The sequence below is a fragment of the Panicum virgatum genome, chromosome 3N, assembly GCF_016808335.1.
Source record: "Panicum virgatum strain AP13 chromosome 3N, P.virgatum_v5, whole genome shotgun sequence".
Taxonomy (NCBI): Eukaryota; Viridiplantae; Streptophyta; class Magnoliopsida; order Poales; family Poaceae; genus Panicum; species Panicum virgatum.
In genome coordinates this window covers 3701034-3981451 of record NC_053147.1, presented here as the reverse complement: position 1 = coordinate 3981451, position 280418 = coordinate 3701034, and the positions used below count along the sequence as shown (strand labels likewise).

The window sequence follows — 280418 nt, the reverse complement described above, 5'->3', positions numbered from 1 at the left end:
TTCAATTACGTTATTCCCCTTGTAACTAATGGTGGGACTTCTCTTTCAGTTCCGTACACACAAAGTCATCTACAGGAGATATGCAGGTCTTTTTTTCTCAATCTGCGTGGATATCACTGACAATGAGTTGGCATATTTGGAATGTATCCATTTGTTTGTCGAGATATTGGACCATTTCTTCAGCAATGTTTGTGAACTTGATTTAGTATTTAACTTCCACAAGGTAACTGCTGTCTCACTAGGCTAATCTAGCAATCTGCAATATTTTTGAAGTATTGATCATATCACATCTTATATTTAAATAAAGATTAATTTCTATTTGAGTGTTCTCAACAAGTTCATTGTTAACCAAATTTCCGTGTGTTTTAACTAGTGCTACTGTATTCTGCTTAAGTTTTTCTTTTTTCAGCATTACTTGTGTTTACATTTGGTCTGTTATGCAGTTTAAATAACTGTTCGAAAGAGTTTCCTTTGTCAACTGACAGAAATTTAATATGTTAGGGTTAAATATTTTCTTAGCCAGTCAATTTTTTTATGACCAAATTCATGCCTATGTGCTAGCACTTATTTGGTGTTGCTTTTGTTTACTTGTCATCTGTTACTCGCTAAGATGTTATAGAACTGAACGTAGATGATAGAAGGGGCCATTGGAAAACTGCAAACGATATAATATGTTACTCCTGCATACTCCATGTATTTGAACCTAACAATCTTTAGTTACTTTATCCCAGTTTCGCAATACTCTAGTACTATGTTTATCACCATTTTTTATGTGTCAATAAATAGATAACGCCTTCAGGTTATCAAATGATAATCTTTAAACGTGCGTTTACACCATGCCTATTGTATTCAATAAACAATTACCTATGCATAGGGAGGTAGCATTTATGGAAATTTCCAGTATTTACACTGCCTAGTGTACTCCTATTCAGTAAACGATTACCTATGCATTGGGAGGTTGCATATATGGAAATCTCCAAAGTTGTGCTCAATATTGTCAAAACTCATAATTGTATTTGCATTAGACATTAAAAAAGAAATCTTCAAATCTTAGAAGTGAGAACAGTCTACTTGAAACTGATTTGAAAATAAACATTGTGAACTTTATGTTTGCTACAATTAAGGTCAAATTTGACTGCTTATCGTTCTAATTTTTTGTCTTTATGAAAAGAAACTAAAGTATCTAACTGTCGTTGATTTTGCTAGACCTTCTAACTTTTTGATAAATTGTTCTTGTAGCCGAAATTCGTTTGCATATTTGCTTTTTGACCTTTTTGGCTGTGTGCTATAGGTCTACTTGATATTGGATGAGTTTATTCTTGCTGGAGAGCTTCAAGAAACAAGCAAAAGGGTACTACCTTTTCCCATCATAATACATATTGCTGTCACCTATGCATTATTTGTACCAGCAATATTGATGGAAGCTTCCATTGTTTTCCCAGCATATGATGTAACAGAATATAATTAGAAAATCAATTAGCAATTTCTTAAGTTAGTGAGAAATCAAAGGTACAATATAACTTTTTCTTGAACATAGGAGTTCTGGAATGATAAAAGGATTTCCTTTATGCACCTACTATCCTATCTTTAAATGAGATCAGTTGAATGTATATCATGAGTATTGTCAGTTTGCATGGAGTCAAGCTAAATGGGCTTCTACAAAATGGTGCTCTTCGGACTACAAACATTTCTCAGTTTTTCTAAATCTTGTCACCCTTAATTTGTTTTGGTGTCAAAACATAAGATCATTCACTGTACTTGATAAATCACCCATCTCTCTCTCTGGTTATTTCTCTCTCTAGTTATACCCGCACTATTTGCGATTCTCCCAGACAGCTCTAGGTTAAATGAACTTTTATTTCCCATCTCACAATGAATTCATTGGGATGCAAGTTTTGTTTGTTCTGGGTCAGCCTGTCACCGCCGCTCGGCCACCCACCCACGCCTCCTCCTGCTCCTTCCCCGCTGCTGATCGCTCCCTTGCCGTCACCGCCGCCCGGCCACCCGCCCGTGCCTCCTCCTGCTCCTTCCCCATCGCTCATCGCTCCCTTGCCGTCACCGCCGCCCGGCCACCCGCCCGTGCCTCCTCCTGCTCCTTCCCCATCGCTCGTCGCTCCCTTGCCGTCACCTCCGCCCGCCCACCCGTCCGTGCCTCCTACTGCTCCAGCGGCTGCGCGGCCTGTCCAGACAGAGGCCCGCACATCTGTTAAAGCACTATTTAGGGTGGTGTTGCGCTGCTGGAGCTCGCCGCTGGCGGGCCGCCACGGCCGCCGGAGCGTGCCTCTGGACGGCCCGCGCGGCCGCTAGAGAGGGAGAGGATGAGCCGCGGCAGCCGAAGTTCGCCGCTACAGAGAGAGAGAGAGAATGCCGGAGGTTGGGGAAGAAGACGACCGACATCCATTCATGGAACCGACGAACAGGTAAGATAAGGTTGGTTCTTTTTTCCTTTGCCCCTTTCCTTTTCTAATAATTATAGAACATATGAATATATGAGTTTATGACGCATTATAGTCCCTGGAACTTCTATTTTCTCACATTCTAGTTCCTGAAACTTTTATTTATTTTTATTTTATATATATATATATATTGGCGTATCCCCGTATCCTTGTTTTTGGAAAAATGGCATATCGGAGTATCCCCGTATCGCGTACCGGTATCTGTATCCGCGTATCCGGGCAACATAGGTCATCAGGTCAACCCAGAACACACTTGAAATAATTATATGGATGGATGCATGCATGTAGGCAAGCAAATGAGCTGATGTAGTGAGTTCACCACCTGCATCTCTAGTTGTCAACATAAATGTATATAGAATTTTGTTGTGCCATGTTTCTTCCGAGAACTTCACTGCAACTTCCAGACTTTATGCTGGAAAACAAGACATGCTTTTTTTGCTTTACATGAAGTCGTATACTTGCATATTTTTCAGGCAATTATAGAGAGGATGGGCGAGCTTGAGAAGCTGGAATGAGGAGAAATTGGATGGGATATAATCAGGGACAAGCCTGTTCTGCCCTATCAACGAGTCACTTATATTTTGTTTGTACAGTTCTTTGTACCTGTTGTGCTATTATCCTTGCTCCATTTGAACCCTTCAGGACTGTGTCTGTAAGTACCCTTTCATTGTTTCGTGAGGTTAATGGTGCATATTTTGGGACACTTTTCATGTGAAGATATAATCAGGTAACCTTTGATATGTATGCTGATTGGTAGTGTTTGTGACAATTAGGTGGGTGATCATCATCTCATTATTCAGAAGATGGTGATTAGCCCGAAATTCTGCTCTGGAGGGTGATAAATGGCTGGACCCTAGAGGCCCTTTGAGCCTTTACTTATTAAGTAGGCCCAGCTCTTCGCGTCATCACATTTCTCTCTCGTTCTTTTAGGCTTGCTATGGGTTTCATTTTTGTTTGCAACAAAAGTAATAAAATTCGCAACTTGTAATTATCAAAATTGTTGTATTGTGACACATTAGTTTCTTTTCCAAAATCTGTAAAAACTTCAAACTAATCCCTACGAGTACATAACCGGGTGTTTTTACTAGGTCTGTCAGATGTGGATATTTATCTTCACTATTTTACTGCCGACCTCTTAGACTGTTACTTCCTCAAACTTCGAAATAACGTTTCCTAAAACTTGTAACGGCACTGATAGTAGAATTCTATTGAAATGTCACTTAAAGTACAGAGTTCAATCCTAACATGCCGTCGAAGAACAAGAAAAAAAAACTCATACTAAAAAGAAAAGTTCCATACACTTTTTTTTTTGAAAGAGAAAAGTTCCTTACACTTGCTGTCTTGCGGCTGATATCACCGTCTTCGAACAAACAAAACGGAACGGAACAGTTGTGACGGAACCGCCAAATTAAAACTCTAATTAAGCGTAATGGCCGTCATTTGAACACATCGGGCTCATTAGCTTAACGGCTTAATTTGGCGATCCTTTCTCAACCCACGGCCCGATCGAAACAACACCGGTAGTCCCACGCGAAGGTGGGCGCAGATGGTACAAGCACAACATAATACTTAAAAATACAAACACTATAGGGGGACGAAACGTTAGGTTTTACAACCCGAGTTCAAATATATACATAATTTACAAAAGTTGCATAATTTACAAACTTTACATCCGAGGTACTGAAATTCAAATAGACTAGATCCTACAACTACTCTAGCCTTCAAAAGCCCTGACTAACCATGACCGGTCAGACCGGCCCGCGCAACAACAGAAAGGCTGAACACTCTGCCCACGAGTGTACATCCTGACAAAGCCCTAGTCTAAGGGTCTCGCTCCTCGACCTGCCACCCCTCTGCATCCCGGCGGATGAACTTGACACAATAGGGGCAGAAGTCGACGTCCAGGTGTCCTGTAATAATAAATGTGGCAACAAACCCTGAGTATTCTAATACTCAGCAAGGCTTACCCGACCAGTGGGTATAACTTAGCCCACATATCTAGACATGCAAGGCTCTCTGGCTGGTGGATGTTTTGCAGAAAAGCATCTAAGGTTGAATTCTTACTTTCAATGTTTTAGCCACAAGTTCTATATAGAAAGACTCTCATCTAATGTTGGCATATCTACACAATCATGTTGGAGCATTACAATAATGATTCAAAATAATTTCATCATTTATCACTAACATCTCTAGTTCATTTCTACGAGGTGACAAAGATATCAAGACCCTCATAACCGCGAGACACGGCGAATCGATCTGATTTAACCTTGTAAGGTGGACCTAACCAACACGGCACGTATAAGCCCCGTCGGACCACACGCACCAACCCTTCCCCTCCCCGCCTCGAACTACAGGACCGCCCCACCATCATATGGTCAGCCGAGCTCCACATGAGACCACCAAAAGTAATACATGCATCCCCAATTCTCTACGACTACTCGACTACCCCAGGAGGTGAGATGGAGTCCTGTACTTTCGAAGCAAGGCAGTACTAGGCTTACCGGTTTCGACTACCTCCTACTCCCGGCATGCGGTTAGTACAATTCAATCCCCGATCAGCACTGCCACAATGACCGGTCCTTAACCGACACAGACGGGACTAAGACACCTAGGAACCCTGTCCTGCTGCCATACCTATGTCTCCTCATCATTTCCCGTCCGGTCTAAATTCTCCATTTATTCAATATCAAACTCACAACTCAAGTACTGGAATATGAATACATCTTATATCTTGCGAGTAACTGAAAATTACTCGACTTCTAAACATCCTATATCTCGCGAGCGCAGGAGACCACTTGTCTTCTACCGCAAACATTAAGCATAGCACTACTATCGTCCTATACATACTAGTATATCTCAGGGAATCCTAGGGATCATGCAACTAGGGTTCCAAACAATTCTTGAACTTAATGCACAAGTATTAAAGACATATATAGGTGTCATAACTTAAAATAATAGGATGTGCACCAGGGCTTGCCTTGCGTCTGCTGCTCAACACTGGGGTGAGTTGGGCCTTGGGCCGACTCCCCGCGAACCTCCTCCTGCGGGGCTTGCCCCTGCGGCTCCTGTGGCTCCGCAACCACCTCGTACACGGCTCCCTCGGCGGCAGCGGCTACACGAATGCAATGATATGAGAATGTATGCAAAATAATTTGAAACTTTGAAATTAACCCCAACCTATCATAATTACTATTAACCGAATAACCCAACGCCCATAACTTTGCATAACCCGGAATATCCGGACTAATATCCGGAGCATCCGGATTCCCAAACCCGGAGTATCCGGGTCTAAACCCGGAGTTTCAGGGACGACATTTCCGGAGAATCCCGGATAATACCCGGAGTATCCGGGTTTGGCACAACTTTCGCCCCCAAAACTGAAACTCTGATTTCTAGCGAAACCAACCTTCAAAAATCGAATCCCACCTAGACCCTAGTAGATTGATTCATAAGAAGATGATTGATCGGAGGAAATCGATTCAAACCCCCTAGAACACGGGACTTGCCTAACCCTAGCTTATTTACCTTGGGGGAAAGCTCTTCCTTGCACCAAGGGCTTGAACCCAAGCCGTCCAGGGATGGAGCACGCGGGATAGATGATCCACCACCCAAGTGAAGCTCCCGTGGGCCTTGGATCAAGGGTAGAGGGAGGGTTTTGGGTCTCTAGGGTTTGGGGTGAGAGAGAGCACGGGAGAGAGTGAGAGAGAGAACGGGAGAGAGTGAGAGAGAGTTTATAACGTTTGGAAACATTAAAAGGACCAAAACAAGAGATATAAAGTTCCAGGCTCGGAGTATCCGGAAGAATATCCGGAGTATCCGGGTAAATCCGGAATTTCCGGATTCATACCCGGAGTATCCGGGTTCCGCTGGCTCCAGGATTTGAAATCGAGTTTTTAGTCGATTTGCGACTCGACTTGTAACCGAGAGAATTTGGTCACTAGTTAGCTAGTTAAACCCAAGTTTAACACTTGGGTGTTACAGTCTTTCCCCCAAAAAGAAATCTCGTCCCGAGATTTAATGGATGTGCTAGATTGAGGAAAATGGAACTTGGTGAGTACCTTGATACATTTGTAACAATTCCGGACATTTAGACCGAATGAAGTCCTCCGTCTCCCAAGTAGCCTCTCGCTCGGAGTGATTACTCCACTGAACCTTATAAAAATTGCTGGTTTGATTCCGAGTAACCCGAGTCTTGAAATCAACAATTTTTATTGGTTGCTCCGGATAGACAAGATCGGGCTCTAGTTGCAATTTCTCGATGCCAACCATCTTTTCTGGAACACGGAGGCACTTCCGGAGCTGGGAGACATGGAAAATATTATGAACCGCGGATAAGTGAGCAGGAAGCTCTAGGCGGTATGCCACTGGTCCACACTGCTCACTAATAAGAAAAGGCCCAACATAGCGAGGTGCGAGCTTTCCCTTCACACCGAATCGTTGAACCCCTTTCATTGGAGATACCCGCAGATAGACATGATCCCCCACTTGAAACAGGATAGATTGACGCTTCTTGTCGGTGTAACTCTTTTGTCGGGATTGAGCAATCTTCAAATTTTCCTGAATAACCCGAACCAGCTCTTCTGCTTCGTTTACCATATCGGGCCCAAAGAAAGTTCTCTCCCCAGCTTCTGACCAATTCAATGGCGTTCTGCATTTCCGTCCATATAAGGCCTCAAATGGAGCCATCTTGATGCTTTCTTGATAACTATTGTTATAAGCAAACTCGGCCAATGGTAAGCACTCATCCCATTTTTGATTATAGGTGAGCACACATGCTCTAAGCATGTCCTCCAATATCTGATTTATCCTTTATGTCTGGCCGTCGGTCTGTGGATGATAAGCCGAACTGCGGAGGAGCTGAGTGCCGAGGGCCGCGTGAAAATGCTCCCAGAATCGGGCAATGAACTGAGCACCCCGGTCTGAAATGATTGTCTTTGGAATTCCATGCAGACACAATACGATCCAGATATAACTGGACATATTGCTTTGTCGTATGTGTGGTTTTTACCGACAGAAAATGTGCGGTTTTAGTGAGACGATCCACAATAACCCATATCGAATCATACCCCTTGGAGGTTTTGGGTAAGCCGACAATGAAATCCATACTGATGTCCTCCCACTTTCAGGAGGGAATACTCAGGGGCTGCAAAGGGCCGGCTGGTCTCAAGTGGCTCACCTTAACCCTCCGACAGGTGTCACACTCGGACACATATTTCGCGATTTCCCGTTTCATCCTGGTCCACCAGAACCGCTGCCTAAGGTCTTGATACATTTTGTTACTACCCGGGTGAATGGAATACCTAGAAAGGTGAGCCTCATCAAAAATCTGCTTCCGAAGTTCCAAATCCTTAGGTACTACCAGCCGATTCTTAAACCATAACACACCCTCGCCATCAAGCTGAAAATATGCCACACGAGGGTCACTTTCCCTGAGCCTTTGCCTAATCTTTTCCATGCCAATATTATTTCTCTGAGCAGCAATAATTTGATCCCGCAGTGTTGGAGTGAGGGTAATATTGGTAAGTGTACCCTCAGCTACTATAGTCAGATTCAACTTCTCTATCTCTTGGCATAGAGTTGCATGCATAGGTGTTGCTGAGGTGCAATTGCAACTTGACTTTCTGCTCAATGCATCTGCCACAACATTGGCCTTACCCAGGTGATAATGAATTTCCAGATCATAATCCTTAATCAATTCCAACCACCGTCTCTGGCGCAAGTTCAGCTCATTCTGAGTAAAGATATACTTGAGGCTCTTGTGGTCGGAGTATATATGCACAGGATTACCCAGAAGATAATGACGCCAGATCTTTAGTGCATGTACCACTGCTGCTAATTTCAAATCATGAGTGGCATAATTCTCTTCGTGTCGCCTAAGTGCTCTGGAAGCATAAGCAATCACCCGCTGATCTTGCATAAGGACGCAGCCGAGGCCCGTACCTGATGCATTACAATAAACATCGAAGGGTCGAGTGATATCTGACTGAGCCAGAACAGGGGCCGACGTTAAAAGCTTTCTTGAAGTCTGGAAAGTCTGATCACACTGGTTATCCCAAACAAACTCGAGTTGATGCTATAGGTTTTTCTTTTCAAAATCGAGTCTGATATCGAGTGATATCGAGTCTGATGAGGAACACCTCGAGTGAAAAAACTGATCAATATAGGTTTTTCTTTTCAAAATTTGTCTGTTCTTATGTAGCGAAGATCCTGTGTTTGTCATAATTGCATGGTTCCTTCTGTTGATGCTATTTTCCCTTTGGTGCCACCAGCTTTTTTAAAAAAAAAAACAATCTGACACTGTTCTTAAGATACGTTAAAAGCTTCCACACGGACCTGGGAAGAATTACTGGGAACCAGGCCAGATGTATTATATTGTCGGACAAGTCGATTTCACCTTCTGAAGCTACTTGTCTTGTGTCAAAGACTACTCGGCATTGCTCTTCTGACTGAAGAATGAAGTCTGATAGAGCAGTGCAGCCGCCGTGTTCATTCGATGGCGGCGGGGGTATACTCGACGACGACAGCCGGCGCAACCTGCAGGGACCTCCGAGTGTCATCGTGCCCTGTGCCGGGGATGCCGGCCGGCATGTCGCGGCGAGGCCACATCCTTGCCATGCGTGGCGCGGTCGTCGCCCTAGTTGGAGCCTTGGAGGCCAGTGCCTGCACCTCTAACTACTCCGGTGGCCGATGCAACCCATGCGCGTTGGCCTCCGGGAAGCAGGTATGCGGGCAGGGGTGGACGGTATTGCTCGAGTGAAGTCTGATCCATCAGTGGTCTGAATTTTCAGTTGCAACCAATTGTGGTCCGTCAGAGGAATTTAATAGTGAGCCGCGGCATGGTACTCAAGTTCTGATGATGGGCGTCGTCGTCTTCTCTTGTCCTGACTCCTGAGCCATCGAGCGTGACGAGCAGAGCTCGAGCCGCCGGAACAGCATGCGTGCGTGCGGAGGTCTGGTCTAGAGCTAAACATTCGGCACTGACATGGGCGGTATGCCTTCGTCCTGGCCGACCTGGCCTCTCGCAGTCGCTGCACCAATCGCACGAACGTGTTTGGCTTGTTAGCTGTCGACTTTGCCGCAGATGGCGCAGCACCATGGACGCAGGCGGCCGGGAGCGAGGATACGGAGGCAGGCAGCGGCGGGAACGCGGCGGCGGCGTGCCGAGCCGGGGCACCGAGCGGAGGCGGCGCTTGTGGACGGTGTTGCGGGGGTCGGGGGTGGACGGTATTTCAATTACCGTCCACCCCTTGGGTTCTGTGGGCCGTTCGATCCGACATGTGCGGCCAAGATTCGACAAGGTCGCGGTCTGACTTAGTCGTTTCCAGTCTCATCGGGCGCATGGCGCCAGGATGGCGAGCGGCGGAGCTCGGCGGCGCCCACGCTGCTCCAGGACGCCGGCAGTGCCGGCGCTGCTGCATCCTTCGGCAGACGCCGGGGCGGGGCATCGTCCTACGAAGAAGACAGGCTCTGCTCGATCTTCATCTTGACTGTGTCGTGCGCGGACACGCCGGCATGCAGCAGCATCCGAAGCCGCCATAGAGACGCGAGCTCCTCAGCACGGTCTCCATGGCTGAGGTGCGACGATTGCTGTCTTGGAAGGAGACAGCCTCGCTCGCTGTGCCACTGAATCAGACGCCTGGCTGGGTCCTACGATCTCTAGCCACCAGAGCAAAACACCGATGAGCACCGTCGCGTCGGGACCGGAGTTGTGCACGAATGAGTGGTACAGGACGGCGTCGGCGAGGCCGCGGCGCGATATTCGCTCGTGTTGGACGGCAATGGAGAGGTCGGTGCCCGTGGCTGTACCTACTCCATTGCCGATGCAGCCAGGTAGGCCATGGACGGCGTCGGCCTCCGGGATCAAGTATTCGGATGGAACACGATGATGCTCGGGCGAACCGAGGTACGAGCCACTTCCCTCGCGTTCACAGCTGCGCACGTTCTGGGGGAAGACGAATGCGAGGTGCGCGCGCGAGAACCATGTCCGCCATGCGCCCATGCCCAGCCAGCGTGCGAGCACAAGCTCGCGGCGCCCAGTAGTTGCGGGGAGCACAAGAGTTTAGCGGATGATTGCTTGGAGGAATATGGAGGGTAGCGGCGGCGGTGTGGCGGGCCGGAGAACGAAGCTGCGGCGGCGCTCGTGTAGGGCCTGCCGGGGTCAGGGGTGGACGGTAGTTCATTTGCCGTCCACCCCTTGGGTCATTGAGACCGTTCGGTCAGACATGTGCGGCACGGATTTGATAGGGTCGCAGTCTGACTTGGTCTTTACTGGTCTCGAGAGCCGGACGGAGGTCGGGCGCAGCGCAATGCGCCAGCATGGCGAGCGGCGGAGCTCTACAGCGGCTAAGCTGCTCGAGCACGCCGGCAGGGCAGTGCAGCCGCCGCGTAATTTCGATGGAATCCCGGCCGGGGGTATAGTCGACGACGACAGCCGGCGCAACCGGCAACGACCTCTGCGGGTCTTCGTGCCCTGCGCCGGGGATGCCGGCCGGCATGCCGCGGCGTCCGAGGCAGCCATAAAGTAAACCATGGAGCTCGCCTGTTTTGCAGAGGCTGTGACTGGACCACACGTCCAGGAACGCACTCCTCAGGGCGGTCTCCATGGCTTCGACGTCCGCGCCATTGGTTGGGGATGCTGGGCGGGCCCTCGTCGGCTGCCGGCGTGTTTCCGTGTACTGGAGGCGCCAGGCGGCGGCGACCTAGGGGGCAGGGCTCCATGTCCGGCGCGCCGCCTATTCATCGACCGGCGCTCCACGCCCCGCCGCAAGCCCTCAAGCTGCTGAATCATTTCCAACGGTGAGCGACAGAAAGCTTCTGAATTCTAATTGTTGTGCAAATCGATTTCGCACCTGCTTCAGTCGTTTCAGAATTCAGATTGTTCAGCATTATGCCAAAGGCTTCCATCAACGTTCTGCAGGCTGAAGAACCTGCATCCATCTCACTGGTGGTCAGTAGATGACATGGCATAGCTGCTATTAATCTGGAGGTCAGGACTGCAGCTAATCTGGCGCTGAATTTTCAATCGCGACCAATCTCCCCCCAAAAGGCATGCTTCCGATGATGAAGGCATTGCCGCCTTCTCTGATCTCGACTCAATCTGGAGTGAGCAGGGCCGAATCAGACGCCCCGGGCGGGTCCCCCGAGCTCCAGCCGCCGGAGAAAAACACCTTGCGTCGTCGTCTCATCGGCAACGCTACCATGGCGACGGGATCGGCGTTGGGCACGAATGCGTGGCGCAGGACGGCGTCAACGAGGCGCCTCTAACTACTCCGGTGGCCGATGCAACCGGGTCCGCCATGGACGCCGGCCTCCGGGAGCAGGTATGCGGTGGGAACGCGGCGGCGCTCTGGCGAGCCTAGTAGGCGTGAAGTTACCGAGGTCGGGGGTGGACGGTAAATGTTACCGTCCACCCCTTGGGTACCTGGAGGCCGTTCAATCCGGCATGTGCGGCCTGGATTGGCCAAGATCGCGGTCTGGCTTGGTCGTTATCGTTCTCGGGAGGTAGCCCCATCGCGCCCTGGAGCTTCGGACACGCCGGCTTCCACCACGACGCGGGCGTCGCCGAAGTGGTCGTAGCCATAGAGCTGTAGTGCCAGCGGCTGGAGGAACTGGACAGGCGGTAGGCAGGCGCCCTGCCCGCTGCGGCGAACAACGGATGAGCCGCAGTTCCATGCCTTGGAGCGCCGCGCTTCCGGACACGGCGCTCCGGTGCGATTCCAGCGAGCCCACGGCGACTACGGATCGCCGGTCCTGGGTCCGATGACCACCGTCGGTGAAGGGTGAGCGCCGTGCTTCAATTCGAACCTCACGCGGTCGGTCGGCGGCGAAGAAGGCCGCCACCAGCCAGTACTACAGGCGCGGGAACCGCAGCATCACTGCGACACGGCTCGTGCGGCAAGAGGCACGTACGGGAAGCTAAGGTAGTACGCCGCCCAGACGCAGCACCGAACAGAGTCACCAGTGGCGGCTTGCCCCGATGGTACAAGACCAACTGCAGAAACTGGAGCAGTTGCTTGGCGAGCAGAGCTTGTCGGCGGCGAGCGCGGGAGGAGGCACGAAGCTCGTGGACAGCCATCTGTAGGCCGTTCGATCCAACACGTGCGGCCCGGACTCTGCAGACTCGCACCCGTTCTCGTTCTCGGGGGGTCGCGCAAGAGTGGTTTTCGTCGGTTGACCGGTGTTGTCCACGCGCCGCCAGCAAGTTGATTGCTCTACAACTGCAAGTCCCTTTAGAGCAATTCCAACAGAATAGCCAAATAGATATGCATCTGTAAAAAAGGAGAAACATCCCAAAAAATACGCTACCAAGAGCCTCTTCTTCCCCCTCGCTACTTCATCTCTCCCCATTCGGTATGCATATTTGCCTTCCCTCCGCACTCGGCATCTCCCCCCAAATCCCGCTCAGATCCCATCCCACCCTCCCGCGCCACTCCCGCCTCGCGCGCCCTGTCTCTTCTGCTTGCGCGCGCCGGTCCGGCTCCTCCCGCTTAGGGCGGCTGTTGCTCGGGGCAGACCCCATCGCGCTGGGCAGACGGAGACTGCTGCTGGGCCTTCTCTTCTCTTGCCTGTATAGTTTTCCATCAGGCCCGTGGGCCGTGGGCCGGCCCGAAGCACGAGAATTGGGCCCGGTACACGGCCCGGCCCCGCATGGAGGTAAACGGGCCCGGGCCGGCCCGGCACGGGCATCGTGCCGTGCCTGGGCCGCGCCGCAGGCATGTGGGCCGGCCCAGCCCGGCCCGGCACGGTAAGAGGTCGGCCCGACTCGGCACGTGGGCCGGCCCGTGAGCACGAAGCCCACGAAACCCGCCAGCCCGAGCCGGCCGGCCACATAAGGGGGAGGGGGCGGCCGCGGGCGCCGTTAACCCTAGCCCCCCTCCATTCCCCGCCCTGGCTCCTCCGCAGCTCCGCCTCGTCTCCTCCGCGCTCCGCCTCCCCCGCTCCTCGCCAGATCCGCTCCACGCCTCCACCCCGAGTCCCCGACCTCCACCGTCCACCCCACCTCTCCGGCCCCTCCATTCCCGCCCGCCTGGCCGCCGCCTCGTCTCCTCCGCCTCCCCCGCTCCTCGCCAGATCCGCTCCACCCCGACCTCCACCACACCTCTCCGGCGTAGATCCGCCGCTCTCCGACCTCCTCCTGTCGCGCGGATCGCCGGTAACCCTGGCCCCCTCCATTCCCCGCCCGCCTGGCCGCCGCCTCGTCTCCTCCGCCTCTCCGCCTCCCCCGCTCCTCGCCAGATCCGCTCCACCCCGACCTGCACCCCACCTGTCCGCGCGTAGATCCGCCGCTCTCCGACCTCCTCCGCCTCTCCTCGGCCAGATCCGCCGCTCCAGTGGACCTCCTCCGACTCTGCTCGGTCAGATCCGCCGCTCCCCTCAGGCCCTCACCTCCCCCCTCTCCTTTCTTCTACTTCTTCCTCACGAATCCTCCTCTCCCCTCTTTGCGAGTCTGTGTGGCCTACAACTCCGGTGAGGGCGTCGACGGCAACTTCGGTCTTCGGTGCTCCGGCCAAAGGTAAGTCAGAACTCGCCTTTCTTCTCCTTCTTCCTTACGAATCCCCCTCACATCCTCCTTGTGCAGGCCGTGACGGACCGAAGACCGGCGATGACCGCCGACGACTCCTACAACAATGAGTTGCGGTCGATGGGCTTTCGCGGAGATGATGAGGATGACCTATCTGCGGATGCCGTTGAGCTGTTTGGTAGCAATGCTGCCATCGACCTGGATCCAGAAGGCCTTCCTCAGGGGACCGCCGCTGGATCTGGCACTGGCAGCGCGAGCACCGCCGCTGCCACTGAGTCTGGCTCGACCAGGAAGAGGAGGGCGTCCACCTCCAAGGTCTGGAAAGACTTTGATGAGATCTATGAGGTAATTGATGGTAAGGAACGTCGAACTGGTGCTAGATGCAAGCATTGCAAGAAAAACCTCACTGGTAAATCAACCCATGGTACTGGTCACTTGAAGCAGCACATTCCTATATGCCCTGTTTTGAAATCTCGTAATGCCATGACTCAATCTCAACTTAAGTTTAATCCTGATGGCTCTGTGCACCTTTGGGAGTACAAACCAGAAGTAGCTCGTACTGAGTTGTGTAGGTTAATTGCTCGTCTTGACCTGCTGTCGGTACCCCAGGACTGGGGTACCCCCTCTTGCTGTGTCTAGGCAAGGGCCTTGTAGTTATCCTTGACTACGTCCAAACAGTCGGACCCCTGTGGTCCGGAGTCCTGTTTCTCTCGGCAACGGTCCCGGACCTGTCTCACGACTGGGAAAGGTCCAGGAACGCCGCGTGTCCCGGAAGAGGCAGGCGCTCAGCCCGAACAGCCGGGGCTCCGGACCTCCCGAGGAGTCCGGACCCCCGCGGGAGACCCGGACCCCTCATGGCCCTATCACACAAACAGGCAAAAAGCGGTCCGGAGCGGTGGAGGTCCGACCTCGTAATCCCGACCTCTGATGTATACCGTGATAACCACAATAATAAAGGAGAGTTATTTTCTTAGTCTTGTCTCGACTCCACTCTAATTACATTCATTCGTTCTGGTTGGCTATTTCTTGGTTAACCGTCTCTTCCCCCCAAACAGAGTTTTTTCTTTTGTTAGCGATCCAAGTTAAGTAGCCGGCTTGAAGTCAGGTGAGGACGCCCCTTCTAGCTGGAAGGCAGTCCGGACCCCTAAGGACCTGCTCTGGAGAAGTGGTACTCGTATCCTGGGGTAGAGGAGCTCCGCGTAGCTTAGCCTGGTAATGTACCCTAAGCTCACGTACTTCACTACCTTGTTACAAGTACTCTAGTATCCGAGGCTGCTGTCTTTAGAGGTCCCGGGCTCCCTTCTAGTATAAGGCTTGGTTTCTTGCACCTTACTGTGAGGTCCGGTGACATTTTTCTTTGGTTCGTCAGCAATAACCCAAGTCCACCCCGGTGGCCCGCTCCGGCGGAGACCGCTCGCCACGGTCACTCCAAGTCCACTCCGGTGGCCCGCTCCGGCGGAGACCGCTCGCCACGGTCGCTCCAAGTCCACTCCGGTGGCCCGCTCCGGCGGAGACCGCTCGCCACGGTCGCTCCAAGTCCACTCCGGTTGCCCGCTCCGGCGGAGACCGCTCGCCACGGTCGCTCCAAGTCCACTCCGGTGGCCCGCTCCGGCGGAGACCGCTCGCCACGGTCGCTCCAAGTCCACTCCGGTGGCCCGCTCCGGCGGAGACCGCTCGCCATGGTCGCTCCAAGTCCACTCCGGTGGCCCGCTCCGGCGGAGACCGCTCGCCACGGTCGGCAAGAGCCAGGTCCGGGAAGTGGTGCTTACTCTCTGAGCGATCCGAAGTCTGAGTAGCCGCTTAGCTTGGTTCCGTACCCTAAGCCTACACCTTCATCGCCCTGTGGAGAGCACTCAGTACCTGAACCTGGCAACAGGTGTACCGGCCTCAGGGGTCCGGGACACCCGCTCTCTCCATGAGCACACCAACGCAATCAAATTGCGTAGAAACACATCACGATAGAGGCCCCACCCGCGGGTTCGTACCTCTCCCGAGGTGGGCCCGGGGGCCACTGCCGGTACCCCAGGACTGGGGTACCCCCTCTTGCTGTGTCTAGGCAAGGGCCTTGTAATTATCCTTGACTACGTCCAAACAGCCGGACCCCTGTGGTCCGGAGTCCTGTTTCTCTCGGCAACGGTCCCGGACCTGTCTCACGACTGGGAAAGGTCCAGGAACGCCGCGTGTCCCGGAAGAGGCAGGCGCTCAGCCCGAACAGCCGGGGCTCCGGACCTCCCGAGGAGTCCGGACCCCTGCGGGAGACCCGGACCCCTCATGGGGTCCCGGACCGCCTGCATAGTAACCGGACCCCACACTAAGGGAAGAAGTCGACACCCTGCCTCGAGGTGGTCCGGAGCCGACACGTGTCTACAAGCACAGACACGTATACAAGGCCGCTTGGTCTCCATACTAAGCCTCACCCACCACTGCATTCATTGTGGTAGGTGAACGTCCGCATTGATGCAGCAGAAGCCGAGGCGATGCTTTGACCAGGGGGCACTATTGATCGCGTATTACCAAGGTGCATAGTGGAGCTGCTGGCGCCGCCCACGCGGTGCCTGTCAGTCTGCCATAACAGATGGATACGACGGCTCGGCTTCACCCATTATGACGCCTACATAATAGCCTCAACAGGTCATGCCGCAAGCTACGTTCCCCCAACGGGCACCTTGCTGACGGGACAAGAGAAGACCTCCCTTCGTCGGAGAGTCAGCAGGGCATGGAAGCACATCGGAGGAAAGATTCACAGCACTGTAGCCATTTGAGTACTCTGCGCAGTATGCTGCACAGTACGTTGGGCCCACTTGTCGGGGCCCCAACGTCCTATGTATCCGCCCCCTTGGTCTATAAAAGGGGGCGCCCGCTAGAAGGAAGCTCAAGCTGGGTGAAAGCCAAAGCCCGGCAGAGGATAGACTCATACACAACAGAGATCAAAACTTCTCCCAGTGGACGTAGGGTATTACGCTCCGGCGGCCCGAACCACTCTAGATCGTGCGTTCTTGTGTACTTATCTCAGGGCTAGATCAGCCCAATCGCCTAGTACCTCCCCGAGCACTCCCTCTCTGGGAATAGGCGGGTGCGTTCCGCCACCCGGCTGTGGGTACCCTAGAAATCCCACGACATTTGGCGCCGTCCGTGGGGAGGATCAGGCGCTGGCTGGATCTTCAGGCTTCTGGGGCCGTGTTCATCCTCTGCAACGATGAACGAGAAGATGAAGAGAGGCATGGTGGCACCTACGCCACATGTTACTACGCTGTGGCACCAGCGCCCTCGGTGCGACGGTGTACGGCAGCGGCGCCTGCTGTGCGTCGCCACGGCGACACCTCAGAGCCGGCACGGTGGTGCGCAAGGTCGACGCCTGTCGCGTGCCGCCCTGCGCCATCCCAGTGTCGGCTCAAGGTTTTCTCTCAAGCAACGGCCATGCTTCCTCTCCGGCGGCATGACGTCGGCTCAAGGCTTTCTCTCAACATGGAGCCCGGAGCCGACGGCCATCCCGGAGGAAGTTGGCCGTGTCGTCCTGCCGTCGCCAGCACCGGAGATCCGCCTCAGCGTAGCTCGGTGCTGCTGCAGACAAGGCCCCGCCGCCAGGCGCGGGGGCCCCTGGCGCTAGCACCAAGGACAAGCCGGCGAACGACCGCACCTCTCCGCGCTTCGCACCGGTCCTTCTGCTGCGCAAGGGCGTCTGGTTTCCATCGGCAGACGACGACGGCGGTAGGGGGGCCTCTCCCACTCAAAGCCAAAGAATTTGTCTCATGCTACCTAAGCATATGACAGCTCTTAGGCAAGGAGTGGCCCCCCGAGCTCCCGAGGTGATGCTGGATGATGCAGTTCAGGCACATCTAGGGCGCCTCTGCCTCCGACGACTATGAAGAATTCAGGAGTGGCCGTACCACTTCCAACAAGAGAAGAACACGCTGTATAGCATGCAGCCGTAGGTTACTCCTACGAAAAGATTAAGAGAGTCCTCCTTTGTAATAACGTGGCGCCTATGTGTGTGTCCAGAGCGGTCAAGGTCTGACCTTGTAAACCAGACCTCTGGCCCTATCACACAAACAGGCAAAAAGCGGTCCGGAGCGGTGGAGGTCCGACCTCGTAATCCCGACCTCTGATGTATACCGTGATAACCACAATAATAAAGGAGAGTTATTTTCTTAGTCTTGTCTCGACTCCACTCTAATTACATTCATTCGTTCTGGTTGGCTATTTCTTGGTTAACCGTCTCTTCCCCCCAAATAGAGTTTTTTCTTTTGTTAGCGATCCAAGTTAAGTAGCCGGCTTGAAGTCAGGTGAGGACGCCCCTTCTAGCTGGAAGGCAGTCCGGACCCCTAAGGACCTGCTCTGGAGAAGTGGTACTCGTATCCTGGGGTAGAGGAGCTCCGCGTAGCTTAGCCTGGTAATGTACCCTAAGCTCACGTACTTCACTACCTTGTTACAAGTACTCTAGTATCCGAGGCTGCTGTCTTTAGAGGTCCCGGGCTCCCTTCTAGTATAAGGCTTGGTTTCTTGCACCTTACTGTGAGGTCCGGTGACATTTTTCTTTGGTTCGTCAGCAATAACCCAAGTCCACCCCGGTGGCCCGCTCCGGCGGAGACCGCTCGCCACGGTCGCTCCAAGTCCACTCCGGTGGCCCGCTCCGGCGGAGACCGCTCGCCACGGCCGCTCCAAGTCCACTCCGGTGGCCCGCTCCGGCGGAGACCGCTCGTCACGGTCGCTCCAAGTCCACTCCGGTGGCCCGCTCCGGCGGAGACCGCTCGCCACGGTCGCTCCAAGTCCACTCCGGTGGCCCGCTCCGGCGGAGACCGCTCGCCACGGTTGGCAAGAGCCAGGTCCGGGAAGTGGTGCTTACTCTCTGAGCGATCCGAAGTCTGAGTAGCCGCTTAGCTTGGTTCCGTACCCTAAGCCTACACCTTCATCGCCCTGTGGAGAGCACTCAGTACCTGAACCTGGCAACAGGTGTACCGGCCTCAGGGGTCCGGGACACCCGCTCTCTCCATGAGCACACCAACGCAATCAAATTGCGTAGAAACACATCACGATAGAGGCCCCACCCGCGGGTTCGTACCTCTCCCGAGGTGGGCCCGGGGGCCACTGCCGGTACCCCAGGACTGGGGTACCCCCTCTTGCTGTGTCTAGGCAAGGGCCTTGTAATTATCCTTGACTACGTCCAAACAGCCGGACCCCTGTGGTCCGGAGTCCTGTTTCTCTCGGCAACGGTCCCGGACCTGTCTCACGACTGGGAAAGGTCCAGGAATGCCGCGTGTCCCGGAAGAGGCAGGCGCTCAGCCCGAACAGCCGGGGCTCCGGACCTCCCGAGGAGTCCGGACCCCCGCGGGAGACCCGGACCCCTCATGGGGTCCCGGACCGCCTGCATAGTAACCGGACCCCACACTAAGGGAAGAAGTCGACACCCTGCCTCGAGGTGGTCCGGAGCCGACACGTGTCTACAAGCACAGACACGTATACAAGGCCGCTTGGTCTCCATACTAAGCCTCACCCACCACTGCATTCATTGTGGTAGGTGAACGTCCGCATTGATGCAGCAGAAGCCGAGGCGATGCTTTGACCAGGGGGCACTATTGATCGCGTATTATCAAGGTGCATAGTGGAGCTGCTGGCGCCGCCCACGCCGCGCCTGTCAGTCTGCCATAACAGATGGATACGACGGCTCGGCTTCACCCATTATGACGCCTACATAATAGCCTCAACAGGTCACGCCGCAAGCTACGTTCCCCCAACGGACACCTTGCTGACGGGACAAGAGAAGACCTCCCTTCGTCGGAGAGTCAGCAGGGCATGGAAGCACATCGGAGGAAAGATTCGCAGCCACTGTAGCCATTTGAGTACTCTGCGCTGTATGCTGCACAGTACGTTGGGCCCACTTGTCGGGGCCCCAACGTCCTATGTATCCGCCCCCTTGGTCTATAAAAGGGGGCGCCCGCTAGAAGGAAGCTCAAGCTGGGTGAAAGCCAAGGCCCGGTAGAGGATAGACTCATACACAACAGAGATCAAAACTTCTCCCAGTGGACGTAGGGTATTACGCTCCGGCGGCCCGAACCACTCTAGATCGTGCGTTCTTGTCTACTTATCTCAGGGCTAGATCAGCCCAATCGCCTAGTACCTCCCCGAGCACTCCCTCTCTGGGAATAGGCGGGTGCGTTCCGCCACCCGGCTGTGGGTACCCTAGAAATCCCACGACACCAGCCTATTTGCATTGGTGAGTCTGATGCTTTTGAAGAGTACGTTACTACTGCTCATAATCCTAAATTTGCTAAGGTGTCTAGGCAAACAACCACTAGAGATTTTGCCAAGTACTTTACTGAACGTCGTGTTCAGCTTGTTGTGTGCTTGAAGTATGTATCCTCTGTTGCTCTTACTTCTGATATCTGGTCTGGCAATGCTAAGGAGGATTACCTTAGTGTGGTTGCTCATTTTGTGAATGCTGATTGGCAACTAGAGAAAAAGATCTTAGGTCTTAGGTTGATTGATGTGTCTCACAATGCTGAGAATATTGCTGAGCGTATTACTTCTGTTATTGCTGATTATGGGTTAACTGATAAAATCTTTGCTGTTACACTGGACAATGTTGCTGCTAACACTAGGGCTATTAATCAACTTAATCTTGTTTTGTCTGGTTATGTTGGTAGCTTGTTCCTGCTTCAAAGATGTGCTTGTCATATCATAAATCTTATTGTTAAGGCTGGTCTTGAAGTGTTTAAGCCAATTCTTGGTGCATTTAGATCTGCTATATCATTTCTAAACTCATCTAACCAGCGCATTGCTGCATACAAGTCATATTGCATTGCTGTTGGTGAAAGACCTCGCAAGTTTGGCTTGGATATGGATGTGAGATGGAATTCTACTTATCTTATGTTAAAACATCTCCTGCCCCATAAGGCCACATTCTCTGTTTTCATCACTACTCAGCATCCTTTAGTTGATGGTCAGCCACTCCAGACAGACCAGCACTGGTATGTTGCTGAAATTTTTTTTGAATTCCTTGAACAGTTCTATGATTCCACTGTTGTTATGTATGGTGTTTATTACCCCACATCTCCATTAATATTGCATCATGTTCTTGAGATAGCTAGTCATCTAAATAATTATGAAAATGATAGAGACTTAAGATCAGTTGTGGTTCCTATGAAAGATAAGTTCTTGCAATACTGGTGCGACATACCCATGCTCTACTCCTTTGCATTTATACTAGACCCTAGGGCTAAGCTGAAAGGTTTCACCAATGTTCTTAGACTTCTATCTCAGCTTAATGGTAATGATTACTCATGCCACTTGACTGAGGTAAGGGCCGAGTTGTCTGTTATTTTTGCTAAGTATGATGAGAAGTTTGGTGGTGTAAGGTTGCAAAGGGCTGCCCAACCAGGCCCTACAGGTAAGAGAAAAACTGCTTGGGGAAGAATCTTTGGTGGTGAGTCTTCTTCTTCTGGTTCTAGTTTGTCTGGTACTACTCTTGGTTCTGTTACTAGTCTTGGTTCTGGTTCTACTTCCTCCTTGCATAGAAGAACCTCTGCTAGTGCTCTGTTGCAAGCTGCAACTTTCTGGTGCTTCTCTATCATCTGGTTCTGAATTGTCTGCCTACCTGGACAGTGATACTGTTAACCAGTATGATGATGATTTCAATATCTAGAACTGGTGGCATGAGCATAAGCTATCATATCCTGTTCTTTTAATTCTAGCTAGAGATGTAATGACTGTTCCTGTTTCAACAATATCATCAGAATCTGCATTTAGTATGACTGGCAGGATTATCGAGGAGCGACGACGGCGTCTGGGCCCTGAGGTCGTGGAGATGTTGGCTCTGATCAAGGACTGGGAGCAAGCCGATGCAAGACTTCAGCATCTCATAGAGGATGAAGAACTTGAAGAATCATTTGAAAACTTATATCTAGATGTTGAATCTGTATAACTATGTAGTGTGGACTGTGGACTTGAACTTGTGATGAACATTTGAACATTTAGAGCTGGCTGTACTCTTTTCCTTTGTAGGGTTTTGTCCTCACGAGGTGTGGGATTTTACCTACAAAGATTTTTAACGAGGCAGCACCCAAAACAGCTCAATAAATTTGTTATCATGAAATGTGCTTCTGTTTTGTGATCTTTTGTGAGTTTGAATCTTAGATTTGAAATTTTGAAATCCTTCTGAGTTGAGGGAGTGGCGGCCTGGTGCAGATGCCTAGCCGGGCTCGGGCTGGCACGGCCCACGAAGCCCGCCTGGCATATCGAACCGGCCCGGCACGCCAAATAGGCCCCCGTGTCGTGCTCGTGCACAGAGCTGGGCACGTGGGCCGGCCCGGCCCGGCACGATTAGTGATCCGGGCTAATCGTGCCGGGCCTAATCATGCCGGGCCGGATCGTGACGGGCCGGATCGGGCCCGTGCCGGGTCGGGCCGGGCTTGGCCCGTTGGACAACTATACTTGCCTGTGCAGCACAGATGACGAGATGTACCTGAGACACGGCGACCTTCTTTCAGTGCTGCGCCTACGAGGGCCCTGCTCAGGCTCCTTCCTGCTCGGCGACAAAACGTAGCTCCAGGCCTCGATCTTGCGCCAACGCGCCTGCTCGCGGCGGCGTCGACGCGTGCTAGCGGCAACGTCCACGCACCAGGGCCCACTTTTAAATATAGAGAGTAAAGATACAGAGTCTTTTGGTTTACCCCACCCTGTAGTAAGCTTTCTATTTTTTTAAGTACCCCCTAAATCTTCAATTCTAGCTAAAATTATACGTGAGCTGTTGGAGTGCTCTTAGGGTCGATCCCCGCCGTGTCTATTTATCGCACTCGCGACTCCGCGCGGAGTTATCGCAGAAGGTACTGTTTATCTTCTACCTCCAGCCAGGGGAGCGGGGAGTGCCCGCCGGCGAGCTAGGGGAGGGGGGAGGGGCAAGGTGTGGCCGGCGAGGGTGGTTGGTGAGGGGAGCGGCTGACGGCGAGGTCGCCGGCGGCTGAGGTGGTGGAGGGCAGCGGCGCCCTTAGGATCCGGGGTTGCTGGGGTGGCGGCGGCGGTGGCGGAGGGCTCCATGTCCACCCGACCTAGAAGAGAAGGTAGTGGGGGGAGGAATCGACCGGCGGTGGGCGGTGGTTTGTGGGCGGGCGGCGAGGCGGCGCGGCGGAGCGCCGCCGACCGGGGTGGTGGGCGCCGGTGGCCGGGCCAGGTCCCGGGCGGGGGCGTGGCGCCGGAGAGGTTAGGGGAGGGCGGGGATGCGCCAGCGGTGGTTGGTAGGCGGACGGCGCGGCGGCGAGAGCCGCCGGCCGGGGCAGAGGACGAAGGTGCGGGGGCGGAGGACGCGGGGCAGGGCGGGGTGCCTTCTGCAATGGGAGCCGAGGAAATCGCTTAAAGCAATAAATAGACACCCCCTCGATCCCCGCGTCAGGGTAAAGCACTCCGATCCTCCGCTTAATGCAGCGCCCCGCCAGAGCGCCGCCACATACCGGCAGACCGTACCAATCAATCAGATACATCGACACCGCAATTTGATTGCTCGAGGCTCTGTTAATTTGTTGTTTCGACTTTGAAGTAGATGGTCCACAGGACGCTAAAGCTAACAAAATCACCTGATAGGCTGATACTACATTTGTTGGATCAGTTGATGCCATGAAGTATTATCAGCTTATTAGCTTAGTGATCTCTGAACATACATGTCATCCCGTCAGGCTGGACGGACCTGGGAAGAATTACTGGGAACCAGACCAGATGTATTATATTGTCGGACAAGTCGATTTCACCTTCTGAAGCTACTTGTCTTGTGTCAAAGACTACTCGGCATTGCTCTTCTGACTGAAGAATGAAGTCTGATAGAGCAGTGCAGCCGCCGTGTTCATTCGATGGCGGCGGGGGTATACTCGTCGACGACAGCCGGCGCAACCTGCAGGGACCTCCGAGTGTCATCGTGCCCTGTGCCGGGGATGCCGGCCGGCATGTCGCGGCGAGGCCACATCCTTGCCATGCGTGGCGCGGTCGTCGCCCTAGTTGGAGCCTTGGAGGCCAGTGCCTGCACCTCTAACTACTCCGGTGGCCGATGCAACCCATGCGCGTTGGCCTCCGGGAAGCAGGTATGCGGGCAGGGGTGGACGGTATTGCTCGAGTGAAGTCTGATCCATCAGTGGTCTGAATTTTCAGTTGCAACCAATTGTGGTCCGTCAGAGGAATTTAATAGTGAGCCGCGGCATGGTACTCAAGTTCTGATGATGGGCGTCGTCGTCTTCTCTTGTCCTGACTCCTGAGCCATCGAGCGTGACGAGCAGAGCTCGAGCCGCCGGAACAGCATGCGTGCGTGCGGAGGTCTGGTCTAGAGCTAAACATTCGGCACTGACATGGGCGGTATGCCTTCGTCCTGGCCGACCTGGCCTCTCGCAGTCGCTGCACCAATCGCACGAACGTGTTTGGCTTGTTAGCTGTCGACTTTGCCGCAGATGGCGCAGCACCATGGACGCAGGCGGCCGGGAGCGAGGATACGGAGGCGGGCAGCGGCGGGAACGCGGCGGCGGCGTGCCGAGCCGGGGCACCGAGCGGAGGCGGCGCTTGTGGACGGTGTTGCGGGGGTCGGGGGTGGACGGTATTTCAATTACCGTCCACCCCTTGGGTTCTGTGGGCAGTTCGATCCGACATGTGCGGCCAAGATTCGACAAGGTCGCGGTCTGACTTGGTCGTTTCCAGTCTCGTCGGGCGCATGGCGCCAGGATGGCGAGCGGTGGAGCTCGGCGGCGCCCACGCTGCTCCAGGACGCCGGCAGTGCCGGCGCTGCTGCATCCTTCGGCAGACGCCGGGGCGGGGCATCGTCCTACGAAGAAGACAGGCTCTGCTCGATCTTCATCTTGACTGTGTCGTGCGCGGACACGCCGGCATGCAGCAGCATCCGAAGCCGCCATAGAGACGCGAGCTCCTCAGCACGGTCTCCATGGCTGAGGTGCGACGATTGCTGTCTTGGAAGGAGACAGCCTCGCTCGCTGTGCCGCTGAATCAGACGCCTGGCTGGGTCCTACGATCTCTAGCCACCAGAGCAAAACACCGATGAGCACCGTCGCGTCGGGACCGGAGTTGTGCACGAATGAGTGGTACAGGACGGCGTCGGCGAGGCCGCGGCGCGATATTCGCTCGTGTTGGACGGCAATGGAGAGGTCGGTGCCCGTGGCTGTACCTACTCCATTGCCGATGCAGCCAGGTAGGCCATGGACGGCGTCGGCCTCCGGGATCAAGTATTCGGATGGAACACGATGATGCTCGGGCGAACCGAGGTACGAGCCACTTCCCTCGCGTTCACAGCTGCGCACGTTCTGGGGGAAGACGAATGCGAGGTGCGCGCGCGAGAACCATGTCCGCCATGCGCCCATGCCCAGCCAGCGTGCGAGCACAAGCTCGCGGCGCCCAGTAGTTGCGGGGAGCACAAGAGTTTAGCGGATGATTGCTTGGAGGAATATGGAGGGTAGCGGCGGCGGTGTGGCGGGCCGGAGAACGAAGCTGCGGCGGCGCTCGTGTAGGGCCTGCCGGGGTCAGGGGTGGACGGTAGTTCATTTGCCGTCCACCCCTTGGGTCATTGAGACCGTTCGGTCAGACATGTGCGGCACGGATTTGATAGGGTCGCAGTCTGACTTGGTCTTTACTGGTCTCGAGAGCCGGACGGAGGTCGGGCGCAGCGCAATGCGCCAGCATGGCGAGCGGCGGAGCTCTACAGCGGCTAAGCTGCTCGAGCACGCCGGCAGGGCAGTGCAGCCGCCGCGTAATTTCGATGGAATCCCGGCCGGGGGTATAGTCGACGACGACAGCCGGCGCAACCGGCAACGACCTCTGCGCGTCTTCGTGCCCTGCGCCGGGGATGCCGGCCGGCATGCCGCGGCGTCCGAGGCAGCCATAAAGTAAACCATGGAGCTCGCCTGTTTTGCAGAGGCTGTGACTGGACCACACGTCCAGGAACGCACTCCTCAGGGCGGTCTCCATGGCTTCGACGTCCGCGCCATTGGTTGGGGATGCTGGGCGGGCCCTCGTCGGCTGCCGGCGTGTTTCCGTGTACTGGAGGCGCCAGGCGGCGGCGACCTAGGGGGCAGGGCTCCATGTCCGGCGCGCCGCCTATTCATCGACCGGCGCTCCACGCCCCGCCGCAAGCCCTCAAGCTGCTGAATCATTTCCAACGGTGAGCGACAGAAAGCTTCTGAATTCTAATTGTTGTGCAAATCGATTTCGCACCTGCTTCAGTCGTTTCAGAATTCAGATTGTTCAGCATTATGCCAAAGGCTTCCATCAACGTTCTGCAGGCTGAAGAACCTGCATCCATCTCACTGGTGGTCAGTAGATGACATGGCATAGCTGCTATTAATCTGGAGGTCAGGACTGCAGCTAATCTGGCGCTGAATTTTCAATCGCGACCAATCTCCCCCCAAAAGGCATGCTTCCGATGATGAAGGCATTGCCGCCTTCTCTGATCTCGACTCAATCTGGAGTGAGCAGGGCCGAATCAGACGCCCCGGCCGGGTCCCCCGAGCTCCAGCCGCCGGAGAAAAACACCTTGCGTCGTCGTCTCATCGGCAACGCCACCATGGCGACGGGATCGGCGTTGGGCACGAATGCGTGGCGCAGGACGGCGTCAACGAGGCCACTGGATGCGCCTCTAACTACTCCGGTGGCCGATGCAACCGGGTCCGCCATGGACGCCGGCCTCCGGGAGCAGGTATGCGGTGGGAACGCGGCGGCGCTCTGGCGAGCCTAGTAGGCGTGAAGTTACCGAGGTCGGGGGTGGACGGTAAATGTTACCGTCCACCCCTTGGGTACCTGGAGGCCGTTCAATCCGGCATGTGCGGCCTGGATTGGCCAAGATCGCGGTCTGGCTTGGTCGTTATCGTTCTCGGGAGGCAGGCCCATCGCGCCCTGGAGCTTCGGACACGCCGGCTTCCACCACGACGCGGGCGTCGCCGAAGTGGTCGTAGCCATAGAGCTGTAGTGCCAGCGGCCGGAGGAACTGGACAGGCGGCAGGCAGGCGCCCTGCCCGCTGTGGCGAACAACGGATGAGCCGCAGTTCCATGCCTTGGAGCGCCGCGCTTCCGGACACAGCGCTCCGGTGCGATTCCAGCGAGCCCACGGCGACTACGGATCGCCGGTCCTGGGTCCGATGACCACCGTCGGTGAAGGGTGAGCGCCGTGCTTCAATTCGAACCTCACGCGGTCGGCGGCGACCTTGCAGCTCTCCGAGGGGGTGTCCACCTGCCCGGCGGCGAAGAAGGCCGCCACCAGCCAGTACTACAGGCGCGGGAACCGCACTCGGCATCTCCCCCCCAAATCCCGCTCAGATCCCATCCCACCCTCCCGCGCCACTCCCGCGCTCGCGCGCCCTGTCTCTTCTGCTTGCGCGCCGCCGGTCCGGCTCCTCCCGCTTAGGGCGGCTGTTGCTCGGGGCAGACCCCACCGCACTGGGCAGACGGAGACTGCTGCTGGGCCTTCTCTTCTTTTGCATGTGCAGCACAGATGACGAGATGTACCTGAGACACGGCGACCTTCTTTCAGTGCTGCACCTACGAGGGCCCTGATCAGGCTCCTTCCTGCTCGGCGACAAAACGTAGCACCAGGCCTCGATCTTGCGCCAACGCGTCTGCTCTGCTCGCGGCGGCGTCGACGCGTGCTAGCGGCAACGTCCACGCACCAGGGCCCACTTTTAAATATAGAGAGTAAAGATACAGAGTCTTTTGGTTTACCCCACCCTGTAGTAAGCTTTCTATTTATTTTTTTAAGTACCCCTAAATCTTCAATTCTAGCTAAAATTATACGTGAGCTGTTGGAGTGCTCTTAGGGTCGATCCCCACCGTGTCTATTTATCGCACGCGCGACTCTGGCAGAAGGTACTGTTTATCTTCTACCTCCAGCCAGGGGAGCGGGGAGTGCCCGCCGGCGAGCTATGGGAGGGGCATGGTGTGGCCGGCGAGGGTGGTTGGTGAGGGGAGCGGTTGACAGCGAGGTCGCCGGCGGTCGGGGTGGTGGAGGGCAACGGCGGCCTTAGGATCCGGGGTTGCTGGGGGTGGCGGCGGCGGGCTCCATGTCCACCGGACCTAGAAGAGAAGGTGGTGGGGGGAGGAATCGACCGGCGGTGGGTGGTGGTGTGTGGGCGAGGCGGCGCGGCGGAGCGCCGGCGGCCGGGGTGGTGGGCGCCGGCGGCCGGGTCAGGTCCCGGGCGGGAGCGTGGCGCCAGAGAGGTTAGGGGAGGGCGGGGATGCACCGACGGTGGTTGGTGGGCGGACGGCGTGGCGGCGAGAGCCGCCGGCCGGGGTGGAGGACGAAGGTGCGGGGGCGGAGGACGCGGGGCGGGGCGCCTTCTGCAATGGGAGCCGGAGAAATCGCTTAAAGCGATAAATAGACACCCCTCGATCCCCCGTGTCAGGGTAAAGCACTCCGATCCTCCGCTTAATGCAGCGCCTCGCCGGAGCGCCGCCACACCGGCAGACCGTACCAATCAATCAGATACATTGACACCGCAATTTGATTGCTCGATGCTCTGTTAATTTGTTGTTTCGACTTTGAAGTAGATGGCCCACAGGACGCTAAAGCTAACAAAATCACCTGATAGGCTGATACTACATTTGTTGGATCAGTTGATGCCATGAAGTGTTATCAGCTTATTAGCTTAGTGATCTCTGAACATACATGTCATCCCGTCAGGCTGGACGAGCCAGGTTCGGAGATCTCGGCAGGGCAGCACAGGTCCGGATGGTCCATCCCAACGCCAACGTCGTCCGCCAAGAACTCACTCCACGGCCACTGCTGACCGCCAAGGCCCTCTGTCGCCGCCGCTGCGCTGACCGACGACGATGGCCGCGCCTTGTCGGGCAAGGTCGTCGGGTTGCCGGAGCTGTCGGGAGCGCTGCTGCTCCCGTTGCCGCTGCTGGTGGCTGGGCTCACGACGACGCCGCCGCCGACGCGGACGCCGGTGATGAGGAAGCGCCGGTGGGATGCGACGTGGGCGCCGGCGGCGTGGACGGCGACGTCGCAGGGCCGGCACAGCAGGGCGCGGTCCTCCAGGCAGAAGAAGTAGCCCGTCTTCTCCTGCCAGCGGATATATAGTACGACAAATTCATAACGTTTCACTGCAGATTTATTATTCGAGAGCACGTACGATTTCAACTGAAATTTAACTGAACTTGTGGTTGCAGGACCGTGATTGCATTGCATATTTATAAAACGGATACGAGTAACCAGCATAGCTGTCAAGGTCACGAGCAAAGATATGCAATCAGATACGGGCCGGTTGTCACGCTCTACTTGTCGTGCGCTGTAATATAATGCTGGACCATTTGATGATGAGAATGGCAGCAACAAGCCAACTGTTGGCCAAATCTTTGTGAGGTAACATAATGTATTGTTCTTGCTTCTCCTATATGAAGAAAGAGGTATATATCCTTTCCTTTTCTGTGTCAAAATGCACGCATGCTTCAGTAACAAAAAGCTAGGTTTAATTAACGCTCTGTATGCCCCAATCAAAACTGCTAGCGAACTTTTTGGCTGTGGGTACTCCATGCATGCTTTCTTAAAAATAACTTTGGATTTTTCTATTTCTTTTGGTATACAGCAGGTTGAGCCAACTATTCCAAAACGTCAATGATCTGTATAATACACAGTTGACATCACGATAACAGAACTATAGATATGAAAGCCCTGAAAATATAGAATGGAAGATTTCGAAAATACAGAACTATAGCTGCCCCTTGTGATGTATAAATGTGGGTCAATTTCTCAAGGAAAAGAAAAGAGTGTGGCGGTATCGATTGAAGTGCGAATGAATTGTCTTTTTTCTTTGTTATATGTTAATGCATGCCGTGCAACCAAGGATGCAATATTATATTTTAGATCATGTAATTAATTACGATAGCATACCATTCTAGCTCATTTATCCTCCCAAATTCGTTACGCAAAATGCCGTTCTAGTTAATATTATCGACTTTTCACAGTTTCATGTTTCCCAACACATGCTATTTTACACTCATATCAGAGATTGACCCTATATAAATTCCAACCAAATAAAGATTAACTATGCTAAGGTAAAGTTTGATCCATATCTTTCAAATAAATTTGGAATACCTATGTTAGTTTTGTACTTTTGCTACATAAATCAAAAGATGCAGACCAGCTTCTCAAACAGCAGGGAGGCGGCATGGTTTTTATTACAGATCCGTAAACCAAATAAAAATATTTTTTCTCGGAAATGACAAATGAACCGTATGAAAATGAATCATGGCAGCATTCTTCTGAGAACCAAGCTACCTAGATGGACCAGTCCATGTTGCCATCATCTGGTGTCTCCTATAAGTCTTTCTTACATAGTGAGTCCATGTTGCCTTCATCTGGTGAACAACTTGCTGCTCGAATAAGCGAGCCATCGCGAGTGGCCACTAGGTCCCAACTAGTCACACATAGTAGTACAATATATCTGATTTTTGTGTACTTATTTTCATGTTCTATTTACTACGTGCACGGAACAATGTGTTGTATTGTACCGTAATATACTGATGGTCGTCATCCGTGAATTCAGAGTGTTGGACATGAGAAATAGTGGCAAAATACTACTTTGTCAGGTTAACTAATTCTCCGTCTATTACATGGCCTAATAACTAGTGACAAAATATTAAATCGCCACAGTTTCCTCCCATTTAGTTGAGAGTGCCATCTCACAGAGGTCTTATCCATTGAGCTCCCATTTTATTGTCATATACTCATACCGTAGTGTATCATTCAATATGACGTCGATGATGATGATTTCTTACTTTTTTTCTCATGGAATTATCTTCAGGTTGGTTGCACAGGCAACGTGAATATTTTTTGAGCAAGTAAAGCATGATAAATTTTGAAAAGAACCCTTCGATTTTCGTGTCTCTCTTACGCTAAATTCTTGCGTATAGTGTGTTTGACCGTCAGCAATTTTAATTAAACTAACTTGTTTCTTTTTTAATTCCCTTCCATATGTTTGTGGACCCTTTGGGTATGCCAAAAGCCCAGAACGTTAGCACTTGGGCTGCTTAGGTAGCATACCGTATGGCCCAACAACATTTTAGCGTATTTGGAAAGGGAAACGAAAAGAATAGAGAAACCAAAAATCCTTCTCATTTCTTCCCCTGCGCCCGAATCGCGCCCCTGTTCTTCCCGATTCTGAAGCATCAACATCGTCCTCCGCCATGGTAACGAACACCCATCCCATCGTCACAGTTCTTTCATTGACCCATTCTTGTTCCTCACCTTGGTTCAATCTGCCTCGCCGGCGCAGATCCGGTTCATCCTGCTGCAAAACCGGCAGGGGAAGACGCGGCTGGCCAAGTACTACGTCCCGCTCGAGGACTCGGAGAAGCACAAGGTCGAGTACGAGGTGAGCGGTGAGCCTGCTGGGCAAGAAAGATTTGATCTTGGTGCTGGGCTCCAGCTTTGAATTGGGCATTGCTGATCCCGTGGTGATTTTTTCTTGGTTCTTGGTTGATGTGAATCCAGGTGCATCGGCTCGTGGTCAACCGGGACCCCAAGTTCACCAACTTCGTCGAGGTGGGTGGTTCGCGCTCTTGCTTTTGTTGTCAGAAAACATAAATGTTGTGTCCTTGATCTGATTAAAGGCAAGATCAAATCTTGCTTGCTGTTGAGTTAAAATACGTGAGTTAGGTCATATGCTTTAGCTTTTAGATTGTGAAAAGCAGAACAATCTGCAACCTCGGGGGGGGGGGGGGGCAGAATGTTGGATTGTAACAATTTGTCTCTTTGGACTGTTGCAATTTAGGATGAGAAATCTGCTTGTTTATTTCAGCTCGAGATTATAAAACCTACAATTCACAACTCCAAGCTGGAACAAACAGGACCTTAGGATGGAGATGTAGGTTAGTATGTGAATATCTGACAGATGAGGTTGTTTACTATCCATGAATTATTTTGGGGATGCATTACCTTCATGCCAATTTTTATTTGTTGTCATGTAATCATCCATTCATCTCTTGGCTGCTCCCTCTTTTATTCTTACAGTAAAGATCCCCCTACAACACTAAAAACCTATCCATAATTAACTTCCAGAAACTCATGATTAGATATCTAATATGACCATGAAAGAGAAGCAAGATCAACCACTCTGCTGACTGATTTGAAATAGAGAAGAAGATCTGTACTGTAGATATTACAAGTGCCTCTTTAGGATATGTTTTCAAGATTTATCACTAAGAGTACTGCTCAATATTGGTATTGTATGATAAACTTATATATCCTAAATCTCTAAAATTTCTCTTTTAGTAGTGTTCAATTTCTAAAACACTGCTAGATGAAGATGGGTTGTGCATACTATATTTTCTATTTGTATATCAGTGTGATAGCCAGTTGTGTAGCTTCCTTCAATTACGTTATTCCCCTTGTAACTAATGGTGGGACTTCTCTTTCAGTTCCGTACACACAAAGTCATCTACAGGAGATATGCAGGTCTTTTTTTCTCAATCTGCGTGGATATCACTGACAATGAGTTGGCATATTTGGAATGTATCCATTTGTTTGTCGAGATATTGGACCATTTCTTCAGCAATGTTTGTGAACTTGATTTAGTATTTAACTTCCACAAGGTAACTGCTGTCTCACTAGGCTAATCTAGCAATCTGCAATATTTTTGAAGTATTGATCATATCACATCTTATATTTAAATAAAGATTAATTTCTATTTGAGTGTTCTCAACAAGTTCATTGTTAACCAAATTTCCGTGTGTTTTAACTAGTGCTACTGTATTCTGCTTAAGTTTTTCTTTTTTCAGCATTACTTGTGTTTACATTTGGTCTGTTATGCAGTTTAAATAACCGTTCGAAAGAGTTTCCTTTGTCAACTGACAGAAATTTAATATGTTAGGGTTAAATATTTTCTTAGCCAGTCAATTTTTTTATGACCAAATTCATGCCTATGTGCTAGCACTTATTTGGTGTTGCTTTTGTTTACTTGTCATCTGTTACTCGCTAAGATGTTATAGAACTGAACGTAGATGATAGAAGGGGCCATTGGAAAACTGCAAACGATATAATATGTTACTCCTGCATACTCCATGTATTTGAACCTAACAATCTTTAGTTACTTTATCCCAGTTTCCCAATACTCTAGTACTATGTTTATCACCATTTTTTATGTGTCAATAAATAGATAACGCCTTCAGGTTATCAAATGATAATCTTTAAACGTACGTTTACACCATGCCTATTGTATTCAATAAACAATTACCTATGCATAGGGAGGTAGCATTTATGGAAATTTCCAGTATTTACACTGCCTAGTGTACTCCTATTCAGTAAACGATTACCTATGCATTGGGAGGTTGCATATATGGAAATCTCCAAAGTTGTGCTCAATATTGTCAAAACTCAAAATTGTAGTTGCATTAGACATTAAAAAAGAAATCTTCAAATCTTAGAAGTGAGAACAGTCTACTTGAAACTGACTTGAAAATAAACATTGTGAACTTTATGTTTGCTACAATTAAGGTCAAATTTGACTGCTTATCGTTCTAATTTTTTGTCTTTATGAAAAGAAACTAAAGTATCTAACTGTCGTTGATTTTGCTAGACCTTCTAACTTTTTGATAAATTGTTCTTGTAGCCGAAATTCGTTTGCATATTTGCTTTTTGACCTTTTTGGCTGTGTGCTATAGGTCTACTTGATATTGGATGAGTTTATTCTTGCTGGAGAGCTTCAAGAAACAAGCAAAAGGGTACTACCTTTTCCCATCATAATACATATTGCTGTCACCTATGCATTATTTGTACCAGCAATATTGATGGAAGCTTCCATTGTTTTCCCAGCATATGATGTAACAGAATATAATTAGAAAATCAATTAGCAATTTCTTAAGTTAGTGAGAAGTCAAAGGTACAATATAACTTTTTCTTGAACATAGGAGTTCTGGAATGATAAAAGGATTTCCTTTATGCACCTACTATCCTATCTTTAACTGAGATCAGTTGAATGTATATCATGAGTATTGTCAGTTTGCATGGAGTCAAGCTAAATGGGCTTCTACAAAATGGTGCTCTTCGGACTACAAACATTTCTCAGTTTTTCTAAATCTTATCGCCCTTAATTTGTTTTGGTGTCAAAACATAAGATCATTCACTGTACTTGATAAATCACCCATCTCTCTCTCTGGTTATTTCTCTCTCTAGTTATACCCGCACTATTTGCGATTCTCCCAGACAGCTCTAGGTTAAATGAACTTTTATTTCCCATCTCACAATGAATTCATTGGGATGCAAGTTTTGTTTGTTCTGGGTCAGCCTGTCACCGCCGCTCGGCCACCCACCCACGCCTCCTCCTGCTCCTTCCCCGCTGCTCATCGCTCCCTTGCCGTCACCGCCGCCCGGCCACCCGCCCGTGCCTCCTCCTGCTCCTTCCCCATCGCTCGTCGCTCCCTTGCCGTCACCTCCGCCCGCCCACCTGTCCGTGCCTCCTACTGCTCCAGCGGCTGCGCGGTCTATCCAGACAGAGGCCCGCACATCTATTAAAGCACTATTTAGGGTGGTGCTGCGCTGCTGGAGCTCGCCGCTGGCGGGCCGCCACGGCTGCCGGAGCGTGCCTCTGGACGGCCCGCGCGGCCGCTAGAGAGGGAGAGGATGAGCCGCGGCAGCCGAAGTTGGCCGCTATATATATATATATATATATATATATATATATATATATATATATATATATATATATATATATATATATATATATATATATATAGAGAGAGAGATAGAGAGAGAGAGTGTGCCGGAGGTTGGGGAAGAAGACGACCGACATCCATTCATGGAACAGACGAACAGGAAAGATAAGGTTAGTTCTTTTTTCCTTTGCCCCTTTCCTTTTCTAATAATTATAGAACATATGAATATATGAGTTTATGATACATTATAGTCCCTGGAACTTCTATTTTCTCACATTCTAGTTCCTGAAACTTTTATTTATTTTTATTTTTTATATATATTGGCGTATCCACATATCCTTGTTTTTGGAAAAATGGCGTATCGGAGTATCCCCGTATCGTGTACCGGTATCCATATCCGCGTATCCGGGCAACATAGGTCATCAAGTCAACCCAGAACACACTTGAAATAATTATATGGATGGATGCATGCATGTAGGCAAGCAAATGAGCTGATGTAGTGAGTTCACCACCTGCATCTCTAGTTGTCAACATAAATGTATATAGAATTTTGTTGTGCCATGTTTCTTCCGAGAACTTCACTGCAACTTCCAGACTTTTTGCTGGAAAACAAGACATGCTTTTTTTGCTTTACATGAAGTTGTATACTTGCATATTTTTCAGGCAATTATAGAGAGGATGGGCGAGCTTGAGAAGCTGGAATGAGGAGAAATTGGATGGGATATAATCAGGGACAAGCCTGTTCTGCCCTATCAACGAGTCACTTATATTTTGTTTGTACAGTTCTTTGTACCTGTTGTGCTATTATCCTTGCTCCATTTGAACCCTTCAGGACTGTGTGTCTGTAAGTACCCTTTCATTGTTTCGTGAGGTTAATGGTGCATATTTTGGGCCACTTTTCATGTGAAGGTATGAATTTTATGCAAAGGAACAAACCCACTGATTAAGTGATCATATAAGTGTGCACTTTTGACACCAGTACTGATAATTGTTCGCTACCGAGTAAGAGTTTGCTCTTATGACTTTGATGAAAGATTGGTGCTGCCAAGAAATTTTCAATCAGGTAACCTTTGATATGTATGCTGATTGGTAGTGTTTGTGACAATTAGGTGGGTGATCATCATCTCATTATTCAGAAGATGGTGATTAGCCCGAAATTCTGCTCTGGAGGGTGATAAATGGCTGGACCCTAGAGGCCCTTTGAGCCTTTACTTATTAAGTAGGCCCAGCTCTTCGCGTCATCACATTTCTCTCTCGTTCTTTTAGGCTTGCTATGGGTTTCATTTTTGTTTGCAACAAAAGTAATAAAATTCGCAACTTGTAATTATCAAAATTGTTGTATTGTGACACATTAGTTTCTTTTCCAAAATCTGTAAAAACTTCAAACTAATCCCTACGAGTACATAACCGGGTGTTTTTACTAGGTCTGTCAGATGTGGATATTTATCTTCACTATTTTACTGCCGACCTCTTAGACTGTTACTTCCTCAAACTTCGAAATAACGTTTCCTAAAACTTGTAACGGCACTGATAGTAGAATTCTATTGAAATGTCACTTAAAGTACAGAGTTCAATCCTTTTTTTTTTGAAAAGGCAGCTTCATACTAATTACTATAAAGGTCATTACAAAGGATAGCCCGGATTGCATCCGGAGCTTCATTACACCAAACAGATTCAGAGAATTGATCTGCTAGCCTAGCCATTACATGAGCTGCCTCATTGCAACTTCGACGAATATACATAAAAGAGAATGTAACCTCTCTTACTAAGTTTTTTATATCACATATGATAGCACCAACTTCAGATCTGTCTAGATTTTGTGATTGTAACATCTTGATGATATTATGACAGTCTGATGCAACAACAATATGTTGAAGATTTTTTTCCTTCGCAAAAATAACAGCACATCGGACTGCCATAGCTTCAGCCATCTCAGGATCTTTAATCCTATGCATCACCTTGCAAAAGGCCATTTTGAAAACCCCATCGTGATCGCGGATTACTACACCCACGCCAATACGAGATGGATTTTTAAAAAGAGCAGCATCCACATTGAGCATCAACCAACCAATCGGCGGTGGAGTCCATCTAGATACAGAGAAATTAGACTCACACCTTTGATTTTTTGGTTGTGTCACGTGTAACAGAAACATCTCTATGTAAGCTACTGCTCGTTGTGCAATGGATTGGGGATGCATCATATTCTCACCATTTCTAACTGCATTTCTTGACTCCCAAATGTGCCATTCTGTGATTGCAAAAACTGTTGCTTCATGATCCTCTGCGGCCTCTAAAAAATCAAAAAGCCAATGTCTAATATTAGCAGAAGCATGCATCTTATAATTTATATTGAAACACTTTCGTACTTGGCGCCATATCTCAGAAGCAAATTGACACATAAAAAACACATGTTCCACGGTTTTTTCTCGCCCACAAAAGCAGCACGCATCAAAATCAAGGATATGTCTTTTTTTAAGTTGCGACCCGGTTGGCAGACAGTCATGAGCCATTCTCCATAATACTATTTTCATTTTAGGTGGTGCTTGAATTGCCCATAGACGTTTCCAGGACTTAGAGATTTTACTTTGATCAGATGTTTCACCTCTACCATTTTCACCCAAAAAGACATGGAAGCTTTCTAGCCTTGCTAAAAAGTAAGCTGATTTAACCGTGTAGATACCTGACTTAGTGTGTAGCCAAGCTGGGAAATCCTCACAAGGCGTATGGCACAGAGGTATCTGCAAAATCTTTTCAGCATCATCTTCATTGAAACAAGCTCGAACCATCTCTTCATTCCAGCTGCCAGCTGCTCCATCTATAAGAGAATACACATTTGAATTATCAGATATGGAGACAATTGGTTTAAGCATGCTGGAATCATTAACCCAGTAGTCTCTAGTTATTCGAATTGTTCTCCCATCTCCAACTCTCCATATGATACCCTTCATTAAAAGTTCCTTACCATACATGATGCTGCGCCATGTGAAAGATGAACTTCGGGGCTGAGACGCATCCCAAAAAGAACAACAAGGAAAGTAGCGCCCTTTGAGCACTCTCGCACAAAGAGAATTAGGAACAGTTAGAATTCTCCAAGCTTGTTTGCCCAACATAGCTTGATTAAAAATTTGCATATCTCGAAACCCCATGCCACCCATGGCTTTAGGGGCGGTCAGCCATTCCCATGAACGCCAGTGCATCTTTTTCTTACCCTCTTCAATGCCCCACCAATGATTCGAGATTGTTGTCCTCATCTTATCACAAATTGCAGCTGGCAGGCGGAAACAGCTCATAACATATATTGGGATTGCTTGAATGACTGATTTAAACATAACCTCCTTACCAGCCCTTGAAAGGGGGCGACCATTCCAGCTTCTTATTTTCCTCCACATACGTTCAGGTAAGAAATTGAAAGTGCTTGTAGGAGATCTCCCCACCCAAGACGGCATGCCCAAATAATTTGCTTGCACAACTACATTACGGACATTGATATATGATTTAACTCTGTCCTTAACTTGTTCCGGACATTTGTCACCAAAGAAAAGTGATGATTTCTGAAAATTAATCCGTTGGCCTGTTCCTTCACTGTACAAGTGCAACACCTCATTAAGAGCTTGAAGGTTCTTCATATCACCTCTAATGAAAAAAAATACTATGGTCTGCAAAAAGGAGGTGAGATATTGCTGGTCCAGTTCTCCCATTTTTTACACCGTTTATTTTACCTTCAGCTTCTTTTTTCTTCATTAAGCAAGATAGGCCTTCCGCACATAAGAGAAAAAGGTATGGACTGATGGGATCTCCTTGCCTCAATCCCCTTGTTGGAATAAAATGCTCTGAGAGTTCACCATTAACTCGTATAGCATATCACACCTTTGTCACACATTTCATTACAGTTTGGATCCATCCATCAGCAAAACCCATCTTACTTAAAACTCCCTGAAGATATTTCCATTCGACCCGGTCATAAGCCTTCATCATATCTATTTTCAAAGCAAAGAAAGAGGTGTTGGCCTTTTGTTTACGAATGGTATGCATGCATTCATAAGCAACTAAAACATTATCTGTAATAAGCCTGCCTGGGACAAAAGCACTTTGCTCTTCAGAAATAATAAACGGAAGGAAATTTTTTAGTCTATTAGCAAGGACCTTTGATGCAATTTTATAAAGCACATTGCATAGACTAATTGGACGAAAATTATTCAACCTCTCAGGTTTTGATATTTTAGGAATTAAAACAATAGTTGTGTCACAGAGACCATCTGGGATAGCATCACCTTGTAGAAAATCCCTAACAGCTGTGCAGATATCAGCCTGTAAAAAATCCCAATGGCGTTGGTAAAACAACGCCGGGAAGCCATCAGGACCAGGCGCCTTGGTCGGTCCCATCTGGAACAGAGCTTCACGTATCTCCTCATCTGTATAGGGTTTACATAACATTTCATTGATGCTTTGGTCTATTTTGCACGGGATGGCCTCAAGAATATCATCTATATGGTCACAACGTTCTGCAGAAAATAAAGTTGTATAGAAATCACGGACCATACCTTTAAGCTCCTCTCTGTCTTCACACCTTGTACCATCTTCTCTCAATAGATATGAAATTCTATTAGTTTTTCTTTTGGCAGAGGCTCTGGCATGAAAAAATGAAGTGTTTCGGTCACCCGCTTGGAGCCAATCCACTCTAGAACGTTGGCGAGCCATAATTTCTTCACATTCAAATAAGTCACATAGCTTTCGTTCAATTCTCCTCTCTTCAACTGAAAAAGCTGGTGTGGCACTTGAGGAACGAAGCATCGCCAACTGTCGTTCAAGTTTTTTTATTTCCTTCCGGATAGACCCAAAAGTTCTTGAGCTCCAGTGTTTTAAAGAGGTCGCCATTCTGCTTAGGTTTGACCAAAATGATTGGAGATTTCTAGGCCCCTCAAAATCCTCTTTCCATTTCTTTTCAACAATATCATTATAATCTGGTGCTCTTGCCCACATTGCTTCATATTTGAAATTGTTATCAAAGGAACTCCTATCATTATACTGAGAATCTCGATTAATTGATACAAGAATGGCATAATGATCTGAAGTTGATGTGATGACATTTTCAACATGATAATCTTCAAAGAGTTGGATAAAATGACCATTTGCCACTGCTCTGTCTAAGCGTACTTTCACATTGTCACTTCCAACCTGCCTATTATTCCAGGTGTACTTTGGCCCAGAAAAGCCTAAATCAGATAATTCACAGTCTTCAAGGCAATCCCTAAATAACCTCATTTGCTGCTCCCCTCTTTCCCCTCTGCTCAGATGTTCATCGCTGCTTAGGACTTCATTAAAATCCCCGGCACAGAGCCAAGGTCCAGACCACTGGGAACGAACAAAGCGCAAAAGATCCCAAAAATTATGGCGCAATTCAGACCTCAGCTCACCATAGACAAAAGAAGCTCTCCATAATTGATTTGCTTCTGAACCTATAGTAACATCTATAATATTTGGAGAATAATGCTTCAGAGAAACTATACATTCCTGAACCCAAAATAAAGCCAAACCTCCACTTTTTCCTTCACTACTAACTGCAAAACAGCCATGGAACCCCAGAGACCACATAAATTTCCTCACTTTGGTATCCCTCATTTTAGTTTCCGATAAAAACAGGAGGGAGGGACGATATCGCTTCACCAAATGACGAAGCTCACCAACTGTCGAGTCCGTTGTAAGGATCACCGGGGTGTCCGACCCTAGAGGGGGAGGGGGTGAATAGGGTCGCTAATCGCTTTTCTATCCTAGGGCTCAATCTAATTGCATAAGATAAACCTAACACGTCCTACACATGCTAGTTATGATTAAGGTTTATCTATGCTACCCTCTACTTACCCCAAAAGACTTGCAACCTATAGACAATCCTAATCAAACTAACTAGGAAAGTAAAGGTAAGCAAGAAAGAGTAAATGCGGAAACGTAATGCGGTAAGTAAAGCGGTAAGGGAGAGGATATGCAAACTCCCGTGAAGACACCAAGACACACGATTTAACGTGGTTCGGTTAGGACACCAAAGTCCCTCCCTACGTCCACGGCCACTTGCTCACAAAGAACAAGTGGGATGCCGAGTCTCTTCGCTTGATCACCGTCTTGCCACGCCTCCAAGGCTCCCGACAAGCAAAGGCTAAGTGACGCCAAGTCACAAAGACGAGGTCACCGCCACCGTCTATCTCGAAGCGTCACCACGGCACCGTCTTCACTATCTTGGAGCTTTAACACCAAGTAGGGGCCTCCTTCCCCGCACAAAGTGTCGTTGCCACTCCACACCAAGTCGGAGGGTCACACGACGAGTACAAGTGTTTGCTTGCCGCAGCAAGACTTCTCTCAAGGGAGCTCTCGCAAGAACTAATCCCTAATCAAGCACTAAGCACTCTAACAAGTGTGCTTAAGCCTATATGATGTACAATGAAGCTCTATGGTGGTTGGAGATGATCTTTAGCTCTAGTATACTTCTTTTAACTCCAGCACACTCAAATGATGCGGCCTTGGGGGTATATATAGGCAGCACAAGCAAATATAGCCGTTGGAGAAAAGCTGCCAGAAATGTGCTTAACACCGGTTAATCCGATGCTCCCCAAATTGTCATCGTCGGTTTAACCGGTGATACTAAACTGCCCACTGAAAACTAGCCGTTACGTGTACGGGCAATCAACCGACGCAATCGACCGGTGTATGTAATATTAGCGTCGGTTTAACCGGTGAGTGCAACTGTCCTCTGATCCTTGAAAAACAAATTCTCTGGACAACTGCACCGATGCCATTAACCGGTGCATCATCGGTTCATCCGATGTATGCATTTTTCTTGGTCTGCTTCTGCCATTGCACCGACGTATTCAAACTTGCTATCGTCGGTTCATCCGGTGCCAAACCCTAGCCCGCAGGCCATCTCTGTCATTGCACCGATGAGTACATTTTGCCTTACGTCGGTTTAACCGGTGATACTAAAACTCCCAGACGTGCTCAAGTCAATGCACCGACGTGTGTAATTTGCTTGGCGTCGGTTCAACCGTAGGGGCGGCCCTTCGGGCCTAGCTTCGCCTCTCTTCTCTTTGTCATCACTTGAACCTGAAAGCCTGAGTATATCATCTAAGCAAACACATTAGTTCAAGTGTTGCGTGTGTCATCAATCGCCAAAACATTATATTGAAATATGGCATGAGAGGCCATTTTCGCTACATCCGTCCCTAAACCTCGACAGTTCCAACATAAGAGATTCATGGCTTTCGGCGGGGCTGGGTCCCAGCCACCGCTGATATACTCAGTGTGGGTTCATACTCCTTCCTCTACCTCTTAACTTGTCCATTCACTACTTCATATGGTTCATCATCTGCGTAAGCCGCTCTAGTATAAGGTGGTCCAGTTGGCTGGACCGCCACTAAGGCCATTTCCATAGAGCCAGCACCATTAGTATCTTCCATTATTAAATCTTTCTCCCCTTGTTCAGAACTTTGAAAAGGCTTTCTTTTTTCCCTTGGCCTGAAGAGTTACAGCTATTTTCCTGAGATATTTCTTTTCTTATGCAAATTGGGATATCGTGCTTTGGACTATCATTCAAGATTGCCCCCTCTATGTTATTCATTCTGCTGGGAAGTGTATCCTCGCCCCCTTTATCATCATTACTATGACTTTCATTCTGTTCTCTTGGAACACCAGTACCAAAAGTCTGGTTGTAAGATGATTTTGTAATTGAACGTGTTGGCTCTGATCCCTGCCCATTATCTGTGTTGTTTTTCCCTATTGAAGCAGAGCCTTGGCTGTTCATGTCAACAAAAAAGTTTTTCTTTCTATCAACCTGAGCTCGTAAGTCGGTACTGCTGTCTTGCGGCTGATATCGCCGTCTTCGAACAAACAAAACGGAACGGAACAGTTGTGACGGAACCGCCAAATTAAAACTCTAATTAAGTGTAATGACCGTCATTTGAATACATCGGGCTCATTAGCTTAACGGCTTAATTTGGCGATCCTTTCTCAACCCACGGCCCGATCGAAACAACACCGGTAGTCCCACGCGAAGGTGGGCGCAGATGGTACAAGCACAACATAATACTTGAAAATACAAACACTATAGGGGGACGAAACGTTAGGTTTTACAACCCGAGTTCAAATATACACATAATTTACAAAAGTTGCATAATTTACAAACTTTACATCCGAGGTACAAAAATTCAAATAGACTATCCTACAACTACTCTAGCCTTCAAAAGCCCTGACTAACCATGACCGGTCAGACCGGCCCGCGCAACAACAGAAAGGCTGAACACTCTGCCCACGAGTGTACATCCCGACAAAGCCCTAGTCTAAGGGTCTCGCTCCTCGACCTGCCACCCCTCTGCATCCCGGCAGATGAACTTGACACAATAGGGGCAGAAGTCGACGTCCAGGTGTCCTGTAATAATAAATGTGGCAACAAACCCTGAGTATTCTAATACTCAGCAAGGCTTACCCGACCAGTGGGTATAACTTAGCCCACATATCTAGACATGCAAGACTCTCCGGCTGGTGGATGTTTTGCAGAAAAGCATCTAAGGTTGAATTCTTACTTTCAATATTTTAGCCACAAGTTCTATATAGAAAGACTCTCATCTAATGTTGGCATATCTACACAATCATGTTGGAGCATTACAATAATGATTCAAAATAATTTCATCATTTATCACTAACATCTCTAGTTCATTTCTACGAGGTGACAAAGATATCAAGGCCCTCATAACCACGAGACACGGCGAATCGATCCGATTTAACCTTGCAAGGTGGACCTAACCAACACGGCACGTATAATCCCCGTCGGACCACACGCACAAACCCTTCCCCTCCCCGCCTCGAACTACAGGACCGCCCCACCATCATATGGTCAGCCGAGCTCAACATGAGACCACCAAAGGTAATACATGCATCCCCAATTCTCTGCGACTACTCGACTACCCCAGGAGGTGAGATGGAGTCCTGTACTTTCGAAGCAAGGCAGTACCAGGCTTACCGGTTTCGACTACCTCCTACTCCCGGCATGCAGTTAGTACAATTCAATCCCCGATCAGCACTGCCACAACGACCGGTCCTTAACCGACACAGACGGGACTAAGACACCCAGGAACCCTGTCCTGCTGCCATACCTATGTCTCCTCATCATTTCCCGTCCTGTCTAAATTCTCCATTTATTCAATATCAAACTCACAACTCAAGTACTGGAATATGAATACATCTTATATCTTGCGAGTAACTGAAAATTACTCGACTTCTAAACATCCTATATCTCACGAGCGCAGGAGACCACTTGTCTTCTACCGCAAACATTAAGTATAGCACTACTACCGTCCTATACATACTAGTATATCTCAGGGAATCCTACGGATCATGCAACTAGGGTTCCAAACAATTCCTGAACTTAATGCACAAGTATTAAAGACATATATAGGTGTCATAACTTAAAATAATAGGATGTGCACTAGGGCTTGCCTTGCGTCTGCTGCTCAACACTGGGGTGAGTTGGGCCTTGGGCCGACTCCCCGCAAACCTCCTCCTGCGGGGCTTGCCCCTGCGGCTCCTGTGGCTCCGCAACCACCTCGTACACGGCTCCCTCGGCGGCATCGGCTACACATATGCAATGATATGAGAATGTATGCAAAATAATTTGAAACTTTGAAATTAACCCCAACCTATCATAATTACTATTAACCGAATAACCCAACGCCCATAACTCTGCATAACCCGGAATATCCGGACTAATATCCGGACTAATATCCGGAGCATCCGGATTCCCAAACCCGGAGTATCCGGGTCTAAACCCGGAGTTTCCGGGACGACATTTCCGGAGAATCCGGGATAATACCCGGAGTATCCGAGTTTGGCACAACTTTCGCCCCCAAAACTGAAACTCTGATTTCTAGCGAAGCCAACCTTCAAAAATCGAATCCCACCTAGACCCTAGTAGATTGATTCATAAGAAGATGATTGACCGGAGGAAATCGATTCAAACCCCCTAGAACACGGGACTTGCCTAACCCTAGCTTATTTACCTTGGGGGAAAGCTCTTCCTTGCACCAAGGGCTTGAACCCAAGCCGTCCAGGGATGGAGCACGCGGGATAGATGATCCACCACCCAAGTGAAGCTCCCGTGGGCCTTGGATCAAGGGTAGAGGGAGGGTTTTGGGTCTCTAGGGTTTGGGGTGAGAGAGAGCACGGGAGAGAGTGAGAGAGAGAACGGGAGAGAGTGAGAGAGAGTTTATAACGTTTGGAAACATTAAAAGGACCAAAACAAGAGATATAAAGTTCCAGGCTCGGAGTATCCGGAAGAATATCCGGAGTATCCGGGTAAATCCGGAATTTCCGGATTCATACCCGGAGTATCCGGGTTCCGCTGGCTCCAGGATTTGAAATCGAGTTTTTAGTCGATTTGCGACTCGACTTGTAACCGAGAGAATTTGGTCACTAGTTAGCTAGTTAAACCCAAGTTTAACACTTGGGTGTTACAGTCTTTCCCCCAAAAAGAAATCTCGTCCCGAGATTTAATGGATGTGCTAGATTGAGGAAAATGGAACTTGGTGAGTACCTTGATACATTTGTAACAATTCCGGACATTTAGACCGAATGAAGTCCTCCGTCTCCCAAGTAGCCTCTCGCTCGGAGTGATTACTCCACTGAACCTTATAAAAATTGCTGGTTTGATTCCGAGTAACCCGAGTCTTGAAATCAACAATTTTTATTGGTTGCTCCGGATAGACAAGATCGGGCTCTAGTTGCAATTTCTCGATGCCAACCATCTTTTCTGGAACACGGAGACACTTTCAGAGTTGGGAGACATGGAAAATATTATGAACCGCGGATAAGTGAGCAGGAAGCTCTAGGCGGTATGCCACTGGTCCACACTGCTCACTAATAAGAAAAGGCCTAACATAGCGAGGTGCGAGCTTTCCCTTCACACCGAATCGTTGAACCCCTTTCATTGGAGATACCCGCAGATAGACATGATCCCCCACTTGAAACATGATAGATTGACGCTTCTTGTCGGCGTAACTCTTTTGTTGGGATTGAGCAATCTTCAAATTTTCCTGAATAACCCGAACCAGCTCTTCTGCTTCGTTTACCATATCGGGCCCAAAGAAAGTTCTCTCCCCAGCTTCTGACCAATTCAATGGCGTTCTGCATTTCCGTCCATGTAAGGCCTCAAATGGAGCCATCTTGATGCTTTCTTGATAACTATTGTTATAAGCAAACTCGGCCAATGGTAAGCACTCATCCCATTTTTGATTATAGGTGAGCACACATGCTCTAAGCATGTCCTCCAATATCTGATTTATCCTTTATGTCTGGCCGTCGGTCTGTGGATGATAAGCCGAACTACGGAGGAGCTGAGTGCCGAGGGCCGCGTGAAAATGCTCCCAGAATCGGGCAATGAACTGAGCACCCCGGTCTGAAATGATTGTCTTTGGAATTCCATGTAGACTCACAATACGATCCAGATATAACTGGGTATATTGCTTTGTCGTATGTGTGGTCTTTACCGGCAGAAAATGCGCGGTTTTAGTGAGACGATCCACAATAACCCATATCGAATCATACCCCTTGGAGGTTTTGGGTAAGCTGACAATGAAATCCATACTGATGTCCTCCCACTTCCAGGAGGGAATACTCAGGGGCTGCAAAGGGCCGGCTGGTCTCAAGTGGCTCACCTTAACCCTCCGACAGGTGTCACACTCGGACACATATTTCACGATTTCCCGTTTCATCCTGGTCCACCAGAACCGCTGCCTGAGGTCTTGATACATTTTGTTACTACCCGGGTGAATGGAATACCTAGAAAGGTGAGCCTCATCAAAAATCTGCTTCCGAAGTTCCAAATCCTTAGGTACTACCAGCCGATTCTTAAACCATAACACACCCTCGCCATCAAGCTGAAAACATGCCACACGAAGGTCACTTTCCCTGAGCCTTTGCCTAATCTTTTCCATGCCAATATTATTTCTCTGAGCAGCAATAATTTGATCCCGCAGTGTTGGAGTGAGGGTAATATTGGTAAGTGTACCCTCAGCTACTATAGCCAGATTCAACTTCTCCATCTCTTGGCATAGAGTTGCATGCATAGGTGTTGCTGAGGTGCAATTGCAACTTGCCTTTCTGCTCAATGCATCTGCCACAACATTGGCCTTACCCAGGTGATAATGAATTTCCAGATCATAATCCTTAATCAATTCCAACCACCGTCTCTGGCACAAGTTCAGCTCATTCTGAGTAAAGATATACTTGAGGCTCTTGTGGTCGGAGTATATATGCACAGGATTACCCAGAAGATAATGACGCCAGATCTTTAGTGCATGTACCACTGCTGCTAATTCCAAATCATGAGTGGCATAATTCTCTTCGTGTCGCCTAAGTGCTCTGGAAGCATAAGCAATCACCCGCTGATCTTGCATAAGGACGCAGCCGAGGCCCGTACCTGATGCATCACAATAAACATCGAAGGGTCGAGTGATATCTGGCTGAGCCAGAACAGGAGCCGACGTTAAAAGCTTTCTTAAAGTCTGGAAAGCCTGATCACACTGGTTATCCCAAACAAACTCGAGTTGATGCTATAGGTTTTTCTTTTCAAAATTGAGTCTGATATCGAGTGATATCGAGTCTGATGAGGAACACCTCGAGTGAAAAAACTGATCAATATAGGTTTTTTTTTCAAAATTTGTCTGTTCTTATGTAGCGAAGATCCTGTGTTTATCATAATTTCATGGATCCTTCTGTTGATGCTATTTTCCCTTTGGTGCCACCAGCTTTAAAAAAAAAACAATCTGACACTGTTCTTAAGATACGTTAAAAGCTTCCACACGGACCTGGGAAGAATTACTGGGAACCAGGCCAGATGTATTATATTGTCGGACAAGTCGATTTCACCTTCTGAAGCTACTTGTCTTGTGTCAAAGACTACTCGGCATTGCTCTTCTGACTGAAGAATGAAGTCTGATAGAGCAGTGCAGCCGCCGTGTTCATTCGATGGCGGCGGGGGTATACTCGACGACGACAGCCGGCGCAACCTGCAGGGACCTCCGAGTGTCATCGTGCCCTGTGCCGGGGATGCCGGCCGGCATGTCGCGGCGAGGCCACATCCTTGCCATACGTGGCGCGGTCGTCGCCCTAGTTGGAGCCTTGGAGGCCAGTGCCTGCACCTCTAACTACTCCGGTGGCCGATGCAACCCATGCGCGTTGGCCTCCGGGAAGCAGGTATGCGGGCAGGGGTGGACGGTATTGCTCGAGTGAAGTCTGATCCATCAGTGGTCTGAATTTTCAGTTGCAACCAATTGTGGTCCGTCAGAGGAATTTAATAGTGAGCCGCGGCATGGTACTCAAGTTCTGATGATGGGCGTCGTCGTCTTCTCTTGTCCTGACTCCTGAGCCATCGAGCGTGACGAGCAGAGCTCGAGCCGCCGGAACAGCATGCGTGCGTGCGGAGGTCTGGTCTAGAGCTAAACATTCGGCACTGACATGGGCGGTATGCCTTCGTCCTGGCCGACCTGGCCTCTCGCAGTCGCTGCACCAACCGCACGAACGTGTTTGGCTTGTTAGCTGTCGACTTTGCCGCAGATGGCGCAGCACCATGGACGCAGGCGGCCGGGAGCGAGGATACGGAGGCGGGCAGCGGCGGGAACGCGGCAGCGTACCGTCCACCCCTTGGGTTCTGTGGGCCGTTCGATCCGACATGTGCGGCCGAGATTCGACAAGGTCGCGGTCTGACTTGGTCGTTTCCAGTCTCGTCGGGCGCATGGCGCCAGGATGGCGAGCGGCGGAGCTCGGCGGCGCCCACGCTGCTCCAGGACGCCGGCAGTGCCGGCGCTGCTGCATCCTTCGGCAGACGCCGGGGCGGGGCATCGTCCTACGAAGAAGACAGGCTCTGCTCGATCTTCATCTTGACTGTGTTGTGCGCGGACACGCCGGCATGCAGCAGCATCCGAGGCCGCCATAGAGATGCGAGCTCCTCAGCACGGTCTCCATGGCTGAGGTGCGACGATTGCTGTCTTGGAAGGAGATAGCCTCGCTCGCTGTGGCGCTGAATCAGACGCCTGGCTGGGTCCTACGATCTCTAGCCACCAGAGCAAAACACCGATGAGCACCGTCGCGTCGGGACCGGAGTTGTGCACGAATGAGTGGTACAGGACGGCGTCGGCGAGGCCGCGGCGCGATATTCGCTCGTGTTGGACGGCAATGGAGAGGTCGGTGCCCGTGGCTGTACCTACTCCATTGCCGATGCAGCCAGGTAGGCCATGGACGTCGTCGGCCTCCGGGATCAAGTATTCGGATGGAACACGATGATGCTCGGGCGAACCGAGGTACGAGCCACTTCCCTCGCGTTCACAGCTGCGCACGTTCTGGGGGAAGACGAATGCGAGGTGCGCGCGCGAGAACCATGTCCGCCATGCGCCCATGCCCAGCCAGCGTGCGAGCACAAGCTCGCGGCGCCCAGTAGTTGCGGGGAGCACAAGAGTTTAGCGGATGATTGCTTGGAGGAATATGGAGGGTAGCGGCGGCGGTGTGGCGGGCCGGAGAACGAAGCTGCGGCGGCGCTCGTGTAGGGCCTGCCGGGGTCAGGGGTGGACGGTAGTTCATTTGCCGTCCACCCCTTGGGTCATTGAGACCGTTCGGTCAGACATGTGCGGCACGGATTTGATAGGGTCGCAGTCTGACTTGGTCTTTACTGGTCTCGAGAGCCGGACGGAGGTCGGGCGCAGCGCAATGCGCCAGCATGGCGAGCGGCGGAGCTCTACAGCGGCTAAGCTGCTCGAGCACGCCGGCAGGGCAGTGCAGCCGCCGCGTAATTTCGATGGAATCCCGGCCGGGGGTATAGTCGACGACGACAGCCGGCGCAACCGGCAACGACCTCTGCGGGTCTTCGTGCCCTGCGCCGGGGATGCCGGCCGGCATGCCGCGGCGTCCGAGGCAGCCATAAAGTAAACCATGGAGCTCGCCTGTTTTGCAGAGGCTGTGACTGGACCACACGTCCAGGAACGCACTCCTCAGGGCGGTCTCCATGGCTTCGACGTCCGCGCCATTGGTTGGGGATGCTGGGCGGGCCCTCGTCGGCTGCCGGCGTGTTTCCGTGTACTGGAGGCGCCAGGCGGCGGCGACCTAGGGGGCAGGGCTCCATGTCCGGCGCGCCGCCTATTCATCGACCGGCGCTCCACGCCCCGCCGCAAGCCCTCAAGCTGCTGAATCATTTCCGACGGTGAGCGACAGAAAGCTTCTGAATTCTAATTGTTGTGCAAATCGATTTCGCACCTGCTTCAGTCGTTTCAGAATTCAGATTGTTCAGCATTATGCCAAAGGCTTCCATCAACGTTCTGCAGGCTGAAGAACCTGCATCCATCTCACTGGTGGTCAGTAGATGACATGACATAGCTGCTATTAATCTGGAGTTAATCTGGAGGTCAGGACTGCAGCTAATCTGGCGCTGAATTTTCAATCGCGACCAATCTCCCCCCAAAAGGCATGCTTCCGATGATGAAGGCATTGCCGTCTTCTCTGATCTCGACTCAATCTGGAGTGAGCAGCGCCGAATCAGACGCCCCGGCCGGGTCCCCCGAGCTCCAGCCGCCGGAGAAAAACACCTTGCGTCGTCGTCTCATCGGCAACACCACCATAGCGACGGGATCGGCGTTGGGCACGAATGCATGGCGCAGGACGGCGTCAACGAGGCCACTGGATGCTCCACTAACTACTCCGGCGGCCGATGCAACCGGGTCCGCCATGGACGCCGGCCTCCGGGAGCAGGTATGCGGTGGGAACGCGGCGGTGCTCTGGCGAGCCTAGTAGGCGTGAAGTTACCGAGGCCGGGGGGTGGATTACCGTCTACCCCTTGGGTACCTGGAGGCCGTTCAATCCGGCATGTGTGGCCTGGATTGGCGAAGATCGCGGTCTGGCTTGGTCGTTATCGTTCTCGGGAGGCAGCCCCATCGCGCCCTGGAGCTTCGGACACGCCGGCTTCCACCACGACGCGGGCGTCGCCGAAGTGGTCGTAGCCATAGAGCTGTAGTGCCAGCGGCTGGAGGAACTGGACAGGCGGCAGGCAGGCGCCCTGCCCGCTGCGGCGAACAACGGATGAGCCGCAGTTCCATGCCTTGGAGCGCCGCGCTTCCGGACACGGCGCTCCGGTGCGATTCCAGCGAGCCCACGGCGACTACGGATCACCGGTCCTGGGTCCGATGACCACCGTCGGTGAAGGGTGAGCGCCGTGCTTCAATTCGAACCTCACGCGGTCGGCGGCGACCTTGCAGCTCTCCGAGGGGGTGTCCGCCTGCCCGGCGGCGAAGAAGGCCGCCACCAGCCAGTACTACAGGCGCGGGAACCGCACTCGGCATCTCCCCCCCAAATCCCGCTCAGATCCCATCCCACCCTCCCGCGCCACTCCCGCCTCGCGCGCCCTGTCTCTTCTGCTTGCGCGCCGCCGGTCCGGCTCCTCCCGCTTAGGGCGGCTGTTGCTCGGGGCAGACCCCACCGCGCTGGGCAGACGGAGACTGCTGCTGGGCCTTCTCTTCTCTTGCATGTGCAGCACAGATGACGAGATGTGAATCCAGTGGTGATTTTTTCTTGGTTCTTGGTTGATGTGAATCCAGGTGCATCAGCTCGTGGTCAACCGGGACCCCAAGTTCACCAACTTCGTCGAGGTGGGTAGTTCGCGCTCTTGCTTTCGTTGTCAGAAAACATAAGTGTTGTGTCCTTGATCTGATTAAAGGCAAGATCAAATCTTGCTTGCTGTTGAGTTAAAATACGTGAGTTAGGTCATATGCTTTAGCTTTTAGATTGTGAAAAGCACAGATGACGAGATGTACCTGAGACACGGCGACCTTCTTTCAGTGCTGCACCTACGAGGGCCCTGCTCAGGCTCCTTCCTGCTCGGCGACAAAACGTAGCTCCAGGCCTCGATCTTGCGCCAACGCGCCTGCTCGCGGCTGCGTCGACGCGTGGTAGCGGCAACGTCCATGCACCAGGGCCCACTTTTAAATATAGAGAGTAAAGATACAGAGTCTTTTGGTTTACCCCACCCTGTAGTAAGCTTTCTATTTTTTTAAGTACCCCTAAATCTTCAATTCTAGCTAAAATTATACGTGAGCTGTTGGGGTGCTCTTAGGGTCGATCCCCGCCGTGTCTATTTATCGCACTCGCGACTCCGCGTGGAGTTATCGCAGAAGGTACTATTTATCTTCTACCTCCAGCCAGGGAGTGGGGAGTGCCCGCCGGCGAGCTAGGGGAGGGGGGAGGGGCAGGGTGTGGCCGGCGAGGGTGGTTGGTGAGGGGAGCGGCTGACGGCGAGGTCGCCGGCGGCCGAGGTGGTGGAGGGCAGCGGCGGCCTTAGGATCCGGGGTTGCTGGGGTGGCGGCGGCAGTGGCGGAGGGCTCCATGTCCACCGGACATAGAAGAGAAGGTAGTGGGGGGAGGAATCGACTGGCGGTGTGTGGGCGGGCGGCGAGGCGGCGCGGCGGAGCGCCGCCGACCGGGGTGGTGGGCGCCAGTGGCCGGGCCAGGTCCCGGGCGGGGGCGTGGCGCCGGAGAGGTTAGGGGAGGGCGGGGATGCGCCAGCGGTGGTTGGTAGGCGGACGGCGCGGCGGGGAGAGCCGCCGGCCGGGGCAGAGGACGAAGGTGCGGGGGCGGAGGACGCGGGGCGGGGCGGGGCGGGGTGCCTTCTGCAATGGGAGCCGAGGAAATCGCTTAAAGCAATAAATAGACACCCCCTCGATCCCCGCATCAGGGTAAAGCACTCCGATCCTCCGCTTAATGCAGCGCCTCGCCAGAGCGCCGCTACATACCGGCAGACCGTACCAATCAATCAGATACATCGACACCGCAATTTGATTGCTCGAGGCTCTGTTAATTTGTTGTTTCGACTTTGAAGTAGATGGTCCGCAGGACGCTAAAGCTAACAAAATCACCTGATAGGCTGATACTACATTTGTTGGATCAGTTGATGCCATGAAGTATTATCAGCTTATTAGCTTAGTGATCTCTGAACATACATGTCATCCCGTCAGGCTGGACGAGCCAGGTTCGGAGATCTCGGCAGGGCAGCACAGGTCCGGATGGTCCATCCCAACGCCAACGTCGTCTGCCAAGAACTCACTCCACGGCCACTGCTGACCGCCAAGGCCCTCTGTCGCCGCCGCTGCGCTGACCGACGACGATGGCCGCGCCTTGTCGGGCAAGGTCGTCGGGTTGCCGGAGCTGTCGGGAGCGCTGCTGCTCCCGTTGCCGCTGCTGGTGGCTGGGCTCACGACGACGCCGCCGCCGACGCGGACGCCGGTGATGAGGAAGCGCCGGTGGGATGCGACGTGGGCGCCGGCGGCGTGGACGGCGACGTCGCAGGGCCGGCACAGCAGGGCGCGGTCCTCCAGGCAGAAGAAGTAGCCCGTCTTCTCCTGCCAGCGGATATATAGTACGACAAATTCATAACGTTTCACTGCAGATTTATTATTCGAGAGCACGTACGATTTCAACTGAAATTTAACTGAACTTGTGGTTGCAGGACCGTGATTGCATTGCATATTTATAAAACGGATACGAGTAACCAGCATAGCTGTCAAGGTCACGAGCAAAGATATGCAATCAGATACGGGCCGGTTGTCACATCGTCGCTCTACTTGTCGTGCGCTGTAATATAATGCTGGACCATTTGATGATGAGAATGGCAGCAACAAGCCAACTGTTGGCCAAATCTTTGTGAGGTAACATAATGTATTGTTCTTGCTTCTCCTATATGAAGAAAGAGGTATATATCCTTTCCTTTTCTGTGTCAAAATGCACGCATGCTTCAGTAACAAAAAGCTAGGTTTAATTAACGCTCTGTATGCCCCAATCAAAACTGCTAGCGAACTTTTTGGCTGTGGGTACTCCATGCATGCTTTCTTAAAAATAACTTTGGATTTTTCTATTTCTTTTGGTATACAGCAGGTTGAGCCAACTATTCCAAAACGTCAATGATCTGTATAATACACAGTTGACATCACGATAACAGAACTATAGATATGAAAGCCCTGAAAATATAGAATGGAAGATTTCGAAAATACGGAACTATAGCTGCCCCTTGTGATGTATAAATGTGGGTCAATTTCTCAAGGAAAAGAAAAGAGTGTGGCGGTATCGATTGAAGTGCGAATGAATTGTCTTTTTTCTTTGTTATATGTTAATGCATGCCGTGCAACTAAGGATGCAATATTATATTTTAGATCATGTAATTAATTACGATAGCATACCATTCTAGCTCATTTATCCTCCCAAATTCGTTACGCAAAATGCCGTTCTAGTTAATATTATCGACTTTTCACAGTTTCATGTTTCCCAACACATGCTATTTTACACTCATATCAGAGATTGACCCTATATAAATTCCAACCAAATAAAGATTAACTATGCTAAGGTAAAGTTTGATCCATATCTTTCAAATAAATTTGGAATACCTATGTTAGTTTTGTACTTTTGCCACATAAATCAAAAGATGCAGACCAGCTTCTCAAACAGCAGGGAGGCGGCATGGTTTTTATTACGGATCCGTAAACCAAATAAAAATATTTTTTCTCGGAAATGACAAATGAACCGTATGAAAATGAATCATGGCAGCATTCTTCTGAGAACCAAGCTACCTAGATGGACCAGTCCATGTTGCCATCATCTGGTGTCTCCTATAAGTCTTTCTTACATAGTGAGTCCATGCAGGGCCGTATCTAGGCCCGTGCGGGCCGTGCGACCGCACAGGGCCCCCAAATTTTAGGGGCCCCAAAATATAACGAGTATACTAGGTATAGTTATATAGTAGATTTTGTTTTAGTTATATTTTGATCCAATACGAAGCAAACTGTAGCCCAAATATGTCATAGAAGAGGAAATATGCCGCTTGACCATTGTCTTTCAATCAAATCTGCAGATCGCAGTGCAATCTTTTTCGCTTCCACTATAACCGCTCGCCAGGCACAGCACAAGTCACGTCTGCACTTCCACCTTCCGGATTTCACTGGGCACTCGCAGGCGCAACGATGGTACTAGGGTCCAGTTCATAGTTTCGCACAGGGCCTTCGAATTTGCCGGTACGGCCCTGGTCCATGTTGCCTTCATCTGGTGAACAACTTGCTGCTCGAATAAGCGAGCCATCGCGAGTGGCCACTAGGTCCCAACTAGTCACACATAGTAGTACAATATATCTGATTTTTGTGTACTTATTTTCATGTTCTATTTACTACGTGCACGGAACAATGTGTTGTATTGTACCGTAATATACTGCTGGTCGTCATCCGTGAATTCAGAGTGTTGGACATGAGAAATAGTGGCAAAATACTACTTTGTCAGGTTAACTAATTCTCCGTCTATTACATGGCCTAATAACTAGTGACAAAATATTAAATCGCCACAGTTTCCTCCCATTTAGTTGAGAGTGCCATCTCACAGAGGTCTTATCCATTGAGCTCCCATTTTATCGTCATATACTCATACCGTAGTGTATCATTCAATATGACGTCGATGATGATGATTTCTTACTTTTTTCTCATGGAATTATCTTCAGGTTGGTTGCACAGGCAACGTGAATATTTTTTGAGCAAGTAAAGCATGATAAATTTTGAAAAGAACCCTTCGATTTTCGTCTCTCTTACGCTAAATTCTTGCGTATAGTGTGTTTGACCGTCAGCAATTTTAATTAAACTAGCTTGTTTCTTTTTTAATTCCCTTCCATATGTTTGTGGACCCTTTGGGTATGCCAAAAGCCCAGAACGTTAGCACTTGGGCTGCTTAGGTGCGCCTTTTTTATTTTTATATTTTTCGAAAATATTTTTTACAGAAATATATTTCCAATATCACAATTTACAGTTTTGTACCCCTACCGCCCGGCAGGGGGGCGGCAGGGGGCCTGCCGCCCATCAGCGGGGCGGCAGGGACTTATATGTAAATTGAAAAAAAATTTATTTGCGCGGGAGCCTTTGGCGGGAGCCTGCCGCCCCCTGGCGGGCGGCAGGCCCCCTGCCGCCAATCCACTGGGTCCACGTCCACCAGCGAAGTTTATTCCTGTTGAGCCACGATGGGTGCCCAGGTGATATGTCGTCGGATTATGTTTTTAAAAATACGTTTGTTTCGTATACGTTTCGTACATAATGTACTTACATTTCATCGTTCTATTTTTCAGGTTGAGTGAGGCTGGTCTTCTTACTATAGGTCGTCTTGCTGAGAGTGGTTTAGTACAGCTGGACAGGTCTCTACTTACGGCTCTAGTTGATAGATGGAGGCCTGAGACAAACACCTTCCACCTCCCTTGTGGGGAGATGACACCGACCCTACAGGACGTTGCGATGCTGCTGGGTCTTCCTATCAGTGGGGATGCCGTAGGGCCTCGTGTCGTCCCGCCTACGTGGTTGGACGATCTAGAAGAGCGTTTTGCAAATATTGACATCGCGATTGATGTAGAAGAGCACCCAAAAGCAACAGGCCCTGCCAAGGCATGGATCCTCCAGTTCCAGGTACATACCTTGTTATGGAACGATTAATGTTAGAGTTATGCTTTTTACTAGTGCAGTTATATATTTCTTGCAAATCCATCAAATGAGTACTGTCAATGATAGCACTTTACCCATGTTGTTCCATGCCCTCTATTTAAATAATGAACTATATGTTAATCCATGCCAATTATTTGTCACCTATTTTAATTTGTAACTATACCAATAATTGATGGAAAATGTCATCTCACATTAATGAGTGCACCCAGGCCTTAATGAACTTATACTATTTGGAACGATGGAGTATAATAAAATGTTTTTTTTGCAAAGATATTCATAGCATTTGAATTATTTGACATTCATACCAAGTTTTCTAAAGAAGGCCTCATCATTCATTTTTATAATTGATCTCGTACTCATAAATATTCATCATTTCTATGCAGCCCGATAATTTGGCACATGATGCTGATGATGATAGCGTCACTCGATCCCTTGAGGCATACCTGTTGTGGTTGTTTGGATACATAATGTTCAACAACTCACACGGGGCCTATGTGGATAGGGTGCTTGTGCCTTACGCACTGGAGATCGCAGAGGCAGCTGTGGAGGAAATGCCTCAATACAGTTGGGGTGCAGCGGTACTTGCAGCCACGTACCGTGGCCTCTGCAAGGCATTGGTGCAAAATAAGCACAATGCAATTCTTACAGGATGTCCAATTCTGCTACAGCTTTGGTCGTACGAGAGGATAGCAATTGGTCGCCCGCTTGTCGACCACTCACCGAGGATTCGAGGGGGATCTATGATGGATAGGAATGAGCAAGAGTCGGCCTGGACCCGAGTTTCACAAAGATCTCATTCCATGCTTGAAGCCTTTGGTAGCCGGACATCGTACGATGACTCGTACGGTTCGTCTCAAGCCTTGACGTCGTTTCCTTGTGGTCCCACACAGCAGCAGTCTTCCCAAGCACCTTATTGGTCTCAGCAGCATTATCCAGGTACGTGAGGATACTTACTAACTTCCTACTTTGAAGCCAACAATTAATTCTCAGTCCATACAGGTGATGCACACCCACCTTACCAACCTCACGGAGGGACTCAGTTTAGTACCATGGCACCAGCTGCAGGGATGTCATTTCAACCAACACAGGCACCACCACGACCTTTCGGTAAACATATAGTCAATATCTTAATTTCAATTAATTGTGGTATGAAGTCTAATTCCTTTTGTATTTACATATAGGATCACAACAGGGGTATGATGCTGGACCTTCTTCGTATTACCCTACGGTGACAGCAGAATGAACGCAAGGTAAATACCTAATCTGTAGCCCGAATTTATCATGTGCTTCTTATCTCTATGAATATTTTAAATAATTTGAACGGTTTACAGGATCGCACCACCAGCTTCCTGATATGGGTCATTCCTCGTATCCACCACCACCAGGTACGTATGATGAATATATACCAAAATATATGACTTATAAGACGATATTAAGATATCTTAATTGCTACTGTATAGGGCCCACACAGGATACCTTTGAGGCGAACTTCGAAGATTGGAGTCGGTTATTTTCTACACCTAACCCGCAGGCCGATATTACCTTCCAGACACCTGTGCCCACCGGACGTCCAGGTAGAGACGTAGGGCCTCCAGAGCGACACACCTACTCTACAGACCACGTCCACGCTCAGCGTAAAAGAGGTCGACATGGCCGGGGTGGCCGGGGTGGTTAGGATGTGCTTCTAGTTGTTTCTGTATTTTTGTTATGGACATGTCATCATGTTATACTTATTTCCTTCTCATACATCACCTATTCGTTCTCATTTGCGTATGTGTGTGAATTGCTAGCTTATACTTTTCATATTCATGTTCTTTACTAATGGTTTTTATTTGTATCCATATCTAAAACACATCTAATGGCTACAGCAAATTGTCCATAGCTGGGAGCCTGCCGCCCCCCTGGCGGGCGGCAGGCCCCCTGCCGCCCAGTGGATTGGCGGCAGGGGGCCTGCCGCCCGCCAGGGGGGCGGCAGGCTCCCGCCAAGGGCTCCCGCGCAAATAATTTTTTTTTCAATTTATATATAAGTCCCTGCCGCCCCGCTGATGTGCGGCAGGCCCCCTGCCGCCCCCCTGCCGGGCGGTAGGGGTACAAAACTGTAAATTGTGATATTGAAAATATATTTCTGTAAAAAATATTTTCGAAAAATATAAAAATAAAAAAGGCGCCTGCTTAGGTAGCATACCATATGGCCCAACAACATTTTAGCGTATTTGGAAAGGGAAACGAAAAGAACAGAGAAACCAAAAATCCTTCTCATTTCTTCCCCTGCGCCCGAATCGCGCCCCTGTTCTTCCCGATTCTGAAGCATCAACATCGTCCTCCGCCATAGTAACGAACACCCATCCCATCGTCACAGTTCTTTCATTGACCCATTCTTGTTCCTCACCTTGGTTCAATCTGCCTCGCCGGCGCAGATCCGGTTCATCCTGCTGCAAAACCGGCAGGGGAAGACTCGGCTGGCCAAGTACTACGTCCCGCTCGAGGACTCGGAGAAGCACAAGGTCGAGTACGAGGTGAGCGGTGAGCCTGCTGGGCAAGAAAGATTTGATCTTGGTGCTGGGCTCCAGCTTTGAATTGGGCATTGCTGATCCCGTGGTGATTTTTTCTTGGTTCTTGGTTGATGTGAATCCAGGTGCATCGGCTCATGGTCAACCGGGACCCCAACTTCACCAACTTCGTCGAGGTGGGTAGTTCGCGCTCTTGCTTTCGTTGTCAGAAAACATAAGTGTTGTGTCCTTGATCTGATTAAAGGCAAGATCAAATCTTGCTTGCTGTTGAGTTAAAATACGTGAGTTAGGTCATATGCTTTAGCTTTTAGATTGTGAAAAGCAGAACAATCTGCAACCTGGGGGGGGGGGGGCAGAATGTTGGATTGTAACAATTTGTCTCTTTGGACTGTTGCAATTTAGGATGAGAAATCTGCTTGTTTATTTCAGCTCGAGATTATAAAACCTACAATTCACAACTTCAAGCTGGAACAAACAGGACCTTAGGATGGAGATGTAGGTTAGTATGTGAATATCTGACAGATGAGGTTGTTTACTATCCATGAATTATTTTGGGGATGCATTACCTTCATGCCAATTTTTATTTGTTGTCATGTAATCATCCATTCATCTCTTGGCTGCTCCCTCTTTTATTCTTACAGTAAAGATCCCCCTACAACACTAAAAACCTATCCATAATTAACTTCCAGAAACTCATGATTAGATATCTAATATGACCATGAAAGAGAAGCAAGATCAACCACTCCGCTGACTGATTTGAAATAGAGAAGAAGATCTGTACTGTAGATATTACAAGTGCCTCTTTAGGATATGTTTTCAAGATTTATCACTAAGAGTACTGCTCAATATTGGTATTGTATGATAAACTTATATATCCTAAATCTCTAAAATTTCTCTTTTAGTAGTGTTCAATTTCTAAAACACTGCTAGATGAAGATGGGTTGTGCATACTATATTTTCTATTTGTATATCAGTGTGATAGCCAGTTGTGTAGCTTCCTTCAATTACGTTATTCCCCTTGTAACTAATGGTGGGACTTCTCTTTCAGTTCCGTACACACAAAGTCATCTACAGGAGATATGCAGGTCTTTTTTTCTCAATCTGCATGGATATCACTGACAATGAGTTGGCATATTTGGAATGTATCCATTTGTTTGTCGAGATATTGGACCATTTCTTCAGCAATGTTTGTGAACTTGATTTAGTATTTAACTTCCACAAGGTAACTGCTATCTCACTAGGCTAATCTAGCAATCTGCAATATTTTTGAAGTACTGATCATATCACATCTTATATTTAAATAAAGATTAATTTCTATTTGAGTTTTCTCAACAAGTTCATTGTTAACCAAATTTCCGTGTGTTTTAACTAGTGCTACTGTATTCTGCTTAAGTTTTTCTTTTTTCAGCATTACTTGTGTTTACATTTGGTCTGTTATGCAGTTTAAATAACTGTTCGAAAGAGTTTCCTTTGTCAACTGATAGAAATTTAATATGTTAGGGTTAAATATTTTCTTAGCCAGTCAATTTTTTTATGACCAAATTCATGCCTATGTGCTAGCACTTATTTGGTGTTGCTTTTGTTTACTTGTCATCTGTTACTCGCTAAGATGTTATAGAACTGAACGTAGATGATAGAAGGGGCCATTGGAAAACTGCAAACGATATAATATGTTACTCCTGCATACTCCATGTATTTGAACCTAACAATCTTTAGTTACTTTATCCCAGTTTCCCAATACTCTGGTACTATGTTTATCACCATTTTTTATGTGTCAATAAATAGATAACGCCTTCAGGTTATCAAATGATAATCTTTAAATGTGCGTTTACACCATGCCTATTGTATTCAATAAACAATTACCTATGCATAGGGAGGTAGCATTTATGGAAATTTCCAGTATTTACACTGCCTAGTGTACTCCTATTCAGTAAACGATTACCTATGCATTGGGAGGTTGCATATATGGAAATCTCCAAAGTTGTGCTCAATATTGTCAAAACTCAAAATTGTATTTGCATTAGACATTAAAAAAGAAATCTTCAAATCTTAGAAGTGAGAACAGTCTACTTGAAACTGATTTGAAAATAAACATTGTGAACTTTATGTTTGCTACAATTAAGGTCAAATTTGACTGCTTATCGTTCTAATTTTTTGTCTTTATGAAAAGAAACTAAAGTATCTAACTGTCGTTGATTTTGCTAGACCTTCTAACTTTTTGATAAATTGTTCTTGTAGCCGAAATTTGTTTGCATATTTGCTTTTTGACCTTTTTGGCTGTGTGCTATAGGTCTACTTGATATTGGATGAGTTTATTCTTGCTGGAGAGCTTCAAGAAACAAGCAAAAGGGTACTACCTTTTCCCATCATAATACATATTGCTGTCACCTATGCATTATTTGTATCAGCAATATTGATGGAAGCTTCCATTGTTTTCCCAGCATATGATGTAACAGAATATAATTAGAAAATCAATTAGCAATTTCTTAAGTTAGTGAGAAGTCAAAGGTACAATATAACTTTTTCTTGAACATAGGAGTTCTGGAATGATAAAAGGATTTCCTTTATGCACCTACTATCCTATCTTTAACTGAGATCAGTTGAATGTATATCATGAGTATTGTCAGTTTGCATGGAGTCAAGCTAAATGGGCTTCTACAAAATGGTGCTCTTCGGACTACAAACATTTCTCAGTTTTTCTAAATCTTGTCGCCCTTAATTTGTTTTGGTGTCAAAACATAAGATCATTCACTGTACTTGATAAATCACCCATCTCTCTCTCTCTCTGGTTATTTCTCTCTCTAGTTATACCCGCACTATTTGCGATTCTCCCAGACAGCTCTAGGTTAAATGAACTTTTATTTCCCATCTCACAATGAATTCATTGGGATGCAAGTTTTGTTTATTCTGGGTCAGCCTGTCACCACCGCTCGGCCACCCACCCACCCCTCCTCCTGCTCCTTCCCCGCTGCTCATCGCTCCCTTGCCGTCACCGCCGCCCGGCCACCCGCCCGTGCCTCCTCCTGCTCCTTCCCCATCGCTCGTCGCTCCCTTGCCGTCACCTCCGCCCGCCCACTCGTCCGTGCCTCCTACTGCTCCAGCGGCTACGCGGCCTGTCCAGACAGAGGCCCGCACATCTGTTAAAGCACTATTTAGGGTGGTGCTGCGCTGCTGGAGCTCGCCGCTGGCGGGCCGCCACGGCCGCCGGAGTGTGCCTCTAGACGGCCCGCGCGGCCGCTAGAGAGGGAGAGGATGAGCCGCGGCCTCCGAAGAGGGAGAGGAGGAGCCGCTGCAGCCGGAGTTGGCCGCTACACAGAGAAAGAGAGAGAGAGAGAGAGCCGGAGGTTGGAAAAGAAGACGACCGACATCCATTCATGGAACAGACGAACATGTAAGATAAGATTGGTTCTTTTTTCCTTTTCCCCTTTCCTTTTCTAATAATTATAGAACATATGAATATATGAGTTTATGACGCATTATAGTCCCTGGAACTTCTATTTTCTCACATTCTAGTTCCTGAAACTTTTATTTATTTTTATTTTTTATATATATTGGTGTATCCCCGTATCCTTGTTTTTGGAAAAATGGCGTATCGGAGTTTTCCCGTATCGCGTACCGGTATCTGTATCCGCGTATCCGGGCAACATAGGTCATCAGGTCAACCCAGAACACACTTGAAATAATTATATGGATGGATGCATGCATGTAGGCAAGCAAATGAGCTGATGTAGTGAGTTCACCACCTGCATCTCTAGTTGTCAACATAAATGTATATAGAATTTTGTTGTGCCATGTTTCTTCCGAGTTCACTGCAACTTCCAGACTTTATGCTGGAAAACAAGACATGCTTTTTTTGCTTTACATGAAGTCGTATACTTGCATATTTTTCAGGCAATTATAGAGAGGATGGGCGAGCTTGAGAAGCTGGAATGAGGAGAAATTGGATGGGATATAATCAGGGACAAGCCTGTTCTGCCCTATCAACGAGTCACTTATATTTTGTTTGTACAGTTCTTTGTACCTGTTGTGCTATTATCCTTGCTCCATTTGAACCCTTCAGGACTGTGTGTCTGTAAGTACCCTTTCATTGTTTCGTGAGGTTAATGGTGCATATTTTGGCCATGTGAAGGTATGAATTTTATGCAAAGGAACAAACCCACTGATTAAGTGATCATATAAGTGTGCACTTTTGACACCAGTACTGATCATTGTTCACTACCGAGTAAGAGTTTGCTCTTACTCGGTGTGTATCTTTAAAGATAAGAAAATGATCACTCACAGCAGTCTCCTGTTACCTCCCTTGCAAGTAACACGCCACGTAACTCAACAAACCCTAGCCACATGTATATATACAAAAGGATGGATGAAAATGGCTATTCTTGTCACACCTTTTACAGAATTTTCTTTTTAAAACAAAAATAGCGCACATATTTGATATGCTTCCAAATATCTAAGGATGTGCCATAAATGCCATATATACCATCCTGGAGTGATAAGGTTCATTAATAGGTACACTTACCAACGCCTTCCATCTTTTGGTGACATATGCAAGCAAGAAAGCCAGAGTTGCCCACCAGAATATATGGTATATAAACCTCAAAAACACTTTTTTTATTCTGCTGCAAAAGATTTATTTTTGTTTATTTGAGTCCTTGTGTTGAGTTATGTTCAATCAAGCCTTTTGGTTTTGATTATTAAACCTCTATGCATATTTCACTTTATTGAAATCAACGCCGTTAAGTAGTGAAACTTATCAAATGAAACCATTCAAACTAGCTAATGAAGTAATGATGCATGATGTGAACATCAACGTGAGCCCATGAGGATGGAAGATGAAATTTTGCAAATAAGATATGAAACATAAGGTTTAGCTGAATTTTCAACTCAATAGCTAGCTATATTATGTTTGATTGATAGTTTGTCAAATTATTTTTTACATAGCGATCCACATAGACACAATTTCGTAATAATGTCGTGACTGTGAATTTAATATAAATAAACTATGTGCCCAAATAAAAAAAACTAGACCAAACACAAATAGCTTTAAGTGAACCTGGTTAATTAGCATATATGCAAAATATGTAAGTGGCACGGCCATTTGAAAAAGCTTGAGAAGTGAAAAAGGAAAAAAAAAAAGAGAAACCATGCTGCAGAGGAGAAAGATACATGGATTGTGACACAACAACAAATTGGGATGATGCACATAATCCCTTTGTGTTTTATGAGATCCTCTGTACAGCAATTTCCAATTGGTCCCTAGTTTGCCATACGGCCGGTCCCAAGAATCCAATGCATGCCGACCACATTAATCCGGTGATTACCGATGTTTTCGTTGCGATCAAAAGATATTGGAGGGTTAAGAAGAGATAAGCGTTGGGGATTATCAGGATCAACAGTGATGTACAGCCACCCATTCCATACCTTTTGGATGATGCAATTTAGAAATGATTCCCTAGAACCAAAAATTGCTTAACTTTCAGTGAATGTGGTTCAAAGTGTGCGTGTATCCTTGTGTTGGTTGTTAGTTGCTTCTTTTCCACTACTCAGCTATGCCACATTTTGTCTCTATATTATTTTTACGCGTTCGAGAATAATCTCTACGTACTTCACGTCTTCACCTAAAAAAAGTCTCTCTTTCTCTCTGAATTTTTTCTTGAGAATAAATACTGGCATCTGCTCTCTCTGGAATTTCCATGATTATTCAGCTCTCAGCTGTTCTAACTTCTATAGAAGCCAAGATTTCGACCTAGCAATTTTTGTTTTTGAAAATTGAAGATTTCGATCTGGCATGATCTACTGTTTAATGAACGTCCAGTGCCCTTGAATTGGTCCACACCTAGTAGGTTTAGTGCATTGCATGCATGCCAATCGAAATCCTTGCTAACAACATGTAGGGCACACACATGATTGGCAGCGATGAGGAGCAAGAAGCTTGATAGGCTCCTCTTTTGAGGCCCGGGACGACAGCAAGACTCGGATCTCCAAACTTAGCTCTGCTGTGAAAATTCAGTCCGACAGTGTAGAACGAAAAAAACAGGGAGTCAAATGGTCCATGCACTCTTGGAGTCTTGGTGCTGCATCTGATCTCTCTCTCTCTCTCTCTCTCTCTCAAGCGGGGCACACCTGATCAGGTGGTCCAGGAGGACCAGAGTCCATGCATCCAAAGGCGCTGGGTTTTTGTCCGTGATCATCTGGCGTGAATTTCAAGGTTCTTTTCCAGTTGTTCTTTTTTTAAAAAAATGTTTGAAACGTAATTCGACAAATTTATATCTTTATTGAAGCATTTCTAGATATAGCAATAAAATTTCATCAACTACGATAATTATTCAACATTCCAACCAAAAGGTTGGTATCATATAGTGACAATTGGGTGTATTTTCTAGTTTTAACCCTCGGTTTCATTCCAGCATGTGCACTATTATTGACAGTTGGTATCATATAGTGATATAACCAAACTTAACTATCATAACATACATGCTAAGATATCTGTGCTATCATTTTTTCAGATATGTGATAACCAGTTGCTTCCACTAAACAATTTGCATTCCATGCTCACCGTGCTACCATTTTTCAAGCATTTCCACCCTTCGAGTGAAAATAATTCATTACTATAACTATTTTTTTCTAGCATAGAATTTTTATAGAAAAACATCTTTACTACCATTCTTTAGCATACATAGTCTTGGTTTTCTTTCATGCACCTTTTGTTGGCATCATTTATCAGTGTCATATTATTCTTGGTCAAGAAATCAGCATCTAACATAATCCCAAGACTAAGAAACGAATCAGAAGACCAGAAAGGAAGGCGACAAAAGGTCACTGGAGTTACATTTTAGTCAAGAATAAAGCAGACCGCAGTGTATTCAAGAATAAAGTGATGCGGATATGCAAAGGATCAGATCAGGAGAAACAAAACCAAAAGCAAAGAATAATGCAAATGATTGAAAGCCAAATTCGTATTGAATTATAAAAAGGAGCGCAAAAGAAGCTAGGATCCATGCATCTTTTGTCTATCCTTGAGAGAGAAAGATCGCTGGATGAGTATTCATACAGCCTTCTAACATCAAGACCGAACATTCTCGCCGATCCGGAGGACATTCAACTGATGGAGAGATAAAGGAGGTGCTAATGTAGTACCTTAAAGATAATTCCGTGTGCACTTTGCATGCTGAGAAACTTTATATATTCATTGGAAAAAAAAAGCGATTAAGACTATCCTCCCTCAAAAAGAATCTAATTCTAACAATTATATTTTTTTTAGAAAAAGGATTCCAAATCCGACCTCTATGACCAGGGGCATACACAACCATTATTACAACGTTTGCAAAAACAGAAAAAGGCACACCAGTCTCTAGAAAGACAAAGAACTACTGCAAGCGATAGGCATGCTTCCACCCTCCTTTAACTAAATCAAGAGCTACTATCTCAATTAGTCTGCTCAAGCTGGAGAGTGCGTTCTTGGCGTGCTCCTCACGCTGCAACTGCGCCCAGAAACGTAACCAGTACGTTCCTCTAAAGATGACCTGCAAAATCGAGTCAACTTTGATTTTGTTAAAAATAATATCATTGCGACATCTCCAAATCGCCCAGCATACTGCAGCAACCCCCACCTAGATGAAATTCCTAATCTTTTTAGATTGATTAGACAGCCAAGAATTAAACATATGACTAATTGATCTAGGTGGTGTTAAACCTGTAGCATAAAAGATAATCCTCCAAACCATTCTCGTATAAGGACAGTCCAGGAAAAGATGTTTTATAGTCTCATTACTATTACAACCGCAACATTTTTGGCTTCCTGTCCAGTTCTTCTTAGCAAGATTGTCTTTAGTTAAAAGTATCCCCCTTTGAAGAAACCAGAGGAAAATCTTAATCTTTAGAGGAATTTTCAATTTCCAGATCATCTTATGACTGAAAGTCGGATGTCTATCTAATAAATGAAGATACAGAGATTGAACGGTAAAGGACCCTGAATTGGTCAAATTCCATCTAAACGTATCTGACCCATCCACCAGTTGAACATTAGCGATCTGAGCTACAAAGTTTTGTCATTCCACCAGCTTGATATCCACCAAAGCCCTCCTAAAATATAAATTGAGTGGTCTTGTGGCCATGACTTTGGCCACAGTCGCATGAGGATCATGCACAATCTTATAAAGTGATGGATATTTGTCTTTGAATGGCACTTGACCTTCCCATGCATCATCCCAGAACCTAGTCTTGCTCCCATCTTTAATAATGAAGGAGCCATTAGCAAAAACCTCATCTTTGATCTTCATAAGACCTCTCCAGAAATGAGAGTCATAAGGTTTAGCCTTCACCTGTGTGAGAGACTTGGATCCTAGATATTTGTTTATTAGTAGACTTTGCCACATACCATTGGTATTAAGCAGATTAACTAACCATTTTGCTAATAAGCATTTATTCTGCAGTTGCAGATCTAAGATACCAAGTCCTCCTTGATTCTTAGGACGACACAATATGTCCCATTTGGCAAGTCGATACTTATGTTTAACAGAAGAGCCTTGCCAAAAGAATCTCGATATGAAATGATCAAGATTTTTTAGCACCCCTTTTGGGATTTCAAAAAAGGACATCATAAACATGGGTAGGCTACTAAGTACCGAATTTAACAAAACCAAACAGCCCCCATAAGACAGGTATTTAGCTTTCCAACAAGAGAGTTTTTTCTCAAAGCATTCTTCAACTTTTCCTCATTCAGAATTGAGGAGCTGTCTATGGTGCATTGGGATCCCCAAATATCTAAAAGGATATTCACCAGCATTACAACCAAAGAGATCAGTATAAAAATCCTGCATCTCTTTAGGCGCTCCGTAGCAAAAAAAATTCACTCTTGTGGAAGTTGATCTTTAACCCAGATAACTGCTTGAAAGCACATAACAAAAGTTTAAGATTCTTTGCTTGCTCTAGATCATGATCAATAAAGATGATGGTGTCATCAGCATACTGCAGGATAGACAAACCATCATCCAAAAGATGAGGTACGACACCTCTTATTTGACCATCGTCTTTTGCCCTCTTAATGATGAGAGCCAGCATACCAGGAACGATGTTAAATAAAATAGGTGACATATGATCTCCCTGACGGAGCCCTCTCTTAGTTTGGAAGTAGGAACCAATTTTGTCATTGACTTTGATTCCCACACTTCCACCAGAGATCATCCTTTCAATCCATCTACACCACTTAGGAGAAAACCCTTTCATGCATAGCGTTTGTTGAAGGAAAGACCACTTTACTTTGTCATAGGCATTTTCAAAGTCAATTTTAAAAATGATCCCATTCTGTTTTTTAGTATGCAGTTCATGGATAGTTTCATGTAAGATGACTACTCCTTCCATGATATTCCTGCCTGGCATAAAGGCAGTCTGCATAGGACTCACCACTGTTTGGGCAACTTTGTTCAACCTATTCGTGGCAACTTTAGTAAAAATTTTAAAGCTGACATTGAGGATGCAAATAGGTCTATATTGTTGAATTCTAGTTGCCTCCTGAACTTTTGGAATTAGTGTAATAATTCCAAAGTTGAGACTAAAGAGGTTCAAATCCTCTTTGTGGAAATCCATGAAGAGAGCCATAAGGTCATCCTTAATTATTTCCCAGAAAACTTGATAGAATTCAGCCGGGAAGCCATCAGGACCTGGAGCCTTGTTGTGTTCCATCTGGAATACAATATTTTTCACCTCAGATTCAGTGAACTCACTAGTGAGCACCTCATTATCCTCTTGGGTCACTTGTAGAATATCCTGAATTCGATCTTCCTCAAGTGTAATCTCCGAAGCATTCGGAGACCCGAAAAGGTTCTTATAAAACTGAGTAATATGGCTCTTAAGCTGGTCATCTCCGATAACAATTCCTTGATCATTTTCAAGTTTATAAATATGTTGTTTTCGGTGTGTCCCATTAGCCACTAGATGAAAGAATCTTGTATTATCATCTCCCTCTAGAAGCGTTTTCACCTTTGCTCTTTCATACCATTTAATTTCTTTCTCCCTCAAAAGGAGAACTAATCTCTCTTTTAGATAGTGATTAAAATTAACCTCCTGATCTGAAAGAGAGGTAATCTCAGCCTTCTTATCTAATTTCTCTAAAAGAGCTAGAAGTTTCTTCTTTTCTTTTCTGTATGTTCCTGCTGTATGTTTAGCACAGCCTCTAAGATGTTGTCTGAGCCTACGAATTCTATTCTGCCACCGCTCCAAAGGAGTACGTCCATACGTTTCTGATTGCCAGATGCTTACAACCATATCGTAGAAACCATCCCTAATCAACCATCCTCTCTCAAATTTGAAAGGACGTTGATCAGAGTGGTGAGTGGACGTCCCGGTATTAAGAATTAGAGGGGTATGATCAGAAATATCTCGATCTCTTGGTTGTACTGACGATAGAGGGAACTTATCTTCCCAATCTGTACTAACCAGAACTCTATCCAGCTTCTCAAAAGTCGGATTGTCTCCAGGACCCGCCCATGTAAATTGGCACCCAGACATAACAATCTCTTTGAGATCAAGAGATTCGATAACAGCATTGAACAAATTTGGCCATTTAAAGTCAAACACCCCGGAGCTGTTATCTTCCGGTCTTCTCATAATATTGAAATCCCCTCCAATTAAATACGAAAGAGACTCCTTTGAGCATGTGTTTGCCAATTCGACCAAAAACGCCTGCTTGTTTTGATATTGTGCTGGGCCATAAACCGTATATAGCACAAATTTAAAGCCATCATTTTTGCATCTCAAGATAAATTTCACATAGAAATCTCCCTCAGCAATGGCTCCAATATCAAAAACCTGCAGGTCCACACCTAGTAGAATACCTCCAGATCGACCATGTGGGGCCATACTATGCCAAAGGAAGTCCCGGCCCGCACAAAGGTTCTTTAAAACGTGATCTGGAAAATCATCCCTACCAGTCTCGGAAAGAGCTATGAAATTAATTTGCTCTTCCTTAACTAAATCAGACAAAAACCTGTGTTTAGCCAAGTCCCAAGACCTCTGCTATTCCAAAAAAACCCCTTTCATTTGATAACAATTTTAGAAGGGGTTTTTGGTTTTTTGGGAACTCTGCCATTTTTAGGATTTTTGGCAGTACTAGACTTTTTCTTCAGCCGGACCGGAGAAAGATCTATAATGTGATCAGACTCCAGGTCTTGCAAGTTCTCATTTAGATTACCACAAGCGTGGCTGAGAACGGCATCCAGTCTAGCATCCCATTCATCATCACTCTCAACTTGTAAAATTTTAGATTTTAGATTATCTTTTTTCTTATTGGCACGAACCACCAACCTATCTATTTCTAGATTTTTGATAGCGACAGTAGAAGCTTTAATAATTTCATCAGTCCGGCCTAATTTGAAGCCTACCCTACCAAGGTTTTCCAAAACATGCGAATCTGAAAAACTGGTAAACGATATACCTATTTCAAGGTTCTTCTTAGCAGCCATATGCGCAGTTTTCTCAAGAGTATGTTCATCAGCCTTGGCCTTAGATCTGGCGCTTCTACGAAGTGTGGTGGGCTTGAGAGCAGCACCATCCAACACAGATATGTATGCTCATCTTACATATGTAACGTGGTATTGATTTGATAATTGGTAAATAACAAAATAAGGCCAAAAAAGTTTTCGGTTTTCTGTTTCTACATTCACCTTGTATTGAATGTGCACAATAGAAAACTTTGTGTAAGATACAATTTCTTCATTTAACCATCATAGCTTTTGGAGTGAAAGGATGCAATGGACACAGCAATAAGTTTCCTTTGTACTGTACCAGATGTGCAATGGACCATCATAGGATTTTGTTTCGGCAAAATTCTTGTGAAATTGAAACCTTTCAACTTGAGCTCTTACTGAACCAGCTGCAAAATTGAATGTGCCACTAGTAATAAGTAGTAAATACCATGCCCCACTGCACAGCACAGATTTGTACTGTAATCCCCACCTGAGCCTTAAAGGAAGACCTGTCAATTTGGTTCACAGGCAGAAGAATGTTGTGCAGTGAGTAGACACAGTGGCAGCCACCACCCATTTCACCATCAGGAAAGCAGAAGGTTTTACACATGACCCAAACTAAAGGCTGGGATTAGGTGGGCCTGAGGTTAATCTTCTGCACGGCTTGCCCATACAGCAATTGATGACTAAAAAATCGTGTGCAAAGTTCCAAATGATAAGAATCTGTTGGGTGACAGGGATACATGTGGTGCGAAACAATTGGACCTGTATGTGGCGGTTTAATCTAGGGAAAATTCGATTCATGCCACCACAACTCCGTGAATTTGGGTTTCATGTTCAAAATCATGCCACTCAATGGCATGGATTTCAACATGAAATCCAACTTCAAGAAATTGTAGTGGCATGGATCCAACTAACCCTTTAATCTAATCTGGTCATTTCTGATGACCAAATGGGGGAAGTGATTGGGCTGCCATTGGCTAGCTTCATTCTTGCGTGGTTTTTGGCAAGTTTGACTCCCCAAAAGAAGCTTCCCATTGAAACAAACAGCATAGTGTAAGCTTGGCTTCAGGACAGGTGGCTGGTGAAGAGTGTGCCTATGCTGCTCTGTCCTCTTGTTTGCATTCTACTCCCACCGATTCAAATTGTAAGTCATTTCAAGAATCTTGGAGAATCAAAGTTTTTCAAGTTTAACTAAATTTATATAACAAGATAATAACATTTATGATACCAATTAAATATTATTAGATTCTTTGTTAGCTATATTTTCATAGTATACCTATTTGATATCGTAAATCTTTATGTTTCTCTCTATAATTTGGTCAAACTTTGATATGGTTTGATCCTTCAAGATTCTTGGAATGACTTATAATTTGGAACGGAGGGAGTAGTATTTTTCGTGGGAAGAATGCCATAGTAGCAAAAAAACTGAAAGTTTTAATATAGACACACGCCGTCGCAAAAAGAATATATAGAAATACAATGTAAATATCAACTATCGCCTCATATGGTTTTTGCAGGGCAAACTAGACGTTTTAGAAAAAAAATTACGTGAGGTTGTTTTTGTACATTTCAGACTGAAGGAGGAGGGATTCGGTAACCTTGCTCCACACTCAATTTTCTGGATAATATGCATCATACTATTTCAGAAAGAAAAAAAATGATAGCATGCACCATAATATTTTTTTGCGAATGGACACAAAAGCAATTAATTGCTTAAACTCGTTTTCTGGCCGATCCCTTTCTCAGAAAATAGGAAAGAAAAAGAGGAGAAAGGAACTGAACAAAACACTCATTATTCTGAATATTTTCAGTAAAATAAGGGAGGGGACATCCATGGACCGATGGACGCGCTCAGCTCCTGTAGCTCCCACCCTCTCTCACCATTGCAGTACAGCTCCTGACACACCACACAAGGCCACAGGCTCTCTCCCTCTCTGAGCAAGCTTGGATTCCTGACAGTGCAAGCAAAGCAAGCACCAGAAGCTAGTAGCTAGTAGTATTTCTCTTGCTGCCTCCCTTCTCTCATTTCACCTTGTTATTACACACCACTACTACTACATCAGAGAAAACAAGCCTTCCTCCCATTGGCCATCCCTAGCTCACAGCCTGCTATCTCTTACCATTGACATTTTCCTGTGTTTTCCTTACCACTTTGCCGTAGTAGTTCGTGGTGGGCAGTAAGGTTGGTTTCTTGTAGCAATGGAGGCCAAGGCTTGAGAAGGCATGAGCTTGCTCCCTCTTTGCCCTCCTGATTAGCCCCTTGGCAGCCACTGCGAGGTATGTTTCCTTTTCTGTTTCTATTCATCTTTGTTTTTTACTCTCTTCTTCTTCACCTTTGTGTTTTTGTGCCTCCCCTTTGTTTCTACACTGTTCTTCCTACAACAAAAGCGCAGAATGTTTAGCATAGATACTAAAGTGGGAGAGTAGGAGTAGAGGTCAAAGGCTGGTCCATGTATGTCTTGTGTGTTGTTGAAGACTGAAGAGTACACAAGAGAAAGTATCCTCCACACACCAACCAGCAGGAAGCAGCAAGTAGTGGTGTGAATACAAAGCATTTGCAGACAGCAGCCACTGTATCCATCCTCCTCTACCATTCATTCTACTACTGATCTTCTTCTGCATGGCCATGGTGAGGAGCCCAAGAAACCTTGGAACATAGGAGTAGTTGTAGGAGTACTAGAGACGTAGAGTTACCCCCATCTTGGAGTTTGGGACTGGTATCTTCTTGCCAAGATCCCAAGGCCACCACAAGGTCCACAACCTCTTGGCCCTTTTTGTTCTCTCACTCTCTCCAAGAATCAATCCATCTTTTTTCCTTCCTTCACTTTTTTTGAGCCTCCCAAGGCATACCAGATTCTTGTTTCTCATACATCATTGCCTGGAAGCTCCAAGCTGTCGTCTTGGCATTCACTTCACCTTCCTGCTGCTTGTTCAATTGTTTGTTTGTGCGCGCGCGCACGCCATTGCAGATTTGCAGCGGAGCAGGAGCTGCGGCAGAGGAAGGGAGCAAAGGATGGATCTTTCCGGGGCGCAGGGCGAGCTGCCGGTGCCGATGGCAATGCACGGCGGCGGCGGGGGCTCGCCGTACCTGGGCCTGCACCACGGGCACCAGCACGAGCACCCGCAGCAGCATGGCCATGGCCCGAACGGGCGGCACATGTCGCCGCCGGAGGAGGCGAAGAACCGGCAGTTGGCGGTGGTGCCCGTGGGCGCGGTAGGCGGAGGCGTGGTAGGTGGGGTGAGGTACCGCGAGTGCCTGAAGAACCACGCGGCGGCCATCGGCGGGAGCGCGACGGACGGGTGCGGCGAGTTCATGCCGGCGGGGGAGGAGGGGTCGCTGGATGCGCTCCGGTGCTCGGCGTGCGGGTGCCACCGCAACTTCCACCGCAAGGAGCCGCCGGGCGGGCAGCTGCTCGGGGGGCACCACCACCCGCTGAGCCCGCTGGCGGCGGCGCACCACCACCACCACCACCACCACCGGGGCCTGCTGGTGGCGGCGCTTCCCCCGGCGCCGACGCGCATGGTGATGCCGCTGAGCGCCATGCAGGTGCAGCAGCAGGCGCATCACAGCGCGGCGTCGGCGGAGTCCGACGACGCGCGGGCGCAGCAGCCGCCGGCGCGGAAGCGGTTCCGCACCAAGTTCACGGCGGAGCAGAAGGCCCGCATGCTGGGGTTCGCGGAGGAGGCCGGGTGGCGGCTGCAGAAGCTGGACGACGCAGCGGTGCAGCGCTTCTGCCAGGAGGTGGGCGTCAAGCGGCGCGTCCTCAAGGTGTGGATGCACAACAACAAGCACACCCTGGCGCGGCGCGGCCAGGAGCAGGAGGGGGGCCGGGTCCACCTCGTCGGCGACCCGGAGCATCTCGGGCAGCTCGGCGGCGGCATGCCGCTCCCGGAGCCCGGCGGGCCCGGGCGGAGCCCCAGCCCCAGCCGGAGCCCGCCGCCGCAGCAGCTCCGGCTGGATTAACGAACCAACAAACCCAACATTGATCAAGACGGCGATCGCCTCACTCTAGCTCCGGTTAATCTAGCTTAGCTAGCTGCATTGGCTTCTTTTCTTTCCACTGTTCCATCCATCCGTCCGTCAATCGAACTGATGCTCAACTTCCACGGATTTGTTTTCTTTTCTCCATGCTTGATTTCTGTAGCTCCTCTTTCTTTCTTTCTTTCTCTTTCTTTCTTTCTTTCTTATTGATGTCCCTAGCTAACTTGCTGCCTACCATTGCTTGCTCGGGCGACTGATGTGGGAGGGTGAGACTGAACATCACTTGTTAACTCTGATGAAGCTCTTGTGTTGTGTTGTGTTTTGTTGTGATGCGCCTTCCATTCCATCATGCTACTGTTCTTGCTCTGTGCAGTGTGCATGGTTGTTAGTACGTACTAGTATTATTAGTAGCTCTGAAACCCATTTATGGTTGGATTAGGCTAATGATTGAGGCCAGGGGCCGTTGGGAGTTGATGATTGGTCAGAGGGATGGTGCTGGGCTGCTGGGCAATCTGGCTTGGTGGCTGGCTGAATTATTGCTGGAGCTGGGGGGCCAAGCAGAGGACTGGAGCGAGAGATGTGGGTGTGCAGGGGGGCAGGGGAGCATGTGGCGAGCCGATCCCAAAATGGATAGCCACTTAATGCCCTGCTGTGAAGTGTGCCAGTGTGTAGTGTGTGGGGGCCTGGGGGGTGGTTGATCGATCAAACTGAACTACCCTCCCTACCCTGATCTGATCACCTGATCTGATCTCCCCTTCCTACCACTATGTGCAATCAGCCTTCAGCAACATGCAAATGCAATGCAACAGGATCTGCCGTGCAGTGGACGACAGTGATTATTAGTTCGGTTTGGGGGAGCTGAAACTCTTTTGATCCTGCCTGCATTGCCATCTTCCATCAACATGAGGTTCATTTCTTGCAGCTCTTTTTCTGTTGTTAGTTTACTTTTTTCAAAAAAAAAATCAGCTGCTCCTACCCCCTTGTCTGAAGGAAGGGGAGCAAGAAAGAAGTCGCATTTCTCGGTCTCTGTGGCTGACGAAGTGAGGAGAAGTTGCAGCTTCACCGGGGAACGAGGACTGATCAGTCCTGCGCTTATCTACCACTGTGTCTGTGTTGTGTGGGTACATTTGGCCTCAAGTTTTGTTGCCATGCTTGCCACTTTGCCAGGCAATAACCTGATTACCTGAACCCAGAATTTCGTTTCCTCTAGAAAGAGTCCAAGACTGGCACGGTCTGGGGCCCTGCATCAGTAGTGATGTACTCCGTGGCATCAGCGCTACACTCCTACCAGGACTAGTGCTGCGTTCGGATCCATACCACAGTGCAGTGCTCCTCCACTCCACTCCGCTCCAGTCCAATCTGAACCCAATCTTCTTCTTCCCCGTGTAGGAGTAGAGAGAGCGAGCTAGGCCTTGTTTGTTTGGTTCTACAACGATTCTAGCGTGCACACTTTCCCAAAAGAGAATTTTGCATACATGATGTACTAAATGAAATCTATTTGTAAAATCTTTTTAGGGATGTGTGTAATTTTTCGCGACGAATCTAATGACGGTAATTAATCGATGATTGGCTACAGTGATGCTATAGTAACCATTCTCTAATCGCTCGGTCAAAAGCCTCATTAGATTATTTAGGGTCCCTAGCGCGGGAGTAGAGCTGGGACTTGGGCCGTGCCATTTTTGGGCGGGCCGCGGCACGATCATTTGGCACGACCCAAAAAACGGCACGGCACGAAATATTTTGGACCGTGCCGGCACGACACGAACACGAGGGCCGTGCCGTGCCTAGAATTTCAGCACGACGGGCTATATGGCACGACCCGCATTTTGGGCCGTGCTTAGGCCGGCACGGCACGAAAACAGTCCATCGGCCATTACGTAGCCCCTTATTCTATTATGACAGTTAATCTTCCTTTCTAATTAACAATAATCATGAAAGAAAATATTATTCATTCAAGAAAATTATGTAATTTTCATACCACGGATAGTTTATGTGCTTTCTAATTGCAATAATAATATTTCTATATCGATGCATATAAATCCAATTGCAAGTATCCGGAGGGCCGTGCTTGGGCCGGCACGGTACGAAGGCGTGCCGATGTGCCATGGGCCGTGCTTGGGCTTGATAATAGACTTGTCGTGCCAGCACGGCACGGCACGATGTGCTGATCGTGCCTAAAAATCTAAATCTGACACGGCACGAGGCACGAGAGGGCCGGGCCGGGCCGGCACGGCACGGCCCAAGTCCCAGCTCTACGCGGGAGTTCTAAAGTTAGTTTTGTAAACTAAATTTGTTTGACACTGTAATTAGTGGTCAAAGTAACACGGGACAAAACCAAACAAGACCCTAATACCAGTACCAGCAACCACTGATGGGATGTGTTGTCAAGTTCTCGTCTGCAGCAGCGATGCCACACTATTGCAAGTTGCAACACGAAAGGACGGACGACGGCAAGATAAAGGCCATCATCAGGAGGTAGCACGAAAACTCTATCCTAGCAGCTACAGTTCCGCGTGTGTCGTCGTCTTTGGCCTGGTCTGACCATGGGAGAAGAGAACCTCTCTCTCTTCGAACGTGCTGTCTGAAGCGAGCGAGGGGTGATCGGTCAGGCAGAGGCAGGCAGGCATGCTTGGTGCTTCATCATGGCGACGCTGAACGGAGGGTGGTGACGATCCCGACGAGACGGGACGGGACAGGACGGCGCACTACGAGCTAGCGCTGCAGCATTCGCTTGCTCTGCACAGAGATCACGAAACAAGTTGGGAAAACGTCTCTTTTACTGATCTTACTGTTACTAATTAAATGTTTTTTTTTAACCTTCACATGAAGCCACCTAAAATCCTACGTGGACACTCTAAAAAATAGAAAAATTATATAAATTCTTATAAAAATCAAAAACATCTGGCCATCAATCCAACAACTCTAATTATAATAACCATCGGATCTATTATCTTTTCTAATAAATTACCCACCTCTGCTTTTATAAAAATAGACTAATATAACCCCTTAAATATGTATCTAAATTATCCACCTCTGCCATTATAAAAATATAATAAAATAACCCTCTAAACATGTATTTAAATTACTCACCTCTGTCATTATAAAAAAAATTTAAAGTAACCCCCTAATCTTTGTGTAAATTACCCACATATGCTATTAGAAAAATAATACAAATACCCCTCTAAATTTGCATATAAATTATCCAATTATTTCATTTTTATTACAGGTTAAATTACTTCTAAATCTAAATATAAATTATATAATTATAATGAAATATTAAAGTGCACAAATATAAAATTTTAAATTACTATTTATATCATTATTAATATATTATTAATATTATTGTTTATATAAAAATACTACCCACGATATATGTCACCATATATTCGTATGATGGAAGAGATAAAACTATGAATTCACAAACAAATAGTTCAACTAAATATATATCAAATACATATGGAGATGTGATGCAAAATGAAATCTATTGGAACTAGATAATGAAAAATATATATTTTAGTATATATGTTAGAATATTTAATAGATGAAAAAGAATGTAACATAGATAATTATAATTATTAACATCTTTTTTATATTAATTCTAATTAGCCCGTGCGAGAGCACAGGTTGATAGACTAGTTTACGGAATGCGTACGGGAAAATAGTCGGCCAACAAATTGTCAAGTCTAGTTTTATTCTTTTTCAATAAAATTAGATATTTCATTAAAAGAAAATCAATACGATCATTACAAACTTTAATAGATAGAGACTATTAAAACGAAAATAGAGCATCACTGTAAGAGCATCTCCAAGAGCTTTTCCAAAATCTACACTCTAAATTATCATTTGGAGAGTCATTTGAGTGAAATCGTTTTTCATATCTTTGTCTTTTCCAACAGCTCTTCTATATCTTATTTGTAGTCTAGAGAGCCATCTGTACTCTCCATCTTTGGATAACATGAAATCCGGAATAGAGGATATCTATCTTTGGATATTCATTTGAAGAGCCTGTTGGAGGCTAATTTTTGATCAAAATCTCTATTTCTATAAATTAGAGAAGATATAAAGAGTCTCTTGGAGATGCTCTAACATCCCGAAAATACGCCCAAATAAATCACCCATTAAAAATATTATTTTGCAAAATCTTTTTCGTCGCTGAGCTCAAATCATTCCAAATTCTTTCCTGTCCGAGCTCCTGATTCCCCGAAATCTTTTTTCGATGATCCGCCGTTCCGACACCCGAATTCAATCCCCGTCCTTGTGTTCCCCTTTTTCTCGTTCCGCGTGCGAGTCGCTTCCGACTGAAGCTGCCGTGCGCGTGCGCCGACTGCCGCCGCGAATCCCGCCGACAGCTCTCTCTCTCTCTTTCTCTCTCTCCATTTTTCTTTTCCCCTTTTCCTTTTTCTTTTTTCCTTTTCTCTTTTCATTTTTCTCCCTCCTTTCCTTTCTTTCTTCTCCCTACTCCTCCTTTCTCCCCCACGCGCTGCACGCCGAGCGCTCAGCTCGACGCCGCCGTGCCCCCTTGTGCCGGCCGGGGCCCCCCTCTGCCTGCGCCGTCGCTTCACCGCCGCTACGCGCCACTGCCCCTCCTGCTCTTCTCGACGCTCGCGCACAACCGAGCCCCGGCGAAGCTCGCATCGCGTACGCACGCGCCGCGCGCCGGCGTTCTCTGCGCGCCGAGCTCCCCTGGACGCCGCCTCCCCCGCTCGCAGCCGCACCGTCCTCGGCTCGCCCCGTCTCATCCCCCTGTGCGCATCGTGCCCCATTGCCCGCCTTGTCGCTCGCGCTCGACCGAACAGCAACGGCAAGGACGAGCCACGAGCAGGGCCGGCCACGCGCGGCACCCCGCCATAGGCCGCCACCCCCTCCACTTGCCGTCTTTCTCTACGCCGCCTGTCACCTCGCCGTCGCCTCCGAGCACCACCGCGCCGCTCCACCACAGCGAATCGGCCCCCACCACCGTTAATCGCCGTCCTTCGAGCTCATCGGCCGGCCACCGCTTCCCCCTCCTCCTTGCTCTGCCCTGCCTATTAATAGGCCCTCCACCGAGCCCTCCACTCCACGAGCTCACCCGCCGCAGCGCGCCCTCCTCCCTCGCTCCGTAGAGCCGCTGCCACGACCATCGACGCCGGCCACCGCACACCACCGTAGTCAGGCGGCCACGCTTCACCCCGCTCGAGCTGAGGAGGGGAATCGATCCCCCTCATTCTCCTCTCCCTTTTCCCCCTCTCCCCGGCCGCCGCCGCGCCCCCGAGGGCCGCCGGCCAGGGCGCTGCCGCCCCCTGGCCCTGCTCTGTTCTGTCCCGAGGTAGAAGAAGGAGGGGGCGGTTTTGCCCAAAACCCCCTGCCCTTCTTTCTTTTCTTCTAAGAAACCCTCCACCTCTCTAAGTCATTTTTCCAGGGAAGCCCTTACTATTTTCCTCATCTAAGAAATGATCCCTCTACTATATAAAACATTTAGGATTAGGTCCCTGCCTAATTTCCAGAATAACCCAAACATTTTTCCAAAATTATATTGAAGACCTTCACCCCGAGAATATTTCCAAAGAAGCCCTCCCTATTTTCCCTATTTAGGAAATAACCCTTCCCCGTATAGATTTAATTCTAAATAAACCCCTGCCCATCTTCAGAGTAGCCCGGATATTTTCTAAAATTCCAATCAAGCCCTCGCCATCTCAAAAATAATTACAAAGAAGCCCTTGAACCCCGTTTAACCCCTAACCACTCCTTCGACTCATCATTTCATGAGCCAAAAATACTCCGTTTGCCCCGAAACTTTACCATGCCATTTCTAACATAATTCCGGCCATGCCATTAGAGAACCACCCAAAAATATTACTCCCATCTCCATATCTTAATTTCTTCCGATTCGAGCTCGACGATAAAACCTTTATTTTTTTTCTTTATTGTGTGTTTGTTTGTGTGCGCCGTAGATCACGGTGTGAACGAGGGAGAACCCGTCGACGAGCAGTACCGCGAGCAAGAGTCCGAGGACCAGTACCGTGACCCCGAACCTGAAGGACAGTACCTCGAGCAGTACCAACAGCAGAGCTTCCAAAACGACGTCACAGTCACCATCGTCGTATGACCGTAAGGTCAAGGCTCTCACCTGGAAAGCTTACCGGAGAAAAGGGAAGAAGGGCAAATAATGACGCCTTCAAGAAGATAAACGCTGCCCGAGGGCATCGCCGTCATCAGCCCACAAGCAGACATAGGTTTTAATATATTGTTGGTAGTATTTTTGTATAAACAATAATATAAATAATATATTAATAATGATAGAAATGATAATTTAGAATTTTATATTGGTGCATTTTAATATTTTATTATAATTACATAATTTAGATTCAGATTTCGCACTAATTAACTTGTAATAATAATAATATAATTGGATATTTTATATGCAAATTTAGGGGCATTTGTATTATTTTTGTAATGGCATAGGTGTGTAATTTACACAAAGATTAGGGGGCTACTTTAGATTTTTTTATAATAACAGACATGGGTAATTTAGATATATGTTTACAGAGTTATTTTAGTCAATTTTCATAATGATAGAGATGGGTAATTTATTAGAAAAGATAACAGATCCGACGGTTATTATAATTAGAATTATTGGATTGATGGCTGGATGTTTCTGATTTTTGTGAGAATTTGTTGGATTTATCTATTTTATTAGAGTGTCCAGCTAGGATCCCAGATGGTTTCATATGGAGGCTCCAATAATAGTAAAGCCTCCAATTAGTAATAGTAGAGCTCCAATTAGTAATAGTAAGGTTATCTTTTTTTTTTCCTTCACGGGTTACTTGCCACAACAACTTTCATTAATGGAACGAACTGAAGATTGTCAGCTCAACCGTGACTTGTAACACTTGATCATGCCCAAAGCTGTTATTATTTCTCAAAGGATAATTAGTCTTTTCGTTGAGATAACATGTTCAATTGGTTAGAATTAAAGAAATATGGATAGTAAAATTATTCTAGTTGCATTAGGACTTGAGCGTTGAAAGCTAGTTAAGTTTCTAGCCATTGTTATTGTTGCAGGTTTGGTTACTACAGAGTTATTATAAAGTCCCGTCAGATCGGATGTTTAGATGCTAATTAAGATTACTATACATAGATTAATGATAAAATAAATTATATAAACCCTAGATTTTTTCCCGAGGCGAATCTAATGAGCCTATTAGTCTATAATTAGCTCATATGATACTACGATAAACATGTGATAATCATATATTAATTAAGCTCATTAGATTTATCTCATGAATAAGCTTATGTAGTTAGTTTTATAATTAATTTATGTTTAATCTTTCAATTAGCACCGAGATATTTGATGTGACAAGGCTTCTAATAAGCCTCAACAAACCAAACAGCCCTGCACCCCTTCGCTGTTTCCTATATGCCGGCTCCGGCGCTGAGTCGTTGGAACGCCGTTGCCAACCCAGCAGCAGGAATTTGCATCAACAGCGCGGCAAAGATAAAAGATGACAAAACAACACCCTCTCTTTTCTTCATCATCCCCTGGCAATGGCACGGCGTGCATGGCCAGCGACTGCAGAAGCAGCAGCCAGGTCAGAGCGTCAGAGCCCCATGCGGCCATGCGGCCATGCCCTCCTCTCCTGCTGCTGCAATGGAAGCCAGCCCAGGCAGCCACAGCCCATGTGTGCGGACGGATGGCCGGATGTGAGCGGTTGCTGCCACGGCAAGGCATCAGAATCAGATGATGAGGCATGAAAATGGACGGAAAAAATCCCGTCCCGTCCCTGTTCGTATTTCTATATTTATTCTATTTATTTTTGTATTTACAAAAAATACAGAAATGTCACAGGAAGCGGGAGCGGGTGTATCCCGTCCGTATTTACGGGATCCCGTTTTTAGCCGGGATAATCCTGTATTTTTCCTGTATTTATAAAATCCGGAAAAAAATAAATAGGCACACAATATATCCTCTCATGTTTCTCAACATCAATACATGTTCCTCAACATCAATACATATATTTCACGATTTAATCATAGGAAACAAGAAACATCGATCATATTTTTGAAAAATAGCTTGTGTAAAGGAGTGTCTAGTGTTATATTCATGGAAAGTGAATGGTGATTAAATAATAATGCATTCCGGTAGATTTTCCGGTTTCCGCCGGTTTCCGTGACTGTTATATCCCGTTTCCGCTCCCGTACCCGGCTATTCAGCTCCCGCTTCTGTTTTTCGTAATAAAAAATAGAAACGAAAATGGTTGAGAGGTTTTCTGCCCGTTCCTGTCCGTTTTCATCCCTGGCAACCAGCCCTGCACGCACGTTGCCGCCGGTGTGAGCATCGGGGAGACGCTAGTGCTCGTGTCCATTGCAGCAGCAGAACTGCTGCTTTAATTCTACGACCGTGTCATTTTCTTTCTTGTTGTTGGGAGAATAAAAGTAGAAAAAAAGGGAACATATATTTTAGTGAAATTGATGGATCGATCAGAACGTGCGGCCAATGCTGGGCTATGCAGGTTTTGTAGCTTTGCGTTTGGAGCAATTGCTGCAGGGCAAGCAACAAACTCAATGGGAGGGAGGAGGCAGCTGGTGTTCAGGTCGTGCTGGTAGGGCGCAAGATCACACCCAGGCCAGCTGCTGGAGTTGCAGGAAGCAAGAGCTCATGACGATCTTCAACTTGTAGAAGCAAGCAAGCAACCTGCCTCAAACACAGACAGATGCATGTTCACCGTTGCTTTCTTCCCCCCAAACCAAATCATCCATCCTCCCCTGATTGGCTGATCCCCTGAAGCTGCTTTGCTTCACGGTGACCCCTGCTTTGCTTTGCGATGCAGATGCTGCCGGCTTCCGGCACTGATGTACTACTACTACAGAACAGTGGTGATCTGATCTGATGGAAGAGAGCAGCTAGCGAGCGACGGACGGACGGACGGAACCCGACGGGAGAGGCCGTCCGTCAGAGGCCTCTGCTGCAATTGCGAGCGCGTGCGCGTGCGGCTGCACGTGTGATCACATCAGAGAGAGGCAAGGCAAAAGCAAAGGCAAGCAACCCCGGCCTACGGCCTACCCTTTGCGTGGTCGCAGAGCTCTGCTGCCGCCGCGCACATGTCTGTCCTCGTCCTCCTGGGGATGGGATCATCTCATCTGCGTGGAGCCATGGAGGATTTTGGAGGACGACAAGATCAGAAGACGACGCTGCCCGGCAAGGCGGCAAGGCTTCTCTGCACGTACGGCGCGGCGGCACCTCGCCGGACGGTCGCCGGCCCAACAACATCCAGTCCAGGTTTCACCTTGGGCGTACGTCGTAGTTTTTTTTGAATCGAGGGCCCCCTTTTCCATTGCATAACGGAAATACCAAATGTTAATACAGAAGGAGAGAAGGAAAAGCGACCGCTACCAGAAAGAAGGGGGGAAGGGTAAACTATGACGAACACGACAGCAGAGTTCTGACATTCAGAACTGCAAGGAGAACCCTTAGATCTAGGATTCCTAGATCCAGCCCTCAAAAGTCACAGTACAAAGATCACACAGTTTTAAAGATTCACCGCTCAAAATACAGACAAAGAAGCTACCACGCAGACAAGCTTAATTTTCTTCTTTCTGATGCGTCTTCCTCAGGAGCTTGCACCTGAGCCGGAAATTGAACAAACAAGAAATTACCTCTTGATGAAAAACGTGATCAGGCACGGTCGCGAAAGAAAACAAACAAGAAATTGAACAAACCACCTCACAATTCTGAACAAACATAACAAAATAATCAAAATCGTCCCTGAACTACTGAGCTCATCTAATTTTACCCTTGGACAAATGGGTATCATGTAGTTTGAAGTGCCTGGTTCATGGCACATGTATCATTTGCATTAAACATTGGCATGGTCTGTCATTTTGAATGAACAACTACTTTATGGACACATGGTTATAATTCACTATGAGATGTCCAAGGGTAAAATGGACATTTCACTATGAGATGCAACCCTAAGATGGCTCATTGGCTCATTGCTGACAAGGCAGTCCACCATGACGTGCCAACTCAGCATAAGGGCGACAACGGATTTATTTGTATAGTTCAGGGACTAAATTGATTTTTTTGATAGTTGAGGGACGAAATTGAGCCGAGCTCAATAGTTTAGGGCTATTTTGCCAACAAACATCATAGTAAAATGAGTACTCTAAGTTCACAAACAATCGACAAACTTTTTACAAAAAAATAAAGAAAATACTGATCAAGGATATATAAAGGAGTAAATTCCCTATGTACCACTGAAAAATATAACTCATCCCCTGTGTGCCATTGAAAATTAGCACATCCCTTCAATGCCATTGTTTTAAAATTTACATCCTCTCTGTGCCATTGCCGTCACAAGACATGTTAATGGCGTCAAGTTTGCTCAAGTTCTGACTTTTTTTACCCTTGCTTCATCCTCTTGGCCTCTCCTCCTCTCCCGTGGCCCTCAAGATCGTCGGCCGACTGAATCCCGGCCGATTCTATGGCCCTACCGCGGCCCCCGTGGCCCGCGCTGCACCCTCCGCCACACCCCTGCCGGGGCCCGTCGCACCGACCCATGGCCCGCGCGCCCCCTTCGCCGGCTGCCGCACCGCGCCTCCATTAGCCACCGTCCGCCCAGTGCTGCACCTCCGTCGACCGCCCTCCGCGCGTGCCCCTGTCGTGGCCCCATCGCGCCGGCCACCACGTGCGAGCGCGGACTCGTGGCCCCCGCGCGCCTTCTGCCGGTTGCAGTCCGCCCCAGTGCCGCGCCTCCGTCGACCGCCCTCCGCCCCGGGCAGCAAGCACAGCTTGCAAGCAGGCGGAGGGGCAGGATGGGCGGCCGCGGCAGGCTGGACACCGCGCCGCGCGCTGGAGCCTGCCTGTGCGGCAGAGGGCACGACGGCCGCGGCAAGGGCGCGGCGCGCGGCGGCCGGCACGACGGCGGCTTGGGCATGGGTGCGGCGGAGGGCGCGGCCCGCGGCGGAGGACGCGGTGTGGCCCGCGGTGGAGGACGCAGCGCACGACAGCGCCGGAGCAGGGGTGCGGCGGAGGGTGCGGCCGGTGGCGGAGGACGCGGCGCGCGTGGTGGCCCGCTTGACGGCGGCCGCGGCAGGGGCCTGATGGAGGGCGCGGCGCGTGCGGCGGCTCGCGCGACGGCGGCCGCGGCGGAGGGGCAGCACGGGCCTCCGCCGCACGCGCCGGGCCCTCCGTCGCCGTCGTGGATCCGATGGGTTCAAGGTTGAAGATGAATCTGACATGTGGGTCCCACACATCAGTGGTAGTAGTGAGAGGGCAAGGAATAGGAGCCAGGGGTATTATTGTCCTTTTGCCTTTCAATTTAACTGCTCCGTTAGTATTTTTGACACTAATGGCATAGAGGGAATGAAAAATTAAAAACAATGATATTAAAGAGATGTACTAATTTTCAATGACATAAAAGGGATGGGTTACTTTTTCCAATAGCATATAGGCAATTTACTCCAGATAAAGACTCCTGCCTCTGATCAAGTATGACCACCATGTGTACGCGCATGTGTATCCACAGTTTACTAGGAGAGGAGTGGACTCCAAGGAAGGCACAGGCACAGCGCGCACACACAGGCAGGCCCTCTGCTGTTAGGTACAGTAGAGTGCTGAATCATGCACGCACGCATGTGAGGCTCTGCCATGCCAAGGACGGATGCTGTTGGTACTCTCTGCTCTACTCCACTCCATCTGTGCAGTGGCGACGCCACGTCAGTAAGCTTAACCATCCGATTCCGGCGGCACACACGCTTGGCCACTCGGGAAAGCCTCTTCATCTCAATGTCAAATGTGGCCATGGCAGTTACGAACTGATGTCAACCGCTGAGCTAACCCACCATGACCCAGCCACCCAGCCCCTTCTTCTTCTCTCTGCAAACAAGAACTGCAAATCTCAAGCACCAGTGGGTGTCTCAACTGTCAAATGTGTTACGAAGGAAAATAGGCTTAGTGATCAATTTTTATAATTAGTAATTAGATTAATAACATTATTGTGATGTCACAAGACAGTTACAAATATCACAAAGGGGCCATTCACGAAGGGGCCTGTCCTTTCATGAATAGACATCTTTCTCCCCTTTTGTACATATAAATAGTGTGGTCTAAACCATCAATCAATACAACACAATCATTCATAACATTCACTCCTTCACTTTCACTTCACAACACGTTATCAGACACGCTAGACTCCATTGAGCGACGACAAGGCCTCACGCTCCCTGAAGAAGGCAAGAACTCGCCGACTTCTTTCCTGCAACAAGAAGGCCACACCGCAGGGAGACTTCACCGGAGTTCCTTGCTGGAGACTTCGCCGGAATCCTTGCACATCGCCGGAGTTCCTGCAAGGTAAATGAACATGACGACTCCCAACGTACCTTCCATGAACGCCATGGTCGATTCCATCACGGACGCAGTGGAGAACGCCATCATCCGCGGCAACCAGTCCGGCGGCGTTCGTCGCTTCATGGTGCAAGGCGCTATTCGCCGTGCCTTGCCCGACATCCACCACCAGAGGATCCCTCTCCGTCGCTCCAATGGGCACCATGAGCGCTGTTCACCGGCACTGCAGACGACACCGGGCTCTATTCTCCCCATCAGGGGCGCTGGAATGGCACCACCGCCACCAGCGACGCCGATGTCCCTTCCACCAAGGAACGGTGGCGGCGGCGCCATGGCTAGATGCCGTGGGGCACCTCCGTTCCCCACTAGCGACGCCGACGCCGAGAAGTGGCCACCGGGCTTCGCCTACGACATCACCATCGCGCCCCCACTCCCACCACCACAGCATCTCCTGCGCTCCAACGCCGACATCGCCTCCAATCGCCGCAACGCACTCCCATCCGGGAGTAATCTTGGGGCTAGATTAGTCTCCTCCGAGGAGGGGGCGTTTCCCCGCCTTTGAGCACGGCGACAAGGGCTGGTCGGGGCCGATTTGCTCCGGCCGACCAGCCCCCATGGCCGGCGTGTCATGGGGGAGAGGAGAAAGGGGGGCGCTGGGCGGTGGACTTGCGCTGCGGCACCAGGCGGTCCTCGCCTGGGGCAGGGGCATGCGCGGCACTTGGCCGCAGCGCACCCGACGGCGGCGGCTGGCCCTCGGCCAACGAACCATGGGGACGGTGCGGCGCAGACAAGAGAAGGTGGAGAGAAGGTGGCGCCCGCGCACAGCGCTCGACGCCGGCAACGACACCAAGCAGCGGCGGCGCTAATCGGCACGGGGCGGCGGCGGCGCATCGGCAAGGGGCGGCGGCAGTTTGCAGGGGAGGCGGCAATTCGGGTAGAACCCTAACCGCCCCTCTGCCCTTTAGCCAAGCCGGGTTGGGCCCCTGGCAGGCCAGGCCGATCGGGCTAGGCCAAATCGCCCGCAAGCCGCACAAGCCGAGACGCTGCAGGCGGCCCAAGCCATTTTTCCCCTTCAAATTCCTCTGCAAAATCACTGAGACCCCTAGAACTTTATCTAATTTTGCTTTTTAGCATATTTAGTTCTGCAAATTTATATTTAAGGCCTTAGATTGTTCTGTTTTTAGTCCTTTGACTACTCTAAATTTGCATAATTGTTGTAAATATCTATCTAGACTATCTGGTTCGCATTCTAAGTATCATTTTTTGAAGGGAAAACTGTGGAGGATTTCTCCACAGCGCTTCAAATTTTTATAAATAAAAGAACCAGCAGTACAGAGTCCAGAAATACTTACAAAAGGGAGGGAGAGGAGAGAGAGGTGTGGGGAGGGGAAGATTGGAGTCCTATACAGAGACTACTTCAGAAAGAAGATAACCAAGCTCTAACTAAAATGTCTCTATCATGATTAAACCTAAGGAGTTGAAGCTGCACTTGATCTCTGAACCTCACGGTCCAAAGGTAGAAAGTCGGCCGAGTACCATCAAAGATAACAGCATTTCTGAGTTTCCAGATCTCCCAGGCAGCAATCAGAAAGATTTCCATGAAGAAAGTGATCTGAGAAGCCCCTCTCGCCTGCAATATTCTAGCATGAATATCCAACGTCATGTCCCAAGTAAATTGCAACTTCTGCCAGCATCGCACCGCAAAAGGGCAGGAAAAAAAGAGGTGATTAATATCCTCTTCTGAGCCAGTAGCACATAACACACAAGCCACCCCCGATTGAACATTGAAATTCCTTCTTCTGAGCATAACTCTTGTATTCAGTCTATCTACCATCATCAGCCAGGCAAAGACTTTGACTCGTGGCGTGCACTGACTTTTCCAAAGGATAGAGAAAGTTCTCGGCACCTGCAGAGTAGTGAAGGCCATGTTATAAACTTTCTTGGAGGAGTAATTTGCATTCCCCCAAATAAAAGTCCACCTATCCTCTGAGTCAGGCAAGTAGTCAATGGTTGAAATCAAGTCTTGCATGTTCATTAACTCCTCAAAAGCAATCTGTGATAGGGGAAGATTGATCACAGAAACCAGACCAGGTGCCAACATTATATTCTGAACTGAAGCTGAAGGATTAGCTGCAGACTGATAGAGGTTTGGAAATGCCAAATCCAAAACCACAGGCCCCCATAGGTCCTCCTAAAAAAGAATGGAAGAACCATTGCCCAGAGAACATCTTGCAATACCTCTGTAAAGAGTGTTCAGTCTGAAAACATCCTTCCACCAAAAGGAGCCGATCTCTCATGAAGCACGAGGCACTCTATTTTGGTAATAGGTGTTCCAAATTAAGGTCACCCAAGGGATGTTCTGTTTGGAGTAAAATTTGTGAAGTTGTTTGAGTAGGAGAGCATCATTTTGGATTCTCAAGTTCATTACACCAAGACCTCCTTTACTTTTTGGTTTCTGCACTATATCCCAAGCCGCTAAGTGACCACCCTTTTTATCCACATCTTTCCCTCTCCAAAGGCACTGTTTTCTTGCCCTGTCAATATTATCTATCACTCCCTTATGCAATTTAATTGTGCACATTGCATAAGTAGTGACAGGTGTGATTACTGAATTAATGAGCTGCAGTCTTCCAGACAGTGAGAGCAAGGAGGAACATCCATTTAGGCGTCTTTCTATCTTTACCATCAGAGAGGACATATCTTCAATCTTCGGTTTAGTGGTACCCATGGGGAGCCCTAAATAAGTAAAGGGCATAACACTAGTAGAACAACCAAAAGTTGTAGCCAGATGGCGTATTCTTTCTTCAGACACATTAATTGGAATCATAGAAGATTTACCATAATTAACATGTAGTCCAGTAGAGGTAGCATAAGTATGCAACAGAGCTTTCAAACAGACTAGCTGCCTTGCATCTGCTTGAAGGAGAAGTAGGGTGTCATCTGCATACTGTACAATAGGAAAATCCATATCATCTATTGGCAAGGGGGCTTTGAGTAAACCATCTCTATAAGCTTTATTAATGATACATTGCAGCAGGTCAGCAGCCAAGACAAAGAGCAAAGGTGATAGAGGGTCACCCTGACGAACACCCCTTTTGCATTGAAACTGCTTACCAGGGACCCCATTAAGCAGAACCGAAGAGCTACCAGAATTCAGGATTAATTGCATCCACTTGAGCCATCTTTGTGGAAAACCAAGACTATCCATCATTGCCAAAATTGTGGAATGTTCTATTGTATCAAATGCTTTAGCAAAATCCAGCTTAAGAATAATAATCTCCCTCCTTGACTGGTGACACTGATGGATACACTGAAAAGACCAAGCAAGACAATCTTGTATGGTTCTACTTCTGATGAAACCATATTGGTTGATATGAATTAACTCCAGGATTACCAACTGAAGTCGATCTGCCAGGATCTTAGTCAAGAGCTTAATAGTACTGTTGAGCAGAGAAATTGGCCTGTAATCATTGACAGATTCAGGATTGTTAATCTTTGGCACCAATGTAATGTAAGAATTGTTGATGGACTGAAGATCTAGTTCCCCATTGTAGAACTCCTCACATAGCTTATAGAATTCAGGCTTGATAATGTCCCAACACTTCTTCAAGAATAAACCATTAAAACCATCAGGACCTGGTGCCTTGTCTGATGGCAAGTGCTTGACTATTAGGTCAATTTCTTCCTTGAGAAAAGGTAATGCTAAAGCACTGAGGTCAGGGTGTCTGTGTACTAACTCAGGGATGTTGAAATGCATAGTTGGGTTGGACGTAACCCCCATTCGGTTCTTGAAAGATGTCCAAATTAAAGCAGCTTTACTTTCATGATCAGAGACAAAAGACCCACTAGCATCCAACAGTTGGAGAATGGAATTTCTTCTGAAGGAAAGTGTTGCCATTGCATGAAAATACTTAGTGCACTCATCCCCAAACTTGACTCTATTAACTATATGCCTTTGCTTCCAATAGATATTCCTGCATCTTAACAAATGCAACAATTTTGCTTTTATAATGGTCCTGAAATTCCATTCTGTCAAAAAGAGAGATCTGCACTCCTCCAGGGAGTCCAAAAAGAAAATAACTTTGTTTCAAAGGTCCACTAGGGAATTTAACTTAGACAGTGATCTACTCCAGTTTTTGAGTGAGTGCCTAAGGTTTTTCAGCTTCAGTGACAAGGTGGCAGCAGAATTATTTCTAACTTGCCCAGGAAAGAGACAACTTTGCTTAAATGTATCAGTGAAACCTGGAAGATCAGACCAAAAATTCTCAAATCTGAAAATCCTGGATTTCGGGATGTGAGATCCAATCATTATTTTGCAAGGGATGTGATCTGAAATGGGTTTAGACATAGGGTGTACAGAGGTATTTGGGTAAGTTGTAGTCCAATTCACTGATGTAAAGAACCAATCAAGCTGCTCAAGCAAAGGATCTTGCTGCATATTACTCCAGGTGTAAGCTCTTCCTTTTAGTGGTAATTCAATTAGGCCTAACTGACCAATAGCATCATTAAAGATGAAAGTGTCTTGGATATTTCCACCAGGTCTATTTCGGTCTTCTAGAGATCTGTAGAAATTAAAGTCCCCCACCAAGATCCAGTTTTCATCATCCCCAATATTAAGATTTTTCATCCAGTCTATGAAAAGACTTCGCCCTGGCTCAGAACATGGACCATAAACCGAAGAAAGAAACCAAGTTTCATGATTATGAACAGAGGTGATGGAGAGGGTTAGAGAAAACTGCTGCTTCTCTACCACAGCTCCATTGAAGATGGAGCTATTCCAGATAACCAAGATACCCCCCAAGTTGCCAATAGAAGGAACATAATCAAAACTGTCTAAACGTCTTGGGGCAAAATTTCTGATGTATGGGGCATCAAAAGAAGCTTTTTTGGTTTCTTGCAGACAGACTACTGCACAAGAACTTTCATCAATTTTATTTCTAAGAGCATCTCATTTACTCTGACCATTTATCCCTCTCACATTCCAACATAATATATTCCAGTTTCTATTCATGGAGATAAACAAGGTAAAGGGAGCAGAGCAGAAAACACATAGTGTTTCTGAGATAGGATCCAGCAAAACCATCATTCAGTACCAACACATAGAGAAAATAGTCTGGCAGGCTATCCAGCAGACCCATAAATATAACAGAAGCCATCAAGTAGTTCACAGATGAAGCGTCCCCTCATAAGAGAAGACTTAAATGTGATACAAACATCAGTCCCAGGAGGCTGATGCCACATTTATTACATCAGATGGTTCATTACCATACAAACCACCGAGGAGGACACTCGATACAGATGATAATAAAAAGTAACCAAGCTACGACATAACACCAAACCACAACCCACATGGGGTCTAGCTCAGGCTCAGAGTACTGCGTCAGCGAAAACATCTCGAACAGGGCCGGTTCCACAGGCAAGGTTGGGTGTAGAACGATAACCCTACTCGGCGTCGTCTGGTATGAAGTCTGGGTCTTCTTCTGTAAAAAGTAAGAATGGGGTGAGTACAAACATACTCAGCAAGTCCAACCACACCCACGGAGGGGGGTTATATCAGAATAACGTGCACAGGTAAAACAAGGATAAGGTTATGGCTTTAATTTGCGGAAAGCTAAATTTTATGCAGGGGTTCGTTTAACCAAAAACATTTCGGGAAAATAGTTTTTGTAATGAATAACACGTGATTTAAGTTTTAAACTGCTACCGGACTCCCCGTCCGTCGTAGCACACGGCACAACTGCCGGACACATTTTCAAAACAACTCATATTAGCCCATCCCAAGGTAAACACTAGTAGTGAGACCACACCGTAACTCGCCCAGTACCGTGGGCACGGACTATTCGAATAGATTCTTAACTCTGCAGAGGTGTGCAACTTTACCCACAAACGGGTACCACAACACGAGCACCGAAGTGTCGGTGTAGATCCCGACATAGCCATTACCCACCTTAGCTAGACCTGATTCGCCATCACGGGATTTACCAAGGGGTCATCGACCTATCTCTGAGGTACGACCGGGTATAAGTCACACTGAACATATCCCTTTTCCTTGGTCACCCGTTGCTCTCAGCCCTCCTGATGGCTATCACATCAACTAGTGGGGTTTATGCTAAGCCGTTGCCCATTCAACAGTCGAGTGGTTTGCACGATAGTGGAGTTAGGTGAGATGTAACACCAACTCGGTCCTTAGGGGTGACAAGATGGATATCTCCCTTCCTTGCCCTGCCACAACGGCACGAGCACACCAAAAGGCAAATCCGTAGAAATGCCATCCATCCAGTCTAAACTTTCTTTTAAAAAACACCACATTTATCCCATCCCACATACGCACACATTTTATTTATAAAATAAATCATCTTATGAATAAAGTCCTAAACGTTCTAATGTTGATTAACGTCCAAGCAAAATCAGAAATTAATCTAGGTGGTCAAGGAATGGTTATAACAAATCAAGGGGTGGCTATCCAACCGTGTTTTCATGCAGTCAAAACATATGCAATTTTATAAAACAGGCCAATAGGTTATGTTTATAAAAACTAGGACTGAAACATGCATCAAAGGATGTGATTGAACTTGCCGTCTTTGTAGCCTTCGGGGAGGTCCTGTCCTTCGGGCTCGGGGTCGCGGATCTAGTCTTCGTTCACAGGCTCACAGTACTGCTCGTCAATGGGCACTCCTTCGTTCACACCGTGGTCTACGATACGATCAAACAACACACATTCTGGACAAAGAAATAAAAGTTTTATCGTTGAGCTCGAATCGGAAGTAAATAAGATATGTGGTTCGGAGTAATATTTTTTTGGGTGGTTTCTTAAGGGCATGGTCGAAACTAGGTTAAGAAAGGCGTGGTAGAGTTTCGGGTTGATTAGAGTTCGTTTGGTGCATGAAATGATAGGTTGTATAAGGTTTTAGGGGTTAAGTAAGGGTACAGGGACTTGTTTGCAATTAGTTTTGGGAAGGAAAGGACTAGATTGTAATTTCTAGAAATGTCTGGGGTTTTCTAGAAAGGGTAGGGGCTTATTTTTAATTGTTTTCATAAGGTGGGAGGGTCTGTTTTGTAATAAAGTAAGAGAGGGGGTCTCTTTTGCAAAATAGCTAGAAAGGTGGAAGGATTCTTAAGGAATTAGAGAGAAGGACGGGGGTCTAAAGGCAAAATTGCCTTTCTTCCCCCATTTCCTCGCACCGGGAAACAGGGGAGGCGGCCATGGGGGCGTCGGCGGCGCTCGGCCGGCGGCCCTGGGCCTCGGGGACGGCCGGAGTGATGGGGAAAAGGGGGAGGGCGACGTGGGAGGTCGATCCCCTCCCTCGATTTGAGGAAAAGGTGGCCCGTAGGGGCGGTTCTACGGCGGCGGGTGGCAGCAGGAGGTGGCGAGCGTGGGGGGCGGCACCGAGCCGGGCGAGCGCGTCGCGGCGTGGCGCGGGTAGGCGGCGTGGCTCGGTGCGGCGTGTCGCAGGCGCCTCATCCTGGTGCGCTAAGCGTCGCGCGCGTGCGTGCGCGGGCGGGCAGGCCGGGGCGGCGCGGCGCGCGGACGTGCAGGCGTGACCGGCCAGGCAGGGTGCGGCGTGCGCGTGGGCAGGCGACGAGCCGAGGCGTGTGCGCGAGCGCGTACGTGCGGCTACCGCGCAAGCAGGGAAGGCGATGGCCGGGCTGGGCGGAGCAGGGGCAGGCCGGGAGCGTGGCACGGGTGCGCGTGGGCGAGCCGGTGCGGCGTGCGCATGCACACGCAGGGGCGCTCGCGGGGTGCAGACGCGTACCGCGCGCGGGGGTTCAGCGGTGGCGAGCTGTTGCGGCCACGCGCGGGAGTGCGAGGTCGGGGCCGAGGCACGCGCGTGTGGAGGAGGAAGGCGGCCGGTGGCGGGCGGAGCGGCGCTCGGGGAGGAGAGGCGGCACACCGAGCGGAGCGGCGGGGCGGCCACGTGCGGCAGGAGCGAGGGGGGCGCGGGGCCGAGCCGTGCTCGGGGAGGAGAGAGGGAAGGGAGGAAGGAGAGGGAGAGAAAAGAAAAAGAGGAAAAGAAAAAGAGAAAAAGAAAAAGGAAGAGGGAAAAATGGAGAAAAGAGGAGAGGAAGTGGGAAAAGGGGAGAGAAAAAGGAGGAGGCGAGTGCGCGCCGGCGGCGACCGTGGCCGCGGTCGGCCACGCGCGGCGTCGGTCGCGCGTGCACGGGTCAGGGGAGGCGTGCGCGACCGGGTGCGCGGGCCAGGGGGGGCAGTGGCGCGTGCGGCCGGCGCTAATCACGGTCGGCGGTCGCGCGATGAGACGGTGGCGAGGAAGAGAGAGAGAGAGAGAGAGAGAGAGAAAGAGAGAGAGAGAGAGAGAGAGCGAGGTACGGTCGGCGAAGGTGACATTGATGAATGGAATCGGGAGTTGGGAATCGGGTATTCGGGACAGAGAAAAGATTTTCGGGAGTTAGAGTTCAGGTTCAGGTTTTTGAGCTCAACGACGAAAAAGTGTTTTGAAAAATTTAGCGTGTGATTTATTTGGTGAATTTTTCGGGTCATTACAAACCTACCCCACTTAAAATGAATCTTGTCCTCGATATTCGGCTGGCCTCTAAACGGTGGGGGGGGGGAGTTCCTTGGGGGAAACATCTGGGTACTTGTTTACTGCGGGGATTTCTTCCAAGGACTTGGCTTCCATGCTAAACACTGCCGGGTTCGATCCACTCTCCTGGGTATGATAGGTTACTCGTACTCCTTCTGGGTTAGTTAGGTGTACCACTTTGTCAGTACAACCTATGAGACCATTGTGTCGGCTTAACCAGTCCATTCCAAGGATCATGTCTATTCCTTAGACTTAAGTACTACTAAATCTGCTAAAAATTCTACCCCACTTAAATTGATCCTTACCCGTAGACAACCTAATTGACACATGATGTCACCTCCAGGCGTCCGGGTTATTAGGGGTGTCTTTAGTAGTACTGTAGGTATATTGTGTTTTTCCACAAAACTCGAAGATATGAACGAGTGTGATGCTCCCGAATCAAATAACGCTGTTGCAAGAGCTGAGCTGACTAGGCACTCACCGAGCACTACGCCCTGAGCTCCTCGAGCCTCTTGTGCGTTGATGTGGTTGACGCAGGCTCGTCCAAATGACTGCTGGGGCTGCCTCATCTGCTGACTGTTGTTGCTGGTGGTGTTGTTGTTGCGGACGGGCACTCGGTTGGCACCTGACAGAACTGGTCTTGGTCCATTTACTGAGTTGGAGAAGGTTGAGGCTGCCGGCTTGTTGTTGGCATACGGGCAATTAGCAATGAAATGCCATGTCTCTCGGCAGTTGAAACAGGCCTTAACGTTGCTGTTGTTGGTGACCTAGCTTGCATTGCTCTGCGGGGCCTTCATGGAGTTCTGGCTCCTGAACTGCGGGTTAGAGGCTTGTGGGGCTGTCACCTGAGACTGAGTCCTATACTGCATTGGAGCCTGAGATCCTGGTGTAGTGTAGTTGAAGCTTCTTGGTTTCTGAAAGCGGTCCTGCTGGCGGGCCTTGCTTTCCATAAACTTGTGCTTATTGTCCTTTCTTTCTTCAACTTTGGCCCTTTCAGTGAGAATGGCCTTGTTCATCAACTTGTTGAAGTCCAGGTAGATCTGAGGGGTAAGCAGGGTCCGGAGTTCTGGGTTCAACCCCTTCTTGAACATGTCCTGCTTCTTTTCATCATCATCCACTTCCTCTGGTGCATATCGGGACAGTTCCATGAACTGATGGGTGTACTCTTCCACCGACATGCTTCCTTGCTGCAGAGCGCGGAACTCATCCGCCTTGCGCTTCATGGTGGCCGAGGGGATATGGTAGCGGCGGAACTCCTTCACGAATTCCTTCATAGTGATGGTGGAGGCATCTTTGGCAGCAGCGCAGTAATTCTCCCACCAGGCTAAGGCAGACCCGGTGAGTTGATGTGCTGCCAGCAGAACTTTATCTCGATCCTGGCACTCGAACGGCTCAAGCTTCCTCTGGATCACTCGCAGCCAGTCATCTGCATCCAAAGGGTTGCTGGATCCAGCAAAGGTGGGCGGCTTGGACCTCAGAAAGGCTGTCAGCTTGTCATTCATGGTCTGTTCTCGTGGCTGCTTGTTTACGAGGGCATTAGCTAGTGTTTCCAGTATGAGGGTCTGGTTGTGTATTATCTGTGCTAAGTCTCCGAGGGGTGGTGGTGGTGGCACTTCTCCTTGATTTTCTCCTCGGTTCTGGCTCACTTCCTGCTCTACCAGTGGAGGATTCTGCCCATTAGGTTGTGCTTCTGCATCAGCGGCTGCAAGGTTTCGGATGCGGGAGGCCCTCGTAACGCTTCGGGAAGTCATCTGTAGATTGGGTAGGGTTTTGGTGAGAGTGGGATTTAGATTATGTGATGTTTAAGTTGTTTAAATCGTATTCTTGAAAAGGCAGAATCTAACTTCTGCTGGTAAACACACAAGCAACAGGCATACAAACATAGCAAACAACAAGCACAAATCACTTCATTTCTGCAAGGGGGGTACAACATGGGGCAAGGCTAAACGCGTACTACACGTCTGGGTACACAACTTCAAAAGAAAAAGGGGGATACAAATCTTCTTCGGACCACACGGCTTCTTCCCTCGATGGTCGCTAGCTTTTTAGGCAAACTCATTGGCTTGAGTGGGTTCTTCCCTTGGAAGGGAACTCACGCCTTTCGGGGGAATGAGTGGTCCTTGCTCGCCGTCCTCTAGATCTCCATTTTCCCGGGGTTGCGTAGTGGCTTCTCTTGCGGTGGCGGCCGTAGACCTTCCAGGGTTCTCGGGTGGGGCTTGTGGGTTTCCAAGGAGTGGTCCCCATCCTATGACGGGCGTTCCGAGCAGAACATGGTCTTCTCCAATTGCTGGGACTGGGGTTCCACTTCTAGTCCATTCCTGCATACGCCGATCCCGGGCTTGCCTGAGGCTCTCCTAAGCAACTGCTTCACTACTGACCGCGGCTGCGGGTCTTGCCTCGGCTTGGACTGCTCGGATTTGTTGCAGTCTTACCGCGAGTTCTACTTGCTCGGCTCGATGGGTCTGTTCCCTCAGCAAGTTGGCTTGCTCGTCAAAGAGCTGATCTAAGGAGGCTAGGTAGGTAGCCACTTGGTATAGGAGGCCTTCTTCATGGCGGCGCCGTTCCAGGCTTCTCATTCGAGCTTCCCAAACTGGGGTTCTGATCGCCGGCGGAAAGTACCTCATCGGTGTGGGGGCGAGGTGTCCTTCGAAAATCCGGCACAGGTAACAGAGTGCTTTCCTGACGGCTAAGGGATAGGTGTCCTGGTGCCTAAACCCTGTAGCGGTCACTCACCATGACTGGATGTCGGGGTAGCGGTTACTTCTGGCGATGACTTGGATCACCCTGCAGCGGAGGGTACCATGGTGCTCGTACTCTCTGTTGTAGTACCTCGGGCGTTCCGTAACGCCAAGGCTTTCCAGGGTATTAATCAAGAGGCTGGGGAAGCCTCTTGCAGCTTGGCGATCGCCCTGGGTCCATCATTCCTCAGCCATCTGAAAAACAAAGATTAGGTGAATCCATTTTGCATAAAAACAGTCTGTGAGGTTAAACAGGGTTGGATCTAATGGGAAAGGCTTGGAAAAAGGGATCTCACTCCTAGGGTCATGTCCTACGGCCAACCTACGGCTCTGATACCACCTGAAGCGTCCCCTCATAAGAGAAGACTTTAATGTGATACAAACATCAGTCCCAGGAGGCTGATGCCACATTTATTATATCAGATGGTTCATTACCATACAAACCTCCGAGGAGGACACTCGATACAGATGATAATAAAAAGTAACCAAGCTACAACATAACACCAGACCGCAACCCACATGGGGTCTAGCTCGGGTTCAGAGTACTGCGTCAGCGAAAACATCTCGAACAGGGCCGGTTCCACAGGCAAGGTTGGGTGTAGAACGATAACCCTACTCGGCGTCGTTTGGTACGAAGTCTGGGTCTTCTTCTGTAAAAAGTAAGAATGGGGTGAGTACAAACGTACTCAGCAAGTCCAACCACACCCACGGAAGGGGGTTATATCAGAATAACATGCACAGGTAAAACAAGGATAAGGTTATGGCTTTAATTTGTGGAAAACTAGATTTTATGCAGGGGTTCGTTTAACCAAAAACATTTCGGGAAAACAGTTTTTGTATTGAATAACACGGGATTTAAGTTTTAAACTGCTACCGGACTCCCCGTCCGTCGTAGCACACGGCACAACTGCCGGACACATTTTCAAAACAACTCACGCTAGCCCATCCCAAGGTAAACACTAGTAGTGAGACCACACCGTAACTCGCCCAGTACCGTGGGCATAGACTATTCGAATAGATTCTTAACTCTGCAGAGGTGTGCAACTTTACCCACAAGCGGGTACCACAACACGAGCACCGAAGTGTCGGTGTAGATCCCAACATAGCCATTACCCACCTTAGCTAGACCTGATTCGCCATCACGGGATTTACCAAGGGGTCATCGACCTGTCTCTGAGGTACGACCGGGTATAAGTCACACTGAACATATCCCTTTTCCTTGGTCACCCGTTGCTCTCAACCCTCCTGATGGCTATCACATCAACTAGTGGGGTTTATGCTAAGCCGTTGCCCATTCAACGGTCGAGTGGTTTGCACGATAGTGGAGTTAGGTGAGATGTAACACCAACTCGGTCCTTAGGGGTGACAAGATGGATATCTCCCTTCCTTGCCTTGCCACAACGGCACGAGCACACCAAAAGGCAAATCCGTAGAAATGCCATCCATCCCGTCTAAACTTTCTTTTCAAAAACACCACATTTATCCCATCCCACATATGCACACATTTTATTTATAAAATAAATCATCTTATGAATAAAGTCCTAAACGTTCTAATGTTGATTAACGTCCAAGCAAAATCAGACATTAATCTAGGTGGTCAAGGAATGGTTATAACAAATCAAGAGGTGGCTATCCAACCGTGTTTTCATGCAGTCTAAACATATGCAATTTTATAAAACATGCCAATAGGTTATGTTTATAAAAACTAGGACTGAAACATGCATCAAAGGATGTGATTGAACTTGCCGTCTTCGTAGCCTTCGGGGAGGTCCTGTCCTTTGGGCTTGGGGTCGCGGATCTGTTCTTCGTTCACGGGCTCACAGTACTGCTCATCAACGGGCTCTCCTTTGTTCACACCGTGGTCTACGATACGATCAAACAACACACATTCGGGACAAATAAATAAAAGTTTTATCGTTGAGCTCGAATCAGAAGTAAATAAGATATGGGGTTTGGAGTAATTTTTTTGGGTGGTTTCTTAAGGGCATGGTCGAAACTAGGTTAAGAAAGGCGTGGTAGAGTTTCGGGTTGATCAGAGTTCGTTTGGTTCATGAATTGATAGGTTGTATAAGGTTTTAGGGGTTAAGTAAGGGTACAAGGACTTGTTTGCAATTAGCTTTGGGAAGGAAAGGACTAGATTGTAATTTCTAGAAATGTCTGGGGTTTTCTAGAAAGGGTAGGGGCTTATTTTTAATTGTTTTCATAAGGTGGGAGGGTCTGTTTTGTAATATAGTAAGAGAGGGGGTCTCTTTTGCAAAATAGCTAGAAAGGTGGAAGGATTCTTAAGGAATTAGAGAGAAGGACGGGGGTCTAAAGGCAAAACTGCCTTTCTTCCCCCTTTCCTCGCGCCGGGAAACAGGGGAGGCGGCCATGGGGGTGTCGGCGGCGCTCGGCCGGCGGCCCTGGGCCTCGGGGACGGCCGGAGTGATGGGGAAAAAGGGGAGGGCGATGTGGGAGGTCGATCCCCTCCCTCGATTTGAGGAAAAGGTGGCCCGTAGGGGCGGTTCTACGGCGGCGGGTGGCAGCAGGCGGTGGCGAGCGTGGGGGGCGGCGCCACCGACCTCGTCGGCGGGCCGGTCCCGGGGGAAAAGAAGGAGGGGATCTCGGGGATCCCAAAGCCTACCTTGGCTCGGGCCGTGGTGTTGCGGGGAGGGGAGCTCCGCGGTGGCTGTCGTTCGGGAGAGGCGGCAATGGCGAGTGGCGGCGCTAGGAGGTTAGGCGGGGCGGCGGTGGAGGTTGAGGGGGTGGCTGTGGAGCTCGGGGGTGCTCTGTGGCCCCTTTTATAGGCGGCCAAGGCGGTGGAGGTTCGGCGGGACGCGGGCGGAGGACGGCGGGCGGTGCGGCCGAGTAAATGGCGTCGTGACACGGCGGCGCTAGCGGCGAGGCGGGATGGGACGCGTCGAGCGGCTGCGAGCGGTGCAGTCGGGGCTGTGCGGGCGTCAACGGTGAGCGGTGGCGAGGCGAGCGCTGTTGACGCGACGCTTCGGGCGGGCGGCGCTGTGCGAGCATCAACGGCGAGCAGTGATCGGTGTGCGCGCGTGCGCGGGCAAGAAGCGTGGTACTGGAGACTTGACTTGTCTTTCTGTGACACTTCTCTCCATACTCTTTGCTTCTTTCTTGGATTAGCTTCCAGCTCATAGAACACACTGCTTGCATTGTTGCTCAGCCTAGAGCTGCGTCTGCAGGAAGAAGCTTCCAGAGGCATGTCAGGGTTGCTAGCTGAAATTATCTTTGGCAAGGAGACAACTCTGGATCCCTGTGTTTGTAGCTGAGAAACTTCTGCCTCATGTGCAGGTAAGTCTGAGTTAGAGACCATCTGTTCTTCATGAAAGTTTCCAGACATCTGAGTCCCAGAAATAATTGCCTCCTGGTTTTGAGCCCAGAGTGAGATTAGCACTGCATGCAGAGTAGGCCTGAAAGGAACCAAAGCAAGGACATTGCTGCCAACTGCAGGTTCCTTGCACTATCCTTTGATATTTCAGAGTACACAGAACTTAAGTTAACTCTGTCCAACACTAATGGAAAGTGCAGCTATGGGGAGACTGCAGGAGCATTAAGCTTGTCAAAAGCAATCCTTTCTAGGTTCTGCAACTGTAGGGGAAGCTGAACATTTGAGACAGTGCCAAAAGAAGAGATCTCCTCTGAAGAGGAAGAGGATCCAGCAACCTTGCCAGCAAGAACATCATCAATATTGAGTGTAATATCTGGACCATGTGCCCTCAGGTACTGTGCTATGGACCCAGACTGATCAAAAGATATTTCCTGTTGCTGAACATCTTGCATGAGGACATCTTCATTGTCTGCTTGCTGTTCTGCTAAGTTCACATCTTGATCAATCCAATCAGCCCAAGCATCAGCAACATTATTGTTATCAGCCAATTGATAAGGCTGTGCAAGCTCCCCTTGAATATCCTCCATTTGATTACCATTAACACCTGCATCAGCCTGAATTTCTGGAGCAGCACCGGCAAGATCATGCTGCCAACCTTGTACCACGTTTGGATTTATGTTATGGACAACACCATTTAAGGGATGAGGTATTCCATTGTCCGGGACTGGGTGTTCATCAGGAGGAAAATCATCAGGGAACTGGCCATCCAGTAGGTACGTTGGGACTGACCAAGAACGCCCATTGCCAACAGGCAAAGTACCCTGAGACACCACAAGACTTCTAGGGACTCTATCAGGAGATAAAACAAGACATTGAACCAGCACTCTTGACTTATTCGGCCCCTCAAACCAACGAAGCAGCCTTCCAAATGGAGCAACAACAGCTTTGATAAAGTCCTGCGACTGGTAATCTAGAGGAAACCCTAGGAACATGATCCAGAATTCATGAGAATAAGGACAAGCTCTAAGATTACCAACTTCATCATGTTTTCGAACCCTAAGAACCCCAAAGTCAGTTTCAATTGGAGAAGCATCTAGTAGATAAGCCCTCTGCACTGGGTTCTGAAACTGAAACAGGCCCACACCAAACGGAGAGGGGAAAGCTGATACAACTCTCACCGGAAATTGCTCTTGTAGAAAATCTGTAATCTCCTCAATGAGAACTCCAACTTGTACCGGAAGAGGCTCTGGCTGCATCTCGATGACGGCATACTCCTAATGCCTCCTCAAGGGTTCTCCACCAAGGGCAACCCGAGCTCGAGCAGGACATTGCCAGCCGTGCTCCACATGCATGCCCTGGGGCACGAAGAGCATGGGATTACACGGAAAGTTTGCCATTGCTGCTGCAGAGCTCTCCGATTGCGTGGGAGAGGTGGGCGGCGATCGGGGTTTACTGTTTGTCGGGGAAGACGAAGAGACGTCCACTGAGGAAGGAACCCCCTGGTGAGCGGCACGGGAATCAAGGGAGGAGGTTTCTGTTGATTTCGCCGAAGACTCATGTTGATCTGGATGAAAACTCGGGCCAACCTTGGGGGCCCAGTAAATCTTGGGCTTGCTAATTGTTCGGCACCAGCGAGCTTTGTGGCCCGACTTGAGACAGGTCTTACAGCGCCAAGCTGAACGGCAGTAGCGGGTCACATGCCCAGATCTTAAACATTTAGCACAAACCTGCGGCCCAGATGAAGCTGAGGTATTTGAATTTTGAACCTGATTAGTCTGCTGCGAAGAACACGCAGTGAAACTCGCATCAGCAGAGGCTCTAGGATGAACATCCAAATCTGAATTAATTCTGCCAAAAACCTTCTTGATTGGGATCGATAAAGGCACATTGAAATCCCCAAAGCGAATGCATGTAGGAGCCAGATTAGGGCTCTGCTTCAAAATTGGCGAATCATGAACAAGCTTCTCTGCAAAATGAACACGTCTGGGAGGTCGTGTGTCCAAAGAATTTGATCTCTTTTGCTTCTTGGACTGAACGAAAGTCCATTCCTTTAGCTGCTCTTGGTCCCAAAGGAATTTCTCTCTCTCCCAATTTGGAGCACCATTGCTCCAAAGATGAAAGTAGACATCAAAACAAGAGCCAATGAATCTTCTGATATTGTAAATATGAAAGCCAATGGCCTTGCAAGATACCGAGAAACGGAAGTGCCGATCACTTTGAAAAGCAACATGAAAACCAGAAGCAGATCCACCGAGACAAGATTGCAAAGACAGTGCAACAGAATCCTCAGTCAATCTGAAGGTGTATTGACGGAAAGTGGCCAAGAGAAAGAAAGAGCCCTCCAGGGAAGAAGACGGGTGGTGAACCGATCTACCAAAACGCCGACAGACCTCTTTCTGAAAGGACAAACCTGGAGCAAAGTCAAGATGATCCGCTAGATCATGCTGCTGTGCCATCTCCAGGGAGAGACACCAGCAGAGATTCAGCACAAAGGAGGGAGCACGAGGGGGGATCAGCAACAAGGAAGGTCGCCATGGGAGCGCCTAGAGAGTCGCCCAGTGAAGGTCGCCATCTCAAGGGTTAAATTTTCCGCTCGGTACTTTTTTTCTAAAAATCTTAATACTTTCTAAGTATCATTGTAATATAGATATTACGATTACCGCAGTAATTGTACATATGTGATTCGCAGATTACACATTCATTATGCAAATATTATTTGAACAATCTTTTTCATGTGCTATTTATTTTATTTGAATTACTATCAACTTAGAACACAATTTACATTCTACATTATGTAGAAATATGCAAAATTCAAATTAAGATATATAAATCAAGTTTTGGAAAAACACAAGGTAATGGAGTCCTAAGCATCGGTTGCGATAAATTTTTTAAGAATTTATTTGCCCTGAGACCATGCTTTTAGGCAGCAAATTATTTGCCAATTACTAAAGGTCTACATCTTATGATGATTACCTATAATGTGTATATCCAAAATATTCAATACAAATTCAATTTGTATATATTGAGACTATCAAGTAAATTATTCCCGCAGGAATATTATAAAAAAAATAGTTGCACTATTCAAATCAATATACCTTAAGTTTTGATTCAAGCATCGTCTTGATTTCATTCTTTTGAATAAATTTACACACACATAAATTTTAATTTACCACAGTAAATTAATCCTATACATGATATTTCATGTAGGAATATGGCACCTATTGTCAATAAAGATTTCGCTGAACTTGCCGCAGATGGTAGTAACTATCTAACTTGGGCTATGGACGTAAAAATCATGCTAACAGCAAAGGGTTTTCTCAATTCAATTGAGGAGCCAAATCCACAAGCCCCTGTTTCAAATGAAGCAAAATATGCTACATTACATTTCTTGAGACATCATCTTCATCCAGATCTCAAGAATGAATATATAATGGAGGAGAATCCTAGAGCACTTTGAGTTGCACTCAAAGAACGCTATGATCAACAAAAGGCAATTATTTTGCCCGAAGCTAGATGCGAATGGTCTCTCCTTCGCCTTATGGATTTCAAATCTGTTGCAGAATATAACTCTGCCGTCCACAAGATTTGTTCCAAGCTTCGGTTTTGTGATCAACCAATTGATGATGCCGAAAAGATTGAAAAGACTTTGTCCACATTTCTCCCGGCAAATAGAATATTGGAGCAGCAATACCGCCGCCACAAGTATACTAAATACTCTGACTTGATACATGATTTACTTCAGGCAGAAAAACATGATGAGCTCTTAACAAAGAATCATCAATTGCGCCCCGTCGGGGCATCACCTTTGCCTGAAGTTCACTACAATAGTCAAAACACTCAAAAGAAGTTTGGTGGCAAGAAATTCAAAAATAATTTCAAGGGAAAGTGGAAGAAAAATAAGCATCATTTCCAGAAAAATAAGGATTCTCACAAAGGCAAGGGCACTTTCAAGAAGAATTTCCGTCATGACAACTCTCAAGTTTGTCAAAGGTGTGGTTGTCACAACCATATCACTAAGAAGTGCCACACAGCCAAACATTTGGTTGAACTCTACCAGAAATATGTTGGTAAACAAGTTCATGGGGACAAGTATGAAGCGCACTTCACTACTCAACCGACTGACGCCAGTTGCTCCAAGGACACTCCTTTGGAAACCATTGATGAGAAGACTCCTCCGCAGACGGACGATTTATTCAGCACTGACGATATGCTCGTTGAATTCCAATCCAACGACATATTTGGAGACACCAACTAGTCTCAATCACCCCCATAGACTTGATCATTAAGCCATATTCTTGTAAATATTATGTTGTGTTGTAAATATTTGTTGTCATAAATATTGTAAGACATACAATATAGTATTATAAATATATAATACTTATTCAATAATATATATGTATTATATAATCATTTGAGTTTATCTTAATATATTTGACTCAATCATTATAGATTATCTATGGGAACAATCCAAATGGAGGAAGAACTTTGTTTAGTGGACAGTGCTACCACTAATACAATACTTAGGGAAATTAAATATTTTCAAACTCTAACTAAGAGTAAAGGAAAAGTCATGACAATCGCAGGCCGAGATGCCGTGATTGTTGGTTCAGGACGAGCCATAATAATTCTCCCTATGGGTACACAATTAGTAATCGAGGATGCACTCCTGTATCCCGATTCAACTCGTACCCTATTGAGTTACAAAGATATCCGTCGTAATGGTTTCCATATTGAAACACATAATGACAACAAAGATGAATATCTATTCATTACCAAAAACGACGGATATAACAAGCAATTGCTTGAGAAAATTCCTTCCCTATCAACTGGATTGTATTTCACATATATCAAACCCGTACAACATGTTGTATATAAGATAATTTTTCAAAATCTTGATATATTCAAGACTTGGCATGATCGCCTAGGACATCCCGGAATTGGGATGATGCGAAAAATTATTAGCAATTCATTTGGTCATCATATGAATACTTCAAAATTTCCTAAACCTTCAGATTTTGTATGCACCGCATGTGCTACCGGAAAATTAATCTTGAGACCCTCTTATCTTAAGATCAAGGCTGAACCACTAACATTTCTTGAATGCATCAAGGAGATATTTGTGGTCCTATTCATCCATTAACTGGGCCATTTAGGTACTTCATGGTACTTATCGATGCATCAACAAGATGGTCCAATATATGTTTGTTATCCACAAGAAATCATGCTTTTGCAAGGTTCATTGCTCAAATTATCAAATTAAGAGCACATTATCTGGATAATCCAATAAAATCCATCAGAATGGATAATGCCGCTGAGTTTTCCTCAAAAGCCTTCAATGACTATTGTATGGCTCTAGGCATAAATGTGGAATATTCAGTACCATGCGTACATACACAAAATGGATTAGCCGAATCTCTTATACATCAACATCAACATAGCCTTTTTTCCCAAGCAAGTTGGGGTAGGCTAGAGATGAAACCCGAAAGAAATAAGTTCAAGGTTCAGGCACATTGATAGCTAGTCTCCAAGCGCTCCTATCCAAAGCTATCTCTTTAGAGATATTCCAATCCTTAAGGTCTGTCTTAACTGACTCATCCCATGTCAGTTTAGGTCTACCTCTACCCCTCTTTACATTATCGACCCGCTCAGGAACCCCATTACGCACCGGCGCCTCAGGAGGCCTTCGTTGGACATGTCCAAACCATCTCAGCCGATGCTGGGTAAGTTTCTCCTCAATTGGTGCCACCCCAACCCTATCCCGAATAACTTCGTTCCGGACTCTATCCCTCCTTGTGTGCCCGCAAAACCACTGCAACATCCGCATCTCTGCTACACTCAGTTGCTGGACATGTCGCCTTTTTGTAGGCCAACATTCAGCACCGTATAACATCGCCGGACGAATTGCTGTCCTATAGACCATTATTACAGAATTGCAAATTACCAACATCTTGTTGGGGTCATGTGGTCTTACACGCCGCTGACTTGATTCAAATTAGACCTACTGCATACAATACGGTTTTCCCGTTGTAGTTAGTACGTGGGAGTCAACCAAGTATTTCCCATCTGCGAAAATTCGGTTGCGCTGTGTACGTACCGATCTCACCACCGCAGCGTACATCAATGGGCCCCCATAGAAAATTGGGGATTTATGTGGGATATAAGTCACCGTCAATCATAAAATACCTCGAGCCTCCTACAGGGGACTTATTCACTGCCCGTCACGCTGATTGCATCTTCGATGAGGATAATTTCCCGGCATTAGGGGGAGACAATATGTACCATAACGAATGCCAGAAAATAAATTGGAATGCCCCAGGTATTCAGTCCTTTGATCCACGTACTATAGAAACTGAACGTGAAGTTCAAAAGATTATCAATTTGCAAAATATTGCACATAATCTGCCAGAAGCATTTACTGATTACAAAAGTGTCACAAAGTCACACAATCCTACCGTAAACGTACCAGAAAGAGTAGAAGTACCTACTCAAAATCTCCCAAATCAAAATAAGAGGGGGAGAAATATGGTAACAAAGGATAAGCCTCCGCGGAAACCAAGGAAGCCTACTTCCAAAATGGTAAATGCAAATCAACATCACGTTGATAGACACCAATTGGATATTGTAAATCCAAACAAAATGAATATTCAAGAAATATACCATATACCTAGCACAAATGCGTGCACAAATACAAGTGCTAGGACATCGGAAGACCTAGACTCTAATTCTTTGGGAAATATAGAAGAGTCACAAAGGGTAAATGAAATTTCCAATAATTATATTGATTCTGGAGAATCATTCTATAGAAAAACTACAATTGTCGACATTAATTTCGCCTCCAAGATTGCAAGTAACCTCCAACTTGATCCAGAACCTAAGACCATGGCAGAGTGCATCAAGCGCTCAGACTGGATTAAATGGAAGGAAGCAATCGAGGCAGAATTGCACTCGCTCATGAAACAAGAGGTATTCTCATCGGTTATACCTACTCCTCGAAACATTTTTCCTGTGGGATCAAAATGGGTTTTCGTCCGTAAAAGGAATGAAAACAATGAGGTGGAGAGATATAAAGCGAGGCTTGTAGCACAAGGGTTCACGCAGAGACCCGGCATCGATTATGATGAAACATATTCTCCAGTTATGAGTGGCATAACATTCCGATATTTAATATCATTGGCAGCACAAAAAGGTCTATCCATGCATCTCATGGACGTAGTGACAACATATCTTTATGGGTCACTAGATTCGAATATTTATATGAAAGTTCCTGAAGGGCTTGATATTCCGAACAAGAATCATTCATGCAACATGTATTGTGTAAAGCTTCAGAAATCATTATATGGTTTGAAGCAGTCGGGAAGAATGTGGTACAACCGACTAAAGGAATTCCTTCTTCAGAAAGGTTTTTCCAATAATGATGATTGCCCATGTGTATTCATCAAGAAATCCTTAAATGGATTTTGCATTATATCTGTGTACGTGGATGATCTCAATATCATTGGGAGTACACGAGATATAGATGAAGCACGCAACCATCTAAAGACGGAATTTGAAATGAAAGATTTGGGTAAAACCAAATTTTGTTTAGGCTTTCAGCTCAAACATCTCCCATCAGGGATATTAGTACATCAGTCTACATGTATCCAGAAAATTCTTCAGAAATTCAATATGGATAAATCATATCCATCAAAGACACCTATGGTCGTCAGGTCTCTTGATATGAATAAGGATCCATTCAGACCAAAGGACGAAGATGAAGAATTATTGGGAACCGAAGTTCCATATCTAAGTGCCATTGGAGCGCTAATGTATGTCGCAAATTGCACCAGGCCTGACATTGCATTTGCGGTAAACTTACTAGCTAGACATAGCGCAACTCCAACAAAACGTCATTGGACGGGAGTTAAGAATATCTTCAGATATCTCCAAGGTACAATAGATCTTGGATTATTCTATCAGTTTGACCAAAATAAATCAATAATTGGATATACAGATGATGGCTATCTTTCTGATCCCCACAATGCCAGATCTCAGACAGGCTTTGTATTTTACATGGTGGAACGGCTATATCATGGAAATCATCCAAGCAAACCTTAGTGCCACATCCACTAATCATTCTGAAATAATTGCATTATATGAAGCTTCACGTGAATGTGTATGGCTTCGCAGAATGATTAATCACATACAACACTCATGTGATATTGGTTCAATTACGAAACCAACAATTATCTATGAAGATAATCAGTTTGCGTTGCACAAATGAATGCAGGTTACATAAAGAGCAATATCACAAAACACATTGCTCCTAAATTATTCTATCCTCACGGGATCCAGAAAAATGGAGAGATAGAAATCTTGCAAACAAAGTCATGTGATAATCTTATAGATTTATTCACAAAGTATTTACCTACATCATTATTCCAAAAATATGTTTTCGGAATTGGTATGAGACGACTTAAGGATTTGCAAGTATCAGGGGGAGTAAACCTTTGATTGTAATCTTCTGATTATATATATTGTAATCTTCTCATACTAGGTTTTTAATGAGGCAATATTCTGTGTCATATCTCAAATTTTCCCCACCGGGGTTTTTAAAGGGATATTCAAGACATATTACATATATCATATCTTCTATTTTCTCAGTTGAGTTTTTAAGAAGATATTCAAGATATAATTTCTATTTTCTCCTCATATTTTTCATAAGGTTTTGGGGGAGAATAAGTTCGAATATGATCAACAGATCATAATACATTCAAACTTAATTATGAATTTTCCTTTTGAGGTTTTTCTCATATAAGTTTGCAATTAATGATATTCCATATCATTTTTTCCTTATATTTTTTCCACTGGGTTTTAAAGAAGTTTTTAATGGAATACCAACACATATATGTCATATCAAAATTTTCTCCTATTTTCCCAAAAGAGTTTAAGGAGTTTTTCCATGACATATACACACATACATCTCCTGATTTTTCCCACAGGGTTTTTCAAGGAGCTATACTATTGATTACAAGACCACGAGAAGATCAAATTGATTACAAGACTACAAGAAAAACAAATTGATCAAGGGGGAGAGTTACGAAGGAAAATAGGCTTAGTGATCAATTTTCATAATTAGTAATTAGATTAATGATATCATTGTGATGTCACTAGGCAGTTACAAACATCACGAAGGGGCCATTCACGAAGGGGCCTGTCCCTTCATGAATAGACACCTTTCCCCCTCTTGTACATATAAATAGTGTGGTCTAAACCATCAATCAATACAACACAATCATTCATTCCATTCACTCCTTCACTTTCACTTCACAACAAATTGCAGCAGAATTAGGTGTTCATCAGAGTTCACATTTGCTGTTGCTGCTAGCACAGGCCTAACAAACGCATTGCGGAAAGAGGATGTCAGATTTCAGAACACAAGGCACAACCAACACGGTTCAGGTGGATAGCTTAGAAGTGCTGCAATGCCTGTCGCTTCTCTTTTACTTTCAACTGCAAGAAACTTCAGCAGGCTTCCCCAGATGGCCAGACCCCATCCCATCGCTGCTTGTGGATCCAGTCCTGAACTGGATCTGTTCATCCATCATCAACCCATGGGCCTAAAAGGTTGAGCCATGGACGCATTGGGATAACTAGACAGGTTGGCGCGCGATGCGCGCCTGTACAAAAAAAATTATTTAAAATAATTAAAAGAAGAAACATTATATAGTGAAAAAAGTTGTATGAAAATTAAAATTCAATTATTTGGATGTGAATATTTGTTGGGATTTGTACGTTACATTAGAATGGTTCAAGGCTTTTGATAATTTTTTAAATATGTATTAAAGTTTATGATTAATAGTATTTGTGTGAGTGTAGTTGTGAATAGTATGTGGGTCATTGTAAATAGTACCGTGCGATTCGTGTTATGAATTATGAAAACCAATTATTAGAAGGAAATAGGTTTATTTATGTTAGATTAAACTGGTTCATAATTTTAATAACTCTTATAAATATATTTTTAGTTTACGGTTGTGAGGTGTGGGAAAAAATTAAAATGGTGTTGCATATGACTTTTTGTATACCAATTATTAGTATAAGAAAAGAGAAAAACAAAAAAAATGAAGAAGGGCAATGTAGAAAGAGAAGGAAGCATTGAATTAAATTTAAAAATTACGTGGGTCACACGTGGGTCCCACCTGAATAGTACGTGGGTCCCACCTAAATAGTACATGGGACCCGCATGGACAGTATGCGGGTCCCACGTGGGACCCGCGTGAACAGTGCACAGGGCCCACGCGGGACCCGCGTGAACAGTGCACAGGGCCCACGTGGGGCCAGAACTCATGGGAGGCCAGCAATTCTAAAATAATTAAAAGAAGAAACATTATATAGTGAAAAAAGTTGTATGAAAATTAAAATTCAATTATTTGGATGTGAATATTTGTTGGGATTTGTACGTTACATTAGAATTGTTCAAGGCTTTTGGTAATTTTTTAAATATGTATTAAAGTTTATGATTAATAGTATTTGTGTGAGTGTAGTTGTGAACAGTAAGTGGGTCATTGTAAATAGTACCGTGCGATTCGTGTTATGAATTATGAAAACCAATTATTAGAAGGAAATAGGTTTATTTATGTTAGATTAAACTGGTTCATAATTTTAATAACTCTTATAAATATATTTTTAGTTTACGGTTGTGAGGTGTGGGAAAAAATTAAAATGGTGTTGCATATGACTTTTTTATATCAATTATTAGTATAAGAAAAGAGAAAAACAAAAAAAAATGAAGGGTAATGTAGAAAGAGAAGGAATCATTGAATTAAATTTAAAAATTACATGGGTCCCACCTGAATAGTACGTGGGTCCCATGTGGGTCCCACATAAATAGTACATGGGACCCGCATGGACAGTATGCGGGTCCCACGGGGGACCCGTGTGAACAGTGCACGGGCCCACGTGGGACCCGCGTGAACAGTGCACAGAGCCCACGTGGGGCCAGAACTCACGGGAGGCCAGCAATTCTTGGCCCGATAGTATAGTACTCAATTTTCCCGAGTTACAAAAAATCGTAAACCAAGAAGACATGCAGGCTGTGTGGGACGCTGGGGTTAAAAGAACTCTTTAATCCAAGACCAAAACACCTTAACCCCTAAACAAGGAACAGAATAGGAGAATGAAAATCTTGGGATGCTCAATAATGTAGACAAACTGTATAAATATAGAAAATGAATATGAGTATATTAGGAACAGCTAAAATGATAAGTACACATCATACAATTTAGATGTATACACAGATTTTTTTAGAAGAAAATACATATATTGAAATATACATTCAAATTGGTACAACAATTTAACAGAGTGCTAACAATACCTGATACAGACACAAAGTAGTACCTTCTACCTAATTAGTATGAAATTATCTGCAGTGTATTAATATGTAACAACAAGCTTGCCATAGGTAATCAGTCAAATGTTCACCATGTAGTTGACCAAAGATGCTTCTTCTTCTTCTTCTTTTAATTCACCATCTGTAATAAGATGCCATCAATGTCAAAAACAGAATCTCCTTGAAATAAAAGCAAAAACAAAAAACGGAACGCCATTGATGTAAGGAGGATATATAGCGGGAATATGGGGATTGCGTACTCACCTAAATGTGTAGTGTCAGTAACTTGACCAGAATACCAAGACCATTGAAATCCTTTGGGATTAGGATCAGCCCATACCACCTCAGAATAAGAGGCTCAGTATAGTTGATAGCACGTGATTTGATAGAAGAAATTATAAGGTGTGAATTTGGAGTTCAGAGTCCATCTCCATCATATGTTGCCCATCTTTCAATAACAACTTGAAATTCGTTATCCCTTTTCCTTACCTGTAATACGATTAGTCACCAATGGAAATTAAAGTTTTGCTAAAAGCATGCTTCACTAGACAAAATAATCACTTGAAAATTCTGTAACAAAACTGTCAAAAATATACTCTACATTTGTATAAAGAGTTCATCGGTTCGAATAAACATAGCAGTATAGCAACAAGTGCGTGTTAAGATGGCATGCTTTAAAATGAGATTTACCGCTGAAGCAAACAATGAAACAAGAATATAGGCATAGAAACAACTGAAATGATCCTAATTCCCATTTCTGTAGATCACAGCAATATCTGCTCAAACAACCACAAAGAACCCTTGAAATTCCTCATACGGTCGTACCAAAAAACTGGTAGAGACATGCTAGGTAGAATGTTACCTCAACCAGTGGCTTCTTTCCATGAAGTAGCATATCCACACTCCTTTCTGTCTGCAGAAACAAAATAGGCACAGTATATTAGGATTGGCTCAACTGGAGAACATAAATTACCATCACATCTTTTTACGAGTAGACTATATTGAGGATCCTAAACTCTGAAAATTTTCTTGGCTGTAGGGAAAAGAGCAGGAGTTCTCCTGCGCGTTCAAGAAAAAAAGGGAAAAGAGCAGGAGCTACAGTGGTGAACAGGACTACAAAATGCAATAACAATGATACAACAAAGGTCAAGCAACCTTAGTAAAGAATTAGTGATGGGAATATTGTAACATAGCATAACTTCATTTGTATAGTTTGAAAATGCACAGATCTTGGCACCGGCAAAGCAGGAAATCATGCTTTCGAATAATATATCACCATTATCTAAATCTGAGAAACCTAATTATCACCACACACTTCCTAACACCCCCATTATCTTATTGACATTTAAAGGAAAGGTGTATTTATTCCTGTATTTTGATTGTTCATGTAAAAATAACAGACATACCCGATGAGTTACCCAGTAATGCCTCTCCCTCATCTCAATAAGGAATGGGAATGTTGGAGGGGCCTTCCTCTCCAGAATACTTTTCTGACTGCGTCGAGCACGAGCCTCATCATCACCGAGAGTAACAGTTTCTACACCTCCAATCTGTTATCCAGTAATGAACATAAGCAGGCATAGTGGAGTTTTCTATGCGATGTGATAATGATAGCATACCAAGTCAGATAAGGTCGGATTTTTAATGATATTCGCAAGCCGTTCTCCATGGGCAGTACCAATAAGCATCACACCCCTTTCTGCAATTGAGCGGCAAGCTTGTGCTTCTGCTTCAGTTCCAATCTCATCTACAATAACCACCTCAGGCATATGGTTTTCAACTGCTTCAATCATTACTCTATGCTGCATTGATGGCTCAGGAACTTGCATTCTTCTTGCACCACCAATAGCAGCATGAGGAATATCTCCATCCCCACCAATCTCATTACTTGTGTCCACAATTACCTGCCCTAAACACCAGTGCACCAATATAAATTTTTTTGAAAGATCACCAATATAATATATAAGACACTATAAACCAATCAAATTGGACCTGAAACAGAGAATTACAATAATAAAAACTGTTTAACATACCACTCTTTTCTGAAATTCATCTGCTAGAACACGTGCAATCTCACGCATAACAGTTGTCTTGCCTACCCCAGGCCTGAATAAACAAAATAATGTGCACTACATAAATCTTGCTCGATGCCCAAATAAGGAAATGGCACACAACAAACACAAAAATGTATATACCAATGGCTCTAAAGCATTCGTGAAACTTCCTGAACTGGTTCATGAATGCAGGATTGCACTTGACAAAAATGTTGGTTTCCAGTATTTTTATTTTAAACATTTTTAACTTATAGGTTCAATATCTTGGTGCTGTCACATATCAAGAAAATACTTATGAATTTATTCTTGAGCATTCTGGAAATCTACTTCAGCTTCATTCGGTAAAAAACAGGACCCATTGAAAAAACATAAAAAATATCGACACAAAAAGCACAACCCTAGACTCCTGTTGCTCTCCATTCCTGAATAACATATATATCACCATATATTTTACGGTTGTAGTCCTAATGATATCCCCATGCAGTGTGTACTCATAGAACACAACTATCTACTAGCTTCATTTTTATCATCTTAATCTGTAAAAAGACAGATGGAAGAAGCAATCAAGATCCTCATGATGAAGAAACAAGGTGAGGTACCTTCCCAAAAACAGAATGTTTTCTTTGTAATTTAGGAGATCACGGACCATATCAACATGTCCAGTAACAGCTCGGCCAACTCGACAGGTCAAACCAACAACCATTCCTTTTCTGCTCCTTATAGCAGATATTCTATGTAAAGTACCTTCAATTCCTGCACGGTTGTCACCTCCAAACTCACCTACAGCTTGCTGAGCTGCCTCCAACTCTTGCTGTGAGATCTATCATATGCCAAATACAATTAAGAGGACATATTAACTGTGATTTTGCGTGCCAATTCACATTTTTCTTTGTGTGCACTAAAAAAGAAAATATTATTATGCATGTGATCAGTACATATCTGTGACCAGAATGGAACTCGCTGCCAGTCAGAAGCAGGCTTGAGACTGACTAATATGATTTCCAACTTATATCATACGAAAGATGCAAGGTTGACACTAATAATAGTGCATGGAAACAAAAATGACTTTCCATGTTCCTTTGACCATATGATTGGGTTTCACAATATTGACAAGGCAAGTACACACAAACAAAGTAAACATAATTTTACGAATTTGAGATTGCATGGCAGTACCATACCTCACTGTCCCTTAGATATTGGCCACCAGAGTCACCAAGGAAACGTGCCTCTGGTCGTCTCCCCAAATCCAGAACGACCTAATGGATGGCTCATTAGTTGGGATCAAGGATCATATATGGAATTATAAATTTACAATATTGACTTATGAATATTCAAATACAACGAGACTCAAAAATAGTTGAAGTAGGCATGTGCATCTATCTTACCTCCAACAGCTGGTCCTTTCTAGGTTCATTCTGCAGATTATCTCGTAAATCTCTTGGTAGAATCTGCAAAGGGTAAATCGACGCCTTTATGTTATATTGTTATCAAATCTACACAAAGTAAAAAAAAACTATTACAGCAAATTAGAAATCTGAAAAACATCAGTTAAGCCTGCCATGCATGCCGTAAATGACTTCAAAAATAGAAATGATTTTACTATAAAGATTTCGTTTTGTATCAAAATGTTTATCTCTGTGCAGCAACTTGACTCAGTCTGCAGTAAAAAAATTGTCATGTCCTTTTGTTTTATCCATGCAAGGCTTCATGCTTTTTGTGGTAAACAATGAGTAGTGTGGGCATTAGTGCACAGGGCATATGAATGATATAAAGTTACTCTATCATTTTCTACCGACCTTGCATGTGAAACTGCGACTAAAGACCAAACCCAGTGAATCAAAATCTTTGTGCTTGATATGCTCTTCAGTTATGCAACCGGCGTGCAGAACTGCAGATGCAGGAACAGTTATACTATTCCAGCAGTACACATAAGGATTTATGTCCTACACACAGCCCTCCAGCAATTCAACGGCTAGAAAGCTTTGTATAAGCAAGGTATCCGCCGTTCGAAGCTAAAACAAAGATGGATAACTACTGCAACAAGAATTCGAAGTCAACTATCCCAGGCTAGCTTGTTCTCTCAAAATCCCTGCCAAAAACACAAGAGTATTTATTTTTTACTTCCAACTTCATTCTTTGCCGTATGTCCGTGAGCAGATGATATCATGATAGACAAAATTGGCACTTTTTTTAACGGCGTCTCCCCCTTTCTCCAACAGGAAGAAAACGAACTTAAATGATTTCACTCGCCGCGATAAAAGAGGTGAACAGGGAACAGAAATGGACCTGCAGCAGCTCAGCAAGGTCGTCCTCGACAATGCCTCCCCACCCACCGCTGGCCTCGGGGCTGCAGCGGGCAGCACCAATGCAGGCCCCGCCCCCGCCCCCGCGCCGCCGCCTGAGTGGAGGATGAGGCAGCGGGAATTTCGGGGGCAGGAGGGGAAACATGAAGAGGCAGCGAGCGGCGCACGCGGCCATCGCGTGGACACTACTAGCCGCTGGAAAGGAAGCGGCAGCGCGGGTGAAGCTCCGGCGAGCGAGCGTCGCTGCCGTTCCCTTCGGAGTTTTGGATGGATAATGCTCAATTCGCGCGGTTGGAAAATGGGGGAGCATATAGCTGGGCCGTTGTGACTACTTGAAAAGGCCCAACCCCATTTCGGCCCAATTCTTCCTACAATTACGTATTCATATTCAGATATGAGCATAAGCAATTATGTATTCATATTCAGATGTACAAACTCACAACTTGAATGTACATATGTAATTTATGTTAACATAATATCATAAAAGATAATGCTACACAGAAAACAAGTGAGACCAGAGTTCAGCTACGCATTCTGAGATGAGACTTTACAACCATACTTGTCAGGATATAATGCACACTAGTCAGGATACGGTAAAAAATGAGTCATGTCAATAAAAAAACCTAAAACATTTAGCACGGAACCTAAAATAAAGGTCTAGGGTCATTTATCTAGGACCCAAATTTGTATTTGATAGATACTTGACAATATACTTCCTTCGAAGCCACTGGAACCGTTCTTCGGCCGTTTCCATGGTCATGAACATCTCCCTCTGTTCTCTGCTGACGAACAGCTCAGTCGCAATGAAATGTTCGTTGCTTCCGGACCGTGCTCCACATTCACGAACCAATGTCATGACATCCTGGATGCTAGGCCATGGCTGTGTGTCAGCCTGGGAGCTGAACTTCTCGAAAGTGTCCTGTGCTTTTTGAGCCAGCTCCGCTATGCGACTCAAGTGAGACTGCATGAGCAGAGCAGTTTCAGCCTTACTTTTCTTGTTCTTCTTCGTCGCAATCACATGAATAGGTCTCTTCCTCCTGTTTGAGGTATACTGAAACACAGGCTCTCGATGTGCGTCATCATTACCTTCAGCATTGTTGTCTGATCCATCCAGGTGCACACCATTCATGGCGGCGCATGGGAGACCATGTGTGGCCTCCGGCGAATGATCTACTCTGTCTGGAGCAGATGGCAGACTATTTGCGGTCAGAACCAAATGATCCACTCCATTCATGGGGCTGTCAGCAGCAGATGGCAAACCACTTGCAGCAGGTGGCGAATGATCAAAACCATTCTTCGGGCTTTCTGGAGCAGGTGGTGAAGGATCCACGCCATTACTGGTGATGTAGTCAAACATTATTTTCAACTTATCCTCGTGTTGCAGACCAAGATTGCGGTATCTCCTTGCACCAGGCAGCTCCTACCAGTCAAAAAAAAAGGAAAGGGTGTGACAAGATTAAAATGGTTAAGACGGCAAAAATTGCAGAAACAGAGTAAGTATGGCAAACCTTATTTGTCTTCTTCCACCATTCATCGTCAGCAACGAATGTTCCCCTTGCCGAGTCCCAGGGTAAACCCGCCCCCACTACAAGCAGCTTCTTCCAAGTGATGTAATCACTCTTAAACTTGTCCCATTTGTTCTTAAGCTGCAGCTTTGTATAGTGAAGCTGTGTCCTCTGCTGAAACTTGGTGGCAACTGTATGGTAACCAATGTTGTTCAGATGGGTGTTTGGCCTGTTCCCAGCATGAACTTGTTCGACAAAAAGTTCACAGATAATTCTAGTGCGTTCATCATTCCACTCTGCTTCTGGCATCTGCACTGATAACAAGCATTTGGTTGGTGTTAGGTTTTAGCAGTGTAAGGTTGTGAATTGTGAAGTGCACGATTCTGTAAGCGAAAGCAGTGAGAGAACACAACAGTATGCGAAGGTTACTCCCAAAAGACAGTGACCGGAACACTTCTGCACAATTTAAATACAGGGATTCTAGCCAAACAACATAAAAAACTTAAAAAGACACCGATCCGGGGCATACTTGGCTACTGTGGAAAGGTGTTTCAGGTCTCACCTACATCAATATCATCATATTGCTGAAACCCACAACACAGGAAGTATTACATGTGTATGTAAACAACACTGCTGTACAAACTTAAGACATAATGATCCTCAGTGCTACAGAAAGATGTTTCAGGTTTCACCTACATTATATCGCCCAAACTCACAATACAGAAAAGATTCCAGCAGATGAACATAAGTTCTAGTGCTAGGCCACATTTTAAATCCGCGCATTATTGGAATCAGAGGATAAGTCAACAAGTGCGATAAGGGAAAAAAAATTACAGGTCCCCTGTTAAGTTCAGGTTGAATGACTGCAAGCGTCAGAATTCAGATATTCACCATCTATAAACATGTCCTAGACCTAACGGAGCTCGAGGGGTCGGAGCACCCATCCCAGCAAGACAGATTTGGGCTTGATCGCCCCTGGCCACAGCGAATTCAAGGGGAGAAACCCCAGATAGAACAGGGTAATTCAATCAATCCGAGCGAAGCAAGGTTGAAGCTTTCCTTACCAACAACAGGTCCAAGACAAAATCGACCCGAGCTCGATTGTATCCCCGCTCCGCTCGACGCCGGCCCAGCACCAGCAGAGCGCGGGGGGTAGGCGACGGCGGCGAGAGGAGGAGAACCCTTGGGCGACCGGGCGGCGCGCTGGGATTCGGCGGACAGAGGCGCCCGCTCGGCGGTGGTGTTCGGCTGGACAAGCGGACGGGGAGAAGGGGTAGGACCCGCCGGCCGGTGATCTCGCCTCCCGCGCCGCCGCGTCGGGAAAAGGGTAGTGGTTTGCTAGGGCTCGAGGGGCGAGGCTGAGAATGGTGGTTGGAAAAAAAATATATTTTCCTCTCCACGTATGACGTATTGACGCATCACATGTCACGTGAGCGAGAACTGTCCTTGCAACATCACCGGCTTATTTGAAAGAAAAATATTTTAAAAAGTGCTTTCCTAAACCTATTTGATAGAGTCCAAATAATTTTGGTAGAGCCATATTTGATACCGACAATTCAAGTAATCATACGATTTTTCTTAGCTCGACTTCGATGGCATGCGAGTAAATTGTAAATTTTTGACATAAGTGCTAATTCTGAAATGTGATTATGATAATTTTAACTCTACTTTGTCCCGCTCTTGAATTTCTAAGGTAGTCTTGGCATCCTATTGTATACTCTCTAAATTCCAAATCTAAATATTTTAGTATTATCCCAAATCAAATTAACTTACCTAACTTTGATCTACCAAGTTAATCTATAACATTAGTAAATACACTATTAAGAAATATTTTATGATGTGTTAAACTAATCTACTTTTAGGTAACATTTTAAAATATCACTTTTCTTAATTTATTTCTACTTAAAACTTTTAGATGAATTATTTAAACAATTTTTTATTCACTTGATAGGCGAGGTACATTCATTATTCATTTTGATGTATTTTATGATTTACGGCGCCGCATACCTCGCTCACCGCTCACCGCTCACCGGGGTCCCCCTCGCTCGCCGGGGTCACAGGAGCCTCGGCAGGTGCAGCCGCCGCCGACGCCCGCCAGTTGCTGGCCGCTATCCGCCGACGCCGGCCTCCGCGCGCAATCCGCCACCCGCCCCGCAGCCGCAGCCGCAGCAGCAAACCGGGGACTGTGGGGCGGCGCGTGACACGCGGCGGAGGACGCGACCGGTGGCCAGCGGCTGCGACCCCGTCGGTCGGCAGCTTCGGCTCCGATGCGAGGCTGCGGCACTGATGCGCAACACGCGAAACGGGGCCAGCTGCAGGTGCGGCCCCGACGCACGGCGGCCGCTGACCGCAGCTCCGGCCCGCTAGCTGCGGTCTTGATGCGCAGCGCGCGCCCACGCGCCGTCCGGCGCAGCTACGGTACCCGCCGAGCCGCCGCACCTCCTGCCGGGCCACCGCGCTCCTCCTCGGCGCGAGTAGCGAGTCCACACTGGCCGCCCGCGCCGCAGTTTGCGGAGGAGGAGACGCAGCGTCGAGCTGCCCGCCGTGCAGCCGCGCCGAACCGCCACGCCTCACGCCGGGCCACCGCGCGCCGCCAGCAGGCTCCACGGCGCGAGCGGCGAGGCCACGCCGCCCATCTCCTTCCCTCCATCATGGCAGTGCCACGCTTATGGACGAAGGAGCAGGGAGCAGCGGCCATACCTGGTTCATGGGAGTGACGGGCTGCTCCATGCCCCCTTGATCCCCTTCTTCACAGCCTTGACTAAGATTTATCCGTTCTGATTCTACTTGTAGTTCACATCATGCCATAATTTCTGCCTACATGGTGCTCGACAGAATGCTCCAGTGGCGACATGATGTTTGGAGCTCTGTGGCATATTTGCTCACTGCTGCCACTTCGTCAACAATTTTATACATTCCAGTTCTTTCTCTCTCTTGCCCCTAACTATGCATTGGTGTTGTTAGTTGTTTTCTCTTTTGGTTCAGTCTCTCTAATTTGTGTCGAGGCCACAACGGCTCAAATGACTTCAGGGATAGAATTCTATAGTCTCTGCAACTGAATTTAGTGTCTTAGCTACTCACCTTATATCCATACATCTGCAACAAAGGAAAAAAGGAACATTGTTGTTCTTTCATATTACCAATAGAGTCAATTGTCTTCCTTGCGACCCAGCATCGAGGGATTGTGGATGAAAGGTTCTCGATAATATTATTATTATTCTCCTCTTATGCTGGTCAAGACAATGTTAGGTACACCAACATACTTTCTTTCAACCATTTACAGATTAATTGAATTGTTATATCCAAATTTGCTTGATACAGGTATGCAACTATGGTTTATTTCATGATTACAATATTGAATTAGTGCAAAAGTGTTAGCCATAGTAGTTTTGTGACTACAAAGACATGCCTTCATTTTTTCTACCTACTTTCTATTATTTCAGATTTCAATGAATGAGTGTCATACAAGGAGTCTTATGCCAGAAGCAAGTAAACCTACTAAATGAGAAAAGGGTTCCAAGCTAATTTCGTTGTCTGTCACTTGAGGCTGGAGAGAGCAATTCTTTACTTGCACTCAAAATTTTCGATAAGCTTCATGCTGAAACTCCAACTGAATAACCATTGCTTTTTACTGTTTTGCACATCCTTTTTGTTTCTTAGTCATTTCTGGTTGCATATTCCATATATATCTTTCATGAACTAGACTCCAGCTATTTTGGTTCCAAGTTATAGTTTGGGAGCGAACATTTTCATTACCTTTAACTTGAAAATATTTCTAGCTGCATATTCCAAATATATCTTTCATGGTGAAGGGTTATCAGCCAATTGAATTGCAACCGCTCCACACAATGCATTTTTATAGTATGAAGGGATTGTGTATTGTATCGATATATTTTCCAGTTTTTTGCTGGGTCATAAATAAGTGCTTTGATGCCATTGACAGTAGCAGTTACTTAAAGCTTTTGCTAAATTTAATATATAGCAATGTTGATTTACTTATAGCCTACCCCAACTTGCTTGGGAAAAAAGGCTATGTTGTTGTTGTTGTTGTTGTTGTTGTTGTTGATTTATTCGAAATTTTGTCTGGCCATTTGGTCTCATCATATCTGTGTGCAAGATGCAGGAATTTCAGTTCGGAATTCAAGTTAACACCATAAGCTAAATTGAGACTTTGCATAGTCATAAAAAATTAAGGTATTACGTGCCTTCTCTTTATACATGTGAATGTTTCTTAGTATATTCTATTATTGGAGAACTGTGTTTGGTAACTATTATGCAAAAATGCTTTATAGGTTTATCAAGGTCGGTCGAATCAGGCTAAATATGTGTGTCGCGTCCTTTGAAGGCTACATATTTGTGTCGATCTGCTTTTAGTAGATTTGTACATGCTTCTGCTAGCTCCATTGGCTAAATATAAGGTGAGGTTACATTTTATGCCCTGTTGTTTAGCTTCTAATTAAATAGAGATGCAAAAGCAGCATATTTTGAGAAAGCTTTAATTTTGTTTCTCACAGCAAGTACCTGGTGGTGGTGACATTCGTTAATTGCCAACCACTGTAATCAAGTACCATTGTGCTGTAATTCTTTGCCTAAGCATGATGGTACATTGACCTCCGTGAAAATACATCATGTATTGTGTCGTAAACTTACATGTCCTATAAACTAAATTGGATTACATGTCCTGTTCTACCTTTGCTTACATATACTATTTTCTTTAAATACCTTCGCTCCATCTGAATTTAGACAAATGCAAACAAAACATATTGCCAAAAGGAATCAAAAGGAAAATTTTACGCGTGCAGTGGCGCGCGCACTGCACTCATATCTACAAAAAGTGATTCCCAATTCAGAATTTCAATATTCGAGGAGGCACTATTTGAGAATTTAATATTAGTATATATTTAGCTCGATCAATACTAGGTCAATAAAAAATTAAAAATCATAGGAACACATATTGGAGTGTAGCAGCAGTTAAGGTGTTCCAAAAAACTGTTATTTAAGTTCAGAGGATAGTCATACTAATATTGGCCTTCACACCAACGGTTAAAGTTATGTAGTTGATAATATCAAACCAAACTTCGTCCAAAAACTGAAACTGAGAGAATGGAGGTAGCAGCAGCAACAATTGGCATTGTTGCAACCCATCGAGAATCAAGCAGTGTATAGTAGTATATGCTTTGGACTGACCATATATAATTATATATATAACAGATACTGATCACAGCCTCACAGGTGCTGCAGCATCTGATCATTTATGTCATCAATTAGGTTTTAGTTCTCCATCAGTAGACCGAACAGCAAGGACATAGTCAGACACAAAAGGCATGAACACACAACATAACAAGCAAGGTCACACACGCCAATGCAAGAACATCTAGAGGCAATAGTGAACTGCCAGCTTCCATTATTGGCGACAGTTCACCTGAGTAGCTCCTCATGCAGCTTAGAACTGATGAGGATTATTGATGTCGTCGCCGCTCGGTGGCGCCAGCTGGTAGCCGAGGTTGAGCTCGGTGGTGAGTATCTGGCGGTGTGCCTCCAGCATCTGCAAGCCTCCTGGAAAGAAGCACTTCATGTCCAGCCCCGCGAAGGGGCCGGCGGGGAAGAAGCACTTGGTGTCCATCTCCAAGAATGGGTTCAGCTCCGCACTGGCGGCGGCCATGGCGGCAGACCGGGCCACGGTCACCTGCTGCAGCTGCTGCTCTCCCTCCTCAATCTGATCAGACAGAGATGATGGACACACAGAGTGATCGGCATAAGTGAAAAGCATGATTTCAAGATTAATAATGTATACAGATTTTTTATTTACTTTTCAAGGCTAGTTAGCTATATTATATATGCAAGAAAAGTTTGTTTCTGATTTCTGACAGTTAAGCATACCTTGGTCCTGAGGTTCATGTGGTCATTCTGGAGCTCAGTCTCCTGCAGTTTCAGCAAGATTTGATGTAAAGGAATGAATCCAAACAGGATTAGCTAAAATGAATGAAGTAACAAGGGTATATAGCTGACATGTATGTATTACCCTTTTGACCATGTAATTGATCTCTGCTGACAGCAGCTCACTCTGAAACAAGAATTTGGCGATCAGAATCGACGATAACATAGCGAGGTCAGAGTTACATCAGAATTTGAAGAACCATTTAAACAGAACCATCTGGAAAAAACAAGTACAGTCTGAAGAATTGAACACTGTACCCTTTGTTTATGATTAGTTTGTGTGAAGATGCATGGTTGGATTGGATAACTTAGTACATTCTTACCTTCCTTGCCCTGATCTTTGAAATGCCTTTCTCCAGGCGACTCTCAAGCTGCTTCAGCTCTTTAAGTGACAAGTTTTCCACGGAATCACCGACCAAGTGCCTTCACATGGGAGACAAAACAATCAAAAGATATACAGGCATGCTTACTTTCAGTCACTCAATTAAATGAATGCTGTGCACAAGGCTGTTCTTACCTGTTAGTGTTCTGCAGCATCTGGATTTGGTTGCGCAGTTTCGCGGATTCTTGCTTGTAGTATTGCTTAAGATAAAACAAAGAGTAAGAGGAAACGATCAGATGGATCTCATATAAAAGGCCAAATGAGTAAAGGGAATATTTAGTTCCAGAGAGTAACACGACCACACAGGGGTCTGACAAGCAACTACTTTGTTCATCAGGTGTTTGACTGTTTCCGTTTTAGAAACTTCCTGGTCAATGTAGTGATATAGATTTGACAATATCCTGAGCTTGCATTAGAATAGTAAAATATGATTTAACGATGACTATAGGCACTATCATGCATTACGACCTAGCTAGTACTAATCTCAAACTTAGTTTAGGAAAAATCTTATGCAAAGAACTCTCAATTGATGCTACATGTGGTTGCATTGACTTCGGTGTATGAATCATAAAATAAACATCATATTTATTTGACTATAAAAATAATCTCAAAGGTATAACCGTGCATAAATTAATTAGTATTATTACCTGGGCATTGAGCTCTAAGAGTGGGGCCCCAGATGATGATCCAACAGCATGTGCCTTCTTGTACCTCTCAATTGTAGCCTTCACACTGCAATCAATCAGCAAAAGTGCAAAACCAAGCAAAAGGCATAGAGATGGAGTCAGTACTGAAGTGGCAGCCTCTGTGTCACTCTTGCACTGATAAATAACAAAGGTATATAATATTCAAAAATAAAAAAATGTGAAATCCATTAATTGTGAAGTAATTTATATGCGTATAGAAGCATGTACACAATCAATGCATGTGTCCCAGTTACTTTGGTGCAAAATTGTGCAGAGAATAATGCAGCTGTGCTACTGCGCGCTTGTGCTGTTGAATAACTTGAGAAAGCACAAGAAAGGAATGGAGTGTTGTGCATTTGTTGTTGATTGACACTTTTTCATGAGACAGGAGCAAACACGGCGAATATGGGAGGACGGTGCAGTCTCTGAGCCGGTGCAAGTTTACAGCTGATGAGGCGAGGTGTACGTTCTGAAGATGCATCATGTGTGTACTGTTGGGACTTGGGGAGGGGAAGCGAGTAAAGGGAAACTCTTGACAGCTAGTTTAGGGTCAGGTCAGGACGTTGCAACGTCCTCTCAGCCAGAGAGAGAGAGAGAGAGAGAGAGAGAGAGAGAGAGAGAGAGAGAGATATGAAATATGCTCTGTGTGTGTGAGAGAGAGAGAGAGATCGAGAAACCTGCTGGAGATATGAAATATGCTGTGTGTGTGAGAGAGAGAGATAGAGGGAGGGAGAGAGAGAGAGAGGAGAGAGAGAGAGAGAGAGAGAGAGAGAGAGAGAGAGAGGAGAGAGAGAGAGAGAGAAGCCTGGAAATGCATTTGACTGGACAGAAGATGTGAAACATCCTGTGTTCCAAGCAACAAACATCTAGCACTTTGCAAACGCATTTTTGTCAATTTGATTGAATGTATGATGAAAGGATGGCCACAGTAGACAATGATTCTTTTTAAGTATCGAATATAAATAATTAACTTAACTTCTGAATAGTGCAGAATGTATGAAATTCAGATCAGGAAATGGAAGGAACACATTTTTGGCACAGTCAACTCTGTTTGATGTCATGATGTGTGCATATATACATGTCAAATCAAATCCTTGTGTATACAAAAAAACATAACAGGAAAGCAAATTACCAATGATATATATAGTAACGGGGAAAGGATAAATCATTGCACATTTCGATCTTGCATATGGTAGCTCAAAAGAAGTAACAGTGATAGTCAAGTTTATTACTTTAGACAGATTATAAATCCAGTCAAAATTTAAGCATGCTCCATAGTTTGTATTGCCATGGTAATTTGGCGGATATGTGTGAATATAATAAAGACTAAACTTTATACTAATCAATTCATCATTCGACTAACGTTAAGCAAATTTATGAAGATCTCGCTATGAAATGTACTTTAAGTTGTGGCATAATAAACCTCACAAGTGCCACGGCACCACACTACAAATGAATCAAATTTGGATCATATTTTTCCCGATCACTCATCAGCATCAGAGTAGCCATATGAAGCAACAGCAACTGGATCACTTGAGCATGAAATGACATGCTAAAAGAATCAAGTATCCACCAGCAGGGCTACCAAGATGCAAGCTAAGAGATCTATCGACGCACAGCGTTGTTGTTGGAGTACCTGTTGTTGGAGTACTCGTAGAGGCGGCCCCTGCTGGAGAAGACGATGAGCGCCACCTCGGCGTCGCAGAGGACGGAGAGCTCGTAAGCCTTCTTGAGGAGCCCGTTGCGACGCTTGCAGAAGGTGACCTGCCGGCTCGTGTTGTTCTCGATCCTCTTGATCTCAATCCTTCCCCTCCCCATGCTGGAGATCTCGGCTGAAAGCCAGCAAGTATGAGAGCGGATTCAGATCTGAAGCGCATCATGAGAGGAGCTTGAAAGATCCAACCGCTGTAGAGGTAGTTAGCACACTACGATCAAGCAAGCAAACTCATCCGAAAGGGAAAAGGAACACGGGTCGATTCAAGAAAGCAGCTGCTGGAGACATCAGCAACGATAGAAGAGATTCCCAAGCTTCTTTAAGATAAAAGATGACAAATTTTGCTTGATTTGACAGATGGATCAAATCTGAAGGCGTACATGGAAAAGAAGCTCCTTGATTTGACAGACAGATCGATGCCTGGCAGACTTGATCATGCAAGATTCTCCCTTCTCCCGGCAGGGAAATTAAGGAACACACAGATGCAAGCTAAGGCAAGACGATCATGTAAACACACTAGATCCAAAACGAAATCAGCCATAAGAACACAAGATTTGTTGGGGAAAGAAGCTCAAAAATGAAAACCTAGCTGAAACAACAGCAAGCCAGTGAGATGAATCAAGGAGCTTCTTTTCTCGTTCAACAACAAGAACCTGTCCAAGCAGATAAAGGATCAGATGTAAAAATAGTAACTCAATCTTGCAAGGAAACTTTAGCCACCAAGAATATAATTTGGTTAAAGAAAAAATCGCAAAGCAAGAAGCTGACAGGAGCTAGCTGGATATATAGCGTCTAGCCTTTTTCCTCGCTCATGTCGTCCAAGATCAAAGATCTAGCGATCGAACTGCTAGGAGAAGAAATCTCAGAACCAAAAAGCTAAGACCTTCCAAAGCATGGCATGGTAGCGCAGGGAAAGAACGCCCAGATACACACATATAGAAAGCAAGAAAAACGGAAATCAGGTCTAAACAAACAAAGAAGCATCGAAGTAGCAGAAGCCTCCATGGTTTTTCTTGCAAGAACTCGAAGCACAGAAAAGGCAGTTTTTTCCGCCGCAAAGGGAGAAAGTACAAACAAGATCCATCGATTGAGCAGAAACTAACCGGATCACATCAGAAATACCTGTGAATTTTATCATGTAAAGAGATAACCTAGCTGAAAAAGCAAGACTGCTCTACCTTGTTCCCCTCCTATCGTTTCTTGGGCTCGCAAGCAAGGAAAGGGAGCTACTAGTTTGGTTCCTCTCTCCGTCTCCTGCAGCGTGAGTGTAAAGTGTTTTAGTATAGCAGGCAGGCAATGCAAGGGATCAGCACTCGGCGTGAGAGAAAAAGAGGAGAGAGAGAGTGTTTGGAGGGCAGGGCCGGGAGAGGGCAAAAGGCCACACTACTACTGACCAGAGCTGTGGCCTCAGCTCCTCTGATGAGCCCTTTGTTATATTGCTTACCCAAATATAGCCATTTAGACATCTTTACATATTCTTAAAGCCTTTTTGGTTTATGGCCTCTCCTTTTTGCTCTCTGTGTTTTATGTCTGCAAGAGTTGGCAAATTGCAGTAGGCATGCAGGAAACAAAGTTTGCTCATATGAACTGATTCGGAACCTGCACCGATTCTTGTGTAGTTTTAGTCCAGCAAATCCAACTTAGTTTGCCATGTAACTTTGGAGCCAAAGTCTGTACCTGCAATTTGGTCAATCGTACGTGGTAATAATTCCAGCTTTAGTAGTGCTAGTCTTGATTAGGAGTGCTCCCGTCGTTATTATCACATGTGTGCTGTTATATTTTTCACATGCATATGCATATGCTCTCATCAAAGAGAGGCAAAGTACAGATTGGGAAGGTCAAATCTACATGATATATGGGAGCTCATGTTGACCCGGCGTATTTGGAATTTCCTCATCGGTGGTACAGATACGTGTCTATGCATATATATGCATATCTAAACCATACGTCAAACCATACGCTGCTTGCTGAAACTCCTTTTTGTTTATCCTTGGACATGCATGTATATATGCATATCTAAACCCATGATGCATCAAATAAATTTTATTCTGTTACATGTATCCATGATACGTGTACTGCTAGCTAGCTCTTGCATGTATGGTAATCCTCCAAGTCCAAATTGCCTGCCACTTCATGTGCATGAAAAGCTAGCAACAATGAGTCAGCAGATCATCTATGTGCTTGTGATGGATGAGCTGCAAAATAAACCATGGCGAGTTCTTGTGCAAGGTAGCAGCAGTTACATGCACACGCAGTGCAAATCCTCTACTCATTACTACTCTATATCTCGTCCGGTGGTCTAGCAGCCTGCCCCCTTTTATGCACAGATTTGACTGCTGCTGCTTGCTGTTCTTGTGCTAATGATGATGGGCAGGAGGAGGATGGAGGAAATTTGCACCCATGCCGCGCCCTTGCTCCAAGCATTCAGAGGCATGGCGTGGTAAAAACTTTGGATTCTAACTTTTTGCCTTCATTTGCAGGAGTTTGATGCATGGTAAAAGATAGCTAGCAGCCAGCTGAGAGAGAGATGGGATGGAATGGGCGGTCGGTGTCGAGTTGCCGAGTTTGGGAGGGCAGCACCTGATCCCGCGCCACAAGCAAGCCTTCCCCGGATCCAGCACCCACTTCCGTGCTACGCATTCGCTCGCTTTCTTCCATCAACCAAGGCATCAACCAGCTGCAACCACCACTCACTTCGCCTCCTAGCTAGCTGCTAGTCCTCGACCTCGGCCTAGCTGCTGCCTGCCTGCCCGCCACCACCACCACTGCGCGCGTCTGCGTCATCTGCCACTTGATCGATGGATCAGTGGAGGACTGAGGAGGGCGCATTGCGCTCCTGCTCTCGCTGATGCATGCTGCATGCATGAGCCTTGTACTGGTATATAGGCTGCTGCTTCCTTTGAAGTTTGAACCTTTCTTCCACCAGAGCAATCCATGTGAAAGCAGGCCCTGATCACCCCAAACCGAAAGCAGGGATACATAGATGCGTCTTGCTCCAAGGGTACACCTTGCTAGCCACTACTAGTACGTGCATGGTTTAGAGCAGAGAGGATTAGAGGAAGCATGTTCCTAGCTAGTTAGTGTAACCACCTAATAATCACATTATTATTCTCAAGCTAGCACACATTAAACCTTAGAAGATAGTCGATTCAAATTTCAAGCACGCACATTGCTCTCTTAGATTTCAGAAATTAGTCGATTCAAATTTCAAGCACGCACATTGCTCTCTTAGATTTCAGAAATTAATTAAGGAGCCAGCTGATCAATAAACCACCACAATATGTTGGATAATATGTACGGACCGACCACAGCTGTTGTTCTGGATTGGTCATATACATAACTACTCTCTCTCTGTAAGACAAAAACTTGACGTTTTCGTCAAATTAGAACATAACGCCCCTTTTTTTACAAAATTAAAGGGCAAATGTAAAAAATTTAAATTGATTCTTAATTAAAGGGCAAATTTAAAAATTTTAAATTGATTCTTACTAGTCAAATGATAAGAATGAATGTTTAGTGTATAAAAATTTATATAGCTAGATTTTGATTTTTTTAAAGTTTCTATGTTATATTGGTTTTATATAGTTATAGATGACATGTTTTTTAAAAAAATAGAAAGCAAATTCTAATCTTAAATATCATGCAAAAAATTATAAAATATCTATTTCATTCATAACAAAAAGAGTGGCTAAATAGAGCTTGAAAAACCACGTTGTCGCACTACTACCTTATGGTACAAAAATCAGTTTATTAATGCTTATTGGCATCAGGGAATAATATGGCTACATGTTGGACATATGGCCATAGCTGATGAAATAGGTGCCTGAGAGGTGAAATCAACATGCTGCCAGTCCCCCATCAGTAAAATTGCATGTACGAGAGGCTTTAATCGGCAGCCTTCTGAAAAGCAGCCACAGGACATAAAGATTCGTTATCATGGAAAGCTATAAAACATAGAGAATCACCTTTCAATTCCAGTGATTATTTGTTCATTTTCATGTTGGTAATAAACCAAAAAACTAGACAAAATAGAAATTTGTAGCCCTTGTGTTGTAACTAACTTTCAGGATAAATTGACAAATGCTCACGTGAGCAGCCATTTGATATAAAATATCAACCTAAGCCCCTAATAGTCTTTGTTAAAAAACACGCCTAAAGGAGAAGGGGGCATATGCCCCCTCTTGCAAGCAAATCTTCGTGAACCACGCTGGCACTATGTGATTGCGCACACTATCATAGCCTCGCAGTGGGAACCAGCAGCCAGCCACCGTGTCCAAGCTACTGTCATACGGGCTGCCGAGGGTGAAGTTGCCCCCGACGCAGTAGAAGGCCCAGTACGAGCTCGAGCTTGAGGTAGCGACCAAGATGAACTGCAGGACAACATCAACGATAAGTAGCAACTTCACAATTTTCATCTGCAAAAGTAGACACAAATAAATTGATCGGATATGTTAACAAAATTATACCAGTAAGGCTAGATTTTAGGTGGAGATGTAAAAAAAAGATGATGAAGATAATTAGAAGATTAAGAACAAAATTAAATGTTTATGCATTGGTGCATAAGTTTGTAATGTTACTGATATTTAGATACAAACTTTTGTTTAGGTGATTGAAAGTTGCGAATATGTATTCAGTCGATTCTATTAATAAGGGGAGGAAGCGGGGCACGTGCCCCTAACTCCCTGCCTCGACAATTGGAGGAGGAAAAGTTTTTCTAAGTATATAGGTACAAATAAAATTTTGGTTTTGTGATTTTGAAGTTATGATGTCCAAAGCTTTTGAAGTGATGGTTTGAAAAATACTAAAAATTTAGGCACCAACTATTGAGTATATTATTTGAATATAATGTTGAGTATTCCATCGTTTTATAAATTTGGCGTAAACATTTGGTTATGTGATTTGAAAGATATGATGCAAAAAGTTTCAAATTATAATTTAAATTTTATTAGATTTTGGTTAAAATACTAAATTTATTATTGGAAAGTTTAGAATCTTATTGGAATTTCAATACAAACTTTTTGCTTAGGTGATTGAAAATTACAAATATGTAGAGTTCCGTATATGGTTTGAAAGTTTTTCATATTCATGTCTACAAAATTTTTGGATTTGCTCATAATTAAGATCTTTATGATTTGGTATTTTCAAAAATTTAAACCTATTGCTCCTGCTTTATAAACGACAGAAAAGAAATTGGATGAAGCCCTCTCGTTTGCACTTATCATTATTTTTATAGATTAGGAACGAGCATTGCCCTTGCGCTCGTAAAATATCCTTTTTAATGGAAATATAAGAACATCTAACATTCCTAGAAATATAGATATTTAAGAAATTCATGATGTTTATTTTATTTCATCCAAAACATATAGTGAACCACTTTATTTTAACACAATTACTAAATCTAACGGCTTTTGTGGAGCTTGGAGCTAAAACACGCAAGTCTATCAAAATTTGTATGTGTTGAGCAAAATCAGTGGTACATCAGACCATATCGCATACATTTTAGATGATGCTATCCATTTGCATGGAAAGCACCGATGATATAAACGCACAGTAATCAGCTTGTACAATGGCTTAAATCATTTGACCAGTACGGTGCCTCGCTCATGTATCAAAACGCTCAACAGTACACCCGTTGTAACTGAGCACAAAAGGAGCTAGCTGTAGGACAAGTGTCCCTCCAATCCTCTCCTACATACATACTCTCACACACATCCAATCCAAGCAGGGAGGAATGGAGGATTGAACCAAACTCGCAACGATCTATGGTCATTTCCAGTTTCCCACCATGGATAAATGAACCGAAAACAGAGTAAAAAAGAAGTTCATTGCAACCCGATTGGGGAGCCCCTGCTCCACTCCATCGTTCAAACTTCAAAAGCAGTTGGAGCCCTCCTTTGTCTTCGAGGAATCCACCCCCAAACAAGAGGTCGTTGTCGCTGGTTGATCTCCTTCTCCACAGCGAGGACCGACCCCGAAATGGCAGCAGCATCATGCACGCCCCCACACCGCACAACCACGCAGCTGCAAAGCCACAGACTGCTAGAGGGACACAAGCAAAACCAGCTGCTAACGTGAGCATGGACAGAGTAGTAGTAGAATTCATCAGATTTTGTGTGGTTGTGTCTTGTCAGGAACTGTTGTGGCACAGAACATGAGCTTCAAAAAAAGTCCGGATATGGCCCAATGGGAATGAGAGAGGGGATTGTGCTTCAGCTAGCTGATGGCAGTGTCCCTTTTACTTATCACGGATACCAGAACCTCCACTCGAGTTGAGGTAGCTGCTGGATCACCAACAATCGAATTCGAATCCACCAAATCAGGCCTCTCCAGGCCTGCTGAAAAGGAACTTCAGATATCTTGCTACAGTCTCCACCAGCACCCACCAACGCTCCACTTTGCTTTGCAGCGTACAAGCTTGAGCTCCGGCCACTTGCATATTCAACATCCAACATATGCAAAAGTTCCAATCCGCACAAATGGCACCCCAAATGCAGGCAGGTGCTACAACATTCTCTTCTGGCCTAATAACTAACCATAGGATTGTGGACCGCGACGACTTAAAGATTGTCAACATTCACCAGTAATTAGGGTAACATACAAGATGAATATCATGGATGCTTTTCATGTGATATTTGATTCCATCCATCAACCCATACGTTCCAGTAGTCTGTTGACTCGGGGGCACATATAATGTGCAAAGCTGAGTTCCTAGATGATTCCTATCAGAACCAAACACCTGCAAAAGAGAACACACCGGAAGAAAAAAAAAGAGCTGAAGCTGCACAGTCTCAAATGGTAGACGGGTGTTGCAAACAACGTTATGCTCGGACCTAGCTAACCACACACCAGCGGAGGGATTGTCTACATTCTCCAATAACTAGGAATAGCATCTCTGGACACTTTTCATGTGATATGATGATTCCATCCATCCATGAATTCCAGTTAAAATCTTTTGACACTCATCCACATACAACTTTACCAACAACTGAATGCCAAAATGCCCAATTTTTATGAAAAGTAAACAGCTTGATGACATTGACCCCTAGCTAACTTTAAGCAATGCTAGAGCTAAGGCTTGAACAAAGATGCCAACATAGCTTTGGTATTACCTCCACAACGAGAAACAACAGCTGTTTCTCAATGCATGATAGCTGGGTGAACTAACCCGGATTCCATGAGCTGAACGGTTAGCCTTTTCTCCCAGAAATATCAGATCAATGCATCATATAAGAATCTAAGAGCCCAAAAGTAATACTAGTAATACATGGCCACACAATCGAAGGAAACAGTGGATTACTTCAGCCATCAGGTACGGTACAAGTTAAAATTCAACCGAGTTTACAGGCTCAAGTTACTGAAAAGAAAATTAACAGAACCGAGTCAAATTTAATGATATACATACTACAGCACAATTTTACTAGTGGAAGCATTCACCATTGATGTATCATTTCCCTATGCACTACGAAAAGTGGTGCACACTCTTATACATATGAAATCAGCTAAAGATAGAAGAGAAATCCAAATCATGTTCTTTTGCTTTAGATAAATCAATACCCTCAAAAAGAACAAATTATTACACCAGCAGCACTGGTAAAGAAAATATATTCAAATTTAAAATCAATAACCAGCCTCACTGCAGTGTAGCTAGCTGCCCTTCTCAGAAATGCCAAAACTTCTCCACATATGCTGAAAAAAAAAATCAAATACCTTGATACAATCTGAAGCATCAATGTCCCACTATGCAGTGTGCAAGCTGTGTTTCCAGATTTCAGTTGGCAGATTAATGAAATTATATACTGGACATGCAAAAGATGAACCGGGAAGAGAGGGGGTCTGCATTCCCAGTCTGTGCATTATGATCCCGAGCGGGGCAAAAAGAAGCAGAACACCAAATGCAGATAGGTTTTGCAAACATTTGGTTCTGACCTAACTAACAAGGCAGTGGAGAGATGGAACTGTCAACAGGAATACAATCCTACATAAAAATCATGGGCGTTTTTCATGAGATATCATTGTTCAATGCATGCCTGCATTCCAGTAAATTCTTTTTGACTCGGCCATATGGTACCTGTACCCTACAACTGCAATAATGCTCATCCTTTGTGAAGTAAACGACTGGACGACATTGATCTTCACCTGACTTTATGTGGTGCTTATTATTATAGCTTCCACCACGAGAAAAAAGACACATGTTGTCAATGTATGGTAGCTGGATGAACTAGTTTAGAATAGTTCCATATAGTTTCTGGTTAAAGTTTTTCTTCTCCTTTTGGTGTGTGTGAGCTTATTACAAGTTCAATTACTGACAAGAGACTCAACTCAAAAGAGGGCTTCAATATACACCTCAGTACCCAGTTCAAAAAATATAGAACTCAGTATTTGTGCAAGCATTAACAGTTGATATCTTAATGAAATGATATGAAACTCTCCTTCATATTCAAAAATAAAAAATCAGTTGATATATATTCCAATTCCCTAAGCACTACAAAAGGTGTATATTGCACATATTAAATTAGCTAAGTACAGATGATAAGTTCCAAATCATGTTCCTTCACTTGTAGTACAAATTAATTCTTCATAGAAAAGATGCCACCAGCAGCACCAGTAAAATATTCACATAGATAGCAAGACAAAAACCAATCCTTAATGGACAACAAGAACGGAATATCACTATAACTGTTAAGTAGAAAAATGCAGTCTCTTTTACATTTTGTAAGGAATAACTGAATCTGATTCACTGAAACTTTATTCCAAATCCCAAGTGGAAGAAACTTTCCCATTTGAAACAAAAAAGAAAAGAGTCTTCATCGGGACATCAAAAGCTTTCAGGACTTCAGAAAAACACTGAGTTTCAATTATTTTTCAAAATACTTCCTGGTAGAAACCAAAGCATATGATTCAGAATATGGCTTCAATCAACATGCTACGAGTTTGCCGATATCTAGGATTTGCATTCTCATTGAAATAACTCCACATTTCATACTTAACTATCATAATATTTCTTGGGTACTAGAAGAAAGGTACAAAATTTCACTTCCGCACGAGCAGGAAACCAAAAAAGAAAGCAACAAGCAAAAACTATAACTAAAGAGGAGCTAATCTAGGAGATGCCCACGCTGAAATAGAAGCATAAAAAAAATTCTGAGACCTTGGTAACTTGAACCATATATGTTAGCCAATTACTTCAAAGTGCTGAGCCACAGCTGACGTCATTACATGAAAGAATGATAGCATATAAACATATGAAACTATAAATCACAATAAATTGACTGATAGGCAAATACCAATGATTTACATCATAACATGTAGATTTATCACATAAATCCATCGTCAGAAGGAGAGCCTGTGCCCTGTGGAATGGTTTGCAGTTCTGGAATATGTGATCTAGAAACAAGTGCAAAAGCTGGTAAAATATATTGGAGAGGATAGCTTGAAACCTAGACTTCTACTCTTTCATTCACTTCTATCAGAAAAGCTAGAGACCTAGAGTCTTATTCTAGTACAGGAACTTGTTAGACCACAGAAACAAGGGTAACAGTTAATCAGCACCAGAAACAAAGACTGCACTAAAAAACAAATCTGCCGACACATAAGTCATTATGATCAAGGTAAGCAATATTTAGTGGGAAAAACAACAGGATTGTCCGTACATGTGGAACAGGGTCTTACAAGATCAGTTAAGTTAATCATAACATCAACATACAGCCATTATACAAGCTATAGCATATTACAATATTCATGAGAATCTATAAGAGCATAAATAAAGATGTACAATGACCTGCAAGGTGTTTTCAAGTGGTGTGCAGCAATGCAACCAATACTGGCCAAAGATCATATTCCCTTGAAGGTGGATTGCTATATAAAAGCAGGTCGTGTCACTGCATGTGTGTTAGACAAGCCGGTGCCTGCTTACAATTAGTGCCATATCTGCTTCAAGGCCAATCCAAAGTGAAGGTTATCTGCAGGCAGAGAGAAACGATGGTTAGAGGGAAGGTGCAAATGCGACGAACTGAGAACCCTGTCCATAGAAGGGTAACCTTCTCCAAGCGCCGGGAAGGACTACTAAAGAAGGCAAGAGAACTCTCAGTGCTTTGTGGTGCTGATGTAGGTGTCATCATATTTTCCTCTACTGGGAAAGTCCATGATCTGGCAACTAATGGGTGCGTTCTCAAAAATTCATGTTGTTATATAGTTAATCTTAAGTGTGACAGCACTTCTGAGATGTTATCCATTTATGGTCGAAATGCAAGAAATATGCAAAGCTTGGTAGAGAGGTACCAGAGCATCGCAGCAAGAGGTAAAATGGAAAGCAAGAATCTACGAAGCCAGGTCGAACTATTCACTTTGTAAAGTTTGAGGAATTTTCAATTTTGAAACTACTCGAAAGAGACATATCTATCCATCTTTCAGTGCTAACATGCCACCTCCACAAATGAGCAACTGGATGAGCTTGAGTAAATTGCATTTAGGTGTGACCAAGGATAACATGATTGTGCAATTTGGTGGGGGGGGGGGGGGGTTCAGATTGGTCTTTGAACTAAAAAAACAAATTCACCTTTTGTTCTGATATTCGAATTAATAATGGAAAAATTCTTGATAACGGTGCCGAATATAACTGACAATCTTTTTACACAATATAATAGGTAACAGAGCAATGGATTTCCTTGTTAAGGCATGAGATAGGTCTACTACAGCATGGTTTAAGGTAAGCTTCATGTTCAAGATGATAAACCAATACATGACTTGCATAGTAGATGGGCTGTAGTGGTCTACAGAGATATCAAGAATAGCCAAGTATGCAGCTTGTGCTGCTCATCCCCAGCAATGACTTGTGAATTGTAAAATTTTAAGCAAACTGGCATCTTGCTTTCTGCCATGAATCATCGACAATGATCCTAGTACAACTGCAACTGCAATACGGCATGACCAACAGGCAATGCAACACATGCTAAAATAACAATAAAGTAGCATGTTGCCTTAAGTTGTTGTGCTTGGTTCTCAAATTCTTAGGTTCTGCACAAACAGTTTGGAGCAGAGAAATCTTAGAAGTGATCGCTAGGAAAATAGGGAGTTAATGGTCTACTGCTATTCCAGCCAAGGGTTCCAATGGATGATCATAAGATTTGGAAATATTTCCAAGAAGGTAACGCCAAGTAAAGTAGCAAACATGACCACTTCACCAGACATACTCACCAAGACACTAATAACAGGAAGCTAATACTAGAAAAATAAAGAATAAATTGCACCGTAGGTACATAAACTTGTGTGATGGGTGCATCTTTATCCATATACTAAGAAACTAGACATATATAAATACATGAACTCAAAACTGAGCATATAAGTTCCAAAAGTGGTTTTATTAGGCTGATGTGGTTTCCAAGCCAGCCATCTCCCCTGAACTCATTTTGAAACGGATCCCCTGAACTCATTGCCTGTGGCACTAGCCAAATTCGCTATAGGGGAGAGGCTCCATGAAAAATCACCACCTAATATCCATTACCCTGGTACACCTTGAGCCTTGTGCCCTCAGTCCTCACACATAATAGCAGCAGAAGGACATAGAAAATCGGCTGAGCCGTGCCATGGATCTAGGAAACCACTGCCTCCAATGCCAATGACAAGAGAATAGGAGAAGGAGCATGCTCCCGCCAAATTTGCATCTGTGCAGTGTGCACTTGTGCAGGCAGCCAGGCACCAACGCTGCTGGACTAGAGAAACAATGGAAACAAAAGCATGCATGATGGCCAGATCTCTTGGAGAAGAAAGAGAGACAAAGAGACAAAAAAAAGTGATTTGGATGTGACTGAATGCCCCGTCACTGCTTAATCTGAGGTGGATGACATGCAAACAAGCAGGAAACCTCTAGTTGGGCCTCCTATGCATGGTCTCACTAGTTTTGTGTACATGAATGTCAAGTTTTCTAGTTTGTGGATTTTTATGTACCTGTGATGCAAGTTACTCAAAAAGAAATTACTCTTGCATATTAGCTCTAACTATTCTATAATCAAGAAAAAACTGAGACTAAAATTTGATTGAATGAATTTAGATTACAAACTACACGAAAAGCCCCAACAATGAGTTCTGCAGCCAACTGCATGTATTTAAAAATTGTATCCAACATATACAAAACCCTCATCAAAATGTACAGTGACAAATAAATCAAAGCAGGTCCACTGGAGGGGGTGAAGAGAACATGAGACTGGACAGACTGCATGTGCTGGAGAAAGGTCTTGAACTATGGTATTGCCAAACACGCTCCGCAAAGGCAAGACTCTCCTTCTATTTTCAAACTTATTCACATTAGGCACAAAACCAATTTGAAACTCTTTTAACAGATGCAGATCATGCAGCATGAAATTCAAGTTCTTAAAAATAAGGTTAGCCCCAATGTTTCATAATCTTCCTTGATGTTTGAACAAAGGATCCTTTAATTTCAGTACATATTTTGTTTCTATTCATAAGAAAAAGGTAGTCTTTGACAGCACAAGATATAAAACAGAAGATAACAGTATAGTATTTTCTACATGTGCAGGAAAGCACACTTAAATCAGCAAACGAAATACTTCAACAGAAGGTAATAAAAAGCAGTTATTTTGTAATATAAGTTCCAAAAGAATGAAATCCTAGGCCTTACATAATAAGCACTGTGCATTTAAAAATAGCATAAACTGCAAGCACATATTCAAAGTACATATTTAGGAGTGGGGATAGTTTAAGTAGTTTAAAATGCAATTCTAAAATCCTGAGCTTTTAATGCTAATTTTTTATGTGCAGGAAGATATATTGAAAGCAGCAAATGAAATTCTCCAAAACAAGGTAATAATAGACAGATAGTTTCCAGTATTTCGCTGGAAAAATTGCTGATCGTTCAACCTTACATATTAGCACTTCCATACATATTTAGTTTAGCATGAGCTGCAAATTAAAATTTAAAATACATAATTAGGAGGAAGAGATAAATCATAAATTTCAATCCTAAATTCAGGGTTTAATGCAAATCACCAAACTTTGAGAGGTAGCAAATTAGCAACTAGCAAACAAACCCTACATCTATAGAGAAGTTGCATTGCATCCTCCATTTGATTGCAAACATAGGATTAGTTTCATTACAAAGGTACAAAATAATAACGGCAAAGGTTGCTGACTATTTTATTTCATACTGCCAGGCGAACGAACAGAATCAATTTATGAGCAACTGCTCAGTCTTTTCTGGATCTTCATATTCAACACATTACGATGCAAATGAGAGTTGCTTATTTACAATATACTCGTTCTGAAACAATGGTTGTTGCCAGTATTTGGAGTGTTGTCTGTAGGACATGTTTATTCATGGTTTGATCATTCAGGTTTCAGACACATATGCATTGAAGGGTACTGTATTTTGCGGTTGCTCTCAGTTCCCACCTGTTTGCTGGAACTACTCTAGTACTCTTTGGCTCTTTGCAATATATATAACTATCTAAGTGTGAAGAAAAGTTTTACGAATCCATGACATTGTGTATCACCATATTTACGAATCCATGGCTTAGGAGGCGCGAGCAAGCAGCTCTAGGCTGCTCCGAGTGTAGAGCGGAGGAATGCGGACGGCCGCGGAGGAAGGAGGGGGCACCTGGGCGACGAAGCCGGTCAGAGGAGCGCGATGAGGATGAAAAGCAGGAGCGCGGCGACGAAGGAGTACTTGACGGCGGCGGCGAAGATGGTGGCGAAGACGAGCAGGACCTGCAACAGCAGCGAGGCGCCAGCCCAGGCGAGCACGCCGGTGAGCACGACGGCCGTGGCGTTGGCGGGCTCCGGGGACAGCAGCTCGCCCCACCGGATCTCCGAGAGCGCCGGGAGGGCCGGGCCCCGCTGCTCCTGGTCCCCCTCCGCCGGGGGCCCGCCGTCCCCGCCGGAGGCCGCGCGGGCGACCGCGAGGCGGCGGGCTCGCGGGAGGAGCGAGGAGGAGGAGGAGGCTGGGATGAGGAGCCTGGGGCGGGGGATCGGGGGAGGCGGGAGGCGGAGGGGGAGGGGCGGAGCTAGGGTCCCGGCGTGTGCCGCCATGGGGGAGGGGAGGAGCACCAGGACAGCGAGGGAGCAGAAGCGAGTGGCGCTGCGACGGGGGCGGATGTGTGGGCGGGGGATGTCCAGCTGGCGACCGGAGTCTTGGTTCGATCCGTCAGATCTGGAATCAACGGTCCAGAGCCGTTGATCGCGTGCGCCGTGGCTAGAGTAGTCGGGGCCCGGCGGCAAGCACGCACGACGAAGCGCGACCTCCGCCAGCCGTGGGCCGTGGATGCCAAACCCAACGGACGCGGATACAGGTCTGAGTCTGTGACTGCGGGCACGAACACGAGTAAAGTCTAAACTCAATGAATATCTTCAAACAAGTTTGAAAAATTGATACCCGACTGTAAACCCGCAAACTCGCAAACAAATGACTCTTATGATATATTATGTATAAGACTAGTTTATTTATTTATTAAAATTTATTTGTTTTCTCAAATAAATGGTGTTGACATGTTGTTTATTAAGTTATAATTTATTAGTGATGAAATATAGAGGTGCATTCATTGATATATTAATATTTACATGCTATTAAAATGTGCTTGTACGCTTGATTTTCTAAATGTTGTGGGTATACGTCGTGCCCGCGGGTATGCGGGTATCCGCGAATAGCAGATATAGGTATTATTTCCTACGCGGATTTTAGCATACGGGTACGGGTTTACGAAGTTGATACCTCGACCTCGAGAACGGGCGGTAGGTTGATTGCGTCCTGAAATTTTGATATTTAACATCAGATACGCACGGCTCACACGTTTTGATATTAAATTCGCGAGCCTTTCAAAATATAACACTGAACATACGAATTTTTTCGAAACAGGGATTTCGACTCCTTTTCTCAATTTCGTAATTTTTTTGTTTTCTTTTTACTAGGCACATGAACTACCTATTTTGCCCCTGATGGGAGGCTGCCACTCAGAGAGACCTCGATGACCTCCCTGTTTGGGTTGCAGGCGACGCCGTCCCATGTGCAGCAGTCCGTGCTGCTCCTCCAAGATGCAGCGAGGCCGCCATCCTGAGAGAGCCTGGCCAGGAATAGAAGCAGGGAACTCTTCGCGAGTGGAGAGGAGCGCCGCGAGCTGCAAGACGAGCCTTCTCCCCGCGGCTGCCGCCGGCGACGACGGCATCGGGCGCACAGAGCATGGCGAGGAACCGGTACGGCAGGCGCCACTCCAGCAGCTAGCGGCGCCCGTTTCGGCCTGGAGCCGCGGCGACCGGTGGCGTTCCGACCTGGAGCCGCGGCGGCTGGCGACTGTTCCGCGGCAGGGGCAGCTGCGCTCTGCGCCACACCGAGAGAGGAGAGATCGAGCGAAAGTGAAGTACACGGATGGGAGAACAGGGGGACGCATCGACTGAATTGATTGGATCCGATCGATCCTAAACGATTAGAGTAGGGGCAAAACAGGTAGTTCATGTGTTCAGTAAAAGAAAACTAACAAAGAAAATCGTTAAATTGAGAAAAGGAGTTAAAATCCCTTGTTTCGAAATAATTCGCACGTCTAGTGTCATATTTTGGAATGCTCGCGAATTTAATGTCAAAATGCGTCGAAATTTCTCGACGGCGTCGTGGCGCTCGGCTAGGCCTGCTAGTGGGTCGGGTGGAAATGGGTATTTCGGGTTGGGTTCTTAGGTGGTGTTTGTTTGACGGATGGAAATGGGTTTCGGAAGCTAGCGGATCGGAGCGGGTTGGGTTCATGTAAGTATGGGTTATGATGGGTTGGATTATTTTTCTGTTGACCTCGCTATGGTGGGTTCCCAACATCACTTTACTCTCACGAGTAGAGATTGGGAGCACATGATAGCTTTAAGCGGCGGCCAGAAATGCTTCAGGTGGGGCCAATTTGTCCTACAGGGCGGGTTGGATTGGGTCTTAGAATATGCCGAGTGGGGTGGGGCGGGTTGGGGAGATGGTGCTATGGGGTGGGGTGGATAAGGAGCGGGTTTGTACCCATTAGCAGGGCTACACGGCTCGGCCGGGCCAGGAGGTCTTCCGCTCGGACCGTGCGTGGGAGCGGGAGCGACAGAAGGAGTGGAGGTACAGGACCTCCTCGGCGAGGCGACAGTCGCGGCCGCCAGGGGGGCTGAGGCGGCGCGGTATAGTCAGGTCTGGGCTTGCGGCAGCGCGGCTTAATCGGAGGTCTGGGGTCGCAGCGGCGTGGCATTGCAGGTATCCGTCTCCCTAGTTGTTTTGCCTGAATTGGAAGTATGGAATCTGGAAGGACTTGCAAGTAGGTGATGGTTTCTGACGGCAGTTCCTCCAACCTTTTGGCGTTTGCACTTACGCGGCGTGACGTTTCGCTACAGGACCATTCCATTCAGATTTTCAGAGTGGCACTTTTCAAAAAGATCATCTTGAAAGGATCAATCAGGGTTCCATGGATGGAACTGCCTGTTTTAGCTAGAAAAAGAAAAGTCAAATATCAGTGTCTAATTTCAGTCTCCTGGTTCCAGTTCAGCTAGTTCATAACCCTGAACAGCAGTGAGCCCTTATTCTAAATTAAGTTTACATATCAAGAAGCTTACTATTGCAGTACATTGTAACTTATATATATATATATATATATATATATATATATATATATATATATAAAGGATCAGCCCAGCCCTCTGGTCAATACTGCTTCAAAAGGTGTATTTCCATTTCAGAAAAAGTATGAGACATCAGACCAGTTTCCCACATGATATTATGTCTACCCTTATAGCTGTCATTTAAAAGAATGGATTGGTAGTTGCTAGCTTATCTCTTTTGACTCCTTACAAAGAAAACCACAAACAAACAGAGGAGAAACGAAAGGAAATTAAATTCCTGTATTCAACTACCAAAGAACTTATACTTACGCTCCCTCCATTGCATTCCTTCTAGGAAACAAGCCACCTCTCCCTTCCATGCCTGCCCAAAAGATTTCTTCTAAATAAGAAACTAACCAATAAAAAGTTGTCTGTAACCTCTTCGAACCAGTCCCAGCAAAACTCATGTATCATATTTTTGAACTTCAACTATAAAGCCTCTTCAAATCCCATGTCTTGAGATACTGGGAATGCAAATTCTATCATAACCATTATCATGCAAACACCACACCTCCATGCTCTGTCGATGGCACATTTGACATGGATGCACAGTTGCACACTCTAGCACATCACACGTTCAACTGTGTAAACCCAGAATCAAATGGCAGCTAACATGATTTAGCCTTGCGTGCTTGGTGTAGGGTGGTTTGCACCTGAGATGGGGTCATGGCATAGGCAATGGTACAGGCCATTAGTAATGCAAGTTTCTGAATAAACTTCAAGCTTCAGTTTGTTGTGTCATGCATGGGCAACTTAATTCTTAATGGAGTCACTGTGTTATGTAAGGTTTGTGTGGCAAGAATAAGTCTAAAACTGCAGTTCTAATTCGCAAATATCTTCACAGAATTGTATTGAAAATCTCCTGCTTATTGCAGGAAGCAATGCATTCTCAAGGGAATTTTTCCTCGTCAACCAAAGAAGGTGGTGGAAGGAAACCAAAGAACAGTGGCTGCCTCTGGGAACCCCCATCAAATTTCTAACTGAAGATTCTACCATGCCCTGTGTTTTTTTCCCTATGTGTACTGCCTTCTTTGGATTTCATATATAAAAGCTCTCGTCCAACTCAAAAAATAGTGATGAAATTGCTTTTCGGCCGGATCGTCCAATAAGAAGAGATGCTCTCCTTTTTTTATCCAAAAAAAATGGAGAAAAGAAAAGGAAGTGCTCTAGTATTACTCGATTGGACTGGATAGTGCACTTATCTATCAACGAGCTATGTCATCATGTCATGTGCCCTAAGCAAGCTTTTTGGGCTTTAAGCGTGACAAGAGCAGGCGCAGCAGGTTAACCACCAACAACAAGAAGCGTGCCAAAAGTGCCTGCCGATCGACCAACCCGGCGGCCGATCCGCCGTGCACGCGCGTCGCCGGAGTTGGTATGTATGGCGGCCGGCATGCCAATGAAAGCCCGCAGCAGGTAGATACATGGACCGACTATATAGATGGTTAATGATTAGCCAATCACTAATCTAAGAGTGTTATTATGTGCACCTTCAACTCTATTTAGATCAAAATTTTATACTAGTTTTTCAAATTGAAATATCATTTTGAAGAAACAATACAAAATTTTAACTAAAGAATGTTGAAGATGTACCTAAAAATCACCAATTAATGTTCCTACACTAATCACAACCAATACGACTCCGACCGATCCGGCAGTTTATTTGGAAGTGAAAAGCTGGGCGCCTAGTCTACTGCTACCATACCATGTGATGATCCTCGCTCACCGCCGACGATCCAATGGTGGTCGGCGTACACATAGCAGCAGCAGCACACTACACTTGACTTGGATGGGGCAGTGTAACATGCGTGCCAGTTTCCGGTGCTTGGTTATCGTTAATTATTGCACGTACGGTACGCTCCATATATAGATTAGTATAATATAATAATATAAGCTGCTGCTTCACAAAACCAGGCACCTAACGACGCAGATTAGCAGCAGCGAGTGACTCCTGGCCTTCTCCACAGATCGGGATCTACTACTCTCCTATCCTCCTTTGTTTCTCAACCACCACTACTAACCGAGAATCATTGTCCTTTCCTGTCAAAAAAAATTTATCGTTGTCCTTTCTTCTGTCCCTAGTCCGCGATGCTTTACTCCAAAGAAATTAAAAGGCCACATATATTCTACTAGTAACCTCGAAATATAAACGTCAGTCTAATCAGAGTGACTTGTAGCGCCTCATCAGCTCCCAAGTCCCAACCACCCTCTTCTGTGGTAGGGAAAAAAGGTGCCTACTTTCATTAGATATACACCGTGTTCGGCTAGTGCACTAGCCTCCAGCCCTACAGTATTTCTCTCTCACATCGTTCCAGCACTAACCTCCAGCCGCCAGTCAGGTAACAGTGTTTTTCTCTCACACCACTCCAGCTCCAGCCTCCAACTCCAACCTGCCGAACGCTAGCATAGACTCCAAGGTCGCCAAGCTCATGAGGCCGCCTTCCGCCGCTATGTGCATGCATGCCTTCCTGCGAATTACACGGTGCTAAACTTTATTTGCTTCCAACCAAACCTAAACTGGTAAATAAAAAATTTGGCAGAGACATGAAACAAACGTATCGTATTATACATTGATCTTCTATACTCAGTACGTGGCTAGTCTGCTTTCAAGTTTCAAATTAGCTTCTTTTTTTTTCTCGGCGGTGCAGAATCCTACATCCGCTGCTACAGGGGAGCGGCGATCGGCACGTCCAGGTCCTGAACCAGCGACCTCCCATCAGCTCGGAAAGCTAGCTCCTACCGGTCTGCTGCACACAGACAGGACACGTCGCTAGAGTGTGTAGTTGTGTGCAGGTGCAGCACAGATTCGCTTCGCCTCACCAACAAGCAGAGAGGCCTGCAGATGGTTTAGCTGATCACATTCAGTTAGTCAGAGGACAGGATGGGTTTTCCTTTTCCTCGTCCTATACGCAGCACTTCTCGCAACTGTTGGTACGCCGAGGACAGAGCGAGCTTTCCGGTTTCGCGCCCACATCACATCCGGATTCCGGGGCCCCGGTGGTGGTACCAAGATACTTTTTTTAAAAAAATAAATTGTACCAAGATTCTTTTTTTTTAATAAATGGTATCAAGATTCAAAACTCATCAATACATGCTTCGGGCGCCCCAACTGATGGCGCAATCACGCAATTACACAAAACTAGCTGCGTGATTTGTACGTACTCCTCTCATCACCTGCATTGTTTGTTCATCATTTGCAGTGTTATTATTTCGTTCATTATTGCAGTTTGAGTTCCGCTGGAGTTTCATACAAAAAGGTGCTACTAGCTTGAGTTTTAAACGGGCCTTATTTAGCGTATTGTCGATAGAATATATACCACTCTGACACTGTTTCCAGAGCATAGGACACTCTTTGACATAAGTCGGCATTGGTTGCACGTTTCAAAGCAGAGTCGTACACTCTTTGACATATTTTAACCCAAATAAAGAGTTAGTAGTTATTGCCAATGCCACGTGCTCCTTCCCTTAAAAAAAAAAAAAGAATGCAACTCCCGAGAAATTAAGCAACTTTAAGTTTGTTCAAATTTATACAAAAAATACTAATAATTTTTATACATCCAAATAGATTTAATACGAAATATATTTTATGATTAATCAAATGCATAGATCTGCCCGCAAGCAATTCAGGTATCTGCGTCATTCAGAATCCCCGGGTGCAAGCGACCCCAATCCCAACCCGCCTAGTGTCTAGGAGTACCACAGTATTATACAACCTGAAAATCTTCGGCCTAATCAAAGCGAGTAACATCCCATCAACTTCCAACAGCTCATCACCGGATCTCTAAAAAAAAATACTCCCAACAGCTCGCTCAGATCAGATCACGCTTTGGTTTGGAAGCTCATCCCTTCCGGTTGAAGGCAGCTTCACTGGAAGGTGGCTCATCTCCCTCAGAGAGCACAGCGATTTTGTTCATCCTCCGTCCATGACAATTTTTTTTTCCTAGTTGCCGGCCACAAAATTCCGTCCCCAACCTGAACGGTGCCTGAACTGATGGTGCAATCATGCATTTTGTAATGTAACGTACCCACATCACATGCGTAGCATACATCGATCCAGTTTTTATTGCAGCATGCATTGGTTTGGTTTGGTTGATAGGCGATCATGGCCATTCGAGCATTTGGAAAAGAAAGCCTACCTGGACATTTTCTGTTCCATAAAAAGTGGGATTACAAGATTAGGTACCTGCCCTGTCCTCAACTTCGGAAAAGTGGTTGATAGACAACACTGAGGAGCACGATCTAGCTTGTGGGACGCCGACGATCTGTAGCCATGCGGCCCTTCTATCGGTTTGGCACCACCACCATGCAAGCAACCCTACATAAAGAGGACATCCACAGGACAAATGAAACATTACCTATGGTTGGCCTTGATCACCTAACATGGAGCCAAACTCTCTGCCTATGACCAATTAATATATGTAGATGCATAACCCATACTATACTAGACACCAGTGTGGGTCTCCCGTGGATTTTTAGGGTACCATGCATCTTGGCAAGGTGTGGGGTTTATTTTTCTGCCTATCCGATTAAATACTACTAGCCTACCAACATGTGCTCATGTACGGACTAATTAGAAATTAATATAGAAATAAGACTTATAGCTAATAATTACAATAATCTATCTCATGCCCTCTTTTATCTATTAAATATTCTAACACATACTCTAAAATACATATTTATCATATCTAATTGTAATAGAATTCATTTTCGCATCACAACTCCATATGTGTTTGATATATATTTAATTGAACCATTCGTTTATGAATTGGTATTCTTATCTCTTCCATCATATATAAATAAATGGTGACACATATCGTGGGTAGTATTTTTATATAAATAATAGTATAAATAATATATTAATAATGATAGAAATAGTAATTTAGAATTCTATATTGATGCACTTTAATATTTGTTATAATTATATAATTTTGATTCAGATTTAGGGACTATTATGATCAGAGTTGTCGAATTGATGCTCGGGTGTTTCTGATTTTTGTGAGAATCTCTAATATTTCTCTATATTTTTAGAGTATCCACCTAGGATTCTAGGGAGCTTCACGTGGAGGCTTAAAAAAGAGCCTCCAATCAGTAATAGTGAGATTACACCAGGCAACATCGTAAGCTAAGAAATTCGATGTCCCCTAGATCAGGTTTTGTAGCATTATATCTATCTTTGGTCATTTTAACGCATATATATTTTTGAAGATCTCTAGCTCATGAACTTCTTTTCGATACGGAGGGTTCTGTTTCCCGATCTTCTGGTAAGCTAGTACTCCCTCCATTTAAAAATATAGGGCGCATGAAAATTTGTAAAGGTGAAACGTGATAAAATTTTGATTAGCAATTAATATAGTGGACATGTATATAAAGATTTGTCACTAGATTCGTGCCCCAAATATTTTTGAGTAAGATTTGGTTTCATAGGAATTTACAATGTCATAAGAGAAAGTAATTGCCAAAGTATATTGGAAAAGAGTTTGCCATATTCTAATACGCTTTATAAAAAAGAAACTAAAGGAGTATAGGTTAGGTAAAGTGTTTCGATTTCAAAAGCATATTACCTTTCGGTCCCATACCAATCCAAAAAATGTACCACTCAATAATCTCCACAGCTATGCATATCTATCTGCTCCTCCAAAAATATATTCAGAGCATCAAAATTTAAGCACAAATCAGTCAAAAAAAAAATCATGAAAAATCTAAGCATCTGTCCAAATGCATCCACACACCCCACATCCTCCAAGCAGAACTGAAAGCAGCCCGGCCCCAGAGCAGAGCAGCATGTCACCAAACTTATAGCAGGCCTCATGCTCAGTGCTCACTCCTACCAATTCGCCATCACCCGATCCTCTGCTCATCTTTGCTTCGCCCCTCCTTCACTTCACTTGCACCATCTGTCGCCATCATCATCGTCTCACCCAACGCCATCGCCAAAACCAAATCTTGCAGCTACCTGCTTATAGCCCTAGCAAGGTGCAGGCAGAGGTAGCTGGAGTATTGGTCTCGGTTGGGAGGAGAGGAGCGAGAGAGGAGGAGCTGAGGAGTGAGGAGGCGTCCGTCCATGTCGAGCTCGAGCCCCATGCACGCCCGCAAGGCGATCCACTTGGCGTCCCTGCGCGCCAGGCTCGCGCAGGGGAAGGGCGGCCTCGCGCTGCGCCTCCTCCTCGCCGCGGCGCTCGCCGGCTTCCTCCTCGTCTTCGCCGCGCGCTCGCTCTCCTCCCCCTCCCCGCCGCCGTCGACGTCCGCGTCCCGGCGGCAGGAGTGCGGCGGCGGCGGCGGCGACAAGGGGCTGCCGCTGGCGGTGGCGGAGGCGCTGGTGCACTACACGACCTCCAACACGACGCCGCAGCAGACCGCCGACGAGATCGGGGTGTCGCTCCGGGTGCTGCAGCGCCGGGCGCCCTGCAACTTCCTCGTCTTCGGGCTCGGGTTCGACAGCCCCATGTGGGCGGCGCTCAACCACGGCGGCCGGACGGTGTTCCTGGAGGAGGACGCGTCGTGGATCGCCAGCGTCCGCTCCAAGCACCCGTCCCTCGAGTCCTACCACGTCACCTACGACACCGTCCTCACCGACGCCGACGCGCTCCTCGAGCTCCGCGACCACCCGGCCTGCGTCGCGCAGCCGGACCTCGCCTCCGCCGCCGAGGCCTCCTGCCGCCTCGCCCTGCGCGGCCTGCCGCTCGTGTTCCACGAGCTGGAGTGGGACCTCATCATGGTGGACGCGCCGACGGGGTGGACGCCGCAGTCCCCGGGCCGGATGGGCGCCATCTACACCGCCGGCATGGCGGCGCGCGCGCGGCGGCCCGGCGACGGCCCCACCGACGTGTTCGTGCACGACGTCGACCGCCCCGTCGAGGACGCCTTCTCCAAGGCCTTCCTCTGCGAGGGCTACCTCGCCGAGCAGGTCGGCCGGATCAGGCACTTCGTCATCCCGTCTCACCGGGAGAAGGACGGCACGCCATTCTGCCCTTGATGAGGCTTGAGCTCTATCTACCACTACCACGCTTCCAGCATCTCATCAAGGCTCTGCTTTTCGGCGTTGCCTTTTGCTTTGATGCTTAATCGCTTTGCTTTACAACATGAAGAGGATATCACACAACCACCGTACCCATCAGAAATTCCTTCTTCATTCTTTCTGTACTACTGCTGCTACTAGTTGTACCTATTACTGCTACAAAAATGTTTCATGATAGTAGAATTTCGGGGGTCACACACTCGCACCCTTTTGGAACCCGGAGACAACGGCGCGATTAATTGCGCGTGCCGTCTGATCGGGAATGGACGCGCTGGATCTTGTGTATTTTTCCTTAATTTTGTTGTGGATGCGGTATTTCACCCTTTTGTTCTTCCTTTTCTTTTCCCTCTGTTTTGGATCCCATTGCGAACGGTGCGGTGCACCTTACATTACATTAGTGACACGTACTGTACTATGCAAGATGGTGGCGGATAAGAAGAGCTCAAACTTATGAGATGTAGACATGGGCAAACTATTGTTGTTGGATCTTGGTGATTGATTTTGCTTCCAGATTTATTTGAGTTTGTGGCATTGCTAGCTGCTACCAAGGATATGTCATCTACAGAGAGTGGCTGAGAGTAGGTCAGGGAAAAGACATTCCTGATGCAAGAAGTGTCATCTTTTTGGACACATCACACAACAATACTGCGCACAGATGATTACTGTTAACCTGCAAATTGGGATGAACAACATGGATTGGAGTCAACCATAGTTACAGCAGCTGCTACCAGCATGCAGTGCCAATGTGCAATTACTGCTGGGTACCCTGCCTGTGACTGTGTGACACTGTGTTGTCTTGTCTCAAACTTCAACGGCATCTGCCAACTGGGACCAGTACCTTGGAAATTGGAATGTTCCTGCAGTGCATGGCCTTTTGCTGAACAAGTGGCGACGACATGCCCCGTGGGGCATCAGTGTCAGTGACCAGGGCTTTGATTTCCATGGCACGGTGGCCAACGAGGAATAACCTTGTGAGTCGTACCTAGTTCATTCATGGCCGCCATCCTATGTAGGACATCAGTGGAGAAGAGGACCATGTTCGGCCCTCAAAGCCAGACCCCAGAGGCGAACTAGAAAGTGAGAAAGTCCTTTAGTACTGCTTTACCAACCACCCCGGCAGTAAAGCGAAGCAAAAAAACTTGTTTCAGAAAGAAAAAATGTAACGCCAGCGGAAAAGCAATACAGGAGTTTCTCTTTTATTTATAGCAGCTCAAGTGACAACTTGTTTCTTGCAGCAAGCATTATAGTTTTCAGGATAAAATGGTTTTCTATTGACGATTTCGTTGTTTTTTTCACTAATCATCTTACTAGTGTTAGAGGTGAAGTTTTTAAACGTTTACTGTATAAATCTCCGCTGCTTATAACCAGTGAGAAGAAAAGACCAGATTTTATTTTCCCTAAGAAACATTTATTGGGCACAGTTTTTTTTTAATTTTAGAGTTTACTTGACTGGTACTAAGGCCGTAAGGGTAGTACCTGATCATCTGGAGTGAGTGCCTTGGGCAGGGGTAGGGCACTCCTTGTCAAAGTGTCACACTTTGTTGTACATAAAAAGGACACTAGTCTATTAGAGAGCAATAAAATGCTGAGAAGTGAGAGCCCGTTTAGTTACCAAAAATTTTTGCCTCCCCTTTGGACACATGCATGGAGCATTAAATATAGTTAAAAGACAAAACTAATTGCACAATTTGAATGTACACGACGAGACGAATCTTTTGAGCCTAATTAGTACATGATTAGCCATAAGTGCTATAGTAACCCACATGTGCTAATGATGCGGTCAAATGTCTCAAAAAATTCGTCTCGCGGTTTTCAGGTGAGCACTGAAATTAGTTTTTTAATTAGTGTCCGAAATTTTTTTCCGACATCTGATCAAACATTTAATATGACACCCAAAAATTTTCATTTCACCAACTAAACACACCTTAACTTGCATACATGGATGGAAATTTCAGGGCAGGGAGCCCTTGCTGGCTGGACTGAAGGCATGACACGGTTGGATTCTTGCTGGTACTCCAGTGAGTGTGACCTGAGTTTGATGCTTTTGGAGTGTTTCTGCAGTAGTTTCATCGACTTCTCTCTTTTCCCATTCAAGGACAGTACACATGTCCGGCTGCAGTCTTTTCTGCAGTAGTTTCATCGCCACTGTCCTACCGCATCTAATCTCGTGTGTTGGATCACCCCATGGCGTGCGGTACGACATGGGGCACCCCTTCTGCCCTTGAGCGATCAATCAGACTTTGCCTTTTGTGTCTGTTGCTTTCCTTTAATTACTAGCTAGAGGATAATACTCCACCAGCCATCTGGAGCTGGCTCTTGATTCTTCCTGTGCAGGCTGCCATTACTCTACCAGCAGCTTGGTCAAGGATGTTCTATGATACAATTTGAAGGTCACACATCCCCATTGGAACAGGGAGGCGATATATGGTGAGTTTGCATGCGCCGTCTGATGCGGAAATGGACGTGGTGGATCAGAAGCAATAGTTCATTTGTTCGAAAAGAAATAAGCAATTATTCATTTGTTGCGAAATTTGTTTCCAATTTTATTTGGAGTAAAGTATTTGTGGTTCTGAGAATTGGGTATGAATATGACAGCCATGAGCCATGATGAAAGTGTCACTCCTAAGACTCCCATCTGCGATATTTCTTTTCTTGTTGCGATAATGTGCTAAAACGAATAAGGTCAAAATCGCGTAGTGGGATGAGATGTTCATCAGGTCCGAAAAAAGGGTTCAACATTAGATGGAAGCTCAATTACTGCTGGCACCTAACTCGCGTAGCTGTTGTGTTGTCCTCGACTCTTTGGCCAACTGCCCCCCTGAATTTCATGTCTTTGGAATTTTTTTGCAGTGCACCCATCACTCTATGCTGAACAAAACAACGCAGAACATGTGACATGATCGAGTTGGGCATTTTGTTGTAGGCAGCAGGTACTTGATTCCCATGGCATGATGACTGATGGTCCAGGAGGAAATCACCTTGGGGAGTCGTACCTAGTTCATTCATCAAAGCAATCCTATGTAGTACAGTCAGGGTCTGTTTAGTTCATTTTGCAAAAAAAAATTGCAAAGGAATCTTAGTCATTTGAAGTACTAAATGAAGTCTATTTGCAAAACTTTTTGCATAGATGGGTTGTAAATCGCGAGACGAATCTAATGATGCTAATTAATTCATGTTAATCAATAATTAGCGGATGGTTACTGTAGCATCACTGTTGCAAAATCATGGATTAAGTAGGCTCATTAGATTCGTCTCGCGATTTACAACCCAACCATGCAAAAAATTTTGTAAATAGACTTCATTTAGTACTTCAAATTAGCAAGATTCCTTTTCACTTTAATGTGTTTATGGTTTTTTTGCGTTTACATGTAATTGTAAAGAACTAAACAGGGACTCAGTGGAGAAGAGGCGGGTACAGTTAGGAAACGCTTTACTCCTGTACCTACCAATCCGTCACCAAAAAAAACATATAGGCGTTTTTTTAAAAAAAAAGTTATGGGAAAAGTGGCAAAAAAAATGTTCTATGGAAGTGCAGATTTTGCGTGGTTGCTGTGGATGTGCTATCATCTAGAGTGCACGAGTGGCTGCGAGCTGTGTTGGAGTGGGACACTCGTTGATGTGTTTAGGACGTGTTTAGTTGGCAAAAAAAATTTCTCTAGCTGTCACATCAGACGTTTGACCAAATATCAGAAGGAATTTTCGAACACTAATTATAAAACTAATTTCATAACTTGTTTGGAAATCGTCACTAGTAAAAGTGGTTTACTGTAACACTTATGGCTAATCATGTACTACTTAGGCTTAAAAGATTCGTCTTGTCATGTACATTCAAACTATGCAATTAGTTTTTTGTTTCAACTACATTTAATGCTCCATCCATGTGTCCAAAAAGTGGCCAAAAAATTTTGGCAAAAAAATTGGGAACTAAACATGCCCTTACTTTATTTAGCCAAAAAAATTTTGAAACAAAATCTTACTATTTCGTACTACTATATGAAGTCTATTTACAAAACTTTTTTACATAGATGAGTTGTAAATCTCTTGAGATAATCTAATGAGCCTATTTAATTCATGATTATTCTATAATTAATAAATGGTTAATGTAGCATCATTGTTGCAAATCATAGATTAAGTAGGCTCATTAGATTCGTCTTGCGATTTACAACCCATTCGTACAATTTTTTTTAAATAGACATCATCCATATGTCCAAACGAGTGATGTGATGTTTTTTGCTAATTTTTTTTTTGGCATCTGAACACGGCCCATCAAAAGCGTCAGACTTAAGATGTCAATTCAAGACACACTTTTTATTGGAGAACAATCATATTACGATGAGTACTGTTACCTTTGCACACATTTGGCTGGAAATTTCATGTCAGGGCAGGGATCCAACAATGTACTCCTACGCTGGACTGGACTGAAGCGAGGGTTTACAGTTTTTGTACCGCTCCACTTGCTGTGTACAGTATTTGGATAGCTGACGGGTCAATCTGTCTCACCTGACCTGACCTGTGCAAATCTGATCCTCATCCGTCATCAAAGTGCCACCGACTAAGTTGACTATAGTAGATGAATTGTGTAAGTGTTCACTTTGCATAATTTGGTAAAATAACAAATCAGGTCTGCTAAACATGGGCCGGACGGAAGAAGCTACCACTGACTGGACACCATTAGAAAAACAAAGTAGCCCAGTTAAAGTTTTTTCTCCAGGAAAAAGTAGCCCAGTTAGACTGCGTTTAGTTCCAAAAAAAATTACACAGTACTCGTTATATCAAATTTTTGGACACATGCATGAAGTATTAAATGTATTTAAAAAAATAACTAATTATATAGTCTAACTGATTCCTACGAGATGAATCCAATGATGCTAATTAATCCATGATTGGACATTAATTGTCAAATAACAACGAAATGTACTACAGTAGTCAAACCCAAACTTTTTCGCCAACTAAACACCCCCTTAAAGTTTTTTCTCCAGGAAAGCCCAATCACGTGGCCCAACCCTATTTGTTTCTCCTTTTGTGGACCTTGCTTCTCTGAGAATCAAGATTCTGAGATAAACCAGCTGTCTGGAGAATCGGTTGTCTGGATAAGCAGGGTGTTTGGCAATCCTGATTATTTTGAGTCGATTCTCTGAATTGAGTGGTAAAATATCTGAAATACCCCTGAGTCTGATGATATCTCATTTTTTGCTAAATAAAAAAGAATTCAATAATTTTTATATTTTTTGAGTATCTTGACTATATAATTATATTCAAAAAATTATTCTAGCATCAAGTACCTCAAAGAAAAAAAATTGTGCGTAGCATCTATATAGCAAAACATGCAATTTAGCAACAACAATAATACACCATAATACACTCATTGGATCTAGTAGCAACACATACAGTAGCATTCAGGGAGTAAAAAGCAAGAGTGGGAGGAAAGGCAGAGAGGGAGGGAGCATGCAGGGGTGCCGGACGCTGCTTGCGTTGGGGGCTCCGGGCCTGCAGGTGTGGGGGCACAGATACGCGAGGGGGCGTGTAGGGGCGCCAGGCGTTGCTTGCATCGGGCCGGCTTGCAGGGCGGCGGCGCAGATCCGGGCAGGGGTGCTACAGGGGCGGCGGCGCAGCTCCTGCGCGGGGAGTGTAGGAGGCGCCGGCGCGGATCCATAGCAGGGACGGACGACGCCGTCGGGAGGATAGGATGCGGGGGTGAGCTATGGACGGGCAGAGGCGGGGGTAGGCGAGGAAAAGGCGCTCGATTCTCATGCCGCGTTGAAGGAAAGCGAAGTTCATGTGTATTCTGCGCTTCTCAGATAAGCGGCTTTCCAGATAAGCGAAAATTAAGCTAGGCATTTGGGTAGGATTCTCGATTATTTTGGCCGAGAATCCGCTTATAAGTGGAAACAAACAGCCCTGAGAGGCTTCCTCGGCCGCCATCGTGGCCCCCATCTTCTCCGCCGCCGGTGCTCGCCATGGCTTCCTCGGCCGCAGCTGCTCGCCGCCTCCTACTCCTCCGCCACCACCGCCACCTTCTACCCAGACGCTACATCTCTTCCTCGTCCGCAGCCGATGGCCTCGGCGACAACGGTGGCGGCGGCCGCCTCAAGATCTTCGACCGCGACCTGAAGCGCCGGCACCGAGACCGCGCGGCATGGGCGATGCGGGAGACTGACGGGTTCGTGGATGCCGTCGCTGAGAACCTCCTAGACCGCCTTGAGGACTGCAGGAAGGCGTTCCCCTCCGCGCTCTGCCTCGGGGGTTCTGCTGGTGCCGTCCGCCGCTTGCTCCACGGCCGCGGTGAGCCACCCATCACCCCTCTGCTCTTACTGTGTACTAATGGGGGTGCTACTCCGTCAATATCCTATCAATTTGACCCGGAAATGAACTGAGTTTTTTCGTTTCAGGTGGAATTGAGAAGCTGATCATGATGGACATGTCGCCCGACATGGTGAGGAAGTGGCGAGAATCAGAGAATGCTAACGATGACGGACCAGAGACGCACTTTGTTGTCGGTGATGAGGAGTTCCTTCCAATCAAAGAGAGGTGAGGGTCAATGCCAGATATGGTTACCTTTTATTTCTTGGTTGCTTTCATGAAGGTGTTGTATCGAGAGTAAAATGTACCTAACCCACAATAACTTTGCTGAGATTTTAATGTACATCCTGTACTTGTGGGATCTGGCAATCGGCTGCCAATTCTATGGTCATTTTCCATTGTTGTCTTGTCGATCCACCTTGATTTAAAAATGTGACTTTTTTCTATCGTAGAATTGAATATGAAAAATCATATGTTTGTGTTTCCAATTCTCTTGCACGAAAAAAGTACTATTTCATTGTTAGTTCAGTTTCCAACTCCTCTCCTCCTACCTTGCTTACAGATTAAAGCATACATGATGAACAATATGATTTCACCATTCTTGTGTGATTTCTTATACTCATGCTTGAGTGAGTCTGTTGCATTGTCAAAAATATAAGCAGCAGTACACAGGTTGATCCTGCTGCATTTACTCATTATGTGGTTCGTGGTTTCTGAAGCTCAAAGGATTTGATAATAAGCTGTCTTGGGCTTCATTGGACAAATGATCTTCCTGGAGCAATGATACAGGTAAAATTCTTAATCTGAACCCATTTGTATTGCTATGCTCGGCTTTGAACAGTCAGTTGATTACTAGGAAATACCTTGACTATCGTTAACTTGCCCTGTTACCTTTTGGATGCAGTGTAGGCTGGCGTTGAAACCTGATGGCCTTTTTCTCGCTGCAATTCTTGGTGGAGAAACACTGAAGTGATGACCTGTCAAATTGTAGAGAAAATTTAAAATTCCTTTTTCTCTCAGTTTTTAGTTTCTCTGTCTGACCTGTCTTTCACCGGTTTCCAATACTAGGGAGCTTAGAATTGCATGCACCATTGCACAAATGGAACGAGAGGGGGGCATCAGTCCTCGAATGTCACCTTTGGCACAAGTATGGCTTATTTATGTAATTATGTTCCGAAATTTTGCTTAAGGGGCATTTCTTTGTGCTTCCTTTGCATATTTGTTAAAATTAAATAATAAAATTCTACTGATGCTTTTTCTTATGATTTAGACCATGCAGCCATGTATACTAGTTAGATATTGTTTTATTAAAGTATACTAGTAGTTAGATTTTTTTTTTTGCGGGTAACTAGTAGTTCGATTGAATGTTACATGCATAAAGCTACTCTATCTTGGCCTTTATGTGGCTATTTTTCTTGACTGCGGCTTTATGTTGCACCTTTTAAGGTCCGTGATGCAGGAAACCTTTTGACAAGGGCAGGCTTCACCCTTCCAGGAGTTGATGTTGATCAGTATACTGTTTGTCGCGGGGATTTTCAGGGGTACCCACAGCCGGGTGGCGGAGCGCACCCGCCTATTCCCAGTGAGGGAGTACTCGGGGAAGTACTAGGCGATGGGGCTAGATCTACGCTGAGATTGGGACTCAGGAACACACGATTTAGAGTGGTTCGGGCCGCCGGAGCGTAATACCCTACGTCCACTGGGAGATGTATTGTCTTGGTTGTGTGAATGAATCTATCCTCTGCTGGTCTTGGCTCTTACCCAGCCTGAGGTTTTCTAACGGCGCTCTCCCCTTTTATAGTTCAAAGGGGGGGGCGGATACATAGAACGTTGATGCCCCGACAGGTGGGCCCAACGTGACTGTGGCTACAGTGGTAGCGAATCTTTCCTTCGATATGCGTACTGCTGCTCTTCTGACACAGGGGGTCTTCTCTTGTCCCGTCAGCGAGGCGCCCGTTGGAGTAGCGTAGCTTGCGGCGTGGCCTGCTGAGGCTATTATGTAGCGTCATAATGGGTGAAGCCGAGCCGTCGTATCCGACTGTTACGGCAGACTGGCAGACGCGGCATGGGCGGCGCCATCGGCTCCACTGCCTTGGTAATACGCGATCAATAGTGCCCCCTGGTCAGTCAAACGCCTCGGCTTCCACTATATCAAAGTGGACGTCCACCTACCGCAATAAATGCGAAGGTAGGTGGACCTCAATATGGAGACCAAGGGCCTCATACACGTGTCGGCCCCGGACCACCCTGAGGCGGGGCGTCCAAACTTTCCCTTGGAGAGGGGTCCGGTTGCTATCCAGGACCCTATGAGGGGGTCCGGATTCCTTGGGAGGTCCGGAGCCCTGGCTGCTTGCGCTTGAGCGCCTGTTTTTCCTGGGACACGTGGCGTTCCCAGACCTTCCCCGGCCGTGGAACAGGTCCGGACCTTTGTCGGGAGGACAGGACTTCGGACTGCAGGGGTCCGGCTGTTTGATTGTAGTCAAGGATGACTACAAAGGCTCTTGCCTAGTCACAGCAAGAGGGGGTACCCCAGTCCTGGGGTACCGACAGTGGCCCCCGGGCCCACCTCGGGAGAGGTCCGAACCCGCGGGTGGGGCCACCACCGTGATGTGTTCCTACGCAACTTGATTGCGTTGGTGTGCTCTTGGAGAGAGTGGGCATCCCGGACCCCTGAGGCCGGTATGCTTGTTGCCTGGTTTAGGTACTAGAGTGCTCTCCACGGGGCGACGCAGGTGTAGGCTTAGGGTACGGAACCAAGCTAAGCGGCTACACGGGCTTCGGATCGCTCAGGGGGTAGCACTACTTCCCGGACCCGGCTTTTGTCGACCGTGGCGAGCGGTCTCCGCCGGAGCGGGCCACCGGAGTGGACTTGGAGCGACCGGGGCGAGCGGTCTCCGCCGGAGCGGGCCACCGGAGTGGACTTGGAGCGACCGGGGCGAGCGGTCTCCGCCGGAGCGGGCCACCGGAGTGGACTTGGAGCGACCGGGGCGAGCGGTCTCCGCCGGAGCGGGCCACCGGAGTGGACTTGGAGCGACCGTGGCGAGCGGTCTCCGCCGGAGCGGGCCACCGGAGTGGACTTGGAGCGACCGGGGCGAGCGGTCTCCGCCGGAGCGGGCCACCGGAGTGGACTTGGAGCGACCGTGGCGAGCGGTCTCCGCCGGAGCGGGCCACCGGAGTGGACTTGGAGCGACCGTGGCGAGCGGTCTCCGCCGGAGCGGGCCACCGGAGTGGACTTGGAGCGACCGGGGCGAGCGGTCTCCGCCGGAGCGGCCGTTGCTGACAATCCGATGAAGCATGTTACCGGACCTCATAGTAAGGTGCAAAGAAACCAAGCCTTATACTAGAAGAGAGCCCGGGACCTCTAAAGTCAGCAGTCCTGGATACTAGAGTACTTGTAACAGGGTAGTGAAGTACGTAAACTTAGGGTACATTACCAGGCTAAGCCACGCGGAGCTTCTCTACCCCAGGATACAAATACCACTTCTCCAGAGCAGGTCCCTAGGGGTCCGGACTGCCTTCCAGCTAGAAGGGGTGTCTTCACCTAACCACAAGCCAGCAACTCAACTTGGATTGTTAGCAACAATGGTAAAGACTCTGTTTGGGAGGAAGAAATGGTCAACCGAAAAAACAGCCATCCAGAATGAATGAATGTAACCGGGGTGGAGCCTAGATAAGGTCAAGAAAGAAAATCTCCTTTATCATTGTGGTTATCACGGTATACATCAGAGGTCGGGATTACGAGGTCGGACCTCCACCGCTCCGGACCGCTTTTGCCTGTTCGTGTGATAGGGCCAGAGGCCGGGTTTACAAGGTCGGACCTTAACCGCTCTGGACACACACATAGACACCACGCTATTACAAAGGAGAAATTCTCTTATTCCTTTCTTAGGAGTAACCTACGGCTGCATGCTATACAGCGTGTTCTTCGGAGGTGAAGGCACCTTGGACGTGCCTGAACCGCATCATCCAGGATCACCTCGGGAGCTCGGGGGGCCCCTCCTTGCCTAAGAGCTGTCACATGCTTACATGGCATGAGACAAATTCTTTGGCCTTGAATGGAAGAGGCCCCCTCCCCCTGCCGTCGCCGTTGCCGATGGAAACCAGAACCCTTGCGCAGCAGATGGACCGGTGCGACGCGTGGAGAAGTGCGGTCGTTCGCCGGCTTGTCCTTGGTGCTAGCGCCAAGGGCCCCCGCACGAGGTGGCGGGGTCCTGCCTGCAGCAGCACCGAGCAACGCTGAGGTGGATCTCCGGTGCTGCTGCGGCAGGAGGTCTCAGTCAACTTCCTCCGGGATGGCTGTCGGCTCTAGGCTCCAAGTTGAGAGAAAGCCTTGAGCCGACGTCATGCCATCGCAGAGGGGGCGTGGCCGTTGCTTGAGAGAAAACCTTGAGTCGACGTAGGAGCGGCGGCGCGCAGCGGCGCCTCTGCTGCATGCTGCTACGCCGGCTCTGAGGTGTCGCGGTGGCGACACACAGCAGACGCCGCTGCCGTGCGCCGCCGCACCGAGGTCGTCGGAGCGCCGGTGCCATAGCATGCGGAGTGAGTGTGCCTTCCTTCATCTTCAAGTTTGCCGTTGCAGAGGGAGAACGCAGCCCAGAGGCCTGAAGATCCAGCCAACGCCTGTCTTCCCCACGGACGGCGCCAAAATGTCGCGGGGATTTTCAGGGGTACCCACAGCCGGGTGGCGGAGCGCACCCGCCTATTCCCAGTGAGGGAGTACTCGGGGAAGTACTAGGCGATGGGGCTAGATCTACGCTGAGATTGGGACTCAGGAACACACGATTTAGAGTGGTTCGGGCCGCCGGAGCGTAATACCCTACGTCCACTGGGAGATGTATTGTCTTGGTTGTGTGAATGAATCTATCCTCTGCTGGTCTTGGCTCTTACCCAGCCTGAGGTTTTCTAACGGCGCTCTCCCCTTTTATAGTTCAAAGGGGGGGGCGGATACATAGAACGTTGATGCCCCGACAGGTGGGCCCAACGTGACTGTGGCTACAGTGGTAGCGAATCTTTCCTTCGATATGCGTACTGCTGCTCTTCTGACACAGGGGGTCTTCTCTTGTCCCGTCAGCGAGGCGCCCGTTGGAGTAGCGTAGCTTGCGGCGTGGCCTGCTGAGGCTATTATGTAGCGTCATAATGGGTGAAGCCGAGCCGTCGTATCCGACTGTTACGGCAGACTGGCAGACGCGGCATGGGCGGCGCCATCGGCTCCACTGCCTTGGTAATACGCGATCAATAGTGCCCCCTGGTCAGTCAAACGCCTCGGCTTCCACTATATCAAAGTGGACGTCCACCTACCGCAATAAATGCGAAGGTAGGTGGACCTCAATATGGAGACCAAGGGCCTCATACACGTGTCGGCCCCGGACCACCCTGAGGCGGGGCGTCCAAACTTTCCCTTGGAGAGGGGTCCGGTTGCTATCCAGGACCCTATGAGGGGGTCCGGATTCCTTGGGAGGTCCGGAGCCCTGGCTGCTTGCGCTTGAGCGCCTGTTTTTCCTGGGACACGTGGCGTTCCCAGACCTTCCCCGGCCGTGGAACAGGTCCGGACCTTTGTCGGGAGGACAGGACTTCGGACTGCAGGGGTCCGGCTGTTTGGTTGTAGTCAAGGATGACTACAAAGGCTCTTGCCTAGTCACAGCAAGAGGGGGTACCCCAGTCCTGGGGTACCGACACTGTTAAATACAACAGTGGTTTGTACAAAAAGGAAACTTAAAATTTATGATGATTACTATTCCATTTCTGTTTTCATTACAATATTATGTGATGGTAGACAAAACGTGTATTTGAACTTTTGTTCTTGGTTTCTGTGTGGTTACTGTTACATACCATCAAATAGCAACAGTCACTTCTATATCAATCCTGGATCTGCATAGGCTGTAGGATAATATACTATAAAAGTTCATTCTATATCAAAGAAATATGCGGATTTTGACTTTGGGGATTTACGGGTTACTTACATGTGATGTGGTTTTGCTGCTTTTGTCAACTAGCTTTGGAACTTGTTGAACATCTTAGAGCAATGGGGGAAACAAATGCTCTGTTTCAAAGAAATCCTGTGAGTATCTAACATACCATACTTGCTTCTTGATAAATGGCTACATACCTAGTAACTGAACTTGAATTGGTTTTGCGTTATCAGGTGTTAAAAAGGGATACAGCCTTGGCAACTGCAGCAATTTACCAGTCAATGTTTGGGTTAGAGGACGGATCTATTCCAGCAACAATTCAAGTTCTGTATTTTTCTTGTTGGAATAAAACAAAGCAAACTTTACCTTATTTGAACTTTATGGTTCAGCAACATCCTTTTTTCTCAGCAAAGCTGAATTAATCTGGGATAGAAATAATTAATTCCCATATTAAAAATGATTACCAAACTGGGTCTCTGATTACCATTTTTTGTACAGGTAATGTACATGACTGGCTGGAGGGAGCATCCATCACAGCAAAAGGCTAAGAGAAGGGGTTCCGCGACCATATCATTTAGTGACATACAGAAAGAATTTGCTCCCAGTGAGAACTGAGCTTTGCTGCTTCAAAATGTCAGGTGAATGCTGGCATTAAGTTCATTTGTGTTATTTTCGCTATCTTTTGCAACTCTGCTAACTCTTGGTTTTCTGTCACCAGTATTCCTTAACCCCCTTGATCTAAAAAGAAAAACAATACATGGGGAAATAAAAGAACTCTTCCAACAGCTACCCGGAAGCTTCATATTTCTTTTATTCAAAAAAGCTTCATATTTCTGAGGGTTCACATTTGCAGAAAGCAAGTGCGCTTCTGTTGGTTGTATCAATTTTCTGTGGGAAATCATTTAATCTGTATCTACCATGATCCTGCTGCGAATAGTAGTGCATGGAGAACCGATGTTGCCTGTTCATACTGAGTTTGAGGAAGCCCAGAAAGCCAGAACATGTGAAATGTTACAAGACACTACCACTGTTATTGTCGTGACTTAAAACAGTTTCCCTGCGGCATCCAACTATTACGAGACACTGCCACTATTATTGTGGTATATCTGTGAGTACAAAGAACAGACTCGAAACTTTATTTACTCAACAAATGTGTTCAGTTTTTTGTTGGTGATATGGCTTAGCAATCCTTTTACATAAACCACCACAAAGCATCAGAATTCAGACGTGTTCAGTTTTTTTTTTGTTTTTTTTTTGTTGGTGGTATGGCTTAGCAATCCTTTTACATAAACTACCACAAAGCCTCAGAATCCAGACTCCAATAATACTCTAGCGTGCATATGTAGCGGTGGTACTTTTTCCCTAATGGGCCGCAACAATGATTGTCTACACCGAACTTGCTGGTTGAAAAAGAGTCGACCTTTTCTTTTAGAAAAAGGGTCATTCCAGTTATCACCCAATATTTTACGGTACATAGCATTGACTGATCATTTGTTAAGAACTCAAGCTAACCTGAAAATACATCATGCTATTCTAGACGCATCATCCTCAGCTAGCAGTCAGGTCTTAAAGAAACATGAAACTGTTCGTTTGGAGCTTCAAAGTCAGGTCATATGTTTCATACTCCAGAGTTTTGTCAGAAAAAGGGTTGAACAACTTTACGATGACAACATTACAACTAGAGCAAAACTTTAGAAAAATAACCTAATTCAGGTGCTCATTCTCTAAACAGAACAAAGAAGAAAAACCTCTGTATTCACCCAGGCTCTGCAACCCCCTTGCTCATTTCTTTACCTGAGAACTAAATGATATTTGCGATGTAATCCACTCATTCTCTTTGTAGTATGATGCTCCCAACTTACTGATCTTTGCGATGGTATTGAGCAATATTGCCTTCCCATGTATGAACTCTTGCAGCAGTTTAACATGGCAGCTCGCTGAAAAGTGCTGTGCATGAATTCTAATTTCTAAGTGTTGAAGGTGCCAACAGCACCATTGAACCCTTGTTCATTTCTCCTAAGGACCTCCAGCTGCTCTATGTTCTCCTAGCTATCTGCTCCCCTTGCTAATGCGTGCCTTGCGCACCGCTTCTTGGATGTGCCTCTCGTGCTCCTTGAGCATGTCGTCAATGTTCCCTCCTGGTGGCATCAATGGCCCGGAGTAGTGTATCCTTTTGTACTTCCTTCCATGGTTCTGATTACAGCAAGTCATCGACATAAGGTAGTCCATGTGAAATGAAAGAAACCTAGTGTAATTTTCTGTTCGAAGAGTAAAGTACTAACCTCATGTAGGTCCTTCTTTTGAGAAGAAGCAGGCCTATCAGCTGGCTGGTTGTGATCGGTAACCTCAATACCATTCTTCAAATCTGTTGCATCATACTGTGGTAGATTTGAATGCGATGATCCTTTCTTCCTGGCGACACGAACAGAGCTGCAAACACGACCAGGAACTGCATGGTGATCGGCGTAACCCCTCATGTTCCATGTTGATCCACATTCAGGAACCTGCACTGAGGTTGGCAATGCCCGTGGCTCCACCCGGAACCCTGGCATGCTGTCCTCCGGGTTAAACTTCTCACAGGTGCTCTTTGAAGTAGTATGTGTGGGTTGCTGCAAGGTGACAAAAGGCATTCAGAGTTGGTGAATTCCCTCTTGATCGTGCAAGTCCTCAAGAAATGATGCGGTGTTATAGTTTAAGATGCCATTCTTTGAGTAACTGTTCTTGAAACTTTTTAGACTTTGGAATTTCTATCATTAAAAATAGGTTTAAAAATATATGGAGCTTATAAACCATCCTACTGATATTTATAACAAAGGTACTACCAAATCGAGTACTGAAGCGATCTGGTCCATCTATCATACTCACCTTCACTTGAGCAGCAATATCAATGGCGCGACTGGTTACATGATTCTCATTTCCAGGTTTAACAGATTCTGCTCCTCGTCCACCAAGCTCTGCATTTCTTTGCCTGGGAGAACAGAAATGAGGAAGACTGAATGTCAGCATCACAACAAACCCCAACAAAGTAGTTGTGAAATCAAAAGATGTAAAGTCTGCAACTTGTACCTCCTCGCCTCTTCTTGCCTCAGTCTAACATCATATTCTTTGCTTGGTGGAAGTTTCGGTAGGCTTGAAGGATCGCAAGCAAGTGGTTTGGTTCTGAAAAACTGAAAGAGGTTTGATACATAGCATAAGTGCTACAAATCCAAGCATGAGTTCTGTGAACCAGGCTGTCTCACGCTACACAAAAGATTATCATAAAAGAAGTGCAAAGCTCACGTCACTTTGAAGAGCTGAGGCAGCTGTTCCACGAACTTCTGGTTCTAGTGAAAGCAAGGAGTCTATGAGAACTACAGCTGGAGGGGGGAAATCTTTGAAGGTCTCAGCAACACACCGCCCATATTGCTGCTGAGGCTTGAACATTGCTGTTTCTGGCACCTTTGATTTCTTGCAATAATACTCGGGTGGTGACCCACATAGCTTAAAGATCTTGTGAATTTGCTCCACCTAGCATAATATCGTCGTGACAGGACTCATGAGAACTCAACCACAAAATCTAAAGCAAGGATGAAAAGAAACTAATATGGTTTATTCTTTGTGTCCAAAAGAAAGATAATAAACCTCGGTTCTTCCAGGCATGATAGGTTTGCCAGCAAACAGTTCTGCCAGAATGCACCCTGTACTCCACATATCCACAGCAACACCATACTCCGTGGCACCAAGCAAAAGCTCTGGTGGTCTGTACCATAATGTCACAACACGGCTTGTCAGCGGTTGTGGATTGTTGGGATCATAGGATATGGCCAGGCCAAAATCTCCAATCTTCAGCATTCCATTGCCATTGATTAACAGGTTTGAGCCTTTGATGTCTCGATGCAGAACCCCATTTTTGTGGCAATGATCAAGGCCATGTAGCAGCTGCTGGACGAAGCACTTTATCTGATATTCGTGCTATAATTTTAGTTTATGTATGTTTTCTAAGTGATCGATGGAAGAGTAGTGTGATAACCACCTGTGGCTCAGTGAGCTTGAGGCCTGGAGTTGCAACAAGACCAGCAAGGTCGTGTTCCATATACTCGAAGACAAGATAGAGGCTCTGTGAAACACGAGATGTTATAATCCCTTCAAGCTTTATGACATTTGGATGATCCAGTTTCCGAAGAATATGAATTTCTCTAGCCATGAAGCGCACACTTTCGGGGTCCATATTGAAAAACCGCACCTTTTTAAGTGCGACAATTTTCCCTGATTCGAGATCCCGAGCTTTATACACAATACTATAAGTTCCTTGACCAATCTGCAACACAACGGAATCTATGCAATTATTCAAGTATTTTGCATTGAGGAAATCATTCACTGAGTAATTTACCTTGGCCAATTTCTCAAATGAATCTGCTCGCCGAGGCAACCATCCTTCTACTGCTTTAGGTGCCACATTTATGAGCCAAGCTGGCCAACCAGCAACTACATGCTCACCCGAGAGCCCTTTAAGGTCAGCATTGTTACCACTGCTGATCCTAGCATCTAAAGCTACCACCTTCGCTCCACCATATGAATCTAATGTGCTGGAGTTGAATGTATTTTCTTTGGACTTTGCATTCAGCACCGCAGTACTTGTTGCAACCGTAGAGTCATCTCTCCTTGATGGTGTTCTGTGTCCAGAAGTGGCATTATCATCTTTGGCGCCTTTAGAGCAAAGGCAGCCCATAAGATGCAATGCCTTCTTCTTGAACGAGTTAATCGCACTGAAACCAATTTTTGCAGTTTTTCTTGCTAATCTCTGCACTTGACAATAAATGACCATTGCCTGATTTTCCAAACGATGATTGAAAAGCATAATGTGAGTTTTTATGCTTTTCAGATAATATTAAGAGACAAACTAAATGTTTCTTAAACATTTCTAGGCAGAAAAAACATGGAAACCTTTTTTACAGGGAAAAGATGGATTGACTTAGATTGGAGACAAACTGAAATGTGAAACACAAATAAAACCTTAAGGTAAGAGTTTCAAAGATGGCAGCCAGTCAATTTACATAAATTTGTACGAATCCGACCAGTATACCAAAAATTAACTGCACATGAATTCTTTAAAACGTACTACGAAGCACCAAACATTATAGAAACTCACCTCTGGGAAAACGCAGAGCTCTGACCCTATGGACAGTTTGTTGAACGTGTCATCATAAGCAAAAGATAAAAAGCCATGTACGATAAAAAATTCAGCTTGGTGTGAGGGAACATGCCAGCAACAAGAATTAAAAAACTGGTATCGATATGTTCTTCCTCTTCAAGAAAACATTATGGCATTCACTCCTCATTTCAGAACTTGGACAGAGAGGGGTGATTGCAAAAAATAACAACAGATAATAAAATTGAATTCAAGATAGAAGACAGATTCCAAGCAAGACAGATTTTGCAAAAATTCTTTCATTTCTCTTCTTTCTTTGTTCTAGAGAAATACATGTGATAAAATGTAAAAAAAAATTCAAAGAGAAAAAAAGCGAACCATTAGAAGTTACTAACGACCAGGTATTAGGAAAGGAATGGATGAGAGGGTTTCTAACAGCTAAAATTAGTTAATGGTTATATTTATTATCTAAAAATAGTTATCAGTTATGCATGTTTCTTTTCTTCCGTGCCACTATCATGGACAAGAAGAAACAAGCATGCATAGTTATTTAATTTATTATCATATTACAGAAAGATCTGCATAATATTGGAATTATCCGTAGATATAAGGTGGTGGTTTTTTTCTTTTGGAGGTCAAGTGCTTGGCCAGAAGGGATCTCAATTAATTGACCTGAATATGATGAGCCATTTGTGAAGGATATCTTTCGCGAGATGAAATGCCTTGTGCTTAACAAATACGAGATGAAATGCCTTGTGTTTAACAAATCTGGAAGAGATGTCTCTTCCTAGAGCGGCAGGGTGGCAGTACATAAGTACTAGGGGAATTTTCCCATGGTTTTGGGATTTGGAAAATGCAAATTTCAAACAAAGTAAAGGCATTGTTTTGGAGGTTTGCACACAGTACATAACATTTACAACTAAGATGGAAGATAGCTTGCTGGGGTGTGAAGCCGGATAAATGCTGTCCTATGTGCTTCAGAATAAAGATCCATGTGGATGTGGACACGATGTCATACTGCCATGCAAGAAATAAATCAAATGGAGGGAAAACAAACAGATCACAGAGCAAATATGCATCTCGGAGCATGGTTGTATATCATTATGAAGTGTTAAATACTAATAGCTCACGTTCGGGAAGTCCAGTTTGTCACATAGTGGTGTCTTGGGCTTTGTTACCAGAGTCATGGAAGGACAGGTGATAGCAGGGGTGCTGGGAGATCTGCCCATTCGTATAATGCTCACCATGCTGATATTGCATCTTCAAGCTTCAAGGTAGGTAGCAGTCCTCAGCATGAAGCAAGTTATTCTGGAGGGTGACACCTTATATATCCGTATATCGTGAATGGACATCAACTTTCAGAAATTGATCTATCTAAGATAGATGTGCATATGAAGGAGTGCAAAAGCTTGTCATATTGTTTTTATCACATGTCAAGGTCCTGTGATCTGGTAGCTGGTGTATCAACATTTGGCACCAGTGTTTCATCACTTGATCCCATGCTTTGGCAGGGTCAGGAGCCAAACTTTGTCTATACCCGGCCAGCGGCCTCCCACAATTTGGTTGAGGGTAGTGGACTAGTTGGTAATAGAATACTCCCTCCATTCTCTTTTGATAGTCCTATTTCCAAAATTCAAATATTCTCAAATGATAGTCCTATTCGCTGTTGATAAGTACCATGGCAATAAATGGCACAGGTAACAAGAAGTTTCCAGCAAAGCTATTGGGGACTATTAAAAAGTCTTGTGTTAAATTAATTAGATGATAAGCAAGATTGCTTTTCCTTGGTCACTGTGTCAAGGTGAAATAGGACTATCAATAGAGAATGGAGGGAGTATCTTTTTCAATCTTCACAAAACTAAAGTTGAGAAAAAAATAATTTATAGATTGTCATGGCTTACTGACTACTGAGTGCTGCAGAGGGGAAGTTAATATCTTGTAGCATATTAAATAGGACTCTGAAGACAGTGTAATATACTAATATAAGCAAATAATTCATAATGATAATAAAAAAACAAACTAAAATAAAATGCATATTTCATTGTGATGCAAATCATGTTGTTGCTGAGAGAATAATGCCAACAATATTATTTCTTGCTAGTACAGTATCATGAATGTTAAATTACACACTCAAGAAGTGATGTAATTGCTAGTTGGTCAGAAAGAATGTTGCTTTGCAGTAGGCTTACAACTATAAAAAGGAGTATTGGTATCACTTTGAAAAATTACAAAACTCATATTGGTAGGAGGTAAAAGGTAAAGAACCTGTAAAAAATCACTGCTGTTCAGAGTCCAAAACTGGAGTTGGTAAATTAAACAGAGTAGATTTCAGGTCAGCAAACCGCTGTGCTTCTGAAATCCTACCGGCACCAACAAGAAGGTGGATGATGCAGTCAAAGTTCTCTTGAGATGCTTCCAGTTTGTATTCTTGCACCATGGAGTTAAAAATTTGAAGGGCTTCATCATGTAACCCTGCAGCATTGCAGATTCTCAGAACCACGTCGAAAGTAGCCTTGGTAGGAACAAATTTATTTGACAGCATCCAAGCAAAAAGATCCAGTGCTTCCTTATGCTTCTGATTGATTGCATAAGCTTCTATTATTGAAGTGCAAGTCAGGGATCCCTTGGACTCAGTTCGATTAAAAACCCTCTGTGCTGCCTTGAGGTCTCCGCACGTTCCGTACATGTTTACTAGTTCTGCTGCCACCAAAGGGAGAGGTTCCATCCGCAACTTTAGCACCTGACCATGCACTTCCTTGCCAAGTTTTAATGCCCCAATATCACAGCAGGCACTCAACATCCTGGTAAAGGCAACAGCATCCGGCCTACGGTTTGTCAGCAGCATCGATCTGAACAAATCAACAGCAGTCAATGGGTCTCCATTCTTGAGATAGGCATCAACCAATGCAGTCCAAGCTTGTACGGTCTTCTTGTCCATATCATGGAACACCCGGTGACAGTATTCCAAGCGATCACAGGAACCATACATGGTGATCAGTGATGTGCACAAGGAGACATTGGGCAGGAACCACCTCCTTAAAGCGTAAGCATGGAGCTGCTTCCCCTCCCTCAATACTTTCAACTTTGTGCAAACTGGGAGGACAGTCCCCACTGCAATGAGGTCTGGCCTGATTCCTTCTTGCTGCATCCAAGCTATGCACCGCAGCGCCTGGTCTGGCCTGCCATTGGATGTATACCCAGACATCAAAGCTGTCCACGACACAGCATTCCTGTTCTTGCTGCTATAGAACACTCGCCTACCTGAGACCATATCGCCACATTTGCAGTACATGTCAACCAACCCTGCATAGACCTTTGCAATATCTTTACGATCTCCAAACTTCTTCACCACAAATCCATGAATTTCTCTACCCAAGTTCCGCGCCCGCAGCTCTCCGATGACCGGCACAATTGACGTGAGCACCACACAGTTGACCTTGACCCCGTCCTCTACCATCCACCGGAAATGCTCCAGCGCCTCTCTCTTCATCCCCTTGTGCGCGAATCCAGCAATGGCCGCCCCCCATGCGACGACATCCCTTTCGGTCATTTCCTCGAACACCCTAACAGCAAGCTTCACTTTCCCACACTTGAAGTAGACATCCATTAGCCCAGTCATCAGCATCCCCGGCGCGCCAGCGAACGCGTTCTTGATGAGCGTCGCGTGTGTGGCGGTGGCCATGGCCATCGACGGCCTGGCGCTCCCAGAGATGGACTTGAGCACACAGCCGTAGGTGTACTCGTTGGCATCGGCCCCTGCGGCGCGCATCTCCGCGAACGCGTCAGCGACAGGGCCCGCTGCCTCGCCGCGGCCACGGCGAACGTGCCCGTGCAGGAGCGCGTTCCACGAGTAGGCGGTCGCTCCACGCTGCGGCATCGCGTCGAGCACCCCGCGCGCATCGTCGGCGGCGCCGAGCGCGAGGTAAAGCTCGACGAGCCGGGCGAGTAGGAACTCGTTAGTGTCGAGACCGTGGACGCGAAGGTGCGCATGGACCTGGCGCGCGTGCGGGAGGGAGCGGCAGGCCGAGAGGAGTGCGGCGAAGGCGGAGGCGGTGGCGGGCACGCCACGGTGGGAGAGGTGGTCGAGGAGGGAGAGCGCGGACGGGAGCCGCCCCGCGCGCGCGAGGCGGCGGAGCTCGGCGGACAGCGCGGAGGCGTTCTTGGAGTCCGGACGGAGCTCTGCCTGCGAGGTGCGGGGGGTGGACGCGGCGCCGACGAGCTGCGCGCGGGGTGGACGCCGCGCGGAGAATGGATGAGTGGGTGGTTTGGGAGGGGAGGCGATCTTGCCATGGAGAACATGGGGGTGGCGGATGGCGGCGACAGAAGAGAAAGAGGAAGAAGAGGCGGAGGACGCCATGGATGGCATCGCCGGGGCGCGGAGAGGTTTATGGAGGGAAAGAGGTTGATTCGGATAGAGCGGAGGGGATCAGATTTTTTTTTTTCGAAAGGGAAGACTGTATTAAATTGAAAAGTTACAGTACATTCCTACCTTTTTGCAGAGAACACCCTGAAAGAAAAAAAATAACACACGGCCACCAGGAAGTCCTCGAGACCATCTTCTTCACCGGTACCTCCGGTCCGCCACCGAAGTCCGGCCATCTCCTCCATCCGCCTCGTCGAGGAACCAATAAGCGAACAAATTCAACTTTTACTTGCTTCGCATAAACAAGTGTGCTCCATTCAGTGGCGGAGCCAGGAATCACGGCAGGAGGGGTTGCTTCCCCTTCTTCCTCCTCTAGCCCCTCCCATCATTCTTCTTCCTTCTCAAATTTGTAGGAGGGGCTTAGGGGGGCTTCATGGAGATTACAGCGGTAGGGGGGCTTGAGCCCCTCCCGCCCCACCGCTGCCTCCGCCGCTTGCTCCATTCCATTTTAGGAAAAATCAGAGAAATGGTTGCTCAGATTAAAGAAAGTATATATCATGTCTCTCTATTCGGAAGTATAGGGAAACAAGTATATGGTAGAAAGTCCGATATCATCACATCTCACAATATGCTATGGTTCAATTTTGGTTGTTTACATCAAGTTTGTACTAGCAAGGCTTGTTCAGTGCTTATCGCTTATCATGTACAATTATCATTGAAAAAGTTAAATAAGAGATTAGACATTTGGAGAGTGTTAGTGCTAGAGCTAGGTTGATAACCAATTAAATTAGATGGCAATAATATAAATTAAATAGCCTAAATATGTGTCACCGCTATATATGAAAAACTTAACTAGAAATCAGCGGGCACAATGCACCTAGGTCAGTTTTTTCGAATCCTAACAAAACTACATTTATACTAAATAAATAACCAGTGTTTATAGTTTGCAAATGATTTTGTTCAGCTGGCTGTGGTTGGTGACTGATGCTGATTTATTGTGAAAGAAAAGTACTGCTGGCTGATGCTAGTTTAGCATGAGAGAAAAGCACTACTGCTCATGAACATTGTAATTTTACCGTATAAATCTCTATAGATTGCACTGTCAACCCGTATATATCGTACAATACATGTATTGTACCGGAAGCTATTGCCGATGTTAATCACCACGTGATTAGAGGCCTGCTTGGTTTGCTACCAATTTTTGCCATGCCAAAATCAAAGCATGCCAAAAAGCTTTGGCTATCATTTGATTCATGCTTAGAAATTGATCATTGTAATCAAAATTTTGGTAAGTTACTAGAAACTTCTGAAACCTTGGAAGAGAAGAGATTATTGGTTGGCACCAAACCAAATGAATACCTAATTTTTTTGCCAACATTTTGGCATGATTTAATTTTGGTAAGCCAATATATTAACTTGCCATAATTTTGGCTTGGTAAAAAATTGGGACTAATCCCAACACCGGGCTTAGGGACAGGGAGGGGCTAAACGCCCAGGCTGGGGGAAGGGGAGATCTATCTATTCCGTTGCCCGGTGGAGTCAGTCGGCCAACTCCAGTGGATCTGGACCCGCGTTCGGATCTCCACCTCTCCGCGGCGACGTCTGGGCGAGCGGCGCCGCCCTTCCTCCGTCGGGACCTTTGCCGGCGAGGTACGCACGCCCCTCCCCTCCCCTCCCCTCCCCTAGCGAAACCGAGCCAGATCCAGGCATCCTCCCGCCGATCTGCTCCGCACAATTCTCCGTAATTTGTCCTCCTTTCCTGGCCACCGACGCGCATCGTAGCGAGGTTGTGCTCTTCTAGATCCGGGCTGCCTCTGCCAATTTTCTCATCGCACTCCTCCAGATCCGGCTGGATGCGATGCGTCCACGCCTTGTTCCGGCCGATCTACAATGCGGCACCGTGAATGATATCTCGGTAGGGTTGTTTGGATGGATTTCTGCAGTCCATTTTTTGCGCTTTCTTCTTTCCACGGCCTTGAACGGCGCCAGCTTTGCACCAGCGGTAGGCCGGTAGCTGTATGTCCGTGATAATGCGTTCACGACGCAAGCGCGAAGTAGCGTGCCAAGAATGTTTTTTGGAGCATATCGTTTGTATGTTTCAATCTGTCGTTAGGCATCTGAATTAGAAAATCCTTATGATTGTTCCCTGCATCATGTGATGCAACTGATCCACTCCCTGTTTGCTGTCAGTGTTATGTGCAAAAACTTCTTGTTAGTACAAGTGGCCTTTTCAACTGAGATCACATCTCAGCGGCAAGCCAGTTACCCTTTCCTTGCTTTCAGAGCTACTGCAAATTTGTTGGAAATAAGTACCTTCGATTGGCGGCAATTGCCCTTCTTATTTTTCTCATCTCTGAAAGTCTTTGTGGCTACTCTGCTCATTGGGTATTGTTTCTCATGGCAGGTGCATAGTTTGTGGGCTTGGTGATTGATCGATCGAGTGATCAACAAAGCGATTGAAAATGGTATGGCTAATTGGTTTCATTTCCTTTTTCACTTTTACTCCTCTAATTAATTAGTGCTAGTAAACTGATTTGATCTTCTGATTTCAAGTTTATCCCTTTGCTACTATTGAGTTGTTGAATCTTGTTTCTGGAAGGGGCTGATTGATTTTTCTTTTGTTGTTTGTGTACCCTCAGGTGGTCCTTGCAGCTTCCATCGTTTCAAAGTCGGGAAAAGGTATGGTGCTTCAGATCCTTTGTTATTGTCAAATCCCATAGAATTTTATTTTGCACCTTCTTATTTATCTGTTATTTACCTCTGTTAGTTTTAGTCATCATTTGCTACATGGGCATGGTAGCATCCTATCACAAATTTGGTATCATATTGCTAACTAGTTGGCTCTTTACTTATACAAGCCTATGGGCTGACACAATATGAAATCACTATATGTTTCAGATTATCTAGCTTTCCCTCTGGTTATTAGTTTTTTTCTTTAAATGATGTGAAAGGACTCATCTGAAGGCTGCTCTTCTTCTGTTTTCAATTGCAGCACTAGTGTCAAGACAGTTTGTTGACATGCCTCGCATAAGAATCGAAGGATTACTCGCTGCATTCCCGAAACTGGTTGGAACTGGGAAGCAGCACACATATGTTGAAACAGAAAATGTGCGTTATGTTTATCAACCTATTGAAGGTTTATATCTTCTACTTATCACAAACAAGCAGAGCAACATTCTTGAAGATCTGGACACTTTGAGGCTGCTCTCCAAGCTTGTATCCTACTTTCACATAGATTTTCTTTTTATTTGGAGTTTTCCTTATTTATATGATCCTATTTAATCTATATGAATTAAAATAGAACCTGGGGGCTGGGGGTGGTGGAGGGGGTGTAAATTCATGAGCTTTACTTTCATAACGATAGGTTCAAGATTAACCGTACTGGCTATTCTTGTGGAGAAAATGGAAGTTATAAGTTTACATTACATCCATGCTTATCTGGATTTTTACATATTATTGAGGGGGAAAAACATAAAAAACAACAAGCACTGTAGGTACTTGAAAGTATCTATACAAAACCTTTACCATTATGAATCTCATTTTTTAGTGCTGTGTATAAATATATCAACTTTATGCTACTATTCAGTGGTATGTTCTTTTACAGCAACATTTGAATACGATGGTCTCCTTAACTTTTGGTAAGGTACCTGAATACTCCCCTTCCTTGGATGAGGAAGGTGTCTGTAAAACAGCATTTGAGCTTATATTTGCTTTCGATGAAGCCATATCTCTTGGAAATAAGGAAAATGTTACAGTGCAACAAGTAAAACAATATTGTGAGATGGAGAGCCATGAAGAGAAGGCACACAAGCTGATGATGCAAGCCAAAATCAATGAAACCAAGGATGTCATGAAAAAGAAGGCTAATGAGCTTGACAAAATGAGGGTCTGCACTACTCTTTTCACCAGATTTAGGATACATTGTGATTCATTTAAGTTGTTAATCCATTCAGAACATATTTTTGCAAATCCAGTTTCTCTTAAAAATAACTTGCTGGGATGGAATCTGTGATATATAAGCATACATAAAAGATGTGTCTGAATCCTTTTTGGGAAAAGTTGGATATGTTTTATGGATTGAAAGTTTCATCAGAGTAGAGTGGACCCAGACTATTTAGAGGAAATTTTAGTCGGGTTCCATTGCCAAGATTTTTTCATTGTAATCTCATGTCAGGCTATTTTGGGTATGCATTTCAGTAGTTAGTATTGTACTGCAATGGTATTTTCAGGTATTCTTTGTTAATATCTAACAGGTTATATTTTGTGTGGTACTCGTTGCAGATGGAAAGAGGTAAACTTGACAAAGGAGGATACTCTTCAATATCTGGTCCACGTGTGATTGAAAAAACTTTCAATGATATGAGCATCAGTGGTTCTCGATTTGGTAGTGGTTCTGGATTAGGTGGACTGAGCACTGACATGGACTCATTTGCTAGCAAGCCCAAAGGTAGTAAGGCCTCTCTTGTATTTCTTGATATATATTTTACTTTAGAAAGGCCTCTTATTGCATCAATTTATGTCAATGAATTAAAGTTTTTTCCTTCTTTTTGCATGCGGATCTAGTCCTGTTTTATCCTGATTTGCTTTTAAATTGCTAGAGACAATACAGGGCTAGCATATGACCTGTATTTGATTCTAATTCCAAGCGACTTTTCTACAGGTCGTCCGTCTCAACCTGCTACTGCACCTGGTAAAGGGTTTGGCATGAAATTGGGCAAGACACAGAAGACAAATCAATTCCTCGAATCATTGAAAGCTGAAGGAGAAGTCATTTTGGAGGATGTACAACCAAGTACAGTTCCTTCAAGATCGGCTGCTCTCCCGCCAAGTGATCCTGTCACAGTGACTATAGAAGAGAAGCTCAATGTTGTTGTCAAAAGAGATGGAGGTATTAATAACTTCGATGTTCAAGGAACCCTTGCTCTTCAGGTTCTTAATGATGCTGATGGTTTCATCCAATTGCAGGTAATGCTTTTCTTAAAATTCTAGTAGTATTGTACTTAGTTTTCATCCCCCTTTTATACTATGTATGGAAAGCTATAACTGTGAAATAGTACTACCTCCGGTCCATTATGTTTGACATTGCAGACAGAAATTTTGGCCTACAGCCAGTTCAGATTGCTTGTTGGAAATGGCGAATATAATGAACCAGGGGTAGTATAGAAATTTGTATTTGCAATTTTGCATTGTCATGTGTCTGTACTGAGGTTGTATTCTATTCAGTGTTGTGGCCTTTCCTATACTGCTGCCCCAAAAGACAGCACAATTCTATACTGTAATGTTCACCTTCATTTATGTGTCTTGTGATGTTTATTTTTATTATTGGCAAAAGGTTCTTTATTGCTGTATATAATCATACAATTTATGAGCTTTTTTTTCTGATATATGGTGTGTTGTAGATTGAAAACCAAGATATTCCTGGACTTAGCTTCAAAACACACCCAAATATCAACAAGGAGCTGTTTAACAGTCAGCAAATTTTGGGAGCAAAAGATCCAAACAGGCCCTTCCCGAGTGGTCAGAATGAAACTCCTCTGGTGAAATGGAGAATCCAGGGGATGGATGAGTCATCTTTACCTCTATCAGGTACGAAATCACTTTGTTTTCTTGTGTCTAATAATTTGCTAATTTGAACTTTCAGTAACATGCTTTTGCTCGGTGTAGTCAATTGCTGGCCGTCGGTATCTGGAAATGAAACCTATGTCAACATTGAATATGACGCTTCTGAGATATTTGATCTGCACAATGTTATCATATCTATACCTCTGCCAGCACTTCGGGAGGCTCCAAGTGTTAGACAGATAGATGGAGAGTGGAAGTAATGTTTCCTTTTCCTCTTCAATTTAGTTTTTGTTATTTATTTATTTCACTGAACATTTGTATCCTAGATGGTACACTATATAAACCTGGAAAAGAACTGTTATGCTTACTGCATTATTCCATTTCCTCATGGCATTACATGATGCACCTTTCTTTGTTTAATGTTTATTCAATTGAGCTTGTGTTTGTTGTCTCAGCTTTTTTTTACCGTTTCACCTTTCCTTGTGCAAACAGGTTTGACTCAAGAAACTCTGTGTTGGAATGGTCTATTCTCCTTATTGATCAGTCGAATCGCAGGTTGGAAATATTTAAATGTTAAGCCCATGATTTTCTGTTTTGTAGATTGACTTCTTGTGTCTTAACTTTTGCTTTCTGTGCCCTTTGCAGTGGTTCCATGGAATTTGTCGTTCCCCCAGCTGATCCATCATCATTTTTCCCCATCTCTGTTGGGTTTTCAGCATCCAGTACTTTCAGTGATTTGAAGGTTAGTTCCCAGTTCCGACACACTGGTCGAATGAACCCTTCTATGTGTGGTGCCACCTTATTCATCCCTTGTCAATTGTGTTTATCTGAAACTTTTCAGGTTACTGGAATCCATCCTCTGAAGGAAGGCAACCCTCCCAAGTTTTCACAGCGGGCTCGTTTGCTCACTGCTAACTACCAAGTGGTTTAATGCTCTGATCAAGGTCGAGTGTTGTTTCACTTAAAATACTTCCAACAGCACATGATAGTGACAATGTATTTTGCCATGAACTTCTGCGAGCCATGGCAGGGAGGATCACTTTGCATTTGGAGAATATTCTTTTTGGTCCCTTTCGTTTTTAGCATGTTGCACAAATTGATGTTCTGATGTATTGCTACCCAAGAAATAAGCATGTGTGTTCTTGCGTTTCGATTGCCCGCAGATTTGTACCGTCCTTAACCCCTCTTATTAAGAATGCTGTTTCCAGGATCAGGTTTGTTGGTTGCCCGGGCTAGGCTTAGAACCTGAGCCACTTATTTCTTTCTGAAACAGGATCAACCCAGCTTTTATAGAAAGCGATTAACCTGAGCCAGTTATTACCCCTCAAGTTGTTTTACTATCGTGTCATTCCATTATTTCTCAATGATCAAGAGGGCAATCAACGACGAATGAACTTGCCTGAGATGAGCTGTAATAGTAAGAAAATAGCTTTAATAATGTGAATCTTTGCAGCACATCATGATCCAGCTAATATGGACATTTTCTTAGTATTTTTTTCCTGAATGCACATTTGCACAACATGACAATGTCTTTCTTCTCTCTAACCTACACGATTTTTTTTTTTTTGCCCCTCGACGGAACAAAGAATGACTGTGTGCTGCATGGATTGCTTGGGAGGGCACATGGGTTTGGCATGGAGAAAATAGGTGCGGCGAATGGTGGGGAAGGAGAAAGCCGTGGGGTTTGGGTATGGAGGTTTACGGAGGGAAGGTGCCTTATTTTGAGAGCAACTACAGAAATAAACTCTAAATTAGTCCCTCTAAATGCTAATGGGGCTGCATTTATTTTTAAAAGGGCTTCTAAATTTGTTCTAACTCCAGCAATAGCTCTTAATCTAACTTGTAATTAGTAGAGGGCTTTCTAGAGACTCCTTAAGAACTGAGGGTGGAGGAAGAGATTTGGAGACCTTTCTAAAATAAAGTGTATAGACGTATAGTAGATGGTCTGTTGGAGTGTATCTTTTTTATTTAACCCTCTAAACTTTAGATAGTGGGCTGTTTAGATGATTTGCTGGAGTTGCTTTGATAGAACAAAGAAGATCAGATATTAACGGCCAAGCCAAAATAAAGTTCCTGCTAGCTTCAAGTAAAGAAGTGTGTTTTGTTTTCCAAAAGTTAGGGGTAGAAGATCAATTGAACTCCTGAGGAACACTTACAGTGAATTGATTGCTTATTAGAGAAAGTGCATGTATCAAATAAGAACAGGCATATATGGAAAGAAAGCATGGTACAAAACCATACGACGCGCAAAACATGCTGGTCATCACTAGATATGTATTCTTCTCCTTTCTCCCACCTTTGATCCATCTAGCTACTCCTTCTGGATGCACTAAATATGATGTCATCAAGAAGTTATGGTCCATGATGAGATCCCTGGAGTTCTGGCATATGAGAAGGAATCTCTTGAATTGTAATGTCTTTGTTCATCATGACATCCTCCCAAAACTCGATCAACAAGGAATCATCGGCCATGTCAACTTCATCCCAATTGATATTCTTGTTATCCTCACTTAATTTAGTAGTAGAAACAACTTCTAAACTTCCATGTTGATGTTGAACATCATTGGCATTGATTGTAGCTTCAAGATTGATGCCACTAATGGCATTGGTTGTGCTATGAGCATCTATGTTACTTCTGATATGTGCAACCTTCGGTTTGATATGATTTGATTCAATACCAATAGCAATGGGGCCACTATTATTAGCTCTCTGTGAAGGAGGTGAGAATAGCAAAGAGGATGGAAGAATATGATAGTATGCTGCAGCTCCATTTTGAGCATCAACATTACTAGTGCCAGCATAACCAACACAATAGGAAGAAGGAATTGTGCTCATGTAACAAGTATTTGTGATATTTCGTTGTGCTCTTGGAGGTACTAAAGTAGTAGTGTTTTTGCTAATACCATTCTGAATGAACCCGGTACCCCCACCCATGTACGTCATATGTGCATTTGTTTCACTCATAGTCAGTGGGGGACTGATTGTAGTTGGCATCAAGGGGCTTGCTTCTTGCAGCAGACATGGCAAGGGTAAAGTCATGGGACAATCATCTATTAGTGGCAAAGGAGATGAAATACGAATATGGGGAGAATATCTGGTAGATTGTGCAATAGATTCCAGCTTCTTGTACTGACCGGAAGAAATTAGGTGGGATGTCGATGATTTATTTATCAAGCTATGATGACACACCTTTGCAGACTTCAAAGGAGTAGAGCTATGCTCATCCTGATCAATGTGTAAAACATCGTTCAAAAAATCATATGACTTAAGGGAGGCAATGACCTCAGCAATATCGGAGTCCAATATGATTTTACGTTGATGGGAATTTGCACACATCCAAGCACGGAATGAAAGTTCTTGCACAAAGATCTCACATGCCTTTGTTAGAAAGGATGGGGTGTCGAAGCTCATCATCATTTTACCCTTCTTAGCACAAACGACCTTCTTGAGACGGCTCATGGGAAATGCATACTCATGGAAGTCCTTAATTTCCTTAATTTCTTCTTGTTTCTTCTTCCAAAACTCCTCTTTCAACCATTGCTCAGACTCAGACAATGACTTCTTTGATGATGGATGAATGTCAATAGGATGATCCATTTCTTTCATCTTTAGTCTTGATATGTGTACCTAGATATGTGACACACACATTTAGCTATTGCTTACTCCTGATACTATAATGCAAAAATGAACTATTGATTGAACAAACACCTTATAACTAATATTCCATTATCATGAAGAAGGAGACAACTTTGCAAGAAACACACTTTGCTGAAGCAGAAGATATAAGACAATATGGAAACAAGCTCCTACACAAACTAGTTTTGAGAGCAGCAAGATAGATGTTGTACCTTATTAGCTGATTAGAGCATGAAAGAACTTAAAACACTAGAGCGAACTTTGGAGACACGATTGATGATGGTCAGGATGGGCATCATGTACAACGGTTTTTATAGGAAACCAAGAGGTCAGATTTGTTGAAGAACAAGGGAAAGTAAAGAAAATAGAAAAGTTGTTGCTTGTTGATTGATTTGTTATGGCTTCTTGCTCTTTTTAGCTATACACACACACCTTTTCCACCGTCTTATAAAAAAGGGTTTATGCCTCACATTGTTGAACCATTCATTCCATATATTTTTCATGCTAAAACAATTAAATAATTCAGTGCAGCAGCGAATTCACGCTTGTGTCCACACTTGATGCAATTCAAGCACATTTGCTTTTCATCCAGTAGCTATAGTCGGTTTGTCGTTCACCATCTTTATGCTTTTCTATAATTGGTTGCTTTGGTAAAGATAGACTACCTAACATTTTCTGGTTCTATTAGATATTACTTGTGTATGACAACTGCAATGATTAAATGGGTGAGAGTATACTAGTTGGATTATTCATGCTATGTGTCTCTTTATGGATTATTCATGCTTTATATCCTTTCAAAAGATTTCCTTTTCTTTGTCACTACTTCAATGGAGTCTCTTTATGGTGTAAAGATGTATTTTTCCAATCATTTCCTTTGTCTTTTGCAGTCGTTTGAGGTGTAAAGGTGTCCTTAAAAGTTTATATTCTTTATTTGGTATAAGTGAAATGGATATCTATTTTTGGTGCAACTGCATATTTTCCTATCATTCTATTAATCTCCTTCTAGTTCATGTGTGTATTGCTTGTGCATCTTCTACTTAGTGTCCTTCAGTCATGGTTGTTTGTAATGATCATGTGATCTATTTTTCACTTCTTATTTTGGCGATGTATGTTGTCAGGACTTGTAAAATCTGTACAAAAAAACATTCATGATAAGCACATATAAATTGTGATTTGAAGAAATTAGCATGATGTATTGTATTCCTAAAAAATGAATTACAAATTACATGTATTTGCTTATGAGCTGTAATAATTGAAATCTGGCACAAAAGGCCAGTCTCGTAGGTGCTTATTAGGTAGGGCATGCACCGAAGCATGGTTTCATTTACACGGTTTCGACTTTCCATAAGATGAAAAGAATAATTATGTTTTGAAAAATCTATGTTGTTTGGAAGAACTTTAGGCGTTATCAGAAAAATGTACAAAACCATGTTAATGTGCTTCTAGCCTTCCATTGCAGGGGCAATTGTCCAGGAAACGCTTCAACACCATGTTAATGTGTGTTGCACTGTCATCCAGTACATTGTACAAAACTACAGATTAGCGATATGCCAGTATATGTAGATAAGAAACTCATGTGCTACCAGAAAGGTGTGGTCTAAGTGTAACCACACTGAAGTTTATGTTTACATCGGAATGTCCCATTTGACAGACCGAACGTCTTGTAGATTATTTTTGGCACCGTCTTTGTTTTGGATGGGGCTGAAAAAAATTTCACGAAATTTTTTTGCCACTTTGACCACTAACTAGAGGTATTAAATAAAGTCTAATTACAAAACAACCTCCACAACTATGGTACTGTAGTATATATTGTAGCTAATGAGGTCTTTGACCACACAATTAGAGGATAATTAGAGAAATGTTACTATAGTATTACTGTTGCAAATCATGGATTAATTAGGCTCGTTAGATTCGCCGCGCTAAACTGCACTCATCTGTGAAAAAGTTTTGCAAATAGCCTTCATTTAGTGCCCCATGCATTGAACATTTCTTAGGTGAAAAATTTTTCAGGGTAAGCAAACGCTGCCTGAATTTCAGTCCTGATACATACGAACGTGTAACCTTGCTCGGAGAAAATATAAATAAATTGCAAAACAGCCTTGAAGCAACCTGGGACCGTGAGCTTTAGGGATGTAAATGGTACGGATATTTTCCGACTGTATTCGAATTCGATCCGGTCTGGAAGGATTTTTATCCTTTCGTATCCGATTCCGAGTATTCAATATCCGTAACCTATCCGTATCCGAATATTCAAAAGTTACATTTCTATGATGTCGACATCCATTGCAATATTATCCGGCAAAAACTAGCAGTATCCGTATTCAACTCTGTATTCGAATAAAAATATAAAAACAAATACGATATCAGTAATATCCGTATCCGATCCATTTACATCCCAATTTGATCCGGCCTGCTCCCTCTACTGGGCCACGTGCCCTGCCCCTGCAGGTTGCTTGCTGGGCGTAATGGCCAGCCTGGCTGCCGTGTCCTACCGGCCTGCCCCAGTGCTGCCAAGCGCCGCGAGCCGCCTGCCCAAGCTGCTGCTGCCGGCCGCGCGTGCCTCTGCTCCGGCCCGCCTCGCCCCCTGCTTGCTTCCTTCAAAGATTTCTGCATTCGAACCGAAGCTAGAAAAGAGGAGAGAGCAGAATAAAACCGACGCTTCAACTTTTAACACTCCTGTGATGTTTTGTTCCGGTCATCAATCGATTTCTGTTCTCTTCGTCATTGGTCCGATCGTTCCTTTTGGTCTGCATTTAGTGGTTGTTTATGTTTTCTTTTGAATGGAGCCCGGTCCATCCTCAGTCAGTCGATTGTTTTTTTTAATCATCACTCGAACTTAAAATGGCTGTCATTGTTTTCTCAGTGACCAGTATATTTGTGCCTTCTTCAATTTTGTTGTTGCAGCCTAGCCTAATCAAATTCTAAGCACAACTGGATTTCAATCCTTAAGAAATGTCAGTTAGAGCTAAACGAAACTACCAAATACTGTACAGACCTATTCTTTGATTGGGTTGCTTCGGCAAGTTTTCTATTGCTGTATTTTTGCCGAGTCACTGCTCACTAGTTGATGAAGTCACTCTTACAGTGATCGTTTACAATTTCTACAGTTTGATTATTTCTTCAGGTAGGAGGATGGCTATAGCAAGAGACTATCTTTTTCTAACCTGTTCTTGTTGTGTTGCATTTTATTTGGTTTTGATGAGGTCATATTATCAGTACATTCTTTAAAATTTCTGTCTGCACCTGATAATAGTAAGCCTTGTCACCGGAGCACTGAACTCTTCAAATCTAAAAATCTATTTAGAGAGATTGACCTAGCTCTTACTGGTGAACTGCTAGAATATTCATGCATGCATAAAGGTTCTGTGTTTTGTTATGTTTCTCTGTGTTCTCTTGTCACATCTTTGATCAAGTATTTCATGATTTTATATTTGCGGAGCGAACCTTTCTGAACCATTCTTCAACGTAGAATATTGTATTGTATATCGTTCGTAAAAGAGCATTAAGGACAAGGGCTATTTGTATTCACTTATCTGGAGCCATTTGTAGGAGCAGATGGATATGTTGCTTACACTGGACTCGTTCTGCTCCAGGGTGGTTGGTCATTGTTTCATTTTGATTTTTGTTTATTCCTCAAACTGTTTCATAGTGGCACGCTTGGATTAATCGCTCAAGAAGACTTGGTGTTGCTGACAGCTACATACTTCTTTTGGCCGGAATCAATTATTTCTCCATGCTGCAACAGCCATGCTTATTGGCTTGATCCAAATTTATTAGGCAAGCACGACCTAGTTTCTCTCGTGCTTAGGGCAAGTTTGCAGTTGTTGTAACGTGTTGCTCATCTACTATTTCTGGTAGAGTCCACCAGATTTCTGGTGTTGGCTAGTTTTGATTATATTTCAGAGTAATCCAAAACTAAATTTGAAGGTTGAATGAGAAACAGAACTTTTTGCTAAGATACCAAAGGAGAGAAGGAAATAAAAATAAAACTATTTATATGTTGCATCCAAAAAAATGTAAAATGAAATTCGATTCAAAGAATCATTACACTCAGATAAAAAGCCTTCAACACTGATTGAGGCTGAAATATGCATGTTGTAGCCATTTAAGAACGAGAAAGACATAAATGAGTTGCAGGTAGTTCAGGGCCTTCAAACAAAGTGGGTATTACTTGCTGTTGCTGGCCGGTGGCTTTCCCTTTCACGGTTTCATCATAAAGGTTTTATTTAACAGTAACTGATTGAGTTGCGTCATATGAAAGGGACATACTATTGAATAAGTCCACTACTTCATACAATCCAGGAACGGCATGTTCTGACAAGCCAAGGAGATTATATACCATAAGAATTAAGAACAAAGGAACAAATTAACAGACAGTATGTACGTCATAATTAACATCTGAAAAATCCAATGTTAACATATTCCGCTTCTATGTGCACTGAATATTAAGTAAAATTCATAAAAGCTCACTATATTTGTTGAACCTACCACTCAATTGAATGTCTAAATTTAAAAAACTATCACGCATTCATACTCCAAAACCTCACTTTCATTTATATAAATTTCACAAAGCAAGAAGCTTTCAAGTGTTGATGTTGTATTGTACCAACGGTCCGGCTCCGGCATTATGTCTGACAACTTCACAAGCTAGCATACATGTTCCTTTTTCTCGTATGCAGACAATTGAGACCATTTGGAATATGCAGAGATGCTGCTCGGTTGTGGAATATATATATGTCACACCTAGTTTTAATGAGGAAACCGAATGCATAACTATATGTATGCTAGGATCAAATTTCATACATATAGAGACATTATAAGTGAATAATTAGCAACAGTATCACGTAAAAGAGAAAAAAAATAACAAATAAAAGACTATCAGAGTTATACAGCTTATCCTGGAAATGAAGGCTTCATACTTCACAGGCAATCGACTGGGGGTTGCGTACGCCTAGAACTCAGCAACATCTTCAGAAAACTTCATAAACCTTCTCCTTCTGAGCAGCAGTAAGCAAGAGTGAGTACACTTATGGTTGGTACTCAGTAAGGCCACAAGAAATAACTAGAAAATGATTTAAATCCATATTTAAATTTATTAATCATGTGAGGGTCCAAGCCGCTCTTGACCGTGAGCACGGCTAACCGGTTAGTTTTAACTCTGCAGAGGTTGTACACTTTCACCACAATTCGCGTAAAAGTTCCGAAGAACTTTGAACCCAACCACGCATATGTGCTGATCAGGCACAATACCACACTTCCGAGGTGTGATTGCATAGGGACGCTACAAGGCCTTTACAAAGAATCCCTATATGTATGTGTTGGTCCCTGCCGTTGCGGTCCCTCAGAAGACACAGCTTCCTTCACCCGCTCCACAACACAAACTCATAACCACCAAGCGAAACAACCCCAACACAACATATAATTCATCTAATTACTTAGCCAAGACCAGAGCCATATAGTATTGTGGTTGTACGGTTTTCTTGGGTGGTTCTCCATGTTCCAATTAAATCAAGTATTCTTGTATATAAGCATAGATAGAAAGATGGTTAGGGTCACTTGCCTTTCTCCAACGAAAAGCTACTCTTACGGCTGTTCTGCTCTTGCTCACTTGGAACTCTTGATCTTCAATCTTCAAACAGCGATCCTTCTACTCGAAGCAATCATGGGCAAACATACAAAGCAAACAACAAGATACATCTAAGAACAATACACCAGAATAAAAGAAAGGCTTTAAAAGAGCATACTAAAGGATGGAGCTCACTGCTACAGTTACGAAAGCGCAAGAAACACGGAAAACGGAGCTAGGACGTGGAAACTATGGGATAAACAATGAGTAAGGATTTAGTCGCGATTAACCAAAAGGTTAAGGACTAACATAAAAGATTTGTAAGACACAACAAAGTATGCTCACAGAGGATAAAAAGGTTATAAAGCTATTGCACACGTCACAAGGATCATGTGAGCACAAGAATCGATGAAAACAGAGTTGAAACGTGAAAGATATGGCTAAAACAAGGTTCCAGGGACTTGTTTGCGATATATTTAAACTTCCAGGGGCTAGCCCTAAAGAAACCAGGGACTAAAATGAAATTAAACCTAACTCGCGAGGGTTAGAAAGCAAAACTACACTTCCTGGACGGCGGGTTCTATTTCCTAAAAGGTCAGGGTCTAAAACATAAAACAAAAGGACTGTTTTGTAATTACTTCTGAACTGGAGGGGACTGCGGGTTGATTTCCTAGAAACTGGGGGGCTTTTCTGCAAAACCGCCATCGTTGATTGGTACGCCGGGTTTGACCTGGGTTTTAGATCTAATATGGACCGTTAGATCTAGATCTGAGGGTGGGGACGCGATGCGGCGGCGAGGCTTGGCGGCGGCGGCTCGCCGGCATTGGCCTAAAACAGCCGTCCGGGGCTCTTTTCGAGCGCGGGTTGCACGGTTAGCGAGCTCGCGAGTTCGCGAACTCAATTAGGGGGCTTTGGGAGGGCGCTAGGGCAGCGGAGACCTAGCGCGGCGGCGGAGCGGCGGAGCAGAGCTCCGGCGAGCTAATACACGCGTGCGAGAGGAAAAGAGAGAGAAGGGGTCGGAGGGCTTGCTCTCACCACAGAGAAGCTCCGGGGCGGTGATGTCGTCGAGAAGGAGAAGCGGGACGGCGGCGCGGCGCTCCGAGCTCTCGACAAAGGCGGCGGCTAGGGTTTGCGCGAGGGAAAAAAATGGCGGCCTGGGCGTGCAGATCAAGGGGTGCGGGGGCGATGCTATTTATAAGGCCCGAGGGACCTCGGCGTGCGGGCCCGGGCTCGGGGTACGGCGGGGCACGTACGACGGCCGGATTCGGACTAGCGTACGGTTCGGTTGCGAGCTCATGGGAAAGAGGGTCCGGGTCGGCGCGCGCGCAGGGCGGAGCTGGAGGGGCCTCGGGTCGGCCGGCTCGGACGGAGGCCCACGGGCAAAGGCAGAGCGCGGCGCGGGGCCAGAAGCAGAGGCACAGCGCGGGCGGGAGAAGGAAGATGACCCTGACAGGTGGGCCCCACTTGTCAGCGGCAGAACGGGCGATGGGGCGGTGTCGGCCTGAAGGAGGCGGGGCGCGGAGCTGGGCCGCGCAGAGAAAAAAGGGAAAAGGGGAAGGGAACGGGCCGGTTGGGCTGAAAGCAAGAAGAGGAAAAAGAAATAGTTTTGCATTTTTGAAACTGGTTCAAACAATTCAATTCAAACTCAAATTCAGAGAATTCAAATTTAAACCGAACAACAAGCAATAAAACAATGCATTGCAGCATGAACGCAACAAAAAAAACAACCCTATTTAATTTAGAAAAACAACCAATATTTATTTTCTTTTACACTAAATTCTCTGTAAAGAAAATAAATGTTGGGAGAATTTTAAAATTATAAGAAAATTGTTGTTTTATTTTTAATTTCAATCACATCCTGAAATTAAAAAATTTCAGGGTGTGACAATATAAAAAAGAAATAGAGGGAGCATTAGGTAGCAGATTAATAGAAGCAATAACGATTAACAACAAATAAATTTTTAATAGGCTTCCAAAGTGTCAAAGTGACCACCCAGGTGACAGTAAAAAACTAAAATGAACTTAGAAAAATACAAGTTTAGTTTTTTATTTTTTTGAAAAAGGTATGCTATTAGCTGATTGATCACTCGGGCTTCTTCTGGAAGAGACAGTAATTAGGACCACAGTCTGCTGCCAGCAGCCATTTTCCAGCGCAGCCGGGCAGCATTTCCTGACCGAGACGACGCGCCTGGGCCCACCCAAACACGCGACGCTCCAGCTCACACGCCAGGTCACCTAGTAGTAAAAGACGGTACGCCGTGCCACATCGGCGCAGCACCAGCCAGCAGTGCTCGCCACGTCAGCTTCAGCGGACTCGCCTCGGCCTTGTTTGGTTGGTGCTAGATTTCTAGCGCTAGTGAATAGTAAAAAATTTTGACCGCTAATTACGGTGTCAAACAAAGTCAGTTTACAAAACCAACTTAGAACCCCTGCGCTAGTGACTATAAAGAATCTAACGAGGTCTTTGACCGCGCGATTAGAGGATGGTTACTGTAGCACCACTGTATCAAATCATCGATTAATTACCGTCATTAGATTCGTCGCGAAAAGTTACACTCATTCCTAAAAAAGTTTTGCAAATAGACTTCATTTAGTACCTTATACATGCGAGATTCTTTTTTCGGAATACGTGCGTGCTAGATTTCTAGCTCATCCAAACAAGGAGAGGAGCTAGGACGACGACCACTTCTTGTCTCCCGCGGGGGCCGCTGCATGCCGGCGCGGCGACGGAGGCGCGATTAGTAGCTGCTTGTCCGCCGTACGTGGCTGCCGACCTGCTTAGCTTGCATTGTTTGCTTAGGCTTCACTTTACATTTTGCGTTTTTGTGTTTTTTAAGGGAATCTTTAATATTTAAAGTATTAAATGTAGATTAATTACATATCTCGTCTGTAAATCAAGAGACGAATTTAATGAGTCTAATTAGAGGATCATCAGAGCATGTTTACTACAGCATTACTGTAGCAATTTAATGTCTAATCACGTCTTAATTAGACTCATTAGATTCGTCTCGCGATTTGCAGTCCATTTTTGTAATGCGATTTATTTTTTGACTACATTTAGTACACCATATAAATGATTTACAAAAATTTTACGTTTTGTGTTTACAGAATTTAAACAAGACCTTACTCTAGGAGTAGAGTTTTTAGGGTGTCATCGTCGCTGAATTTGAATGGTTCCGCAGGGCGTATGAATTTGACAGCGCCGGAATAATTTGGAGCATTTTCACACCTAAACAAACGGCCGGCCTCGATCCTTGCGTGCTTGTGGATGAGGTTTTACCTCTTCTGGACGGCCGTAATTTGAGCTTTATTACCGGCGGGTTTTCACACTGGTGTTGTTACGGATGGTTCAGGGAACGACACAGTGCCTCAGAAAAAAAAGAATGAAGAAAAGGGTAAATACAGATTGAGTGATTGAAAACTGAAACCTTGGGCTGCTTATTTTCAACAGAAATGTGTACGCAAGGGTTACAAATCAGGGGCAGAGCCAGCCAAATGAGCCAACGGTGTCAGCTCTATGAACAAATAGTGCATAGCATTATTTTTCCACGGATTTTACTCAAAATCGACGTTTACAAATGACACCGACGAAGCGCCATAGGTCCACCCCTGTTACAATTTTTTTTGTTGTGAAATGAGGATTACAAATTTGACAAGTAACAACCACATGCATATATAGAATAGACGTACTGGATGTATTTGCACACCAAAACACCTTTCTAGGATTCAAAATTTGCCCCCAAAACCAAGTTATTATTAGTTACCCTATTTAGATAGTGCATGTGCATGTAATAATCAATTACTGCTAATATATGTAATTAATAGAGGTAAATATAGTCATTTTACGTTCTTAGAATAACTTGTATTTTGAAATAGAGGGAGTACTACTTCAAGTTGAAAAAATAGCACAATTACTGCCGGTCAAAGGAGATTTAAAAAAAAGGACAGCCGTATACGTATGGAGTATGCATGGTCCATGGTAGTGTAGTATCCCTCCCTCGGAAGTCGAAACTCTTCACCGGGGCAAACAAAATTTGATTTTACAAAATTGCATGCCCCGCCCGATCCGATCCGTGCCGAGAAAGCAATTCTTTGACCGGTCAACCCCGCGACTCCTTCTCCCGGTTCCCCGCCACCGCCACCCAGTGTTTTCCTTACCGATCGGTAACCGCCGGTTACCGCCGATTTTTACCGATACCGCTAATAGGCGGCAACCCATACCGACGATAAATTTCGAAAAATTTCGCCCGAATTTAAAATTTTCAAAAATATTTGAAATAAAAAAGGAAAAAATATGGTAAGAAAGTAGAGATGACATACATCATTCTAATATAGAACATGTTCAAATATTTGACTGTTTGGGCACTCAAAAAAATAAAAAAACTTTCGGACCGGTAATCCCGAGCGGTATCCTCTAATCCCGAGCGGTATTCGGCGTTTTCCGAGCAGAAATCGGCGCGTTTGGACCGGAAACCACTGCATTGTGAGTATTTCTTGATTTTACATTGATTTTTAGATGTTTGTTGTGTAGCTATATTCAAAAACATGTGTTCATATTAGCTATATGGATCCATTTGTTCATGTTAGTTGGATGTTAATTTGTTCATTTTAGCTATATGTATATATGTGTGTTCATATTTCAAATATGTACATATATTTTCATTTGTTCATTTGGATCGGAAACCACTACTATATATTATATATATTGACGATGATTGTTTGTGAGGACTATGGTTGTGATGATTTGCATGAACTATTGTTGTGATGATCTATATGGACTATGGATGTGAATTTCTATTTTTATGGATATGAACTTCTATTCTATGTATGTGTAAATGTTATATAATTGTTTGATATATACCATCAGTAATGATATTTACAAAATTACGGTGAAATGCTGCCAAAATTTTTAATTTTCCAAAGTCATACGGTGTTTACCGGTTAAAAACGACGGTTATCGGTCGGTAAACATCGATTACCGGTCGGTAAACAACGGTTACCGGTTTTTTGAATTTGAATTGTCATTTCAAGCGGTTTCTAGCGGTTTCCGGCGATTTACCGCCGGTTTACCGATATTGCTAGTTGGCGAAAATCGCTTTACCGTCGGTAAGGTGAACCTGGCCGCCACCTATATAAACGCCTCCCCATCCGTCCAAGCAAAAGCCCCGTACCACTACCACCCGGCCGGTCGGGTCGATCCTTCTTCTTCCTCCTCCTCCTCCTCCTCCTCCCCCACCCACAGGAATAGCACACTCAATCCGAGCAGCAAGGAACCCCGCGCGCGCCGCTGCGGACGCCGCCGCCCCCGTTGACCGCCCGGCGAAGCGATATGCTCCACGGCGTCAGGTTCCTGCGCTCCGCCGCCGCCACCCTCGCCCGCCTCGCGCACGCGATCCTCGCCGGCGCCAGCGGCGGCTGGGCGCTCCTCCTCTTCATGCCCCTCTGTCCCGGCCCGACCTCGGCTGCGACCACCACCGCCACGGCGGTCCCCGCGCCCTGGCACCAGCAGCAGCCCGGGAGGGCGGCGCCCAGCAGCAATAAGAAGGTGCACCCCGCGGCGCTGGCCGTCGACGAGAAGCCGCCGGCCGGCTGCGGAAAGGACCAGCTGCCCGCACCGGCGCTCGTTCTTCCGGCGCTCAATGATAAGCAGCAGCAAGGGGAGAAGACGGCCAAGGCGGCGCGGGGAAGACCGCCCAGGCTGGCCATACCGCCGCCGGTGGCCTGCGCTCCCGGCGTCGACCCGTTCGGCGCGGCGGCGGACAGGGAGACGGACGTGGCGACGGAGCTGGAGGTGCAGGGCGAGGGGTTCTGCCTGGCGAGCAGGAGAGGGGTCAGGCACGCCATGGAGGATGGCTATGGGGTCATCGCTGATCACGTCACTCAAGGAGGCTCCCAATTGGTAAGCACATTTAATTTTGTCAGCTGAGAATCTCACATTAAGCTTCATCATCATGACCAAATGATGCAAAACTTAGGTGGTTGGATCTATAATCGCTATAGTATCTTTTGGACAAATTGTTCGCTATAGTATCATCATGACCAAACGATCTTGTAAAACCTACAAGAAAAGCATTTGTATCGATAATTTCTTTTTAGCCGGCAGTCGTAGGTGTATGCAAAATCATGTACCTTAAATAATGTATGTTTGCCGCTGAAATGGTAGAGCACCCTCATTTCATTTAAAACGAAAATTAAATGATCAGAAATTTTGATCATTCAGGTTTATTTGATCTTCTAAAAAAACATTTGCAGACCCAGAAAACTAAAAAAATGCCCGCAAAAAATGTATACTACTATATATTTGAACCATATGACCTGTAAAAACTACATACATCCAGTTTCAAATTTGAACCATATTTGAAACTACAGTTTCAAATTATAGTCTCTGTACCAAGAAGCAACCAGTTTCAATTAATTCATCCATCATTTCCATTCCACAAGAGAGAATAGGCGCATGCATGGCCTCATTTGTAGCTGTCTCTTGGGATGCGTTAAAATTTCAGTAATTATACATGAGGCTATGTGAAACAATAATGTCTCATGGCATGCAACTAATAATAATTGAAATGGAAATAGAAAACTAAGTGTATGGTCGTCGTTTGCAATCGTCGTCTATAGCACAAAAAGAAGCAGGTGAAAGAGAAAAAGTGCGTAGAGCAACCTAGGAAACACGTCGACCCCACATGCAACCAATAGCGCACCCTGAATTTCTAAGAAACTGTGGTACACACAAAAGGGAGGCAGTCCATTCCATTGCTTAGCTATGAAACTTCCATTGTAGTATGGGTTTTCTGTTTCCTCTTTAATTAAGGAGTTTGTTAGAGCACAAGACTTCTTGGTCAAACGGCAGCATTGTTATTAAGATATGCGCTTTTTTTTTAAAAAAAATAAATCGTCAGCATGCAAGGTGCCAATAACAAGCAAGTTCTCTGTTCGAACATCAAGCGCCGGCCGTATAGTACATGCAAATTCAACTTTGGTTTCTCTGTTTCCGGGGGCAGGCCTTCTACGGTGTGTACGACGGGCACGGCGGCCGCGCGGCCGTGGACTTGGTCGCCGACAAGCTCGGCAAGAACGTCGTGGCCGCACTCGCAGCGGCGAGCCGGCGAGAGTCGGGAGTGCCATCGTCGTCGCGGGCGCCGGCGGGTGGAGACGAAGATGAGACGGAGCGGGTCGTGGCGGCGATCAGAGCGGCCTACCTGACCACTGACAGCGAGTTCTTGAGCCAGGTAAGCATCAGTCGTCGGATCCTTAGCTAGCTTAGCTTGCAGTGCAAGGGCAGCAGCTACTTTTCCGGGCTCGACCGAGTCTTTTGCATCGCATGGCATGGATAATGCACTCATGGGTGGGTTAGGTTTGAACGATTCAAACCTAGCTTGTACTCGCTAGCTGCTATCAACAGCTGGACGTAGCGGCTTTGGTACATAATATAGATATATAGATACAGATATACATATATATACATATACACAGCCACGTAGCGGCGCTTGATTGGCTTGACCTTGTTGGTAAATCCCAAGTGGCCTGGCGCGCATGCATATGACGACAGATCCTCTGCCGGGCCGGGGATCGGATGCGATGGCGTGGCTGCATGTATCAGTCAGTGCCCGTGCCGTGTGGGTGTGGGTGTGGCTTCTGCTGTCGCCGGTCGCGCGTGTACGATGTTCACATTGACGATGACTGGCACCTCCATCAGCTGGCGTGGCCGTGGCGTGCAGCCTCGTGCGCACGGCACGAGTAGCTGCATGCATGCACGCACGCATTAATTTAGACTTTGAATTACATCGGCTCTGTTCATGACGTTTTGGGGACTAGTTTGCTGTCAAAAATGTTCGTATATTGATGGCCGGATAAGCGGAGTAGTACTGATTATTATTCCTGCTTTCCACACATTAATTAATGGTAGTTTGGGAAAAAATCAGTGTTCGATTCTCTGCTAGGTGTATATTGAGCTACTATACAATTAATGCTAGAAATGAACTTAATTTGATCCGTACACTGCTTATTGTAGTTACTGATTTGTGCTTCTGTTCTTACGCGTGTGTGTAGGGCGTACGCGGCGGCGCATGCGCGGCGACGGCTCTGGTGAAGGACGGCGACCTCTACGTCGCCAACGTGGGCGACTGCCGCGCCGTCCTCGGCAGCCGCGGCGGCGTCGCCACCGCGCTCACGAGCGACCACACCGCCGCCCGCGAGGACGAGAGGCGCCGCATCGAGAGCTCGGTAAGTACTGCTACGAGTAAAGCGAGGAGGACGAACAAGTGAACAATTATCAACAGAGATGCGCGCGTGCAGGGCGGGTACGTGAGCTGCGGCAGCGGCGGCGTTTGGCGCGTGCAGGACTGCCTGGCCGTGTCGCGCGCGTTCGGCGACGCGTCCATGAAGCCCTGGGTCACCTGCGAGCCCGAGGTGTCGCGCCGCCGCCTCACCCCAGACTGCCGATTCCTCGTCGTCGCGTCCGACGGCCTCTGGAACAAGGTGTCCTGCCAGGAGGCGGTCGACGCCGTCTCCACCGCCGCGTCGTCGTCCTCCGCCGCCGCCGTGGGACCGTGCAAGGAGCTCGTCGCCCTGGCCCGGAGCAGGGGCAGCCGGGACGATATCACCGTCATGGTCGTCGATCTGCAGCGATTCCTGCAGTTATAGTACAAGATTCGTGATCGGATCTTCGTTCTGTCTCTTTCGTCAAGGTTTCTTCTTTCGCTTTCATATATATTTTGATTTTACTGTAAATGATATGCTTTTTCAAGAGATTGTATTGTGTACGTAGTATGAATGTATGATATAGGGACTGCCTTCCGAAGAGGTAAGTTGGATTGAACTCGTCGGAAAGTGCAGAAGAGATTAGCGCGACGTGTAACATAGCATTGATGAGTTTTTTTTTACCCGCGAAAAGAAAAGTACCATTTCCCATCTTCTATGTATATTACTGGTATTTCTTTTGTATGACATAATTAGCCTGCAATAAAAGAAGCCGCGTTCCAAAAAGAAAAAAAAATATTTCTGTTGCATTGATGAGATCGGTGGTCAAGCGTGCTCACCGGTAGCTAGGAATGAAAGCGATCGGGATCTCGGTCGGGAAATCCTCTAACCACTCTTATTACTGCATTTTTTTTACGCGGGAACGGCAACGGGAAAGGCGGTTGGGAAAGCGAAATCGGAATTATGGGATGCCGGAAACGATACAATCCGATCGGAAACATGTCAATAATAGTCGGAAATCGATCATTCTATTCGGGAATACAAACACACATAACCACCTCAATCATTCAATTTAGCACGAGAATTATCCATCGATTCCTGGAGTATGTATATGACTTATATTAACATATAATATAGGCATGAGAAAAAGGAAGAACTACTTAAAAGAAAAACTGCATATAACCATACATTTTTTTAATTACATAGTATAAGTCAGACACTCACAACGTATGCACACTTATCTCTATGAACACACATACGCAAACCCTACCTCTATAAACATTTTTGAAGACTGAGCCGACAGATCCTCGAGATTGACGAAGGCCTCGCAAGTGTTGCAAGTCCTGCATCACCTTCGTTGGAACATAAGAGTTTGTAAAGTTATCTGTGCTTGGCTTGGGTTCAGCACCCCGCACCCTGCCCGTGCCACGGGATGTTGTCCTTTTCCGCTCTTTGATTAATTGATCGAGGGTGGTCTCTACCATTAGTTTTAGTTTTGGACCATCGATCTGCTCTTTTCAGCTTCTATGACATCAGCTTGTTTCATCTCAATTAGCGCCGCATCATAGCAGGGTAGCTTTGCTTCAAGGACGCACGAAGTCAGCACCATCTCTGGACGGGCGCGCGCGCGGTAGCTTCACGGCACGAACGCGGCAGTTCCGTGAGCTTTCCTGATCGAAGGGAGTGGCCGCCCGCAGTGCTTCCTTGACGCCGCTTGGCAGCTTCGCATGGATGCAGTGGTGAGTGGTGACGGTAGCGGGGTTGCTGCTTACTCCCTCCGTTCCAAATCATAAGTCATTCCAAGTATTTTAGAGAGTCAAAGTTTTTCAAATTTAACTAAATTTATATAACAATATAATAACATTTATGATACCAATTAAGTATTATTAGATTATTTGTTATCTATATTTTCATAGTATACCTATTTAATGTCATAAATCTTTGTATTTCTCTCTATAATTTTGGTTAAATTTTGAGATAGTTTGACTCTCCAAGATTTTTGAAATGACTTATAATTTGGAATGGAGGGAGTAGTTGCCAAAACTTGCTGGATCAAAGTGAGTCAAAGGTGAAGCTGTCAGCTTTTTTTCTCTCTTTGCTTTAAGATGATAGTGGAGCTTCGATCGGACTTAAGTGGTTTCTGTTGATCAGAAGCAGGGGACTCCGCGGGATTTTCGCGCCATACCGAGCGAGCCGGCTCCGCTGCAGACCGTGCCGGCGTGTGCCTGCACACCAAGGAGGGCCGAGCGCCCGAGCCATGATATGATGAAGCCGATGCCCCGCATGTCCTTCTGCCATTAATTCCCACCGCCGAACCGGACTCCGTCGCCGTGATTGCATCCATTCTGACCGTCGAGTCAGCAGTAGCTGCTGAGATCCCTGCTAGTGTTCGTGATTTTGCATACTTTCTATCAATCTGTGCTTTCGCACGGGCTAACTAAAATTAATATAAAATTTATATGGAGACTTCAAAGAAACATCCAATTAAGTAATAGTAAGATTATTGGATTTCACACTGCTAGTGTTCTTGCATTTGTGATCCTTCATTTCTTCAATGATATAAGCACATATCATCATCATCCACTAAAACTTGAGAGCACCGGATGCGTACTTGATTTAAAAATTGACATTTGACACCTAATGTCTCCCCTGCATAAGTTCCAAAAACATTTTTCGAAAGAATAGTGTTGCCCAATCATACATTAGTCCAGGAATATTCAAAGTAATGTTCTCTAGCTAGCGAGTACAAAAATACAGTGTATATCTGTTTTACTTGTTCGACGTACTACAAGATTACTGTTATTTAGCTTGCTGCCTTGCTGGCGATCACCATGCTTGCTGGCTGGGCTTCGTATTACAAGATACTGTTATTTAGACTGTCCGCAGTGGGTGCGGTAAAAGAACCTCTACCGCATACTACAGTACGGGTTTGGCATGAAATCGTCCGCAGCGGGTACGCTAAAGATAAACAGTATCATCCGCAGCGGGTACGCTAAAGAGAAACAGTATCATCCCGTATCGGCCAACAGACGCTAAATTCAGCGCTCTACGAGGACTCTGACATCGGCCAACGTGGTGTGGGGCCGCACGCCCGCCGTCCGTCCGCGCCGCGAGCAGGAAAGGGACAAAGAGAGGGCGGCCGGCGAAAATGGCGAGGCTAACGCCGCACAGAGGAAGCCGCGCCGGTCCGCCGCCAGAGTGGAAGGGGAAGGGGAGCCGCAGCGCCTCGCGTGAGCCTCCGCCGCAACCCCGAGGCCGCTGCTGCAGCTCCTCGCGCCGGCAAGGGAGGGGCGCCGGCGAGGGAGGTGAAGGGAGGGAGAAGGGGCACCGGCGTGTGGGAAGAAGAGGAGAGAGGGAGGAAGAAGAAGACTGGAAAAGAGGGGCGCCGGTGTGTGGGGAAGAAAGAGGAGAGAGGAAGGAGGTATATTAAACAAAAATCTAATTTGTGGGCTCCATGGTGGGTAGTTGATATATAGATGATGAATATAGAGAATGATGGACGCAAGAAAACTAGGTGTAGAAAAGAGAATCTCGATGACCAAATAGAAATATTCTTTTTAAAAAATAAATTTAAAGTACCGAGCGTGGATAACTTTATCCTGCATTCCGCTATTGCTCATTTGCCCTCCCATATATGGTTGGGCCTCGATCGCCGAGTCTGCGGCCAACCAACCCCCAAATGGCCGGACCTCGCGAGTGCAGCATCGGCGTCCTCCACCCCCGCCACCTCCGACTCATGTGCTTCCCATGGCCGAACCTTGCGAGTGCAGCATTCGCTTCCCTAGAGAGTATCTTCTCATCAAGAGAGAGTTTGCCGCTGCACCGCGCCGGCCTAGCGTTGATGAGCTATAGGACGAGCGAGATATTAAATGCAAGATGCATGCATGCATCATATATGACACCTGTGGAGCGAGCTGGAGTATGGATGGAAACGTCGTCCTGCAGGTGTCGATCGTAGCAATGAAACCAAGACGAGTGCCTGCGGATTTGCATGCATACATGCATGCGCGAGTTTAATTCTAGCAACCGGGTGCCGCGGCTGTGTTTTCAGAATTGGCTGAGTTTTTACCTAGCTACGCTTAATCAACTGCCTCAATCGTGTGCCGGTCCGCGAATGCAATTTGGTCATGCAAATTACGCTTTATGATAGATTCAATGAAACAAATTTGGTATTATGAATGTTACTATTTCTTTCTAAAATGTGGTCAAAGTTTGACGAGTTTGACTTAGAACAAACCTAATACAACATGTAAATAAAACAGAGTGAGTAACAATATATTTGTGGTGTTCACCAAATTAAAGATTCAATTTATGTCATCGTTGACTAGAGTACATGAATGCCTACCGTGGATTTCGCCGTCCATGTGCATTACTCAGTAATGTAAAGATAAAACAAATTAACCATAATCTATGGCAGCACACCACTTGACACCAACAAAGAGAATCCGTAAGTAATAAACAAAGAAGGAAGAGTGGTATTTCTACGACGGCCAGATGAGAAGCAACAGCATATATGTGAACTCATGAGTTGCAATATATGCCTTCGTATATCCATAACCATAACGAGCTTCTTCTCTTTTTGCAATAACTGTATAATCCTAGAGGAAACCTGGGGCAGCAACACAGAAGAAGCAACATTATGCATATATGAGACACATTTCTCCACATCACCAAAACTTTGCATACCAGCTTATGTTTCTTCTAAGCCCAGGCAGACAACACACTACTGTTTGGAAAGGAATTCTTGGATCCAGATCCTTAGGATTTACTGGCATAAACTTGAACAAAATCCTAAATATTCCTACAATAATCCTTCTCTTCTAAGCAAAGTCCCTAAGATTTTTTTTCCTTTTTTTTTTGAGGGCAGCAGGTCACTAAGATTGATCACATGTGTATTAGAACCTCTTCCCTGCTATTCCCCCCCCCCCCCCCCTTTCACTCAGCAGCAGCTTCAGCGGCAGATATCTTTGAGTCCAAGTGAGCTATGAACTGCTGGCTCACATGCTTGGCCACTGATATCATATCGAAGATGACGCTTGGGTCCAGCCCTGCACCACCCCTCTTGGTTAGCCCGCATACTTGGCCATTCCTATTGACTGATACCGACACTGCAGAACTCATCTGGGATTCTTCCTCTGAGGTAGCGTCAACAATGTAGTGCTGACCCACCTGCCATAAGAAACGAAGGGCTGAGATTCATATGTAAAACATTGGTACTGCAGGGAAAAAAATAAAAGGCAATTGTTGCTTGTGGTTGGCTTGCTGGGTAGTGACAATTGTTGGTGGGGCTCAATGTACTGGGTAGTGTCAGTTTTGACGTGGCAATGCAGGGGCATTCATCTGGGACAGTAATTCATATGAGTTATCCTGTTTGATATGAGAGATGATCATAGAATTGAAGCTGCTCAACAGTTTAAATCATACCCAGAAGCTCAACACCTGAATGCACATGCAATTTTCAAACCCATCCTTAAGCAGTACTTTACTGCATAATTAGACCACTTCTAAAAAATTAACATGATCCTCTGGCAATAATGAATAAAGCATATGTCTACTCAATACCAAATAATAAAGAGTTACACAAAAAAACACATTACCTTGGTTAATGTAACGATAACAGGCACACTGGAGGTGTCGAACTGCAGAAATTCCTCATTGCTTACATCAACCTCAGGTTCCTCATCAGATGCAGCACTAAGAGAAACATTAACTTTTGGTATACCTGTATTACTCAAAGCAACCTGCAGGTACACAGAACGTTAGCATCTTTAAATGCATAAATTGTATTGTCTTTATTGTGTCAAAACTGTCAACTAATGCGGTGGCTATCAGGCAGTACAATAAAGCATAACAAGCAATGTAAGAATACCAGAAACTGCTATGCACAGAAACAACTGAAATTTGGTGACCAGACTCCAGAATCACATTGATTCGTCCAAGCTTTGCAAATTAACTACAATTTATGTTTGTTTTCTTGTTGCAATTGTGATTCGCGTTTTGCATCCAGGAAAAAAAACACTTTATTTCAAATAATATCATCTGAGAATATGCTAAAGAATGTCATCTCACTTGACTGGGCTCTTATACATAAAAGTGGCTTTGTTCCAGAAGAATTCTACCTGTAAATTTTTGGTAGTAGTAATGCAATCATTCTAGATAAAACAAACCAAGGGTATTGTTAAGCTAGCATAGATTTTTTTTTTTAAAAAAAGGAATCTTCTTACCAAAAGGAAGTACAACAGAAAATGAGATAGAGAAAGTAGTTGTATCAAAGGAAAGATAAATACGCCCATCAACTCTCCTGGAAAATCTAATTTTCACCCATAACAACCAGCATTTGGGCTCCTAATTTCCAAAGCCAGAAGAGATCAAAGAACCTACGTAAGAATCTAGGGATCACAAAAAAAAATATGAGTTAGTAAGCTAGATACTGTATATTTTATCACGCAGTTGCCTAACTTTAGACATGAATTGATCCATGTCAGCAACAAATAAACCTGCAATCTAGTCAGGAGATTATTTATCAGAGTTGAGGCAGAAAGTTGTACTTTTTGATAGCTGAGGGGGTAAGATGGAGTTATACCCAAATCAAAACAGAAATACAAGAAACTGACATGGTGCATGCAGGATACAGGCAGATTTCCTGTTCAAAAGTTGTCCTTCACATTATGCACATTTGACCTGATTCACTGGTCGACAAGCTTATTGGTAATCTTATTTGACTAGCAGGCGTTCATGATTTCCTACTTGGCTACTTCTATCAAGAACTAAATCAACAGATGATAATTGAAAAACTGCTATAGCTTGGTCCAATGGCAATTTAACATCAGCTTGTGTAAATTGTCTTTCCTTCATTTGAGAGACTATTAAGTTTGTCAATTGTGGATGAAATTATTCGAAGCTATGAATAACATTTCTTTTATCATGTTAGAGTAACTAATGTGTAATATGGAAGGACATTTATTTAATGATACAAAGAGAGTCTAAAGAATATTATGACATTAGTCCCTTCATTAAACATTCTATTCCATGTCTGACGCTACAACAATTGTCTATGAGAAAACTGATAATAATTTTCCATCAATACATTATACATTAGCTGGGCACCACTGGAACAGTTGTGAAAAAGATGACAATGAAAACTGCAAGAAACAACCAATACAAATCAACACTCACCTTTATAGCAGCAGCTAACGCATCTAGTAGGTTACCATCAGAACTGACCACAAGTCCATCAATGTACAGATCCCAGCATACCTTTCCCTCAACAATAATTAGGGATGACAGATCAATTGCAGCACCTAAAATATGATTTGATGCATTGTAGTCAGTTAAATGGCAACAAAATATTGATGGTATGAGTTTGAATTGAAACGAAACTGTATAAAAGCAAACAGGTGGCTAACAAAATGAGAACCAATCTCTCGTCAAAAAATTTCTTGACTATAATAAACAATATGATCAAGGAAACAGAACAGCAATTGGTTAACATTCTAATCGCTAAATAAAACCTCCCCAATAACTGGAAATTCTAAGAACATTCACAGCTATGGTAGGTCAGTAACTACCAGCACGCAAATCACTTTTATATGAAATGTAGGGTGCCTGGCAGAAGTAATGGCATGTGTTGTGACTTTGTGTTTGTACTACACCTGGAATTAAATAGGCATGAAACTGGCAAGTGATTGTGAATTTAGGATGATGTGTGATACTGTTCTAGCTCATTTGTCCAATTAAATTTTCTTAAAATTGGCACCATACATCCAAAATACTAAGTAGAATGCAATGGCTAGCAAAAGCTTAACCTAATGAAGGTAGATATAACTAGCTGTACTTCCAATTGTAACGACAATAATAACGATGGCATTCATGTCTGAACAGTAGTCATAACTGATAATAGAGTAGAAACGATTAATATATTGGGAGAATCAAACTAAAAGAGATCAGTGTGCACTGAGACCATGTAAAAAGCTACATCAAACACAGGGAGCGCAATAAGTTTATATGTTACCTGCACCACTTTTACCACCTAGCAGGCATCTTTGCAGGGCAACAGACAGCTCAGTAGACAATTCTTCTGAACCTCTACCCTAGAAAAATCCAAATAGTGCAAATAATATGAGTATAAAAAACCAAAACTGTAGAGATTTCAAACAGAATGAAGTCTGGAAAGGAACAAAAGTAATATTAAGTGCAGGGTTACAACAATGGAAACTATAAGTTCTTTCTAGCAGTGTTTTTTTACCAGGGACTTGCCAACCGATGTCCATATCAAATTACTCTTTTGTGTTTTGCTACTAACTGGAATCAAATGTACACATCCTGAAAGGAACTTATCTACAAAAGCACCCATAAAGGCTACTGGTAACAAAATATCAAATAGTTTCATATTATTTTCAGAAAAACAATTTGAGATATGCTTCTTAAAATAGTTCTAGTGGCCTCTTTATTACTTTCCTAGTCAACAAGTTTGTCGTTTCTTCACACTCAAAGTCACAGAATTAGCATTCAATCATAAAACTTGAGCAGTAAAGCTGTATACATTTCTGTTAAAAAAGATCTAAATTTTTTGAAATAGACTCCATAATCACATTGCCATACATTATATAGACCTGAAAAAATGTATTAAAAAAGTTGGTTATTTTCAATTAGATCCAATCACAACAAATCACCAACCTCAAATGTAGGCTCAGCAGTTGGACTACAGTCAACAAAAATAGAAACTTTTCCTTTGTCAGGGTGAAGAATGTTTGGTTTCCCCAATTCAGCCTGTAGATTCCAATTCATCAAAAATAAAGAAGCCAAATAAGCTAACAGTGCGGAACAAGTACAACATGCTATGGCTAACAAGTTTGTCTTCTTATTTGCAGGAAAATTTACTGATCATATGAACATACAGGCACCAACTGTAGCTTAACATTTACCGTCATTTGGAATGGCTCAATAGAACTAGCAATGTGATATAAGGCTTCATAACTTTACATTGCAACAGCATAAGCATCTTATGCAAAATTAATCAATGATTTATGGGTTTTTTGGATCCATGCCATTACAATTTGCTAACTTCTGAGATATGCCATTACAATTCACCCGGCGAAGCTCGGGGCGGCACTAGGCGAGGTACCCATGCCGGCGCCGGCGCGGTGAGCGGTGAGCTCGGGCGGCGCTGTGAGCTCGAGGCAGCGCGGTGGGGTGGAGCTCGGGCGGCGGAGGGAGCTCGGCCGGGGGAGCAAGCTCGCCCGCGGGCGCGGCGGCGGCGTGCCCGCGCGAGGCCAGGCAAGGCGCGGCGTCGGCGAGGCCCCGCGCAAGGCTAGGCGAGGCGCGGCGCCGGCGAGCTCACCTGGGGGCGCGGCGGCGGTGTGCCCACTCGAGGGGCGCCGGCGACAGCATGCCCGCGCAAGGCCAGGCGGGGGAGGGGCTCGGCCGGGGGGGGGGGCTCTCCCGGCGGGGGAGCATGCCGGCGGCGCTCGTGGCGTGGGGGGGTGCAGAGGTGAGCAGCCCATGGAGAGGAGAAGGTTGAAGGAAGAAGGAGATTGAAGGAGAAGCTGACGTGTGGGCCCCACACGTCAGTGAGTGTAGAGAGAGAAGCAGCAGGGGTATTTTGGGCCATACGAAAATACGAGGGTCTACAAGTGGGTCCATGGGCATCAAAGACGTATAAAATGGCACGATTCAAAGAAACGAAAAATTGTAATGGCAGGTTTCAAAATAGGTGAATTGTAATGGCATATCTCAGAAGTTGGAAAATTGTAATGGCATGGATCCAAAAAAACCCATGATTTATAACCTCAACACCTTGGGAAGATAAGAGTTGCTTGTTAGGAGTTTTGAAGCAGAGATCAGTACACGATTCCTCACAGGGTTTAGGATTGAACTTATCATGCAAAAATTTGCCTAGCCCTTTTTGGGCAGCAAAGTGTGAGAATTCGTACCTTGACACTAGCGATGATCTCCGTGGCACCCAATCTGACACGCGCTGAACCATTAGCCTGCAACAGGCACCAATCCAAAATAACATGAATCCACATTGCATTCCAAAAGAAAGAAAGAGGAAAGGCACGCGAGTGCGACTGAACAAGCAGAAACCCTGAAAACCCTACCTGCGGGATGACTCCGGTCTCGACGGAGAGTGCCCGGAACTGCAGCCGCCTGCGGCCGTCGGTGCGAATGCCCTGCGCGATGCCGCCGCGGATGAAGTGCTTCTCCCCTTCCGACAGCCCCACCATCGTCCTGGACGCAGCGGGACAGGAACCAACACAACCGGTCTCAGAGGCACTTCGTCGAACACCCTACCCGCTGCTACCAAAACAATACGGGCTAATATGCTGTGAGCGAGTAGGCGAGCGGACCACAGCGTAGAGGAGACCCGCTAGACGAGCACTTGGGCTTCTGGAGCACCGAAATCGACCGAGCTTGGACTGTGGGTAGGAGGCGGTGGCCGAATAGGCGAGCGGCGGGGACGGCGGAGCCTGGAAGACGGGCAGGGAGGAAGAGGGCAAGAGGCCTAGAAGAAGGTTTTTGTTCAGGCTGAGGCCTTCACCCACACGGGCTTGTGGGCCTCACGGTGCCATGCCTAACAGGGCAATTCGGCCCATGAAGTGAAGATTCTGAGCCCTCCGTGTCAATTTAAAAGGGAAAAAGTATTTATGTGTTTCGCCGAGGCGCCCACGCACGGCTTTTGTCGGAATCTTGTTTTTAGGCTGTCCACAATGGCAAGAGCAAGAGCAAATTTGCTCTTGCCTCGTTTCCCACGCCCTCTCTGTCTACAGTGCCAAACAGTGCATCTACAGTGTCAAACAGTAGATTTACTCCTCCATTTCCTCCTCTCGCTGTGGATGGTCTTACTGATCAGAGTTGTACATTTGAGAATAGAGGAAATTAACAGCTAGCCCTTTTGGTTATGCTAGTGTACCGGTATCTGGTGCCCCTGCTAGCTAGCCCTTTTGGTTTTGGGGTAAATGCTAGTGCTAACTCCAGCACTTAGTCGTGGCACAAAAAAAAAAACCCAACACATAAGTAGCAAAAGCTTTGGATTCCTCAGGATTACTGCTGCACAACCTGCTAAGAAGATAATAAAAGGGGACAAAAAAGGACATGCCAGCCTCAACCGAGGATTATGAGAATTACTACTAGATTAGACAGGCAGCCCAAACACCTGTGCCATGCTGCTTCCCAAAGGGAATACGGTCTGATCGGCATCACTGCCATGTCATGCGGGCTCCACATGGAGGGCCACTTGGGAGCGCGCCGCACGCGGGGCCGAGCTGCGATGCAGCAGCTAATCCACCGCTCGGGGCCTGCCTGTCAGCCAATTATTGCCCAATCAGACTCAGCCAAAGAGACAGGGAATCTTCCTCTGCGCTGCGGGTACTTGGAATATCTCGTGCCTCCGTGCCATTCCACATCCGTTGTCCCCTCGCGCGTCGACCTCCACCGCCTTTTGATTTTTGATTAGTCGGCGTGATTATTCTGACCTTGAGGCCATTCAGCATTTCGCTGCTTATCAAAATTACTCTTCTTTTTGTAAACTATATACTGTTTTTTTATAAGAAAGAAAAAGAAGAAGAGTAGTTTTTCTGAATGGATGGCATCCCTCCTCTTTTCTGCCTAAAGAAACTAGATATTCTCAAAAAAAAAAAAAACTAGATGTCGCTGACCCAAATGTTCCTAGTTGCGAATGGATAGGTTCCATCCTTTCTTTCCTTTCCTTTCCTTTTCTTTAACTGCACCCATCCATACCCCATATGCATCATCACACAGTCATGCCTCTGACCCACTCAATCCTTCATCGATGACACAAAAAGAACTGTAACAAAAACCATACGATTTTATAAGTTGGGCACATGAACAATATATGCCCGTCCATGTGCTTTGCCATCAAATAAAAGGACAATAAGTGCGTCGTAAACAGATCCGCCGTCGTGTTGCTTGCGTTGACACTGATGCTAAAAAATAGCTGTGAAGGAGTGCCTGCCCGACAGGGGCCGCCATATATAGTCCAATCAGAGAAAACAAAATAAATAAGATGGCGTGCATTAGGTTGTAAGCTGAAACGAGGTAGCGACCCCACAGTCCCCCAGCTGCTAACATGGACACAACCAACCTCTGTACGTGACAAGTACAACTTCTTCATCAATGATGAAAGGATCAACTAATTTATTTATCAATAAGCATTTCTTTTACACTTGGTCAGACTATGCCCGGCTTAAACGCCAATTTTACAATAATGCGCACGTCGATCCGTCCAATAGCAAGCTACAAAGCCACAAGGAATTCAAGGAGGAGCTAGCTAGCCATTCGACCCAGCAGGTAGCAAGAGCTCCTCCTCCATGGCCACCGCCACCTACCCCCTGCTGGTGCTCCTCCTCCTCGTGGCCGCCAGGGCGGCGCCCGGCGGCGGCGACGGGACGACGCCGTCGGCGTACGAGATGCTGGAGCGGTACAACTTCCCGCGGGGCATCCTGCCGGCGGGCGTGCAGGGGTACGTGCTCCAGCCCGACGGCGCCTTCGAGGTGTACTTCCCGCGGTCTTGCGAGTTCCTGCTGGCGAGGCGGTGGCTGGTCCGCTACGACGCGAGCGTCTCCGGCTCGGTGGCCGACGGGAAGCTCACGGCGCTGCAGGGGATCAGCGTCAAGGTGGCCTTCCTCTGGCTCGGAGTCGGCGAGGTGGACCGCGCCGGGGACAAGCTCAGCTTCTACATCGGGCCCCTCGCCACCTCCTTCCCGCTCGGGGACTTCGCCGAGAGCCCGCGCTGCCGCGGCTACGACGACTTCACGGCGGCGGCGGCGGCGTGATGAGATTTCTTAATTAGCGTTTGGTATTTTTTTGAACTGTGATTAGCGTTTGGTATTATTTGTGTATCTGCCTTATGATTTAAGCTGGCTAATAGCTGCTTGTGGATCGATCGAGAGTACGAGCCGGCGATTAGTTTTTCTTTTTTATTTGTTGTTACTTATTAACATACATGCACGAGAAACGGGAGCAAGTTGTTTGGTAAATCATTGTCCTTGAAGATGCTGCTTCACCATTCATCTTTTGAGGAATTATATTCTCTGAGACGCTGACTCGGAGCGCGCCTTCTCTTCATCTGTGATCCGAGTTGTTTGCGTTTTGCAGAGCTGGCTGTGTTATTATTAGTGTTGTGCACCCGGGTCTGGCGGTCTGGGCTCCTCCCATTGTTCCAATATATATGTACTCCGCCACGCAGCGACCATATATAGTCACCAAGTTTTCAGGACACGACGGAGATCCAAAAACAAGCAACAGGAAACGCCGAAACGGAACCGTACTTGGAATGAGTTTTTACACTGCTGCCAGGACAAAAATGTTCCTGCGTTCCTGGAACCCGGTTACTATGGCAGCAACCCATGCTGCAACATGGCCGGCGAGGCGGCGACACCACAGCAATCTATAGAGGCGAAGGCTACATCAGAGAGAATGGAGCACCATGGCGCGATGGAGGTAGTCCAGCGGGAGGTCGCCTACGTCAAAAACGGTGGCGGACTCTCTCCGGAGACACTCTTCGCTGAACAGTCTCCACGTCACCTTCAGCCAGCAAGACAATACCACGGCCAATGCTCAGTTCCGGCCGTGGAAACGATCGTGAGAGGCTAGTTGGAGAATTCGTCTGTCTTGTGAAAGCAAAATGTGTGCTGAATATAGACTCTTCTGAGATTGCTTTGCTTACTATCATGGGTAGGTTCCTGTGGAGGACAGTTATCTAAAGAACTTATTATATGATTTGTTTAGAGAATATAAATGTATTTGAATTGAAATAAACATCGTTTGAGCAATTAGACAGGATATGATCGAGAAGCATCGCAAGCGGTAGGCAGCTGATTTAGTGCTTCATCATTACATGCCTTGCGGTAGTTGTGGTTGCTACACCTGCTGCTAGGCATCTCCGTTCAATTCAGCTACACGGGCATCTAAAAGCAGATCATTTGTCATCTCATCTCACAAGTACTAGTGTACAACCAAACAAACTTATCAAATACACCGACATGGCATCTTAAGTGAAACTGGGAAAGCATGTCACCTAGATTCGTTTCTTAAACCCACAGAATTTCTTGATACCTTTTCTATAGGAACTCGCCTGCCTTGTTGCTCTTCCAATTTCCAAGGCTGTTATTCCAACGTGTTTCTAGAGAAAATACTACAATTATAATCCCTCCGTCCCATAAAAAAATGCAATTCTCACTTCCCAGGAGTTAAACAATTTCAACTTTAAACAAATTTATACAAAATAGTACAACATTTATACTATAAAATAAGTATCATTGGATTAATTATATAATATATTTTCTTATTAAATTTATTTAGAGATATAAATATAAATCATTTTTTTTATAAAATTTGGTCAAATTTGAACTTATTTAAAAAAAGTTACATTCTTTTTGGGACGGGAAGTATATGTTGCATCCCAGATCCCCAGTACACAGCTTTAAACTGACAAAAGCAACACTTGCCCATTGACACACAACCAAGTTCGATGTGAAAGGCTGACAGGCCTCGTGTAGTCATGTAATGTACACAGAATGGAAAACCAATTCTGAAAAATATATATCCAACCATCGCGCACCAAGCAAACACACCGACAGACTACAAGAAAACAGATTGCGGATTGTTTTGGTTGCACTGAAATTACAGAATATTGAACAGAGCGTGCAGGTATTATTCGTTACCGTACAAACGAGCCTGCTAAGTACAGACTGATCTAAACTTGGGCCAACAATTGGTACCACATGTTATCCGACAGATTGACTCGTCTTCGCATACTCTTTAGCCACTCTTTCAAGGTATGCTCGGGAATTAGTAAGGGTGCCACGGATTCCACAAGAAAATGATGCGTGTAATGTACCAAGTGATCTTGAACACCCAGAGTGGCCATAGAACTATCCAGAACAAGAAAAGTTCAAACATTCGATGACGATACAACCAGCCTATCTTACAATAGGAATTTTAAATAATCAGAACAATTGTATCACATCAAACTATCAGTCCATAAAGTCCCAAAAAAGTTTCGTGGAAAATTTCAGTACAGAACATGATCGCATTCAATGACCTTGAGGCATTGAATCAACCATGGCAATGAAGATGTACAGAATTAGGAAAAAAAAGGATGCAGTATTGTACAGAGAAGGTAAGTAACAACATACAATTCCTTCACTCCAAAGATTTGAGTAACCGGAATAAACCAGCTGCTTCCCTTATCCGTGAAAATTCAATACAGAATACTTGTACCTCAATGAAAAGATCTTGAACTGCACTCAAAGAAACATGCACAAAATTAGACTCGCCCATTTGGAAAAAATAAAAGGAAAACTAAGCAATTAACTTAGTGATGGCTGATAAGGTACAAAATGCAGCAGACCAGCTATTAAACTCAGCTTCTTTCAAAAAAGTGAAATAAATAACATATTGCATGCCAATACTGGTTATTTTAGGAATAACAGCCTAAATGTAACTATATTAGTACATTCATGGCTATTGTCAAACAGCAGCTTCAGATCTGATAGAGCCATATTATTCAGAATTTTCCGAACATATAATATAGGCATGGCAAAACATACACAAAAGGAGGGGGCAATGAAAACCAAAACAAGCCATTCATTCAAGAGAGAGGCCAAAGAAGTGTTACAGTTGCATGTCCATAGGTTTCCAAATCAAAGAAGAAAGCTTAGCATGTTCTAACCATGTAGACCAACTGGTGGTTTAAGAACATTTGCATTTTCAAAATGCTGAAGGGGATGAAAAGCAAGATAAGTAACCAGCATACAAAAGAGTGCACACAAAAAATAGCATACCCAGTTGTAAAGAACTAAAGTAAAGGTGTAGATAGAAATACTGCACACGAGGTAGAAAGCAGGGATACAAAACTTGTAATGTTGGACAGCTAATATTTTGAATCAAGAATGCAGAAATTGCAGCGCTTCAGCAACAGTACCCAGATCAAAAACATGATTTTGTCAAGCATACAAGTGAACAATATATATACTCACCATTTATAATCTTGTTTTGGATAAGGCTCTGCAGGAAAACACAAACTAGTCTCACCAATCTGTTTTGCATGTACTTATCCTGCTCATAAAAAAGAATCATCAAGATAAATATTTCCCAAGCATTAAATGAGAAGTCCCAGATTAGCCAATAAGCAAAACACAGCTTAAAGTGAAGCACCACATTTCATAAACCACCAAGGAATTTATTTTGCAATAACGTAAAACATATAACAGAACTGTAATCTCGCACACATCACTAGTGATTTGACAAACTAATCATAAAAGCACTGATATTGCTCACAGAATAGTATAAGTAAATCACTTATTCCTATGGGCATTGTAATAAACAAGCACATGAAGTAGAGGCCTCACATTACCATGGGGAATGCAGTCAACGTTAAGTTTCCCCAGTGGAACATATCAAATATTCACAAAGTATTAAAACTCGATTTATTTAACCATCAATTAAGGTGTGACGCTGTACCAAAAGGTGGGTCCGTGTCATTTGTATCAACTTCAATTAAATGAATCAAAAGAAGAACAAACCTTAATGTTTTGACATGACTGGATACAATTTGTGATGTACTCGTGGACAAACTCCGTTGGAAGATCAACAGCAGTAGTAAGCCTGTTCACAACTTCCATAGAATGCAGGCTCATGTCCATATGCACAAGACCAGCAAAGTAACTACAAAAAATGGTTATTAATCAAATAAAGGACAGGAAGAAGGCGGATTATGATAATTAAACATATGACAAAGAAAAGAGACACACCCTGAAATGTCAGGAGAGTTAATTAACTTCGAAAGAACCTCAACAGCAATGAGGGGATTGTGTTCAACAAGATCCTGAAACCATACAATAGTTCTGCCTTCTAAGACCAAATAACATGAAATATGCGAGAACTCGACATTTTTAAGGAGTATTCATACAGGGAGCTTCTGTGGAGTCATCCCGCAGTAATAAACCAGTTTAGGATCCCTGGCCATTTCTATTATGAATTGCTGCAATAAGCTGCGAACAAATCAGGCATGTACCATTGGAAATATCTTACAAAACCAATGAATATGTGCAATAAAAGCCTAGGTGCAATAAATTTATCCATCACTGAGGCTAATGAAGTTACAGACTTCAGAAGGAAAAAAGAGAAGAAATCATCATCATAGGAACTAAACATGTTGCATTACAATTTAGTAAAGCGCCCATTGTTATCTGGAAGAAATATTAGAATGTAGCAGTGAACCTCCTGTTGGGCAGGTGCAAGTGGACCTTTTACGGCTCTTGCAATCAAATCTCGGATAGCAGCCCCTCGACTCGTATCAGCACACATGCTATAGTCCCATAATAGCTCGTGGTTATTGTCAGGGTTCAGCCATTGTAGCTGCATGTTCAGCAGAAATTAAGTTACATGTAGAAACAAAGCTGCGATGAAGATGCAACTTTTGACTTGAGTATTTTACCTCCCCGTCTAGTACAGGAAGTCTTGGGGGTGTTGGCCGAATCCACTGAGGACCCAACCTCCCCCCCAATTTTTCTTGGAGTAAACCAGCAAGAGCAGAATCTCTATCATCAGAAGCAGATTTCTGTTTGCTTCCAGGTAATGATATCGCAGACCTTATAAGATCACAAAATCAATACAGAAGAATAGATCAATGGACTCTAGTGTCTAGAGTCTAGACACCACAAGATAAATTAAGGTGATGGGGTGTAGATGAGCCTACATACTCCGATGAATTTGCACAACTTTGAGGCACATCTGGATCTGGTATAACACTTCTAACAGCAGCAGGTCTGAAACTACTAATCTGAGGCTGAGATTGTACACCGTTACTGCAATATTGCTTCTCAAGTTGTTCCCGTGGCAACAAGACCTATACAAAAAGATGAGTACATGAACAATTGCAGGAATGGTGCATTCAATCAATTCCTTTACTTAATCAAAACTTAATAGCATTTTACGAAAGTAAAAGCCCACCTGAGATGCTGAAACAGACCCATTTAAGTAATCTACAGCTGACTGATTCAGGACCTGAAACAAAAACCATTGCTGAAATATGCAACTATGCAGTTTCATTTCTCAAAATTGATAAATGAAAAGCCAACTTCCAAGCTATTGATTGCATCTTACAAAATTTGACAGTAAAGATGCCTAATTATTGAGCTGTATGCAAGCTAGCTGCACCCAAAAGCCTAAGCTGATAGGGAAAGGCATCCAATTCACTTATACTTTAACACTAATGACCCTTAATCAGTAGATGTATGTCATCATAGGAAAGGAGAAATATAATGTATATGATACTGTCATCCTACATCCTACCAGATTTTGCATTACTCGTGTTTATAAAGAAGCCAACGAAAGAGAAAAAAACCTCATTATTATTGTCTCCACCAGGTGAAGTCAATAATTGTTGGACAAATGCCCGTTCTGATCTATCCGATGCTTCATCGCAGGCTCCCTGTGCATAATTAACAAAAGAAATTAAAACTTCAAGCGTGAAAAAATGTTTAGTCTAGTGTCTTCGGACACTGGAATAAATGGATTTCAAGGACAATTGAATCATGTTGCTTGGCCTGTGCTGCAACCATATGCTAAGAATAAGAACAACCGTTAGCTGATAGAGCCAAAGGCAAAGGTAATTGCCATACAAAAATAGCAAAGCAAGTTGCAATATCCAGTTTTTCAACATGATGCTAACATATGAAAGGAAGTACTCGATTCTGTTTCTGCGCCACTAAAAGTCCAGTTACAAGAGGAAAGGATCCAGCTATGAAAGATATTCAATCAAAGCTATAAAAAGTAGCTGTACAGCATCGTGACAGCAAATGAACAGTAGTTGAGTGATATATGATTGGTTGGAACAAATAAAAAAAAACGGGCATACCCAGTGCCGTAGGCTTCCCGCACTGTGCGGGGTCTGGGGAAGAGTTGTCTTTAAGCCCCAAGCCTTACCCACACAAATGTGTAGAGGCTGGAGCTCGAACCCGGGACCTTCCGGTTACAGACGGTAGGCTCTACCGCTGCACCAGGCCCGCTAATCAAAATTACGGTAGATTGGTTGGAACAAATATCTAATCAAAATGCGAACAAACGCTAATGGTGTTAAGAAATTGCCGTTACAATTCAAGAAATACCATTGGCCAGTCCAGTTGATTTAAAAATGATTATATATATATATATATGAAAAAACAGTTGCATCAGCTATTCATAAAGAAATTGTATACAGGGCTCCACAGTCCAGCTGTTTGATTTAGCTAACACATACAAATCAAATAATGCTCTAAGTCTGCAATATCAGATTCCAGTGATAAAATCTGAGGATTAACATAAAATAATAAAACCATCATGTGGACCTTACATGTGAACTTCAATACCAGATCAGGAACTATGGCAAATGCTGGCAGTTCATATATGTGTTTGGTGCTAGTGCCGTGCAGGTTGGAGAAAAAGCAAAATACTAATAGTTCGTGTCCAGTTCATCATAAAACATATGGAAGAATATTGCACTTCTACACATGTATATGTTTAAGTATGCTGAATATAAAAATGAAAAAGGTTGGAACTCTTCCATCATAACCCAAACCACAATAACAGACAAAAGAAGGTGCCGAAATTAGCTTACATTTAACAACATAGGAATGTATGGATTCGCTGTCTGTGGGGAATAGCTCTGATGAAGAATTGCAAATGCAATTAAACGACCAGTAGGATGGAACATCTTCTTGTCCTAGTCAAAGGGCAATGTAATATATCAGATTTGTAGCACGGTTCCTGTGAAAGCACATATATAATCTAGAATCTCAAAGTGAACAGAACAACCAACCAAATTCCCAAAATGAACTCAAGGTTGGTGAATAATATATTCCTAAAATTTTGCAAATGCAAGGTGCAAAAGTGCTGTTATTAAGGATAATGCCTTTGGAAACACCAACTATTATTGTCACAATAATTTAATCACAAGTCTTGAGGGCATTGTTGCTACAGGACAGCATAGACAGTGGGCAATTGTCAGTACATCAAAGGTTCTGCAGCACATCCCAACACTTGCAGAACTGTAGCAACCCACTAGATCAACTACAGCATGCACCGCTTAGTGGAAAATCAATACATAAAGAATCGCACCATTTTATTTTCATCTAGAAATAATTTTGTTACTACCATAAGTGTAGTATGGTTAATGGAAAATTTTAACATGTTCTGTAGGGAAAAAAATTGGTTGCTCACAAAATCATTGAGCCTTGAAAAATGAGAACAAATCAAGTAAGACAACTTAATTTTGACGAAGGGGCCTAAAAGAACTGAACACGACCCAGCTTCATCAAGGATGAAAGCTCTTTTCACATTGCACGATTGAATAACAAAATCCAAAGCTTGAATTTCATCTAGCTCATTGTTTCTTGGAAATAAAGAATAAAGTTCTTGTCAAATGTGTAAAGTTCGAATTCATGTACTATACATGCTACAGAAATTAAAAGGTTGAGCTGCATTCTAAATATGGAACCATTTCCTTGCATTCCATAACAGACCAACAGTAGATCAAAGTGAAATACTAGTCATACTCGCACCACCAATTTGGCAGTATTACTTTACGAGAGACTATAAGAGCTAAGAATACTTGCGCAGATTCTAGTTTCAGGTCACATGAACCATTAGCAGCATGTTCAATAATCAATAGGGTGGTCCATTTAATCAATTCAAAACGAGAGTGGATCTATGAAGCTAGCAGTGTTAATCGTCCTCTCACACACGCAGTGGATCTAGCTAAAAGCTAGTAATCCTCGTCCGACATGGAACTGTGGAAAAAGAGTTTAGACCCAAGTTCTTAATGCTCTTTCGATCTGATGACATTTCTACAAGTAACAGATTAAGCAAACAGATGTGATGAAGAAAACATTGTTACTGGTGCTTGTTTGAGTTCGTCTAACCAACGCCTAAGCCCCAGTGACTCAAGATCATCAACGACACTAAAGCAGCTGCAGCAAAGAGATAAAATCAAGTATCCATTCGGTATGAAATTATCACCAAGTGCAAATGCAAACAAAGCTGATGGAGCTAACAATGTCAACATGAAGGCACAGAAAGAAACTCCAAAGGCCCTAACTAGCAACGAGCACAGAAATGGTCCTAAATGTACAAGTCAAGCGATCGATCCGGGGTCAAACTCAATAATTCAAAATTCAGAAGGCATCCTGAGGAAAACCGAAAGATGGCGAGCCAGTAGCCTCCAAAACCCACAAATGTCAGCTCGGCCGCAACCCGCCAGTCCATTGGAAGCCTGAACCCAAATCAGCAAGCGGAATCGCGAGGACGCAGCAGCATAACTCATCCCGATTCGCGCCCGAACCCTCCAAGCTAAAATAGCCTCCAAGCCACCTTGGCGAGCCCAAAACCCACCGAATCTGGCTACCGAACGCAAACCCTAACCCAGCCAACTCAAGCTGGTCCCCGATCCGTTTCCCGCCACGAAAGCCTCCCGCCCAATCTGACAAAACGAAGCAAGCGAGCGAGCGAGCTGAGGGGGGGAGGAGCGAAGGAGAGAGAGAGAGGCACGGGGGCGGGGCTGCAGCTTGCCTCGAGGAGGAAGCAGAGCGCTCCGCCGACGCGGAGGCGGCGCTCGCGGGGGAACCGCGCGAGGAAGTCGGAGACGACGTCGGCGAGCGGGCGTGCCGCGGCGGCGAGCAGGGAGAGGAGGTCGGCCCGCTCGTCGGGCCGCAGCGTGGGGACGGGGCCGCACGCCGACATGGTGGGCGCCGTCGTCGTCAGGGTCGGGGTCGCGGTGGCCGTCGCCGTGAGGGACGGCGGCGAGGATTTCTCTTTTTCGGCTTGAATTTTTTTTTCTTCTCTTCTTTTCGGAGGGTCAGTGGGAGGAGTAGGCGCGCGGCTCGGCGGGATGTGGATCGGACGGGTGCGGCTGTGTGGGTTTGCTTTTCTTTCCATTTCGCCGCCTTTTTTTCATTTTTATATTTTTTTAAAAAAAATAAAATTTCAAAAATATATTGTTGTTCCAAGAAATTTCAAAAATGGACCATTGTCTCCCATAGGGAGGGCGACAGGGCGGGAGGGCGACAGGCCTGTTTTGTACCCACCACCAACAGGTACGTATGATGAATATGTACCCAAATATATGACTTATAAGACGATGATTAAGATATCTTAATTGCTACTGCATAGGGGCCACACAGGATACCTTTGAGGCGAGCTTCGAAGACTGGAGTCGGTTATTTTCTACACTCAACCAGCAGGCCGATCCTACCTTCCAGACACCAGTGGCCACCGGACGTCCAGGTAGAGACGTAGGGCCTCCAGACCGACACACCTACCCTACAGACCACGTCCACGCACAGCGTAAAAGAGGTCGACATGGCCGGGGTGGTTAGGAGGTGCTTCTAGTTGTTTGTGTATTTTTGTTATGGACATATCGTCATGTTATACTTATTTCGTTCTCATGCATCACCTATTTCGTTTTCAGTTGCGTATGTGTATGAATTGCTAAGTTATACGTTTCATATTCATCTACTTTACTAACAGTTTTTTTTTCTATCCAAAATATTTAAAACCACATCTAATGTCGCACTGCCGCACTGACGGTCAAGGTTTAACTTGCGGGAGGGGCTTGCCGCCCCCCCTGCCGGGTGGCGGGTAGGCCTACCGCCCCGCCACCGGGCGGCGGGTACCTGCCGCCCGGCTGCCGGGCTGCAGCCTCCCCAGGAGCCAAAATGCGATTAAAAATAAATTTTATTTATATTAAGGTACCTACCGCCCGGCAGGAGGGCGGCAGGGGGCCGCCCCGCAGCCGGACGGTAGGGGTATAAATCTGAAAATTATGAAACCGAAAATATATCTATATAAAAAACGATTTTAAAAAATATAAAAATAAAAAAACGCCCAGGCCCGAGCCTGGCCTTCTCAGTGACGTGGGATGTAAGGCAAGGTGTCCTTGCAATCAGTATTTGGCCTTTTCAATTACGCAATCACTAAATGTCTAATCAATTGTTATACGGAAATACTACATACTGATGTCTGGAATTTTTTTTAAAAAAGAATGCTCCAACGTATATTGCAATGGTTAATTATAAATATTACAACCACTATTTCCACATGTTTTATAATGAATGTCTTATGAAACATAGTGTTAATGTTACGGCGGGAATTTTCTATTTTAGAGTGGAAAGACACAATCATTTTTACATATAACTTTAATGTTACAAATAGTAATAACTGATATTTTGCACTAGTAATTTTTAATGTTTCGTCGGAGCGTCCATGAAGATTATTATAATATATCTATCTCCCTAGCTGTCTCTAGGAGACCTACTACAACATCATTAGAGGCCTTCCATTTATGAAGAGTTTTTTTTAGATTACACAGTACAACTATAAACATACGAACGAAAATTCTATCTCTATGAGCATTTTTGATACATGATGTTAATTTTTGATGCATTGCATAACGCTATAAGACACATCAATCATGTCTTCTTTTCCTCGTATTGCCATATATGCAGCATGTACACATATGTAACTTCAAACATCAGGACAAATTATTGTTTCTTTCACTTTCTTATGTAGTTTTTTTTTTGCGACTACTTTCTTATGTAGTTCTGAACTTATTGTATGTTACTCCCATAATTTCAAGTTATAAGTTGTCTTGGTATTTGTAGATGCATAATTTGTGCCATGCACATAGATATACGCTATAACTGCTATGCACTTAGAAATGCAAAATGACCTATAATTCAGGAGAGAGATATACTAATATTGAATTTATACTCCTATAAATTATTCTTTGATATATGATTTTATTGGAAACCGTTCATATGGCTCCAATAACTCTTCAGCAGAGGCAAACAACTCTGATGCCGCGTGTATTTTGGCTTCATTTGTTCATCACACTTTGAATTATGATAGTTATCACAAACTACAAAAATCATCAGCACGTTAATATATGCACCCACACACACGTAAACGGTTGGTTTGCAATTGAGTAGTGTGAAGCTGGATAGAACGACATTTGTAAGTTGTAACTCAAACAGCGGCACATGTTCACTCTCCACTAATTATTGGTGGACGCTCATCGTACAATCCCCTCCAAACACACGTGCAAGGAAGAAAAGAAACCCAGCCTTCCGTCAATACCGTACCATCACCAATTCACATGCATATCTCGCTACAAGAAGAACCATCGACATGTCCTGTTATTTGTTCAAAAAGAATGTCCTGTAGTAGCAGAGTACAGGGGCGTCCCGGCCAAACCGGAGGCCCAATGCGAAATATTAAGATGGGCCCTAACAGCAATGGTGTCTAGCTTGCCAAGTGCCGTAGCCGTCTAGGAGCGTCTATGCTCTGTGGGCGTCTCACGACTCACGTCTAGCGACCGGCGTCGACACCATGACCGCCAGGTGTGAGTCCGTTCCGCCTCCACAAGGCACGAGTGTCAGTGCGCGACAGAAGACGAAGTGGCATCGGTCTTGCCTTCAATGTTAGTGATCGATTCAAGCGCCGCCGCGGTAGTCAAGTGGAAGGCCAGGTTTCGGGTAGGGATGGCAATTCCACCCGCGGATGTGGGTACCCGCGGATTTTAGACCCGACAGGTGCGGGTGCGGGTTCAATATTCCACCCGTGGATGGACCCGCACCCGCACCCACATATTGCGGGTGCGGGTGTGTGGAGGAACCGACCGACTTAAACTGGCTTAAGTGCGCTAAATTGTTGCCACAATAGTCATTTCTTGTAAACGCACTTAAAACAGCTTAAATCCGGTAGTCCGTCAAGTGTCCTCGGGACGACCCGAATCATCCACGTACAACTTGAATCTCAACCATACATAAGGATCGCTTCCATGACGAGAGAGCATCAACAACTCATGCATTTTACATAAATACTGAAAGGTACACATTATTACAAACCGGTAGTTTGAAACAAACTTAAGTGCAGGTTACACCAGTCTAGGAGTTTAAAACAAACAAGCTAGTAAGCGGTAATTTAACATAACAACTATGGCTCACACTAAGTATTTGGAGACCTTCAAATACTTAGTTCTTCAGTTAATCCTCTTCAGCAGGCGGCTGTTGCACTTTTGAAAACCCACAAAAATAAAACCCTGAGCCAAGGTACTCAGCAAGACTGACCCGACTATCCAAAATAAAATTCCAAGGAATATGAGGGTCTTTAGTGGACTGGTGTCGGTGTCCTGACCCGATGGTCCGGCACCAACTAGTGATGATGCTGTGTGTCCCTAGTCCTAGATGGTTGATGCAAGAAGCAACACAGTAACGCACGGGTTTATCCTGGTTCCGGTCGCGGGGCCGTACGTCCAGCAAAGGGGTGTGCGAGTGCACTGTACTGTCTTGCACCAGGGGTGCCTGTAGTAGGGGGTACAAGTAAGGCGAGAGAGGGAGGGAAGCTCCCAAGTCTCTGCTAGAGGAGAAGTTGATTGAGGCGAGTGCCAATATCGGGGCTCAGAAGAGCGTGTGTACTCTTGTGAGTTGTGCTAAGTGTGTAGAACAGCCCAGATAGATAAGATACAGCCCGCCTCCCCTTTTTATAGACACAAGGAGGGGCGGTGTACATGCACGGGAGGAGATCGCGGAAGTCATCGTCTTTTTCCCGAATCGCGAGGGTGCAGTGGTCGAGCACTATAGAAAGTACACTGTGGCGTATAGCGCCTGGCGTGGCAGTCGTCCTAGGCATCGTCCTTGGCCCTGCGGAGATCGCGCCGGTGTCCTGGCAGCTCCAGCGGGTGGCGTGGCGGTCCCTGTGGAGAGTACTGTCCCCCGCGTTCGACGTGGCGGCGCTCCGAGGGTCCTGCAGGCGGGGGTCCTGCCCTGGTCGAGGTCGGGGCCGCTTCCGAGGGCCGTGTCCATGCCGTTTGAGAGTTCCGCGGAGAGGAAAGTACAAGGAAAGTACGGGGATTTGGCAGCACAGTGGCTGGAGCAGTGCCGAGCACGTCTCGCACAGCGTTGCAGGTTCCCACAGTGTCGCCACAGCGCCAGGGATGGCCTAAGCAGTGATCGGAGTTGGCGGATAAGACCCTGGTTATAGCCACTGTGCGGAGTGGAGGCCTGACGCCGTCTGATCCGGGAGCTGCGGCGGAGTGGTTGGCATTTAATGCCTCCGTATGGCGGGCGGGTGAGCGGAAGGGCCTCTTGTCCTTTCCGTCGAGGGGTGGCCTCGAGCGAGACGGAGACGATCCGCTCTCACCCGAAGGTAGGCTCCCTACCCTCGAGCGAGGCGGAGTCAGTCCGCTCTCTCGAGGGTAGGCTCACTACCCTCGAGCGAAGCGAAAACGTGAGGTGTTTGTCAAGGGTCTCGGCGGGAGGCCCTCGAGCGAGGCGGAGATTGCCCCGCGGGTTTGAGGGGGCTCGGAGGGGCCGCACTATGTACATAGGCCATGGATTGGGCTTCTTTGAGTCATTTCCTTTCTTCCGGATTGGAAGGAGGCTGTAGGCCTTCGTGAGCCCGATGGCCTGGCATGTGTTTTGCATTTTAGGGGTGATTTAGTCCCCTGGTAGGGTGCCCCTAATCATGGTACCCGACAGTAGCCCTCGAGCCTTTGTAGGGATGAGCATCAGATCTGCGGCGGCTTAACCCTCCGAGGGCGTGACTCGGGCGCTGACCGTGGGTATCTTAGTCTGCCCGGCGGGGGCCCGACGGTGCTCCGGAGAGTGTTGTCGAAGGAGATTGATCCAGGGTAGGGGTTTCTCGTTGGCGAGGCTATAGGGGAGGCCACTCTGAGTTGTCTATGCAGATCATAGTCGCCTCGAGCACCATGGCGCTGCCGCTGGGGACGTCTCCGTCGTGCTGCTGAGGGCATTTGAACTGGTCTATGGATGATTTGATCCTTGAATGTGTGAAGCTTCCTCCGCGGGGGCGCGTCAGCGCACCCCCGGTTGTAGCCCCTATGGCCTTGGAGGAATGCTTGTACTCGTCCAAGGGCTATATGCGTTGCCCTGCACATTTGATTGACTGGAGTAGCTGTCCAGCGTCTTTTTCAGCCGGCCTCGGCGTTCCTTTCAGCTGGCCTCGGCATTTTTCGTGCTGGCGCAGTGACTCGTGGTCCTGTTGAACCATCTGGCAGGCGCGCACGTTAAGAGTACGGGGTTTGGATAAACACATGGCACTCCACAGTCGACGGTTGCCGATTCATTCGAGGGTGCGGCCTGAGCCGCGGCGTGCGAGCAGCCCCTGAGCCCTGGCCTGCGTGAAGGCGTTCAGGGGACCCTCGACTTTTATTACGACCCTCGTCGCCCTTCCGCAGGGAGGAGGGGTGAAGCGCACCATGCTACCCATGCCCGGACCGCGAGCTATGGCTGCTTCAGTGAGCTGTTATCGGGTGGTTCAAGTGGACGTCCGTGCCCCATTCGATAAGGGTCGGCTTGTGGTCCGTGGACCCCCATTCGATAAAGGTCGGCTTGTGGTCCGTGGACACGTCACATAAAGCGCCCGCAAAGGTTCGCTAGGCGGGGCTCGGACCCATTCGATAGGGTCCGAGGGCTCGATGCTCTCCCTCGATGGGATCCCCCTGCTAGGCACCCTCGACTGGATTTGAACACTGCATAGGACGTCTCAAACTCCGTGTTCGAGGGTAGCTTGTACGGCACATCCATGCAGTCCCTGACTCTGGCGATTTGGGGCGCCTGTCGAACCCTCGACGGGACCGACTTCGAACCCCTGATCAGTAAGGCCTCGAAATTGATTTCCTTCGACGGTAAGGAATCCCCGGGGGGAATATTTCGTAACGGTTCGCTAAAACAGTGCAGAGTCGCCGGTTGTGAGCACGAGTCTCCCGCTAGTCGTGGGCGACGTGGCCTAGTACGCGCGGGTTGTGCGGGCGTGCCTTTTCAGGCGGCTGCCTTGGGTAGGCGGAGAGGCGTGGGCGGCGGCTGGTGGATGGGATGGTGCTAAAGTCCCGCCGCGCCCGTCGGTCACTGCGCTGTAATTATTGCCAAGTGCGCGCGTGGGGGACTCTGCGGTCTTGGGGCCCAGCTGTCGGCGATAGCAAAATCTACCACATTCAATGCGGTGGATTCGGGCTACGGCGGCGAATCCGCCCGTCTTGATGGATAAAAGCGGGGAAGGGGGTATCGTCTGGGCTCACCTGGCCATCTTGCCTTCATCTCCCCTGCCTTCTCTGCCTCCCCTGCATCCAGAGCCCAGAGCCGAGAGCGAGAGGAGGAAGAAGAAGGAGAGAGCGAGAGCGCACCTTAGCCATTGTTGACGCTCCTTAGCGCCCCAATTTGTATACCGCAAGCGCACGGTTCGTGTAGCTTTTTCCTTAGAGTATTCCCCAAAGGTTTATCAATCCGTGGATCGACAAAGAACTACCTAAGGTTTTCCATCTAATCTAATGGATCTATCCTAACATGAAGCATTGATTGCATATAAAGGGTAAACCTTTAATAGATATGAGTGATATATAAAGGTTGATCTCATCCATGAATATAGGCTTAATCATAGCAAAACCAAAGATATGACTAGGCCTATCGTCATCTAGTTGTAGTTCAAGCTAACGAGCGGATAAATCATGCATCTCAATCAAAAGCATCTTTAAACTCAAAATCTCCAATCCGATCCCTCGATACCCCACCTACTAAGTGGCAACGGCCTGTCACGACGCCACCCCTTTCAACAAGATACCCTGAAGCAAGTCGAACCCCCTTTGGTAGTTCCGCCATGAACCTCTAGCCACCATGACTACAAGATCATGCTAAGCGATCTATCTCGATAATAGATCTAAGATGAAGCAAACCCAAAGAGAAGAACGAAATCGAAAGAGAGAACATGATCGCTAATAGATTCGGAAGACATGATTATCATTACTCACATAATAGATTCGTTTGGATCATCACCACCATGTGCACACCATCGATGAATCCAACTAGCTCTTGAACTCCGCCATGGCACAACCACGCAGGGAGGCCACGGCGGCTAGGGTCGGCCTAAGCCATCTCCTAGACAACTTCGAAGACTTGCGGCGGCCGTCGTCTCCCTCCGGTCTTGGCCCTAGGTTTTCGTCGAGTTCTGGGTGGATGGATGCTTCGAGTTGAATAAGGTGCGAGCTATTTATAAGCCGAGGAAGCCACCGGTCGAAGGGGAGGTCGAACCGACCTAAAAAAGGGCTAGGCCGGCCGGCCCAATGGGCCTAGGCCAGCCGGCCTGGCTCATTCCTTCGCCGTCTCGTGTCCTCCTTTCGCGTGCAGACTCCTCGCATCTTCTAGAGTTTATGTCCTTCACGATTGCACCCCTTTTGACGTCGTTATCTTGGAGATATCTTCGAGGAAAGGATAGGATAGGGAATCCTTCCTTAAATCTTCATTTGCTTTGCTTAATCCCGAAGTATCTTGATCTCATCTTCGTGGGCTTGGTCCTTTGGGCTCTCTTGGAGGATGGATGTGCATGAATGGGCTTCGAATCAACATGGGCTTTGGTCCTCCCTTTAGGCTTTGGCCTTCGTCTTTCTCCGTGTTAGCGCTCGATCACGGGCCTCGTCATTTTATGCTCCAAAATAGGCCAAAAACCTGCAGAAACGAAGTTCCTCCAAAATATATGTGCAAGTGTGAAAATGACCAATAATTAGGCCGGGGTTAGGACAGTTAGTGATTTTGATATCAAATTCATGCCATTATCAAGGATAAACAAGGGATAAAAGGGGTACTTAAGGAGCACCAATAGCCATCGTAGAGCTTGCTTCCCTGCATTCTCCGGCGGTTCGAAGCGATGTTGGATGTCCAGGAGCCGTTGCCGTGGGGGAAGTCCACCGCCACCGCGGCAGTTTTGGAGCAGCTGGTCGTAGAGAGGCTGCTTCCGGTGAACAACAACTCAGAGCGGCCGGCGTGGATTCCCCCGCGGCCGGAGGAGACCGAGCCGAATCCCCCTGACGGCTACGTCGTGAGCCTCGTGCGGCTCCACGAGCGGGGATTCAGCGTCCCCGTCGGTAGATTCATGCGGGTGTTGTGCAACTACTACGGAGTAGAGTTGCACAACTTCGGCTACAACTCCATCTCGTAGGCAGCGGTCTTTGTCGCCTTCTGCGAGGGTTACCTGCGGATCGAGGCGCACTGGAATCTATGGACGTGCGGGGCCAGCGAAAGAGGTTTGCCCGCGCCGGCGGTCTGATGCTCCACTTACGAACAACGCCGGGTGGTCCCGGGGGTGGTTTTATCTGCGCAACTATGGCAACCGGCTTCCGGCGTTCACCAACAAGGTGCTCCGGGAGAGGCCAGAGAAGTGGGACTGGGGGGTGTCGCCCCAGAGCAAGCAGGCCAAGCTCAAAGTGCTAACCAACGCACTGCAGCGCCTGACAAGGAAGGGACTAACGGCGGCCGCCGTCATCGCAAATTTTCATCGGCAGAGGGTGATTCCTCTCACGGAGAGGAACCTACCAATCTTCGACCTCACCCCCGAGGCCCCGTACGCGGGGTCGAGGACGTCAAACGTGCTGCTCCCCCATGACGTCGCTGCCCGGAGAGCGAAGAGTGTGGTGGCGGAGTTCCCCGACAACCCAGACGATCTCTAGGAGATCAAGATGCGCCCCGAGGCGGGGTACATTTATGTGGTGAGTTTAAGTTTTAATTCATTGTCGATTTGTGCCACTCCTCTCCCCACTCCTTGATCCTAACTTGATCGCGTTTGCAGGGGGTGAGCCACAAGGGTCATGTTTCGAAGCCCCCAGTCCCGGAGGAACCCGAAGCCAACCGCCTGCATGGAGAGGCGGTGAAGAAGAAGAAGGATGCGGCGAAAGATGCCGCCACCAGGAAGAGGGAGAGGAAGGAGATGCACGCTAGAGAGTGCAAGATTGCGGAAGCGGAGGGTGCTCCGCGGCCCGCCACGCTTGAGACCACCGAGGAGGAGGACTCCTCGGATGTGGAGCTCAATTTCTCGGATGACGACGAGGTGGCGACGGGCGTGGGTTCCCCGCCGGTCTATCGAGGGGCTGGCGGCGAGGGCTCAACGGTGATGCTAGGCAAGGCGACGCTTGCATTGGGATCGTTGGTGGATCCGCCCCCGGCGAGGGCGGAGCAGAGGTCGCCCACGCCGGCAGCGGGTCAGAGGTTGCCCGCGTCGACAGCAGGCAGGAGGTCGTCCACGCCCGTGACAGGGCAGAGGTCGCCCCCGCCTGCGACGGGTAGGAGGACATCCGCACCTACGGTGTCGACGGGCGGCAGAGGGTCCGCGGCGAGTGCGGAGACGCCCGTGCAGACGGCCTCCAAGCGCCAGGCCGACCCGAGGGCGGTGCCCTTGGGTCAGTCTTCGGGAGGTGTCAATGTGCCACGGGCCGGAGGAGCAGCATGGGCAAGCGCAGCATGAGCGCTCAATCGAAGTAAGCGATCTCAGTTTTGTTTTTGTTTTTACTCGACCCTCCAATTCTGCTGACTTCAATGTTTCTTCCCCGATTGCCCGTCTGCAGGGCCACCTCCACCGGGGCGCACGCGACGCCGCACACGGCACCGCAGCCCCCGATCGGAGTGGACCCGGTCTTAGAGACGGGGGCTGAAAAGCTCTAAGAAGCGGTGGCTCGGGGACCCTAGAGGCCCAACTTGCCGGAGCACTGGAGAGTGGGGGCGACGCCGGCCAGAGCGGCATTATAACGGCCGCTCGAGCTGACGCCGAGGAGGAGGCCGGCCGGGGCGGCGCGGGTGATGCCGCACGGCTGGGCGCCGAAGTCGAGGCCGGTCGGGGCGACGCGGATAGCGCCGCCCAGCCGGTCGCAGGAGGAGGAGCTGGTGGGGGCACGCAGGAGCGCCCCGCCAGCCAAAGAGAGGTGGAGACCCTCGTCCCCGAGCCCCCGAGGGCTGGGGTCGAGGGTGCCATGGAAAAGGAGTCGGCTCTAAGGGCATCGGCAGTGGAGGAGACCCGCATCCCAGAGCCCGCGAGGGCCGGGGACGAGGGTGCCGCTACGGCGACGATGGAGCGAGGAGCGCCGGATGTGGTGCCGTTGGTGGAGCTGCCGCAGAGCGGCGAGGAGTACGTGGGCTCGGGGGACATCAACCCCGCTGCTGCTGCCAATGCCGCCGACCAAGTCTTCAAGTTCGTTGTGGCCTCCGAGGAGGTCCTCGGCACACAGATGTACGAGGAGCTCGGTAGTGACGATTCAAGTAATGTAAGTGTTCTATTCGTCCACTTTCGATATTGCGAGTTTGCTTTCCTCTCATGTCTCTTCACACGCCTCCCAATTTACAGCAACTGTTGTCCATGTCGAGGGAGAAGAATGAGAAGCTGACGTGGCTGCACTCCAGGGTGCACTGGCTTGGCTCGCACAATGACACCCTGGTCACGCGACTGGAGGAGGCCAACGCACGAACTGACCAAGAGACATCCCTGGAGGCGCGCATCCACGAGCTGGAGCAGGAGCTGACCCGAGCCACCAGTGAGCGCGACACCCAGCGAGCCGCAGCTGACCAGAAGGCCCAGGAGGCCGAGGCACGTGAGGCCGAGCTGCGGCAAGCCAGAGCCGCGCTCGAGCAGAATGAGCAAGACCTCGAAACAAAGGAGGCCGAGCTCCAACGCAAGGAGACCGAGCTCCAACATGAGAGGGCGACTGTCGCCACGCTCATCGGGACTCTCGAGGAAAAGGGCAAAGCCCTCGAGGAAAAGGTCATGGCCTTCCAGAACACGGAGGCTGCTGTTGGCGCTCCTTAAGTACCCATTTTATTATATAATTATGAGTGGTTTTGGTAATTTCTTCGGGATGATTCATGTACTAACCCGCCACTTGGCACCCGAACTTGACCATTTTCGATTTTGTCTTGGATTTTGGAGCATGTTGCATTTTGGCAGGAAATTGGACATTTTGGATCACAACTGGGCTAAGATGAAGAATAAGGAGAAGAGCCCACACGCGAAAGATGGAGCCGAAAGGGGCCACAAGGAGCCCAGGCCGGCTGGCCTAGAGCATTTAAGCCAGCCGGCCTAGCCCATTCCAGGGCCCAATCGGCCTCAACTTTCTTCAGCGCGAAGTACTCGTCAACCCTAGCCGGTGTTTTACCAAAACCATCGACCAGAGCCACCTATATATGCCCCGAAGCCGCCGTCAAGAAAGGGAGAGCATCCAGAGACGATTTCGAGAGATCCATTCGAGTTAGACACAAGTGAAAGGCGACACCGGAGGCCTCATCGTCCCTCGGCGCCACTGCAAGTTGGAGGACAGCAAGGGATCCATCCCTTGCCGGAGATTTCCTCACCATGATCGACTACGCTTCGCCTAGCTTCATGAGGTAAAGTCCTCGTTTGTTCATGGGGTTGTAAGGAGATCTTGAGTTGTAATTGCTGAATCCTTTATGAGATTGATCTATCATGATTCTTGTTCATGATGTTTTGATGCTTAATAGGTCGCGACTTGGCTTTGGGTTTGCTTTGCTCTTGCATGGTTTACTTAGATTACATCAACTATCGTGTTCTTGTTGTTCGTTACCGATTATCCTCGTGTAGTGACAGTATGCGGGAGGGAAAGGTTTTGATCTTGGAACACACCTTTGGTAGATTAGATCCGTTCTTTGTTGCTCGGCGATTACATCTCTAGTGATCCTAGACCCTATGGACAAATGCTCTTCATATCTTGTGCACACACCAATCATTGCTCACTAGTCTAGATTAGATTAGATTGGTTAGATTAGATCTATTTCACACTCAATCACTCAATATAGATCTTTTACCAACGTCATTAGAGATTAGTTAAGCATAGTAGAACGCTTGTTCCATGGATTGATAAACCTCGGGGGAATACTCTAAGGGAAAAGCTACACGATCCGTGCACTTGCGGTACGTAAATTGGGGCTCTAAGGAGCGTCAACAAGCTTTTCTGGCGCCGTTGCCGGGGAACAAGCAATTTTGCTACGTTTAACTTTGTATTAATTTTGTTGGTTACTAACACCTAACATTTTCCCTAGAAAATTTTTGTTTTTGTTTTTGTTGTGATTGTCTAGATGGCCCTTCTCATTCAACACGTGGAGGAAGGAGAAAAATCACTAAGGGATTATGCAAGTCCGCGATCGGAGGACTTCGACATGCAAAAATCAGATTCGGTGTTGCAAGCCACCGAGTACGAGATCAAGCCTCAAATCATCAAGATGGCGGCGGCAAACCTTTAGAGGAGATTAGACGGACAACCCATATAGACATATCAAGTGGTTCACAATGCTATGCAACACGGTACAACAAGACAGAGTTCCGCTAGCTTGGTTTAGATGGAATCTCTTCCCATACTCACTTGCGGAAGAAGCGAGAAGATGGTTTGCACTTGCATCCTTAGAGGTAAAAGAAAATTGGGATGACTTGATGAAGAAATTTTGCGAGCGGTTCTTTCCGTTAAGCAAGGTTCAACATATTCGGAAGCAAGTGATCAACTTCGCGCAAGGAGAAAAAGAAGGGATAGTTCAAGCATAGGATAGATTCAATGGATAGATTGAACAAGGACCGAAGCTCGGATTTTACGGTGATGTACTCTTGCATACCTTTTATTTTTCCCTAACCCCCCGAGTGCATGCAATTTGTTCAAATGTGTGCAGGAGGAGATCTCATGGAGAAAATACTCACGGAAGCCGCCCAACTCCTACAAAAAATAAGCCAGGGTGTGGCCATGCGAAGAGATTGGGAAAAACGATGTTCGGCAAGCTCCGAGGAAGAATCTCAAGTGCAGGTGCTTGCTGAAATTTTCAGAAAAGATACATCGGAAGTGAGGGAAGAACAACCGAAGATGGGAAAGTCATAGAGACAAACCACGATGAAGAAGCATCGATCCGGAGTGCAACGAAAGATGACTCGGAAAAGAAAGGAAGAACCTTGGGCACCGCCAAATCGCTAAGGGAATTCGAGCAAATGAATTGGATATCAATTGACTTCGGAAGATTGTTCGACAAAGCAAGACCGCATCCAAATCAACGAGGAATGGCGAAGGTGATAGCGGAAGACTTTCCGCCGGATAATCACACGGGATATACATTTGGCAAGGAATCGGCCGGTGATATTATTCGGAAACTTTTTGAAGAAAAAGAGGAGGATATTGACTTGGACGAAGTGCTGGAGGTCAAAAGGATCATGGGAGTGAAATCGGAATCATCACCCTACACGCACATAGCCCAAGTATATGCGATTGGAAGCAATCAAGGCGAAGGTAATCCATCACCCACACCTCGTGTTGATTGCATGATAAACGGAGTAAAATGTTGCAATGTTCTATGTGATGTTGGCGCCCATGTTAGTGTGATGAGTTCCAAGGTTTATGTTGGGATTTTTAACGAAACACCGAACCTAGATGCTACAATCATTAAATTGATCATGGGAGATGGTAGATTAATCAAACCGCTAGGAGTGCTTAGAAATCTAAATGTTGCTATAGCGGGTAAAGATATTCCTACCGACTTTTTTGTGATTAATGCTAGTGATGATGAACATGAAAGCATAATCCTTGGAAAACCCTTTCTCAAATTAGTAAATGCTATTCTAGATGTTGGAAAAGGGATTGTCACTTTTGATCTAGATGGAGAGAAGCACACTTTCAAATTTCATTCAAAACCGTCTCGTGCTTCACCTCTACCTCTTGATAACGAAGGGGTAGAGAGCATTCGTTTCATTGATTCCTTCAGGGATCCTCTCCAACGCGCTTTGGAGAATGGGGACGCTCAAGATGATCAAGATGGAGAACTAGTGAAAACAATGGAAGTGTTGAAGCCGCAACACGGGAATTTGGAGGATGAAAAATTTGAAGACATTGGAGAGTTATATAAAAAAGAGGATGGTGCGCCCGATGTTGAGATGAAGCCGCTCCCCAAAGGATTGAAATATGAATTCTTGGGAGATGACAAGACTTTCCCGGTGATTGTTAGCGACGAATTAAGCCCGGAAGAGACGGAGAAGTTGCTGAATTTATTGAAGAAGCACAAAAAGGTGATCGGCTACTCGATTAATGACTTGAAAGGTATTAGCCCCGCTTTTTGCACACTTCGTATACAACTCGAGGAGCAATACAAGCCGGTCGTAGAGCATCGAAGAAGGTTGAGCCATACTATGCGTGATGTGGTGAAGGAGGTTATCAAATTGTTGAATGCCGGAACAATATACCCCGTGCCACATAGTGAATGGGTAAGCCCCGTGCATTGTGTTCCAAAGAAAGGAGGACTCACGGTTGTGAAAAAGGAGAAGGAGCAATTGATACCGCAAAGAACCATCACGGGATGGAGGATGTGCATTGATTATAGAAAATTGAATAAGGCAACGAGGAAGGATCATTTTCCACTACCATTCATTGACGAGATGCTAGAAAGGTTGGCAAAGCATTCACACTATTGTTACCTTGATGGATACTCGGGATTCTTCCAAATACCTATCCATCCGGATGATCAATATAAGACCACATTACTTGCCCGTATGGAACTTTTGCATATCGGAGGATGCCTTTTGGATTGTGCATTGCGCCCGCTTTTTTTCAAAGGTGCATGATGGCTATATTTTCATATTTCATAGAAGAGATTATGGAGGTATTCATGGATGATTTCTCGGTGCATGGTACTAGCTTTGAAAATTGCTTAGCAAATTTGGAGAAAGTTCTTAAAAGATGTGGAGAGGTTGATCTTGTGCTTAATTGGGAGAAGTGTCATTTCATGGTGAAAGAAGGAATTGTTCTCGGTCATCTTATCTCCGAGAGAGGGATAGAGGTGGACAAAGCAAAGATAGAAACCGTGGAGAAATTGCCACCACCTACGGATATCAAATCTTTGAGGAGCTTCCTCGGTCATGCCGGATTCTATAGAAGGTTCATAAAGGATTTTTCAAAAATCACCAAGCCATTGACACAACTTCTCCAAAAAGATGTGGAATACACCTTCGATAGTAATTGTCCTCACGCCTTTCGAACACTCAAGCAAACTCTCAAAAGTGCTCCTATCATGCAACCTCCGGATTGGAATCTACCTTTTGTAATCATGTGTGATGCAAGCGACTACGCCGTAGGAGCCGTTCTTGGATAAAGAAAAGAGGGGAAGGTAAATGCTATGTACTACGCAAGCAAGACTCTCAATGAAGCCCAAGTTAATTATGCAACAACGGAGAAAGAATTGCTTGCCGTGGTATTCGCCTTCGAAAAATTCAGATCATACATAGTAAATTCAAAGGTGATAGTTTATAACGACCATGCGGCAATCAAGTATCTCTTGTCCAAGAAAGATGCTAAGCCACGCTTGATTCGATGGATCCTATTGCTACCAGAATTCGATGTGGAGATAAGGGACAAGAAATGGGCGGAAAATGTTGTGGCCGACCACCTATCAAGGATGTACCATGGAGATGATGGAAAAGAACCTATCAAGGACCAAATGAGAGATGATTACCTATATAGAATTCTCGACAAAAATGGTTGGATGAATGATATAATAAGGGCAATAAAAGGGATGCCCTTAGATCACTTGGAAAAGAATGCAAAGAAAAGAGTGATCGCGGAAAGAAGAAAATACTATTGGGATCCACCATACTTATATAGATATGGAGAAGATGGAGTCCTAAGAAGATGCATACCGAGGGAGGAACGTGAAGAAGTTCTAAGAAAGTGTCACTCGTCGGGATATGGAGGACATTATGGGCACTTTAGAACTCAAGCTAAGGTATGGGCTAGTGGATTCTATTGGCCCGAGATGCATGAAGACGCGAAAAGATTTGTTTCGACTTGTCCGGAATGCCAAAGGACGGGGAATATCTCGCAAAAGAATGCCATGCCGTTGAACTACAACATGCAAATAGATCTATTTGATGTTTGGGGAATCGATTTCATGGGACCATTCGTGAACTCACATGGGTTTGAGCATATATTGGTGATGGTGGACTATGTTTCAAAGTGGGTTGAAGCTATGCCATGTCGGAAGGCATCAACGGAGGAGTCCTCACACATGATTAAATCGGTAATCTTCCCTCGATATGGTGTCCCGAGAATCTTGATAAGCGATGGAGGAACACACTTCACGGGCAAAGACTTTGGTAAATGCTTGAAGAAATTGGGAATTGAACATAGAGTGTCCACAGCTTATCACTCCCAAACAAACAGACAAGCGGAAACTTCAAACAAGCAATTGAAGGATATTTTAAAGAAGACTGTGACAAAAGGAGGAAAAGATTGGTCGAAGAGACTAGATGATGCACTATGGGCATATCGTATGGCACACAAAACCCCGATTGGTATGACTCCTTATCAATTTGTTTATGGAAAAACATGCCACTTGCCGGTTGAGCTAGAACATAAGGCGTATTGGGCGATGAAGGAGATGAACTTTGATGCGGAAGCCGCTGGAATTAAAAGGAGAATCCAAATAAGCGAATTGGAGGAGTTAAGATTGAAAGCGTACAATAGTGCAACAATTTATAAAGAAAGGATGAAGAGATGGTACGACAAGCGATTACAAAACAAGGAATTCAAAGAAGCAGACAAGGTCCTACTCTACACTTCAAGGTTCAAACTCTTTGGCAAAGGAAAATTGCAAAGCAAATGGGACGGACCATACGTCATACACTCGGTTTCACCTACGGGAGCGGTGACAATTATGGATGCGAAAGGCGACCAATATGTGGTGAACGGACAGCGACTAAAGGTATTCTTGGAGCCCGACATCGTGCCCCTTCATTGCATCGACATATACACCATGGATGAGGAACCAGAACGTCAAGCCTAACGACATTAAGCAAGATAAGTTTGTAAATATTCTTTTTTAGATTTTATTTTCATAGTTTTATTTTTATTCTGGACGAACTTTGAGTAAAACATAGGTTTAGAATTTGTTGGTGGGCACCTCGGAAAAAGTTGGAGTCCAGGGGGCCGAAAAACCCCCTGGGCCGGCCGGCCCAACACCCCTAGGCCGGCCGGCCTGAGCTCTCTCGTGCACGTCTCGGTCTCGATTTTTGGTAGGTACGAGATAAGAAATTTTAAACCCGTGCCTTATAGATTTCGCATGCCAAAAACACAGAGATATTGGACTTCTCGTCCAAGTCTTTTCAGGACTTAAATAGAGGCGCGGTTTAGATCAATTCTCTCATTCTTTTCAATCTACACCACCACCTCGTGAGAGACGTCGACAATAGCCGTTCCAGCGAGCGCAAGAGCCATGATTACAGTGATGGAGATCAAGGAGGGGGGGGCATGGCGCACGACACCCCCACGCTAAACCAGTAGATGCCTAGCTCCACCTCGGCAACCGGTGCGCCGCCCCTCCTTGTCGATGCAAAGCGATGTGAAGCGAAGCTCCCTCCGAAGAAATCTAATACCCAAGCACGGATGAGCGTCGGAGGGAAGGGCCCTCTGTGGTGCAAGGAGAAGCTAGCTCAAGCCCAAAGGGTGGTCGTCGTCATTAGCGACGAGAACGAGGACGAGGGCGAGAAGCGACAAGACAATGAGCCACCCACACCTAGGCATTCCTTGCGCCTTCTAGGAGTTAAAAGGAAAAACTACATCGAGTACACCCCGGAGCCGAAGGACTATGCGGGGGACAGCGATTAGGAGAGCTACATGAGCCCCGGTTCATGGGGCGCCGCCGGTCGTGACTACGATGATGATTGGCCGGGGTGGGCCGAAGAGGAGAGAAGGGAGGATGACGACCCCTCCAGAGGTGACCGCGGTAAGGGAAAGAAGAAGGACGACGACGAGCCCGAGGACGACGGTCCCAACTGCGACGGCCATCACTTCGGGTGCTGTTTCAAGAGCCGCAATGAAATCACGGATCTCTATGCCACCACGATAGGTGTCACGATCAAATCGTGGCAATGGATCGCAGGATGAACGACATCGAGCGCTTGGCCGAAAGAGATTACAACTTCCTTCTCCGCAACATAAGGAAGTTATTCGGGATGGTCGGAGATCTACGAAAGCAAGGAGGAGGAGGGCGCCCTAGATGCAATTGCCCTAGGTGCCGTTGAGAACACCGACGAGCATCACACCTGTCCTTTATATCATTGCGACGAGGGCGCCGCATAATCTAACCATGGGGGAGAGGTGTGACGGCTCATAGATTGAATTTTGTTAGTCTTTGTTTAGTCGAAAGTTCATCGTGTGCAAGTCTTTAATTTCGTTTGTGTGAGAGTGAGTCTTAAATTAGTGTTGAGTCATGAAAACGAAATAAAAAGAGTCTTTGTTTTTTTTGTTAAATTATTGGATCGTGCAATTTTATATATGCATGCAGTTTTACTTTATTTTCTTTAAAGCAATTGTTCATGAGCGTTGTCATGGAAATTAATTCTTATTTGTGGAGCTTAGTAAATTATTCATCCATGTTAATACCCACACTTGAGCTTTGATCTAGCGCTTGGTTTTGATTACGCTTGCGAGTAAGGCATGATTTGGAGGACTTTAATTTCATAAAAATAATAAAACCCCTACAAACATAAGGTTGATCAAGTTCAAGTGTGGGTATATTCGTTCCACCATAAGCATTGGATGTGCATTGAGTTGAGTTAGGATTTCTTTCTCTTGGGAGTTTTAATTTCGAGCAATGATCATGTCCGTATTTTTCATCTCTGAATTGCTAGCCCCTGTAAATATTCGGTAATGAGAATTCCTCATTGGAACAACTCATGAGATCTACCGGATTCCAAAACCCGAACCCGAGATTATCTTGTTTATTATCCTTTTCCTTGACCACAACCCAATTATGAGGATATGTTTTGTTCCTGCGCATGAGTTGTATAAAAAATAATTTTGGGATGAAGAAAGGAAGGAGTACTAGAAAGACAGACCGAAGCCGAGATGGGAAAGCCCCAGGCCGGCCGGCCTACACCCCTTGAGCCGGCCAGCCTAGGCCCCTCTGGCCTCAGCTCGGGCTCCAAAAATTCAGGGAGCCACTTCGGAGATTTGCCTATCTATGTTTTATAGAAAGTGTCCTATGAAAAGGTTCGGAAAAGAGAAAGAAAATTCGGGAGAAAGAAAGGAAAAAATGTATGAGAAGAGAAGAAAAGAATAAATGAAGGGATTCTATGGTTAGAGAAGTGCAAAGAGATATCACCTTGTTGTATGAGAACAATATCCTCAATTCCAACCATGTGCAATCCGACAACGAGGACGACGCTTGTGCCTTGAAGTCAATATTTTTGTATGCCTTTGCACATGTCCACCATTCTAAATCTTCTTACCCTTGAACCCCTTACATTATGGAGAAACTCTCTTGATCATTGGCTCGGAAGGTAAGCAATCATTAGAAGGTTTTCTTAATTTGACAATATATGTATATACTTTGCTAGCCTCACCTATAGCCCCACTTTATACTTGACAGACTTTTGGGAGATGAGAGTTTGCAAATAATAATAGGATAGCCACTTATTTCGAGAGACATGAAAGGACTTGTGCAAGGATTTTTGGTCTAACCTTTGTTGCAGGGTATTTTGCTTCTAAAAACTAAAAGAAAAAAAACCCTCCGAGGATGGCAAGAAAAGCAAGTGTTGTCAATATTCAAGTTGCCGGCTAAAGGTAAGAGTCATGGAGTAATATTGGATGAGTTTTTAAACGCCCATTATATGATTACCCTCGCTGCTCCTCTGACCTTTGTTTGAAGAAATATTGTTAGACTTGTTTGCATAAGTAAATTTTGCAGTTTGAGAACTCTCGAGCAACCCATGGAAGGACTTGATGATTTGATTTGCTCGAGGACGAGCAAAAGCTAAGCATGGGGGGAATGTTGGCGCTCCTTAAGTACCCATTTTATTATATAATTAGGAGTGGTTTTGGTAACTTCTTCGGGATGATTCATATAATAACCCGCCACTTGGAACCCGAACTTGACCATCTTCGATTTTGTCTTGGATTTTGGAGTATGTTGCATTTTGGCAGGAAATTTGACATTTTCGGAGATGTTTTGACGCAGGGTCACAACTGGGCTAAGATGAAGAATAAGGAGAATAGCCCGCACGCGAAAGATGGAGCCAAAAGGGGCCACAAGGAGCCCAGGCCGGCCGGCCTGGAGCCTTTAAGCCGGCCGGCCTAGCCCATTCCAGGACCCAATCGGCCTCAACTTTCTTCAGCGCGAAGTACTCATCAACCCTAGCCGGTGTTTTACCAAAATCATCGACCAGAGCCTCCTATATATGCCCCGAAGCCGCCGTCAAGAAAGGGAGAGCATCCAGAGACAATTTCGAGAGATCCATTCGAGTTAGACACAAGAGAAAGGCGACACCGGAGGCCTCATTGTCCCTCGGCGCCGCTGCAAGTTGGAGGACAGCAAGGGATCCATCCCTTGCAGGAGATTTCATCACCATGATCGACTACGCTTCGCCTATCTTCATGGGGTAAAGTCCTAGTTTGTTCATGGGGTTGTAAGGAGATCTTGAGTTGTAATTGCCGAATCCTTTATGAGATTGATCTATCATGATTCCTGTTGATGATGCTTTGATGCTTAATAGGTCGCGACTTGGCTTTGGGTTTGCTTTGCTCTTGCATGGTTTACTTAATTACTTAGATTACATCAACTATCGTGTTCTTGTTGTTCGTTACCGATTATCCTTGTGTAGTGATAGTATGCAGGAGGGAAATATTTTGATCTTGGAACACACCTTTGGTAGATTAGATCCGTTCTTTGTTGCTCGGCGATTACATCTCTAGTGATCATAGAACCTATGGACAAATGCTCTTCATATTTTGTGCACACACCTATCATTGCTCACTAGTTTAGATTAGATTAGATTGGTTAGATTAGATCTATTTCACACTCAATCACTCAATATAGATCTTTTACGAATGTCATTAGTGCTTAGATAAGCATAGTAGAATGCTTGTTCCATGTAAGGGAAAAGCTACACGATCCGTGCGCTTGCGGTACGTAAATTGGGGCTCTAAGGAGCGTCAACAGCTGCCCTCAAGGAGAATGAGGACTCCTTGTCCACGCTCGAGGAAGCCGCGCGGGTCCAGCAGGAAGAGGCGCAAGGAGCTATTGCGGGTAAGTATCTGGGGTTTCGTTGTTGTTCGATTCTTTTTTATCACAACTTATCTTGGTTCCCTTATTCGGAGCTGAAGAAGGTGGTGGCGAACGAGACCGCGGCGAAGGAGGCTGTCAACACCGCGCTCACGGTGGCGCACGACGAGTACGCAGAGTTGGAGCGGACCGCCGTGAGCGTGTGTCAGAAGCTCGAGGGGGCCGGTGCCTTGTCTGGCACCTCGGTGGCCAGCCGCCTGCGAGCGCTAGGTGGTCGGATCACCGAGCACGCCAAGAGCACTTTTCGCCTCGGTGTTCTACGAGCCCTCGTCGTGACCTCGACACACTACGACATGGACCTCCGGTTGGTGTCGTCGGGGTACGTCGTCCCGACCGACGCTAATACGGATACTGTGTCGGTCATCATGGATGCCGCCGCTGCCGCCGAGCAGTTCACCACTACCTTGACCAAGAAGCTCAAGGCCGACATCCCCCCGATAGCTGAATTTGATGCTGTTGAAGATCCGCCGAGGGGGGAAGACAACATGTAGGGAGTCTGGGCCTCTGAGCCCAAGTAATAAGTTAGTACTTGTCGTAATCGTACTTCTAGATTTAAGAAATTTGTTATAGTAAATCGACAGTGTGTCCCATCGAGGCCTTGTGTGTAGGAGCCTTCATTTTTTCCTACTTAACTTTTGTGTTCTCGTATGCGTCTTAGATAGTTTTCAGCGAGGAAGTTTGCGTTCACAAATGACTTAGGCGTAGGGAGGTGAGTGGGGATGCCATATCCCGGAGGCGTAGGCGATCCCGCGGCTCGGCCGATCCCGTTCCTTAGTCGTTTGCGCCTTGCGTCTAGCTTTTTAAGTATACGAGAAACTTAGATACAGAGATTTTTTCAAAAAAACGTTGGCGATTTTTGTGAACGTTCGGGGGTTCCCCCCCCGTAGTAGCCCCCGAGGGAGGCTTGGCTTTGCCGAGGGTAAAGCCAGGCGTACCTCAGTGTTCGTGCGTATCTGAGCCCCCAAGGGTCTGGAAAGTTCCCAAAAAATAAATAAGTAAAGCATACTCCTTTATTATTTCGGGAAATCTTAAATACGAGTACAAACGATGTACAAATAGCTTGGAATTCTACGGATAGAAGCGACGTAGCTGCTGTATGTTCCAAGCATTGGTGAAAACTTAGCCGTTTTCGTTCGCCAGTTTGTACGTGCCGGGCTTGAGCACCTCAGCGATGATATATGGGCCTTCCCACGGTGGTGAGAGCTTGTGGCGTCCCCTGTTGTCTTGCCGAAGCCTCAGCACCAAGTCGCCCTTGTTGAGGTATCGGCGTCGAACTCTCTGCGCTTGATACCTTCGCAGGGACTACTGATAACGTGCTGAGTGAAGGAGCGCCACGTCTCGAGCCTCGTCCACTTGGTCTAGCGAGTCTTCGCAGGTTTGCTGGTTCTGCTGCTCTTGGTAGGCCTTGAGCCTCGGTTACCCGTACTCCAAGTCTGTGGGGAGCATGGCCTTGGCGCTATAGAAGAGGAAGAACGGGGTAAAGCCTGTGGCTCTGCTTGGGGTCGTCCTCAGGCTCAAGATAACCGAGGGCAGCTCTGTGAGCCACCTCTGGCCAAACTTGTTCAGCTTGTTGAAGATCCTTGGCTTGAGGCCTTGGAGGATCATGCCATTGACACGCTCCACTTGCCCATTCGTCTGTGGGTGCGCCACAGCCGACCAGTCCATGCGTATGTGGTAGCTGTCGCAGAATGCCAAGAATTTCTTGCCCATGAACTGGGTGCCTGTTGGCACTCCTCAACTACCCATTTTATCCCTTGTTTATCCTTGATAATGGCATGAATTTAATATCAAAATCACTAATCGTCCTAACCCCGGCCTAATTATTGGTCATTTTCACATTTGCACATATATTTTGGAGGAACTTCGTTTTTGCAGGTTTTTGGCCTATTTTGGAGCATGAAATGACAAGGCCCATGATCGAGCGCTAACACGGAGAAAGACGAAGGCCAAAGCCAAAGGAAGGACCAAAGCCATGTTGATTCGAAGCCCATTTATGCACATCCATCCTCCAAGAGAGCCCAAAGGACCAAGCCCACGAAGATGAGATCAAGATACTTCGGGATTAAGCAAAGCAAATGAAGATTTAAGGAAGGATTCCCTATTCTATCCTTTCCTCGAAGATATCTCCAAGATAACGACGTCCAAAGGGGTGCAATCGTGAAGGACATTGTTGGCGCTCCTTAAGTACCCATTTTACTATATGATTAGGAGTTATTTTGGTAAATTCTTCGGGATCATTCATGTACTAACCTGCCACTTGGCACCCGAACTTGACCATTTTCGATTTTGTCCTGGATTTTGGATCATGTTGCATTTTGACAGGAAATTGGACATTTTCGGAGATGTTTTGACGCATGGTTACAACTGGGCTAAGATGAGGAATAAGAGGAAGATTCAACACGCGAAAGATGAGATCGAAAGGGGCCAGAAAAGGCCCAGGCCGGCCGGCCTGGAGTCCTTGGGCCGGCCGGCCTAGCCCTTTTCGGAGTCCAATCAATCTCGGTTTTCTTCAGCGCGAAGTATGCGTCAACCCTAATTTATGTTTTACCAAAACCACCGACCATATCTGCCTATAAATACCCCGAAGCCGCCGTCAAAGAGGAGAACCGCAGAGAGGGGGATCGCGGAGATCGCAGAGAAAGAGCATCCAGAGATACATTCGAGTTAGACACAAGAGAAAGGCGACATCGGAGGCCTCATCGTCCCTCGGCGCCGCTGCAAGTTGGAGGACAGCAAGGGATCCATCCCTTGCCGGAGATTTCGTCACCATGATCGACTACGCTTCGCTTAGCTTCATGGGGTAAAGTCCTCGTTTGTTCATGGGGTTGTAAGGAGATCTTGAGTTGTAATTGCCGAATCCTTTATGAGATTGATCTATCACGATTCTTGTTGATGATGCTTTGATGCCTAATAGTTCGCGACTTGGCTTTGGGTTTGCTTTGCTCTTGCATGGTTTACTTAGATTACATCAACTATCGTGTTCTTGTTGATTCGTTACCGATTATCCTCGTGTAGTGACAGTATGCGGGAGGGAAAGGTTTTGATCTTGGAACACACCTTTGGTAGATTAGATCTGTTCTTCGTTGCTCGGCGATTACATCTCTAGTGATCCTAGACCCTATGGACAAATGCTCTTCATATCTTGTGCACACATCTATCATTGCTCACTAGTCTAGATTAGATTAGATTGGTTAGATTAGATCTATTTCACACTCAAACACTCAATACAGATCTTTTACCAATATCATTAGTGCTTAGTTAAGCATAGTAAAACACTTGTTCTGTGGATTGATAAACCTTGGGGGAATACTCTAAGGGAAAAGCTACATGATCCGTGTGCTTACGGTACGTAAATTGGCGCTTTAAGAAGCGTCAACAAGCTTTTCTGGCGCCGTTGCCGGGGAACAAGTGATTTTGCTATGTTTAACTTTGTATTAATTTTGTTGGTTACTAACACCTAACCTTTTCCCTAGAAAATTTTTGTTTTCTTGTTTTTGTTTTGATTGTCTAGATGGGCCATCTCATTCAACACGTGGAGGAAGGATAAAATTCACTAAGGGATTATGCAAGCCCGCGATCGGAGGACTTCGACATGCAAAAATCAGATTCGGTGTTGCGAGCCACCGAGTACGAGATCAAGCCTCAAATCATCAAGATGGCGGCAGCAAACCCCTTTATAGGAGATGAGACGGACAACCCATATAGACATATCAAGTGGTTCACAATGTTATGCAACACGGTACAACAAGACGGAGTTCCGCTAGCTTGTTTTAGATGGAATCTTTTCCCATACTCACTTGCGGAAGAAGCGAGAAGATGGTTTGCACTTGCATCCTTCGAGGTAAAAGGAAATTGGGATGACTTGATGAAGAAATTTTGCGAGTGGTTCTTTCCGTTAAGCAAGGTTCAACATATTCGGAAGCAAGTGATCAACTTCGCGCAAGGAGAAGAAGAAGGGATAGATCAAGCATGGGATAGATTCAATGGATTGATTGAACAAGGACCGAAGCTCGAATTTTCCGGGGAAGTACTCTTGCATACTTTTTATTTTTCCCTAACCCCCGAGTGCATGCAATTTGTTCAAATGTGTGCAGGAGATCTCATGGAGAAAACACTCACGGAAGCCGCCCAACTCCTACAAAAAATCAGCAAGGGTGCGGCCATGCGAAGAGATTTGGAAAAACGATGTTCGGCAAGCTCCGAGGAAGAATCTCAAGTGCGGGTGCTTGCTGGAATTTTCAGAAAAGAGGCATCGGAAGTGGAGGAAGAACAACCGAAGCATGGGAAAGTCATAGAGTCAAACCACGATGAAGAAGCATCGATCCGGAGTGCAACGAAAGACGACCCGGAAAAGAAAAGAAGAACCATGGGCACCGCCAAATCGCTAAGGGAATTCGAGCAGATGAATTGGATACCAATTGACTTCGGAAGATTGTTCGACAAAGCAAGACCGCATCCAAATCAACGAGGAATGGCAAAGGTGATAGCGGAAGACTTTCCGCCGGATAATCACACGGGATATACATTTGGCAAGGAATCGGCCGGTGATATTATTCGGAAACTTTTTGAAGAAAAAGAGGAAGAGATTGACTTAGACGAAGTGCTGGACATCAAAAGGACCCTGGGAGTGAACTCGGAATCATCACCCTACGTGCACATAGCCCAAGTATATGCGATTGGAAGCGATCAAGGCGAAGGTAACCCATCACCCACACCTCGTGTTGATTGCATGATAGACATAACAAAATGTTGCAATGTTTTATGTGACGTTGGCGCCCATGTTAGTGTGATGAGTTCCAAAGTTTATGTTGAGCTTTTTAATGAAACATCGAACCTAGATGCCACAATCATTAAATTGATCATGGGAGATGGTAGATTAATCAAACCGCTAGGAGTGCTTAGAAATCTAAATGTTGCTATAGCGGGTAAAAAAATTCCTACCGACTTTTTTGTGATTAATGCTAGTGATGATGAGCATGAAGGCATAATCCTTGGAAAACCCTTTCTCAAATTAGTAAATGCTGTTCTAGATGTTGAAAAAGGGATTGTCACTTTTGATCTAGATGGAGAGAAGTGCTCATTCGAATTTCATTCAAAACCGTCTTTTGCTTCACCTCTACCTCTTGATAACGAAGAGGTAGAGAGTATTCGTTCCATTGATTCTTTCAGGGATCCTCTCCAACGCGCTTTGGACAATGGAGACGCTCAAGATGACCAAGACGGAGAACTAGTGGAAACAATGGAAGAGTTGAAGCAGCAACACGGGAATTTGGAGGAAGAAAAATTTGAAGACATTGGAGAGTTAGATCAAGAAGAGGATGGTGCGCCCGATGTTGAGTTGAAGCCATTCCCCAAGGGATTGAAATATGAATTTTTGGGAGATGGCAAGACTTTTCCGGTGATTATTAGCGACGAATTGAGCCCGGAAGAGACGGAGAAGTTGCTGAATTTATTGAAGAAGCACAAAAGGTGATCGGCTACTCGATTAACGACTTGAAAGGTATTAGCCCCGCTTTTTGCACACATCGTATACAACTCGAGGAGCAATACAAGCCAGTCGTAGAGCATCAAAGAAGGTTGAGCCATGCTATGTGTGATGTGGTGAAGAAGGAGGTTATCAAATTGTTGAATGCCGGAATAATATACCCCGTGCCATATAGTGAATGGGTAAGCCCCGTGCATTGCGTTCCGAAGAAGGGAGGACTCACGGTTATGAAAAATGAGAAGGAGCAATTGATACCGCAAAGAACCATTACGGGATGGAGGATGTGCATCGATTATAGAAAATTGAATAAGGCAACGAGGAAGGATCATTTTCCACTACCATTCATTGACGAGATGCTAGAAAGGTTGGCAAAGCATTCACACTTTTGTTACCTTGATGGATACTCGGGATTCTTCCAAATACCTATTCATCCGGATGATCAACATAAGACCACATTTACTTGCTCGTATGGAACTTTTGCATATCGAAGGATGCCTTTTGGATTGTGCAATGCGCCCGCTTCTTTTCAAAGGTGCATGATGGCTATATTTTCAGATTTCATAGAAGAGATTATGGAGGTATTCATGGATGACTTCTCGGTGCATGGTACTAGCTTTGATGATTGCTTGGCAAATTTGGAGAAAGTTCTTAAAAGATGTGGAGAGGTTGATCTTGTGCTTAATTGGGAGAAGTGTCATTTCATGGTGAAAGAAGGAATTGTTCTCGGTCATGTTATCTCCGAGAGAGGGATAGAGGTGGATAGAGCAAAGATAGAAACCGTGGAGAAATTGCCACCACCTACGGACATCAAATCTTTGAGGAGCTTCCTCGGTCATGCTGGATTCTATAGGAGGTTCATAAAGGATTTTTCAAAAATCACCAAGCCATTGACACAACTCCTCCAAAAAGATGTGGAATACATCTTCGATAGTGATTGTCTTCACGCATTTCGAACACTCAAGCAATCCCTCATAAGTGCTCCTATCATGCAACCTCCGGATTGGAATCTACCCTTTGAAATCATGTGTGATGCGAGCGACTACGCCGTAGGAGCCGTTCTTGGACAAAGGAAAGAGGGAAAGGTAAATTCTATCTACTACGCAAGCAAGACTCTCAATGAATCCCAATTAAATTATGCAACAACGGAGAAAGAATTGCTTGCCGTGGTGTTCGCCTTCGAAAAATTCAGATCATACATAGTAAATTCAAAGGTGATAGTTTATACCGACCATGCGGCAATCAAGTATCTCTTGTCCAAGAAAGATGCTAAACCACACTTGATTCGATGGATCCTATTGCTACAAGAATTCGATGTGGAGATAATGGACAAGAAAGGGGCAGAAAATGTTGTGGCCGACCACCTATCAAGGATGAACCATGGAGATGATGGAAAAGAACCTATCGAGGATCAAATGAGAGATGATCACCTATATAGAATTCTCGACAAAGATAGTTGGATGAATGAAATAATAAGGGCAATAAAAGGGATGCCCTTGGATCACTTGGACAAGAATGCAAAGAAAAGAGTGATCGCGGAAAGAAGAAAATACTATTGGGATCCACCATACTTATATAGATATGGAGAAGGTGGAGTCCTAAGAAGATGCATACCGAGGGAGGAACGTGAAGAAGTTCTAAGGAAGTGTCACTCGTCAGGATATGGAGGACATTATGGGCACTTTAGAACTCAAGCTAAGGTATGGGCTAGTGGATTCTATTGGCCCGAGATGCATGAAGATGCGAAAAGATTTGTTTCGACTTGTCCGGAATGCCAAAGGACAGGGAATATCTCGCAAAGGAATGCCATGCCATTGAACTACAATTTGCAAATAGATCTATTTGATGTCTGGGGAATCGATTTCATGGGACCATTTGTGAACTCACATGGATTTGAGCATATATTGGTGATGGTGGACTATGTTTCTAAGTGGGTTGAAGCTATGCCGTGTCGGAAGGCATCAACGGAGGAGTCCACACACATGATCAAATCGGTAATCTTCCCTCGATATGGCGTCCCGAGAATCCTGATAAGCGATGGAGGAACACACTTCACGGGCAAAGACTTTGGTAAATGCTTGAAGAAATTGGGAATTGAACATAGAGTGTCCACGTCTTATCACCCCAAAACAAACGGACAAGCGGAAACTTCGAACAAGCAATTGAAGGATATCTTAAAGAAGACCGTGGTAAAAGGAGGAAAAGATTGGTCGAAGAGACTAGATGATGCACTATGGGCATATCGTATGGCACACAAAACCCCGATTGGTATGACTCCTTATCAATTTGTTTATGGAAAAACATGCCACTTGCCGGTTGAGCTAGAACATAAGGCGTATTGGGTAATGAAGGAAATGAACTTTGATGCGGAAGCTGCTGGAATTAAAAGGAGAATCCAAATAAGCGAATTGGAGGAGTTAAGATTGAAAGCGTACAATAGTGCATCAATTTACAAAGAAAGGATGAAGAGATGGTACGACAAATGATTACAAAACAAGGAATTCAAAGAAGGAGACATGGTCCTACTCTACAATTCAAGATTCAAACTCTTTGGCAAAGGAAAATTACAAAGCAAATGGGATGGACCATACGTTGTACACTCAGTTTCACTCATGGGGGCGGTGACAATCATGGATGCGAAAGGCGACCAATATGTGGTGAACGGACAGCGACTAAAGGTATTCTTGGAGCCCGACGTCGTGCCCCTTCATTACATCGACATATACACCATGGATGAGGAACCGGAACGTCAAGCCTAACGACGTTAAGCAAGGTAAGTTTGTAAATATTCTCTTTTAGATTTTATTTTCATAGTTTTATTTCTATTCTGGACGAACTTTGAGTAAAACATAGGCTTCTAATTTATTGGTGTTCACCTCGGAAAAGTTTGAGTCCAGGGGGCTGAAAAAACCCCTGGGCCGGCCGGCCCAACACCCCTAGGCCGGCCGGCCTAAGCCACTTCGTTTGCGTTTCGGTCTCGATTTTTGGTAGGTACGAGATAAGGAAATTTTGAACCTGTGCCTTATAGATTTCGCATGCCAAAACCGAAGATATTCTGGACTTCTCGTCCAAGTCTTTTCGGGACATAAATAGAGGCGCGGGTTAGATCTATTCTCTCATACTTTTCAATCTACACCACCACCTCGTGAGAGACTTCGACAATGGCCGGTCCAGCGAGCGCAAGAGCCATGATTGCAGCAATGGAGATTGAGGAGAGGGGTTTGACGCCCGACGCCCCCACGCCAAAGACATCTAGCCCCATCTTGGCAACCGGTGCGACGCCCCTCCTTGTTGAAGCAAAGCGATGTGAAGCGAAGGCCCCTCCGAATAAATTCAATACCCAAGCACGGATGAGCGTCGGAGGGAAGGGCCTTCAATGGTACAACGAGAGGCTAGCTCAAGCCCAAAGGGTGGTCGTCGTCATCAGCAGCGACGAAGACGAAGGCGAGAAGCGACAAGACAAAAAGCCACCCGCGCCTAGGCGTTCCTTGCGCCTCCTCGGAGTTAAAAGAAAGAACTACGTCGAGCACACCCCGGAGCCGAAGGATTATGCGGGGGACAGCGATTGGGAGAGCATCATGAGCCCTGGTTTATGGGGCGCCACTGGTCGTGACTACGATGATGATTGGCCGGGGTGGGCCGAAGAGGAGAGAAAAGAAGAAGATGACCCCTCCGGAGGCGATAGCGGCAAGAAGAAGAAGGAGGACGACGAGCCCAAAGAAGACAGCCCCAACCGCGACGGCCATCACTTCGGGTGCTGTTTCAAGTGCCGCAATGAGATCGCGGATCTCCGCGCCACCATCGATAGGTGTCACGATCGAATCGTGGCAATGGATCGAAGGATGGACGACATCGAGAGCTTGGCCGAAAAAGACTACAACTTCCTTGTCCGCAATATAAGGAAGTTATTTGGGATGGTCGGAAATCTACAAAAGCAAGGAGGGGGGCCTCCAAGATGCAATTGCCCAAGATGCAATTGCCCAAGGTGCCGTTGAGAACACCGACGAGCTTCACACTCGTCTTTTATATCATTGCGACGAGGACGCCACATAATCTAAGCATGGGGGGAAGGTGTGACGACTCGTAGATTCAATTTTGTTAGTCTTTGTTTACTCGAAAGTTCGTCGTGTGAGTGTGCTTTATTTTTCGCATGTGTGAGAGTCATAGTTTAGCATTGTGTGCTTTATTTTTCGCATGTGTGAGAGTGAGTCTTAAATTAGTGTTGAGTCATGAAATCAAAATAAAAAGAGTCTTTGTTTTTGTTGGATCGTGCAATTTTATTTATGCATTCAGTTTTACTTTATTTTCTTTTAAAGCAATTGTTCACGAGCGTTGTCATGAAATTTATTTCGTATTTGTGGAGCTTAGTAGATTATTCGTCCATGTTAATACCCACACTTGAGCTTTGATCTAGCGCTTGGTTTTGATTACGCTTGCGAGTAAGGCATGATTTGGAGGACTTTAATTTCATAAAAATAATAAAACCCCTACAGACATAAGGTTGATCAAGTTCTTGGCAAGTTGAGAGTCCGGGACCGTTGGTCCGGTGAGATGGAGCCGGACCCCAGGGGTCCGGCTGCTCAGCTCCTTAGGGCATAGTTACGGATAACTACGCGAGTCTTGGCATAGTAGGAGTGGGTACCCCAGCTGCAGGGTACCGACAATCTTAGTCATCCAAGTTTCTAGGTTGGTACATGTTGCTCAAAGTTGCTACTCCAAATATTCTTTTATTCACTCCCAAACTAAGCCATTTATCACTGTTTTCAGCCATTCAGACTTATTCACTTTCAGCAAGCACCTGAATTCAGAATCAGCCCAACATTGCAACTTTGAGCCTTGACTAGAAATATGATTCTCCACATTTTCTCGTGAACTACTTGACTAAAATAATCCTTGGTACTTCAATTTCATTTTCAGTCCATCACATCTCAAAATTTGCATATAAATTTATTCAGAAAATGGACTCCAACTTGGTTAATCACCGCTATTTTCAGACTTGCAATTTTCAGACCACACCTTAAGGTCCAATTTCTCCTCTTTTACTTTTTCCTGTTGAGGCACTTGCCACTTGGATTTGGCTCCAACAATGCTTCCACTAAGTTTTAAATGCTTCAAACTGCCCATCTGTTATTTCGATTGAATTTTCCAACTTTGAGACATTTAGCTCATAAAGACTCGTTTATCTTCAAATGCCTTGCTTAACAACTGAACCACCATCTTAATAACTTAATCACCTTGGGTGTTACAGGGTGCGGGTTTGAAATTCCACCCGCGGGTGGACCCGCACCCATCCTAAAACAAAGAAATCTTAGCCCAACATGCTTAGATAAGGTTCAATCCAACTATCCTAACTATAAAATGAGCACAAAAACTTATGAATTTGTTGTTAGTTTGTCTTTATTACTTTGAACTTATGGATTTGTTGTTAGTTTGTCCTTATTACTTATAGAAATGTGCTATTTGACTATTTAAATTGATGACTTTGTGCATTTTTATTATATATGTTGTCACACCCGCGGGCGCCCGAAACCCGCGGGTGGAGTTGCGGGTGCGGGTGTAGAAATGCACCCGCGGGTCTGTCTGCGGGCGGGTTTTTCCCAACCCCGTGGGTTTGCCTGCGGGCGGGTTTTTGCAAAACCCGCACCCGCATCCGCTGGTGCCATCCCTAGCTTCCGGCGATCGACAATCGGGAATACGATGTGTGACTTCTGGATGCAATTTGGATCACGTTTTGCTACGAATTAGGCTGCAAATTAATAAAATTGAAGCCTTCTATATTACTATATAAATTATACTTCATATTTCGAAGGCCCTTCAAATTTGAATTTGTGAGCCCTGTGCGGGCCGTATTTGTGAGCCTTGTGCGGTCGCACCGGCCGTCCGGCCCAGGGACGCCCCTGGTAGAGTAGAGAGTGTCGGCCCGTACTATGCACAGACCATTGGACGCCAATCAGCTAGTAGTGATGATCAACGTAATTATTGGCTCAAAACGCTTCATTCAAATCCTCACCAAACCGGGTCAGATCAAGCCAATCTGCACCATGAACGATCGAAATCCAATCAATAAAAACCAGTCTACTTTACTGAAGCTGACATGCGGGCCCATCCCTCTTTCGCGCCGTGCTTGAAGGAGGTTGACTCGGTTGACCCCGCCCCCCACGTTCACGAGGGACTGACTGGCAGTCAGCAGGACGGGACGCGGCCCCACCTGGCAGTGCCACCCATTAATCTCGTACTGTGGGCCCGCCGCGGGGGACTGGTGCGAGGTGCGCCTCCCCTCGCGATACGAGTCGCTAAGACTCGTCTACCGCAGCTGGGAGCTACCCCTAACAACTGTATTGTGGGCCATAGTTAATGAACCCATAGTGTCAGTGAGTTGAGTCGTCGAGGGAGGGATGAAATGGGTAGTGAGCCAAACGAGCACGCACCGTGCGGCCGCGGTGCACGCACCTCCGGCGGTGCGGTTACCACGCCCCCGCGCCGTCCGATGGTCTCCGTCCCTATATATAGCTCCGGCCCCCCTCTCGGTCACGGCGTCTCGCCTCACTCCCCAATCTCTAAACCACACTACGCCAAAGGGGGAGTGGGAGGAGCGCGCCTTCGATCGATGTCTGGCTCCGGCGATCGTCGCGGCGGCGGGCCTCCTGGCCCCGGTGAGCACCTCCCCCTCTCCGCCCATCCCTCCTCGTGCTCTGTGGGTGGACGGATCGTGCAATGCCGGATCGTTTAGGGGGTGGGGTAGTAGGGTTTAGGGTGGCCGTGCGGGGAATTTTTGTTCCGGGAATCTGATTCGTCTCTTGCGCGCGTGCGGGTTCGTGTAGGTGATTGATTCGGTGATCGCGCGGTACGGGTGATTTGCCGGGTCGGGTTGGATTGTTCGATTTTGGGTCTTCAGTTTGTTCCAATGTTTTGGAGCGACTGGCATTTGGGGACGGGAGGCGAATGCTGCTTCGCGTCGGTGCGGAATCGGTGGGTTTATTTGGGCGTTCGATTTGTTCATCTCCAATGCGCGGATCTATGGTCTTACTTGTGTTTCTCTTTTTATCGTTTGGGGTTTCACCTGATGGCACTTGGGGATCGCTCTCGATTTTTTTTATTTTGTTTTCGGTGGGATTTAGCCATAGCTTGCGTTCGTGTGCTCCGTGCGAAGCGGATTTTGTTAGGCGTATTCCTTTCTCCTTTTTTTTCCCCTTTTTATAAGAAAACTGTAGATACATTCCATTGAGTTAATAATTTATGTCGAATATGTTGTGGCTTTTGTAATAGTATAAATAGACCCTTGCATTCCTGAGATCCCCTGTTAAACTTGCAAAATGAGGGGCTATCAAGTTTCTGCTCTGTAATTATGGATATTTATTTATGCTAGGACGCTAGGTGATTTTACTGTTTTAGTTGTATGATATTTAGAGGGCCCTTTTAGTGAACAGGCATTTTGTGACTGGCATGTACTCTCTTATTTTTATTTCTCTGCGATTCTCCTGTTTTGTTTAACATCTTGTAATATCTGATTCAATTCACCTGCCTGCGAGTTGGGATTATGTCTTGCAATAGGAATTGGAGTTGTGCTGCGAATTTGATGACGGCATTTTGTGTTTCTTGGTCATTTCTGATACTCATTCCTTATCCCCTCTTAAATTTAGTTGCATAGTTGTTGTTAGTGACTGATTTTTGTTTTTGATTCTGTTGCTCCCTGATTTAGCTTATGTTTGACTTTGTTTGATTCTATCATGGAGCCTGGTAACATACTGAACCACTCATAACTGAAACGATGAATTGGGGTAAAAAGTTTGCTAGTGCACATTGGTTTGACACTGCCTGTCTGGTAACTACTGTTCTGTTTATTTTAACTACTCTGGAGTAGAAGACTTGATGAATTGGAGTTGTGTGATGGCAGTATGTTATTTTTACTGTGATATTATTTTTATGCATTTTGTGACTGTTATATGCATATCTTCAGCAGTCTAATAGTCAGTGCCATTGTTTATTGCGCAAGATGCACTTTTACTGGCTTGTCCCATGTCATGTTAAATGCACCATCAGTTACCAAGTGATATCTTGATGCGAATTGAGCCTGTAATGAAATAGATGTCTCTCTTGACAATTAGATCTGTGTGTGCAAACTTACCATAACCTAGTTTATGCACCTCAGCTCACTTTATTTTAAGACTATCATCATTCTATTCCAAAGTTGAGCGTGCAGTTCTTGCCATTATTCATGATGATTGTGGAGACTATTTGTCTAACATTGCATAATCCTACCCTGCATACAGATGCTGGCTGGGAAACCATTGGTAAGAAGTCCAAGAAACCAGCGCAACCAGCTGGGAGACAGTGGGCACCATCGGGTTCCACAAATGCTGCACCTAACGCAGCATGGTCAGCATGGGGTGGCAATGGTTCGTCACACACTCCTGGAACCAGTTGGGTTCAATCTGCAGATCGCGGTGCTGCTAACAGAGGCAATCCAAGACCACCACCACAAACAAAGGCTATGGAAAGAGAACTGCAAGCACCACGCCCTTTTGTGACTCCACCTCTGGCCAACGGTTGGCAGTGGCAATCCAGGTCTCGTCCATCTGGTTCTGAAGGTGCGAGGGATGATATTCCAACACCTGGTGGTGACCCTGAGGTTGAGGATGTCAATTGCAATGATTCATCCGATGATGATGATGATTTGAGCGATGATGTCAGTGATGATGATTCTGATGCTAGTGAGAAAAGTTTTGAGACTCGAAAAATGAACAAGTGGTTCAAAGGTTTCTTTGAAGTCTTGGATACATTGAGTGTCGAACAGATAAATGAACAGGCTAGGCAATGGCATTGTCCAGCATGCAAAAATGGACCTGGGGCGATTGACTGGTACAAAGGGCTGCAGCCTTTGATGACTCATGCTAGAACAAAGGGTTCTACAAGGGTTAAGCTTCACCGAGAATTGGCTGCATTGCTGGAAGAGGAGCTATCTCGCAGGGGTACTTCGGTGGTACCAGCTGGTGAACAGTTCGGGAAATGGAAAGGACTGCGAGAAAGCACTGATCGTGAGATTGTGTGGCCACCAATGGTTATTGTCATGAATACCTTGTTGGAAAAAGACGACGATGATAAGGTGACTAACTTTTTTGCCTTTAACTATGTCAATACCTTGTTTGCTTTATGTATCATTTCATGTTAGAGCATTTGATTAACTATGTCAATACCTTGTTTGCTTTATGTATCGTTTCATGTTAGAGTATTTGATTGGACTGTACAATGGTGCAATACTGCAATATGCTTCCCATGTGTATTGGTTACTATGAATATTGTGTTATCTTTCTTTGCCTAGATGTTATACTGTTGTCTTCTACATTGTCCATTGACCCTATTGATCCTCTTTACTATCTTATAGTTAATTAGTGTTCTTAAAGTTCAGCTCATGGCAAATTGTGTCCCTACAAATTTTTGAGCTAAGTTTTTTTGAACTGTTTATCACTATCAAATAACATTTGGCTGGAGGCTAACCTGCAATAGGTTATTCTCTTTATAGTTGTTTTTCCACTCTTTTTTGTTGCACTCAATGTCTGTTTCTGCTACTTAGCGTTTACTAGATATAGGAATATAGTTGGAGCAACAAGCGTTGATCATATATGTGACTTTCTCGGCTTTTATAATGACCTTTTATATAGCTCTTCAACGGCTATATGGTTAAGTTGTATTCTGATTTTTATTTATTGTTTGACATGCTCTAGTGGAAGGGCATGGGGAACCAAGAGCTCCTCGATTATTTCGGTGAATATGCAGCGACTAAAGCACGTCATTCCTATGGTCCTGCTGGGCACCGTGGGATAAGTGTGTTAATATTTGAAAGCTCGGCTGTTGGCTATATGGAGGCGGAACGTCTGCATAGGCACTTTATTACGCAAGGTACAGACAGAAATACATGGCAGCTCCGCCGGGTTCCATTCGTTCCTGGTGGGAAAAGACAATTATATGGTTTCTTAGCAAACAGAGAGGATATGGAGTCGTTCAACAAACACTGCCAAGGTATCATTTAAATTAATGCTATCAATTCTGTATGCGCATATTTGTATGTTAAACAACTATATCTAGTGGAACTTTTCCCTGAATTCTTTATGCCTTGAATTTATTGCTGTCAACTTTGCATAGAACTTGTACGCATGTGAAATAAGGACCTGTGAAGTTGGATATTTCTATTGTTCCATTTCATTGGCATTCATGCTGGTTAGTTCTAGCAATTGTTTTGTTTATCCTTAACACAGTATGCTGGTACTATTATTTCTCTTTATGCAGTTATGCTTGTTCCTATCTTTCAACTTTCCTTTTCATCCTGCTTAATCTATGAAGGCCAAGTGGGGTTCTTATGGTGACTGAAGCATAATGCAGTTTTATTTCATTTGGTATTTAAAAGTGCACAGCTCTGTTTGGAACTAGGCTTTTCAAAAGCAACTTTTTATTTGTAATTCTGGATGCAGCACTAGATGGAAAACATCTTCTGAGAGCGATAACAGCAATGTCTTTAATTTTTTTTTATCCCGCCAACTAACTGATTCCACAGATTAGCACAACTAAGTGACTCTTTACTTTGAGGAAGAAAGATACTCTTGTCCGCAGATTTCTTTCCTTCTCACAGGCCAATCATTTCTGAGCATCAATTTTTTTTAGTTATAGCTCTCCTCTTTAAGGGCCTGTTTAGGGGGAGGATTTCCATAGGAATTTTGGGATCTAGCCTTTTGAACTAAGGCATAAGGATAATCCCAGTCCCATAACCGAGAAGGCCACTAAATTGCTTCCTGAATGATGATAACTTGTGAATAATCAAAGCAATGCTTTTCTGTGTACCATTGTTGTCTTGTTTGTGAAAATGCATCACCCACTCACCTCTCTTGATTAATGGTGAATTATTCTCTTGTATGACTTGCAAAACAGTACAGTAGGTCCATTGAAAATTGGAATCTGTAACCTGTTTATTGAAATGAAGGCACCAAGTTCAACTAGTGAAGTATTTTTGTAACACAAGCATTAAGCCCACGCTACTTCTGATTCATCTACTGGATATAACCTGCTTTTTCTTACTTAACTGGACATATCTGATCATCACTATAATTTCAGGGAAAACCCGACTGAAATATGAGATGAGGTCTTACAGTGAGATGGTGGTGATTCCAATGAAACAGATGAGTGAGGACAACCAGCAACTGAATTATCTGAAGAACAAGGTGGTTAAGACAGAGCAACGCTCTAAAGCAGTTGAAGAAACCTTGGGTGTTGTTACTCAAAGGCTTCGTGAGACTATGGAAGAGAATCAATTTGTCAGGGATAAAGCCAAAGAGAAGCACTTGGAGTATGAGCAAGAGGTAATATAAGTGGATGTAATGTTTTCTACCAAAGCGTATGTGCACATCAAACAATTTGTTTCATCGGTGCCCGTGTCAATGACTTGAGTATCAAATGATTATGAATTTGCTGGGAGAATTACTCTCTCTTTTGCACTCAGAAACTTATGCAGTAAGATTCATGCACCACCTATCTCTTGTTACCCCTTGTCTTAACTTTTTTCCATGCTTTGCAGATGAAATACCAGGAGGAATTTTTCCATAATCAAATTGAGAGTATTCACAAGATCACAGAGGCCAAAGAAAAGGAGTTTGAAAAGTTGCTGCAGGAGGAACGTGCAAAGGCTAGGCACTTTGATGTGGAGTCTGGAACTACTGAAGATCGAAGGCTAAGGTGGGTGACTAATTCCCAGTTGGATGGTATTGTGCCATACCTTCAATTGGAGTAATGAATATAGTGAAGCATTTCTTTCGGGGATCGAAATGCTGTCTCAATGCATCACTTGTGAGGATTGCTTCTGTTTTCTCCTTTGATCATCTAATGTAGACATATTTCAATGCATCAATCGTTAAGATTGCTTCTGTTTCCTCCAATCATCTCTTGTAGGAAGGAACAATGTCAATTGCTGTTTTCCATTCTCAGTCCCTGCTGTCATGTGCAGGAAGGAACATGTGCAGAAGTTTATCGATGGCCAGGTTAAGGATGTGGCAGAGTTTGAGGCTGAACGGGATGACTTGATCAAAGCCCACGAGGAGAAGAAGATGAAGCTGAAGAAAGAGTACATGGAGAAGGAGCTGGAGCTTGAGAAGGAGCTCGATGCTGCCCTGACAGGCCTGATGGAGAAGCACAAGCCGGACACCTTCCAGGCCTCCAGCTCGTGAAGAGCTAGCTGCCTCGGCTTGTGTTGAGTCCCCTGCTTGGAGCAATCTCTTTGATGTTGATGCTCCAGAAAGCATTCCGTAGATGATGCTAAAACTTGGTCCGCTTGCGTGATCTGGGAACTTGAACCTGCGCAGCGTCGTTATATGGTTGCCGTAGTATATCTCTGTCGTAGTGTGTGCATCGAGCTTATGAAAGACTCTGGGCAAGCTTGAGAACTCCTACTGGAATATGGTATCTAGTTTATCATCTATGATCCTGCGTTTTAATTCAGAAGCGAAGTGATGGTTATATATCTTTGTATATTGTCTTTACCATGCCTTTGAAATTTCCCTCGCATCATTTCTTTAATACAGGAGAGAGATCAAAGAGTGAAAAATCGGGACACCCCCCACAAACAAGTCACAAACAACACTAACAATATTACTGACAAATAGCTCGCCTTTGAAAGATGAAAGAATACTTAGATGGTCATGGTAAATACCGTTACTATGATTGGTCACATCCAGCAAGCCCAGCTAATAAATAGCCTAAGAAAGCCCCTTGGTTTTGATGGATCGGCAGTTCGGCATCACTGGCTATTTTGATGGATCGGCAGTTCGGCATCACTGGCTAGAGAAGGCTGTAGAATCCGGTTGCGCAAACCGGAGGGAGTAGTTCCTACAGCCTAAGGGCCTGAAACTGCAAACCATACTTCTCGCGAGAAAACACAGGTCTGATGGAGAAGCACAAGGTGGACACCGGTTAATTACTCTGTAGCGGTGGTTAAAATAAGTGTCCGGATGACAAGGAACTTGAAAAATTTTACCTGCTTTGCAAGACTGCCCTCAACGTTCACGAGCTTCTTGCACTGCACCAATAAAGCATGCTCTTGGAGATCTTGTAAGCAACAAAGCATTAAATACAAAAAAAGGTAAAGATAGTCATGTCTACTTTTTCGAAACAAAAGGATGTTGATGTTGAGAAATGCTACATTTTCCTCAATATATGTGGGCTAACATTGTATCATCAAAAAAAATCTGTCCTTTTACTTGCAACACAGCAAAAAAAAAAAAAGACAATGGGTGATAGATGACACACAACCCCAAAACTAAACATTGTGTGATGTCAAAACTCAAAACTTCCTCATTACATTATTAAAACCTAGTGACTGGCCTAGAGGCAGAACACTCTTCTCATGGAAAATGCCACCTTCATAACTGTACTCAAAACTCATGTACAAGAATTCTGTACAAGTTGGAACCCTAGAAGAAGAAATGGCATAGCTTCACAAAGTAGCAGTGAATCTTGCTGCTACTGAACATCTAAAACACAGTATGGCTGTCTTATCCTTGTATCTGTTATCTAGTCGTCCAGGTAGGTGTCAAACTGCTGGTCGCCTTTATCCGCTGCTCCGGATCCTCTCCTAAAGAACTGGATCAACGAGACAACTGCTATGAGAGCTATCTCAGCATGGTCTGACGTGCTGGTCTTGATGCTGAGCTTGCCTAAGTATCTACTGTTTAGGTTAGCGCCGACTGACATTTTCGATCCACGGCCCACTCGGAAGTCTGACTGAAGGTTGGCCCCAATTACAGTTTCTTTTTCGAATGACAGAGCGGTGACAGAAAATGTGACGCTCTCTTCCCTCACAGGGTAATCTTTCCCCCGTGCAGTTATCTCCATGCCACCTCCATGTGCCACTTGTCCACAGCCAGCAATTCTACCAGCATTGGCTACCAGTTGAACTCGCTTCCCAATGGTAACAGAGTCTTCTAACTTGGCCCCGGCAAAGTACTTGTTGCCAAACTTAGTAACAGAAATGACACCTCCAGTAGTGTTCCAAGGCAAATTGCGGAACTTGGCATCCCCATGAACAGTACAAAGAAAATCTCTGCTCGCCGTTTGCATATCCATACCCCCGATCAAGGAGCAGCCCCTCTGATCAGAATAACTTACTGAACATTCTGAATTGATATACATGTCTTCTTTGTCCTTTCTCATCTGACCTGCAATTCCCGCAGAGACATTCTTTTTCAACTCTTGAGACGCTTCAAAATTGATTGCATCAAACCTAATATCATGGTCCCAGCCTTGGGGATCCAAAACTGGTCTGAACAACTGATCATCTGTGATGATGTGGCGGTAGCGATGCACATGGTAATCAGAGTCAAAACTTAGTGGAATTTCCATATCTGACATGTGCACAACCTCTGGGGATGCACCCTCTTCATAATCATCTGCAACTTCATCATTTTGCACTTCAGTAAGCTTTTGCCTTCTGATTCCCTCCTTCCATTGTTTCTTTAGGTACAAAGTCTCGCGGTAGTCCAGTTCATCAAGATATGCAGACTTTTGTTCATTTGTCAAATTTTCATATTCAGATTTCTTCAGAATGCGGAAGGGTGGTAGTTGATCATATTCATCCTCCTCATCCGACATTTCTGTCAATTCACTGTCAATACCATCCGAACTTGATGAAGAATTAGGCTTAAGGAGTGAAGAAAGAAGATGAGGCAGTGAAGGAAGCCTGTTATTTGCCTGTGACAGTACGAAGCTATCTTGAAACTTAAGCAAGGAATTTGCTTCGGCCAGCAACTTAGTTGCCCCACACAGCAGCAGCAGTTCTGATACCCATACCTGCCCATTTGGTAAAACTCTTTCACCTTTGGTGTTTCGTCTGCACATAGGATGATTGTCTACCAGAACAACAGGATTATCTAGCTGAGTGTTGGAAACTGCTGCCTGGATATGCTGCTGCACCACACTCTTGCAGTAACGAGTGTAGGTGTCATATTCTAAAGGATAACCATCTGGCCCTTCAGGAGGAGATGAGGAACAGTGAGTCATAACAAGGACAGTATTGAACCACATTGAAGAACCCAAGATGTCAGTCATAAGCTTCAGCTGCGGGTAATCACTGTATCTGCTGTTAATATGGTCCAGTCGCTCAAAGTATAAGACGATATCAGGTGGGGATCGCTTAATGTAGCGCTGGACAGAGTTCAGAATCTTCCTGTTTCTCCGTTGGCCAAGGTAATGAGGCATCAGGCCAGGTGTGTCGATAACTGTGACTCTTATTCCTTTGATTGTTCCTTCAATCTTTTTTATCCTATGAGTAGCAGGAACTAGTGCATCAGTAGGAACCTTTCTTTCATCAAAAATCGAATTGATTGTGGCACTCTTTCCTACACCAGTCTTTCCCAGGAGAAGAATCCGCAAGGGGAGGTCCAGATCAGGCCCACCCGGTGCTTCTTGCTGTGCTGCTATCACCCTGGCTTTGTTGATAGCGAGGTTGGTTCTCCTGGCACCTGATTCACCAGCTTTAATCAAGTTTGCAAGCTGCAATCTGTACAGTACCTGCACAACTACATCAGTACTGGGAGGCACTCCGGTCCTGTGTACTAACCGCAGAAACTTGATTTGAAGCGCCTCAACTTTCATCAGTGGATCTGACTTCTTGTTATCATTATCTTGTTGAACAGGGGCAGGATAAACTGCACCACCATTAAAGTTGGTAGTGACCTCTGACATCCGAGTATCATTGGAAGGAAATCTATTGGCAGAAACAGTCTCTACAAACTCATTCTGTGTTGTACCTGAACCATAATTTCAATAAGCAACCCGCATCAGATTATTATGTAGAGGGTAAAAGTGTAACATAGAATTTGAAACATGCCCATATGTGATGGAATTGAAAATGCTAAGTAGCAAAAGGGCCTTTCATGACAGTAAAGGTAACCAGGATAGCTGACAGAAAATAAGAAGAAACACAAAAGCTGTTTCTTCTTCTTCTTTTTTGACAAGCGCACACCACAGAATGCAGAAACATATACAACAACGGAACGAAACAGCAATGCATTCTAACAGGGACAATTGCAAGGCTTAATCCTAATAAATCTTATAATATGCTAAAATTCTAGTAAGAATAGCCTTGTGCCAAGAAATTCTAAAACATGCAAGAAGCCTGATATCGGTGACCAAAATTTAACAATTTGGCAACTCTCCTTGCAAGCAGTCAAGCACACTAGGTTATGAAGGACAGGCTAGGTCATTGCGGTCATAAATTGATGCCATTCCCTCTTGCGAATTAGACTAGACCACCATGGTGGGAATGAATTGCAAAAGGTGATTGAGAGGTAGGTTCAAAGGCCAACAAACTTATAAACATCTATAATATTCTGCTGGAGCAGATTAGACTACATGATGGCATTTCAGAAACAGGATTTTTAAGCCGCCTGAGGCATGGAACTGCTGTTGGGAATGAAAATTCAAAGTTTCTAACTACCAGCAACACCGTTGTTCAAACTAAGAACCAGGAAAAGAGGGTACCATCAGCGTCGCCCTGGGAGGCGCCGTCGTCGTCCCCGGAGGAGAGCGCGAAGGGCCTGGCAGACAGCAGCGACGACCCGAGCCGGAACGAGATCCAGTCCCTGAAGTTCATCATCACTCACCTTCACCTGCAAAGGGAGGAGAGGCCGAGGAAACTCAGAGAACAAATCTCCCCCCAGGGTTCAAGCGCGAGAAATACCCAATATTTCGCCCTCCCCATTCCCACCGGACCCCCGACGAAACACCCGCGTAAAGACGAGAAGAAACATCGCAACGGGCCGTGGCCTGAGCTGCGGAATCCGATGCTACCTGGTCGGGGAGGCGTCCGGCGGCCGCCGCCGCGTTCTTGGGAGGAGGGGATGTTGGAGATGCGGCGGGTTTTTTTTGGTTATCTCTTTTTTGTGTGGCTCGCTCGGCCGGACAGGAGCGAGTCCGCGGCGGCGAGCGCTAGTTTTTTGTTTTGTCACATTTGGGTGGGGAGACGAAGAGCGACCGGCGGACGAGTCCAAGGCGGGTGGGCCCAATTACCGCGTCAGCGTTCATAGCCGGCATATTATCAATCATTTAATTTTTTTGTTGAAGATTCTTTAGCACATTATCAATCCAATCTTCATTATTAAAAATTATTGATGGTCATCAAAAATTCAAAATACACATCCTCTCATCTAAACCAAGGGGATTCCCTGTACCATATCTATCCATCGATAATTAAATTTTGTCCGTATGATGCATCAATCATTACAAAAAATGAAAATAGTTATGGAGAGAGTTTTTTTTGGAGATATGGGTAAGTGCTAGAGATGCTAAAAGAAAATATCACTGTGCTTTAACACAAACGATTGTCTAATATTAAAGAAAGAAAAAAGAAATGCAATGTTTAATATCCGTGCTAGCTCTAAGAAAATATTTTGCAGTGCAAATGAAACAACCAAAAGTAATTTTCGTTTCTAAAAAATTGCTACATTTTTATTGATGTTTCAATACGCACATATTGTTTTACCATGAGAATCGAATTCTTCACAATAAAAGTAATTTCACATATTGCAACAACAACAAGGGATTGTATACCTAAATCAGAACAAAGAATATATATATATAGACCTAAATATTTTTAGCGGTTGTAGTTTAAATTTCGAATATGAAACGCAGCGTCAGTATATGAATAAGTCTTACTGAATTCAACTGCTTGATCAAGCTAATAGAAAATGATTCTTACTTTTCTATATAGTAACCCACCCAGGTCCCCCGCGCCACTCCTCCAAGGGCGGCTCGGGCGGAACCCCCGCGCGCCGCCGTCTCCCTCAAGCCCGGCCACCCCGTCTCGTCTCGCCGCCGCCCGAGCGGCCACCGGAAGTCCGGTCGGCCGCGAGGAAGGCGGTGGCAGGGCTCTAACTCCCCTCCCCCATCCTCGCCCTCTCTCGGCGGCGACGGCCTTCTCTCGATGGCTCGCGGCCGGTCCGCTTCGGAGCGACCGGATCCGCGCCCCCGCTCAACGGATCTGCCCTCCCGGAGGCTTGGCTCGGCGGCGGCGCTCGAGGTCGGGCGCATGGTAAGGCGGGGCGCGCGGCGGGGCGCGCCCTGGCGCGACGGCGGAGGCTCTTGTGGGCTGCCGCGACAGGGCGCGGGCGCGGCGGTGTCGGCCGCGGCGGCGCCATTTGCGGCTGCGGCGGTGCGAGCGCGGGCGCTGCGTCTGTGCTCTGGCAGGCGTCGTTGTGGCGCGTCTCTGGTGTGACCGCCGCTACGACGTTGCGCTGCACCGGCGGCTGCGTGCGGGCCAAGCTGGCAACGGCCGGCACGTCCTTCCGGTGGTGACGTCTTAACGTAGGGGTCGGCGTGGGCAGCGGCGGCTGGATAGCTTCGTCCCGGCGCGGCAAGATGGATGGCACGACAACGGCGCTACCCTCTATGCGTGTTCCGGGCTGGGCGCATGCAGTGGCTGGGTCTGGATGCTCTGGGTGAAAGTCCTGGCCGTCAGTCATGCTGACGGTGATGGCGCCTTTGGGCGTCGCTCTCCCCGTTGGGGCGTCATCTTCGAGCTCCACTCACCATTGTTTGGGGTTCTCTGGGCGAAAGCCCGGTCCAGTAGCTGGACGGACAACGGCGGCGCCATTAGCGTCGTGACCTTTTTGAAGGCGTTGCTCCTTGAGACCAAACCCAGCCTGGGTGTCGGCGGTCGAGGGTGGTGTGGCTACGTGCAGGAGGGTGAGCTTCAAGGGGGGTTGACAAGCTCACGTGTTTGGCGTCTCGCAGTTATGGTGACGACCAGGGGTTGCTATATGGTTGTGGTTTGGCTGCATGCAGCGGACCGCGGCGGCTGGCGCTGCTTAGCAGTTGTCAGTTCGGCGTGGCACAACGTCTGATGGCGGCGCTTGCGGCAACGACAGCGTGGGACAACTAGGCTTGCAGCGGATTGCGGCGGGTGGCTCAGCTGTGTTGTAGTTACATCGGCGTGGTTCATCGTCGGGAGATGGCGCAAAGCGACAACTTTGGTTTGCTACCATGGTGGCGCAAGCTATGCGCATGTGCAGTGCAACGAGTTGCTGTCGACTGACAGGGCGCGGTTCGGCTGTTTGATGGAGATCTTGGAAACAGAGCAATATTGTTCATCTTCCTAACGACAATTCATTATAGCATACAGTGTCTTCGGCGTGGCGAGAGAGGTGGCGTCTGACGGCGGGCGAGGCGAGACGAGGCCCCCGTGCGTTGTGTTTTCGCGGTGGCGACTACGAGACAGTCAGCGAGAGGTTTGGATTCGGTGGTTCCACTCCGTTGGATGATGGACACTGTTGCAGCGATACTACGGCGTCGGGTCCTGCATGGCGGTGGCCTGCTCGGTGCAGGGCTGTCTGTTTCCTTTGTTTTCCCTGTCGGCGTTGGATCGTGCCTTGGCGGCGACCTCATGTGCTTGAGTAGGTTGCTTGCCGCACCGGCTTGGCTTTGTTCGGCCAGGTCTGCCTAGTGGAGTGGTCTTGACCGTGTTCTCTAACCGGTCGGGCCTCTCGAGGTAGTTTTGAGTTCTCCCCGTGTTGATGTCCCAATCCAACCGGGTGAGCTGAGTTGTTTGTGTTCCCCGTGTTGACGTCCCAATCCAACCGGGCAAGTTTTTTTTTCGTTCCTTTTTGTTTTCCTGGCTATAGTCTCCCAAGACCGTAGTTTTGTATTTTTTTCTCTGTTATATCAATGAAACTCGCTGCGGTTTGTTAAAAAAACTTTTCTATATAGTCAAAAGAAAGTATAAGAACAGCGTGGACCCAGCCAGCATTAGGTACCCACGGATTCACTCTAGTAAATTAACAAGCTGACTTTTCCCTTCCCTGGATAAGTATCAATCAGACCGTAAGACTGACTTCAACAGTTATCCAATCAGACCGTAAGACTGACTTCAACAGCGCAAAGCAAAAAGCATTTTTGCCTCGCGGTGGTCACTGTGCACGCTGGAGGCCTCCTCCCACAGCGGAGGCAATTTGCGTTCGGAGGAGAGAGGGGATGCAAAATTGCATCGCCACTCTCCTCCGAGGCATTCGAGCCGGAGGCCGCGCGGGACGGAGGCCAGGCGAGCCCGCGGGGAGGAGCAGGGAGGAGGAGATCGCGCCGCCGTGAGCTCCCTCCTGCCGAGCTCCGGGCGGGCGAGCAGCACCGCCGCGGGCGGGTCTGCGCCGCCGCAGGCGAGCAGGCCGAGCGGGCGCGGCCCACCCCTGCTGTGGCCCTCTCCTACTGCGGCCGTGAGCGCAACGGCGGGACGGAGCGGCAGTGGAGGAGGTGGAGGAGCAGGGGCGGAGCGGCGGCGAGCAGGAGCCCACGGCTGCCTCCCGAGCGACGGCGAGCAGGAGCCCCTCCCCTTCTCTCCCTTGGCCCGCACGACGACGCGGAGGAGCAGGGGAGCCCGGGCCTTCCTCCTCTTCGGCGAATCCCGGGCGGCGGGGCCTCGCCGTCTTCGTTGAGGTCGTTGCCGTCGCCGGGCCAAGCGCGTTGCGGCCAAGGGCTTCCTCGTGACCTTCTCCTCGTTGGCCAGCGTGGTCGCGAGGCTGACGGCGCGCATGCGGCGGAGGGGGGGGGGAGGGCGGCGGCGCTCCCTTCTCCCTGGCTGATGGATTTGGCGTTCTTGGAGCTTGCCCTCGCCGTGGCCCGGCAAGGGAGCGCCTGGGCGAATGACAGGCGCCGGCTGCGGGATCTCGCCGTGTCCGGCGCGAGCGCAGGAGGGAGACTGCCGCAGGGGGTCCGGGGAGGCCGCATCGGGATCGGAGTCCGAGTTGTTGTCGGAGTGGAAGTGGATGTGGGAGTGGCCGGAGCCGGTGTGCGGGGTGGCAGAGCCGGATGCGGAGGCGCTCCGCTGCTTCTTGGGCTGGTCGTCGTCGCCGCCGCGGTCTGATGGCAGCGGCAGCATGAGCACGGGCGACCCCGGCGACGTGGCGGCGTGGTGGTGGCTCGCGAACCGCGCGAGCGCGTCGGCGACGCGCGGGAGCGCACGGAAGTAGGCGGCGTGCGCGGCCGCGAGCCTCACGCGGTGCTCCGCCGCGGCGCGCAGCAGGTCCCGACGGCGTGTCCGAGGCGAGGCGGAGCAGCATCAGGGGAAGCGCACCACGGATTTTGCATCGGCTCTGTTGGAGATCGGAATTTTTGCGTGCTCCATCCAACTATTGTACACGAGGCAAACTCCCGATTGCCTCTCCGATTTTGCGTTGAATTGTTGGAGTCACTCTAACCTCCAGCACTTTGATGCTGATGTTATGATTTTGTACATCATAGTGCAGTGTCCAAGCTGATGAGTACTAAACATATAGTACTAGGCACGGTACAACCAAGGTGATGCTATCTAGACTCAGAGCGTTATATCGAGATCGTTTTTTTTTTAGGAGCTGCACATCGAGATTGATGATCAGCAGTAGGCCTGAAAATGAAAGAAAGGGATCCGCTGAGAATCAGCGGACCGCCGCTGGTGTCTGCCTCCAGGATTAGCTGCACGTTTTGCTAAACCAGCGGGCAGCGGGCACGCCCCCCTGGTTCACTCCACATTTCCGATCTCACCCTCGTCTTTCTCCATAATCAACGTGCTGTCCGCGAACAATTGTGGTGAGTGATACTTGTACAAAACCTGTACATACCAGGGACTGGGATGCAAAATCCAACCGCGCGCCTGCAGGCTGGCTGGCTGCCGTGCAGTACAAAAGCGGCGGCGCGCCACCGCGGTCAACAGTGGCGGATGCAGGATTGGAGGTAAGGAGGCTGAAACAATAGAGATGTTGATTTGTGTGAAGATTTAATGGTGATTTAGAAGTCTTGCTACAGTATTTTACGTGTAATTAGGGGAGCTTGGCTAGCCCCCCCAGCCCCCCTCCTGTATCCGCCCCTGGCGGCCAAGGGCAGCACAGCCGCCGCCGAGAAACCCACCGCTCCTCGTCTCCTCTTCAAATCCCCCATCGACTCGGCTCCTCCCGTCCTCCGAAGGTAACGAGCATTCCGTTTCGCGAGCGGAGCGGCTGCAGATCCTAGTTGATTTTCTCTTCCCGATTTCTTCCCTCTTGGCTGGGCTGGCGGTTTCCTCGTCTCTTCCCCTCGGTTCGATTTCTCGTGCGCGGGAGTGCGACCTCGCCCGAATCCCCAGTCACGGGATGGATCGCGTCCTTGCTGGGGCCAGGGGCCACGCATCGCGATGCTGCGGCGTCGCCGCCGGACAGGGGAGAGTGCAGGGGCCTTGCAGGCGTTTCGTCGAAAACATTGCGCGCGTGGGTTGCCTGGGAAATGGCTGCCTTGCTTCCGTGCGTACGCGAGCGTGGGTAACCTCGCACTGGTTCCTCACGCATGGGCGAGCTGATTCAGAGTCTCTTAACTTTAACTGTGCTTTCCTCTTCGCGAATGTACTCCCTGTTTCTGCCTACTCCAGTTGAATGCCCTGCTTTCTTCTTGCCGTGTCTACGGCGCAGGAGGAAAGAGTGATGGCAAGCGCTTCTCCGAGCACCAGAGCTTCGTTCAAGTGTGGACCGAAGGCGTTCAGGAACAGCCACCTGCATGGTTACCTGAAATCCGTAGTGTCGTTTCCCGTTTCTCAGGCATCGGATAGTCTTTATTCTCCCATCAGAGTGGCGAATCGTGCCTACGGTTCGAACCTGATCGTCACGGCTTTGAAGAGCACAGGCCTGAACACAGCACTCTCTTCGACTAATGGCAGCCTGAAGGTTCCTGGTAAGATTCTCTTTGCAGCGTCCCCCCCCCCCCCCCCCCCCCCCCCCCAAAAAAAAAGATTCTCTTTGCAGCTGTTCCGGTTACTCGAACGAAATTTTATCTGCTTATTTACTGCATTCACAAGAGAAGATGGAATTTATTAAATTATTTAAGGACCATGATTATTAAATTTGAGGACAACCTCCAACTTGATGCACTCTGGGATAAGGTGTTGTGACAAACTTATATATTAAAAGCCAAGGGTTGAGAACCATAACAAACTGAGAAAAACCTTTACGAAACTTTGATCTGTTTCTATGATCCACAGAATACAGGGAAAATTCATTGAATTATTTTTTGCATGCCACTTCCAATTTTTATTGCATTTAATAAAGTACTAAGGACATGTGCCTTTTGAGGAAGGAAAACCTCCAACTTGATGGAATCTGAGATAAGGTGTCGTGATTAACTAATAAAAACAAGGCTTGCCTTTTCTCTGATCACTAGAGAAAAAATAAGAAAAATCTTTATTAACTGATCTGTTCTTTTGATCCAGAAGAGAGGGTGACTGTACTGGTCATTGGTGGAGGAGGAAGGGAACATGCACTATGTTATGCCTTAAAACGCTCTCCATCCTGTGATGCAGTTTTTTGTGCTCCTGGTAATTCTGGCATTGCTCAGTCCGGAGATGCCACATGTATACCAGACCTGGACATAACTAGTAGCGAAGCTGTCATCTCATTCTGTCGTAATTGGGGTGTCGGATTAGTCGTAGTTGGACCTGAAGCACCTCTAGTTGCTGGTCTTGCAAATGACCTTGTTAAAGCTGGAATACAGACTTTTGGACCTTCATCAGAAGCTGCTACACTGGAAGGGTCAAAGGATTTCATGAAGAAGCTGTGTGATAAGTACAACATTCCAACAGCAAAGGTACTTTCTCTTTGAAATTGCGAACTTATACAGTTACGGGATCAACGTGTCCATTTATCCATTCCCATCTTTTTTAAAATTTTAATCACTGCTTATTTACAGCGTAGATTTCATTTATTAAGCATCAAAGGCCTGTTAGTTATTTGCTTCTCTTAATAAGCATGTTCCAGTTCAAACTGAGTACTTGTGTTCTGGATGTGCAGTATCAAACATTCACAAACCCTGCTGATGCTAAACAATATGTAAAGGATCAAGGAGCCCCTATAGTTGTCAAAGCTGATGGATTGGCTGCTGGGAAGGGTGTAGTTGTTGCTATGACTTTAGATGAAGCGTTTGAAGCCATAGACACTATGCTGGTGGAAGGCTCTTTTGGTTCTGCTGGATCACGCGTTATCATTGAAGAATTTTTAGAGGGAGAAGAAGCTTCTTTCTTTGCATTAGTAGATGGAGAAACTGCTTTGCCTCTCGAATCTGCCCAGGACCATAAAAGAGTTGGTGACGGTGATGTTGGTCCAAATACTGGTGGTATGGGTGCATACTCGCCAGCACCAATAGTGACAGAAGAACTGAAGAAGAAAGTAATGGAAAGTATAATTCTCCCAACTGTAAAAGGTATGGCGGCCGAAGGATGTAAATTTGTTGGTGTGTTATATGCTGGGCTTATGATTGAGAAGAAGTCTGGACTACCTAAGCTTATTGAATATAATGTACGATTTGGAGATCCAGAATGTCAGGTTTGTGGTCCTCTATATTACTACTCATTTGACTTAGCATATCTTTACAGCATATAACACCCGGACAGTTTTGGTCCTCGATATATCTATAGGGTTTATATACTACCAATTTATGTATGCTTATTTGGACTCATGACATTAGCAGTCATATTCTAGACTGTCATCTAATATGATTCATGCAGTAATATTCTGAATGCCAATCTAATATTTGAATCTATATTTCAAAAACAAAATGCCCGGATCGTTATGTGATTTTCAAGTAACATTTCGCAGAACACTAGCAGTTCTGAGTGATGAAAGTTTCTGGCATATTCATTGTAGTACCAAAACTTCATATGGTGGTCTCTTTAAAGAAATAAAAGACTGACGAAATGCCAAATATCTCTTATGAAATTATTTAGTTTTATACCTGTCATGTTCAGAACCTGAATTTTTGGTGAACTCATCTCTGCTGATCCATCTACTTTGGCTCAGGTTCTAATGATGAGGTTAGAGTCCGACTTGGCACAGGTTCTCCTTGCTGCTTGTCGGGGAGAACTAGGCAAGGTTTCACTAACCTGGTCGGCTGAGTTGGCAACAGTGGTCGTGATGGCAAGTGAAGGGTACCCTGGGGCTTACAAGGACGGGACTGTAATAAGAAATCTTGACGAAGCTGAGCAAGTTTCTCCTGCAGTAAAGATATTCCTTGCAGGAACTGCCTTTGATACAGATGGAAACTTTGTAGCGGCTGGAGGACGCGTGCTTGGAGTCACTGCAAAGGGCAAGGACATCGAGGAAACAAGGGCCAAAGCTTATGATGCGCTCGACATTGTTGACTGGCCAGAAGGATTCTACAGGCATGACATTGGTTGGAGGGCTCTGAAACATCGGCATATGTTTGCACACTGATAGAAGAGTCCCCTGATCTCTGTAATTATGTCAAATTTGCGATTGTGAGGAAAAAATGAGAAGAAATTGCAGCAATAGCTGCTCTTGTGGGTGCATGAAGATGGATTGTGGATGTATAGTTGGCGACTTGGCGTGGGTCTAGGAACAACTGACGTTTGATGGCTAGTTTTATTTTTGATAGTTCTAAGTGCCACATTTCTGGTATTCGTCAGTTAGTAGTACAAGTTATTGATGTAATGAAACTACTTTTTGGGACATGTCTAGCTATACCATCTCTGATTAAATGGTTTATTAGTTGAAGAGCATTTTTAATTAAAAGGTTAATTAGATTCATACCATTACAATTTTTGAAGTTAAGAGATCTACCACTGCAATTCACCTATTTTGAAACTCGCTATTATAATTCTTCTTCCACCTCATCCTTGTCATTTTCTACGTCATGCCTAGGTCACATTCCGTAGTGACCAAAACCTCCACTCGCTGACATGTAGACCCCACATGTCAAATTCTCCTTCAACCTCCGACCATTCCCCCACACGCATCCGCCAGTATCAACGTCCCCGGACTCAACCTCTCCAGCGCTCCCGCGGCCTGCAGCGCCTCTCCGTCGCCGAAAACGCCTTCTGCGGGCCCATCCTGCCGTCGCTCGTTTGCCTGCAGCAGCTCCTCCACCTCAACCTCTCCAACAACGCCTTCAACGACTCCTTCCCGCCGGCGCTCGCGGGCCTCCGGGGCCTCCGCGAATTCATGGGAGACGAGGACATGTGCTCCCGCGTGGTGATCCTCCGAGCCGGAGGCGCGCCAGGCCTTTGTCACCGAGCAATCGATGGTCAATTCGGCAGCACGAGATAGAAATTGCAATGGATTAAAGACGAAAACAGCTACGGAATTCTGGGATTGCAGCAACATAGTGATGAATTTTGAACAAATGATGCATCGAACAAGAATGAATTTGACCACACAGGAAATCCAATAAAAACAGGAATGTAATTGTTACGAACAGATGCAAACATTCATGTGTGGTCCACTGAATCCAGAACAAAAAGGATGGCCCCGCAGAAGGCGTTGGCAGCGGAGACGCGCTGCAGGCCGCGGAGCCCGCGTGAGCGCCGGCGGGAGCGCGCCGGAGAGGTTGAGCCCGGGGACGTCGAGACTGGCGGCTGCTTGTGGACGATGGCCGGAGGTTGAAGGCGAAGCTGATTCGTGGGGTCCACATGTCAGCGAGTGTGAATGATGTAATAGAGATGTTTTGGTCAGAAGCGTACGCGTATAGTGTTTTGACACGTGTCTAGGCACCCAAAAGGCCAAAAACATAGAAAATGAAAAGGATTAGTTATACGAAAAATTATAATAGTAAATTTCAGATTAGATTATTTTTACTTTTTTTTCCTAGGAAAGTTTGGTCTTGGGGTAGATTTTTTTCTTGGTTATAATAGAGAAGGCTAATTCAGCTCTCATCAGTGAACAGTGCAATGCATGAATTACATTAGGAGTGATAAAGGAGAAAATTGTAATTTGGGGACTTTAAATATCAAGCTTCACATATTTGCTAGTACAAACATTGACTTCGTAAAAATAGGAGTATTTCCTCTCTTATAAATTTTTTTCATATATTCAGGAGGGTGAAATGATCGTTTTACCCCTATGCTATTTTGGAGGCTAGACACATGGTGTTCTCACCAATCGTGACCGCTGGTCACTGACTCCAGCGTTCCACCGCCGGCCGCCCTTGTCACCGGCCAAGTGAGGGTCCGGTGGCCGATGCATCTAGCCTCAAATGGCGCAAGCGCTGCAGAAGTGCCGAGGAGGGGAAGATGTGGTGGCCATGGACCCCGGGATGCGGTAGAGCCCGGCATTGGCCGGCGGCCAGTGGTGCACCACTAGAGGTGGCAGCCAGCAGTCACGATCGGTGAGAAGACGATGAAAATGACAGAGGGGTAAAAGGGTCATTTCACCCTCCTGACTACATGATAATAGTTTGAAAAGAGAGGAAAGGCCCCTGATATCGTAGTAGTAGCAATTTGCACATGTTTAGAGTCCTATTTTGCGAAGTCGATAATTGTAATGGCAAATATGCGAAGCGCGATATTTGAAGTCCCAAAATTGCATTTTTCTCGTGATGAACAGATTTCAAAGATTAGCATCAGGTTCATAGGTCCCTTAACCAAGGCAGCCGCAGCTGCAACTGATGTGTCATTCTGGTTGCTCCCACTCTTCCCTGTTTCAGAGCTGCAAACAGCTTTTCCTAGCTACTTTGCAGCTAGGGCAGAACACTCGTGCACTCCAGGGCTCCCTAAAAGGAGTTTGTCCAGCGGCAAGGGAGGAGCTATATAGGGGGACCAGAAGTTGAAGAGGCCGTAGTGCCGTAACACTAACACTGACAGCAGGCAGGAATAACCAGAGCCGGCCCCCTGCACTGCACCGTACGTCAATGCAACAGTAAAATGGTGCCCCGCGCGCGGTCCTGCACGGCTGCACCAGCTAACCCCCTCCTGGTCGAAAAACATGGCTACTGCCCCCCAAAACAAACTACTACTGAGCCTAGCTACAGGTTCATGCATCAGCGAGAGCAACAGCGCAATGCGTCCTCCTCAACTTCATCTCAATATAATTCTCAAGTGGCAGACGACGCATCAGACGCAGTGGTGGTGTGGTGGACTGGTGGGCAGGTAGCTAGGCTAGCCAGGTCTGAGGGACTAGTAGCTAGAAGAGGCGAAGTTTCAGAGGCAAAAGGCCGCACTAGTACACTACTGCTGACCAGAGCTGTGGCCTCCTTTGGAGCCCTTTGTTATCTTGCTTACCCAAATATAGCCGTTTAGATATCTTTACATAGTGTTCTTAAAGCCTTTTGGTTTATGACCTCTCCTTTTTTTTTTCTTCTCTGTGCTTTATATCTACTAGGGTTAGCAGTAATGTGCAGTAGGCACGCAGGAAACAAATAATTAATAAAGCTGCTTGCACAAATGAAGTGATTAAGAACAACCTGCTGCACTGATTCTTCTTGTGTAGTTTTAGTCCGGCAAAATCCAACTCATCAGTTTGCCATATAATTTTCGTGCCAAAGTCTGCATCTGAAATTTGGTCATGCGTATACGTGGTAATGATCCAGGTTTAGTGCTAATCTTGATTAGGAACTCAGCTCGCTTTGTTATTTCCCGTTATTATCATATGTGTGCTGTTATAGTTTCACATGAATGCTCTCATCAAAGAGCGGGAAATTACAGGTTTGGGATGCCAAATTTACATGATGGGAGCTCATATATGTTGACCCGGAATAATGCTTGGAATTTCCTTATTGGTGGTAGAAATTAAAGACAGTGTTCGTTCATGCATGCAACCTGCAGCACATGGTAGCTAGTGATTGGTAGTCTCCCCCAAGTCCCAATCACCTGCCTCACTTCACATGCATGGCTAGCAATGATTCAGCAGCTGCTGCGCTTCTGCTCATCTATATATATCAGCTGCTTTGTGATGGATGAGCTGCAAAATAACCATGGCGATCGAGTTCTTGTGCAAGGTAGAGGTAGCACAAGTTACGTGCATATATACGCAGTGCAAATAATCCTAGTTACTTAGCAACTATATATATCATCAAGATATTTATTTTCAGGACATGAAGGTAAAGTAAAAGGCAGTTGTGTGTGTGTGTGTGTGTGTGTGTGTGTGTGAGAGAGAGAGAGAGAGAGAGAGAGAGAGAGAGAGAGAGAGAGAGAGAGAGAGAGAGAGAGAGAGAGAGAGAGGTATGGAATGAGCGGTCCGTTTCCTAGTTTCCTAGTTTGGGAGGGGCAGCACCTGATCCCGCGCCTCAAGCCTTCCCGGATTCAGCACCCATTTCAGTGCTACGCATTGTCATCACTACTCACTTTACTTAGCTTCCATCAACCAAGCATCAAAACCAGCTGCGCGAAAACAAAACCACCTCCTCGATCTTTATCTTTACCCTCTGCAAAACCACGCCCTCCTCACTCTCCCTCGCGCGATAGGATCGGAGGCCGGCGGTGAGGAACAAGCTAATAAGGTACAACTCCGGGCTTTTTTAATTAGCTAGATTATCTCTTTTCAGCTGTGCGGTTTCTTGAATCGATCGTCCCGTGTTGCTTTTTCCCTTTCTCGAATCGCTTGTGTGAGTGCTCAAATCGTAGTTTCAGCCGATCTCATGTGATGCGCTCTTTCAGGATGATCTGAATCCGCTTGCTGTGCCGTCGCGTTTCAGCCGAGATCTCCAGCTAGCATCGGGGGAGGGGATGGATTGAGATCAAGAGGGGTTGAGAACAACACAAGCCGGCAAGGGCCACCTTCTGGCAAGCGAATTGATAGATAAATCTTGCATCTTATTGGTAAGCTGGTGCATACTTAGCTTGATTCTTTCATTAAGATGTAATTTCATGCTCGAGTGATCGACTTGCGCCCGCTGTTGCTTCATGGCGCTACTGCTGATGAGTATAATCTGGAATATATATAATCCAATTTAATTCATTGCTGATGCCTCAGAAAATAGTATTTCAAAGCGAGATCTTCATAAATGCTTAGCGCTAGATGAACGATGAATTGATGATTAGTATAAAATTAGTCTTTTTATACTCACATGTATATATCCGTCAAATTACCATGGCAACAACAACCTATATATATGGAGCATGCATGATTAATTGAGTGGATGTTTGATCTGTTTAAGATAATAAACTTGATTAGCCGTACTGTTACTCCATGTATGCACACATCAATCAGAATTGACTGCCAAGAATGTGTTCCCTTCCATTTCCAGACTTCATACATTGTGCATATTCAAAAGTTAATTAATTAGATATTTAAAAAGATTCATTGTCTGCGGTGACGACCATCCATTCATCATACATTCAATCAGTTTGACAAAAAATGCGTTTGCAAAGTGCTAGATGTTTATTGCTTGGACAGGATAATGTAAAGTTTCTGCACACATGCACCTTCTGTCCAGTCAAATGCATTTCCATGCTTTTTATCTCTCCCTCTCCATCCCCCCCCCCCCCCCCCCACCCCCCCCCCCCCCCCCCCCCCCCCCCCCCCCACCCCCCCCCCCCCCCCCCCCCCCCCCCTCACACACACACAGCATATTTTCCTATCTCCAGCAGGTCTCTTTCTCTCTCTCTCTGGCTGAGAGGAGACGTCGCAACGTACTGACCTGACCCTAAACTAGCTGTCAAGATATAGTTTCCCTTTGCTCGCTTCCGATCCCCTCCCCAACAAAGTCCCAATAGTGCACACATGATGCATCTTCAGAACGTATGCCTCACCTCATCAGCTGCAAACTTGCACCGGTTCAGAGACTGCACCGTCCTCCCATATTCGCCGTGTTTGCTCCCCTCTATGCAAAGTGTCAATCAACAACAAATGCACGATCGAGACTCCATTCTCCTTTCATGTGCTTTAAATTTGTCAAGTTATTATTCAACAGCACAAGCAATTGTGCACAGCCGCATGATCATTCTCTGCACAATTTTATTTGCACTGAAGTAACCTGAACACGGTTTCACATGCATATGCTTCATATATACACCTGTGCGCGCACATATAAATTACTTCAAAATTAATGGCTTTCGCATTTTTTTGGTTTGTGAATATTATACACCTTGTTATTTACCAGTGCAAGAATGACACAGAGGCTGTTACTTTAGCACTGACTCCATCTCCATTCCTTTTGATTGGTTCTGCTGATAGGGGTTGCAGTGTGAAGGTTACAATTAAGAGGTATAAGAAGGCACATGCTGTTGGATCATCATATGGGGCCCCACTCTTAGAGCTCAGCGCGCAGGTAATAATACTAACTAATTCACGCACGTTTATGCTCATTTTTACAGTTAAATAAATATGGTGTTTATTTTATGATTTACATACACTGAACTCAATGCAACCACATGTAGTATAAACTGAGAGTTCTTGCATAAGATTTTTCCTAAACTAATTTTGTGATTAGTACTAGGTCATAATGCATGATAGTGCCTATAGTCATCATTAAATTATATGTTATTATTCTAATGCAAAGCTCAAGACATTGTTAAATCTATATTACACTACATTGACCAGGAAGTTTCTAAAAGGGAAACAGTCATACACCTGAAAAAAGTGGTTGTCAGACCCCTCTGGTTACTCTTTGGAACAGCATATTCCCATTACTCATTTGGCCTTTTATGTGAGATCCATCCGATCGTTTCCTCCGACTCTTTGTTTTATCTTAAGCAATACTAGTAGCAAGAATCCATGAAACTGCGCAACCAGATCCAAATTAAACGCTGCAGAACACTAACAGAGACAGCCTTGTGCACAGCATTCATTAAATTGCTTCATTAACTATTGTATTTAGCTAGAGGAATGCAATTGAATGACTGAAAGTAAGCACTTCCTGTATATGTTTTGATTATTTTGTCTCCCATGTGTCATGTGAAGGCACTTGTGGTTGGCGATTCGGTGGAAAACTTGTCACTCTGAAGCAGCTTGAGAGCCGGCTGGAGCAAGGCATTTCAAAGATCAGGGCAAGGTAATAAGAATGTACTAATAAGTTATCCCAATATATATAATCCAACCATGCATATGCATCGTCACACAAATAAACTAATCATAAACAAAGGGTGTGCGATCAATTCTTCAGATAGTACTTGTTGTTTCCAGATGGTTTATTTTGTTTAAATAATCTCTTCTTCAAATTCTGATGTAATTGGACGGATTTATTATATTTTGATTCCTCCATTTAATTAACTGACTGATGTACTATCTGAATTACATCAGAATTCTGACACACACACACACACACACTGCATTTTTCATGCTTCTGATAGATCTCTCTCTCCATGACCATGCATTTGGCTGAGAGGACGTTGCACCCACCTACTGCCCTGACCCTAATAACCTAGTTGTCTAGCAGAATTTCCCCTCCCCAAGTCGATCCCAACCACCATCGTCAGCAAGCTGCGAACGAACTTGCACCGCCCTCCCATATATATTCGCCTGCAGGGATCTCATGCAAAGCAATGCAACTAGTGTCGTCTGTCTGTCAATCAACAACAAGTGCAGCTAGGAGTGACACTCACTCCATATATTCCGATCCTTTCATGTCCTAGCTCAGTGCATGATTATTGGCTCTTTGTCCTCCACACAAACCTCCCCCGGCCCGGCCCGTGCTTCTTCGCGTACGTCGCCCGCGCCGCTACCTAGCTAGCGTCGCTGACTTGACGCCGAGGTTGGCAGCCACCTTGGCCCGGGGCTTGCATCATTGCTCCACATCGTAGTCGGCGAGGAGCTATCTATAGCGCGTTGTTGATAGCTACTACTAGCTAGCGTAGAGGCCGTCAAGCTAGGCTGTCGATCTACTCTCCCGATATATATGTTTGGAAAGGGAGATAATCTTATTATGCACCAATACTTGCAATAATATTTAATTTTATTCTTAGTTTACTAATCATCATCATCATCATCTTTTATCTCCCCGCCTAAAATCTTACTGTTATAATTGTATTAACAAATCTGATTAATTCATTTGTGTCTCCTTTTGCAGATGAAAATGGTGAAGATGCTACTCATCGTCACCGTCGTCCTCACCCTGCTCGCTACCTCCAGCTGCTCGTACTGGGACTTCTACTGCGCCGGGGGTAACTTCACCCCGGGCAGCCCGTACGGCAGCAGCCTAGAGGCGGTGGCTGCTGTTCTTCCGAGGACAGTGTCTTCTTCACCTCTGCTGTTCAACAGCAGCGACGGCAAGAGGACTATGGTGTACGCGATCGCGCAGTGTCAGCGCGATTCGCGAAGACCAGCCTGCGCGAGGTGCATCAAGGAAGCCTTCAAGGACGCCCGCCAGCTCTGCGGTTTCAGAGCTGGCGCGTTCATCTTCCGGGACCACTGCACACTCAGCTACTACAACAACAAGATAAGTTGGTCTCCCAGCACCGCCCCTTACCACATAATTGCAACGAGATGGGATCGTGCTGACATCCATATTCACGGCAAGACATTCGATGATGCTATTCGCGAGCTGGCACAGGCTCTGGTAAACAAGACAGCCACTTCTTCTCAGCTGTTTGCCACAGGGCGGAAAGTAGTGGATGCAGTGGACTTTCGACTCGTCCTCTACGCAGCCTCTGAATGTTTGCCATCTTTAGCTCGTGATGAATGCAACTCATGTCTCCAAGAGCTAATGCTTATGCTGACACTTTACGGCGAGGATCAGATTGGGGGGAGGATAGCATCGGTGTGGTGCAGCTATCGATTTGCACCGCGCCGCTTTTTCAGTGGTCACCCAACAGTCAACCTTCCAGCGTACTCTCAAGGTGAGCTAATAGGACACTACACAAAATCGGAATATTTATTATTCTTTTAGTGACTATAGTATTTATTACAATTGTTGTTTGCAGGGGATGGCAAGACAGTTGCTCACACCTGCATTAGGGAAATAGCGATCTGGGTTTCAGTTGCCGTGGCTATACTGGTGGGCACGGTTATTGTGATAGCCGTAATCCTCTACTTTAGAAAGAAGAAATGGTTGTTAAAAAACAACCAACCGTCTGGTAAGTTTCTTGATTGTATATTGTAATTGGAATGTAATAAAATTTCATCATAAACAACAAACTAACAGATATTGGTAATCAACGTGCAGGTGGACAAGGACAAGAAATCGAGTTGACGGACATGGCGGATGAAGCAGCACATCGCGCCGGTTCAGGACAGGTAAGTCTGTTCTGGAATTTTTTTCTATTTTGAAAATTAGCTTGGATACATGGAGAAGAATTTTTTTTAAAGCGTCAAGAATAGCTCCATCTTTGACAAAGTTGAGTACATGCTTAAACTCTTAAAGCATCAAGATGTGCTCCATATTTGATTTATACATATGCAAATTCTTAAGCACATTTTAAATTATGTGAAAAAATAAAAAAGATAAATTTGGCTCCAATTTGACCTTTCGTAATAAACTTCAAAGTTTGCTATAGAACCTATACTCATAAAAATTCCCTAATGATGTACTCTCCTCTTAATGCCTTAAAAATTCAATGAAATTTGAATTATTTCTTTCTTTAAAATTTAAAGTTTCGAATTTATTTAGGTTTAAACTTCAAAAAATTGCAATTTTGAGTTCTTTGTACTCTCCTCTACGACTATGCCATTTTTTATACTTTTAAACCATGTTTGCTACCTCTATTGAGTGAAAAAAGTGAGAACGGAGAAAAATCTATGAAAAAATAATGTAAAATCGCTTGTAACGTCACTGAGAGGGGTAAAACAAACATTTTGAATAATTTGGGGATACTCTATATTTTATTTTATAGTTGAGCAATGAAAATAAAAATTTTATGATAGTTGCGGTAAGGAAAGTATACTTTTTCCAAAGAGAAATAGGGGGGAAGGAAAGAAAAATGAGCCGGAGCCCGGAGGGAGTTCATCCCAAAATTCAGAACTTTGGGGTGTGACATGAAATAGGCTTGGGGCCTTGGGCCCGGCGTGAGTTGCATTTGTTCGGCTGGAACTCTCTCTTCTTTGCAGCCCAAAACAGACTTTAGCTTTCCTTGAGAAATTGGTAGCCACAGCCAGCCCATGGAAGAATCCATTTTCTGCAATTTGCGCTTAATGAATCCATTTTCTGGAACTCTGTTCTCGGGAACAAGTCGGGCCGGAAAGGGTGCTGGCTGGGCTGACAGGGGAGTTGGGTTCGGTCTGGGAGAGGGAAAGGATAAAGAATGGGCCGGAGGGGAGCACATCCCAAAATTCAGAATTTTGAAGTGCGACATGAAATGGGCTTGGGGCCTTGGGCCCGGCGTGAGTTGCATGCATTCCTTGCAGACCCCAGGTGTTGTTGGTTGGAACCTTGGAGCACTGCTGCAACCCAAACTTCCCTGCTGTGCTGACTGCTGTAGGCTCTGCTTTGCGCCCGGTAGCAGTAAGGAGGGAGGTGGAAGTGGAACAGACTTACTTTCCTGGAGAAATTGCATTGGTAGCCACAGCCAGCCCATGGAAGAATCCATTTTCTGCAATTTGCGCTTAAGCATAATGGGCTCTCAGCCTGTGTTGGCCAGGAACGAACTCACATAAAGCTGCTACTTGATCTTTTTGCTAACTGTCCAACTCAAAGATGTACCTATGATAAGTTTATATACAGTAATAAACATGCAAGAGTACAAGCCAATAACTTTTGTATTTCTAATGTGTTCCTACTTTCCAGCATTTATTTTGTGTATATTTACGAAAGAGTTTTTTTTTAAAACATGCTTCATGTTCTATTTCTGCATTCTGTCAGATTGAGCCATGCCCTTCTGCTCTGGATGGCTTCGACAAGATCATAAGGCAAGCAAAGCATGAAGGAAATCATCATTTTCTTGGACTACGATGGCACTCTTTCGCCAATTGTGACTGACCCAGACAAGGCGTACATATCTGATGAGGTGAGCAAATGTGTTAATGTTTCTAACGCTCCTCTTAATGGTCTGCATCTAACACTCCTTCTGGTTTACAATCCGCCAGATGCGTGAAGTTCTGAAAGATGTGGCCGTCCTGTTCAAGACTTCTATTGTTAGTGGGCGAGCCCGTGCCAAGGTATGATGGATGATTTCAGGCATTTTTTTTACTTCTAGTGCCCTCTATTTGCCTTGTTTCTTAGTTTCACGACATGTTTGAAATCTACCTTCACGATAAATTTGTAGGTGTTTGACTTTGTCCGGATAAAGGAGATGAACTACGCTGGGAGCCATGGGATGGACATTAAGCTTGCCTCGACCACGGAGTCTACAAGCACTAGCGAGATTGTAAGTATTTTGTGCAAATTATGAACTTGATCCTATTGCTTTATTCAAAGTTGTTAAACATCACATTTTGGTTTGTTTTACATCATGTTAATTTTCATAAATTTTCCATATGTTGGTATTTTCTTAGTCTTTAAATGTTTGAATATCATTTTAACCATCTAAACTTGATTTGTTGAACTTATTTATCTTATACAAATAGCTTCACATGCCAAGATGATTTATTTGCCAATATGTGTGTCTATTTATGTATCCGTATAGACTTTATTCATACTTTTGTTGAACTACTTGGTAGGATGAGGATTGCGGCTCTTATCAACCAGCACAACGCCACACTGCCATGATCAGTAGGGTATTGTACTCTCTCTCTCTTCACATGTTTTTGTCAAGTACAGCCATTAAATTCAGTTCTAATCTAACAGTCTAATACAAATCTAAAATAGGTTTTCGACACTCTACTTCATGTGACGAAAGATATAAAAGGTGCGAAGATTGAACACAATATCTTCTGTGTTTCTCTTCACTACAGAAATTGTTCTGAGGAGGTAAAGTTGCATCAAAACTTTTTCCTTGTGATTTCCTACTTTGATAAACTACGAAAATATAGCAATTCATAACTATGTTTAAACTTTCCTCGTGTGCAGGACATGCCACGAGTTCAAAAGGTTGTGGAAAATATTTTGGAAGAATTGAAGGATGGTGTCAAGTTGACGAATGGAAAAATGGTACGCTTTTCTTTCTAATAATGCTATAGCTATTCGTGATATTACAACTAAAAAAA

General features: G+C 46.0%; 25 protein-coding genes and 1 long non-coding RNA gene across 52 annotated transcripts; 13 read left to right on the top strand and 13 right to left on the bottom strand.

Annotated features, from left to right (window-relative positions):
- Positions 1 to 28128: 28128 nt before the first annotated feature.
- On the bottom strand, positions 28129 to 30339 carry LOC120667185 (B-box zinc finger protein 20-like). The gene is made up of 3 exons (XM_039947251.1): positions 30280 to 30339; positions 28766 to 29008; positions 28129 to 28281 (listed from the first exon to the last, which is right to left on the bottom strand). The coding sequence occupies exons 1-3, from the start codon at positions 30337 to 30339 to the stop codon at positions 28129 to 28131; spliced, it is 456 nt and encodes a 151-aa protein (XP_039803185.1).
- Positions 30340 to 31045: 706 nt separating this feature from the next.
- LOC120666656 (AP-2 complex subunit sigma) lies at positions 31046 to 35594 on the top strand. 3 transcript variants are annotated; one of them, XM_039946555.1, is made up of 6 exons: positions 31046 to 31134; positions 31221 to 31319; positions 31439 to 31489; positions 32365 to 32538; positions 33607 to 33666; positions 35260 to 35594. In XM_039946555.1, the coding sequence occupies exons 1-6, from the start codon at positions 31132 to 31134 to the stop codon at positions 35299 to 35301; spliced, it is 429 nt and encodes a 142-aa protein (XP_039802489.1). In that variant the 5' UTR covers positions 31046 to 31131; the 3' UTR covers positions 35302 to 35594. The 3 variants fall into 3 exon arrangements, with proteins under 3 accessions (XP_039802489.1, XP_039802487.1, XP_039802488.1); XM_039946553.1 differs by lacking the exon at positions 35260 to 35594 and adding an exon at positions 34209 to 34570; XM_039946554.1 differs by lacking the exon at positions 35260 to 35594 and having other exon boundaries at positions 33607 to 33945.
- A 1111-nt stretch (positions 35595 to 36705) lies between these two features.
- Positions 36706 to 38294, bottom strand: LOC120667184. The gene is made up of 3 exons (XM_039947250.1): positions 37559 to 38294; positions 36816 to 37411; positions 36706 to 36711 (listed from the first exon to the last, which is right to left on the bottom strand). Exons 1-3 carry the CDS (start codon positions 38292 to 38294, stop codon positions 36706 to 36708), a joined length of 1338 nt encoding a protein of 445 aa, XP_039803184.1.
- A 163-nt stretch (positions 38295 to 38457) lies between these two features.
- Positions 38458 to 39919, bottom strand: LOC120666654. Its single transcript, XM_039946551.1, has 3 exons — positions 39138 to 39919; positions 38868 to 39008; positions 38458 to 38573 (listed from the first exon to the last, which is right to left on the bottom strand). The coding sequence occupies exons 1-3, from the start codon at positions 39856 to 39858 to the stop codon at positions 38458 to 38460; spliced, it is 978 nt and encodes a 325-aa protein (XP_039802485.1). The 5' UTR covers positions 39859 to 39919.
- Positions 39920 to 52610: 12691 nt separating this feature from the next.
- On the bottom strand, positions 52611 to 53641 carry LOC120667178. Its single transcript, XM_039947239.1, has one exon. The coding sequence runs from the start codon at positions 53481 to 53483 to the stop codon at positions 52611 to 52613; it is 873 nt and encodes a 290-aa protein (XP_039803173.1). The 5' UTR covers positions 53484 to 53641.
- Positions 53642 to 57362: 3721 nt separating this feature from the next.
- Positions 57363 to 62851, top strand: LOC120667177 (AP-2 complex subunit sigma-like). Its single transcript, XM_039947238.1, has 6 exons — positions 57363 to 57373; positions 58483 to 58639; positions 58759 to 58809; positions 59682 to 59855; positions 60924 to 60983; positions 62525 to 62851. The coding sequence occupies exons 1-6, from the start codon at positions 57363 to 57365 to the stop codon at positions 62564 to 62566; spliced, it is 495 nt and encodes a 164-aa protein (XP_039803172.1). The 3' UTR covers positions 62567 to 62851.
- Positions 62852 to 71910: 9059 nt separating this feature from the next.
- Positions 71911 to 74410, top strand: LOC120666653 (zinc-finger homeodomain protein 3-like). Of its 3 annotated transcripts, none has more exons than XM_039946550.1 (2): positions 71911 to 72727; positions 73068 to 74410. In XM_039946550.1, exon 2 carries the CDS (start codon positions 73112 to 73114, stop codon positions 74060 to 74062), a length of 951 nt encoding a protein of 316 aa, XP_039802484.1. In that variant the 5' UTR covers positions 71911 to 72727; positions 73068 to 73111; the 3' UTR covers positions 74063 to 74410. The 3 variants fall into 3 exon arrangements, with proteins under 3 accessions (XP_039802484.1, XP_039802483.1, XP_039802482.1); XM_039946549.1 differs by having other exon boundaries at positions 71911 to 72850; XM_039946548.1 differs by having other exon boundaries at positions 71917 to 72375.
- A 37780-nt stretch (positions 74411 to 112190) lies between these two features.
- Positions 112191 to 119618, bottom strand: LOC120666652 (uncharacterized protein ycf45-like). 4 transcript variants are annotated; one of them, XM_039946546.1, is made up of 12 exons: positions 119303 to 119618; positions 118242 to 118547; positions 116717 to 118153; positions 115816 to 115878; positions 115609 to 115686; positions 115030 to 115250; positions 114410 to 114482; positions 113996 to 114280; positions 113783 to 113926; positions 113239 to 113289; positions 112641 to 112865; positions 112204 to 112518 (listed from the first exon to the last, which is right to left on the bottom strand). In XM_039946546.1, the coding sequence occupies exons 2-3, from the start codon at positions 118545 to 118547 to the stop codon at positions 117401 to 117403; spliced, it is 1059 nt and encodes a 352-aa protein (XP_039802480.1). In that variant the 5' UTR covers positions 119303 to 119618; the 3' UTR covers positions 112204 to 112518; positions 112641 to 112865; positions 113239 to 113289; positions 113783 to 113926; positions 113996 to 114280; positions 114410 to 114482; positions 115030 to 115250; positions 115609 to 115686; positions 115816 to 115878; positions 116717 to 117400. The 4 variants fall into 4 exon arrangements, with proteins under 4 accessions (XP_039802478.1, XP_039802480.1, XP_039802479.1 ...); XM_039946545.1 differs by having other exon boundaries at positions 118242 to 118552; positions 119303 to 119617; XM_039946544.1 differs by lacking the exons at positions 118242 to 118547; positions 119303 to 119618 and having other exon boundaries at positions 112191 to 112518; positions 116717 to 117394.
- A 616-nt stretch (positions 119619 to 120234) lies between these two features.
- Positions 120235 to 124276, top strand: LOC120666651. Of its 5 annotated transcripts, none has more exons than XR_005671831.1 (3): positions 120235 to 122432; positions 122531 to 122656; positions 123681 to 124276. It is a non-coding gene; the product is annotated as an uncharacterized LOC120666651 (long non-coding RNA). The 5 variants fall into 5 exon arrangements; XR_005671830.1 differs by having other exon boundaries at positions 123480 to 124276; XR_005671828.1 differs by having other exon boundaries at positions 123471 to 124276.
- On the bottom strand, positions 123405 to 128289 carry LOC120666650 (MADS-box transcription factor 13-like). The gene is made up of 8 exons (XM_039946542.1): positions 128136 to 128289; positions 126880 to 127075; positions 125205 to 125289; positions 124693 to 124757; positions 124499 to 124598; positions 124261 to 124302; positions 124119 to 124160; positions 123405 to 123954 (listed from the first exon to the last, which is right to left on the bottom strand). The coding sequence occupies exons 2-8, from the start codon at positions 127059 to 127061 to the stop codon at positions 123682 to 123684; spliced, it is 789 nt and encodes a 262-aa protein (XP_039802476.1). The 5' UTR covers positions 127062 to 127075; positions 128136 to 128289; the 3' UTR covers positions 123405 to 123681.
- An 8265-nt stretch (positions 128290 to 136554) lies between these two features.
- On the bottom strand, positions 136555 to 141014 carry LOC120666649. The gene is made up of 2 exons (XM_039946541.1): positions 140567 to 141014; positions 136555 to 136916 (listed from the first exon to the last, which is right to left on the bottom strand). The coding sequence occupies exon 1, from the start codon at positions 140995 to 140997 to the stop codon at positions 140584 to 140586; it is 414 nt and encodes a 137-aa protein (XP_039802475.1). The 5' UTR covers positions 140998 to 141014; the 3' UTR covers positions 136555 to 136916; positions 140567 to 140583.
- LOC120666647 (MADS-box transcription factor 33-like) lies at positions 136822 to 139299 on the top strand. The gene is made up of 3 exons (XM_039946540.1): positions 136822 to 137286; positions 137601 to 137662; positions 139126 to 139299. The coding sequence occupies exons 1-3, from the start codon at positions 136840 to 136842 to the stop codon at positions 139259 to 139261; spliced, it is 645 nt and encodes a 214-aa protein (XP_039802474.1). The 5' UTR covers positions 136822 to 136839; the 3' UTR covers positions 139262 to 139299.
- Positions 141015 to 149309: 8295 nt separating the features above from the next.
- Positions 149310 to 151043, top strand: LOC120666646 (glucuronoxylan 4-O-methyltransferase 1-like). The gene has a single exon (XM_039946539.1). The coding sequence runs from the start codon at positions 149630 to 149632 to the stop codon at positions 150539 to 150541; it is 912 nt and encodes a 303-aa protein (XP_039802473.1). The 5' UTR covers positions 149310 to 149629; the 3' UTR covers positions 150542 to 151043.
- Positions 151044 to 156096: 5053 nt separating this feature from the next.
- On the top strand, positions 156097 to 163897 carry LOC120666645 (putative methyltransferase At1g22800, mitochondrial). Its single transcript, XM_039946538.1, has 11 exons — positions 156097 to 156865; positions 156973 to 157111; positions 157603 to 157672; positions 157788 to 157852; positions 157952 to 158030; positions 158330 to 158398; positions 162558 to 162576; positions 162877 to 162941; positions 163026 to 163115; positions 163291 to 163430; positions 163511 to 163897. The coding sequence occupies exons 1-10, from the start codon at positions 156541 to 156543 to the stop codon at positions 163405 to 163407; spliced, it is 1038 nt and encodes a 345-aa protein (XP_039802472.1). The 5' UTR covers positions 156097 to 156540; the 3' UTR covers positions 163408 to 163430; positions 163511 to 163897.
- Positions 163898 to 164358: 461 nt separating this feature from the next.
- LOC120666644 (probable serine/threonine-protein kinase At1g54610) lies at positions 164359 to 169711 on the bottom strand. Of its 2 annotated transcripts, XM_039946537.1 has the most exons (9): positions 167921 to 169706; positions 167162 to 167599; positions 166805 to 167089; positions 166414 to 166731; positions 166072 to 166299; positions 165859 to 165959; positions 165658 to 165760; positions 165075 to 165401; positions 164359 to 164985 (listed from the first exon to the last, which is right to left on the bottom strand). In XM_039946537.1, the coding sequence occupies exons 2-9, from the start codon at positions 167594 to 167596 to the stop codon at positions 164842 to 164844; spliced, it is 1941 nt and encodes a 646-aa protein (XP_039802471.1). In that variant the 5' UTR covers positions 167597 to 167599; positions 167921 to 169706; the 3' UTR covers positions 164359 to 164841. The 2 variants fall into 2 exon arrangements, with proteins under 2 accessions (XP_039802471.1, XP_039802470.1); XM_039946536.1 differs by having other exon boundaries at positions 167162 to 169711.
- LOC120666642 (pentatricopeptide repeat-containing protein At1g71460, chloroplastic-like) lies at positions 168824 to 172351 on the bottom strand. Of its 3 annotated transcripts, none has more exons than XM_039946535.1 (2): positions 170186 to 172351; positions 168824 to 168937 (listed from the first exon to the last, which is right to left on the bottom strand). In XM_039946535.1, the coding sequence occupies exon 1, from the start codon at positions 172284 to 172286 to the stop codon at positions 170196 to 170198; it is 2091 nt and encodes a 696-aa protein (XP_039802469.1). In that variant the 5' UTR covers positions 172287 to 172351; the 3' UTR covers positions 168824 to 168937; positions 170186 to 170195. The 3 variants fall into 3 exon arrangements, with proteins under 3 accessions (XP_039802469.1, XP_039802468.1, XP_039802467.1); XM_039946534.1 differs by lacking the exon at positions 168824 to 168937 and adding an exon at positions 169118 to 169251; XM_039946533.1 differs by lacking the exon at positions 168824 to 168937 and adding an exon at positions 169580 to 169711.
- Positions 172352 to 173757: 1406 nt separating this feature from the next.
- LOC120666640 (coatomer subunit delta-1-like) lies at positions 173758 to 179007 on the top strand. The gene is made up of 12 exons (XM_039946531.1): positions 173758 to 173933; positions 174688 to 174748; positions 174923 to 174962; positions 175276 to 175499; positions 175927 to 176169; positions 176565 to 176730; positions 176944 to 177248; positions 177683 to 177869; positions 177948 to 178101; positions 178338 to 178400; positions 178491 to 178587; positions 178687 to 179007. Exons 2-12 carry the CDS (start codon positions 174746 to 174748, stop codon positions 178774 to 178776), a joined length of 1572 nt encoding a protein of 523 aa, XP_039802465.1. The 5' UTR covers positions 173758 to 173933; positions 174688 to 174745; the 3' UTR covers positions 178777 to 179007.
- A 1000-nt stretch (positions 179008 to 180007) lies between these two features.
- On the bottom strand, positions 180008 to 181857 carry LOC120666641. Its single transcript, XM_039946532.1, has 2 exons — positions 181694 to 181857; positions 180008 to 181472 (listed from the first exon to the last, which is right to left on the bottom strand). The coding sequence occupies exon 2, from the start codon at positions 181449 to 181451 to the stop codon at positions 180198 to 180200; it is 1254 nt and encodes a 417-aa protein (XP_039802466.1). The 5' UTR covers positions 181452 to 181472; positions 181694 to 181857; the 3' UTR covers positions 180008 to 180197.
- A 10378-nt stretch (positions 181858 to 192235) lies between these two features.
- On the top strand, positions 192236 to 196032 carry LOC120666639 (probable protein phosphatase 2C 77). The gene is made up of 4 exons (XM_039946530.1): positions 192236 to 192946; positions 194049 to 194276; positions 195097 to 195270; positions 195343 to 196032. The coding sequence occupies exons 1-4, from the start codon at positions 192377 to 192379 to the stop codon at positions 195688 to 195690; spliced, it is 1320 nt and encodes a 439-aa protein (XP_039802464.1). The 5' UTR covers positions 192236 to 192376; the 3' UTR covers positions 195691 to 196032.
- A 3841-nt stretch (positions 196033 to 199873) lies between these two features.
- LOC120666638 (exosome complex component RRP42-like) lies at positions 199874 to 205760 on the bottom strand. 2 transcript variants are annotated; one of them, XM_039946529.1, is made up of 8 exons: positions 205596 to 205756; positions 205347 to 205476; positions 205179 to 205235; positions 203923 to 204015; positions 203258 to 203336; positions 202423 to 202547; positions 200844 to 200987; positions 199874 to 200415 (listed from the first exon to the last, which is right to left on the bottom strand). In XM_039946529.1, exons 2-8 carry the CDS (start codon positions 205470 to 205472, stop codon positions 200182 to 200184), a joined length of 858 nt encoding a protein of 285 aa, XP_039802463.1. In that variant the 5' UTR covers positions 205473 to 205476; positions 205596 to 205756; the 3' UTR covers positions 199874 to 200181. The 2 variants fall into 2 exon arrangements, with proteins under 2 accessions (XP_039802463.1, XP_039802462.1); XM_039946528.1 differs by having other exon boundaries at positions 205347 to 205760.
- A 1609-nt stretch (positions 205761 to 207369) lies between these two features.
- On the top strand, positions 207370 to 208258 carry LOC120666637. Its single transcript, XM_039946527.1, has one exon. The coding sequence runs from the start codon at positions 207576 to 207578 to the stop codon at positions 208038 to 208040; it is 465 nt and encodes a 154-aa protein (XP_039802461.1). The 5' UTR covers positions 207370 to 207575; the 3' UTR covers positions 208041 to 208258.
- Positions 208259 to 209775: 1517 nt separating this feature from the next.
- Positions 209776 to 217099, bottom strand: LOC120666635 (CCR4-NOT transcription complex subunit 11-like). 8 transcript variants are annotated; one of them, XM_039946520.1, is made up of 13 exons: positions 216817 to 217097; positions 214868 to 214972; positions 213617 to 213703; positions 213223 to 213276; positions 212973 to 213118; positions 212708 to 212861; positions 212435 to 212628; positions 212180 to 212261; positions 212022 to 212095; positions 211794 to 211935; positions 211248 to 211326; positions 210405 to 210509; positions 209776 to 210192 (listed from the first exon to the last, which is right to left on the bottom strand). In XM_039946520.1, exons 1-12 carry the CDS (start codon positions 216985 to 216987, stop codon positions 210412 to 210414), a joined length of 1386 nt encoding a protein of 461 aa, XP_039802454.1. In that variant the 5' UTR covers positions 216988 to 217097; the 3' UTR covers positions 209776 to 210192; positions 210405 to 210411. The 8 variants fall into 8 exon arrangements, with proteins under 8 accessions (XP_039802454.1, XP_039802456.1, XP_039802455.1 ...); XM_039946522.1 differs by having other exon boundaries at positions 209776 to 210188; XM_039946521.1 differs by having other exon boundaries at positions 209776 to 210140.
- An 8670-nt stretch (positions 217100 to 225769) lies between these two features.
- Positions 225770 to 226551, top strand: LOC120667152 (circumsporozoite protein-like). Its single transcript, XM_039947199.1, has 2 exons — positions 225770 to 225799; positions 225880 to 226551. Exons 1-2 carry the CDS (start codon positions 225770 to 225772, stop codon positions 226549 to 226551), a joined length of 702 nt encoding a protein of 233 aa, XP_039803133.1.
- Positions 226552 to 250157: 23606 nt separating this feature from the next.
- LOC120666634 (protein SUPPRESSOR OF GENE SILENCING 3 homolog) lies at positions 250158 to 256158 on the top strand. 2 transcript variants are annotated; one of them, XM_039946518.1, is made up of 6 exons: positions 250158 to 250307; positions 251925 to 252757; positions 253377 to 253671; positions 254758 to 255002; positions 255218 to 255375; positions 255589 to 256158. In XM_039946518.1, exons 1-6 carry the CDS (start codon positions 250262 to 250264, stop codon positions 255680 to 255682), a joined length of 1671 nt encoding a protein of 556 aa, XP_039802452.1. In that variant the 5' UTR covers positions 250158 to 250261; the 3' UTR covers positions 255683 to 256158. The 2 variants fall into 2 exon arrangements, with proteins under 2 accessions (XP_039802452.1, XP_039802451.1); XM_039946517.1 differs by having other exon boundaries at positions 250159 to 250307; positions 255644 to 256158.
- A 656-nt stretch (positions 256159 to 256814) lies between these two features.
- On the bottom strand, positions 256815 to 260648 carry LOC120666633 (translocase of chloroplast 90, chloroplastic-like). The gene is made up of 3 exons (XM_039946516.1): positions 260482 to 260648; positions 260173 to 260300; positions 256815 to 259439 (listed from the first exon to the last, which is right to left on the bottom strand). Exons 2-3 carry the CDS (start codon positions 260285 to 260287, stop codon positions 257206 to 257208), a joined length of 2349 nt encoding a protein of 782 aa, XP_039802450.1. The 5' UTR covers positions 260288 to 260300; positions 260482 to 260648; the 3' UTR covers positions 256815 to 257205.
- Positions 260649 to 264595: 3947 nt separating this feature from the next.
- LOC120666632 (phosphoribosylamine--glycine ligase-like) lies at positions 264596 to 269183 on the top strand. Of its 4 annotated transcripts, none has more exons than XM_039946513.1 (5): positions 264596 to 264643; positions 266028 to 266352; positions 266888 to 267261; positions 267465 to 267995; positions 268470 to 268922. In XM_039946513.1, exons 2-5 carry the CDS (start codon positions 266058 to 266060, stop codon positions 268881 to 268883), a joined length of 1614 nt encoding a protein of 537 aa, XP_039802447.1. In that variant the 5' UTR covers positions 264596 to 264643; positions 266028 to 266057; the 3' UTR covers positions 268884 to 268922. The 4 variants fall into 4 exon arrangements, with proteins under 4 accessions (XP_039802447.1, XP_039802449.1, XP_039802448.1 ...); XM_039946515.1 differs by lacking the exon at positions 264596 to 264643 and adding an exon at positions 265479 to 265617 and having other exon boundaries at positions 266094 to 266352; positions 268470 to 269177; XM_039946514.1 differs by lacking the exon at positions 264596 to 264643 and having other exon boundaries at positions 265531 to 266352; positions 266891 to 267261.
- The last annotated feature ends 11235 nt before the right edge of the window (positions 269184 to 280418 follow it).

Excerpts from the sequence above, each read along its gene's own strand:
- LOC120667185 (XM_039947251.1), bottom strand. The coding sequence starts at position 30,339 with ATGGCTCGCTTATTCGAGCAGCAAGTTGTTCACCAGATGAAGGCAACA. Across the intron at positions 29,009-30,279 it reads AGGCAACATGGACTCACTAT|GAGAAGACGGGCTACTTCTT; the intron begins GTAAGAAAGACT and ends ATCCGCTGGCAG. Across the intron at positions 28,282-28,765 it reads AGGCGCGGCCATCGTCGTCG|AAGGCGCCCCGCCCCGCGTC; the intron begins GTCAGCGCAGCG and ends CTCCCATTGCAG.
- LOC120666656 (XM_039946553.1), top strand. Across the intron at positions 31,320-31,438 it reads AGCACAAGGTCGAGTACGAG|GTGCATCGGCTCGTGGTCAA; the intron begins GTGAGCGGTGAG and ends ATGTGAATCCAG. Across the intron at positions 33,667-34,208 it reads TTCAAGAAACAAGCAAAAGG|TTTTGTTTGTTCTGGGTCAG; the intron begins GTACTACCTTTT and ends TTGGGATGCAAG.
- LOC120667184 (XM_039947250.1), bottom strand. The coding sequence starts at position 38,294 with ATGGGAGAACTGGACCAGCAATATCTCACCTCCTTTTTGCAGACCATA. Across the intron at positions 37,412-37,558 it reads ATGGCGCAGCATCATGTATG|ATGGAGCAGCTGGCAGCTGG; the intron begins GTAAGGAACTTT and ends ATTCTCTTATAG.
- LOC120666654 (XM_039946551.1), bottom strand. The coding sequence starts at position 39,858 with ATGAGGTTATTTAGGGATTGCCTTGAAGACTGTGAATTATCTGATTTA. Across the intron at positions 39,009-39,137 it reads AGACAGAGAGGAGCTTAAAG|ATGAGGAGATACGTGAAGCT; the intron begins GTATGGTCCGTG and ends AACCCTATACAG. Across the intron at positions 38,574-38,867 it reads TGTTAGGGATTTTCTACAAG|ATATGATGAAGGCTTATGAC; the intron begins GTGATGCTATCC and ends CTTTGAAAATAG.
- LOC120667178 (XM_039947239.1), bottom strand. The coding sequence starts at position 53,483 with ATGGAGTACCCACAGCCAAAAAGTTCGCTAGCAGTTTTGATTGGGGCA.
- LOC120667177 (XM_039947238.1), top strand. Across the intron at positions 58,640-58,758 it reads AGCACAAGGTCGAGTACGAG|GTGCATCGGCTCATGGTCAA; the intron begins GTGAGCGGTGAG and ends ATGTGAATCCAG. Across the intron at positions 59,856-60,923 it reads TAGTATTTAACTTCCACAAG|GTCTACTTGATATTGGATGA; the intron begins GTAACTGCTATC and ends TGTGTGCTATAG.
- LOC120666653 (XM_039946550.1), top strand. The coding sequence starts at position 73,112 with ATGGATCTTTCCGGGGCGCAGGGCGAGCTGCCGGTGCCGATGGCAATG.
- LOC120666652 (XM_039946544.1), bottom strand. The coding sequence starts at position 117,043 with ATGCTCCCCCATTTTCCAACCGCGCGAATTGAGCATTATCCATCCAAA. Across the intron at positions 115,879-116,716 it reads ACCTTGCTGAGCTGCTGCAG|ATTCTACCAAGAGATTTACG; the intron begins GTCCATTTCTGT and ends TACCCTTTGCAG. Across the intron at positions 114,483-115,029 it reads AACATTCTGTTTTTGGGAAG|GCCTGGGGTAGGCAAGACAA; the intron begins GTACCTCACCTT and ends TTGTTTATTCAG.
- LOC120666650 (XM_039946542.1), bottom strand. The coding sequence starts at position 127,061 with ATGGGGAGGGGAAGGATTGAGATCAAGAGGATCGAGAACAACACGAGC. Across the intron at positions 125,290-126,879 it reads TACGAGTACTCCAACAACAG|TGTGAAGGCTACAATTGAGA; the intron begins GTACTCCAACAA and ends GATTGATTGCAG. Across the intron at positions 124,303-124,498 it reads CAAAGATCAGGGCAAGGAAG|AGTGAGCTGCTGTCAGCAGA; the intron begins GTAAGAATGTAC and ends TTCTTGTTTCAG.
- LOC120666647 (XM_039946540.1), top strand. The coding sequence starts at position 136,840 with ATGTGTGTTAGACAAGCCGGTGCCTGCTTACAATTAGTGCCATATCTG. Across the intron at positions 137,287-137,600 it reads GCAAGAATCTACGAAGCCAG|GTAACAGAGCAATGGATTTC; the intron begins GTCGAACTATTC and ends ACAATATAATAG. Across the intron at positions 137,663-139,125 it reads CTACTACAGCATGGTTTAAG|GTCCACTGGAGGGGGTGAAG; the intron begins GTAAGCTTCATG and ends AAATCAAAGCAG.
- LOC120666649 (XM_039946541.1), bottom strand. The coding sequence starts at position 140,997 with ATGGCGGCACACGCCGGGACCCTAGCTCCGCCCCTCCCCCTCCGCCTC.
- LOC120666646 (XM_039946539.1), top strand. The coding sequence starts at position 149,630 with ATGTCGAGCTCGAGCCCCATGCACGCCCGCAAGGCGATCCACTTGGCG.
- LOC120666645 (XM_039946538.1), top strand. The coding sequence starts at position 156,541 with ATGGCTTCCTCGGCCGCAGCTGCTCGCCGCCTCCTACTCCTCCGCCAC. Across the intron at positions 158,031-158,329 it reads GAATGTCACCTTTGGCACAA|GTCCGTGATGCAGGAAACCT; the intron begins GTATGGCTTATT and ends GCACCTTTTAAG. Across the intron at positions 162,942-163,025 it reads CTCTGTTTCAAAGAAATCCT|GTGTTAAAAAGGGATACAGC; the intron begins GTGAGTATCTAA and ends TTGCGTTATCAG.
- LOC120666644 (XM_039946536.1), bottom strand. The coding sequence starts at position 167,629 with ATGCTTTTCAATCATCGTTTGGAAAATCAGGCAATGGTCATTTATTGT. Across the intron at positions 167,090-167,161 it reads CATTTGAGAAATTGGCCAAG|ATTGGTCAAGGAACTTATAG; the intron begins GTAAATTACTCA and ends GTTGTGTTGCAG. Across the intron at positions 166,732-166,804 it reads TCAAGCTCACTGAGCCACAG|ATAAAGTGCTTCGTCCAGCA; the intron begins GTGGTTATCACA and ends CACGAATATCAG.
- LOC120666642 (XM_039946535.1), bottom strand. The coding sequence starts at position 172,286 with ATGCCATCCATGGCGTCCTCCGCCTCTTCTTCCTCTTTCTCTTCTGTC.
- LOC120666640 (XM_039946531.1), top strand. Across the intron at positions 177,249-177,682 it reads ATGGTTTCATCCAATTGCAG|ATTGAAAACCAAGATATTCC; the intron begins GTAATGCTTTTC and ends GGTGTGTTGTAG. Across the intron at positions 177,870-177,947 it reads GTCATCTTTACCTCTATCAG|TCAATTGCTGGCCGTCGGTA; the intron begins GTACGAAATCAC and ends TGCTCGGTGTAG.
- LOC120666641 (XM_039946532.1), bottom strand. The coding sequence starts at position 181,451 with ATGAAAGAAATGGATCATCCTATTGACATTCATCCATCATCAAAGAAG.
- LOC120666639 (XM_039946530.1), top strand. The coding sequence starts at position 192,377 with ATGCTCCACGGCGTCAGGTTCCTGCGCTCCGCCGCCGCCACCCTCGCC. Across the intron at positions 192,947-194,048 it reads CTCAAGGAGGCTCCCAATTG|GCCTTCTACGGTGTGTACGA; the intron begins GTAAGCACATTT and ends TTCCGGGGGCAG. Across the intron at positions 195,271-195,342 it reads GGCGCCGCATCGAGAGCTCG|GGCGGGTACGTGAGCTGCGG; the intron begins GTAAGTACTGCT and ends GCGCGCGTGCAG.
- LOC120666638 (XM_039946528.1), bottom strand. The coding sequence starts at position 205,472 with ATGGTGGGGCTGTCGGAAGGGGAGAAGCACTTCATCCGCGGCGGCATC. Across the intron at positions 205,236-205,346 it reads AGACCGGAGTCATCCCGCAG|GCTAATGGTTCAGCGCGTGT; the intron begins GTAGGGTTTTCA and ends TGCCTGTTGCAG. Across the intron at positions 204,016-205,178 it reads AGATCATCGCTAGTGTCAAG|GCTGAATTGGGGAAACCAAA; the intron begins GTACGAATTCTC and ends TGGAATCTACAG.
- LOC120666637 (XM_039946527.1), top strand. The coding sequence starts at position 207,576 with ATGGCCACCGCCACCTACCCCCTGCTGGTGCTCCTCCTCCTCGTGGCC.
- LOC120666635 (XM_039946520.1), bottom strand. The coding sequence starts at position 216,987 with ATGTCGGCGTGCGGCCCCGTCCCCACGCTGCGGCCCGACGAGCGGGCC. Across the intron at positions 212,629-212,707 it reads TTCCTGTACTAGACGGGGAG|CTACAATGGCTGAACCCTGA; the intron begins GTAAAATACTCA and ends CTGAACATGCAG. Across the intron at positions 210,510-211,247 it reads CCAAAACAAGATTATAAATG|TTCAAGATCTTTTCATTGAG; the intron begins GTGAGTATATAT and ends CTTTGAGTGCAG.
- LOC120667152 (XM_039947199.1), top strand. The coding sequence starts at position 225,770 with ATGCGCCCCGAGGCGGGGTACATTTATGTG. Across the intron at positions 225,800-225,879 it reads AGGCGGGGTACATTTATGTG|GGGGTGAGCCACAAGGGTCA; the intron begins GTGAGTTTAAGT and ends TCGCGTTTGCAG.
- LOC120666634 (XM_039946517.1), top strand. The coding sequence starts at position 250,262 with ATGTCTGGCTCCGGCGATCGTCGCGGCGGCGGGCCTCCTGGCCCCG. Across the intron at positions 250,308-251,924 it reads CGGCGGGCCTCCTGGCCCCG|ATGCTGGCTGGGAAACCATT; the intron begins GTGAGCACCTCC and ends CCCTGCATACAG. Across the intron at positions 253,672-254,757 it reads GTTCAACAAACACTGCCAAG|GGAAAACCCGACTGAAATAT; the intron begins GTATCATTTAAA and ends CTATAATTTCAG.
- LOC120666633 (XM_039946516.1), bottom strand. The coding sequence starts at position 260,287 with ATGATGAACTTCAGGGACTGGATCTCGTTCCGGCTCGGGTCGTCGCTG. Across the intron at positions 259,440-260,172 it reads CTCCCAGGGCGACGCTGATG|GTACAACACAGAATGAGTTT; the intron begins GTACCCTCTTTT and ends ATTATGGTTCAG.
- LOC120666632 (XM_039946511.1), top strand. The coding sequence starts at position 266,058 with ATGCCCTGCTTTCTTCTTGCCGTGTCTACGGCGCAGGAGGAAAGAGTG. Across the intron at positions 266,353-266,887 it reads TGGCAGCCTGAAGGTTCCTG|AAGAGAGGGTGACTGTACTG; the intron begins GTAAGATTCTCT and ends CTTTTGATCCAG. Across the intron at positions 267,262-267,464 it reads ACAACATTCCAACAGCAAAG|TATCAAACATTCACAAACCC; the intron begins GTACTTTCTCTT and ends CTGGATGTGCAG.